Genomic DNA, 281,187 nt, shown 5'->3' with positions numbered 1-281,187 from the left:
ACATCATAAATGTGCAAACTCCCTAATTTTTATAAATTTGTACTTAAGGTGCCATGACACAAAATAGTTGGGGTTTTCCAAACACTTCTGTGAATTTGGGAACTTTTCAAAATTTTAATTTCAGAGCCACAAGGTGGTGGTATAAGCAAATCAACTTCGTCTCCTTGAAAAGCAGTGAATGCAGATGGGCTTCTGAGCTTTTCAGTTTTGAAATGATTCTTTTTCTTTAAGATTTTGGTATGTCTATAGCTAAAAAGGGCTGTGTGTGCGGCAAACTCAGATTCTTAAATAGTACGTGATGGGCTACAATGGCAAATTGTAATCACTTGTGTTGTTGAGAAATGGGCTAACAGAAGCAATAAAAACGATCAGGGGTCTGGAGGCAAAAACCCTGTGATGAAAGGTTAACGGAACTAGGTATGTTTAGCCTAAAGAGAAGGCATGGGGGTGAGATGACAGCTGTCTTTCAGGGTTCAGGGGCTGTCACAAAGAAGGAGTTGTTGACCTATTCTGCAAAACACCCGAGGACAGGTCAAGAAGCAATGGATGGAGGTTCATCAAAGAGAGAAGCCACCTAGAAACTAAGGAGAAACTTCCTGCCAGTGAGAACAAGTAATCAGTGGAACAGCTTGCCACCAGAACTTATGGGTTCTCCATCACTGGAGGTTTTTAAAAAGAGATTGGACAAACATTTGTTCAGGGTAGAAAAAGGACTTCTGCCTTGGGTGTGGGAATGGACTAGAAGACCCCCGAGTTCCTTTCCAGCTTTATGATTCTATGAAGCCCAACCAGAACATGCCAACTCTGCCAGATTGGACCAGCTGGGCATATACTATGGGCTACAGGCAGTTTGTTGCTGCCATACATAGTTGATTTATCAAAGATAAGAGTTCGATGTGGTTAAAACGGGAGGCACCCTGAGAATGTATTTCCTATTTTAATTTTACAGTCTAAAATAAATGCATAATTCTATTGCTCATTTGAAGTAGCTCAACAGCAGCCACACAAATCAGGTATGTCTGTGTTGCGTTGGTTCACTTATCTGACTTAGGGGAGAGCTGAGATAATTATAACAACCTTACCTGAATCCTAAGTGAGGATGATAGGATTGGGCAGATGGTTAGTTTAGCAGCTATTAGTACAGGCTGCTGTGAGACAAGCTCTGAGCTCCACTCTGGTTGACTTTGTCCATGTTGCTTTCTTGGCAGGAGTAGAGAGGTGTTTTTCCATGGCTTTCTTCCTAGATCCTTCCCCCTCCTCCCCAATTTGGCAGTCTAGTCTTCAGCCATAAGATTCCCTGATGTTCTTCAAGCACTACGCAGGTCCAGCCCTGCTTAACTTCTGATCCCACACAATGTGAGCTACTGACACCTGCTGAAAATTAGCCACAACGTCTCATACAGAAGATAGAATAATAGGGTTGGAAGGGATATTGGGGGTCTTCTAGCCCAACCCCCTGACAGGAGATCCAATACCACTCTGGACTTTCTTTGGGCTTGATGGAATGGATACATGTGATCATTGAAAGAATAACAGAATAACATGGTTGGAAGACCCCCCTCCCGAGGTCCCTCAATCCAACCCCTCGCCCAAGCAGGAGACCCTAGATCAGGGGTCCCCAACCTTGGCAACTTTAAGACTTGTGGACTTCAACTCCCATCATTCTGGGAGTTGAAGTCCACAAGTCTTAAAGTTGCCTAGATCATGTCAGATAAATGGCTGTCCAATCTCTTCTTAAAAACCATCCAGTCATGGAGCACCCCCTAATTCTGGAGACAAGCTGTTCCACTGGTTAATTGTTCTCACTGTCAGGAAATTTCTCCTTAGTAAAGGAGAGATGTATGTATATGAATGAAACATATGTGTTTGAATGAAATGAAATTTACCTATGTAAAGTTCTAATTCAGATCACCTTATAGTTGACTGCCATTCCCACCACCTTATCTATTGAAATGTTTTCAGAAAGAAATGCCCTCCTCCAGTATTGATTGACTTCCATAGACCCAACGATTTGCACCTCTGCCCTCTAGCTGGTAGTCTTTCTAAGAATGGGGTCTCTGAAGCACCAGTAGATAGTGGACTATTCCAGGTTGGGAGCCAATTGAAGCCAGGAACAAGCAAAAGCCTTGTTCCTTCTGAGAGAGCTTTGTGTTATGGACATCCAAGAGAAGAGTTTAAGAATGGCGGAAGTCTACCAAAGCATTGTGCCCTAATATCTGATGCAGAATTCTCCTACTTGATGGAAGAGAGAAATAGGAATAGGACTGCGAAATACCCCTCTCCCTTCTCTAACTCACCTTTGGCATTCATCATACCCTCCCATCTTGAGGAAATTGGGGTCCTGACACAGCTCCTAAGTAAAAACAATATATCTTTCTAGAAGTGGTACATCTAAAGAACAGACTTAAGCCCACGGTAAATCTCTACTCCATATCTGGGCCATTGACTGTGATGCTTCAGTGACTCATTATTCACACATATCTCTGGTTTGAGGAGAAGATATGAGCTCCACGTTCAGAATTTTATTTAATGAAGCTTAAAGCGACTCCTTTGTCTTAGCTAAAGAAAATAAAACCCTAATTTAAGGGGAGCATTAGCCACGTGGTAGCTTTACCATCCAAAGTTCAACCTTCTTCTGCTTCTCTGTTCTTTGCTGGCCATGTTGTCCTGCCATTTGTCCCTCTGCTGAGCTGTATCAAGATGATATATCTAGCTTGAGAGAAGAACGTCATTTCTTGGTGCAGCAGGAACTTAGTAGCAAAACAGCATGGGAATTAGATTGGGGAGAAATCTTGAGATCTTCTGTGGAGGTTTAGAATAGAATAACAGAATTGGAAGGGATCTTGGAGGTCCTCTAATCCAACCATACAGTATATAGGTATGTTTTACATGGGTATGTGTGTCTTAAAGGCCATATGTTGAAACAGTGACTTACTGAGCAGGGAAAAATGGGAGGGCGAAGAAAAGATGTTCTCATGAGGTAGGGTGGAAGTAGAAACCCCATCAAAGAAACATATGTGTTTCATTTTTTCAACGCTCTGAAATACGATAGGATGAAAAAAAATGGGCAACTTCTTTACAGATTAATGACAATTGCTCCATGTTTGTGGTCATATTTGATTAGTTTCAGAGCTGCAGTTTGATTAAAGAAAACAAACGACATTTCTTGGATTTATTCTGTGGTTTGGTGAGCGCATCCATTATCTATACTTTGTAGGAGACAGAAACTACATTTGAACAAGTAGAGTTCCTTGGATTTTTTTAAAATTAATATGTTCATGTTGGGTAGGTTTTATCTTACCCATGTCGTATCCTGTGTGATGCAGTTATTTCTGTAAGATGTAGGAGGATATTGTCTTCTAGCTCATATATTCAAACTTGAGTTTAACAGATGTATTTCAAAAAGGGTGTCCTTTATTCACAACTGTCCATTAAATACAAAACTACATCATGTACATCTCTTTACTATTTCCACCATGAGGTAAATTACCTAAACTTGCATCATTTGAAGAGTGAAATTATTTAGAAATGGAGCACAGGTACAATTAAGATAAAATAGCAAGAATTTAACTGCCTCCTCTGTAGTAGTTCCCATGTAACAGATTTGTCTGTTATTCTGGGGCAATGTCTCGATGGTTGTTTTGTCCATTGTATAAGTAGGTGTCAATTACTAAATTGTGTTTTTACTATATTATCTAATTTTGTCTTGGAAATTTCATATTAGACCCTTTCAAGAAAGGTCAAATGTTTAGCCTTTTTTGAAATCCTACTAGATCAGAGGTCCCCAACCTTTTGGGCACCAAGGACCAGTTCCGCGGAGAAAGTTTTTTTCCACAGACCGGAGGATGCGTGGTTTTGTGTGCTGCCTGCATCCCGCGGATGGGGCTTTGCTTCTTTGTGTGGACCGGTTGCTGGCATGCCATGTCCCAATACCGGTCCATGGCCCATGGGTTGGGGACCCCTATATTAGATCATTAACTCATCTAACATCTAAGAGAACTGATTCCATAAGGGGCCTTCTGCAGATCTTCTGGGTAACTAAGCCTGGGTTTATCATGGGAAGAAGTGTGTTCTATTATGCAAACACAGTCCCACAACTCTTTTACCTCATCTGAATGTCCAAGAGTCAAAACAGTCTAGAAAATCCAGAATTAAGTCAACAACTTAACCTCTGATCATAGTGTATCAAAGCATTATCAACATAGCATACAAGCATACAAGGATTTTTATTATTATTATTTGTACCATCTGTTGTAATTTAAAACGATAGTTAAGGCATATACAGTATAGGTAGCTTCATCTATAACTCTTTGGAATTGCCCTTTGTTTTATGGGCTTCTGCCAAGATTCTTACTGTTACTTTAATAGACTCTTTTGTAGTTTAATTTTATCTCTATATGAAGCTAGGCACTCACTCATAGCTATATTTGCTGATGATATTGCTTCCTTGTGAGACATTAGTTGTTTCATATGAGCTGGATATACGATTTACTCATTTTTACTCAACTATAAAAGACTTTGGAAAATCGTCAGCCAGACGGGTTATCAGGGTTCCTGAAGGAATAGCAGCAGGATGTTAGGAAATAAATAAAAAGCATGGATCATACAAATTCTTTGCCCTTCATAGTTTCTAAAGGCTTCATAAACATCGTCTTAAAAAAAGAATGCATTCTTTTTGCATTTGGCTCTTCTATTATACTGGAGTTCTTTTCCTGTTTAGCTCATTTTAGGATGTTTTGATATCAAGTAGAATACTTTGGCCACCTAATGAGAAGGAAGGACTCACTGGAGAAGGGCCTAATGCTGGGAAAGATTGAGGGCAATAGAAGAAGGGGACAACAGAGAAGGAGGTGGCTGGATGGAGTCACTGAAGCAGGAGGCGTGAACTTAAATGGACTCCAGAAGATGGTAGAGGCCAGGAAGACCTGGAGGAACGTTGTCCATGGGGTCGCGATGGGTCGGACAAGACTTCGCAATTAACAACAACAACAAAAGAAAGGAGCTTCTTTTGAATATTAGAGCAGGGGAGAGTTTTGGAGACCATGCAGAAAGTGAAATGGTCAAGTACAGAAGGTTCTAAGATGCCCATCAATTATTGCTTCAAGGTTTGAGCTGTCTTGCTCACAGAAGGAGAATAGCAACCAAGACTATGGGTCAACGCTTAAGAGAATCATTACGAGTATCTTTTATGTCCTTCTATGACTCTCGCCTAACTGTGGAGCCTTGGTGCTTTCTGAGCTTGGTTGCTTGCTTGCAGATATTTCATTACCCAACTAGAAAACATCATCAGGGCTTGCAGTAGCACTGAGCACATCAGGACCAAGGATGATGTTACCTAGTTGGGCAATGAAACATCTGCAGGGCAGACAACCAAGCTCAGAGAGGGCCCCACAGTTCAACCCACAAGCTACATATAGTTTCTTTTCTCATCTAGCTTTCTGCCTGAATTTGGGGAGCTAAAGATAAGCTTAGGGAATCGAACAGGATCATTATGAGTAATTTTCCACAAACAGCCTGCCATCCTTCCCCAGAGGTTGATGTAGAGATGATACCAAAAACTAACCACTACATTTTCCAATGATTTTTGGTTTGTATTGCTGAAGCTTGACAATCCTATGGAATTTGCATCCTATTAGGACAATCCATTAGTCCATCTTTCCCATTGTAATTGACAGCATCTCTGTTCAACTGGAGATGCCAATAATGAGACACAGGATGTCCCTGGGAAGCCAATTCCTTTCTTTGAAGTACGGCCCTCCACCTTGAAGTTACCTGCAGTATTTTCAGGGGCAATATCAAAGATTTATGGGACAATATGAGTGATGGCAATCAAAACATTGTAATCGTTTGGTTCCACGTGCATCTTTGATTGATGTTTATCAAGTCAAAATGGAAAACCTATCAGCCTCCAGGCTACGTTCATAGATCCAGAGGTTGCATGACATAACAAAACAATATTCCCAAAGGTGCATCCTTTTCAGAGTGCCAAGAAATAAAGGCAAACATCTCAAATCTGGATCTTTTGTCTTTCCTGCTAATGGAATAATAGACTCCTCATTTATGCTGAATCCTTTCGGTGACATCTTAAATCCATCTTTATTAGGTTTTGCAGATCCAGCTTTAAAAAGCTATTGTTTATGGATGTATTTAGATGCTTAACAGTTAGCTAAAGACAATGTTAATGTTTCTTTGGTAATTGGTTGATATCCATCTGTTTCAATTTTACTCACAAAGGGATGAGAACCAGACAGTCAACGAGAAGGATTCTTAATGTACTTAGACTGTATTCCATATGATGAAATAGAAGAAAATAACTGTAGCTCAGAGATCAGCTGTGGAGTCTTGTTCCTCTCTTATCTTGGTGGTTTGCTTGCTGACTAGGTATCATCATTAGTGTTAGTAAATGTGTGGTTTGTTCCCTGTTTATATACAGTCGCTTGCCCTCCCAGTATTGGTAGAGGTGTGTTTTTTTCTCCTCAATTAGGATATTTTTTTCTGCTTGATTGTTTGTCTGGTGTTAATTCCTGCTTATCTGGGTGTTGACTGATGGAGAGGATGTCTTCTGGTTTGTTTGTTTTTTCCTCCTGTTTTTTTTGGGGGGGGGGTTAACTTGGTCTAGAATGCTCACAGTTTCCTGGTTGAAACTGTGGTTGACCATGTCCATGTGTTGTGAGGTTCAGGAGTTTTCATCCTGTCGTCTGACTCCTGGTTGGCACTCATGGACATTGGAACACAATGAACATAATGATGTTGCAAATTTGCTGGAGAATGCAAAAACGAGCTAGCCTATTTTTGAAGAGTCATCCTTATAGATACTTGGAATGGTGCAAAAACTACAATATGGCCCCTCAGCCTAGTTGCTCTCAAATGCAGAAGAAGAATTTGTGAAGACCTTATAGGTTTTCAGCCCTTCATGAACAGTTCCATCCATTTCTCCTCTCTCTCCCTCTCTCTTCTTACGTAAGAAATAATTAGGAGGCCAGTCATATATATATATATATATATATATATATATATATATATATATATATATATATATATCCTTACTTACACACACACACACACACACACACACTACATTTGTGATGCACACAATAACCTTAATTTGGAAGGCATCTCATTTTATATTTGGCGGAGAGGCACCACTTGCAAGCCACACCATGAATGACAAAAGATACCATTTAGAGCGCAGATGGTGGTATAAAATAAATTGCCATTTCCTCCACAGAAACACAAGCAATTTGGCTGTGTGAAACTGCATTTCCAGCCGAGATCCTTGAAACAGATGTCGAGATTGCTTGCGCTTGGAAACTTTTTAGGGGAAGGCAAGATGTTCAGGTAAGAAAACTGTATAACTGATTTTAGTATCTAGGCAGGAGATGTGACTATTTACCAGAAGGTGGGGGAGCCTGGCACAGACAAGTGTCTCCTTGGACACTAGAGACAATATCCGAAGCCCTTTTGAAAGGTTCGTGATGTTCCTCCTTTCTTAAATATGTTTTCTGGCTGCAGAGGAAGAACAAATGCAAAGCTATTATTGAGAATACAAAATCTAGCTAATAATTAAATCTGGGGAAATGCCTACATTGTGTTGATTTATAAACAAGTCTTTAACGTTGGGTTTCTCAACCTTGGCACTTTAAGGAGGTGTGGACTTCAATTCCCAGGGGAACTCTGGGAGTTGAAGTCCACACATCTTAAAGTAGTCAAGGCTGAGAAACATTGCTTTAATACTGTGTATGGAAAATATTATGGGGGTATAACGAATTGGGCTGGATGAACCATCTGTCTGTCTATCCATCTATCATCTATAGCTGTCTGTTTGTCCCTATCTCTGTTTGTCTGTCTTTCTATATCTATCTCTAATCCTTTCTTTCTTTCTTTCTTTCTTTTCTTTTCTTTTCTTTCTCTATGTGCTAATATATCCAAACAGCCCCCAAAACAGCATACAGGTATCCATCAGATAGATAGATAGATAGATAGATAGATAGACAGACAGACAGACAGACAGACAGACAGACAGAGGAAGACAAAAGAGGGGTGCGGTTGAATTACTCAACTCTCTCCCTGCATCTCTTTCTTCCTTTTGTTTGTTTTATTTTGAATTCAATGTAGCTAGTGAGATCGCCTGCTTTTGCATTTTTAATGAAACCAAATGTTGCACCTTCATAAAACATGCTGTATTTTGATGATTGTGGAGCGATAGACTGCTTGCTCTGTTTTCAAATCTCAGTGGAAGAGATTTCAGCAACTCATGTAGAATTTTGTGGAATGTTTACTGCTAGGTATGGTAAGAAAGTATCCAAGGCACACAGTTTCTCTCTCTCCCTCTCTCCCTTCTCTCTCTCCCTCCCTCCTCTCACCTCTCTCCTTTCTCTCCCTCTCTCCCTCTCTCCTTCTCTCTCTTTCTCTTCCTCAAGGTAGGTCAAGAAGCAATGGGTGAAAACTAATCAAGGAGAGAAGCAAGCTAGAACTAAGGAGAAATTTCCTAACAGTGAGAACAATTAACCAGTGGAACAGCTTGCCTCCAGAAATTGTGGATGCTCCATCGCTGGATGTTTGCAAGAAGAGACTGGACAGCCATTTGTCTGAAATAGTGTAGGGTCTCCTGCTTGAGCACGGGGTTGGACTAGAAGACCTCCAAGGTCCCTTCCAATTCTGTTATTCTGCCAAGCCATTGCTTTATATAAACCAAAGATTCTACCAAGCCACTGTTTGCATTGAAAACTAGCATGTATAGCTTGGACGTCTTTTAGTATCTTCTGAAGAATGTCCTTTGAGTTACAGTTGGAAAACCTAAAATAACATATCAGATGAGGGAATCGCTGCGACGCTGGAAGACGTGGAGATTTCCATTGTGTAAAGAGAGGAAAACCGGAAGGAGCAGGAGGCAAACATATTCAATAAAGGTAAGCTGATAAAAACTCTACCAAATAAAGCCAAGCAGGCAAGCACAATCTCTATGGTGCTCACAGCTGTTGGTTTAATGAAATTGCCCTCCCAAACAGACGGCAGAAATAGGGGTGCTGTTCCAATTCCTCTAGGCATTAGCTTGCAAATCACACAGAGAGAGGTTGCAGGCATCATCTGCCTCTCCCTGCAAGCAGTTGCAGATGTTGCAACCATGCCTTACATCCTGCCAAAGGTTTGACAGTTTTCTGGCCAAGGTTAGGAAACCAGGAGAACATTAATAAACAGCCTATGGAGACCATTTTGCAAACTAGGCATTGCTGGCTGGCATTAGTCCATATCGCTCAGTGTGCTGTTCCTCATTGCTGACATCCTGCCTTAAGAAGCAGATTCTTCCCAATTTTTCATTAAAAAAGAAGCATAGATGGGCTCCACAATTCCCATAAGTTGTCATTGCTTTGGGGAATCCCCATGTGCCATGGCTGAAGGATCATCCGGAACATTGAGGGCCATACAGGTTACAAAGGAAGAAGGGCTAAGCTCTGAGGTTCAAACGGGGCTAGCCTCTGAGATACAACCACTTTGGTTTCACATCTCTGACAACAGAGTCATCGCACCTTGCAATGAAGCCTACCACAACATTGCTTAGCTCTTTGTTGAGACATGGCTTTATCCTTCCTAGTACGTAGATCTTCCCAATTTGTGAGTGAGAAAGTAAACGAACGGTGATGCTTGAGTCTCAGAGGTGTTAGCCATACCTGGAGCTATGACTCCGTTGTGGACTCCTGTGTTTATTTCCTCCTATACCTCTGTAGGTAACACAAGAGGAGGAGGAGGAGGAGGAGGAGGAGGAGGAGGAGGAGGAGGAGCTGTCTGGTCTTTGGTGCTCTCTGAGCTTGCTTGTTTTCTTGTAGACATTTCATTACCAAACTAGGTATCATCATCACTGCTAGGAGAGAGTAGGGTTGGAGGAGGAGGAGGAGGAGGAGGAGGATGAACAAAATGTTTTTACAGCAATGTCCTGTCATTTTTCCAGAACCTCTGAATTATCAAGAACTCAACTGTCACAGCTGGAGACTATTTTAATGCCAAACATTTGGAACATGAAATCCATCGGTGCCTTCTGCTTGCCCCTCAATTTGGTATGTTGCCTTGTGTAACTACTTTTGTCATGCTGTTGCATATATATTTCAGGGCGAGCGTGTGTGTGTGTGTGTGTGTGTGTGTGTGTGTGTGTGTGATGAACTTTTCTAAATAGCCGTTTGCTGGGTATTTTCTTCTCCTCCTCCCAAAAAGAAATTAAAAGGGAAGAAGGGGGGGGGGAGAAATTCTACTAATTTACAGTTTCCCGATTGTCCAGAACTTGCCAAACTGGCAGGAACTCCGGGTTTTTTTGAAATGCCAACTTTCAAATGAAGGCAAGGGAGAAAATATTGCTGTTTTTTTTTCCCAAGGACTGGCCCAAATAACAACTGAGAAGCAATTTGGCCAGCCGGAGCTACATTTGACTGGTAGCAAAAGAGAGAGCCTGTTATTTTATCAGAAACCCAGTTGGATTTTCCTAATGCAAGCACTGCCAACCCTGGCCTAATTGTAGATAGGCTGAAATCTAGTTCTATAATGCAGGCTTTTGTACGAGTTGCGTTCTTTTCGTTTGCCTTTTGCTCTGTTAAAAACTTCTAAGTCTGGAGGATTGGCTTAGAAAAATAAACTTGGGACATGTGAGTAGGAATTGGGCTATTTCTGCAATGCTCAAAATATTCACTTTTGACTTGAATTCCTACTGGACATATTCAAAAGAAGGACCGATGAGATTTGTGCTCCAGAATCCATTTCACATTTGGATTTCAGAGTGATTGATTTTATGTAACCATGATATGTACTTGTAAAAGAAGATTATTTCTCTCCATCGATCCCACTGGGAGCAAGCATTTAATGTCAACACTATATTTTAGCATACAATTAAAACCCAAACCAAAATCAATATTACTAGGCTTGGGATGGCGCGTGAGATTCCCATTCTGGCTTATGTAATTGCTCCAGAGTAAATGGTTTGTAAACTGCAGCTTGTCATCTCAAAAGGAGGAGTTTGGTTACAGCAATCGTTAATCTATCTCCCCTCCCCTCTCTCAATTTTTAATAGTGTGTTTTAAAGCATTTACGACCAGTAATTCAGAGGAAAGTATTGATTTTTTTTTAAGTGAGAGTATGTTGCTTGCTACTAGGAGGGAAAAAGCTTATGTTAAGCAAGATCTACTGCTTGAGAGCTAGATCTCTTGATCTCGTGTGATCTTTCAAGTCGTCAGAGTCTAAAAATTATATCTCCAAGTCCTGTAAGATGATTGATAGAAACTTCACTTGCATGTTTCTTAGAATACCATGTTAAGTTGCTAGAAGGACTGCAAGGCCCATCTAGACCAACCATCTGTGGAATGTATCTCTAACCATTTATAAAACTAATAAACTATCTACGAGAGATCAGCTAACCCCTCTGTTGCCTATCTTTAATCCCATTTTACCAGCTAGCTGCTCTTGAGGTTGACCAATATTTAGTAGATAAAGGTCAAGCTTTATCTTTTGCTAGTTGAACAGCTTGTGGGGTGTATGATTGCTGTAACTGGGATTGAGCAACTGGCTGAGAGTGTGTTGGGAGCAAACGAAATTGGAAATGACCCACCATGATTCCCCAGCTTTTAGAAGAGGGTATCCTCCAGAAGAGAGGTGACCAATGGGCACCATATTGTTTATTCATGACTTAGGAAGTTATAAGTGGAATACAGTCGTCCCTGTCTGAAGCATCGCACTGTTGGCTCTCATGACTTACTGACCCCAAGGAAGAATGGAGGTAGGGCAATGTTGGCCCCTTGAAGATTGGTGGACTTCAGCTCCCAGAATTCCCAAAATAAAATTGGGTTCACCATGTAAACAACCTGTGTTATGACCATTACAGCTTATAACTATAATGGGCAGGCTTCGGTATGGTCCTAACTCAAGGACTACCTTATATGTCAGGCGTGAGAGACCAAGCCCACATGTGAAGCTCCCATTAAGCTGATTTATTGCTACTCATGCCTGTGCACAAGGGCCATCTCAACTAATGATCAGCTCCTGCTTGGAGTTAGATAAAGGCCAATAGAATTCAAGGGAAGCTGGACTTAGTTCATTTGTGGCTACGTAGGGATTCGAGGCTGATCCCTCTTTAACCCCACCCCCAGTTCTGCCACTCCTTCTCCTACAATATAACACTTGAGGCTCTCAAGTGCTAAACACCTCTCCACTTAAGTGCAGCCAATGAGCAAATTCAGTGTGCAGGAATGTGCAATCCTCCAAGTCAGTTGGACATAGGCTGCTCCAGGTTTTCTAATGTTTGTGCTTTTTTACGTAACAAAATTAGACTCTCCAGTAGGTGTGCATGTTAGCTGGTTAAAATGAGATGAAAACCAGCCTCAGGATGCTAAGCTGACTAAGCTGAGACCTGAAAAAAAAAGCGAAACTGTACACCATGTCAGTTCCTCTCAGCTGATCTGTATTTAAAGCAGAAATCCTACAGAGATCCAATTAGAAGTCTAAGGGGACCGATTTGTAGAGAGATGGAGATCTTTTAAATCCATGCTAAGCTTCCGTGCCCTTTTCCAAGTGGGAAACAAGAGGCCACGTCCACGAGACAAGTAAAAATGGCAGTTTTCTTCTATCACAGGCTTTTTTTCCAGGATTACTATTTTCAGTAAGGGGAAGCATATGTAGAAAATGGCCATTTTGAGTAAGATGCACCTTTCTGGTTTCTGTGACTGTTTCTTTGTGTGCAGCTTTATTCGGTTATCGTTTACATTATACGGCTGTTCACTCAAAGCATGACTCTGGGAAGCGAACAAATAATGGAAAACAAATGTAAAAAGTTGAAACACAACCCAATGCAACTCAACCCACATATAATGAAAATATTCAGATTGGCTCACTCCACAACCTGGCCCGGTGCCCAGGGAGAACAACCAGACTTTCAACATCCTACGGAAAACCAAAAAAAAATCTGATTCTCATCTGAATCTCCAGGAGCGTGGGGTTCCCAGGACAGGTGAGTGCCGTTAAATAGCCTTGTTTACTATAAGGGATCCTGTGCATGCTTGGTCTGTCAGAATTCATAGAATGGGAAGAAGTTCTCTCCTCCTTTAAACTTTGCAATTGTTCTTTTTAAATTCTATTTTAAATAGAATTTTATTTTAATCTGTTGGTTAATTATTCTCACAAATTCCTACTCATTTCCAAGTTGGATGAGCTTCCACCCACTGCTTTTTGTCCTGCCTTCAGGTGCTCTGGAGAATAAATTGAGGCCATCTTCCTTATGAGGGTCCTTCAAGTATTAAAAGATGCTATCACCCTTTGTTAGACTAAACATACGTAGTTTCCTTTTAGTTCCCATCATCTTGTGGAAATGTAAGTAACTAAGAACCACATCAAAATCCACAGCACAAGTGTTCCGAATATGGAACATGAGCAAAATTTAGCCACAATTCTTGCAACCGTTTGAGACATGTCTTATTAATGAAGACTCTAAGTTAGATAGCAGATCTGTTGCCCTGGAGTAGTACTTTTAAAGCTTTCAGGGTAAGTAATCATCCTATGCACATCTTCCAAAATCCATTTTTTAAATCAGCTAATCACCACTTCCCAGAGAAGAAGTGTGTTCATTACATCACCTTCCGAACATTAAAATAAGAATTTCCCTTATACCTTCAATAAAGGTCACTTTTCAGGAATCCTAATGGAGAACAAACCTAACAGTGAAAATTCAACTCGCTGAAGATGGAAAGAAAAATGCACCGCCATTTCAATTTAAGATAGTCCAACTCCTGGATCACATACAGTTTTAAATCCTGTATTTATGGCTAGGAAACCTCTCCGTCCTGACTTTATGTGATCCCTTTCAAACAGTGAAGCTTACAACAATCTACCATTAAGTCAGACTGAAACTTTATTATATTTTACGCTCAAGCTTGCATCTTTTTTTATATATAATAATGGTTGAAATATTCTCCAATTGCTTCAGTTAAAGAAACTGGAAAAGACATAACCTGCTATGAGGCAGTATCTGGTGAAAAGCTATAGGTGTATTCACTGAATTGTCTTTCTGTTTAATAGGAAGAGAGCTTGCCAACAAACATGATCAAATATTATTTTTCTCCTAAAAAAAAATCAAGTATGAATGATAAAAAGATAAATAGCAGAAGAGGGCATAAATGTTAAGAGCCACAATAAAACTTTGAGAGCAGCTATAGAAATAATGGATAATCCATTTCAAAGCACAGTCAGATGAAAAGAATGTTAACTCAGCCCTGAAAGCTTTAGCATAGCCATCATCTGACAAGCATTCCTGGGTGAGAGGTTTTCTAAGGCCCTTGGAAGCTTGCCGAGTAGGAAAATCACATCCAACAGGGTCTCCTACACAATTGGTTTGAACCTCCCATTCATTCAGAGCTTTGGATCCAAATTCTTATCCTCTGAATTCCTGATAAAATTGAGCCTCCTTCTAATATCCTGCTGATTTCTTTCCTTTTCTTTATTTTAAAAAATTAAACTCTTGGCCAACTGCAGATAAGATGGAAATAGTGCCGAGAAGAGCAGCAAAGAGGATAAGGGGTCCGTAGACCAAACCTTATGATGAATGGCTATGGGAAGAGAAGCTCCAAGGATGACATGATAGCACCTTTCAATACTTGAAGGGCTGTCATAGAGAAGAGGGGATCAATTTATTCTCCAAAGCTCCTGAAGGTAGGATAAGAAGCAAAGGGTGAAAGCTTATCAAGGGGAGATCCAGTCTGGAAATAAGAAGGAATTCTGACAGGGATCAGCCAGTGATCATTCTATTGATAACAACCGCTCGGTACATTTATGGATGTACATATGCATGTATGTATATATGCATATACATATGCATGTATGTATATATAAATAAAATACTGGTAGAGGAAAGAGTTGACCTAAGTATTTTAATGAGGACCATACCGTTTCCATGGAGATCAAGAGCCTGAAATCAAATACTACTGTATGATCTAAAAAGCAAAGCATATATATATATATATATATATATATATATATATATATATATATATATATATATATATATATGTAGGTCTTTGGTTGTTCGGGTTTTCTCCCGCGTAAAATTGGAAGTGTCTTGGCGACGTTTCGACGAAGTCCCATTTGTCATCTTCAGGCTGGTGTTTTCAGCTTCGTGCTCCTCGAAGCACAAAGCTGAAAACACCAGCCTGAAGATGACGAATGGGACTTCGTCGAAACGTCGTCAAGACACTTCCAATTTTACGCGGGAGAAAACCCGAACAACCAAAAACCTACATACAAACACCCGCAAAAACCTCAGAAAACATATATATATATATGTATGTATGTATGTATGTATGTATGTATGTATGTATTCTCACTGATCAAAGGAAGGTCTCTTTCTCTCCTTGAAGCAAAGCCTCCTCTCCAAGCCTCCCCTCTTCAATCTAGTTATTCCTCCTTGTTATTAATGGAACACCCTGCCTCCAAAAGTTTTGGGTGCTCCATCACTGGAGGTTTTCAAGAAGAGACTGGATAGCCATTTGGGATGGTATAGGGTCTCCTGCTTGAGCTGGACCCTTCCAACTCTGTTACTCTGTATCATATAGGTTTTTAATTCTAGGTGCCTTCTGTAACTAATTCTGATTAGGCAGAAGGTATAGAAGAAACATTCGGTAAATCCAGGGGTCTTCAAACTTGGCAACTTTAAAACTTGTGGATTTCAACTCCAAGAATTATGGGAGCTGAAATCCACAAGTCTTAAAGTTGCCAAGTTTGAAGACCCCTGGGTAAATCTCTTCACTCTGCAGGGTTGGGTTCACCATGTCCACTTCTGTCTAACCTTGGAGACCTTTGTTGTCCTTTCCTTGACTTAAGGAAGCTTTGCACTCCCAGGTCCGAGGGCTCCTTTCCCTTCCCTTTGCCTCAGATCATCTTCCAGTAGCTGCCAGGTATCACGGAAGACTTTCATTTTTCCACATTACCATATTAGTTTTGATAACCACGCTGAGACAGATGGCTGTGCGTCAGCTTCGCAAAAGGAAGAAATAATTTCCCCAGCACTAGCTGGTGTAATGAGAGAGCCGCATTAAGCCGAAGATGGGGAGAACTTCAAGCATCTGCCAGGCATTGCCTGCCAGTTCTGCCAACAAACTGATATTTCACAAATAAAGCTGAGACTATTATAGATTTCTGACACTAAAAAAAAAAAAAAGGATGGTGTTGGATAACAATGCTGTAGCAGATGTCATGGAGTCCATGCTTGAAGGTTTGGAGATGTATTTTCTCTCTTTCTCTCTATCTTTCCACATTGCTCACTATTTTTTTTAAAAAAAAAAATTAGTGATGCTCTGAGCTTTCCTGGAAGCAATCTGTGCTCTGCAGAGCTTGCATGATGCATTCTCCTTGCACAGCGTTATCTTTTAGGAAACAATGAGATAGGGGAAATGATAGCTAATCCGCTGATTCAATCAGAATAGAACTGGAAGGGACCTTGGAGATCTTCTAGTCCAACCCCCTACCCAAGCAGAAGACCCTATACCATTTCAGATAAGTGGCTGTCCACTCCTTTCTTAAAAACCTCCAGTGACGGAGCATCCACAACTTCTGAATGCAAGTTGTTCCACTGGTTCATTGTTCTCACCTTTAGGAAGTTTCTCCTTAATTCCAGGTTGCTTCTCTCCTTAGTTCGTTTCCATCCATTGTTTCTTGTCTTGCCTTCTGGTCCTTTGGAAAATAAGTTGACCCCCTCCTCTCCATGGCAGCCCCTCAAATACTGGAATACTGCTATCATGTCTCCCCCCCCCCAGTCCTTCTTTTCTCTAGACTGGCCATACCTAATTCCAGCAACAGTTCTTCATATATTTTTGTCTCCAGGCGCCTGAATCATCTCAGTTGCTCTTCTTGGCACTTTTTTCAAAGTCTCAACATCTTTTCTGTAGTGTGGTTACCAAACGTGGATGCAGTATTCCAGGTGTGGTCTTCCTAAGGATTTATAAAGCGGTGTTAATACTTCATGTGATTTTGATTCTGTGCCTCTCTTTATGAAAATGAGGATTGCATTAACTTGATTGTCCTGTTCTGCCTTGTAAATGATAATCAAAAACTCTATGTCATTCTTTTGGTTGGCTGCCATATACCTCCAAACCATTTCCATGTTGGTCTCGGTCCTGCTTGAAGAGGACTTCCTGGGCAGAACCACTACCCTGTTTGTCGGCCTCCTTGATTTTGAAGTAAGCAACAAGAGAAACCTTTTCTATTCTTCTGCCTGCACCACCCATTGACTTCTTCTCTGAAAATGTAGGGGACTCAAGCCTAACATTGAGATCCTCACGATTAACATAGAACCTGAGATAATATAATCCAAAAGACTTTCTCAATCCCATCGGTGCCCCAGTTCAAATGTACCTTGACTGTACAAAGCTTGATGGGGCTTGGAAGCAAAATAATTCACTTGAAGGATCACTTTCTCGCCTGGGGATTTTAATAAATGATTGTTCTACCCATCAGGTATGGTGGCAAAGTCCTACCACATGCCTTGATGTTATTTGTACCTTTCCAATCACTTTGGTTGATTAAATCATTAAATTTAGGCCACTAAAAGTTGCTTACCAACTTTTCTTTAATCGCTGAATTATGTACTTGGAAGAAATAGTGGAACCCAAACTTTGTTCTATCCAGAAATTCAACTTAATGTACCTATACACATTTTTGTGTGGCTGCTTCTTGAATGCATCAAGCTAAAGGAAGTCCACAGTCTCCTTGGGTAGCTGATTCTCCTGCCAGACAGTTCTTCCACATAGATATTTTTTCTTTATGCCTTCTTCATTTTCTTTTTCTTCCCAAAGCTTCTTCTCTCAGAAGCTTCCAGTATTTTTCACTGGGTTTTATTTCTATTCTTCCAAGCACCCTCTTTGCCTTTCTCCAGTAACACAAAATTAAAAAAAAAAAGAATAAAAACTTTGGCAGCCAGGTTCCTCTGCAGGCTCTCCAGTCATTTGGAATCAGCTGTTAATCCAAATTCTTGTTCATAATTATGACTGCCAAACTAGGTATCCACCTGCACACGCTATTCAGCTAGTTGTGGCTTAGTCAACAGAACATGCTCAAATCACTTTTTAGCACAATCTCACTCTTTTGGGCCCCAACTAATGGGTGCTGAAGGAAGTGATCCAAATTCAACTGTAAATCCAGATCTGAGCACAGGACCAAGTGTGTTTTCAATAGGATAGATTTGCAGAATCTATCATGTCAACATTTAAATTGCCTGTTCTCTCCGGTGCCAACGGTAGACAGAAAATAGCTAAATGATCTTTTTTGTTTGTTTTTTTTGTTCAATCTAACCAGCGGCTTCAGCTACAGATAAGTTTTTATGTTCCTGGTGGATGTTCCGGTGAACGTCCATGGTATAAATCCACAGGTGAATGTTAGCTAATACTTTCTGTAGAATTCATCTCTATACTGTACGTCCAAAGTCTTCCTTTCTTTTTGTTTGTTTTATGGATCTGCCTCCCTTTAGAACATGTCTGCCTCGATGCGTTGGTATATCAACTCCAGTGCCATCTGTTAGGGTGGCTGGCTGCCCGCTTCCAAGGTGCCGTGCCAATTTCAGCAGGACATAGGTGCCAATGTAGCATAGATTTAAACAATGCATCACAGGCGGCTCTTCGGATGGAAGACGGCCCCAAATTAGCCCCGCGAGCTTCATTATATGGGATAGCATCTGCTTATCACATCAACAGCCGGCCATGTCTTGCATGCTTTGTCTTGTGGCAGAAACAGTAACTTGGAATCTCAACATAATCTTTCCCAAAGTCGGCGAGCTCCTTTGATGGATGCTTACCCTTAAAATGGAGAATATTGATATTTAATTGCCTTTTTCTCCATGGGCTTTAAGCATCACTATGTCAAGCTCATTTGAGGAACCTCTGATGCCCAATGTAATTTTTGTTCCTCCAACTCAAACTCAGACATTACAGTGAATTCCAATCCCTCCTTCTCCTTCTTCCTCTTCCTTCTTCTTCCTCCTCCTCCTCCTACTTCTCCTCCTCCTCTTCCCCTCCTTATCCTTCTTCCTCTTCCTTCTTCTTCTTCTTCCTCCTCCTCCTCCGTCCTCCTTCCTCCTCCTCATCCTTCTCTTGACTACAAGTCTTTTGAAGCACCCCCATAAAGAATCTTTACAAAAGTTGTTTATTTTATTTTAATAAGTTTGTAAGACTAACCAATAAATAAATTACTACTACTACTACTACTACTACTACTACTACTACTACTACTACTACAAAAGTTGCCAAATCCTGCAGTTAATTATGATTAAATTAACCATGGCTTAACATGATTATCAAGCAGGCAGTTCTCACCTATGCTTGTTTTGGGGGCTTTACTATCAATAGGAGAAGACAGATTGAAATAGGAACAATTGCTTGTTTCCTTTGAATGCATGATTCTTATCTGTTTAAGGACAAATGTATTCAGGGGAAAAGGTGTGAAACAGCCTAATTGACTTCAAACAACTGTTCTCTACCCCCCCCCCTTTTAAACACTTTTTCATTGTTTGTACAAAATTTATTCCACGCCAAAGCTCTTAGGAGAGAGATTGCATTTGTACACTAGCAATAATGAGTGATGATGTCGGAATGAAAGAAGCTTGTCTTTATTAATCAAGAACGAAAGTGAAGGGAAATGAAAATACAGCTTTGTGCTAAAGTATGAGTAGACCCATCAAAGAAATTGGTAGAACCCACACATTGATAATATCACTAGCACATTTAGTTAGAATTGCTCTCTAATCTTTCGATGTTGAATGGATTGTTTAAGAAAAATAAACCCACATGCTTTCAGGCTGGATACAGGAGATGTTCAGCAGGTGGCATTTAAGCTGAGATATGATGATAGGAACAGAGGTTTGGACAACAAAAAAAAGGGACCAAGGTTGGTCTTCATTCTGGAGTTGGGACAGAATATCTTTTTCATGATCATGAATCATGTTCATGACACCGAGAAGTTCCCTGAGGATGGGCTCAAGAAGACAAAAGCTTTGGTTCTGTTGACCTTCATTCATGCCTCCTCCTCCTCCTCCTCCTCCCAGAACAAAATGACTTCAGCTTCTGACCATAAAATATTAAGGACTCTCAATTCCATCATTCTTGGGATACTTTGGAGATTTTTTTTTCAAGCCACGCATGGGGATGGCCTTATGCTAGTGTTGGTTCCCAAATAGAGGGGGCCAAGCAAACTAAACTATGCCATACAGGTAACCCTCATCTTACAAGCATTCATTTAGCGACCATTCAAAAGCTACTCAGTGACTTACTACCAGTGACTGACTTACTACTTACTACCAGTGACTCAGTACCTTACTCTTAATGCTCACACTTATGACGACTGCTGCATCCCCATGGTCTTGGAATCAAAATTCGATGCCGGGCAACAGGCATGCTGTTATGATGGCTGCAGTGTCCCAAGTCATGCGATTGCTGTTGGCAACCTCTCTAGTGAACTTCCGGCAAGCAAAGTCAACGGCGGAAACCCGATTGGCTTAATAACCACTCGAGTCACTTAAGAATTGCAGTGATTTTCTTAACAACCACAGCAAAAAAAAAAAAAAAAAGGTTATAAAATCAGGCATGGCTTCCCTAACAATCCCCTTGCTTAGCAATGGAAACCGTGGTCCTAATGTGATAACAAAGCATGGTCTACTTGTGTTGTTTTTTGCTTGCATTAATGCCTACGTCAAGTCCAATTCCCAGAGCGTCACGTCCAACTACATTATGTTTCCAGACAGCCCTTAAAAGATAAGAGCTTCAACTGAGCTTTCCAAAATTCTTGGGGGGGGGGGAGAAACCCCTCTCCTTTCATCCTAAAGAAGAAAAAATCATTTTTTCCCCTTTCTGTGATGTGCAATAAAAGAAAGACACCATTAAGCAGCCCTTTTATCCCAGTTATTTTTTGCCACAGGTGAGATACGAATGGTGGCTTGTAACAATATGCTCGTTGCCATTAAAATAATGGCTCTCTTCCAGCACCTTGAATTATCACTCCATAATCAGTTTTGAATGCAGTTGGTTGTATTAAAATCAATTTCCATATCTTTACGAGCATGGATTTCTCCTCCATTCTTCCATCTCCTGTTTCTTCAGAGTTCTATAATTAAAGCTGGTAACTTGGTCTCATTATCAAGAGTGGTGATGCTGTGAGAAAGAAGGATAATCACACAAAAAAAGAAGAAGTGTAGCAACACTTATTTTTAGGCAAAAAAAAAAAAAGAATCTCATTAGCCTCACTGAAATTCAAGGAGCTACCAAAAGGAGAGAGAAATTGAAGATATAGAAATACACACACACATGAATTGAGTTTAATGCAATAATTACAGTGGTTAGGCAATTGTGATTAAAATGATTACAGACCCTCCCCTCCCCAAAAAATAATTACAAAATTTGATGAGGTGAGGAGTTCTACCAGCAGCTCATCAGAATGAAGTGGCTGGATTTTTATTTTATTTGGCAAATATTTGCCATTTATGAATGATCGCTGGCACACACATTTACTGCAGCCTTGATATCCTGTCTAGTATTTTTGGGGGGTCAAAACAGAGAAATCTGAGTAGCAAAGACATCAAAAGGTATGACTATCCACTGAGCAACGAAACTCTACTATTTATTCTTCGGTGTCTTTCCCCCAAATCACTACATGCTAGTGATTCAGAAGGACGATTAAACCTATCCTTCAATATCCCATAATAATTTGGCCTAAGATGGATGGATTCAAAGGCAAACGGTTGTTGTTGTTTTTATCATTGTGACTTTGGTTTAACTGAGTGGCGTGTTCAGGAGATGTTTGGGAGATATTTCCATATTGCTGACGGAAAGAGGGGAATATTGTCAAGTCCACACAGGAAAGTTTGATTAAATTGATTTATTGCTAAAAGCCTATGTGCAGGAATCTTCTCAAGTAACGCTCAGCACCTGGGTAGAGTCAAGTAAGAGTGAACGACACTCAAGGGGGTTGGGCTTAGTTCTCTTGTGGCTATGTAGGGATTCTGAGCCCATCCCCCTTTTCACTCCAACTCCAGGTTCTGCCATTTCTTCACCTGCGGTATTGACAAAGGACGGCATCCAGTGCACATTTGCTCACTCGTGGTATTAATACAGCAATCTCAGGATGTTATGTACCAGTAGTATTGAACTCTGAGCAGGGGGTTGAACTAGAAGACCTCCAAGGTCCCTTCCAACTCTTCTACTACCACTACTACTACTACTACTACCATCATCATCATCGTCATCATCATCATCATCATCCAGCTCAAATCCTAAATTCTGAACCAGAATCCCCCAGTCCACAAAGTAAAGAAGATCACCTTGACAAGACAGGCAAGATCAGTTAACACTTCCTGATAGAAGTTTGTTGAAGTTGAGAACTGTACACCAATGAATTCAATTTGTTTTGTATGCTTTTGTGCCATTTTGAGAGCCTGTTAAAGCATCGGGCTAGAAACTGGGAGATTGTTTGTTCTAGTCCCATTTGAGGCACAAAGCCAGCTGGGTGACCTTGGGCCAGTCACTTACTTTCAGCCCTAAGAAGAAGGAAATGGCAAACTACTTCTGGGAAGAAGAAAAAATCTTTGCCAAGAAAACTGCAGACAGTCTCCCAGTATCAAGTATGATTGAACGGAGGAAGATACATATATCTTCCATATATATCCACTAGATAACTACAATATAACATTTAAACTGGGGTCTTCTAGAGATTACTAAGTTCTGTTTCATGCCTTGCTTGTAATTGAGAAAGCAAATATATTTTCATTCAAAGGTGAACTAAACAAATTTCCCCCATTTTCTGGATGTCAGACAATTGTTTTGAAAAAGAAGAGATGGTTGCTGAGAATTCAGGAACAGTTTTGTAATGTTTGTTTCTTCATCAGTTTGAAAGGGGGGGGGAGAAAAAGCAGACTCAGGGATTATAGAGCGTTTTTTAATTTGAGCATGGAAGCTTTTTTTTTTCCTGGCTTCCAAGGAAAGATGATGAATTGCCAAAATTCCCAACTTATTCCCAGCAGACTATCAGTTTGCACTTTTAAAAGCGGAGCTCTGAATGATTTACTGGAGCTGGTAATAGCTCACAGCTGCAACGGAGGAAATCCTGTTTGAGCATTCATTTTGCTTCGTCCACCATTCTTTCCTTGAAATACATAAGTCCCTTATTCAGCCGGATTGCAAACAAAACCCTGTGTGTTCATCAGCCATCCGACATATTTAGCACATCGTATCCTGGGGGGTGATCCATACATTTTCTCCCCTTTCCCATGGGTCTCTTTGTTTTGCTTTGAAAATTAATGTATTTGTAATCGCTTAACCTTTCTCTTCCTCCTTGTATCAAAGGAACCCTGGAAGAAGAGTTGACGACATCGAGGGAACAAGAGCAGAGATGCAAAAGTCATTACTTTTCTCTCTAATGTATAAAGCACATATCCCAACACACAGAGAATCAATACTGGTTGAAGCAAAACAGCCGACGGACAACTGTTATGTTTGCACGGTGACTGAAGTGCTTGGAGATGTATTAACCTTGGAAGGCAATCAAGTGGTATATTCTGCAGTCATGGGCACCGTTCCCCCAACTTCGCCAAGCCAAAGTTTATTTAGCAGCGAGAACAGGAGAGCCACTCAGGCCAACGGGGAGTGCTAGCATGAAATTCTAAAGTTGTCACATCACTTACTGAAAGTGGCAGCAGCCAAAACAGAGAGGGCAAAAAGCCACGATTCTCAAGCCTGGATCCAAAGCCAGTTGCATTTTTTAGCTCGCTGAAACTGGATCCTTCCCACTTTTCCTTGTAGCCGGCTTGTCAAATCAGCAGCGGACTCCACGTCAACCACAAAGTGCGATGAGACGATGAGAGCTTGACCTACGTTTTCTTATCTAAATTTGATTCCCAGGCCATCAAATCCACTTTGGCTGAGTTCACAGATCCGAGTCATCCAACAATTGTCGGTTCTTATTTTGCCTTGCATGTCATGCTAGGTGGTGAATCAAAGCTTACAGTCAACCTAGCCAATGGTTGCTTGTCCACTAAGCTAAGATTAAAAAGAGATGGACTTGGCCACATAAGTATTTGTGTTCAGAGGAAAAGGATCCAGCTCAAAATGAGGCATGACCAGACTTTCCATCCAGGTTGTCATCAAAATGTTCCTTTTTGAATCCAAATCCAGTCCAGCCCATTCTGCCATCACCCTCTGGAGCCACTAAGCATACTCAGTACTCAGTAAGGCTTGGTGGCTGAGTTTATCACCTTTCTAATATTTCCCTTCTAAAGATTTGTTTGCTTTGTCCAACCATTGGGCCGGTTCTATGATTCTGCATACCTAATAAGGTGTCTTCCTTGGGTCAAAATCAACCTCCATGGCAGTAATATGGATTGGGATTGTCTTCTTACAAAACCTTTTTTGACTTCTTTGTCTCAACCACAATTTTACAGAATGCAGAATACAGAAAACAGAGCTGGAAGTAAGCTTGGAGGTCTTCTAGTCCATCCGTCTGCTTGAACAAGAGATCTTATAACATTCCAGACAAATGGCTGTCCAATCTCTTCTGGAAAAGCTCCAGTGATGGAGCATCCACAACTTCTGGAGGTGAGTCATTGCAACTGATTAATTAATTTCTCCTTAGTTCTATGTTGGATCTTTTTCTGAGCTGCTTCCATCCATTGTTTCTTGTCCTGGAGAATAAGTTGACCCTCTCCTCTCTGTGATAGCCCCTCAAATACTAGAAGACTGCTGTCATATCTCCCCCACGTCTTCTCTTCATACCTAGTTCTAACAACTGTTCATCATATGCTTTAGCCTCCAGTCCTTTAATTATCTTTGTTCCTCTTCTCTGAACTCAATTTTGACCAAGTTCAGTCCTGTCAATAAGGATCTACAACTAAGCTGGGCTTTGATTGTAAAGTATTGGCACTGGGAGAACAAACATATCTCCGGGTGATTAAAATAACACTTCATCCCCTGTTATATTTATTTATTTTATTTAATGCAATTTATTTTATGGTAAATGCCAACATGTTTCCCTATCTCTTTTAAAGAGGAGCTCAGGATCTTTGGTGGGTGAATGAAATCCTTTCTGCTGTCTCATTTTAATTTAGAATCACAGATTCTAATGTCTCCATTATTACATTAAGTGGCTGTGAGAAAAAGCAATTTTCCTAATAATAGTGGGACCCACTGTTGCCTACTGGGAATGAAAATTTCTGGAATGTTAAAAAAAAAAATAGTTAGAAATTAGTCTGGTGTGATACCGTGAATGAATATCTGCAAAGTTCTGCTGATTAAAAGAGAGAGAGAAGATTAAGCCAGAGATGTGGGCAATCTCTGGGATTTACATCCTTGCTCCTTAAAAGGACGTTTTCTGCCCGTGTGGTCTGTGGGAGACGTGCTATCAAGTTGTCCAGTTTTGTTTAATTTGGTAGCAATCACGAGTATATTTTTACATGTGATTAATGTTTAGTTAGAAATTACCACTGAGCTTGAAAATTCGCACAGGCTGTGTTTCTTTACAGGAAAAGGGGGAAAGTTTTTTTTATTTATACAGCTGTGTGTCTTTCCCTGTTACGGGGCTCCTGCTTGATTTATTGGCCAGTTTTGCAATCCAGCAACTCACAAGTATACTTAGATATCTGAGTTCCAAAAATGAAGGGGAAGAAAAAGATATTTTCTGGCTCACCTGTGTGTGTCCACCATCCATTTCTTCTTCTGGATGGTGGAACTAAGGCGAGAAGTAGAGAAAGCAAAGGTCAAATTTCTACATGAAGTTTGCTGGTTAAGTGTTACTAACCAGTTCCTAATTCTTAGTCTAAACTACCTCTCAAGGTACTTGGGGGGGGGGGGGAAATAGGTTGGGAGAGCCATAAATGATGCTTCTTCAAGATAAGTTATCACATAGGATGTCTGCCCAGCAATTAATGGAGGAAGGAAATAGGATTGTGAATTTCTCTCTCTTTCCAACCTGCGCACAGTTTGCTACCATGTTTAAACACTCATGTATTGAACCAGAAGTCTTCTATGTATCTTCAGCTCAAAGGCTTCTTAAGAATTCAAGTTCAAAAAGCATTTTTTTTTCACATTTGGACAAGCACCCAGAGATTGTGGAAATTTATAGAGTCAAAGTTTGGGAGATTAGCCAGACGTTGCATTCCATTTTTTTCCGGTTACACAAAGCAAACAAATAAAAATGTTTACTTGTGATTTTTTTAAAAAGTGATTTTGATATCTCCTCCTCCTCCTCCTCCTCCTCCTCCTCCTCCTCCTCCTCCTCCTCCTCCCAATCATTTGGCATTCCACAGCAGAAAAACATTGACCTGAATTGACAGGTTTCTTCCCTATCTCTATCTGCTGGAAGTGCAGCCTTTTGTGAGCAATTTAATTAGTTTGAGGGTGGCAGTTGTAGATGGATGCTGAAAATAAAATACAGCCTCTATACCTGGGCCAGCAACACGGTGGTACGATTCATTATTAAAATGTGCCACGACGGCTGGAGTTAATAGCAAGATCCCCATCATCCGAGCTGCCTGAGAGAGATCAGAATAATTTGTCTGTGTTCTGTCTAGCTCAGTGGAATCATTTTTGTATCTGTAAGCAAGTAAGTCAGGCTCTTGCTATTTTAATGAGAGAGGGAGGAGAAGAAGTAGAAGAAACAGACCCCTATAGTGCAGCATATTAACAAGGCTTGAGTTTTTTTTCTGAGTTTGGTCCAAGTGAACTAGGGAAACAATACTGCAAGGGTGGGTGGTGTGTGTGTGTGTGTGTGTGTAAAACCACAAACTGCTTCAGCACCACATCTTGCAGTCTGTTCTTTGAGGGGTCCTTGGTGCTCTCTGAGCTTGCTTGGAAGTTGAGACTGAAGTCCCACTGAATTGCACTGAACATTTCTTCCAAGCCAGCATTCTTAAGAGCCATTATGGAGAGGGGTTTTAAGATTATGGCTGTCTCTCTTCTGCCTGCTAGGTCACCCCACGGCAGCTGACCCACGAATCTCTTAATCCCTTTCTCTCGTCCCATCCTGAACCCTCAAGTTGGTTGAGTTTATCACCCTTTATGTCTCAACCTTTCTTCTCCATTGGATGGAGGAATGAATTCTTTTTGTTCTTCCCAGGAATGACACTTCTCTGAGTTGCACGGGAGATTGTTGACCAAGGACCACCTGCATTTATTTCTACAGACCACTGTATTGTGGTGTGATGCATGTTCACCTTGGTTCCACCATTTATTCTGCTCCCCACTATGTGTTTGACCATCACTTTTGACACCCTACCCCATGTCTCAAGAACAATTGCCCATCCCAGTCCCAAAAGAGTTGATGTGTTGGACGTTTACAACGCAGGTTGGATTTATATTCAAAGGTAGAATGAATATAATATAGTTGCATGCATTTTAAATGAATGAAGCTTTTTTTAAAAAAAAATACAGAAGTCTTTGAATCTCTAGAGAGGCATCAAATCAGCACCTAGGGAGGCAAGATAATAATACCGTGCATGGATTCCTCCTTTCCTTTAAAGTCTCCCCTTTAGTTTAAGATGCCATTTTCACAGCAAATCATAAAATACGTTTTACAATTCGTGGGCTGGGTAGTTGGAGGTATTACGTCAATCTGTCCTTCTTGTCTTTTTCTTTGAGTACATTTTACATTCCACAGAGCAGTGAGCAAGGAAGCTTGTTCACGGGACAAGATATGGAGGTTGCAGCTGACTTTGCAAGAACAATATAAATGGGGGGGGGGCAGTAGACTAGTATAGAGAGAAAGGGCAGGGATATTTGGATTAGGCTTTAAAGTAACAATCCCATATCAGCAAAAAGGCAAACAAACAAACAATCCCTGCTATGATGCTTTTGTATTTTGGCTAAAAGGGGTGGAATTTCTAACAAACAGGTTGTCCTTGAACATAACTTGGACCTGTTTAGCAATGAAAATAATTCTGTGCCCCCAGTAGAGGGAAGGAGGCTTAGATATTGTCTTCTCTAGTTGATGTCCACATTTTTATGTAGCAGTTGACCTATGGGGGAGAAGGGGAAGGGGAAGAGGAAGAGGAAGAAGGAGAAAAAAGAGAAGCAGAAGCAGAAGCAGAAGCAGAAGAAGCAGAAGCAGAAGAAGCAGAAGAAGCAGAAGAAGCAGAAGAAGAAGAGGAAGAAGAAGAAGAAGAAGAAGAAGAAGAAGAAGAAGAAGAAGAAGAAGAAGAAGAAGAAGAAGAAGAAGAAGAAGAAGAAGAAGAAGAAGAAGAAGAAGAAGAAGACTTGACAACCTTTTCATAAAGAGTAGAGAGTGATGATTCTTGCAGCTCTTCATTGTAGGCTCAGCTTAGGCAATGACCAAATGCTACATAGACTCTAGATATTTCTATGTGCTCTTGGCGACCAATTTCCTTATTCAGCATCTAGCAAGAAGTGGCAGTTAATTAGGCTGCTGATGAATGAGTGTGTGACTTAGCAATGAATTGACACAAACAGCCACCTATGTAGTTGCAATGAATTAAAAGCCAGGCTCCATGAATAAAATTCAATCTGAGGGGGAAATGTAATGTATTAAAATGTCACGATAAGGAGATCTTCAGAATTAGAATTCGATGTATAAGATTAATTAATTGTTTCCATAATTATTTTAAGGCAGACGGGCGAGGCAGAGTTCAACATGGTCAACTGCAAGGCTGCCTAGGTGCTGGCAGATAGCTCAGAGGTCCAAATTAAACATGTGAGTTAATTGTGGCTTGCTTGCATCAAATTGACCATTGGTGAAATGAGTTAATTGGGCAGAAGTGAAATTAAATAAGGCACAACTGCTTTCAAATGATAAGTTACATGGGCCAGCAGAAGACATGACTAGTTTCATCCTATTTGGGACTCATCAGACACAGGTAGACAGATGTTATTCTGTGTGGTTCAAACTCTCTACTAAGAGCTGAGCCCATAGACCTTTGCACTTCAGATATCCATATGCACTTCATTTATTTAGGAGTAGTATCATCCATCTTTCTCTGCTCCAAATGCTTAAGGGAAGGTAGGCTATTGTATATATACCATTCAGATGAACTTAAAATGATAAAAAGATCTCTATTTTTCAACATTTATTTGCTATTCATTTTCCACTGTTAGTATTAAACTTTCAAACCCATGGTAATGTTTTGGATGACCCAAAGAGACAACTAAAAACAGAAGTTGGTTGAACAATAAGGTTGAGTGCAATCCTTCAGATGTTACTGGGTATCGCTTAAGGTTGTCAGTTGCTGATCAATCAGTAAGTCCTAGATTTGAGGGGAAGTAAGGTAAAGCATCTCTCAACTTGAGTTTGACTTCTGTGAACTACATGAAAAACATGTCTATGTTATTTTCTCAACAACCATACAGGAACCATTTCCAGTTGCCTTCATCCAGAATGTTTCGGTTTACCAGTGTGGTCAACATCCTTGGCAATTTCTGGTAGACTTCCATCCAAATATGCTTTAATTTCCTTCCTTCCTTCCTTCCTTCCTTCCTTCCTTCCTTCCTTCCTTCCTTCCTTTCCTCCCTCCCTCCCTCCCTCCCTCCCTCCCTTCAACAGTTGAGTTTTGCTGTATTAAAAGAAATAATTTGGAGAAAACAACTCACAAGTGTAAATCCAGAGCATCATTTCACATGACAATTTTACTGTTGGTTGTACCTAGTGAGTAATGAAGTATCTTAGATTCAGTGCGGGTGATCTTCCTTCTCTTTCATTCCTTGGATCCCATCGTCTAGCAGATGCCTTTTTTTTCTCAATTCTTTTTATTTTTGCTACGAGTCGGATTGCTTTCTGATGCCAAGTTTCATAGCATTATATGACAGCTAAGCAGAGGCTGACCAGGAAAAACTAATTGCTCCCTTAATAGTGTTCTCATTCCATGCCCTTGTGTAATAAATCCAAAATATCACTTCTTAAGATCACCTGAGACCTCTCATGTAATCACGCTGGATTATTTCAGAACATTAAATCAAATTTAATTGCATGGTTCTATTTGCACATAATTCTAAGGATAACTATATACCGCAAACACACGTGCATATATAAAATATAAAATGACAGTTGTTTATAAGGAGAAATTTATGGCGGCTCTCGAAATATCTGCTCTTAAAGTGCAGGAGAATTAATGAGGTCATTTTTAAGAGAGAGAGAGAGAGAGAGACTGAATGTAGATAGCTAACAAGTATATTTAATTTCCACCTTTAATTTTAAAACAAATGTAACCTATGTAGGCTTGGAAATATTGGCTGCACAATTAAAGGGAGATAAAATATCTCCGCTCTACTTCAAATGAACATTAAACATACTTACTAAGTCGGAATAATCCTGTCTATAAAAACCTGATGGAACAGGGCCCAAATCTGAAATTCGGTTGGATACATAGAGCCAGTAATATGGCCCTTTCTCATACTCCCTGCCACAAATGACTCTAGTAAAATTATCAGGCACACTTTCTCTGAGTTTGAACAATTAAGCAAGGTTGCACCTGCTCAGTACTTGGCAGGATACCAGCTTGTTAGCTAGATTCAGAAGTTCCGAAAATATCCTAGAAGACAATGGCAAACTCTTTCCGTATCTGTGGGATGCTTGGTGATTAGTTGTTTTCTTTTGCAGACCCAACTAGGTAACATCATCAGTGCAAGAGTAATGGGGGACGGGGTGTGTGTGTGTGAAGATGAGGAGGAGGAGGAAGAGGAAGAGGAAGAGGAGGCAATTTTGGGGTCCTTGGTGTTCTCTGAGCTTGGTGAGCTGCAGCTTTCTAAAGTTCCTATTATAATTGGGTGCTGGAGCAGACTGCTTTATGAAATCACTAATAGAATTGAAGAAGTTGGGAAAATACTATACTGGCAATCTAAAGCAAGTCTTGACAATTAATAGCTTGGAGCCAGATCTGGAGGTTATGATAAATAAGTGGGAGTTGCTAATTTGCATATTTGTCAATATCTAGTAAGAGAGATAATGGCACGATGACACATCTCGTTTTATTTCCCCCCTCTATATATTAATCTATAGGCTCTTACATTCAGGAGGAAGTGGATGGATGACTTATTGTAGGTTATCTGATGCAGTCACTCAACTGAGTACAAGTAGGTGGAAAGTCCTATGCCAACCATACTAGGAGATGTAGCACCACCATTGACCTTAGAAGGTCTCAGCCACATCTCCATCAGTGATCTAGAAGAAGTCAGTGGATGCAGAATTAGGACAAGACCTTTTAAGATACACAACAATGTTCCTTCAGGAAATTCAAGACAACTACGGAGCAGGCTTTGTCAATCTATAAAAGTCTTTAACTAAACTCAATCAGCTGAAACAACATCTGTCCATAAGTGTAAATAGGAGAAATCCTGGTCCTAATTTCCCCGACCTATGCTTAGGGAAAACCTGACTCTGTTCTCCCCAAAGAGACCATTTCCTCTGAGAACCTCAAGCTTCAGTAAAAAGAGAAAAACACTGGCTTCAGATCACAAGCTCCATGTAGCTTGGCATTGTCAACAGAGGCTGGGAGCAACTCTCCAGGGGTTTAGGCAGATGTTTTTCTCTATCATTTCAATCAGAAATTGACTCTGTGACTGTCTGAATTGATGCTGTGTGCCTTACCATCCAGCTGTGGCCCTCCTCAGAAGAATTCCAGATGAAAGTCTTTTTGTTATTTAGCTGTCAAGAATTGTCTATTAATAAATACTATTTTTTTTCTTACGTGAATGAGAGTGAACTTCTAAAACACAACATCTTCCATGTGGCAATAAGGATTTTTTTTTCCCCTCTGGGAGAATATCTCCAGCTCAATTAATCTGGTTATGATAGGAATCCCACGCATATGTCCACTTGAGAAGATGGAGCATGAAAACACACCAACAAGCCTCCCATTCTATTTATGACCACAGGATATGCTCCACTCCAGCTTTCAATAAAAGCAAAGTCAAGCCTTTGAAAGTTCCAACCCACAAGAGCCCAAGATCCCAAGCATAGCAACAGTGTCCAAGTAGAACGAGCAGTTGTGAAATCACTTAAGGAGCTCTGGAAAAGTTGAGTCAACAATTAGATCCTGTAGGAAAACAAGCCAAAACAGAAGCTGTTTCACCCCCAAGAACAGGATTCATTTGGGGTGATAACTGAGTTTCCAGGAAAGAGTGCTTTTTGAACCATCCTTTTAATATGCTCTGCTATCATAGAATCACAGAACTGGAAAGAATGTTTAAGTACAAAAAACTTGTAGTTGACAAAGAGTCAATTACACCATCTCTAAAATTAACTATCTAGCATTTGTTTCAACTCTCCTTTTCAGGCAGCAGCTTGTTCCAGTGAATTTCTACATTTTTTAGGAAGTTCCTTCTGATTTCATGTTCAACCTTATTTCTTGTAACAAACCACTGGCTCACTCCACCATATGCAAGGCAATCCTTCAAACAGTTGAAGGCGTTATTCTACCTCTCCTCAACCGTCTTTACTTTAGGCTATGTATACTCAGATTCTTTAATTATATTTTTCAGGGCTCACAAAACCATCTCTGGAAGTTTGTCCCCCGAGAAAATAAAGCCAATCTAAGATTTTGGTGACTCTCTCAAGGATATTTCTCATGATACGTTTTTATCAGGGCTTTCAAGTCATCTTAAGAGAGCTTTTCCTCCAGTGAGGTAAGGCAGGTGGTTATATGGAGACACTTCTGACTTTAGTTCAATACAATTTCAGTGCCAGGCTAAAATATTCTTCTCCTTTTCCATCATTGTGAATTCAGTTTGATTTTGTGAAACCTTTCTTTTCCTGGAGTGGCGTATTTTATGCCTTTTATATTTTGTTGTTCTATTTATTGATTGATGTTGCACTCTTCCTTGAAGAGACATAGAGATTGCGGAGTTCATGGGTAGTTTTACATCCAGGCATCAGCCATATGTTTGAAGCAGATGGTCCCCAGCTGGCAGAAGCTTAAAACTTACTGATTTTCAGAAATATCATTCAGACAGCATTCCTGTGGGATCACGCTGACGATGGTGATGGTGGGCTAGAAGCAATTGAGGAAGTGTGGCTCTCTTCTCCAAGCTTGTCATCCAACTTCCTGAATGGATCAATTTAATTGTCATGTAATCCAGAATGCTGGATTAGATAAGCTCCTGGTCTGATCCAACTTCTAGGATCTTCTGTGTTCTTAACTTTGTAATCTCCATCCTTTTAAACATCACAAGGCAACTAAGCTCTCTGTTCAGAGAACTATTAGAGATAAATGTGAAACTCATCTTTCGGTTTCTGAATCAAACTCGTTAAACTAATTTCCACTTTATAAACACTGAATTAATATCCCCTCTCTTTTTTTCCTTTGGGGCTAGAGACAGCTTATGGTGTCATAAATGTAGAACTAAATAGAGATTTTAAAATATACTCCACAATAGCATGAATTAAATCCTAATTACGAGTGCTCAGTCTCATTTGAATTTCATTTCTAACATTCAAATACAGAACAAAAAAAAATGGAAAAAAAGAAGAAAGTCACAAAATCGGCCAGTTTGGGTTCCAGTGATAGCTAGCAAAAAAAGTCTATGTCATTCTATCCATTTCTAGTTTTTTGAGCCTAGTTCAAAAACCTTGTTCAGATCTTTTGATCTTGGTGGCTGGGATATATTGGACAATATTTAATTTTTCCATCACTGATATTGATTGTCCAGAAGATCACTCTTCCCAGGGACACTGGAAGATTCAAAGATTTCCAAATTAGCTTCTGTGCCGTTGATCAGTCCATCCTGCCTTAAGCTCTCAGAGCAAAACCCTCATCTGATTACCTGCATCTAAAGATTCCCAATAAGGATGATATTGACAATGTGATGTTTCCTGGGGATTATATGATATAGGGAATTCCTTATAATTAGGTAGGTGAGATCAATCCTATTACCTTCAGACAGCTGTGGTGAGTGTTGCTGTAACACATGTGCCTCCAACCTTGTAGGAATTGAATATATCTAGTCTAACAAAGAGAAGGACAAGGAGTGACATGGTAGCAGTGGTCCAATATCTCAGGGGCTGCCCCAAAGAAGAGGGAGTCAAGCTATTCTCCAAAGTGCCTGAATGCAGGACAAGAAGCAACGGATGGAAACTAATCAAGGAGAGAAGCAACCTGGAATTAAGGAGAAACTTCCTAACAGTTAGAACAATTAATCAGTGGAACAACTTGCCTCCAGAAGTCATGGGTGCTCCAACACAGGAGGTTTTTAAGAAGAGATTGGAGAACCATTTGTCTTAAATGGTATAGGATCTCCTCCTTGAACAGGGGGTTGGAGTAGAAGATCTATTCTGTTTCTCAGTGTTCAACTCCCAGAATTCCTCAGCAAGCATGACCGGTTGAGGAATTCTGGGAGTTGAAGTCCACAAGATCTTAAAGTTGCCAAGTTTGGAGACCCCTGATCTAATAGTTTGGATCATCTTATGGAGTGCAACACATCCTTCCCAGAGGCCTCCAGTGATTTGATATCAATCAATGAACAAACAGACCCACCACAACCCCCCCCCCAAATTCCCTGGGTGTCAACCCATTGATGATTTCCCCCATTTGGTTGGCCTCATCACTACATCAGAGGGTCCTCTAGTTTGAGCAAATGCACAAATCCCTTAAATAGCTGCCACCCCAATCTCTAAGTTCCAGGGATGAATACAGATGAATGCATTAGGAACTGAAATGGTTGCATTTCCTGACCGCTCGCTCAGTGAATGTGAAATGAAACAAAACTCGAAATGAGAGTCTGCTGTTGCTTGTTCTGGAGACTGATTTAACAGCAAACTAAATGCTGTTTTATGTGGCTCGGTGTGGTACTCTGTTATATTATCCACCATGAAACTATATGACTGTATGTTGGAAGCTGTAGCAAGGCTTATCTTATATTGCTTGAAATAATGTCCTCCGGTAAGGGAAACCAAGTAATATGCAAATGTTTCCACTACTGGGAGTTTGCCCAAGGATATAATAAAAAGAGAAGTCCCCCAACACCACCAACTTAAAAGAAATCCTTGTAAAATTATGTCGCACTAAAGATATGTGATGGCTGCAAGATTGTTTTTTTAAGTTAAAGCCACCGAAAAATATCTATTCTTTCATCGTATTCCACCATGTAATGCTCTTATTCCCATCCAATGTCCTCCAGAGGAGTTGGACTACAAAGTCCATTAATCCAGCATGGACGATTAAGACTTTGTGAGTTGCCACAAAGAAGAGGGAGGTCCACCTCTTCTCCAAAGCCCCTGAAGGCAGGAGAAGAAGCAACGGATGGAAACTAATCAAGAAGAGAACCAGCCTAGAACTAAGGAGAAATTTCCTGACAGTGGGAACAGTTAATCAGTGGAACAACTTGCCTCCAGAAGTTGTGGCTGCTCCATCACTGGAAGGTTTTAAGAAGAGATTTTGCACAGCCATTTGTCTGAAATTGTATAGGATTTCCTGCCTGAGCAGGAGGTTGGACTAGAAGACTCCAAGGTCCCTTCCAACTTTGTTATTCTATTCTACTTTTCATGGAATTGAATGTTGAATTCTAGTACTGATAGTCCTTCAAGACCACTGCTTACCTTGTTCTGAAAATCAACATAGAACAGAAGCTTTGATGATAGCTGTGGTGATAGGAGTCAACGTAGAGCTGAGGATGAGATTGGGGCATTTGAACTGGACCTGAAAAGACTCTAATTCAAGTCGACCTTTACTTATAGAACTTTACTGGGTGACTTTCAACCAGTCAATTTTTCTCTCTTCTCTCTTCTCTATCATTCAGGATTGTTATGGGGAAAATTGGAGGTAATAGTGCTATAATCACTGGTTTAACTTTTTGGATAAAAGTTGAGGTATTAATCTTATAAACTCTTAAGTCTGTTGAGTTCAGATACTTGGTGGAAAGGCTTCCATCTAGGTGATGACTGTAACAATTCAAGGAAGTTCTCCAGATCTTCTTCACTTTATCTTGCTCTTACTCTGCAGCTCGGTGGATGTGACTGTTTAGGCAGGTTAAGACAGATGGGCTAGAAGCTCGGATGCACCTTTTTTCTATGAATAAAACCTTGCAGTAAACCACAGTTTGTGTAGGAGATGACCAGGCTCAGCCTAAGGGAATCATCAGTCTTGAATCCCTTCACATCCATACAAGATCTAAGTCCAGCCCATCTTCAATTCCATCGACTCTTATCTATCATCAATTTGCTTTGACTGTTAGTAGCTCAGATTCTTGTAGAGAGTTTAAGCTTGCAATAAATCTATATATTCATTTGAACTCCTGAATTCCCATGCTTGAAAAACAGTTGAACCACAACTTATGGAGTAAAACACAATTGGCTTACCAACCCGGCTGAACTCAAATTGGGCCTTCCAAATGATTGTTTGGCCCAATGTACAATCAAGTACATCAGTCATCTTATCATCGCTGTGGTTGGCACCAATGCCTACCTCTGTTGAAGCCAAAAAGGTAGCCTGGTTTTGAATGCGCCAGTAGGTTTTCCTGCAAAAACAAACAAACAAACAAACAGAATTGGACTTGATTAACAAAGACAATGGAATTACTAAGGCCAAGAAATTGTCAGTGGGCGCTGTGAACACAGCTTTGTAAGGTAAACAGCTTTTGAGTCTTTCTCCTCCCAGGTGATAAGAAGGCAGAGAATTAAAAGTCAAACAGCTAGATGCTTTGAAAGTCAATCAAAATTAATTAAGAAATTATAATTCGGTCAATAATGCACCAAGAAGTCTTATAATGACCTCGGTTATTCTGTTTAAGTGCAAACAAGATCATCAGTTGTATTTCCCATCCAATGATAAGATCGCTGCCAATTAACGTAAGGCTTAATTAACTCTCTGAGGTGCTGCACTTGAGAGGTTTTTCCTATAGTGTGTTTTAACATTCTAATTCCTTATCACAACGGAGTGTGCAATTTCTTGATTTAGGGTTATTATTTCACTAGAGCTGCGGTTATACGTTCCTTGCCATTTTTCATTTAAAGAAGAGGGGAAAACACAACAATATTAAATTATAGCTAATGCTTTCCGAAGGAGGGAGAAAACCCCTTAATAGACTTAAATCAAGTTGAGTGAAGCAGGAAGGCCTTCCTTAAGCATGCGCTAAATTGGGACCTGGTCTAGTCATAGATAAGCATTTTAAACCCCACTGAACACGTCTAGGGTTCAACTGGATGAGCACCGAACTCTCTTCTCCTCAAAATGAAAGAGAGCGCATCTCTCTGTGTAAAAATCTTCACCAAAGACAATGCAGGTTTCATAACTAAAATCAGTATGACCTCATAATATGGCTGTGCATCAAATTCTCCCTCTTTTAAATTAAAATTATTCTCCCTATTCACCGTGCTTTTTATTTTGGGGCCTTGCCACTGTCCTTTTTAGGTCTACGAGCCAATAACATAGTAACAGAACAACAGAATAACAGAGTTGTAAGGGACCTTGGAGGTCTTCTAGTCCAACCCCCTGCTCAAGCAGGAGAACCTATATCATTTCAGACAAATGGCTGTACAGTATCTTCTTAAAACCTTCCAGTGTTGGAGCATTCACATCTTCTGCAGGCAAGCCGTTCCACTGGTTAATTGTTCTCCGTGTCAGGAAGTTTCTCCTTAGTTCTAGGTTTCTTCTCTCTTTGATTAGTTTCCAACGGTTGCTTCTTGTCCTGCCTTCAGGTGCTTTGGAGAATAGCTTGACTCCCTCTTCTTTGGGGCAACCCCTTAGATATTTTTTTTCTCAGATGCTCCTTTGCTGGTTCTCCATGCTTTCTTCTCCATTTCTCATCTTCTTAACTGTCCCCACATTATTGCTTGCTGAATACAACTCTCTTTCCCTCCAGAACTGACTTGATCAACTGGCCTGGAAAGATGACTTCATAACACCACAAAAGAGTGTCTCTTTGATTTCCAGTCACACCAGCAATTCTCTGCTCACTTGAATACTGGAGCACCACATGACTTTTCTTCTCCACGTTCCTTTCTCCAACCCAGAAGAGGCTTCGGATCTTGTACTGTATCTCATTCCACAAAGCTGGAGAACACCTTTCCAACATTTTTTGCATCGGGTTTCTTTAGGGAAAACATCCACACAACCCATCTTTTCCTCTATCTGAAGTCTCATCGGCTGCCCACACTTCACAAACTCAACAGCCTGAAGAGAACCATTTCCTCCTTTGTGTCTTGGGATTTAACCAACACTGGAGAAGCTTCCAACTGCTGGTGAGAAGACTGATCACGAAAACAGGACACCAGCTAGAGGAGGCACCACTCGCTTCTGCTGCATGGATAGATCAGCCTAAAGACCCCACAGAGAGAAAGTTTTGCCTGTATTTATGTGGACATTGCCGTAGATTTAAGTGCACATAAAACCGAGCTTTGCATCACACATAGAGTAAGATTCCAATCAATCTTGAATTCATCCCCGGAGTGCACTAACATTTTCCTTGCACTTGGGTGCTTTCTTGAAAGCCACTAAATTATCTGTTTAGAGAGATTAAGCAAGGGGGCTGGAGGACACGTGAACAATAACTTAAAGGGGCAAACAACACCTTCCCAGTTTACATTCTTAGCCAAAATTAAAACCTGCAGCTTCCTCATGCTTTTTTAAAAAAAAAACCTAAATAAATAAAAGCACAGCAGTTTCTTCGCTTAACAGCCGCAACAACCACAAAAAATCTTTATTGCTATTTTGAGGCATCGTTTCCTTTATGAAAACCAGTATCAAGAGGAATATTATACCCATAACTCGGGTTTGCTAAGAATTAATGCAAGGGAAAATTATGCTAAGGCAACTGAGTGAGTTTAATTGCAGTTCCACTGTATAATATTTTGATGCCACTATAAAAATGCAGAACGAGGACATAACAGCTCTATTAATTGCTAATAAATTTAGAAGGTAAGCATTTGCAACCGGGGGGAGAAAGCTTCAGCTTTTCTGCCCGGAATTTGTCAAATGTGGGCAACATTTGGTAAATTTCGAGAATGCTACATATTTACATGACTCCAGCAAACCATCCCTAGTTAATACATAGTTAATCCTCGAATTACAAACAGTTCATTTCGTGACTGTTTGAAGTTACAACAACGCTGAAAAAAGCGACCTCGGTCGAGCACATCCCTGTAAGTATCCTAACTCCAAAGGACTCCAATTTCCCCAACAGTCTTGATAACTTTACCTCTTCCACTTAGGCAAGCCAGCCAACAAGCATCCCAGTGGGTTTCTCGTTTCACACCCTTGTGGGGCCAAGGGTCCATGAATGTTGAGATGCGATACTTTCGGTGGATCAACCTTCCGGGGGGGGTCAACCCCTCCTAATTGCTCCACACATTGGGCCTTTGCTATTTCCTCCCCCCCTCTTCATCTCTTCTGCCACTCCACATTGCTCGCTTCGGTGGGGCTGTGTCCTCCCACCTCAGTCTGTCTGATTTTGGCCAGCAGAGAGTCTCCCCCCTCCCCTCCAATGTGCCTTCCTGGTTTGATTCCTTTAACAGGCCTCTGGTTAAATGCATGCAGCAATTTCTCTGGAAACAGCCACCGGCATTTGCAATCCTTTCAAAGGTCTCTGGCAGATTTCCCAGAAAAGCAAGACAGGGGTCATTGAAACCAGTTGCCAGGAAGGATAGATAATGTTCTTTCTGAGTTATTTTTTCTGGATGCTCTCCATCGACGAAATAAAACACACACACACACACACACACACACACACACACAGATGCCACTGCCTCCCCAGTTCCTCTCTATCAAGACGAGGAGCCACCACAAGGACGACGTGTATGTGCTACTTCCCAGCAATGTTTTTCAAGATCTCCCAGATCGTCTAGACCAGGGGTAGTCAACCTTGGCTCTTTTATGACTCGTGGACTTCAATTCCCAGAATTCCTGAGCCAGCTTAGCTGGCTCAGGAATTCTGGGAGTTGAAGTCCACGAGTCATAAAAGAGCCAAGGTTGACTCCCCCTGGTCTAGAAGGCGACTTCAGCATTGAACCAAGTTAAGCATAAGATTTTCTTTGGAGCTGATGCCCTCTTGATGGCTCTTCCACAGATGGCATGGCCTTCTCCACTTGGACGGTATCCGTATCACTGACTGACAAGAGCTACATCTTCAATTCTGAAGGATCAAAAAAAAAAAAAAAACCCAAACAAACACGGTGGAGGCACCAAACAGAATAAGTCCTTGAAAATTGCAAGGTTAGTACTGTGTTTAATGCTAACTAAACATAGCCTCCTCTGTCCTTCACTAATTAAGTGCATTGATTGGATCTAATGCCCAGTTGACTGTCTATCAGATGCCGTAGTCTTGGGTTCTACTCGTGTGCAGGAAATAGGCTTTGAATCACAGACTTAGTGGGACCGGACCTGGAGAACAGCTGGAGTTAACATTCCTCGGTCTGTGGTTTCTGCTGGACAGCTCCTCTGAGCTATCTGTCAAACAAAGGACGATTCTGATTGAGGAGCGTTTTGATTTACATGTCAGGCCTAGTAAAAAGTGGACAGTGGATCAGACTCCTTGTTTCACAATGTGGTCTTGAGAGTGGTGGCTTTGGACCACCCAGAGAATCTCTGAATGGCTTGGAATGGAGAACCCTGGGATCAACCTGGAATTAAGGAGAAACTTCCTAACAATGAGGACAATTAACCAGTGGAACCGGCTTGCCACCAGAAGTTGTGGGTGCTCCATCACTGGAGGTTTTTAAGAAGAGATTGGACAGCCACTTGTCTGAAATAATATAGAGACTCCTGCTTGAGCCGGGGGCTGGACTAGAAGACCTCCAAGGTCCCTTCCAGCTCTATTCTGATTATTATTATTTTAGCATAAAATTTGAAGACCTGAAATGGCAGACTTTCCTTCTCCTCCTCTTCCTCCTTCTCTCCCTCCCACTTCCTCCTTTCCTTTCCCTCCTCCTCTTCCTCCCCTTCTCCTCCTCTCTTTCCCTTCCTCCTCCTCCTTTCTTCCCTCTCCTCCTCCTTCTCCCTCCTTCCCTCCTGCTCCTCCTCCTTCCCTCCTGCTCTTCCATCTCTTCCTCCTTCTCCTCTTCCATGCTAGCTGGGGCATTTGGGGAACTGAAGTCCACAAATCTTTAAAAGTTGCCAAGGTTGGACACCTTTTCTCTAGAGACTGGCCAATCTTCTACAGATGATGGTGGTGATCTTGGCAATGACAGACTCACCATCCTACCTCCTTCCATTTTGAATTCTTTTCTATCTTAGCGCCGCCTTCCTCTCCCTTTCCTTGAACAGCCAAGGGAATAGAGGAGAAGAAAGCCCCGTATCCAAAGTGTGCCACTTGGGGAGGAAATAAAAACTCGGCAAGAGGAAGTGAGAAAGAACTTGGCACGCCGCACCGAGACGGCCATCATCCTCACGGGCGAAAGGTCTTGGCGTGCAAGCAGGAGAGATGGAGACCGCGTGGCACTCACCTGTGCCATCTGCAGCTTCTGATTCTTGCAAGCTTCCTGAGCGAGAATCGCACGCCAGAGCCAACGGTGTCTCACCTTGTACAGCTGAGCGGTCAGCATTTCCCACTCCCACCCCCCAAAAAACCCCACAGGATCATTTGACATCAGCCGTACACTGGTCTCTTTCTCCCGAAGTCACATAGAGTCAACTTGTGTTTAACATCAGGCTTATCTTAACATTTACATTACCGAACCGTGGATTAAATCATGTACTGGGCATTGCATAAGGAGATTTACTTTCTTGCTGGACTCATGTTTACACAGTAGTCAGTGAGAAATAAATACATTAGACATGAAATGGGGGGGAGGATCTGGGCTCCATTGCCTGCAGGAAGAGAAGGATCCTCATCTTAAGAGTATGAAATAATTAGCATCCCTTTTTGTAAGCATGCAAAGTAAGTGTTTACAATGAGGAGCAGGCACCTTTTAAAATTTATTAATTTGATTTAGATCCCTGTCTTTTCTTTTTTCCCCCCAGAAGTTCAAGGAAATGAACATAAACTGCCTCCTCCATAATTTCCCCACAACGATCCTGCTAGGTAGGCTGGGTTTGGACGATAATCAGGCATGCAATGAGCTCTATGCCAAGGATGGAGCTTCTTCTTCTTCTTCTTCTTCTTCTTCTTCTTCTTCTTCTTCTTCTTCTTCTTCTTCTTCTTCTTCTTCTTCTTCTTCTTCTTCTTCTTCTTCTTCTTCTTCTTCTTCTTCTTCTTCTTCTTCTTCTTCTTCTTCTTCTTCTTTTCTTCCCATGGCAGTAAATCTCAAAACTGGCCACATGAGGGCCTCTCCAAATGATCTCTGCATCTTTCCAAAAATGACAACTGAAAGGCATAGCTTGAGAAAATTGTCACTCTTCCCGAAGGAATGTCTGAATCTGAATCCAGGCAAGAAAAGAAAAACAAACAAATAAATAGATAAAGCAGTGGATCAAAGCTTTTTCAACCCCTCCCATAGCTGATAAATAAGCCAGTAAGCAAAGCGTCAGCAATGTTTTGTTGAATTAAATTTCCATCGGAACAAAATGCTGGTTTCTTAAGAGCCTCTGATACCTAACCAGCCAAATCCGTATTTAGCTTTAGCCATTCTCAGTTCTGAACCTGTAACTAACCAGGTGGTTGAGAATTTCTCCGGAGTTTTGGATTCAAATGAGAGCAGGTTTTTTTTTTTTTTTTTTTTTTTTTTTTTTTTTGTAAAATAGAAGAATTGTTCAGTCACTCAGCCTATCTTTTGAGAAAAACTCTGTGTGCTATAACAGACCCTGGTTTCACCTCGGCTTTGGGTAAGCTGTGGATGGAACCAGGACTGAATCTGTACATTAATATTTCATCCCAACTCAGGTAATGATGGTCAATTTGAGACATCTAAGCTGAACGACCCAACGCTGCATTCACACAACCCGTTCCCTGAAAACAAGCACTTGCCCAGGTCTTCGGAATGGGGGCCCAAGGCGACTTTCTCCCCCGGAAGAGCTTTCCTATCTTGCCAACCATCGTCCCCAAACGGGGAGGGGGGACTTCACTTCCCACATTCCCAGACCCCAGGGAGACCACAAACACCCAGACCACCACCCCCCATCTAGCAAAGAGGATAGCTGTGTTTCTGTCCTCTTGGGAAAAAGCCGGCCTTGAGGAAGGGTCAGCTGGCACGGGAAGTGAGTTCCTCCCCTCCTCTGGACTGCTTGAGAAGCAACCCGGTTCACACGACGCGGCTTTGTTTCCTTCGGGCAGAAAGGCGGGGGGGAGGGGGCGGGCAGAAGAACCCTGGAGAGCGACGCTGCTCCCTGGCGCCGCCCCTCGGGCGAGAGTCGGGGCGGAGCCCGACGACCAGGCTGCAGACGCGTGTCTTCTGTACGTGGGAACGCGCCCCGGCCGCTTCTTCTTTTTCCTCCTCCTCCTCTCCTCCTCCTCCTCCAAGCCATGCTCCAGCCGCGGCCGCCTAGTCGCCGCTGCCCCTCGCTCCTCCCCTTGTGCTGAGCTGTGGCTTGAGCTTCCCCAGCCAGCCAGCCAGCCAGCCAGGCGGCAGGAGGCAGCCCCGCTCCCCGAGCAGGCGGCGGCGGCGGCGGCGGCGACCGCCTTCTCGCTCTCCCCTCCCACTGCCGGCCAGTCCTCTCGCGGCGCGGCGCGGCGGCTGGGCGCAGAGGCAGCCCGGCTCGCCTGCCCGCCTGCCCCATGCCTTCCTCGCCCCCCGCCCCTGCCTCCTCCTCCTCGTCCTCCTCCTCCTCCTCCTCCTCGCCGCCGCCGCCGCCGCCGCTGCAGCCCTGCCCCGGAGCCTTCGCCTAGCCCGGTGGAGGAGACGCGGGGGCGGCGCCTGGCTCCGCGGTCGCCCGCGATGGATCTATTCGACTTTTTCAGGGACTGGGATCTGGAACCGCAGTGGTAGGTAGCCACACGCTGGCCGCGAGGGAGGCAGGGGAGGATGGGTTGGGGTGTCAGCGCCGGGAGGATGTGCAGCATGCCGCCTGGGGTCTGCTTTGCAAGAGGGTGGTGGTGGTGGTGGTGTGTGAATTGGAAGGGGAGGGGGATAAAGCCCACCCCCCCCCCGACCAAGCAGCCCACCAGCCCTCCAGGTCTTTCCAAAGCCAGATTTGAGAAGCCTTTGTTGCATCTATCATTCCCCCCCCCTCCCCGCCCCAGCCATCTCCCTCTTTCTTTCTGTCGGGCTCTCTTTGATTTCACGTTGGCTTGGCCGAGAAAGAAAACTCTCCCAGGCAGCGGCGGCGGCGGCGGCAGCAGCAGCAGCAGCAGCAGCCCGGCCCGAGCCGTGCAAAGCCGAGCCGAGCTGCGCGTCCTGGCGCGCGCACGGGGGTCTCCTTTCGCGGGATGTTCCAAGTTGCCAGCGGCCTTCTTGTGAAGCGGACGGCGTTGCCTGGAGAAAGGGGAGGGGGTGTTTAGGGCTTTTCCTACACACACAAACACACACACACACACACACACACACACACACACACACACACACACACACACACACACACACACACACACCCCTCCCTCCCCTCCTCGCCAATCTATGCCCATACCTCGCTGCTGCGCCCTTGAACCCAAGTTGGAACAGGTCGGCGTGCCGCTCCCTTCCCGAAATGAAGAGGAACGGATCCCCGGGAGACACACACACCCCTCCATCCCCCCCCCACCCTTTGCATTTCCCGCAGGTTGCTTTTGCAAAAATGCACCCGCGGTGCAAACAAAAAACAAACAAACAAAAAACGCCTGCCGGATCCCATCTTTCCATCCGGTTCCCCGCTCCAAACGCCCATCTTTTCAACTTAAAAAAAAAAGTCTTGAAAATACAGAGAGTTGAAAAATGTTGTGGGCTTTTGGGGGGGAGGGAGGGGAGAAGAGAAATGTGGTTTTTGCAAAAATGGGGAACTTCTTTTCCTACACCCCGCGCGCCCCACCTCGCAAATAGCTGAGCTTAAGTTATGCCCAGATATTTCAAGATCTTAGGTGGGTCGGATTCCGCACGTGGAGACGCCGATTTTATTTTGTTTTTTAAAATTATTACTATTATTATTATTATTTTGCAAAAACCAGTTTTGAACTCGGAAAAAAAACAGGGATGCTTGGATGCCTCGGAAATAATTTGGAACGATCTTTGCCAGTATTTGGGCTTGCTTGACGTTGGAGTTTGCCAAGCGAACAAGTGTGTCGTAATTTGTGTTTTTCCTGGAGACTGGGGGAAATAATCATGAGACGGATAATAAATAATAATTATAAAATGGGATCCAGACTGTGTCCCTTCCAGTGAGGCTGCAGATTGTTCATAAAGTTAAAAGGAAGAAAGAAGGAAAAAGAGGCGGATATTTTGGCAGGTCCGCTTTGCAAATGCCTGGAAGGTGTTGGCTTAGGTGTTTTGCTGATTTGTGGAGTTGTTATGAATTGTGAGTCACAATAATCACCTTTTAAAAAGAGAGAGAGAGAGAAACACCTTTGCGGTGAAACTGCTCCTGTCATTTCGCCAAACACACTGTAGCTGCCTGGCTGGGAATTCCCTAAAATGTGTCAAGTTGTATTTATTTTATTGTAGTTTATTTTTCACAGCACCTAAAAAAAAAAAAAAAACCAGCCATTTATGGAAACCATAAATTATCCCATATCGGAATCATCTTCCTGCCAACGCAGTGAGTTTGAGGAATAGTTTTTATCAGTTCTGTGTAAACCCATCACATTATGTTGCTTAATAACCACGCTGTTGTTACTTAAAAGTAATAATCACAATAAAATTAGCACTCAATTAAATATGCCGCTCCACAGTATCTTTACCCTGCCAAACTAATTTATTTTCGCAGACAGCTGATAACCGCTGTATTGCTACTCAAACAGTATTTGCATACAATTTGCCTAATTTATGGTGTGGGTAACATCATTAATTTAATAGAAGCTGTTACAACTGAGCATGGAGGTGTCATCTGAAAAGCAAAAGCATGTTCCCTTGTTTATCGAGTCTGACGCGGGTAATTTTTGTAACCGATCAGATGGGGAATGTTCAAAAGATGCTTTGCGTGAGGAAAAAAAAAATGATCTCGCCCAGCCTTTGATTTCAGAGATGCCCGAAGGTGGTTATGAAGCTTCAGTTTATCTGGCCAGATATCGTTTGCTTTCCTCAATGGCATTTAATCTTTGGGAACAAGGGGAGGTGTTGAAGAATTTGTCCTTCTGCTTGGGTCCGTTTCTCAGCAGGGACTAAAGAAATCCTCAATTCTTGGTTTTCTGGGTTGCGGCGAGAGACAAAAGTCCTCTGATTGAATCGGACTGGGTTGGTGGCCTACCCTATCCTAGCCTGGGGGGGTAATCCTTTTGGGAGACTGGACTTTGCAGCCATGTTGTGTGCTGGCTAAGCGACGGCACCTAGATGGCCTTTGTTAATTTAGGGAAAGTTCAGCAGGTACGTCCTTTGGTGGAAAACCATCTGGAAATTATAGTTGGTTAGATTGCCCCATTTTACGATCTTTCTTGCCACAGTCATTAAGAGAATTCCTGCAATTCTGAAGTTAGTAATCCGGTTGTTCAGTGAATCTGGCTCCACCCCCTTGACTTTGCTTGTCAGGGGATCACGTGACCCCGGGACATGTCATAAACACGAGTCCTTTGCCCAGCATCTGAGTGTGAAAAACGGTCCTAAGCAGTGGTGGGATTCAGCCGGTTCAGACCAGTTTGGTAGAACCGTTAGCTAAATTTTGTTGAAGAACCGGCTGAACTCATGCTGCTTCTGGAAGTCCGTTCTAGGCCTCAGAGGCCTGAAGGAGGTCTCCCAGGCCTAAAACAGACCACCGGAAGTGCATTGATGTCACGTCCGGAAGTCCGTTCCAGGCCTTGGAGGCCCAGGCCGGCATCCACGCAGAGATCCGGATTTTTGGGGATTTGAATCCCACCACTGGTCCTAAGTCACCTTTTTTCAGGGCTGTCGTAACTTCGAACGGTCGCTAAATGAACAGTTGTAAGTCAAGGGCTACCTGCCCCAAGACCGTACCTCAAATGACAACATGGGATGATGGGCTGAAAACTCTTGAGGAAGGTTGATGCAATAGCCAGGGCTCAGCATTGGTGGTACATCCAGAGACCTGTGGACTCTGAGAGAGGAAAGAATTGTTTGAGTTTCCAGGAAGGTCTATTTTGGTGAAAGCTGAGATTGTTTGGGGTGGGGAGCTGGGGCTTGGATTTGCTTAGTTGCTGGATACGTAGGAAGTGCCGTGTGTCTTGTGTCATGCTCTGAAAAGCAGAATATGCAGATAGTCCCTTCTAAATATAACCAGCTCCAGAACGGAAAGTCAGCGCTTGCAAGATTGATGGCTCTGTTGTCAGTTGCAGAAGAAACCTCCATTGTTGTCTTGTTCAGGTTTCTGCAAAAGACCACCCTGAATTCATTTGGTGGGAAACAGAGGCTCCTGAACCAGGGTGTGAGGAAAAGTTAACTTTGATGTTCAGATCAATTCATGCAGGGGTGGCACCAATTTCCCCATCTCCAAAGCTCAGTTTCAATACATACAGCCGCCCGTCTTCATCTCAAGTCAGTCTTCTGAGTCAGGACAAGCCTTTAGGGAGCAGGATCTGCAAAAGGTCCCAGGTGGCTTCAGGGGAGCCCAAGATCCTGCATTAATGTGATATCCGTTTTGGCCATTATCACCTCTCGGTTCTACAATGTAGTCTGATGAGATTGACACACAACCGATCTCTGCTCCAAGGTGCTGATGAGATTTTCAGGCTGAGGTTGCAGATTTAAGATTTTTGGGAAGGCCGAGGAAGAGCTGCGTAAATAAGATCAGTTTGGGAAATGGTTTAATCAGGAGAACCAGAAGAAGGTCCAAGGGATCCAGATGTTGCAAGGAGTGTCATTTTAGGGAGCAGTAAAGGTCCTCAGTGCACACAGGTTTTCTCTATAACTTTCAGTTTGTGCTTACAATTCTGTGGGGTAAGCGGGGTTGAGTCGGTTTGACCTGAGGCCTCCTAGAAAGCCTTGGCTAATTTGAACCATGGTCTACTTTATTCTGTGCTTTCGTATGGAAGACTGATGCTTTTCCAAGTAGTCTGTCTGTCTGTCTGTCTGTCTGTCTAGCTAACTAGCTAGCTAGTTATTTCCATTGCTGTAAGTTTTGAAGAAGAGGTTAGACAGTCATTGTCCAGAAGGATAAAGGGTTTCCAGCCTGAGCAGGGGGCTAGACTAGAAGACCTCCAAGGTCTCTTCCAATTCTGTTATTCTGTTATTTGTTTATTTCATTTGTTATGAAATTTATTTGCCACCCATCTCGTATCACAGGACTCTGATTTCCATTCTGCACAACAGCTGCTCAATTTCCTTGGGAGATGCTACCGGTGAAAGCATTCAGTAGAAGCCACAGGATCGCTGGGTGAGTCATGAGACCTTCACCCCAAAGGTGCAAATGACATTGCTAGCATCACTTGGAGGATGGCCTCACCCTTCCCAACAATGTCATTTTCCCTCTTGTCCTCCTGTGACAATGGGGCAGTGCTGTGGTTAAATGGTTCAAGATCCGAGTTCCACGTGATGGGGTGAGCCTCCGTCCTCGCTCCACCTCCTTCCTAGGTAGCAGTTCAAAAGCACGCAAATGCGAGTAGATAAATAGGTACCACTTCGATGGGAAGATAACAGCGCTCTGGGACGTCATGCTGGCCACAGGACTATGGAAGTGTCTTTGGACAGCGCTGGCTCAGTGGCCTTGAAACTGAGATGAGCACAACTCCTATAGTTGGCAACAACTAATGAAGTAAAATCCGCAGGAACTCCTTCACCTTTGCCTCCTGTGACGAGCATGTTAAGAAATCATAGGGTGTAACTTAAGGATGTCCTAAAATCTAAGCATCGATCAAGAGAGAAATCAAATTCTCTATCTTAAACCCCTTCCTTATCGTTGGATGCTCGTCCAACATTTGTAATAAAAATGGTGCTGAAGCATAAAGGAAAAGAAACGCTGGACCATCATATTTGAGCTTAAACAATGGAGCAATGGACCTTGGATAAAGAAATTATCTCCTTTGGAACGCAATTCCTTGTTAGTAGTATATTGTTATTGTGGACTTCTCTTACACGGCTGTGGTATGGAATGCCATCTAGTAGGCTACTGTGCAATCCTGGACAGATTTCCTTGGGAGTAAGACTGATGCAATTTGACAAGCCTTCTGGGAAAAGTGGGTCAGTGCTGGAGAATTTAATGATGCTTTAGGAGACAAGAAAATGAAGCACAGCTGTTGGCGAAAGCCTGAACTTCAACTCCCAGAATTCCCAACTGCTGGCTTTCAATTAAGGAGCAAAAAAAAAAAAAAAAAAAAATAGCAAGCAAGAAATCACTCCCTTCCTAATGTTAAAATGAACCGAGTCCTTCTCTTAAAAGCTAGCCGTTTTTTTTTTTTTTTTTTTTTTTTGGCGGCACGATTTAAAAAGAACTTGATTTACATAAGGCACCAACAGTAGACCAATTACATCAAACTGAGAAAATAAGCATTTATAGAAGGAGCTTAAACTCACCAAATGGGTATGTAAATAAAAAGGACAAGGGGTTGGCTGGGGGGATCTATAGAGTGCAGACCAGATCATTGTCCAAAGTTAGATTCCTTTCTCCACAGGGATTGGGAGCCAAACAGATTTCCTGAACCAGGAGCAGGAAAATCCATCTGTGAACCTCATCTAGTCGTAGCCCATCTGTAGAATATTCCCATTCTCCAATTTTCCTTACTTGCTCCAAAGTCTTGATCAGACTGTGATAATGAACCTACATCTACAAAAGATTGCATTAGGTGCTTTGTTGATAATATGTTTTATTTTGTTTAGTCGTTTTAATAAATTATTTAGCAATAATTAATTGGTACATATGGGGGCATAGCCAAATCTGCCCCTTTGGTTCTGGAGGGAGAAAGCAAAGTGAAGTGTGCAGTTGTCACACAAGGGATGTGGAAGCCACCGAAAGTTTGAGTTTATATTTCAGAGATTCCACTGTAATTTATTAAATTCTTCCTAGGATTGCAAAGAACGTTGGACCAGAATTGGACCTCCGTGTTTTGTAAACAGGAGATCTTGATGCCTCGAAATGGTGAAAGTGGGGGCAGCAACAGCTGAAATGTTTTGCTAATAAGTAATTGGAGGAGGTTGTGATTCTTAAAAATAAAGAAATCCCTGAGGCCTTTTGCAAAAGATTGAACTATTGAGTGGTGTGCCTGCACGTAGGTAGAGAGAATATGCTTTTTGGATGGCTTATTCTGGATGATTTTTTTATAGCTATTGGCTGAATTATGGGCCTGCAATTCCCCACAGAAATTAACAGGGCTATGGAAGCAGAATAAGAAGCGTGCTGTCATGCACCAAGTATTTGCTGCTAGTAGACATTCACATGGTTTGCATCACGGTCTTGGCATGTTGAAACAGAACCAAGGAGAAGACCCAAGGCTAGATTACCGTGGGTAATCTAGCCCTCCAGATGTTGTTGGACTGCAACCCCTAATATTCTGCAGGGTACTTGCTAAGCCTTGTGGGAGCTGAAATCCATTCGCCTGGAAGTTACCCAGATTGGGCAACATTATTCTGGATGACCCATGATTTTGATTCATAATGTGGACAGCCTCAGCCTTAACCCAGAATTATAATTTTCTGCATTCAAGTATATTAGCTTGAGAAAGGCAGTTGCCATATGCCTTGAAAGATATATTCACCAAATTGGGGTATACTGCTATAAGAGAATCTAAGTATCTTCTGCCTCAATTCTCATCTTTCCCCTATCTTTGATAGAAGATGTCATTGTGTTTGTTGGCTGAAGCCTCCTCCCTCCTTTGGGAGTTCTCCCTTTTCTTTTGCTTCTTTAGACCCATAATTCTTGTCTCCTCTCTTATGGGCTTCCTGCTTTGTTCCATCTAACCACTGGGTCTCCACCATAAAGACCTGCTCTTGTGGCACTAGTGGACCTCTCTTTGATGGAGTTGGCAAATTCCTCCTGGGCTCCAGGACTTCACGGTGCGCGTAGTTGTAAAGAGTTAGAACTTCTGTATGTTACAAGCTTTGGTTAGCTTAAGCAAATATTTATTTAAAAATAGCTGCAGTTTCAGTGAGCTACAGGGGCCAGAAGGAAGCCTGGATGAATAAATGAAAACAGAAACACTAAAAAGCTTCTTCTCTTAAAGGACAACTGGTTAATGGTGCTTACTAATCACTTGTTGAAATTGTCCTGGTGTCTCTTGGCTATGAACTGTCTGGCCCTAATTATTTGCAGACTAATAGAGATATCTAGAGATAAAAGGATGACATGAAGAAGGGGGAGAAGGAGAGCAGGGCAAAAGAAGCAAGTGTCTTAGCAGAAAGGATTAGAAGTCTTCTTTGGCCAACTTTTAACAAAGCTGCAAACCCAAACTTGAGATATGTATGGATGTTGGTCAGCTGAGTAACTCACGGTCCAATGAAACTCCAATGAAGCTTATTCCCTAAGACCGAGGAGGGAATCCACCTTTGCTTCCCAGATATTTGGAACTATAATTTCCATAAGCCACAATCAGCATGGTCTGCAGGCAGACTTCAAGGAGAGAAACCCGAGTTATCTGGACTGCACAAAGTGACCTCAGCTTCTTCCCTCCCATGTACGCTTCATAAATGGGAATATCTTGACTAGGAATGATTAGTTTTGGATTCTGGACAGGTTTCAAATCTGAACACCCGCGACTTCTGCACACAGCGTATACACATCCCTCCTGGAGTACTAAAGGAGCAGTGGGCATGGCTGAGAGTTTTCAGTTTTAGGCTGCAGTGATGGGCATCACTTTGGAAGACATTAGGAGAGGCTCTCCCAGATCTGCGAAGAAACGCTGACAGAGTCTGCCAATCCCAATCACTCAACTTTGGCAACTTTACGCCTTGTGGACTTCAATTCCCAGGATTCCTCAGCTGAGAAATTCTGGGAGTTGAGGTCCACAAGTCGTAAAGTTGCCAAGGTTGAAGCTCCCTGTTGTATGCTATCTCCAAAAACAGAAAACGCTGAGCTTCTGCTCTGGACATTTCCTTGGACATTGTGCGATTTGTAATCCACTAGAGAGAAAGCAGAGCTAGCACCAAGTGGGAAAAGCCAGCCATTTTTCTAATTTTACCTGCCAACAGGCCTTTCCCGTTGCAATTAGGAATGAGTTTGGGACTCTCTCTCTGGACAGTTGGGTTGAGTTTCAAGTTATTTCAAGTTATCGCAGAAAGCTCCTGGATGGTCTTCTGAGATATTCGCCTGCCGTGCAGAAAAACCATATATATTTTTTCTTCTTCACCAGTTGTTGCTCCATTTGATAAAAGAATATTTGCTTTTAAGTTTTCATGTCAAGGAAAAAGGAGAAATTCTCCTGGCTTTCTTCTCCCTTTTTATTGTACAGGTAGTCCTCAACGTACGGCCACAACTGAGCCCGACTTTTCTGCGGCTAAGTGAAACATTGCTTAAGTGAGTTTTGCCCCATTTTACGACTTTTCTTGCCACAAGTGTCAAGTTGCTAATATGTAAGAAGCCAAGGAGGGGATAACTCTTGTCTTAATTCGTTTCGCAGGGGCTGCCTTTCACTAATACTTTCATTGCCCTAATTTCACAGGGTTTTTTTTTTCTTCCCCCTAGCATGAAATAAAGGCTCTTCATTGTGAAAACATGGGTAATGCAACCTATTATAGTCTGATGGCTTTAAAAAAAATTCCTGTCAAATCCTGCCTTTTGCTTAACCGTACTAAGTGAGAACAGATGGCATTTGCCAATGGTATAATCCTGTGAATTGTTTCACTGGCCTTGTTGAGCTAAAGGGACACAGAAATCTCCGTTCTTTTTCTAGTCTGATTCTAAGGAGCAAAGGGAACATTAGCAGATTTTTAGAACTTGCCTCGCAGGAGATTCCAGGTTTGTTTTTGTTTTTTTCCTCCTACCTGTTAAAAAAATGTTGGTTTGCAACAAGGAGATCAAGGGTTCACATATGCACGGACGTCTCATTTGCTTCACCATCACTTATTGGATTAAGCCACGGTGCTAAGCCATATGGCTGAAATGGCATAGACACAGAGGTAATTAAAACATTAAAAAAAAAAATAGTTGCAACTCTGTGGCCATAAGAAGATACCATAGGGGACTTTGGTGTCTCCCTCCTTCCCTCTCTCTTTCTCTCATTGGTTGTTATTGCAGAGAAAACAGGACACAGGAACTATTTGATATATTTAAAAAAGGCAGGAAGAAAGGAGGAGGAGGACTTGCAAACCACAGTAGCTGTGTCAATGCATCACAGTAAGCAACAGGAGTTTTTCCCCCAGCCAGCTAGAAGGATGCAGAATATCATCAGATAACATCATGATATTCCCAGAAATTTAGTAGGGCATTTATTCTCCAGCTCATTTTTTAGCACCTTAGTTTGGGTTTAACTTCACAATATCCGGTGGTCCGGTGACTGATGGCTTCCAATAGATCTTACCTGAGTTCCTCCCCCATCTCTTGCTCTTTGATGTAAAGGAAAGGGGGCATGCCCCTTCTGAGGGCTATTTAAAATGGTTTTACCTGAAATGTGGCGATCAGTTAGGTTTGGGAAAGCTATTTTTGCGCACTGATGGAGAGATGAGCTACCAAGATTTTCCATGTGGTTCTGTATTTCTCTTCTGGCTGTTGCAGATCACTTGTGCTTTGTCCTTTGAACTAGGGTGGACAAGGCAACGGATTTCAAAATAAAAATAAATACAACATTCAATGGGGGGGTTGCCCCAAAGGAGATAGGCAAGTGTTTTTGGGAACACAAAGTGGCAAACAATTCTGTCCTTGTCACTTGAGAGAGAATCCTTTCGCTGGGGTTAACAAAGACCTGCAGAGTTGCCGCAGAGAGGTTTAGTGGTGTGTGACCCATAAAATCTTTAAAGTGATCAGCGGACAGATGTGGCACCATAAAATCTGCTGCGTGTCTCCTAGTAAATGGTCTGGCTTAAGTGGCTGCACAACATAAGTGAAGGGTGAGTAGATCAGGTCGAAGTTGCAAGAATTGACAAAGGCCAACTTGTCAAGGAGCCAAGTTCATGGATGATACAGTCCTGACTTTACTCCTAAGAAGAGATAAGGCCAGCAGAATTTGTCAGTTGGCTTTGTGTTGAAACAAGGTGACGATAATGTTATCCGTTCAGTTGTGGCTGACCCTTGGCAATTCTATGGGCCAGGTCTCTCCACGTCTTTCGAGCTTGCACTCCTTGAGTTGTTCTATGCTTTGGCTGCTGTCAACCTGGATGGTGTCCAGCCACCATGTTCTTTGATGGCCTGATTTTCCTTTTACTGCTAACTCTTCCAAACATAATTGTTTTCTCCAGTGAATTCTACTGCATAAGTGAGAAGCAGTTTTGTGGTTTTGCCTTCTGATGACATGTCTGGCGTTATGCGTTCCAGTACTTGTTGGACTTTTTGCTCTCCAGGGACAAAAACAAGGTAGACATCAGTTTTTCATGGTTGTGACAGATATTGGTAGGCCTCCATAGCAGACCCAACCTGGACTGTTAGTAGCCATCTTGGCTGGATCATACATTTGAATTGTTACCCATTTTTGCAGGTTTCAAGATGATCCCATTGCAAATTTCTTCGCATTGTAACTTGTGTGGTGGAACACAGTCTGGATTCCCAGAAGGGAGGGAAAGGCTGCCTTGTTGGGAGAAGAGATTTAAGAAGGCCCCTCCCTAGAATTTCTCAGAATATTAGTTTGGCAAGATTTGTGTCTACAGGGGAGGAACAATAAAGGGTACTACTCAGAAGTAATTCCAGGTGTCTTTCTTGGTTCTTGGGGTCTGACAGATAGCCTGTCACAGTAGGCTAGTATCCCTGGCCCCATGTTGAAGCCTGGAGGAGTGGCTCCCCTTAGGCAGTGGACCAATGGCTTCAAATCTTGATTTAAACTGAGAACTCAACGGCTTCTACACGTCATCCTTCCTGAGAGATTTTTTTTCTCACAGCACCATGAGCACCACCCTTTGCACTCATTTGCAGTTTTAGATACCTAATTGACCTGCAAACGTCAGGGGTTCACCTCCCTGATTGCAGAGCTGCTTGGGGGTTTGATCGACCAGCTTTGATCTTCCAGAAGAAGGCGAGATGATGCGTGCCAATGCTCACTTGAGGCTTTAGGTTAGGAGGGGAAAAAAATGACAAACAAATGAGTACAGCCCCAAAATAGCTTAGCTTTTGGGGGGAGGCTTCGCTTTGACCACCTGTTCCAGAAGAAAGAGGAAGTTGGCCTGTTTTGAACAGATGTGAAACTTTCTGTTGTTCTGTGGTGTGTGCTAACCACAGGGGCGCAGCATGTAGTTGAGAGAGGTTAGGAGGTGAAAATGAGGTTTTATGTCTCTCCACAACGGATGAGTTGAGATGTATATGTATGCATGTATGTATACACCCACACACATATGTGCCGAGTATCCATTTTTATGGTGTACCACATGTCAGTTCCCCCATAAACAGATTTCATGATACAGATTTCATAAAAATGTTCTAACAGGTTCTCATTTTCTTTAAATACTTCCTTACTCTGGGGTCCTTGGCACTTACTGAGCTTGGTGGTTTTTTTGCAGATGTTTCATGACCCAGCTAGGGAACATCATCATTAATGAGACTAAATCCCACTCCCTTCTAGCACTGATGATGTTCCCTAGCTGGGTCATGAAACATCTGCAAAAAAACCACCAAGCTCAGAGAGCACCAAGAATCCCATAGTCGTGGTCCTCCTCCTCCTCCTCCAACTCCTCCTCCTCCTCCTCCTCCTCTTCCCATTCTTTTCCACTCCACAAACTTCCCTCCCTTCTAGCATTGATGAAACCACCAAGTTCAGAGAGCACCAAGGACCCCACCGTTCAACCCCAGAGCTACAAATAGGAAACCAGCTATAAGGTTTTTCCTCTTCCTTCCTCCTCATTCCTGTGTTCACTAATGTACTGTTTGTTCTAACATCTCAGCAAGTGGGAGTTTGAGCTAAGAAACACTCAGCTTTTTCAAAAGGCATTTAGCATACAATTATGGCTGTTTATGTTCTTGTAATTGTGTTTCCAGCCTTCTCAGGCCTTAGAGAGAGAGACCTCGGCAGTCCTGGATAGCCTCTTCCCTTTGAAACCAGCAAACAAACACAACAGCAGAGAGGTGTAATTAGATTTCATTGAGACAATACACAAATGGCCACATTTTGTGTACTTTTCAAATTAGGTGGCAATGCATCATTTGGCAGGAGGTATAACTCTTCAGCAAGCCAAGGAATTGTTCAGAGCAATATTTGTCAACCTTGGCATCTTGAAGATGGGTGGACCAACTCCCAGAATTCCCCAGAGAGCCCTTTAAGGTGTGTGGACTTCAACTCTCAGAATTTCCTAGCCAGCATGGCTGGCTAGGGAATTCTGGGAGCTGAAGTCCATACATCTTAAAAGTTGTCAAGGTTGAGAAATAATGAGTTAACATCACTGTGGCCTCGTGATAGTGTCCTGCGTCAGTCTTGTGACATTGAATTTCTCAGATGTGGCCCATCTAGAAGATCTTGAAGGGAATGTCTAAGGATATTCAGGTACAAGAAGACCATCTATCAATCAAACCATTTGACGAACCTTGAAGAAGAGCTATAGGAAAGAGCCATCCCATGTTGAAGACCAATAATTATTTCAGAGAACATGCATCCAAAGATAAGACATGGAACGATGAAAACATGCAACCGTAGACACCAAATGTCCTTATTTTATGAGCACTGCTTTTCTCATTGCAGAATTACCCAGGAGAATGAAGTATTCTAGTTATATTTTAGCAGTGGAGAACATTGGAAATTTTATCACATTTTGTACATGACTCCTGGATATAAACTGGGATAGCTTTCATTTGCTCAGAACAGATTATGCCAATCTGCAAAGGGAACACACATCTCTCTCTATCCATTTCCACCCAAGAGTGAAGTCTGTACAGCTGACAACCAAAATTCACTTCGCTAAAGCCGCCGAGAGCTCTTTCTCAGTCTAGTGTAAACAATTTATTGTTCCAGTCCTGGAATATTTGCATTTTAATTAAAAACAATTTTAATTAAACAGAAAAGTTTAATAGGAAAAAGTAGAATTTAAGCCTACGGATGGTCTCACATACCAAGGGGGACTACTCTGAAGGGACCCCATATTGTATGTAAATCTAGATGCTAGGTAATTTAAACTGAGAAGAAAATGGTTGCCTGCAATCCCCAAAGAAATAATCTGCTTTATACGGACAGAATGTAACTTGTGAAAACTTACTGGGGCACTTAGTAGCAATGCACATAAGAGCACAGTTTTTCAATTTAATGTGCCAGGAGTTTTTCTCCTAAGGCTTTCAAAGATGCAAAATTGTGCTGCATGCTTACCATTCTCTGTGATGTAGCCATTGAGATGCTCAGCTCAAATCTAGAAGTACCAGGTTCAAAATGTCACACAACTGTAATTTGAGACATAGTCATTCCTTCTCAGGGTTATTATGAAAGCAAGCAAGTGAACTTTGGGCCACTTACATGCCTACTAGGAATGGAAGGGAAGGAAAGAAAGAAAGAAAAAATATTTCTGATGCTCCCTGCCAGCTTCCTACAAAGATACTGGGGAAGCCAGCAGGAAGTCAGAAGTTGGTCCTGCTCTCTCACTGTTTTTTTTCCCCCATCCATGATCATTCCATTTTTTTTGTTTAGATAAGAAAATATCTCTGAAATAATGACCCAACAGGGCATGGTTGTCTTGATTATTCTAAAAACCATTCCTGATGCAGCCACTGAATCACTTATCCAGTTTACCATCCGAATAGTACTTAGGTTTATCCTAGCTTCAAGGCTAGTTCTTGATGCTTACCCAAGCTATTTGGGTAGAACTTCATCTCTCCAACCCTTAAAAGCTCTGGGTAATAGTTCCCTAGAGCCTCTTCAGAAGTTGCAGTGGAAATAAATTTTTAAGGTGAGGGAAAAGGTGAATTATTAAATTCACAGAGAGTAATGTCATTAGCTGCCTTTGATTTAACTCTTTTTAATTAAATTTAAATGCAGCCCCAATGAAATCAAACTCAGTTTTCCTTCAGGGACCATCCTTGCTTTGTCTTGGTCCTACTACTCAGTTGGAGTGGGGCCAAAGTGCTGCCCTTAGCATGCATGGATCACACAAACACACACACACACACACACACACAATGTGTACCCTCTGCTTTCCAACAAAACTGGATCCATTTAACTCAAACTTTGAGCTTCTGAGAATATGTGATACAAAGGGTGTGAATGAACTTATATTTTCCTCCCCCTTCTCCCAAACAGAGCCTTTTTGATAATGGATAATTAATTCAATAATTGATATTTTAATTTGATAATTAAAATACTCATATCGCTATTGTGCTATGCCCTAGTGGAGGGCCATGCAGGGGTCAGGAGGAGAAAAAGATTAGCCATTAAGTACTGTATCTGATATTTTCTAGACTTTGTTTTGTAGGTGAACAATTTAAAGATACCAAAAGGAGTGGGGGGGGGGAAGCTGATATTTTACCCAGATGCTAAAATAATTAGCAGAGCTTATTGTGGAAAGACAAAGGAAAAACAACAACCTTGTGGTATATCTTAATTTCTTTTTCTACTTCTACCAGACAAGCAAGGAGAGACTTGGAAACTCAATGTGAACATCTCACTGAGTTCTTTCTGCTTTGATTTTTCTATCCAGAAATCCAAAAGGCACCATATTCCTGAGCAACATTAAGAAGGAAGGAAGGGAGGGAGGGAGGGAGGGAGGGATGATTAAAGTAGTTGTAGGAAGATGGTGATAATCCTGAAAAATCTACCCAATATATGGGAAAGCTATGCAAGTGAGAATTTTCTTTGTGGCATTGTGCACTAAACTGGAGATTTGAACCATCCACAGTTTTGAATGGGATGGTGGTGGCTAGGGATGGATGGATGGATGATAGATAGATAGATAGATAGATAGATAGATAGATAGATAGATAGATAGATAGATAGATAGATAGATAGTAATGATGGATGGATGGATGGATGGATGGATGGATGGATGGATGGATGGATGGATGGATGGATGGGAGAGAGAGAGAGAGAGAGAGAGAGAGAGAGAGAGAGAGAGAGAGATGGGTGGAAATAGAGATGGAGTATTCTATCTGCGGATGATGTGCTTCCATTACAGACTGGCCATTGTTTCCAGCTAGCATTGACTTTTGAACTCTCCTGCCTTTATCATGTAATCAACCTGGAAACATTGGCAAGGTTGAATTGACTTGACACACAGACTGTTCAAACCATGGTTTACGGTTTTAGTAGGTTGGGTGAATCCAGCAAAGGATGGCGTATATAATAAATCATGGGAAATCCTATCTTTGGTGTCTTTAACTCCCCCCTCCAGACCTTGGTGTTCTTAAGCAACCTTCCTGCATTTCGTAGGCAGGGTAAGGCTAGTGTTGAATTTATATTGATTGCATTGCTAATTCCGCCTTCTAACATCACCAAGCAGGAGGCAGGTAGTTGAATTGTATTTAACTGGTTTTATTGTGATGTGACTAAGATGGATGTGACATGGTCTTCCATTATTCGACAGGGAGTGTGGCTAATGAAGCCATTAGCTGAGCTAAGGCGAGTGGAGAAAAATAGGGAAATTACCATTATTCTGAACCCATTAAGTTGTAATCTGCCACTTTCTCTCCTTACTCAGAAAGGCATCTCCTTTTGAAGGCCTCCCAGACTTGTCCTTTAAAGATTCATTAATTCATTAACTTTCCAAAGGAGATGAGGGGGAAACACAATTGAAATTTTAATCAGCGTGGCATGTTGTATTATTAACATTTGGAACATAGCTGCCTCTGCTGTTGGACGGCGTCAGGTTAAGGTTAAATAAACGACATTACTGCAAATAATATTCTGTTTCATACCATAAAACATAAAGCGCTGAGGACAGAAAATGGTTTTATGGGTAAATTGAATTACGATGCAGGGCTCGTGTCGTTGCAAAGTCTGTTGTTCACATTTACATTCTTCCTGGCAATTGTGAATATCAATGCAGTTGTGATGGTGGAGTTAGTTGGCCCAGTCCTGCATCTGAATGAGGGTAGGGGAAATGTAGATATTGCATGAAGGCTACATTCCCATAAAAGCACTTCATATATGAATGGGCATGTAATATAGCCAAGGAAACTTGATATCTCAGTGAAAACCAGACTATTTCAATGCGTGTTTGCGTGTTGGAAAGAAATTTGAGGGGCTGATACCGAGAAGAGGGGGTCAACCTATTCTCCAAAGCACCTGAAGACAGAACAAGAAACAATGGATGGAAACTAGTCAAAGAGAGAAGCAACCTGGAACTAAGGAGAAATTTCCTGACCGTGCGGACAATTAACCAGTGGAACAACTTGCCTCCAGAAGTTGTGGGTGCTTCATCACTGGAGGCTTTTAAGGAAAGACTGGACCGCCGCTTGCCTGGAATGATATTGGGTGTCCTGCTTGAGCAGGGGATTGGACTAGATGACCTCCAAAGTCCCTTCCAATTCTGTAATTCTGTTAGTAAATAACTCACTTCCTGCTATCCACCAGCTTAAGGCAGGCCTTGTGAATATCAATGTTGTGTTGTGTTTATATTATGTTAAGGAGAAAGGAGAGAAGCTTTCTTGAAGCTACCTGCAAAGGTTGAAGTCATCTGCTCCTCAATAAGGAATATACATCAGTATAACCCCTACAGCAGGGGTGTCAAACTCAATTTCATTGAGGGCCACATCAGAACTGCGGTTGTCCTCTGGGGGGTGGGTAGGTGTGACCAGGATGGGCATGGCCTACTGGGTGGGCATGGCCAGAGTGGGCATGGCCTACTGGGTGAGCATGGCCAGCTGTACATCGTTCATATCAAGGGTGCCTCTGGGGGCCTGGGCAGGAGTGGGACAGATCTCAGGGTCTCTGGCAGAAGGGGGTGGGACCGGGGCAAGCGCCAAGGCATAGTCCATTTCTTCATTCCTCGCAAAGGGTGACACCTCCCCAGCATGCACCCAGGGGGCGGGGCCAACGCGGCAGGGGCTGGTTCCTCGCTGTTTCCAGATGGCCTTGTGGAGCTAAGACTGAATGCGTTTCAGCATAGATGGCCACCACAAAATTGTACATTGGCTCCCAGCAGGCCTGGGCCAGGGCCAAGGCAGTGGGGGCCGTTCCCTCACTGTTTCCAGGATGGCTTCGCGGGCCACATGAAACCACGTTGCGGGTTGCATCTGGCCCCTAGGCCTTGTGTTTGACATGCCTGCCCTACAGGATTGAGGAGCAAGAGATATTTGCTTTCTCTTCCTGCTCAAATGACAACCCAGGCCACCAGCCTCCAAAGAAGATGAATGAGACCATCTTCCACGAGGCATAGTCATAATTAATGATCCAAGGGGTCATTTTGAAGGCCTCCTCTTCTTTGTATCAGTCCCTCACATTTCTTTCCAACACGCAAGCATGAATTGAAATAGTCTGGTTTTCACTGAGATTTCAGTTTCCTTAGCTTTCCTGGAAGACCCTTCGCTTCTCATTCAAGAAACTTCTTTAGTTCTGAAGAACGGAAGACGCTTCTTGGATGAGAAGCGAAGCATCTTCCAGGAAAGACAAAGAAAGTCCAGTTGCCTCTTGAAAAAAACAACTTTGGGACAGCCATGATCTGGAGGACTGAGAATCTCCATAGACATTAAGTCTGAGAGATGTTTATGTGTTGGATTTGCATCTTCTTCTACCTGATGGGAAACCAAATCCTAATTCCAGTCCTGGAATTGAACCTTGTGTATTTCTCTTCTGATTCTGGGTGGGTCATCAATCAAAACTGCCAGACAAACACCGTGGGTGACTGCCGCATTCCCGCTCCCAGCCTTTCCCCCCCCCCCATTCCTCCCTCTCCTTCACTCCTTTCACAGTGATACTGTCAATTTGATGCATTGCCTTCCGTGGTGAGTTTGTTCTGTAGGTCAGGAAACCTCCTGGCTCCTTGTAGCGGCGATGCTGGAAAAGGACAAGTAGCTGTTTGCATCTTGGCTTAATGTCTTGCCGTGGACGTGGTTGGGGGCAGGTAGACAAAGGCAGAATTTAAAAAAATAAATAAAAATAAAAATCAAAGCAGCTCTTTCCTATTTCTCTGGAGAAAAAATTATGTTTATGGCCATGCAATTAGGATTACAAAGAAAGTGTAAGGGTAATAGAATTACTAATTAGATTGCTTTACATAAAGAGTGACATCAATATTATCAAGTACCGTTTGTGGTGCTTAATGGCGGCACGTGGAATAACCTTTGATTTCAAAGGAGGCCTCTAAAGCCTGCAAAGTTGACTCTCCTTTTACGCTCCCATTCTGGAATTTGAACACAAGGTTCCCTTCTCTCCATGTTCAGTGTGCATTGGAACGTTCCACGGAAATGTTAACTGTGGTCATAGTGTTGTGCCTATGATCCTCAAAAACCTTCAGAAACCAGCTGGTCAACTAATACTTTTAACAAGAGAAAAGGGGATTAAATTCTCTTGTCTGGAGAATGACATCAATTGCATTTAATCACATTGCACTTGAATTTTCCAATGAAATTAGGTTGTTTTCTATCCTGGCCCCCTCCAGGAATGGGGCCCCCAGGTGTGATATGATGCAACACAACTAGAAAGAAGTTGGCCATCTTAAGCCAAAGGTTACCTCCCCAAATTTATTGATTGATTGATATTTCATACTTCTTAACCTCCCATTTCCCTCAGAGAAGTTGAAATCAAAATTGAGGCGGAATCTGAGATGAATATTGCCAAGAAAAGCCTCCTTAGATCATGCTAAATGTTTGTCCCAGCATCCTACTTCCTACATAATCTGTTTGTAGCCTCTTTCTTCTTGAATTTGCACCGTCTCTTGGTCAAGCCTTCCAATAATACACTACCTGGGTATCATGAAGCATATATTCAGAATTCTAGGAGGTGAAGTCCACAAGTCTTCAAGTTGGCAATGTTGGACAGCCCTAATTTATCAGATTCAGATTTGTAATTTATGCTAGCGACTTTCTTTTGATTGCAGATGTTTGTTGGCCTGCTGGTTGTTTTCTGATTTTATATATATTGCTGTTGTTTACTGTTCCCCTCTCTGTCCCACCAGAACTCTAGGAAACTCTCCCAGTTGACTCTAAGTGCAGAGATAACTGTCAAGTGTTTACCAACTTTCTTGAGGGAATGGGGTGATGCTGGCATGCCAACAGATTAGCCTTGAAAGAGTTAAACCACTTAAAAATTTGGTGAAGTCAAATGGAAGTAGAGAAACTTCTTTCTTTCTTTCTTTCTCTTCTTTCTTTCCTTCCTCTCGCTCTCTCTTCCTTCCTTCCTTCCTTCCTTTCTCTTTCTTCTTTCCTTCCTTTCTTTCTTTCTTTCTTTCTTTCTTTCTTTCTTTCTCTTCCTTCTTTCTTTCCTTCCTTCCTTCCTTTCTCTTTCTTTTTTCTTTCTTTCTTTCTTTCTTTCTTTGTTTCTTTCTCTTCCTTCTTTCTTTCTCCTATTCGAGAGAATGTAGGAGAAGGAAACGCAGGTCTTAAAAAGGCAAGAAACCCGAATCCTCCTTCAATTATTTAAAAGAACAAGTCCATCAAAATGCAATAGGGACAATCTGCAGTTGTGTTTCAGAGGAGATGGTTGTCATCAGGATTAAAAACTCATCTTTCACAAGGTGGGCGGTTTGGAGAGGGAAAAAGGCTGGGATTCGCAGTCTTTTCCCTGGGTGTGCCATTGTGGCTGCTCCATCGCTGGAGGTTTTCAAGGAGAGACTGGGCAGCCATTGGTCTGAAATGGTATAGGGCTTCCTGTCTGAGCAGGGGGTTGGACTAGAGGACCTCCAAAACCCCTTCCAACTCTGTAACTCTATTAACCTGACTCCCTAATATATAATAAGCATGGAAGCCCTTCTTTTCCTTTTAAGCCCCACCTCTCCCCATTCCATACATCGTGGTAAGCTTTTTTTCCCCCTCTTCTGTTCTCTGTTGCCTTCATCTCTGTAATGCCTTAATTGATACTTGCACACTCGGCAGCATTGTTGGAAGTGAGCAGCATCTGAGAAGGATTTGGAAGTCCCTGTTCTCACCAAAATGAATAAGCACCACGGGGCGAATTCTTTCCCTGCCCTCTTTCCAACCTGGCATTGTTCATAGTATAATTTTGACTTCTCCTTAGCCGTTTACAGCCGTGTAACGTGTGGGCGCAGAGGTAGGAGGGGAGCACAACGCTTTTGCAAATGGCTGTAAGGCGAACGGCGGAGGCTGGTCTCCCACCGTGTGTTATTTTAGCTCCCTGTTCTGAAATTTAGTCCTCAGGCATTCAGACTAATTCTGCCAACCACACACCCGGACATTTCTTTTGTGTGAGAAATTGGGATTTGATTAAGGTACACCGCTTCCCACCAAAGTGCATTGTGGTTTGTATGGCCCGTGCAAATGGGCATTTTTACTGGATTTTTTTTTACCCACAAATAAGGCGTACAGTCTTTGCTTTGTTTGGAAATTACCCTACAAAGCCCACGGTGGGTGTAATGACACTACGCTTAATTTAATTACCATATGGCGACAGGTATTTTACAGTTTGGCAAGGCCCACCTTCGGTTCTATTACAAATATCGCAAGGTGAAAAGTTTATAATTTAGCGATGGTTAGATATTGGGGTGAGCGACGGCCAGCCGTGACCCCAAAAGCAGCATTTGCCCTCTTTCCCCACTCAATAGCCTTATCATATTTTCATCAAGGTTTACTAAAATTGTTTTTCCTGCAGGGATGTTTTATGGCATATATTTTTTTTCAGTCTCAGCCTCCCTCGGAGCATAGCTTTTCCACCTAGCTGTCCATGGGTTCAGGCTTGCCTAGTAGGCAATATTCCTCTTTATTGTATTTGTTAACATTTTCAAAAAAAGAAAAAGCTTTAATCAGTTGGGCATCCACAGACAGAAAGAATGGGGTGACATGATAGCACGGTTCCAATGTTTGAGGAGCTCCTACAAAGACAAGGGGGTCAAACTATTTTCTAAAGCACCAACAGGCAAGACGAGAAACAAGGAGGGAAGCAACCTAGAACTTAGGAGACATTTCCTAATGGTGAGAGCAATCAACCAATGGAATAGCTTGCCTTCAGAAGTTGTGGGTGCTCCATCACTAGAAGCTTTCCAAAAGAGACTGGACAACCATTTGTCTGATTTATTTGCGTTGCTTTTCCTTTACCACATTGTAGAACTTAGAATAATAGAGTTGGAAGGGACCTTGGAGGTCGTCTAGTCCAGCCCCCTGCTTGAGCAGAAGACCCTATACCATTTCAGGCCAAAGGTTGTCCAATCTCTTCTTAAAAGCCTCCAGTGGTGGAGCACCCACAACTTCTGAGTAATTGATCTCACAGTCAGGAAATTTCTCCTTAGTTCCAGGTTGCTTCTCTCCTTAATTAGCTTCCATCTGTTGCTTCTTATCCTGCCTTCAGGTGCTTTGGAGAACAGGTTGACCCCCTCTACTTTGTGGCAGCCCCTCAGATATGGCAACATTGCTACCATATCACGCCCTAGTCCTTCTTTTCATTAAATTAGACATGCCCAATTCCAGCAACCCTTCTTTTATCTGAAGTAGATGTGCTCTTCCTACATCTCTCCTTACAGCTGATCATTTTGGCCCCAACTCATTTGGTTCAGATATAAACTGGTTTTGAATCCTCAGCAATTCCTAATAATCTCCAGGTAAGATATATATAGACCTTTGTCTTTAGTAGGGGCGGTATCGTCAAACACATCCATGTAGGAGGCAAAGTGTTTGTTTGATCCAACTCTCTGAAGGACAAAATCTTTCCCGTCAGTTGTTATACAACCACTTCCCCTTTAGACCGAAGCCAAGAGTCTTCTGTTCTTCTTGTTTCAACATAAATAAATGTGTCAAAATCAACCTTTCTTCGAAAGCACTCGGCTAAGCCGGCAATATGTTTGCCTAGCACTTAGAAGAAAGCAGATACAATATTTACAAACTGTAGTAATTCCTGTGCAAATCTGGCTTCTCGAGCCCCGAATCCCAATAACAAAACAAGGAAGTATAATTGTTAGCTAAAGCCCGAAAAGGCCACCATCTGGGTTGTGAGATTCCTTACCCAATTAAGACCTTTGGCATTTTGAGAATAATTGAAGGTGACATTGATGCGGCTTTTATTTCAATGGCACAACAGCTGCCAACAGCTAACCTTAAAACCTTGCAAAAATTAACCAGTTGTTAAGCAAATGGACCCCCCCTTCTTTTTTTCATTATTGTGAGTTAAGATGTGATGGAGAGTATTTTTCCCCCCTTAGATATTTCAGAGTGGGGGTGGAAATGACCCATTTGTGTGTGTGTGTGTGTGTGTGTGTGTGTGTGTAAATGTCCTGTAGGGATAGACAAGAAGAGGCTATGAAAGATGACGTAACCCACAATTAAATCCCCCTTCCTCTTTTATCTTTAATTCAGTTGGCTAAAGAATGCTAAAGACATTTTTTTTTCCCTGCGTGGTACAATGAAAAACTTCCAATATGTGTTAACTGGAGGGGGGGGGGAGATTAATCAAAGAGCAGAGATTCTTTCTTGTTTCTATAGAAACAAGGTGACGATGAGAAGAGAACAGGGTAGCTTTCCAGCATATAGTTTAAGAAGGAGAGCTCACCATAGGACCGTAAACTAGACGAAATGCCAGGATGCTAGGGAAGCTGCATTCTTCTGTGTTGTGTGGAAGATCTGATGGGAGCAGAATCAGCTGGGAAGCTGAACAAATGAATGCAAGGAAATCTCTTCAGGGTCTTTCCAGGCACCAGATCCAAAAATCCGTGAGCAAAAATCTGTTCAAAGGCACCAGCATTTTTCTCTTTCTCTTTGGTCTTCCAAAGGAAATTTTAATTCTTTAAACATTGCATTTAAAAAGAGAAAAGCAAATACAAAGTCAGAAAAAGACAGGAGTAAAAGGAAAAAAAATAGAAAGGGCAGAATACACACGTGTACACCAACATAAATAGAAAAGAAAGAAAAAAATATGAATATAGTAAAGAAAGATGCATAGGGAAATGACTTTCCCCTTCGTCATAAAAAGGATGAACAATTTTAATAACTTATCTCTTCCTCTTAAAATCAAACAAATGTTCTTTTCTTCTTCCCATATCACACCTTTTATGTGTAAACAAATACCTTAAGCCTCATCAGTTTAGCAAAAGTCCATTAAGAGTTATCAGAGATAACATTTAACCTTGATCAAATGAGCCAGCTTTACGTTGCTTTCTTTCCCTTTTTCCTTTTAACAATCTTGGTCTTTAATCCCTTCAAATCACATCCTAGAACTTCTTCTTTCTTTATTTTTTTCCTTGTCCCTTTTCACAGAATCCTTCAAAAGTTTAACGAGTCTCTTTGGTAAATCCAATTTACCAAATGTCACTTTTTGTTATTTGTATATCTCTTTTAATTATGGTATTAAGACACAAGCCGGTTTCATCTGTATGTCCAGTGTAGCATCTTTTTCCATATCATTCTTATAGCCTGCCATTTTTTAATCCATTTTTAGATCGGTCTCAGGCACATCTGGAGACCGATAAGAGGCTGAAATGTTCTCTAGCACAGCCACACATTTTTAAAGTTGCTTTTCAATGCTGGATGCCTCAATTTAATCTTCTTGGATGTCCCAAAAAAATAACCCCCTGTTAAATGTTTTTGCCTATTTCCATCCACCACTCTTTGAAATCAAGAAGCATGTAATCTTGTTACCTAGAGTCCTGTAGCTTGCAAAGCATTATTGTATTTCTGTAATTCAAGATAATTAGAATCCAGTCTCAGTATACAGTCCAGCTTTATTATTGACTTTTTTTTTCTTTAGCTCAGGAGCCTCAGATATCCTTAAAGCATATCTAGGATGTTGGGGGAAAAAAAAGCTCTTTCAGTTTGATATTTATAAGCAACAAACATCCCCATCTATTAACATCAAAATGGATGAGCTGGGAACCAGCCAATCCATGGCTTTTAATATTAGATACACTCTTGCTCTCTGTTTCTATAAAATACATCCTCTCTGTGGCAAGCAACGTTTGCCACAATCTCACCCCACAGTTGTATGAGCAGAAGGAATCAGTTTGCAAGCCGTGGTACCCTTGTCAGATCTTGGAAACATCAAGCCAAACATAAAAGACCAGGATTTGAAGGATTAGACGCTAGGAGGTTTGAACTATTCCTTAACAGATTTTGTAATCTCTGTGGTTGTAAACACTTCAATTTACAGGGAGCAGGACATGATACCCAATCCCTCATAAACAGCTACCTTGCAGAGTGAATATTTTTGCAAGCAGAATTGTCTTTTGATAATCAATCATCTTTGCTTGTCCCAGTAATGCAACCCTTGTAGCAAATTATGTCAGAAGCCCATAAAAAGAGAACATGGGTGTGTTTGTGCATGGGTCAGAGTGACTTAATGTAGTACATTAAATCATAATGGGTTTGCTTTTGACTTAGCAAGCTATGGAAAGACAACCATGATGGTGATATTCCAGCATTTATGGTTTAATGCAAGGCATGGACTCTGATAATTATGGTCCAGTTATTAAACTGCGATCAATGAATACATAACTCCAGATCGCTGGATGTGTTTGACTGAGTTTCCCTGTAGAAACTCAGGTTTGGTTTAGAGCAGATCCAGTTGGCTAGATCCAAACATTGAACCACTAACCCAGGGTTTGCAACCACAATAGTTGCATTCCAACAAGACATTAGACCGTTATATGCTTGAATTCAGCCTCTGCACAGGAAACCTTTTTATTTTGTAAGAAGATTAATTGTGAACTCATAAGGACTTAAATCCCATCTCCTGGACCCTTTTAACCCCAAATCTAGGTCTCTCTCTCTCTCTCTCTCTCTCTCTCTCTCTCTCTCTCTCTCTCTCTCTCTCCCTCTCTCTTTCTCTCTCCCTCTCTCCCTCTCCCTCTCCCTGTCCCTCTCCCTCCCTCTCTCCCGCTCTCTTCCTTTCTCTCTCTCTCTCTCTCTCTCTCTCTCTCTCTCTCTTCCCATCTCTTCCTTTCTCTCTCCCTCTCCCCCTCTCTCTCCCTCTCGTCTGTTCTTTATGCTTAGATCTGTGCATCAGAGCAGATCGGTCAGTGGGCTACCATCTAATTATGAGAATTAGCAAAGCCCTTTGAAGCCCCCTTCTAACTCTGTCGTTTCATGGTTCAAAGTCTGTAAACATCTGAATCTGGGTTTCTGCTCCTAAGTCAGACTGAGCCCCACAGATGGTGTGCGGCTTTAACAAGGGCTGTCATAGCCCTGCTGACTTCAGGGAGCTACCATAATAAATTGAATTGTTCAGTGATCTGCAAGCCTTTACTTTTTGAATGTCAGGTTGACACCCAGATGTATGGCATTATTAAGCACTATTCTGAACCACAAGCTCCAGAAGGGTGGGTTCACCCATTACATTCAGTTCCAACTGCAACCTTGGTCTAGATATCATGTGCTTGCTTTGCAAGAGGCCTGCTGAATTGCATCCCCAAATTACACTTTGCTGCATTTTAAGGTGGGTATTTCACATCTGTACATTAAGTGTGTATTTTATGCATTGGAAAGATTTGTAGGGCTGCCCATCTTAAAATTCTTTATGGAATAAGAATCTGACCCTGGCAATTTTGCTTGTTCAGAAGTAGCTTCTCCAAAAACCCAGCAATCTTAATCCAATATTTTTTAAAATCTACTCATTCATTTAATTTATATGGCACCCATTTTACTCTGCAAAGCAACTGGGTACTATACCATGCTAAAATGTGGCTTATTTTAATCAAGGTTCATTGATTACATCATAGTGGTTTCGTTCACAGACAGCAATCAACCATTGTTGGTCTAGGTAGACAATCTCCACAGTCAACTTGCTGTGGCCAAGTCCCCATGGCTAACTTGCCATAGGACAAGAGTTACACTAATGTATATAAAAAAGGGTGGAGTAGAATCATTAAAGAAAGAATGCAAAAGGAATGAAATGTGAATGGCAAAAGTTAAAATGATTTTTTTAAATTATTCTAAATAATTCAATAAAACTGTTGAATTGTCTTACGACCAGTGGCAAATTGTCCGTGGCAAATTGTCCCTTGGTGACTTGGCCATGGCGAATTGGCAGCAGTGAATTTGGCCATGGCAAGTGGGCCGTGGCAAAGTTGTCCATTCTGACCCAGGGTCACTGAAAGTGAACGGGCTGCCCTATAAATTCTCTGAATAAATAAATGCAGCAATTCGACCATATATGATGGCTTGGTCGGATGTGTGAATCTGGCTTAGGAGTACAAGTGGGCCACTACATCATATATTATTTATCAATTCCCAGCTGCAAAATATAGGACAGTATTTTATTTTTTCCCTTTCAGCCCTGGTTCATTTGCTTGTTTGACACGAACAAACCAGTAGGTTAAGGACGATCAAGTGCACTTAATCCCAAGAAAGATGTTGCATATCCATGTAAAATTCTGCTGCTTTCTCTCTCTCGCCTTTTACTTGGGGAGGCAGCTCATAAACTGTTGTTAAACAGCCAAAAATTAAATGTTGGTATAATTTATGGCATTTCCCGGGTATGTTAAAGTGCACTTTAATTAGCAAATAGCATGTTTCTTTTATTTCCTTAGTATATAATTGAGAATGGGAATGCTGCTTTTCGAGTTCCTCCATCACCTTAGTCTTCTCACGCTGTACAATCTTTACTTCTTTTTTTTTCTCTTGCAATTTTTATTGTCACATCGTACAGTTTATGATATGGTGCACAGTTAAATATGCTCAACCCATTCTTTGCTGTCAAGAAAATTATGGTTTATCTTGGTCTCGGTCAGAAGTGCACCACGCATGGGTTTGCGAGCTAATCTTTTTTTTTTTTACATCAAGTCATGTGATATGTTAAAAAATAAACAGCCTTTTCCCCCCCTCCTCTTGAGGTAGAGAAAAAAGGAGTGTAAAAATGTAATTTTCCTAGCTTCAGCACATCAGGCTGGGGTTCAAACACCTTAAGGAGATCCAGACGAGGGATACTTCACCTTGAATTACATCATCTTTTGATTTTAGAAAAAGCCACCAATGAGATACCTCTGGAAAGCATGACTGTGGCTTATAGAGTTATTTTGAAGCCAATGCTCCATCCATATCCCCAGGAGGAACTTTTTCATCATAAAATTTAAATCTCTGTTATCTTCCAGGCTCCCGCTTCACCTAATCAGGCTAAGTTGAGACTTCAACCAAGCCATGGTTTAGCATGATGTGTAGTGGTTCACTCCAGAGACTAAGCCATAAACCATCATTTTAAAACAGGAGGAGGTTCATCTATCATGCTTCTTCATAATTTGATTTGTTTGGATTTAGCCTCAAAAGAAACGTACAAATCTGAACAGGGTAACTTGTTTATAATATGGTAATGCCACCCAATTTCTCCTTAATCTCATGATTAAATAAGGCCCAAAGTATGAACCAGTCAATGGATCTAGCAGAGGTGTCCAACGTTGGCAACTTTAAGACTTGTGAACAGCTCTCACAATTCCCCAGCCAGCCGGGGGTGGGGGGGGTGGGGGGTTGAATTCCATAAGTCTAGGTTCAGCAAGCTTAGGACTCTTGTCATGGAGCAGAGTTTGGTAGTTACCCCTGATACAACCGGTTCTGTGAACATCATCCTGCTGAAAATTGACCCACAAATATAGTACTTGGCTGTCAGCTTCTCCAGGCTGGAGAATATCAATACTAGAGTACTGAATGGGTCGTCTACAAATGCTTTGTCCCATGTCCCAGCACTGAACATTGCCTGCAGTGATTGTTGTCTGTATAAAGAGTTGATCTCAGCTTTGTTGATTTGGTGAAAGTTGAAGGTTTCCTGGGTGATGTCAGTTAATGGATTGCTGGGGATGATTTTGACTCTGTTTGGCCTGAGCTGACTTGTCCCGTTGCTGTGTGGGTCCTTGAACCAACTACCTGACTGTGTGATGATCATATCTAGTTCCATCGATCTGTTGACGGCCCCTTTGTCTGAACACTAGGCTACTAAGAATTCTTTGGTGCTTCTCAAATAATACGGTGAGCTTGCACACCAGAAGGCTGGAGACACAGACCGCAAGACGTTGGAAGATCTCAAGGAGATTTACATGTAGGAGAAAAATGACCTTGCTATGCTGCCCTAGGGTGCTTCACATTGACTGTGCATCCTTCCGTTTCTTGCATGTAAGACTGACATATTGTATACATCTTTTGCTTTATGGCATAAATAAAACAGTAGGGGCACAGTCTCGTAAAGAGAAAGGCCAACCGCTCCTCTGTCTGGAAAAAAAATAGCATGTTATTTCTGCAAAAAAAGGCAAAAATTAACTGGAAAATACTGGTTTATACTTGACTCTCCAGTTAGCATTGGACCAGATTTAAGGAAAGTTAGTTGCAACCTTTCATTAAGTGGGGAAATTTGTGAAGCTGGCAGTGATCGAACATCATTAATTTAATTCGGTAGGCAATAAATCAGCTTCCCCCTCCCCTTCCTTTCTGTTTCCTTGCATTGTTTCTTTAGCGCATATTCTGGGTAGTGGAAAGGAAAAGGCACTCTGAACCGCTGAGAAGTGTCATAAAGTGACAAACATTGAGAACATAAAGGTGATATGCTCACAGTTTTAAAGCCCTGCTGACACTTTTCTACCCAGCATATGCTGTTTATCTTAGGTTAGCAAATGCCCATCATTATGATGGATAGAACGCATTGTATGATGCATATATGCAAGGAAGATCTCTGGAACATGTGCTAAATGTTGCCCCCTGCAAAAGAGATGTGCTTTACCTATCGGGTTCAGGGGATTGGGGATTAAAAATTCTGATTTTGCAGAATCTTGGCTGTGATCCGTATATTAAGTTCTTGTCATAGTAAACATTGGCACCACGTAATCCTCCTGATTGTTTTGCACCAGTCAGAGGTGGACTTGGTTAGCACTTGGTAGATAAGGACCAAGTCAAGCCAGAATTGAAAATTAAACTAAGTGGAGGATAGAAGAAACTTTCCAAAAGAAGGAACTGGTGAACACTTCCATATTGTTGATGACGAAACTACATGGACTCGTCAAGAAAGTCCCAGGAGCCAAGCTCAGTTAGATGGAGCTTCCCATTGTTCTTTAAAGAACCCTGACCTTTACCTTCCAAGTGTGGCCAGAAGCATACAGTGTCGTTCAAAAGTCAAGCGTAGTCCTCAACCTGGAACATATTCAGAGGAGGGTAGTCAAAATGATGCATGGACTTGAAGATATACCTTTCAGGACAGACTGAAAGAAGTTGGGGTGTTCATTCTGGAAGAAAGAAGATGGACGGGAGACATTTAGATCTGGGTTCAGCTACATAAAAGGGTACCATGAGTAAGATATTCAGGAATGATTATCCATTGACCAGAAATTAGGACCAGAAATAAGGAATATATGATACAGCTTCATGGATTTCAGCTAGATACGAAGAGTTCCACAATTAGAATTGTACAACAATATAATAGGCTACCTAGGGAGGTATTAACTTCTCCACCCTTTGAGATGTTGAAGAAGAGGGTGGACGACCATATTTCAAGGTTGGTTTAATTGGTTTTTCTCCAGGTTTCAGAGGATTGGATTAGATGTCTCTTGTGATCTCTTCCAACTTTCTTACTCTATAAACAGCACTGAGCTACATGGACTAATGCTATAAAGAAGTTTTCTGTGTCCTTAAAACAGCTCTGTAATCAGAAAAGACCCACTTAGGGCTCTTTTGGAGCTTCAAAGGAGTGTTTTGATTCAGCAGCGATTTGTTCCAAGTGTCTCTTTGAAGAAGTATACCGAATTAAAGCAGTGTGTCTCTTCAAAGCTCCAGATACCCTTTCCTTAAGCTATATATCCTCCCATAATGGATTTAGATTTTGGAATATATCCAAGGTCAGGTTGGTGGCAAAGATGAGCTGAGTCACCTTAGTTGTAAATGCGTAGTTTGGCTTTTGGGCAAAATGACTACGCAGTTTGTAATGAGTATTGTTTGGAAAAACCTAAGAGAGAGAGAGAGAGAGATATGAATGACAGGTACACCTCATCTTGAAGACATGATGCTGTGAAGATATGTCACTGGTACTTAGAAGCTAGTCACTATATTCTTTAAATAACTCTTTCCCCCAACATTATCAACATAATGGAGCTCTTCTAGTTCAGCCCCTTACTCAAGCAGGAGACCCTATACCATTTCAGACAAATGGCTGTCCAATCTTTTCTTAAGCCTCCAGTGATGGAGCACCCACAGCTTCCTGGTTAATTGTTCATACTGTCAGGAAATTTCTCCTTATCCCCTGAAGATATTACATAGCCTGGGAATGAGATGTTTGGAAACCAACCCAGAAGCTCAGAGAACGAACCTTCACCCTCAAATTTCTCTTTAGTTCCAGGTTGCTTCTCTCCTTGGTTAGTTTCCATCCATGGCTTCTTGTCCTGCCTTCGGGTGCTTTGGAAAGTAGATTGACTTCCTCTTCTTTGGGGCAGCCCCTGAAATATTGGAAGACTGCAATCATGTCCCCCCTTCTTTTCTTGGAGACGTTTGCTAGCCATCCATCCAGGGACTCCATAAATTCAAGCCATTCTCAGATCCCTCTCTGTGTGTGCAGCTCCCACCTCTGAAGGCATAAATATATAGATGCAATATCCTAAAGATAGCATTGTCAGACTCCATGGCACAACTCTATGAACAGACTAGCATTCAAGAGAAACATTCTTTGCAGGGGAAAAAAAAATCTTATTAAATTTCTCTTTTGCCAAAACCCTTGTTTTAAGCCTCTTTAAGTGTGTGTGTGTGTGTGTGTATACAGTGTATATGTTTGTGTATGCGTGTGTTTCACCCAATGGTTTCAAAACATGTGGAACCGTAGGAGCTGAGCTAAGGGCCTGTGAAAAGCTATCATCCAGTCTTCTGTAATGCTGTACGTGTAAAGAATAAAAACTATTCGGGAGTTATTTATAGACTGTAAACCCTCTGGTTTCATAAACCATTTTATGCTATTATTTGTCCAAGTCTCTGCAGAGTTCATCAGGTGCTCTAGAAATCTCTTCTTTTGATTTCCTGGCTGTTTGAACAGGGAAATTAATCAGAGAGTAAAGTAGCAATTTATTAACATGAAAAGGGGCACTTGCCTGGCTGAACTTGCTCCTTTCTTTAATTTCTTTAGCTTTCCTCACTTATTCTCATTCTCTTTAGCTGCTCTCTCTCTCTCTCTCCTTCCATCTGGGCTCATTTTAATTTCTTGAAAACCACATTTTTCAAAGCATGCATCACTCAAAGCTTTCTAATATGGTATGTTCTCCAACGATGCCTGTTCTGACCAGAATGCCAGTTGGGTGTTTTAAAGAACAAGCTTTGCATTTCTGGAGGAAAAATATTTGAGGGCTGTGTTGGGGAAGTGCAATCCATCTTCTTTAGGCATCTACAGTCTCACAAGCTAAGCCACTATTTTTTTTTTCCTCTTCAGTCTGACAAAAATTTCTTTTGCTTCCCAGACTGCAAGGAAGTTCATGCAGGCAGCATTAACTTGACCTGAAATTGGACTATATTTCCCATCAATGTCGACATCAGAATGCCAGATTTAATTGGCTAGTCGGTGCAGTGATATCATTGGCACAGTCCAATTGGTTAGGACAGTCTTCTAGAAAGCCAGGAGTCTAGGACCACTGTGGTATCTGAAGACACATTGTGGGGTTTTTATAGAGAGCATCATTCCTGGGAGATGTTTTTTGTACTGAAAATCCCAAAGGTGCTTTTTCAAAAGGCAACTGGACTTTCTTTATTTTTTCTTTGAAGATTTTGCTTCTCAGCCAATTCTTCAGAATTGACGATAGATCTACATGTATAGCTGATCCTATTAGGCATAAGGTGATGGATGGATGGATGGATGGATGGATGGATGGATGGATGGATGGACGGATAGATAGATAGACAGATACAGAGATAGATAAATAGATAGATAGATAGATAGATAGATAGATAGATAGATAGATAGATAGATAGATAGATAGATAGATACACAGACAGACAATTAAAGAAGCTCGTTGAATATATATAAATGCTTTTAGTAAGTGTGTGAGATGATTTGGCAAGGTAGGCCAATCAAGGACAGAGAATGGATGAAAATGAACTGAAAGCATAAGACTGTGGCAGTTTAGAGCAAAAAGTGCCAGACTGTAATAAGTGGCGTTTCGAGTTGAAGCTGTTAAGTGGTTGGAAGAGTCCTCCAGATTGGTGAATCTGAAAGCTTTTAGATCCTAAATCTCCCATCTGAGAATATTTTAGTCACTAGATCAGATGTTTCTTAACCTCAGCAACCTTAAGCAGTGTGGAGTTCAACTCCCAGCATGCTGGCTGGGGAATTCTGGGAGCTGAAGTCCAAGCAGTTTAAAATTGCTGAGGTTGGGAAACACCATGCTAGATTATTGTAGTTGCTTAGTAAGCCTAGCCCATTTTAACTGTGAAATTATGAAAACAGATGGCATTTTGTAAAGGTTTGGCTAGTTGTAATATGCCCTTCATTCAAAAGGTAACTACTGTATTGTTGGATGATTGTTCCTTCGTTGGGTTTTCTAATCTACCCACCTCCCCAATCATTTGATTTCTAAAGTTCATACAAGATTCAAATGCTAGTCTGGACATATTCTCTGTGTGGCATCTGGCCTGTCTTTTGCAATAAGTATTTCTCTGGCCAACCCTGGAAAAGGACTGAGCAAATCCATGATATTCCCAATTTTATGACATCCTGGCCAGTTCAAAGGATCAAATACTGGTGATGGTTTTTTTTTAACTGGACTTTCTGGAGAATGTGATTGGCAGCGGGAGATTGAGATCTTCCTGTGGAAATGAATACAAAAGAAGATTGTTGTGTTATTACAATGCTTGCAGCCGCTGAAGTGTGTGTTTATTTTTAGCCAAGGTCACTTGCTTCTTAATTGCTTCTGTACACCTTTTTCTTCTTGTGATCAGCCAGCTTGAAGATTGAAGCTAATAGAAAGATAGAATCCAAATCCTTAGGATGCAAATAAATTAGTAAAGGCACAGAGCAAGTAAAATGCAGTTATGAGTTTGCAGGCAACTGCACCAGAGCTTAACTGCAGAGACATTTAAGAAAGAAGCTATAGTTTTGCTTTTGACATGAAAGCTGGCTGGGTGACTTTGTACCAATCACCAGAAGACAGTGAATTCTAATCCCATCTTAGGCACAAAAGCCAGCTGGGTGACTTTGGGCCACTCACCAGGAGACGGTGAATGACAAGGCAAACCTGGAGGAGCTCTCCAAGGTCCCGTCCTTCCGTTCTCTCTTTTCTACAAGACTTCGGGGGGGGGGGATGTCCAACCTTGGCCATTTTAAGAACTGTGGACTTCAACTCCCAGACTGCTGGCTGGGGAATTCTGGGAGTTGAAGTCTAATGTCTTAAAGCTGTCAAGGTTGGACACCCCTCCTTTCGCTAATGCTGTCTGATTTCCATAATGGTTTGTGCTGAAGTCCTGCAAAGGGTTTCTCTACTTCACATGTCTGTTCTGAACTAAGTCCCACTGAGCTTCATTAAGCTATCTTCCTGCATGAGGCTGCCCAGAATTGTCAGTATAATATAGCAGCTTCCTTTTGCTCTTTCAAGTGCTAATGTGACATTCTTTCAGAGTTGTTGATAGCAGCGGGGCTTACTCTTCCAAATTAAAAACTGCTACAAAAACTGACAGAACTCTTGTTCCTCTAACTAAACAGGCAGCTTTGACACAGGAACATGTCTCCATTCATATACCTTCCCCTTCTCTCTTCTCCAATCCTAACAAGCTGGAGCTGTAACGGAGACTTTGGAGTAGGAACCCCACGGGAGACTGCTGCAGGTGTGGTCAGGGATGATGTGTGTTGTGTTTGGAAAGGAAGGAGATAAGATAAGATGGACTGTGTAACTTTCCCTGCTTCAGGAAAATGATGCTCCAGGTGGCAGGAAATCGCTTCTCTGTTGACATTTGGAGCCGGAAAATTTAATTTGCATGTTGGCGTGTTGCAAAAGCTTTGAAATTATGGTGCTAAATAACATTCTCATGCAGGTAACACCATGTCGGTGTGAGATGGATAGTCCTGAGATGCAGACAACACATGGCTTAGCGGAAGTGTTGCGAAAGTTTGTCATTTAGCGCTTTGGCAAAATAAGAATAAAATATCCTACAAATAAAGCAAAATAAAGCAAAGCTACAGGGTGCATATTCATGCTTCTAGAAAACTTTCCCCAGATTCTTCTTGCCGATGATAAAAAGTCATGATGTAGACCCAACCAGGTATGTTCTATCTACCAACCTTATTAACACCACACAGAAGACATAAAATAAACTGGGAAAAAAATATATCAACGTAGCACAGCTGCGAGATAACAAATGCATGGAAGGGAAGATACAGCCCAGTTCTACAATCCTTCATTTGTTCTGGTGTACTTTGCCAAAACAAGTCATCAGTATAATAGAGAAAGCATGTCCCAGGTGGTGAGCAAGTTTCCAAATTCATCGGAAATCTTTGTCATCTGTAATATGAGCAAAATCATTTTTGCTTCTTAGTATCTTTTAAAAGAAAGCAAAACAGAAAAAAAAGGAGAAGAAGAAAATTGTATAACAAGATGAAAATGCCCAGGTGTACAGATCTGGTTATTTTATTTCCTTCCTTCCTTCCTTCCTTCCTTCCTTCCTTCCTTCCTTCCTTCCTTCCTTCCTTCCTTCCATTGGTGCCTTTTGAAATTTCTGGATAGAAAAATCCAAGCAGAAATCAGTGAAAAACTCAATAAAATATTCACATTGTATTTCCAAGTCTTTCCCTGATTGTCTGAAATAGTAAAATTTATTTATTTATTTATTTATTTATTTATTTATTTATTTATTTATTTATTTATTTTCCTTCCTTCCTTCCATCAGAAATGCAGCTATTTCCAAACTTCATAATAAGAGAAACCGGGCAGCTTCAGTCTGCTTTTCAGAGTTTGCTGTTTTAATAGTCAGCATGGGACTATTAATTTGCCTCCAAAGTCCTTTCATTCTCATTACCGTCATTATCCCTTAATTGTCTTTCCCAGTTATCTACATTTGGGCCATGTTCTTTTCAGGGACATTTCCTAAACTGGCCTAGATTGGTTTATTTTGAAGTGTCTGGACCCAAGTGACACAAAGGGATCGCCATAGGTCCACCTAGGATCTGAAAGGCAGGATCTGCCTGCTCTTATCCTTCGGCATGAGAGACTCTGCTTGACTGAAGGCCAAACTGTTTCTGCTCTGTCATTAGCAGCTTGACAGCTCAGTGTCTTTTGTTCCTCAAGCAGTGTCAACAAACAGGAAATCGGGAGCCACCAGCTTCTGAAGTAAGCATGCCAGTGGCAGTCTTTTACATGCAGAGCCAACACCTTGCTTCAAGGACCTCTCTGGTGCACCTGATGGGCACCCCATTTTGCTTCTCCTTCCTTTGCCTGTTTTCACCTGGGGTCTCCTTCCAGATACTCTTGATCTTCTCTGTTTCTCCCTGCCTTTCTCTTTCCTTCTCACATATGTCTCACATAGACAGGGTTTTCTTTTGTAAAATATTAACAAACTCACTGTGAGTGTTGTCGGAAGAGAAGCAGAGTCCGCCATCCCGAAGGCCTTTCTTCCTATGGCCACTGATTGGGGGAGTGCCGAGCCAGTTTTTAATCTAGGTTTTGCATGAAAGAAGGAATGGATTTGCCCCCAAGTAAACAAGCACTAATAAAGGACTAGCATTGATGGTGTTACTTAGTTGGGTAATGAAATGTCTGCACGAAAACAAGCAAGCTCAGAGAGCACCAAGGGCCCCTCAGTCAAGGAGGACTTTAGGCAGGATTGCTGTTAGTTGTTCTACTCAATTGTTAGCCCCAGTAGTAGTTCTGTGGCTGAGTAAGTGTCAGGCATGAATAATTAGACCCACATATTGCAAAGTTCAAGCTAACTACTTTATTATGTTTGGCCTATAATACAGGAATCTTCCCATCGGGCAACCTACTCTTGGTAACAATTAGATAAGGCTGCAAGGAACTTACAAAGGGTCAGTCCTATCCCTTTTGTGATTGTGCAATAACTCCAGGTTAACTCTATGTTTGATCCCTTCTCTCTGCCAGACAGGGTACAGCCTAGCAGTAAGCTACATTAGTCTTTCCTTTGGAGCTCCTGGAGGTAATAGTAATAGTAATAGTAGTAAAGTTGGAAGGGACCTTGGAGGTCATCTAGTTCAACCCCCTGCTCAGGCAGGAAACCCTATACCATTTTGGACAAATGGCTGTCCAGTCTCTTCTAAAAACTTCCAGTGTTGGAGCATTTACTGCTTCTGGAGGCAGGCTGTTCCACTGATTAATTGTTCTCACTTTCAGGAAGTTTCTCCTTAGTTCTAGGTTGCTTCTCTCCTTGGTTAGTTTCCACCCGTTGCTTCTTGTCCTGCCTTCAGGTGCTTTGGAAAATAGCTTAATTCCCTCTTCTTTATGGCAGCCCCTGAGATATTGGAAGACTGCTATCCTGTCCCCCCTTGTCCTTCTCTTCGTTAAACTAGACATACCCAATTCTAGCAACCGTTCCTTATATGTTTTAGCCTCCAGTCCTCTAATCATCTTTATTGCTCTTCTCTGTACTCTTTCTAGAGGTGCTTTACTAAAAGTCAACTAGACCTTCTTAGGGTTTTTTTTTTCTTTGAAAACATTTCACTTCTCATCCGGGACGCTTCTTCAGTTCAGGGTTCAGTTAGGAACTGAGGAAGCTTCTTGGATGAGAAGCCAAACATTCTCAAGGGAAAAAACCAAGAGAAGTCCGGTTGCCTTTTGGGAAAACACCTTTGGGACAACCATGACCTGGAGGATTGAGAACCTCCACAGACCTTCAAAAATCAGTCTCATTCCCTGGTGAAAAGAGACTCCAGGACTAGATCAGGTTAAAATCGTTCCTTGCCTCCTTTCTTGCTAACATCTCGGCCTCTTCCGAAGGGGAAGGCGCTCCTTTTCACCTTCCTGCTTGCTCTAATAGCTAGAAATCTTCTGCAAACAATGCTGCTCGGATCTCCAGACTGACCTGCCTTGTCTCCCAATTGATTGGGAGCTTGGGCTCAGCAGGCGGTCCTTTATTCACAACAAACAGGGATGTTTTCTGCCACATTGTCTCAGGAAAGGTTGACGGAACTGTGGGGGGCAAAGGCTTTCTTGTTTAACCCCGGTGGCCAAGTGCTTTCGTTGGTGCCCTGTGTGGGTCAGCATGTTTCCGATAAGCGACATGTGGCACAAAGCAGGAAGTGCTGTCCAAGGAAAAGTAAAGCTCAAGGGCTTCTAATCGTCTTGACTAGCCAACAGTCAAGGGATGATTGTTCCCGTGAGACAGAAAGGAGGGAGGGAGGGAGGGAGGGAAGGAAGGAAGGAAGGAAGGAAGGAAGGAAGGAAGGAAGGAAGGGGAAGGGAGGAGCAAGGAGAGAGGGAGAAGGGAGAGAAGGAGGGAGGGAAGGAAGGAAGGAAGGAAGGAAGGAAGGAAGGAAGGAAGGAAGGAAGGAAGGGGAAGGAAGGAGCAAGGAGAGAGGGAGAAGGGAGGGAAGGAGGGAGGGAAGGAAGGAAGGAAGGAAGGAAGGAAGGAAGGAAGGAAGGAAGGAGGGGGAAGGAAGGAGGGAGAAGGAAGGAGCAAGGAGAGAGGGAGAAGGGAGGGAGGGAGGGAAGGAAGGAAGGAAGGAAGGAAGGAAGGAAGGAAGGAAGGAAGGAAGGAGACAGCCCAGAAAAGAAGGAATGGAATGCTTTCTCTAAGCATTTAAAGTAGCTCAGAGCAATAATTGAACTTTGCAATAAAGCTCTTTTGATAATCATGAAGCCATTAGGTCTGCCAAGTCCCACCCTCGATGGATCATGGCCCATTATGTGTATAATCATCTCCTTATTTTACTGCTGGCCTACAGCAATAAAGAGGATACAAAAGTGATGGACCACAACTGAGAAGCTGCATTAGGCTTGATGTCCCATGGTTAGCTCAGGCCTGGCCAAATGCGATCTCAAGCTAAAACTATTTGCAATCCTGTAAATCACACAGGCTGGTGACATACATACTGCTGAACCCCAATCAGTTTTCTTTTCTTTTTTCTTCTTTTTTTGGTCTGTGCTTCAGCATGAAGTGTGAACCAACCCATCATTCAGGGCTAAGCACTATTTTCAAAGGCTTCTAGGATCCAGCCACCCCGTGTCAATAAACGTAGCCACAGAGTTAAATATTTGTGAACCAAACCTTTATATAAATAGTTAAATCAACAACAGCCCACAGTGCTGTCCTTTTATGTCAGGATTTTCATGGCTTCGGTGCCACTGGACTGCGAACCTGGACTGCTGACTTCAAGCAGGGTAAGCAAGAAAACATGCCTTTTTTCTACCAACCCATGTTCCAGATGAGCTTTACACTGCACAACTTGTAACCCACCCGAGTGTGCCCTGCAGCTCTTATGGCTGCCCTTTGCAGAGATCCAGGGAAGTTTTTGTAGCTGAAGTGAAAACTGCCCTTGAGTCCCAGCCAGGAGACCCAGCCAAGCAACAAGGCTGGGATGGTGAGCCAGCAAATTTGGACGCCTAGAAGTTGCCTTTAAAATCTTTCCAGACGAAAAGAGCCAGTTGTCAACCTGGGTGGGCAAAAATTGTCCAGAAGCTAAGAATCCTCCCCTGCAAAAAAACGACCCTTATGCACCCCAACACAGCAGCTACATCTAACTCTTTTCTGATCAGATGGAACTTGTGCAATCCTGCAAGAATTCGGGGAAGGAAAGGAAGATTTATTTTTCAACTATAGGCCCTGGGAGGTCAGCAGGCTTGTCTGGTAGATGGCCTATGGTTTAGATCATTAACTGGGCAGGCCACCATGTTGAGAATGTGGTTTGACTCCCATGGAGAAAACTGCTGCCATCATGTTCAGTGGGTGGAGTTCCTAGAGTCAGCTGGTGGACCAGTGGGTGAAACAGAATGCTACTTTAGATCACACATTGGCCATAGGGAGAGGAGGAGGAGGAGGAGGAGGAGGAGGACTGTGGAGACCTTGCTGCTCTCTGAGCTTGATTGTCTTCTTGCAGATGTTTCATTACCCAACTAAGTAATATCATCAGTGCTAGAAAGAAGTACGGTTTATGGAGAGGAGGAAAAGAAAGAGAAGGGAAAAGGAAGAGGAGGAAGAGGAGGAGGGAGACCTTTTTTTAAGGAGGAGGAGCAGGAGAATGTGGTTTTTTTTTTTCAAGAAGGAGGAGAAGGAGAAGGAATTATTATTGAGGGAGAAGAAAGGACCAAAGTGACAAGAGAACTATTAAGAAAAGGACTAGACAGTGGGATTTTCCTCCAATGGGATTTTCCCATGTATTTTACCAGGAAACATAGATAGGGCAGGCTAGAAAGGTCAGTGCCCTCCTAACCATACCCAAGCACTCCGAGTTTGTTGGCGATGTCCATTTTGCTCTATGAGTTCATGGTGACCTAACCCTAACCCTAAGTGGAATTTTCCTCCAATGGGATTTTCCCATGTATTTTACCACGAAATATAGATAGCCCTGCCTAGAAAAGTCAGTACCCCCCTAACCATAACCAAGTATGCCGAATTTGTTGGCGATGTCCTTTTTGCTATACGAGTTCATGGTGACCTAACCCTAACCCTAAGTGGAATTTTCCTCCAATGGGATTTTCCCATGTATTTTACCAGGAAACATAGATAGGGCAGGCTAGAAAAGTCAGTGCCCTCCTAACCATACCCAAGCACTCCGAGTTTGTTGGCGATGTCCATTTTGCTCTATGAGTTCATCGTGACCTAACCCTAACCCTAAGTGGAATTTTCCTCCAATGGGATTTTCCCATGTATTTTACCAGGAAATATAGATAGGACAGGCTAGAAAAGTCAGTGCCCTCCTAACCATACCCAAGCACTCCGAGTTTGTTGGCGATGTCCATTTTGCTCTATGAGTTCATGGTGACCTAACCCTAACCCTAAGTGGGTTTTTCCTCCAATGGGATTTTCCCATGTATTTTACCAGGAAACTAGATAGGACAGGCTAGAAAAGTCAGTGCCCTCCTAACCATACCCAAGCACTCCGAGTTTGTTGGCGATGTCCATTTTGCTCTATGAGTTCATGGTGACCTAACCCTAACCCTAAGTGGAATTTTCCTCCAATGGGATTTTCCCATGTATTTTACCAGGAAACATAGATAGGATAGGTTAGAAAAGTCAGTGCCCTCCTAACCATACCCAAGCACTCCGAGTTTGTTGGCGATGTCCATTTTGCTCTATGAGTTCATGGTGACCTAACCCTAACCCTAAGTGGAATTTTCCTCCAATGGGATTTTCCCATGTATTTTACCAGGAAATATAGATAGGGCACGGTAGAAAGGTCAGTGCTCTCCCAACCATACCCAAGCACTCCGAGTTTGTTGGCGATGTCCATTTTGCTCTATGAGTTCATGGTGACCTAACCCTAACCCTAATTGGAATTTTCCTCCAATGGGATTTTCCCATGTATTTTACCAGGAAACATAGATAGGACAGGCTAGAAAAGTCAGTGCCCTCCTAACCATATTCAAGTACTCCGAATTTGATGGTAATGTCCATTTTGCTCTATGAGTTCATGGTGACCTAACCCTAACCCTAAGTGGAATTTTCCTCCAATGGGATTTTCCCATGTATTTTACCAGGAAACATAGATAGGGCAGGCTAGAAAGGTCAGTGCCCTCCCAACCATACCCAAGCCCTCCGAGTTTGTTGGCGACATCCATTTTGCTCTATGAGTTCATGGTGACCTAACCCTAACCCTAAGTGGAATTTTCCTCCAATGGGATTTTCCCATGTATTTTACCTGGAAACATAGATAGGGCAGGCTAGAAAGCTCAGTGCCCTTCCAACCATACCCAAGCCCTCCGAGTTTGTTGGCGATGTCCATTTTGCTCTATGAGTTCATGATGACCTAACCCTAACCCTAAGTGGAATTTTCCTCCAATGGGATTTTCCCATGTATTTTACCAGGAAACATAGATAGGGCAGGCTAGAAAGGTCAGTGCCCTCCCAACCATACCCAAGCAATCTGAGTTTGTTGGCAATGTCCCTTTTGCTCTCCGAGTTCATGATGATGTAACCCTAACCCTAGAAGTTTGGGAACTCTGCAAGACTTTCTTGCTATATTACCATTCCAGACACACATAAAATGCAAGCTCTTACTCAATTGTGTTCACCCTTCTCCCTTAGGGACAGTATGATAGTCCCATGACATTGATAATCACCATTAAATTCTTAGTGTTGCTAATTAGGCACACAATATCAGAAAGCGGTTAACACTTTGCCTCTATCTCCAGCTTGTTCCCAAGAGCTGTTCTTCTCTTCAAAAGCTTTTCTTCTCAAGTGCCAGGAAAAAAACTCGAAAGAGCCAGGTGACAAAATGTTGTTTGCGGTGCTCCTGTTACTTAGTAATAGCAGAACTTGCTTCCTAAAGCAGGGTTTGGCAGATAGCTGGGGAAGAGATGGAATTATTATTATTATTATTATTATTATTATTATTATTATTATTATTATTGATCATCGCACAGTCAGCCAGATGTTCAGACTGGATTTGGCATTTTGTCTACCTATCGAGTCCTTACCCATGACCTGGGATAGGCAGATGTGGATGTTTGATGGTATTACAGATATCGTCGCAGGATGGAAGCAGTTCCTAGTAAGGCCGCCTTTTGCAATTGACTAATAGCGAATTTGTCAATGCCAATGGTGTTCAAGTGGTGCTCCAGTTCTTTTGGGATTGCACCTATTACTATTGGTACTACCCTTGTTTGCTTTTGCCACAGTCTTTCTATTTCTATTTGTAGGTCTTTGCATTTTGTTGTTATTATTATTATTATTATTATTATTATTATTATTATTATTATTATTATTATTATTATTTTAAGTCAATAATAAAATTATAACCCAACTGGACTTCCCCCTCCCCCTCTTAAATCTCCCAATGGAGATTTATTATTTATTAACAAAAAAACCCGGCTAGAATTTATCCAGTGACTGACAAAGAGGGGAGGAAAGCCTGTGGCCTGGTGGTTAATACAACTGCCTAGCATTTAGACTGCCCAGATTCAAATCCCATAAAGTGAATCTACACTGACACTGCCTGCTATTCAGCAGTTTTCACATCGCCCACCTGCCAGGGTAACCAATTAACCATCGTTCTCATTAATTATATTGATCAGGATCATAAAACAATTCTAAAATTGCCAAATATGATCAGTCAGAGGAAAATGATTTCGTTTTAAACATTTAATGACACGGGTTGAGGGTGATTAATCAGATTGTATAGATGGATGTCACTATTACATACCCATCGCTTCTCTTACTAACCCATGTTCCATGTTTCATAGTTTCCTGTGGGGTTTTTTTTTCATATTAAAAAGAAATCTGGGCAATTAAACCAAGATGACAAAGAAGAACTCTGTTTTTCATCCAGGCGCTAATTAAGCAGTTAGACACAACAGAGTTTATGTGGCAGGTGAGGGACGAGATTAAATCACTATCAGGAGGAAATTGCACCCACCAAGGAAATGCCATGAAATCTCCATTTGGGGTCTGCATTTTGTGCTTTTAATGCCTGCATCGCTTCCCCGTGTGAACATCCTTGTACAGTATCAACAACCTTGTGCAGTATCAAAGAGCAGATAGAACAAGATGGTAGCAACATTTTTATGCATATAGCAGTCAAATTCTATCTTTGAAATGATACTTGAGTATCACGTTTCGTAAGGTGGCATTTTGGTTTTTGGTTAAAGAGAGGAATTTTTCAGGAACTGAACAGAACACAGAAGAACAGAGCTGGAAGGGACGTTGGAGGTCATCTAGTCCAACTCTCTGCTCAAGCAGGAAACCCTATACCATTTCAGGCAAAGGGCTATCCAATTTCTTCTTAAAAGCGTGCCACAATTTCTGGAGGCACGCCGTTTCACTGATTAATTTCTCTTTAATTCATAATTGTTAATTTAACAACAACAAAAAGAACTTTTAAATGTATATAGCAGCTCAATTCTATTTTTGAAGTGACACCAAGGAATACCTGTTTTGAAATGTAGCAGCTTGGTTTTGGGTTAAAGAGGAGCTGAAAAGTCGAAACAATGTCCCCAGAATTGGTTTTTCCGGGAAGAAAATTGCACAAAGTCTCCATCCTGACCCATTGTAATGTAGGGAGATCATCCTGGATGTTTTCTACCAATTCTCAGTCCATGTAATGAAGAAGAAATCCCTCAAGATTGTCTGCCCCAAAGAACTGTGTTCAATCTGTCATGTAGATATGGATACCACAAGATTGGGAAGTATCAGTTATTAGCTAAATTACCCTTAAGTAGTGGAGCTGAAAGGGCTTCATAACCAAAAGCAAAGGAGACGTTAAAACCCGATAACTTCTAAAATGCATTTCAGAAGTGCTTAAAAGGATGTGGCATTTATGCTGTCATCCTTCCTTTTTGCATTTAAAGATGAGGCATTAATTAAAATAGCCAGCGTCTTCATTATACTAATCATTTGCTATCGTCTTAATGCACTCGTTGTTTAATATGGTGCCCTTCACTGACTTGGAGGGGGGGAAGCATTTGCAGGCAAACTATCTGAAGAATAAAATGATAACTGAACAACTGAGCTGGTCAGAAGCTGGTCAGTCTGCCCATTGCAGGGGTAGCTGACCAGAGATCTGGCATAATGCAATGATCTTTATTCATAATCTTCTTTCTTGCTTTCTGTTGCAATGGGCTGTGTCCACCAACAGCAGTTATCAAACAAAACCATAATAGGTTTTTGCAAAATATATGTAGGAGATGTGCAGGCTGAGCTGGAAAGTGGGGTTAAATTTGTCATCAGTTTGGAATCTTTGCATTCCACAAAAGACCCAAGTGAAGCTCTCTACATATTCCTTTGACTTACCTGGAGCCAATTTAGCTTTGACTGCTAGTTGACCAGATTCTTGTGTATTACTAGCAATAATAAACTCTTTAGTGCTTTGAACTCAGTAAATGTTCCTCATTCTTGTGTGTGATTTGATCCAAAAGTCCAGGAAGAGATGTTGGCACTGGCATGGTTGAAGATTGAGTTAGTCTTACTGGAAGCAATAGGGAGTGTGTGTGTGTGTGTGTGTGTAATGCTTATCAGGAAATCAACCCTCTGTTCTCAATAAGATTCAATTTTGAATTGCCTTGAATTGCGGGAAAGAGTACTCTTGGCTCTCTAGACTCTGCTGAACTACAGTTCCCAGCATCCCTCACTCCTGGATATATTACCTAGATCTACTGGAAACTGTAGTTCTGTAGCATCCAATGGGTTAGAGATTTCCTATCTCTGTTCAATAGACTTATACTGACACGATACATTAATGGCAAATGGTTTCTTGGCTTTGTGACACGACATATAAGTTTTTCTGTTGGTTGAGGTGGCCTTATAATTTGCAGAATGACGCGGTCAGCTTTCTTCTAGAAAACAAGAATTCTCTCCTCCTCAATTTTTAGAAGCTAACTGGTCAGGCGAAACCTTTCATTGCTGACACAATTGTGCTTTTGTGCTATAGCTGGAGCAGTAGAGTGTTTTACGAGCTCAGGAAAAAATGTGTGGTTCAAATATTCTGTCCTCCACCGAGGAAGCAGCCAAAAATTTCTTGGAACAGCTCAGAAGCTGTGGTTGCATCTGCCAGCGAAGACAATTGCTGACGTTGTGGAGCTAGCTGGACATTGTACCACCCCAGCTCTTAAGCCCTGTTCTACTTTATGCATTGCCATGGCAACTGAAAGATGGGATAATTTTAGAGTGTAAATACATATCAAGATTGACTGTTGAGCAGGCCAGGAGAAGACATGTGACTTTGGGGTAACTTGAAGCAGAGCAAAGATGAGCTATGAAGCCCAAAGCGAGAGATCTGTTGTATCTGGTGGCTCTTCGCTCCAGCATTTGGTTCGCTGTACTGTTGAGTAAATAGGGCTGGGGTGAGTGCAAATTACGCAGTGGCAAAGGAGGTATGGCTTAGAACATGTTTCGGTCAGGATGAAACTTTTGGCTGTATGTGCCAAATTCATTGGGGGATAGGATGAACTTGAACTGAGGATAAAACAATGGTATAAACTGAGTTGCTTACTTTGAGTACCAAAAAAATAAAACATTGGAAAAATGTATTGGTTTACTCCTTCCTCCCTCCCTTTTCCTTCCTTCTTTCCTCCCTCCCTCCCTCCCTCCCTCCCTCCCTCCCTTTTCCTTTCTTCCTTCCTTCCTGCCTGCCTGCCTGCCTGCTGCCTTCCATCCCTCCCTTCCTCTATATTAGATCTCACTAAAACACGCTTTATATTTTTAAATATTTAGGTGCCATTTTAAAATCATTGTATACCAGTGATACTCATATAAAACAATATTTTGGCTATAGAAGCAGCGGAACGAGCCTAAATCATATCAACTTTTAGTACCATCTGCATAGCCGCCTGTTAGAATTTTTTGTTTTACATTTTGGACAGCTATTCTCCTAGATGGATCAATCAGAAGCAATTTGTTCCCATTTTTTGTGAGACTCTGCATCTGTGGTAGAGTTTGGGTGACACTGAATAAATCCCAATTAGCTAGGTGTGTGCAGGACCTTGTTAGATGGAGCAGGAGGGCTCAAATCAAAGCAGTCTTGTTTTGCCTTAGCAACACATGTGAATTCCAGGACATCTGTGATTTGCCTGCCCCATCTACAGGAGTGGCCCGTTTTGCCATCTTCAGGCACTTCTTTTCCATGTGAGGTGTGTGGTTTTGCGAAGCTACTTTAAAGAAATGCTTTATATGACCCATGCAACCTGCTCGTCAGCCTGTTATGCATTATACATTGCATACAGATATTTAAAGCTGGGAAGCTCATGGCAGTCATACATTTTATAAAAGTTTTATCAGGTAGCTGAACTCAAAAAGAATTCTGCCTGAAAACATAGGCAATAATAATTCGACTTAAATTGGTTTGGAAACATAGACCGTTTTTCTTCTATTGGCTTAAGAGTTTGCCCTACCCGTTCAATATTTTCTGCTCTGTCCTAAGCTTTCCAAGATTTGTCTTTTTCTCCTCAGGGCCTGCATTATCCTGCTAAAGAGAGATGCTAAAAACTAAACCCTCCATCTGCAGAGCAAGCAGAAACGGTTTCACTCAATTCCTGTAGTAGATGCTTAATAAGGACAGCTTTTAAAACATGCCATAAAACCTCTGCATGCTGTGCTGAGGTAAAGCTCCAAAATCATTGGGAAGTCGCCTATCGATTTAATACATATTTTAACTCGCCCACTAACCATGAGCAGATGTAAAAACTAAATTATACTGGATGCAATGGACTCTTCAAGGTGCTGTATATCAATATTATTCATCCTATCTGTCTTCCGTTCCTTGGTGTAGAGCAGGGGTAGTCAACCTTGGCTCTTTTATGACTCGTGGACTTCAACTCCCAGAATTCCTGAGCCAGCACAGCTGGCTCTGGAATTCTGGGAGTTGAAGTCCACGAGTCATAAAAGAGCCAAGGTTGACTACCCCTGGTGTAGAGTCTACTGCTTGGGTATGGAGTTAGACTAGATGACCTGCGAAGTCCTTTCCAACTTTCTGATTCTGATTCTGGATGATAGGTCATGGTGAATTTCTTCAGTGCTTGCCACATGGATCAGTAGAGTGCGTAGAAGATCTTTGCTGTTGTTTTTCTTTCACCTCAGGCAATCTGATAGTCCTCTCTGATGCCTCTTGATGCATCTGCAGGGTGCACATTCCAAAATGCAGAAAAAAATGTGACAGTTCCCTAATTTGAGATGTGTTTGAATATTAGTATTAGGTTTAGTAATACTAGGTTCCCTGATCCTCTCCTTTCTCTCAACCTCTTGAAGGGGGCACCTCAATTAGGAACGGATTAGAGCCCTTTTTTTGTTTACGGAGTCAAGGATCAAAAATGCACTCACCGGGAAGTGCCAAGTTGGGTGGGAAACAAGGCCGTTTTTATTATTTTGTTATGCTTGAAAAAAAGGTGGGAGGGATGAACAAACTGCATGGCTTCCTGGTCAAAGGCTACCTGATGGAGCGTAGCTGAATTTTAAATTATAGACACCGGAGGCTCTCTCTCGTGACTCGCCGTGGGCAATGCAAGCCATAACTTTGCACAACGGACTGTCGGTAACAAAAGATTGCTCGGGGAATAGCCCAAACCCAGCTCACTTCACGAAGCTTTGTCTCTCGGTTGTAAACCTCATTTAACAACTGTCTCGCTCGGCAACATCAATTGTAGTTGTAAGCCGAGGACTGCCTGTGTAAGGATTTAGGCTACAGAAAATGTCCTTCTTGATGGTTAGTCAATAAATGTCCCGGCTTTGAGGACAATAACTAATCAATTCCTCATGATTAAGAGGAAATTTGGAGATGTGAAAAACAAACAATATGAAACGTGTTGCTGGGATCCAGATTCCTAGGTTCCACGACTTATGAGACTTTGTCTCATATATATATATATATATGTTTTCTGAGGTTTTCGTGTGTGTTTGTATGTAGGTCTTTGGTTATTCGGGTTTTCTCCCACGTAAAATTGGAAGTGTCTTGGCGACGTTTCGACAAAGTCTCATAAGTCGTGGAACCTAGGAATCTGGATCCCAGCAACACGTTTCATATTGTTTGTTTTTCACATCTCCAAATTTCCTCTTAATCATGAGGAATTGATTAGTTATATATATATATATATATATATATATATATATATATATATATATATATATATATATATATATATATATATATATAATTAAAAGGAAAGCAGAGGTAAAGGGTAGGGAGGAGATGACTTATGTTGAGCAGAAATGAAACATTTAGGTTTTCCCTCTCTTTCTCTCTCCCAAGTTGTGCCTTCAGGGGCTTTAGTAAGAACAGAATATATAATATATTGAAAAGAATATTCCATATATTCCATCCGTGACTCAATCTTTGGCTTCTCAGTTTCTGAATCATTATGCTGGAGAGATAAATATGGCATTCTCTTCAACCTATTTAAGGCCATTATTCCCGGGTACATAAAATGTGCCAATTAAGATAGCCTTCTGTCTATTTGTCTCTTTCACATACAGAGGGAGAGTTAAAAAATATTTGTAGCGGCAAATGCATTGCAGTGTTCTGAGAACATTAAATGCCACCTATTTCGCCTTCCCATTTTCTTACAAGTCCACGGGGCAGTGGGACAAGAGGAGCCATGCTCCAGGTGTTGAACCCAAGCTCTGCCTCTAAAAATCAGCTCCAGCTTGGATTTTTCTACCATATTGTGTAAGACACACCTGCCTGGGATTGTGACTTTTTAGAAGACTAGTACAGTACTTGGTTTTTGTTCATTCCATTGTTTGTCTATAAGGCTCGTGGAGATATATGGAGCAAAACATTGTTTATTTCTTTTTTTTTTCCCAACCCAAAGTTAGAAACTACCTTCTGGTAACATGAGAACAAGAGTTCATGTTTGTCACTTTGGACAGTTGGTCATCTTCTCTAAGAAACCCTTCAAGTCCGTGAATGTCACTTTTTTGTCCACCTTCCTTCCTTCCTTCCTTCCTTCCTTCCTTCCTTCCTTCCTTCCTTTCTTCCTCTTTTTCTCTTCTCTTTCCTTCCTCCCTCCCTCTCTCCCTTCCTCTTTCCTCTTCCCCTTCCTTCCTTCCTTCCTTCCTTCCTTCCTTTTTCTCTCTTCTCCTCCCTCCGTCCCTCCCTCTCCACCTGCATAGTAACTTGATGCTTCAAATGAAAGGCAGAATCTGATCCAAGTTATTGCATGGGATTCTGCACAAAGATTTCTTTATGCTAGTGCAAAAGGTCTGAAGTTTTCTCTCTCTAGCTTGGTATGATAGCCACTACTTATCTAGCCATGTCTAGGGAGATTATTTGGAAAGGATCATGGACAGCTCCTGCAATAACTTGGTTTATTGTATTTATAATATCTGAATTTATTGATGCCCTTGTGCTTTTTCCTAACATGTTCACCCACCCATTCCAAAGCTTAGGCAACAATTAGCATTTGCAAGCCAAACAGTATGAAATTAACCGTGGAAAAAGAAACGAACAAACAAAGAAACAAAAAGAATTCAACAAAGTGAAATGTTACCGCCAAACAAGACCAGCAGTATGCAATTATTTCTCTGTCTCTCACCTTAATATTTATGATTTTAGTGCCACCTTTTTAAAGCAAGCGGGCTCTCCAAGAGGTTTTGAAGCTGAATGTGGTACACAACTAAATAGATAGATGCTATTACATACTAATTAAAAAGCGGGAAGAATAAATGCATAAAGTTAATACAGCAGTATTATTTTAGCACTAAATCTTCATAATCATAATAAAAACTGGGAAACGTGGTGGTGGGGAGAAAAGGGTTTGGAAAATTATAAACTGAATAATTTTAATATTTTGCAAAGGGTTTCTTTGCCCTTTCCATGAGAAAACCCTGCAGTTCCAATTCACATTTGACAGCCAACGTATATCAATGATCCACAGCTGCAAAACAGTCAACATTTCTCCATCTGGAGTGGAAATATCTTTCTGTTAGCCACTCCCTGGTTCATCGCACCTCAGAATAATCCACAGTTGTTAATATCTTGATTGATTTAAAACACTGGGATGTAGTAATTGTGGAGATGACCTTGGGAAACAGGAGGAAAAGCTGCAGCCTAGACAACCATCAGCAAAAGGACAACCATCAGTCCACAAAAGGAAAAGGGGTGTTGGAAGCATCATTCAGGAAAGTAAAAGTAAAGGAAGCGGGAAGTGTTTTCAGATTGGCAAGATTCTGTTATTGTAACCTCACGATAAAGGTAGAGTTAGCACTCATGGTTTGTGCTTCTTGGATGGGCTATCTTGAAAGGTTGACACCACAATAGAGCCAAGAAGAACTAAGGTAGATGTAATGTAGATCCCGAGGGTATACATCTTCCTTATGTCTTGGTGTTTTGCACAATTAAAAGGCTGATTGTAGCTTAGGGTTGAACTGTGGGGGTCTTGCAGATGTTTCATTACTCAACTAGAGAATGTCATCAAGGTTGGAAGGGAACAGAGGCTAGTGGAATGATGGTGGTGGTGTTTTTGGTGGTGGTGGTGGAGGAGGAGGAGGAGGAGGACAAAGAGGAGGAGGAAGATGACTACGGAGTCCTTGGTGCTGTCAGAGCTTGGTTGTTACCCAATTAGGTAATATCATTCATGATGTTACCTAGTTCAGTAATAAAAAGTCTGCAAGAAAAGAGAATAACAGAGTTGGAAGGGACCTTGGAGGTCTTCTAGTCCAACCCCTTATTCAGGCAGGAAACCCTATACCATTTCAGACAAATGGTTCTCTTCTTAAAAACTTCCAGACTTGGAGCATTCACAGCTTCTGGAAACAAGCCGTTCCACTGGTTCATTGTTCTAGCTGTCAGGAAATTTCTCCTTAGTTCTAGGTTGCTCCTCTCCTTGATGAGTTTCCATCCAACAGCCAAGCTCAGAGAGTACCAAGGACCCCACAATTAAGAAGGCTCTTGCTGGTAATGCCAAATATATATCTGGTGGAATTTAAAGGATCTTTGAGACCAATTCCTTTCCTTTCTAAAGCTCAACATTTGAAATACATCCATAAGTGGTCCTTCAAAAATCACAGACTCCAGACACCCAGGCTGTGATAGAACCAGCTTTCAGTGTGTCAGAAGAATAGCATGCAAGACACTGATTTCATTTCCACAGTCTTTGTTCGCGTTCCTTCTGATAGCATTACAAATCTTTGTTTTGACTTGTTTCTTCAATCTTTTTGATAAGCGAAGGCAGATGATTGAAGCCGTCTCATTTGTATTTCTATGTTATTGGGTTGGGTTTTTTTTTGTTATTTATATTTTAAAAGGAAGCCTGCTTGCAGTCGATCTGTGAAAATGGAGCATGGGTGGAAGGGAGAGATGGAATGAAATTCAGATCAGCAATTTCAAGAATATCTCATCCTGATAAGAGCTATTGTTGACTTAAGTGTTCCTCGGAATAAAAATGCCAATTGCCGGGGCCTTGAAGAGGAAATCAGCACGTTCGCGCAAGATGTCAATTCCTAAAGACACAATAACAAGTAGTAGTTGTTACTCAAGATTCGTTATCGAGAGAGATAAAGGGTGTTCCGCTAAATTATGATTTGGGGCTTAAAGTCTTGTTTTGTATTAGACGGTATTAAGCGTCATTCTGAGACGATGAAACCGTGCAGTGCATAATACGCATTTTTAGCAGCAACAAAACAGAGTAAAAGATGTGTTAGGAGGTTGCTGATATTCCCCCTGTGGTACAATTGAGCTAATCTTGGCTCATAACCGTCCTCTGCATTCAATTCAGTTCAATTCCATTCAATTCCGTTTCAACCCTAAGGTCAAATACAAAGAAAATATTGAATAAAATAAGTACTACATCCTCATGTCGGTATGTGTGCATAAGAGAGGAATATGAATAACAGAGCCTAAAAATAATTACAAACATGGTTCCTAAAATAAACCCAAATAAAATATTAGAAGAGGTTCCCATTCTAAGTAAGGGTAGAGCGTATAGTACAAATGATAGCCTAGAACTGGACCACTTGAGTAGTTATTTTTGAGTCCTTGTACCATTAAATAGAAATCGCAGTCCTTACCTGGAAATGGAATTATATTCCAGGATATATAAAGGTCTATCTAGAGTCCTTATATAAGGAACAATAGAATAGCAGATGGCCTAAAGTTTCTGCTGAACCATCACCACATGGACATCACCATTGGTGTCCATTAAAACATCCAAGAAGGCTCACAGAGGGCATAGCATACAACAAAATGAATATCTTCCAAAATTTTAAAATTGGAATGGATGGTAAATATATGGCTGGAACTATCCTTCCTTAATAATAATAATAATAAAGTTGGAAGGAACTAGTCCAAACCCCTGCTCAGGCAGGAAACCCTATACCATTTCAGACAAAAGGCTGTCCAGTCTCTTCTTAAAAACTTCCAGTGTTGTAGCATTTACTGCTTCTGGAGGCAGGTTGTTCCACTGGTTAATTGTTCTAACTGTCAGGAAGTTTCTCCTTAGTTCTAGGTTGCTTCTCTCTTTGGTTAGTTTTCATCCGTTGCTTCTTGTCCTGCCTTCAGGCGCTTTGGAGAATAGCTTGACTCCCTCTTCTTTGTGGCAGCCCCTGAGATATTGGAATACTGCTATCATGTCCCCCCTCATCCTTCTCTTCATTAAACTAAACATACCCAATTCCAGCAGCCTTTTCTTATATGCTTTAGCTCCTTCCTTCCTTCCTTCCTTCCTTCCTTCCTTCCTTCCTTCCTTCCTTCCTTCCTTCCTTCCTTCCTTCCTTCCTTCCTTTATATTCTTGCATTACCCCGTAAGAGCCCCAGCAGACCCATATTTAGCTGTCAGTGAATCAAAAACTGATACAACGTAGTAGTGAGGAACAATTTCCCCATTAGGAATATGTTGAGATGATTGCATGATGTCAATTATCTCATTGATCTTCAAACCCTACATTTAATAACCGGACGTATCCTTAAGAGACAGAGATTCTTCTGTTTTCTGCTTAGGCTTCAAACTTCAAGCATTCTTTGTTAATATGTTTCTGGGAAGAATGAAAAAAGGGTGAAAAAAGGTTCTGTAAAGTCACTTACAGCATCCTTTGGTCTTCCTTCCTTTATAGGTTAATTGAGCAAGTTCCTGTTTCCTTCTTTAGGTTTCATCCTAATGCCTTCTGCATCTGTTTTGCCACTGGAGAGATTTGCTCAGGATTGACCTCCTGACTTGACATGAGCAGAAATCATGAATTAAAACACTGAAATCATTAAAACAGAGAAATGATGGAGGGGAAACGTGACTCTGCAAGGGTGGAAGCTAATGAAATGCAAATTGTTGTAACAGCAGTTGAGTCACTTAGAGCCACTGAATCTACTTGCTTTGAAAAAACAACTGCACTGTATATTAAGTTAAATTCCTGATAGAGAAGTCAAGGAGATTCTTTTTTGTAGACGCAGTGATTCTCTTCCTACCAGCAATGGAAGCCAAAGTGTATCATAGAAACATAGAAACATAAGGGATATAGCAGTGGTGGGATTCAGCCAGTTCACAACATTTCAGCAGAACCAGTAGCTAATTCTGCCCAGGCCCAGAATGGACTTCCAGAAGTGGCATCCACACAGAGAACCAGTTGTTCACATATTTGAATCCCACCACAGGGATATAAGAAGTTGCCTACTCCTGAATCAGCACTGTTAATCACCTAACCCAATATCAGTGTAGGTTCTCAATCATCCAGATAGAGTTGGCTCAAGGTTGTGTGGAGTTTTAAACAACAACAAAAATAGTCCAGTTGCAATGACGCAACTTCAGACAACCTTCAGATACCCAACCCAATATTGTCTGCATTGACTTAACAAAGATCTGCTACTCATTAGACATGATTAGACATGTGAAGATCTACAGCCAAGACCAAAAAAACAAAGTCAATTTTCCCCATAATTGTTAGGAATTGTAATCACCTTCAATTTGCCTAGGTTGAAAAGACCACATTGGAGAAAGGATTTGCATTCACACATCACCAGGATGAAATTTCGTGGTGTATGGAAGGAGAACATGTGGCCCAACCCTTTGTGGTACCCATTTTCCAAATGTTGCATTGTTGTTATGATTATAATTATTTAAATTTGTATACGGCCTGTCTCCCACAAATTCTCTGTGATTTGAAACTGTGTGCTCTGTTTTAATAAGTTTTATGAATCAAGGCATTTGTGGACCCGCAGTTAACTATTATTAACTAAGTCATAATTTAGGAAAATATACAATCTGGGCCTGTATTTGCATCTATAGGACACTGGAATAGAATCATTATTCTGACTTTCTTCTTTGACTGGAGAAAAACATTTGCCTATTTTATTTTATTTCATTATTTCATTTCATTTTTTAACTTGATTTTATTTTTAAATTTACTATTCAATTTACGGTTACATTTTTCTTTGTGAGTTATTTTCATTTGCTTCGCTGCAAAACCACTTGGGGAGCATTTATGACTGAAGGACAGTCTATAAATATAGTTAATAAACAGTCAAGCTGGTGTAGATTTCAACCCAAGTGGGATTTGAATTGTTGAGACTTCTAATAAGTGTCTCTTTGAGACCTCAACGCAAGCAAACCTTGGCAGTGTTTCTGTAGCAAAGGGCATATTTTAACCTGCTTGACAATAGTCCTATTGATGGAGAAGTAAAAGTACACAACAGTGGCCCTAATTATAGAAATTGGCATGCTTACTGTTTCACAGCATATTGTTTCTCAAAATGATTAGTTATTGCTCTGAGTTATCCAGAATTGCTATGAAATAAGATGTTTTATGGGGTTCTGCCCCCTTGATGTCAGACCTGGAAGGCAGAAATTTCTCACAACACAGGTAATTGTGGCATAAATCACAGCCCAATCACTCTGTAATCAGAATAGTCCCATTAAACATATGATAGTTAAACATGAATGCATAAGGTTTTATTTAAGAAAATAAAAACTAATAGCATCATCGTGAACGTTAATGTGCCACGGGAAACAGCCTGCTGATAATCCCAGTTTGATAGCAAAACTCAGCTATCTTCCTTTCAGTTAACTTTACGTTTTCAAAACTGCTCAGGAAAGAACATAGAAACACCAAGAGAGAAATGAACCCTTTGTGATCTAATGTTAGGCACCAGGCTTGCATGGATATTACAACTGCCTCTTTGATTGTCACTTCCCAGCAAACATGCATTTAAATACAATTGCCTAAGATGAAGAAGCTAGCAAGCATCCACTGAGATGACTAACCAGGAATCGCTCAATATTCTGAAAATTTTCTCTCATTCTTTTTTAAAGTCTCTGACATGGTGGCCATCACAACACTCAATCTTAGGTGTAGGAGAAGATCAGGCAGAGCTAGAGGGCAGAGTTAAGAGTGTCATCAGTCTAGAATTATTACGTTGCCACAAATGGTCTAAGCTCAACCCCTCTTGAATTCCATCGATCCTTATCCAGTGCCTATTTAGTGTTGAACTTCAGTTGATTCAATTTTTGGCTTGAGCATTAAAGCTTTGCACTGAAATTTAATGTATGGTCTTGATCTTTTGTAGCTGACATTGCATTCTTAAACAAGGGACACCCAAGCAGGCTATTTGACCTAACTATTCAGATCCCTGGCTTACTGCATGTGTCACATCAATCAAACTGAATAATAATAAAATAATAACACCTGCGATGAATTCAAGAAAGGCAGCTGTTTTGGCCACCACCAATCAACCATGGGTGCGGGCGTTGGGTTTCTCCAAACCCCAACCCCCCCCTACTTTGCATTTTGCTGGATTTGCAGTTTAAACTTTATCCCTTCCTTTCCCCATCTTACTTCCCTCCTTCAGCGGATAGCAAAGCCCCTTTATGTGTCTGTTGGGAGAAAGTTTGAAATTCAGCGCTCTACTTACTGCTTATCATACTCCACTGCTAAGCTGTAACAAATTTAAGTACACATGTGTGAAATTCATTAGGAAGTCTTGGCACCAGATAAATTACATCCAAGATAAAGGGTGAGTATTAAGAGGCTGTGTTAGATAGGCACCCTACTGTGACTCTTAAGGAGAATGTGAAGGCTATGTGGGGGCAGGGGGAGAGATAAAATTTGAGCTGTGGGTCTGAGTTTCTCAGCTTTGAAAAAGATGAATAGATTTTTACTAACAACAGTAGAGTTCTCATCTTTTCTATATAGCCTTCTCAACCCCAGTATTTTCATTATGGAGAACCACAGTCCTATAAATGAAAGTGTTGATTGAGCTCCCCCCCAAAAAAACCACACAAAAGAATCACAACTCAACACTCTTTAAGGGAGAACTGGGGAATCAGCAGCCATAACTAAAAGATGCTGCGGAATGGCTACCCTTGGTCTTCGCCAATAGCTGAGAAGTGATGGATCGGTGGAAGTGGTGGGAACAAGTAGGGAATCTGGCCATCCTACATGGCATTGGGTTTTTTTATTTTATTTTGTGGAGCAGAGGCTTTGGAAAATCTGTTTGAGCATTCCAATCTTTTGTTTCCCCAAAGAACCCTTGAAGTATGGATAATCAGGTTTCATACCCCATGGTACCCGTTCCCTGATAGGTACGTGTGTTCATCTTTGTGCATGCTCAGCTAGCCCTTGACTTACAACAGTTTGTTTAGAGACTGTTTGAAGTTACAATGGCACTGAAAAAACTGACTTACGACCGTTTTTCACATTTATGACCATTGCAGCATCTCTATGGTCACGTGATCAAAACCCAGATGCCTGGCAGCTGGTTCATATTTATGACGGTTGCAGTGTCCTAGGATCATGTGATCCCCTTTTGTCACTTTCTGACAGTTGATGGGGAAGCCAGATTCACTTAACAGCCATGTGACGAACTTAACAACTGCAGTGATTCCCTTAACAACTGTGGCAAGAAAGGACGTTAAGATGGGACAAAATTCACTTAACAAATGTCTCACTTATTATTTTTAAAAGAACTCGCTGGCACCACGAAAGCTAAAAAAAATGCATTGGGGCACAAACTTTATAGACTGAAATCAACTGCTCTGCTTGACTTCATCTTAAGCATTTGACCACACTACCTGACTTCTTCTACCTGGAAGGGTTGAACATTGTGGTTTGATGTATCATGTTAGGTTTACTTCCAAGAAGAGAGATTTGAAATCAATTCTGGAGACCAAAATGTCTTTTGTTTCTCCCTTCCGGAGAATGACATGCTTTAAGCTGGCTCAGATCAGAGACAAATCAACTCTCGGAAAGCCTACAAAATAATAAATCTGTTAGTCTTTGCAAGAGAAGTGAACTTGATGGACCCATTTTAGACTTGAGCAGAAAACCTTAAAGTTTTTAATTGTAGTTTGTTTTCTTTTGAAGCAAATTTCTGGTCTTGTGAAAATAAAGGATGCCCCAGAGCATAATTCCAACCGGTAGTTTTGTGGGACATAAACCACATGTCTTATTCCACTTTTAGCCAGTGAGTATAGTCATTGCTGTGATTGGTATTTAGGAAAGCTGAACAAGGGAAAAAATAAAATAAAATCAGACGTATGGGTGACGTGCCTAGAGAAAAAGCTTTCCGATAACTTCTGAAGCTATTTAATATTTATTTGTGTCTTTGTCTTTCTGGTAGACAAAACGACGGTGGCCCAGAGGAAGCCCCTAAAATCATGCTAAATTATCAGTGTCACTCTGAATGAATGAGTAACAGAATGGACTCTTAAAATAATAACGTGACTGATAAAGACCTACGTGTCCAATGCCTTAGAGTCGGTGGCATAGGAAACTTTGTGAAATCTTTCTCTCTCTTCCTCTGGTTTGCTAGAGGTGGCCCAAGCTTTTGACCTTAAAAAACATCAAGCTGGCTGCAAAGGATTTGGCTTTTTCCATTGAGAAATTTGAAATATTTTTTTTTTCCCCAGCCCTGTGATATCTACTAAATGCAATATAAAAGAGTCATTTCCCGGTTAGGGTTTTTTTTTTGTTTTTGTTTTTGTTTTTTGTTCTGAAGGCTAGCTTTAAAGAGAGAAAATTTGCTTTCAATAGTCATTATGGTGCTTCTACTGTTGGAGCTGAATAAAACATTAGGAAAGAACATGGTATGCTCATTTCACCGGTCTGGGTCTGTTTGAACTATACAAGGGTAAGATTCCTGTTTTGAAAGCAGACACCGTATCAAAATATCTTTTTATAGGATTCTTCTAAGTACATCCTGTACACCCCGTGATGGTCTTTGAAGTTCTACAGATCCACGAGAGGACAATTCTTAAAAGAAACCATAGGAACAAATCAAAGTAGCTGGGAGAGTTTATCTTATAGGGTGCGATGTCTAGAATGTTGGTGTGAGGCTCACAATTACTCTGAGGAGGGTCTCTCCAATAGCACATTCTATTTAAGGCAGCATAACAGGGACGTGCATCTAAGATGTGAACAAGAAATGGGTCAGGAGTTCTCCATTTTTTAAGAGCTGGTTGGTATTCTTTCAATCCTCTTCAGAATGACAGAGTTGGAAAGGACCTTGAGATCTTCTAGTCCAAGCTCCTGCTCAGGCAGGAAATCCTACACCGTTTCAGACAAAGGGTTGTCCAATCTCTTCCTTAAAATCTCCAGTGATGGAGCACCCAAAACTTCTGGAGGCAAGTCGCTCCACCGATTAATTGTTCTAATTGTAGGAAAATTCTCCTTAGTTCTAGATTGCTTCTCTTCTTGATTGGTTTCCATCTGTTGCTTCTTGTCTTGCCTTCAGGTGCTTTAGAGAAGAGGTTGAAACTCTGATTCACCCATGGGAGATGTTCATCTTGTTTTGGAATAACAGTTTGTGCAAATGCTGTAACTAGACTTAAAACTGAACATTCAAACATCCCTAACCAGAGCCATGGACTCTGTACCATTTTGTGCAACAAATTTCTGCCATGCTGAAAAAGTCCCTTCTTTTATATGTTTTGTCAGCCTTCCTTAGCAAAAACACACAGTTATTCTTCATTGAACTTAGATTGCTGTTGGTTGAGGTCCAATCTGATTAACCGTTGCTTTCACAGCTGATATTAGATGATGTTGTCACATCAAACGAAAGATGAACCTGCTGCCTAGTGTGATTGTGTAGGCTCACCCGAGCAACTCATTCAGAAAGAGAAGTCAGTGGTTCCCCCCAAAACAAGCATCAGAACAGCCAGGTTCCCCATGAAAAAATTGTTTAGTTATCAGAATATTTAGTTGAGATTTTGAAACCAGAATCAACTTTGGTCCAGGTTGTTGCCCTTTTGAATTCTAGAAGCTGAAGTCCCCTCAGATCTGGAAGGTGCCCAGTTAGGTGTAGCTGATTTAAATTGAGTGGTCTTTGGCACCACAATCAACCTGAGTAATTCAACACAATCTTCCTCCAACCAATGTTCTTTTGAACCTTCCTAGTGATTTTTCTCTCCTATATTTTGTTCCCCAGTGGAAAGAAAGGCGGGTGTGCCTCCCAGGAACCCTCAAGGACATGACTTTGGGGTGCCCTCTGCTCTTGGGGGCGGGGCTCCCGGGTTGGCATACAAACTTGTCTGCATCCGGCAAAGTTGTGCTGTGCAGATAAAGAGTTCTCTGTAATTAGAAAGCGGCAGGGGGCATAACAAGAGGCTAAATACATAGCTGTGGTTTTAATTAGACAGCACTTCAAATTAGTAATTGCGGCTTCTGTGAGAAAGCGGTGACTTTATACGCTGCAAAAGCCCGATGGCTGCGTGGCTTATTCCTCATTATAGCGCGCTGTGTGAATCCTTCAGTACATTGGCCTGCTGAGCTGAAAAGGCTGGTGTTGAGATATGGTTATTTTCTTTGGCCAGGAAGGGCTGGAATGAAATTAAATTCATCCCCAGCAGAGACGCGGAGATATATTGTTCTTTGCTACCTGCATGTGGCTGTATCTAGAAGGTGAATTAAAGCCAGCCATAAATCAAGGTCTGTCTTTGCTTGGCCTACTTTACAAGGCTGTTGTTGGACCTAGGTCATCCTGAACTCCTGGGTGTATCAAACAATGGCAAAGTAACTAAGGCCCTGGGAATATGAGCTTGTGTGTGTGAGCGTACCGAAAGAAATATATATATATATAAAGGTTTTCCACTTGACATTTGATTGGCCCCCAACTCTGCTGGTCTTCCGGAAAGTGCTTTAAGACCTGGCTGGTTGCCCAGGGCCGGGGATCAGGAAGTCAGTGAAATTTAAGTGCTTTATCATGACTTGGAGGTATTTTATTCTTGGCTGCTATTTTGTTTTCTTTGGCTTAGGCTGTGGTCCATTTCATACAGTTATTTATATTGTTGTTCCAATTCCTAAAATCTTCTCACTGGTGTCAGCCCTTTGGGTAGGCCACATCAGGAACCGTAGCTCTCAGGAAGACGTGAAGAAGTCTACTTTATTAATCTTGCAAGTCAGCACAATTCAAAACAAGATGCTGAGGTCCTAGAAAGAGTGCAGAGAAGAGCAACAAAGATAATCAGGTGTCTGGAGGCTAAATAGTCTGATGAATGATTAAGGGAACTAAGGAAGAAAAAGATTGGGGGGGGGGAACGTACTAACTGGGATGATGGGCTGATTCTCCAAAGCATCAGAAGGCAGGACAAGAAGTAAGAGGTGTGGAGGCTTGCTAAAAAGTGACTCAACCTAGAAATAAGGAGAAATTTTCTGACAGTGAGAATAATTAATTAATGGAATAAGTTGCCTCCTGCCTTGTGGAGTTGTGATGCTCCATCACTGGAGGTTTTCAAATATAGACTGGACAGTCATTTGACAGAGGCAGTACAAGGTCCCCTACCTTGAGAAGAGGGTTGGATTAGGTCCGTTCCAGCCTTCTGATTCTATGTTCTATGTAAATCTGTGTCTCCCTTCTCTCTTATAGCTCGGAGAGCTGGCGGGGGCCATCCTAAATCTCTTCTTAATACCATTTAGCTACTCAGGATGTGAGCAATGCTTCTGTCCTCATTGTCTACATAATGAGCCAATGAATATTGGCTTCGAGGTGATTTCCTTGGCTTCTTACAGCCACCAAGAATCTCTTGGATAAAGGAGTCAACCATGCAAACTTTAAAAAAAAAAAAAATCACCTTGGTCTGGAACTCAGGACTTGAGAAAAGCAAAGACTTGGGCATGTGGTTAGATGCTTCAACTCATTCTGCTGTTTCCTCCTAAACTCGTCCACTGCTTACAAAATGCCCACATGGTGGTAATCCCAGAGGCCAGCTATCTATTTTCTCTCTGCAAGAACGTCTTTGGTCAAGTAGACGAGATTGCAGAAAGCAAGCAGATGGTGAATAATCTTGGAAGTTTCAAAGATAATTCAGCTAAACCCTGACTTGATAGGGAGAAAGGGAAGATAAAGTTTTGAAATCAAGTTACCCGTTTCTTTTCTTTTCCTAGACAAAAATGCTCAGACCCGTGTTGACATAATCATTTTTTTTTTCAAAATACTGATTTACAGCTACAGCCGTTGTATCACATTTAGTATATTTCTACGTTACCTAAAAGGGCGGATTATAATTATCCACATTGATTTGAGCAATTACAGAGCTTCATTTTTATTAATCCTTTTAAAAAACTTACTAGGAAATAGTAAATGCTATATTGCTTGTTTACTATATAATTATGTTTTAGTAATGAGTTATGTCAGGCTGCATTAGGGTGGTGGAATTTAATTAAACATGGAAACAGTAGCAGTAGAAAGGATCTTTTTAATATATATATATATATTATATATATAATAAAAAATACAACCAAACTGTTAAAATATTCTGGATAAATAAATTTCTCTTATTAAAGTGACTCATTTATATACAGCCTCCAGTCCTGCCGTTACAGGTACGTTTAGCTCCAATTCCACTAATATGATGGCTTTAGGAAAGATACCATATTGATTTCATAGACCATCTTCATTGCCTTCTGTTGGTTTAGGGTGCTTGACCATCTAAAGCAGGGGTCTTCAAACTCGGCCCTTTATGACTCATGGACTTCAACTCCCAGAATTCCTCAGCCAGCGTGCCTGGCTGAGGAATTCTGGGAGTTGAAATCCATGAGTCATGAAAGGGCCGAGTTTGAAGACCCCTGATCTAAAGAAGTGACTGGATTCAGACCTCATGCTCAGCCATGTTTTATTGAACCAGACCATGAACCCAACCTTAAACCAACCATATTAATATAATATATGATCCAGGAATCCTAGCATCATAGCGTCACTGGAAGTGACCCTGGAGGTCATCTAGTCCAATCCCTTGGCCATTCTTTATACCATTCCTGGACCAATGGTTGTCCGATCTTCTCTGGATTGATGATGGAGCACCACAACTTCTGGAGGAAAGCTGTTCTATTGATGAATCATTCTCACTGTAAGGAAATTCCTCCTTAGTTCCAGATTGGATGTCCCTCTGAGGATATCCTACCCATTACTTCCTGTTATGCCCTCAAGTGAGAAGAGCCACAATTTAGTCTCCAGTCCTCTGATCATCTTTGTTGCTCTTCTCTGCACTCTTTCTAGGGCCTCAGCATCTGTTTTGTATCGTGGCAACCAGAACTGGACACAGTTTTGCAAACGTGATCTCACCAATGCAATATAGAATGGTACTACCTTGTCTCGTGTCCTTGATGCTATCCCTCTGTCAATGCAACCCAGGACCACGCTATCATTATTTTTGGCAGCTGTAACACACTGCTGGCTCATATTTAAGTGGTTGTCCACCAGGACACCAAGACCCCTCTCACGGGCTCCACTGTTAAGCCAGGGACTGCCTATCCTATATCTGTACGTCTGTTTTTTTCCAGCCTAAGTAGAGAACTTACCTTTTTTTCAACACTGAATTGCATTTTTTTGGATAGGATCGTGGCCAGTATTTCAGAAACAACACAAACTAATCTGCTTTGTTCCCTCCCTTGATCAAATTTTATTAATGGAAAGTTGTAGGGTTTCAGTTTGGAACTTTATAGATGTGTGTTTTGGATGGGGATGTGGCCATTCCTCCCTACCCGATTTTTCAGTGTCTTCCCTTAGAAGGAAAGGAAGGCATAAAAGGTTTGGTAGAGCATTTCAGCCTTGGATAACCTGGGAAATGTTGCCAGCATAAACAGCTCGAGAGTCAGCGAACTTCTAGACCACCATGTTGGATTTGGCTCGGTGTGTTGAGTGACACAAGAAGAGAGTTCAGCTGCAGTGCAGTCTCCAGATCTTCCAAATGGCTTCAATAAATAATTTGGGAATATTCTAATGACACTAGGATGGGCATCTGAGTTGGAAAAATATTGGGTCATTATTTTTGCTTCCTTATTTGGTTTGTCTGTGTGTGTTTGTGTGTGTGTATGTGTGTTAAGGCCTTCTAGAATCAAACTGCTCTTTAAATTTCTCAAATGTTCAAAATCTTTCACGGTCTGTTTTCTTTTTTACAGTTTCCAGTAAGTTTCAAGAGTGGACAGACATTTTCTTATTTTTAAGTAAATGCTTAACCATTTATCTCTCTCTTTTTTTCCCAAAAAATAAAATAAAAATTGCAGTCACTATGAACAAGATCGGAGCGCGCTTAAGAGGAAGGAATGGGAGCGGAGAAATCAAGAAGTCCAGCAGGATGAGGACCTCTTTGCATCTGGCTTTAACCTCTTTGGAGAACCATACAAGGTAAGTCAATGCTGGAAGCAAAGTTTGACATTCATTGAGCAGGAAAAGCAACTTCTTCCTTCTCCTGCTCATTGTATCTCAGCCCCAAGGAGAAGATACCTCTGCAAATAATAGGCAAGAAGCCCACAAGGTGGGATGTTAGCCAATGCTGAGAGATGGTTTTCTCCAACTTGATGTCTTCAGTGATGTTGGGCACCCATTGTGACTATGTGAGTGGAGAAGAACGGGAAGACTTCCAAAGACCGTCTCTGCAGTTTTCTGTATAAGTTCACATATACATCATTAGATAATAATATCCTGCCCTCTGTCTAAATCAATGTTTGTCAACCTCGGCAGCTTTGAGATGTGTGGACTTCAACTCTGGTTAATTTTGAGAACTGAAAGCTTCCAAAGTTGAGAAACACTTCTAAATTACAGGTAGTTCTTGACTTACAAACTGTTTGTATAGCAACCGTTAGATGTTACAACAGCACTGAAAAAAGTAACTTTTGTCTGATCCTCACATGAGTCTCACACCATCCTCACCATTACACAATCAAAATGCAGACGATTGGCAATGTGTTGTATCTGAGCATGTTCCATGACTACAGCTCATTTAGGTACACCTGTATGGATTGGGCAAACCTCAAACAGAACTTTATTAAATAGAGCATAGAATAATAGAGTTGGAAGGGACATTGGAGGTCTTCTAGCCCAACCCTCTTTGAGGGAGATTAAGGCAGTTAAGAAGTGTGAAAAATAAATGGGTGGGTGGGTGGATGGATGGATGGATGGGTAGGTAGGTAGATGATAGATAGATAGATAGATAGATAGATAGATAGATAGATAGATAGATAGATAGACAGATAGACAGACAGACAGACAGACAGACAGACAGATCTATCCCACCCATGGCAGGAGACCATATACCCTTCTGGATAAATGGTTGTCCAATATCTTCTTGAAAGCCTCCAGGTTGAACATGTTGCTTGGCCCCCATCTACTTGGTGGCATTTTGATTGACTTCCATAAGGATCTTGCTTCAGAATGGGTCTCTCTTCCCTGCTGACTAACATGGTCATCTCTTTTTATTTATTTATTTATGAACCAAACTTTCATGTAGTTTGCTCTACATCAGTCAAAGACATGGCCCTGTTTGTCCTTGTGACAGCGATTCTGCCAGGATAAACTGGACGCTTTCCCATTTCTTTCTCTTTTCAGAAATTCCCGTCAACTGAAAACCTGCAAAGGTAATTCTTTGGAGAAGAATAATTCTGAGTCACAGCCATCTGTCCAGCCTCTTTGCACAAGTGCTGCCTCAGCATCTCTGCAAGGCTGGCTAGAGAGGAGAGGAACAAGCGAGCAAGTGTTTGGCCTCCGACTTCTCCCTTCCCTTGACACAATGAGATCTCCTTGTGTTAAGTGAGGAGGGGGAGAGAGTCAAAGCTGGGCTGGGTCATTGTCCATTGTGTGTTGGGTGGGTGAAGGTGGGCCCACGAAAAAGACTTGATTCTTGAGTAAAATGGAATGCACTTTTTGGCCCCCAAAATGTCCTCCTTAAACTGTTCAAGAAAGAAGGAAGGAAGGAAGGAAGGAAGGAAGGAAGGAAGGAAAGAAAGAAAGAAAGAAAGAAAGAAAGAAAGAAAGAAAGAAAGAAAGAAAGAAAGAAAGAAAGAAAGAAAGAAATATAGCCACCCATGTGCACCAAACAAAACACTGTTTTTTCATGCGGTATGATTCTTTGCTTAATTTGATTAAGTTTCTAAACATTTGCTTCAGGGTGTATTTTCTTGATTACAACCTTGTGACGGAAACATTTCTTTTTTTAAAAAAAAGAAAGACATACAGATATCATGTTTCCTTGTCCAATCTGCTCCCATCTTCTCCTTTCCAAAACTTAATATTCCAACAGAAACATAGTGGTGCAAACAATATACAATTCCAAACAAAAGGATCATCCAATCATCCTGACAAACATCAGAGCTGAGACCAAGCAAAGCAACACCTTTTTTTTCATGCAACTCATGAACCGAGTACAGAAACCTCCGTTCCTCTAGTCTACTCACGAGGAGCAGCTATCCAGAGTGCAGATGAGTGATCTCACCATCTCTCCTTTACCTGGAGAGATAGCGCCAGCCAGAGATTACTGTCCAGCTGCTGATCTCCATCACAAAGCTCCTTCAGGGACATCTAGTTCTCCATGAATTCTCACCAGAAGCCCAAAAGTGGTTGAATTAGTCTACAGGATCCACAGCTAGACATTATTCTCCAGCATCTCGAGAGAAGATAGCAATAGTACAGAGGCTTATATACCACCTCACGCTGCTTTACACCCCCCTCTAGGTGGTTTACAGAGTCAGCATCTTGCCCCCAACAATCTGGGTCCTCATTTTACCAACCTTGGAAGGCTGAGTCAACCTTGAGCCGGTCAGGATCGAACTGCTGGCGGTCGGGAGTCAGCAGAATTAGCCTGCAATACTGCATTCTAACCACTGCACCATCATGGCTTTTTGATGCTTGGAAGATGCAGCTGCTACACACATAGCTCTGTCTTTCATCTCTTTCCCACTATGCCCATCATCCTTGACAAATGTCTCCCGAGTCAATTGCCAAATATTAGGAGTTGTTCCTCCATGGTTGTCCTGTAGAAATGGGATGTATTCTAAGGAAGCCAACTTCCCTCTGATGCCCAATAGCCAAAGAATGGCTGGATTAAGGCTTAATTATCTTGTTTCCCTTGTTGACAAAACCCAACAAAGATGCATAAGATATATTTCAATCGCACCTGGAAGAACCTATTCCTTTGAGGAATGATGTATCAAATAGTTTTTGGAAGACTGCTTTCCTTTTTTCCTCCACCATCTCTTAAAAGTGGAGTTTCTTCTGGTAAATTGTCATCTTTTTTTACCGCCACAGTTCCGCCAATTGCTCAGATGTAGTTTTCTTGCTTATCTGAGCAGCAACCATGTGCCACAGGTATTATCTGTAGACAAATGTCCCATCTTTTAAATGGCCTTTCAGAAAAGGAGGGGGGGGAGAGAAGCTGCAGATAAAAACCTAGGAAATTGAGTAAGAAGTACACAGGGGATGAAAACACAATAATGCCAAAAATGAGTCAGAATTTGCCTAATAATTGCTGTGCTTTACAGAAAGTGACTGTGAATCATTGATTTGCAAAAACACATGCTGTGTGGTTCCAGAAAATAAAGGCAACTGAATTTTGCAAATACAGCTGACAACTGTATTTATATCTTTCTTTGATGGTTTTTTTTTTAAGCTCTCCTGAACGCTCATTTTGAAAGAAATTATTAAGTAACCAAGCTGGACTCAGACCCAAAAAGCACCCAGAATCAAATCTTAGTAGTCCAGGGCAACTCAGAACAACAAAAAAAAGGACACTTGAAACTATTATTCATCACAATGCGGAAGAAGAAGTTGGTTGGCAATTACTTTGACCCCCCACTGTTTTCACAGAAAAGAAAGCATGAGCGCTCTGCATCATTTCCCAGCAATTGTCTGTTCCTTCTTAGTTGATAACTCAAAGGTTCTCGGTGAGCTGGTAGGCAGCGCTTCCCCATTGGGGAGTAGATGATCATTTGAACCTGCCAGGATGATTGGCTGGTTGACATTGGGGCCAAAATACTATTTTCAAGGAGTGACATCTCCATTTTTAAACATCAAGTCCATACCCAAACAGTCAAATTGCCGTCTTCCTGGTGACCCACTATCCCCATAGCCATAGTGATAGAGAGGGAAAGAAGCTGTTTGATTTATTACTGCATTTTTATCCCCCCCTTTTTTTTGTATAGAGGCAAAAGAATCAAGGGTGTTTCCCCCATTTTAACCTGGTTATGACTTAAGTGGAAGAAAGTGTCTACCCAAAGTCATCCACCCAGCTTCCATAATCAAACAGAAACTTGAACTCACTTCTCTTCGACCTTGTCAGGTCGATCAGGTCCAAGGATGAAGGTCTAATTAAACTGACTTGTTGCTAAAAGCCTATGCACAGGAATCTTCTCAACGAATGGGTAGCATCTGCTAGGAGTTAGATAAGGGCCCACGGAATTAAAGGAAAATTAGACCTAGTTGTTTGTGACTATGTAGAGATTCTAGGCTATTTCCTATTTTAACTCCACTCCCAGGTTCTGCTACTCCTTCCCTTCAGGCCTTAGTCCAGCTCCTTGGCCACCACCATCATCACCACCACCACCAATGCATACTGTTGCAGTTGCATTGTCACTATTAATGTTACTAGCAGGAGAAAAATGTAAGAGGATTCCTCCCACCCATCTCCATGGCATTAAGACTGAGATCACTGACAGGCATCCTTTTCAAGTAACTTCTGCTTTGAAGGCACTGCCATTGGCTAATAGGCAGGACAAGGACCTCTTTTGAAGTAGACTCAACCCTTTGGACAGGTTTCCTTCTGGAGTCGGTCTATCATCTGTGATGGCAAACATCAGCCATTCCTTGAATAATCTTTAACAAATGGTCATTTCCAGGTTTTAGTTGCAACTCTCTCTCTTTTTGTGACTGGAGCAGGATGTTAATTCATAAAACCAGGGATTCTTGGTTTTATGAATGTTGATTGTTTTGATACGTCATTGATTGTATGTGATTTTATTCTTTTAAGACACCCTGGAGAGATTTTCAGTCCATTACATTGACTTAGAAATATTTCAGATAAATAAAGGCTTAAGAATATGCCAATAATGGCCTGGAGGAATTGGAAGACGTTTCTTAACACCCATCACTGAAGTTAAGGAGAAAGCAAAGATTCCAAGGAACAGAGTCCTTTTTAGAATGCATTTAGGCCAGGGGTCTCCAACCTTGGCAACTTTAAGACTTGTGGACTTCAACTTCCAGTGTGGCTGACTGGGGAATTCTAGGAGTTGAAGTCTTAAAGTTGTCAAGGTTGGAGACCCCTGGCTTATGGGCTGAGAAAAGTCAGATCTTCTCCTTTCTTGCTTTGTCTCATCTCTGTTCATGGGTCACCTTTCTTAACCCTGGTTTCTTTTGATCTTTTAGACCAGCAAAGGCGATGCTCTTGCCAACCGTGTGCAGAACACACTGGGGAACTACGATGAGATGAAGGACCTGCTCACCAACCATTCAAACCAGAGCCACCTTGTCGGCATCCCAAAGAATCCTGTGCCACAAACCCCAGTAGACAAAAATGAGCTGAATTTTTTCCCTGAGCAAAGGAACCGGATGGTCACATCCCACCAGATGGGTGGGAACGCCTCGACGGCTATGCCTCCCCCAGCTTCCCTGTCATCCAATGCAAGTTTGCTGAATGGCCACCAGAGCAGCAGGAAATCCAGGACGGACTGGTCCCGTAGCAACCACAGCTCTGGTGGTGGCCAGTCGAACCAAGCCAGTAGCCAGCCCAATCGGACCAAACATGGCTCTTCTCATGAGCCACCCCAAGGCAGATATGAGGACCTCTACCCCTGCCAGAACGAGCCCCAGAAAACTGGAGGAGGGGAGGAAGTCAACACCCCCCCTTCATCTTCACATTCAAGGAGGCACAATCACTCCAAATCCACAATGGCTGAGCACTCCTACAAAGAGACCACCCACTCAAAGTCTCCGGTGGATCTTGAGTTTCTGAGCCATGGGTCCCCGCTTCCTTCTACATCTTTGCTATCCGCTGCCAACAATCTTTCCAACCAGAACTTTCCTCCTGGGCTCCACTGTAAAAGCAGTATGACCCAGCAGAAGCCCACCGCATACGTTAGACCCATGGATGGCCAGGACCAGGTCCCAAATGATTCCCCAGAACTAAAACCATCCATAGAAACTGAAGGGGTCTATGGAAACCAATCCTTTGGAAGTCTACTGGAAGGGAAAAGCACCGGATCCAGCTCTAAGAATAAACTACCAAAGCTTACCATTCCTCAAATGAGTGAAGTAAGTGTTACCTTTTCTTTCTTTCTTTCTTTCTTTCTTTCTTTCTTTCTTTCTTTCTTTCTTTCTTTCTTTCTTTCTTTCTTTCTTCCTTCCTTCCTTCCTTCCTTCCTTCCTTTCCTTCCTTCCTTCCTTCCTTCCTTCCTTCCTTCCTGCTTTCTTATTTCTTTCTTTCTTTCCTTCCTTCCTTCCTGCTTTCTTCTTTCTTTCCTTCCTTCCTTCCTTCCTTCCTTCCTTCCTTCCTTCCTTCCTTCCTTCCTTCCTTCCTTCTTCCTTCCTTCCTTCCTTCCTTCCTTCGTTTCTCTCTTCTCTCCCCCCCCCTCTTGATCCAGATGGGGTCACTGTGGCCTTTTCATGGAATAAAATTGTGTGCCCTTTTGGCAAAGTGGGATTGGAAGTTGAGTCAACTTGGCAATGACTTAGGTGCACAACAGGACTGTCCGTGGTGATTTTTTGCTCTTGAAACTGACTTTCTTTTCACTAACTCTCATGATTCATAGCTAGTCTGACTGTTAAGAATCTCATTCTGAGTATTTTCAAGAAGGAAAAGTGGGGAAAACAGATGTGGTCCAAAGCGAAAGGATAGAGCGAGCCATTTGTAATATAGGCTGTGGCAAAATCCAAGATGTTGGTTTTGGCTATAGATCCATGAGGAACAAGATGTTCTTGCAGACCCAATGAATGCCCTGTTTACAACCAAAAGGTAAGAATTATGTGTAATAGTGGACAGCTGCAGAATTATGATGAACCAGGGTGTTACAAATGCACATTTCTTTCCATTTGCAAATATTGCGGGTGTTTGACATTAAGTCAATGCGTTTTCTGTCTGAAAAAAATAAATAAAGAGAAGGTATTAGGGATGCTCAAGGATCTTGAGACATTATGTGCAGTTTGGACATGCTTTGAAAAAACTGACCTACGCTAATGTCCAAAACACCTTGCTATCTGCCTTCCATTTGCATAAATCAGCTAAAAGGAAGATTGTGGATTTGGAGCTTGTTGTTTAGTTTTGCCTAGTCTTTTCTCTCTCTCTCTCTCTCTCTCTCTCTCTCTCTCTCTCTCTCTCTCTCTCTCTCTCTCTCTCTCTCTCTCTGTGTGTGTGTGTGTGTGTGTGTGTGTGTGTGTGTGTGTGTGTGTGTGTGTGTTGGATTATATACACTATATCTTATTCTTATTGTGTACTCCTAAGAGGCTGTGTTGGCAATCAATGCATTTGGCTTTCTAATTAAAGATAGCATTTGTTTTGGGGTTTTTTTTCCCTGCTGCGAAGGCAAAAGTAGGATTCATTACAAGAATGAAGCAGAACAAAATAACAGAACCAATCCAGAACTCCTCAAATCTTGATTTCAACTCCAACAATATATATATTATATTAAATATAAGTAATGGTATATTCCAAAAGTGTCTTCTGGGTAACGTCAGCTCTCCTATCACCTCTGGGAATAATTGTTTTGAGTCTGTAATTTGTCTGACCGGTTTCAAGAAAAAGGCGAAGGGGGGAAATCCCTCACCATTATTTATTAACATTCCAAAGAGCAACAAAGACAGATGTGTTTTGCAGGAGAGTTTGGAAAATGTTCTGGGAACAGCATCTGAAAACTTGGGGGGGGGGAGAGGCCTATTTCTATCAATTTGAGGCTGAGGGTTACTTGCAGATGGTGGTTTTATTAGAAAAATGTATTTGGTAATGAATGTAGTTTTGTACATGATTGCTCTACAGATGTTTCTGTTTATTTTTACCTTGGGTTAAAAATCTGCTGGAGGATTCTGTTGCAATTTGTCACTGCTATTGTTTGGCAAGAACATAATTGCATGCAAGGAAAATAATGAAATTGCAAAAGCAGATGAATCTGTTTCCTCTCCATATCTGTTTAAAAAAAATCCCAACCCCATTAAAAAAAATTGAAACATGAAAATTGAAGTCAGAATAGAGCATTGAGGGGTTTTCCTGCAATGTGTATAACCGAGGTTAATGACAGCATCACTTGCTGGATTCAAAACCTCTTGAACGCAGGAAGAAAACAGAGGTATGCAGTAAATAGATTTCAAAAAGGTTACGCATTTGCCAGGAAGTTCAACACAGGAGCCCTGATTCAAATGGAAGCATGCAGTGCTTTTAACCTAGGATCCATGCTGCCTTGTGATGGCAACTTAATTGTCAGTACACATCTTCGAACACACCAGGGTTCTAGTTGCACTGCAGTATGGGCTGCTGTATAAATGTAAACAGACATACAGACATAGATGCACCTCTACATTTTCATCCGCAGAAAGATGATAGATGATGATAGATAGATAGATAGATAGATAGATAGATAGATAGATAGATAGATAGATAGAGAATTGGGTGGGGGGTGGGTGGGTGGGTGGGTGGGTGGGTGAGTGAGTGGATGGATGGATGGATGGATGGATGGACGGAAGGAGAGAGAGAGAGATAGGTGGGTGAGTGAGAGGATGGATGGAAGGAGAGAGAGAGATAGGTGGGTGAGTACCATGGATGGATGGATGGATGGATGGATGGATGGATGGATGGAGAGGGAGAAAGAGGGAGAGATGGGTGGGTGAGTGAGTAGATGGATGGAAGGAGAGAGAGAGATAGGTGTGTGAGTACCATGGATGGATGGATGGATGGAGAGGGAGAGATGGGTGAGTGAGTGAGTGAGTGAGTGGATGGATGGAAGGAGATATATATATATATTTCCCCTCACTTCTGAAGACATCTGGAGTTAAAATTTTCACAGAGGGCTCCTTCAGGGAGCACCTGAATGTCAGACCCACATTTTGGACCTTCAGCATTTTAGAGGAACTTCTACAGCTTCTGCGAGGCTCAGAAGAGACAGTGGAGTGATTCAAAGCGATGAAAGACCTCACCTGGGCCAGTCACATTGCTTCTTCTCTTGAACAAGATACTTCACATTTTCCTTCTTGGGCAGGAAAAGCCCAGCTGGTTTGGGCAGCTGCATGCTTGCCAACATCCATGGAAATGTGCCTTATGGTCTCTTGAACCCAGAGCACCATCTATAAGACACAATCAGCTTTTAAACCAGACATGAGCAATTTAATTTTCCCAGAGAACTACATGAGAAATTGCAACTTTTTGTGGAGGGCCGAACCAATAGGGCTGTGAAAATTCATAGGCACCCATGCACGCACACGTGTGAATTGAAAAAGTAATAGCAGCCACCTTCAGAATTAAAACAATTCAATTGGGTCGCTTGTATAGCGTACAATTACTTACGTTTGATTTCTAATTTATGATTGACTTCACGAGGGTCTGACAGGGACCGTTAAAGGGCCAGATGTAGCCCAGGGCCCCCTAAAATGCCCAGGTCTGTTCTACACAACATTTGCAACTGTGCAACAACAGAAGTTCTACCTCATTTGTCGCCACCCACTTAAAGCATGAAGGATGCAATCTTCTCTCCAGCATTCCTTCTAAGAAAAATATTTTGACAGGCTTCGTATACAGGGAAATGATAAGCTTTGGTTACATGCCTTACAAATCACCCTTTTATCACAGAATGCATTGATTAGCCCTACCTCTGCAAGATATATCTATCCACACACAAGCCCGCAGTCTTTCGGGATTAAAGAGTATAGAAAATTGACAGGTAGATAACCATATTGATCAGTTCAAGCTGAGCAGTAAACGCGAGAGCTTTGTATCAGACGTATAAAATTTTACCAGCATAGCCAGTTTAATAAGGCATTTGGGGGGGGGGGTACTTTATTCTTTTTGTTTCATTTTTAATGGAAGGAAAGGGGAGGAGGAAAAAAAGCAGAGCAAAAACCCAGGTTAATTAATTCCTCATTTTATGTCAGTTTGCCAAAACACAAAGTCCTCTCTTCGTGGGTGGATTTTTCTTTCCCTATTTAAAAAAACGTCTTTTAGTTTTGCTTAAAAAAAAAAAAAAACTTCAGAGGGTGAAAAATAATGGACTGGAACAAGCATTTAGGCTGAAATTCTTTTGCCGGGTTCATATTTCAAATAAAATTAAATAAAATCACTGAAGCCAAAACCCAAGCCGGAGCCTCGACGTTCAGGCTGTATTCTAAGGGTACGGCCATGTGGTTTATATTTGTAAATATTGTGAGAAGTAGTGCTTTTGCCGTTTCTCTTAATGGAGAACATACGATAGCACTACTCAAGAGAAATGCCAAAGGGTTTGGTCTAGAGTCCAGCACATTTCCACATTTTCATTAATGACCTAGCAAAATTCTGGAAGAGAGCTCTTACCAGGATGAAAATAACCTGGGGAAAGTTAGAAATCAAGATGGCCTTGTTCAGACTTGGATATGGCTTGATTTCGGTTTGAACATCGTCTGACATCTGAGACTGGACTCAGTTATCAGGTGGGGAGGAGTTTCTCAACTTCAGCAACTTTAAGAAATGTAGACTTCAATTTCCAGAATTCCCCATCCAAAATTCCAGTTTAGTTGAGCTCATGGATTAGAACAGGTTTCCCATTTCTCTTCCTGCTGGGCCCCAGAAGGATGGGACCCAGCTTCTCCTAAGATGGCCACAGGAGCGCTTTGACAACCTTGAGGCTTTCTTTTCTCCTGAGCGCCATTTCAAAGTCACTTGCCAGGTGAGAACGACTAGTTCCTGTCCACGAAACACGAATGGGGAGCCCCTCAGGCTGCTGAAGCGATTTTTTTTCTCCCCTGAATTTCACTTTGCCTTCTTTGCAGAAGAGACGCCGCGGTTCAGTTAAAAAGCAGCCTTTCAATAACTCACTCCACAACATTTTAAGCGAGAGAAACAACCTTTACAGTCTATTCTTCAAATTAATAGGAATTGTGGAGTAACCACTTAAGGAGAAGGGGAAAAAATGACTCGAATTTAAATTTCTGTGGCTCCCTCTAAATAGGAAACAGAGCTGAATCCAACAGCGCAGGCAGAAAGACTTTATCTCTTACTTTGTTGTATTATTTTTTGGGGGTGGGGGAGGAAACGCAACTGCCCCAAGGGTAGGTTATCCTCTCAACTTGCAGGGTAAAAAAGGGGGAGGAATCCCTGCGGATTTCACTCCATTAGTCATTGCCAACTCTAGAGGGCGCTGTTCATCTCGGTTTCAAGGCCATTGATCCAGAGCTGTGCAGTGGTTAGAATATAGTATTGCAGCTAACTCTGCTGACTGCTGGCAGTTTGATCTTGACAGGTCCAAGGTTGATTCAGCCTTCCATCCTTCTGCGGTCAATAAAATGAAGACCCAGATTGATGGGGGCAAGAGGCTGACTCTGTAAACCGCTTAGAGAGGGCTGTAAAGCACTGTGAAGTGATATATAAGTCTAAGGGCTATTACTATTGCTATTGTTGCAATATATTTGTCAGTGTTCAACCTGGGGGGATAAATATGTATTTTGGTGTTTTTTTGCGCTTTTAATTCACATTTTCTTCTAACGTTCTAGTCTAGCTTTGTTTTGTCTTTATTTATTTATTTTCCTTTTGGATTTTGTATCTTCATCTTTTTGAATAAAATAAAACTTTGAACAAAAAAAGGCAGAAATGGGAAGGGATACAGCCATCCCCCACTCCCACCCCACCCCCAGAAGTTTTCAGAAACAAGGCAGGTGGGAATAAGACGACAAAGCGATGTTCAGAATTAAAGCTCCAGAGATTAAAATGGCATCTATAGTAGATAAAAGCCAGCATTCGTAATGGTTCATTCCAATGATCCTGTCCACGTCCCCCAAAAAAACATCAGCTTTGAGAAGAATGAACGAACAAGGGCTTAGCAAATGCTAGAAACGTTTCCACTTTCATACATAATTAACGGGGTTTCTGTAAATCATTCTTTTTTATCTCTTAAACATTGTAGCACATAACCCACTGTTGATTGTCACGGGAGTCATAAATAAACAATGGACATGTCCACCGATGTTTGGTTTTGAAACATCTATTGCAGTTGGGGGTTAGCAAATCCATTTTAGTCATTTAACGACTTGCCTAACACTCGTCTCTGAAGTGTAGGAATGGACAAATCTCTGCATTTCATGTTCTGATGAGTGAAATAGGAGAGATTAGGGGTTTGTTCCCTCTGCCTTGCGAGTTCTTTTTTTTATTTTTTTCAAAATTCCACATGGAGATTGGCAAAAAAATCTTTTTTTTTTTTTTTGAAGCTACTCGTGTGTTGTAGAGCAGGAACATTGAAAAAAATTTTAAAAAAATCTCTAGGGTTCTTAACCAACAGTGTGGCTTTTCGATAAAGGAGAATAATGTGTAGCTCAGGGTTGAAATGAGGAGTCCTTGGTGGTCTCTGAGGTTGGTTGTTTTCTTGCAGATATTTCATCACCCAAAGTAGGTAACACCATCAATGCTGGGAGAGAGGGAGGAGGAGGAGGAGGAGGAGGAGGAGGAGGAGGAGGAGGAGGAGGAGGAGGAGGAGGAGGAGGAGGAGGAGGAGGAGGTGGTGGTCTTTGGTGCTCTCTGAGAATTGTGGTTTTCTTGCAGACATTTCATGACCCAATTAGGTAACATCATCAGAGTGGGGCTGCACAGCTGAGTCATCTATGTACTACCACCTTTTCCACGGGGAACTGGAGTTATAGTACATAACCATCTGTGGTTAATGACTTGACTAATCAGAGTAAATAACTGCTTGGTGGAACTGCCCTTATTTAATATATATTTGCTCAGGACTGGAGACTGACAAAAATATCTTTCCGGAACTGGTTTTTCCCATGAAATTTACATTGTAGAAATCAGGCGTGTGTCGGGAAACCTTTTCCCTTTGACATTGTCTGATAAATGCCTGATAAATCGGGCATCAGAAATGTCAACGGGAGCTATCAATACTCAGCTGGTTTTAAACAGAGCGACTCAAAACCAGGTTCCAGCACAGATACCTCCCGATAATGACATTTCCATAGGTGCTTAAGTTCAAATTAACGGTTCTAAAAACCCAAATTAGAGCCAGACGTGATGCAACCAATTTACTCAGCACAACAATCACAGGCAATGAAAAGTGCTCTGCTAGATTGCTGCTTAAATCGTATCACCGTGGCTGCCTCGGTGGGGGACCAGGATAGAATAATAATAGCTGCTGGCTAAATGTAATTTAATTATTGGGGAAAGAGGATGGGGGTAGATCTTGCATTGTTTAAAAAGAAACATTTATTTTCCCTTCCTCCACCAGGTGTTATGAAGCTTTTGAGGTAGAAATAATAACTGGCAGACACAGAGAGACATTGGCAAGGATGCCATGGACTGGAATATTTATGCTTGGTGATCTGAGTAGTCAGGAGCTTTAATTCCATTTATTATTTGGTGTCTCTTTTTTCCCTTATAGAGGTCAGAATGATATACTGTATATGCAACTGAAAGACCATCCATTGGGTCTCTGGAGATTCTCAATCATCCAGGTCATAGTTACCCCAAAGTTGTTTTTCCAAAAGGCAACTTGGGTTTTTTTTTCTCTTGAAAAAGTTTTGCTTCTCATCTAAGAAGCTTCTTCAGTTCTTCTTCCATTCTTCATGAGAAGCAAACCCAGTTGCCTTTTGGATCATCCCATTGTAATTCTTTCACTTACTCTGTCCAATTATGGATCATGAGAAGGTGATCAGGATCTCCAATGGGCTTTGGAGAAGATCTCACAGGGAAGAGTCACCCCTGGGTTTTAGTGCTCCATATTTTCTGGGTCTGAATCTCCATAGTTGAATTCTAATTTAGGAATGATGCACTAATGTCTAGCTAACCCACATTAATGTAGCAGAAGAACAGACAGAGCTTGGGAATCCGGAATCATTACGTTCTCACAAGTGGTCTTAAGTCCAACTCCTCTTGAATTCTGTTGACTCTTATCAAGCACCAATTCAGTGCTGACTGTTAGTTGATTAGATTCTTGTGTATAGGCATAAGTAGTAAATCATCTTAACTGGAGCTTAATCTGTGGTTCTGATTCTTCACACCTGACAATTAGTGAAGCATCTTTGAGAATCATGAACCACAAGCCAAAGCCACATTCAACCCTATTTGGCAGGATTGCAAGGAAGGCTTGTCTTATATTCTGTCTTTAGCAACACCAGTAAACTCCAGGTTGATCTGTGTGAATATGTTTGGATGTCTCTCTATCAGTAAACCTTATTTACCAAAGAAATGCATAGGTGAGCTAGAAGAATACGGATGTCAACCTTTGGCATAGAAGCCACATGGAAGGAGAAGAAAAATAGGTCAGCATGACTTGCTTGCTCTTTACACTGCTACGGTTGATTGGGTATTCTCATCACCCTTTGTTTAAAATCATTTTGGAATTAATTGGTGTTCATTAGCATGAGCCTTTGTAGAGAGTTGCAGAAACAGTCATTAATGTAGCTAATAAACATAAAGAAGAACGGGAAAGGGATCCTATTACCGGGTCCCTGCAGGCTGTTAACTAACATTTTGACTAAGAATACATAAACATAAATTAAACATTTTTACCAAGTGCTAAGAGAGTGGAGAGTTAGTTAGTTGTTTCCAAAAAATAATATTTGGAAATATAGGACACGTTATTTTTTTTATCCAGATAAGTTTTGTCTGCAAAGACCACATATCTCTTAATCAGGAATAAAATCCTTGGTAAACTGATGCTTCAACTTACTTATGAAATGCTACATGATACTTTAGCTTCAGGACAGATTGGAGTTGATAAGGGCTGGTTCAAGAGAGATGTTGATGGAGGTAGAGAACAAGGAAACCCCATTCTCCCAGTTTCATGTAGAGAAACCAGTTCAACTTGGAGTCAAATTGGATCTCAAAGCTAGGGGAGGAATGGAATTCTCCACCCCATTGTAGGGAGAGGATTGAATTAGGAATTGGGAATATAGGAAATGTTGTGTAGAAGACATCAGTCTATCCCTCAAAGTGGAACTGAAGGAAATTTTTCCAAACTTTGTCTCCCACTATTTGTAACCTGAGCTCATCATCTTTGCCTAGCCCTAATTGTATGGTTCAGCTTCCAGGAAAAGTCTCTATTGAGGAATAGAATAGACTTGGGACTAGATTAGACTAGACTAGACTAGACTAGACTAGACTAGACTAGAATAGAATAGAATAGAATAGAACAGAACAACAGGAAAGACTAGACTAGACTAGACTAGACTAGACTAGACTAGAATAGAATAGAATAGAATAGAATAGAATAGAATAGAATAGAATAGAATAGAATAGAATAGAATAGAATAGAATTCTTTATTGGCCAAATGTGATTGGACACACAAGGAATTTATCTCCCGTGCATAAGCTCTCAATGTACATACAAGCAACAAGTGATAAATCATGATCACAATCATCATAAGATACATTCATCAGAAATCATAAGATACAACACTTAGTGATAGTCATAGGATACTAAATAAGCAATTAACCTAAATCATACTAGGATACTAATAAAACAGTTAATATAAATCGTAAGATACGAGCAACAAAGTTATAGTCATAAGAGGATAGGGAAATAGGTAATAGGAAAGATGAGAAAAATAATAGTAATATAGCTCCACTAGGTAGTTTGACGGTGTTGTAGGAATTAGTTGGTTAGCAGAGTGACGGCATGGGTGAAAAAACTGTCCTTGTGTCTAGTTGTTTTGGCACGCAATGCTCTATCGTCTTGAGGGAAGAGGTTGAAACATTACTATTACATTACTATTACTGCTGTTAGTCATGATTAACATTAACACCGATGATGTTGCCTAGTTGGTAGATAAGAAAACCACCAATCTCAGGGAGGGTCAAAGACCTTGAGCTACAAATATTCCCTTCTGTCAGAACCATAGACGAATCCTTCATGTAACCTTCTGTGAAGTGACTTCATATATTCCTTACCCTCCTTGGCAACGTGTTTGGTTGACTGTTGTTAAAACAGTTGTAAAATCTAGTCAGGTCCCATGATGACCTGCTTAATGACCCCAACGACTAATGACCAGAATTCCAGGCTTAGTGGTGATCGTAAATCGAAGATTTCCTGCATCTCCTGCAATGCATAGATGCTATCCTTATCCTTTACGCTGCATTTGTAGCAGAAATTCAGAACGTAAATCTCAGCCGGCTGTAAGACATTTACAGACTGAACAGTTGCAGAGATGGCTGTCAAAAATAAAACCCAAAATATGGTATGACCCAAGTGATCATAATTTTTTGGTTTAATTTGTACCCTCAACAGTTGTGGACCTTTCGATTTACTGAGGCGACTGTCAAAAAGCTTGCATTCCCATTAGCATATTTTAAAGGGTCAGGGACCCCAAAGAACTCCATATTTATTTTATGTTCTCCAGCTGCATAATCCGTAACCCCTTCTAGTCATTTTTGTGTCGAAGCTAAAACTGCAGGAAGGTTCTTAATCAACCTAAATGGACAAATTATTCTGCGGGTGAGCTTGAATTTCCCTTGTCATCATTTGTCATGGATGCCTGTCACAGATCATCTGCAAATAAGGTCAGGCTGATCAAAATGCATTATGCAGATGAACGTGGATGCACACCAGCCTCGCAACTCATTGGAGAACAATCACTCCTGGTACAGCTCCTGGCACTAAGCTCCAATCTCACAATCCTCCAGATCTATTAGGCTTGTAGAGATTCCAGAGAACTGGTGCACACAGGAGGTTGACAGTCACCAAAAGTGATAAGCTCATACAATGGGCCTCCAGCGATAGACTTCACCGTCCCAATAAAAGAGAATATTTGTAGCTCAGAGTTGAAATGAGAGTCTCCTTGGTGCTCTCTGAGCTTGCAGACGTTTCATTAACCAAACTAGATAACATTATCAGTGCTAGAAGGAAGTGGGGTCTCCAGAGAGGAGGAGGAGAAGGAGAGGAGAAGATGGAGGTCTAGGGGGGGTACTTTGTGCTCTCTGAGTTTCATTGTTTTCTTGCAGATGTTTCATTACCCAAACTAGGTAACATCATCAGTGCTAGAAGGAAGTGGGGAGGAGGAGGAGGAGGAGGAAGAGGAGGAGAACTATGGGGTCCTTGGTGCTCTGAGCTTGCTTGTTTTCTTGCAGATGTGTCATTATCCAAACTACGTAACATCATCAGTCCTAGTCATTGTTAGTCAGCAAACATTCTTGAGGGTGCACAAGAACAAAATTGAATTAAAAGATAGAGGAAGAACACCATCGAGCAAGGAATTTTCCTAGGAGAATTCCAACAAGCGAAGTAATGGATTTCCTTAATGACCACCTGATTTGCTTAACAACGGTGGCAAAAAAGATTGGAAAATCAATCGCATTGCTTAGCAAAGGAAGTTCTGGCCTCAACTGTGTTTGTAAGTCGAGGAGTATCTGTATTATCCTAACATGCTCCAGTCTTAACTCTTTATTTATGGACAGGCACAAATAAACTCTTTTCGACACTCCTGAAGAATGGGAAGTGACCCACCGTTGGGTACTTTATCCCTTTAATTTATTTTTGATGCCGCGTGTGCAGTTCCCGAATATCTTTTGTGAGCCGTAATAAAATAGCTGCACTGCAATTTTGAATGTATGTCAAGCGGAGCATGACCTGATATGCAAATTTAATACCAAGGTGCCAAAATGGAATTCATAATGTTTCGCCTCGACTGAGCTGTTTTAAAGCAGTTTAGAAATCAATGAATATGTAATACGAAGGTGATAAGGCCTAAATAAAACCCTATTTATCTACTATGAAGAAGTATTTATACACAGAATATTTAGCCCAAGCAGAAAAAGGGACAGAGTTTCCAATTATACGCTTTGCATAAACAAATGCTAAATTGGCTGTCCCGAATAAATCGCGGCTAAACGAGAGTTTGTGCATTATGTGCTCTCTGTTGCTGGAAATACGTATTTGTGTTTTGCCTTGTTTATATGTCTACAAGCCATAGGATGAAACTGAAGATGCCTGGAAAGACAAACCAGAAAGGTCCCAAACTGAGCCTGTCACACAAATTTTGAGCCCCAAAATTTTCTGTTGTTAAGTGAGACCTTCGTTAAGTGAGTTTTGCTCCATTTTATGACCTTTCTTGCCACAGTTGTCAAAGGGATCACTGCGGTTGATAAGCTAGTCACCCGGTCATTAAGCGAATCAGGCTTCCCCACTGACTTTGCTTGTCAAAAGGCTGAAAAAGGGGATCACGTGATCTTGGGACCCAGCGACGGTCATAAAGATGAATTCGCTGCTAAGTATCTGAATTTTGATCACACGACCACAGGGATGTTCCAGAGGTCGTACGTTTGAAAAAATGGTCACAAGTCACATTTTTCAGCACTGTTGTAACTTTGGATGGTCCCTAAATGAACTGTGGTAAGTTGAGAACAACCTATACTGTATATGGGCTAAAAGATTCATGGAGCAACCCACCAAAGATAAGGTCTCTTCACCAAATGTGGAACTGCCTTCAGATGTGTGGACTTCCCTCTCCATGAGCATGAGAAGTCCTAGTGGTACTTTAATTTAATTTCCCATAAGGAAACTTTTTCCTTTGAGATAGCAATATAAACGAGGCATTTCTACAACAAGGAATCTATCTCATCAGTAAAACCCAAAATTAAAGCTTCATTTCTTTCCAGCACAAAGTCCAGAAGTAGTTTCTAACTGTAGTTGTGTGTTTAGCCATCTCTGCTAACTCCGTCAACTTTTGCAGCCATTTGTCCATTGTGAGAATCAAAGTGTCCTTCCATTTTTCTGCATAAAGTAATTTCGTTGCCTTCAACATACATACACAACGTCAAAGTCCCCCTCCAAATTTTTTCCCCAAGTCTTTTTCCATTAAACCCAAAAGAAATGTTCCTGTTTTAATCTTCATATTCATTTTGAGAATCTTCTGTTCTAAGATGCGAATCCTGCTCCAATAGGCGTCCTCCTTTGATTGAAGCAGGTAATGAGATGGGCTGAAAAAAAGCCACTCATTAAGCCCACATGAAAAAGATGGAGCTGTGGAATTTGAGCAGCTACCTCTTGAAGGCCTGGCCTTCCAAGCTAGAGCCATCATGATAGATGCCTGATCTCTGGGCTGCCCGATGAAATAATTACTTCCCCCCTGGCCTTTGCCCTTGCTACAAAAGTTAAGACAGCGGGTTTTGTTTCTCAACCATCACAGGCAATTGCAGACAAATTCCAGCTGAGCCAAAGGGCACCTCGGAGTCAATTCTTGAGCATTGTGAACAATGGCTGTTGGACAACCAGTTGTTGACCCCATGCTCTTAAACCCAGTGGAGGTTTCAAAGGTTGAGCGAAATGGGGTCGCAGCAGTGCCTTCCTTAAAGGCAGAGCATCCCTGTATCTGTGAGGGTGAGGCTGCTGACAGTGCTCTTCATTTACTTCTTCGCTCTGATGCTCCGGCATCTATAAAAGCTGTAGATGCCTTACAGTTAAAAAGTCTGTGATAGTGGGATTTAAAGATGGAAGGAATGTAGGAAGCTTGTTGAAAGCCAATGTGGTTTTCTTAAGGATCCAACTCCATTCTTCACCATGAAAATTCTGTGGACATTTTGATCAATCACAGAGAATACACAATAATAGAGCTGGAAGGAATTTTAGGGGTCTTCTAATCCAATCCCCTGCTCAAGCAGGAGACCCTGTAGAATTTCAGACAACTGACTGTCCACTCCCTTCTTCAAAGCATCCAGTGATGGAGCACCCATAATTTCGGAAAGCAAGCTGTGGTTAATTCTTCTCATTGTCAGGAAATTTCTCCTTAGTTCTAGGCTGGTTCTCTCTTTGATTAGTTTCCATCCATTGCTACCTGTCCTGCCTTCAGGTGCTTTGGAGAACAGGTTGACCCCCTCTTCTTTGTGACAGCCCTTCCAATATTGGAACACCGCCACTATGTCACCCCTACTCCTTCTTTTCACTAGACTAGGCATACCCAATTCTTGCAACCATTCTTCATATGTTTTAGTCTCCAGGCCCCTAATTATCTTGGTTATATTGTCTCAGTCCACCCTACCTCTTAGGTTTGCAACGATGAGCTGAAATGAAGAGAGATTGTCATTGAAGCATTTGAGCCTTGCATGATAGGCAGGATGTGAATTTAAGAAATGTGTATTTTGTTAATGGTTTAGAAGGTTCTGTTTCCTTTTTAGTTGACCTTGGTGGTCTTGCAAAGCTGAACAGAATCAGATATGGTTATTACCTAGATGGAATACTACCAGAAAGCCCCATTGCTGTAGGCTAGACTGGGAAGCCAAAAACAACATACTAGAACAGAAGGAACTTCAAGTCACTTCTGTGTTGTTCCAGCCAAGTTCAGATGGTTGAATTTGATTTGAGTATCGCTCTAGTCTACTTTAATCCTTATGTAAAGTAACTTAAGCTACTAACCACTCAGCTCTATTAACAATGATTTTTAAAAAATAAATTATGAGCTGGTTAAGAAAGAATTTCCTTTCTTTCTCAATTTATTGCCAGTCTAGACTTCAGCCAGAACACATTCTGAGAAAGGAAGGTTGGTATAGTATGCAGATTAATTCTGTTTTGGGCAGTCACAAGTAATCCTTTCCTTGCTTACTTGTTTGCTAAAGAGACTAGCAAATCCAGAGAATAAGATGCCAGATAGAATGAAATTACATAGGGAACATACAACATATTTTCTATGTTTTGCATTTAGAAATTGCAAACTTATACTGTATGGCAAATAAGTTAATAAACTTGAAGAACTGTTCCTAAAAAGAAACCATCCCAAGAACAGATACTGGGTTGACGTTGTTTGCAGTCTAATAACATTTGCTAAATGCCAAGTTGCCTGAGAGATTATGAAGAGAGATTGGATTTTGTTGCTTAAAGAGCTCTGTTGAACATCCCATCCTAGGAGTAGTTCTTTTCAAGAAGTGGGCTCCACCTCCATCAGGAAGAGCTATAACGAATGTTCAGATGTTCATCATTTGGGCTTCTCCAGAAGTGGAAACATTGAATTACAAAGCAAATAGAACACTGATGATGTTACCTAGTTGGGTAATGGAATGCCTACACAAAGATCACCAAGTTCAGAGAACACCAAGGACCCCTCATTTCAAACCCAGGCAGCATAAAATATAAAGAAAATTTAGCAACACCCATATACTGTAAACTTCAACTGGGGCAAAAGCAGGGATTTTGTATTCCAGCTTTGCCACTGGGCTTAGTCCTTTATTGGAGATGTTTCACCTTGGTTACTTCCAAGATGAAGCTGACAAACATATTTTTACTGCCAATTATCTGCAGTGGGAGCTGTTTGGTGGGTACGTGGGAGAAAATGAGTTTGGGGTTGTTGTTTTTTTAAACCAGCAAATGACTTGAACGGCAGGTTGACCTTTCCAAAATGCAAAACGGCCTGTCATTTTTGAATGCAATCGGTCTGGATGTTTGAAAGCCACTGAGATTTTGCATCAAAACGGAATTGCCGCCTTAAACTCTCAACTTGGTTAGATGCTGACATGCCTTCTGTACGTTTTTATGGACTTAACTTTGGATATTCTAGCTGTCAGGAATAGATTGGAGTTTAAGCTCCTGCACGAGTCCTCCGAGGGGTTTGCATGCTGTGCTGTCCTCAACTTATGAGTACAATTGAGTGCCAAATTTCTGTCGCTAAACGAGGCAGCTCTTAAGAGAGCTTTGTCCCGTTTTACGACTTTTCTTGCCACAACTATTAAGTGAATTACTGCAGTTTTTAAATTAGTCACATGCTTGTTAAGTGAATCTGGTGTTACCTCTTAGCAACCACTTTAGATAGATTTTCTCCCTGTTAGTTTGCCCCAGCCTGCCCTTCAGGTCTTCCAACAGCACAGAAAATGTGCATCCATGCGCCCCCAAATACAGGCACATTTTAAACGCAAATGTCTCATAAATCCCCTTCTTCCCCCCAACTGAAGGGAGCACATTTACAAATGGGAGAAACGAAGAGAATCTGAAATGGGCAGGTTTGCCTATCCCTATCTCTTCCACATCATGTTTAGCTGCTGGTCTTCCCTCTCCATAAGCTCCCGGCAGGTGTGTTAGGATTACAACAGGGCATTGTTACCTTCTACCTCTGGAAGCCTGGAGAGGAATCCCAGTGAGACACGACCAGACGCCGTGATTTATAGTCAGGTTGAAGGTGTCAGATTTTATGGAGGATTAAGAGGGAGCTGGCTGCTTATTTCTCCTCACCTTCGCAATGTGTTCTCTAATTGGCCTGCTCATGGTGGAGGTTGACTTCCACAGGATGCTCTCATTTTGATGAACGAGGAATGAGAGTGTGCTTAATAATGGTTAACCCCAAATGGCTTTCTTCATCATCTTTTTTTTTCTTTTCGGGAAACAGGGAAGAGAAAAGAAAGAGTCCAGAAATGTTTCAAAGGGAAGATGGGCAAATAAGTTACTGTCAATAATCTTGGTGGTGGTGGTGTTCCCCCCCCCCCCCGGGCCCATTTCGGCTCCCTTCCCAACCCATGCTTTGAGCCATTAGACTAATGTCGTTTTCATGCCTTTCCCCCTCCCCTTACACACGGAAGCCGTAATGTCTCATTACTGGGAAAAGGCAGCCAATGACACGTGGAGAAAATGAAACTAATATTGCACTGTTCGGGATTGCGTTGTGGGTTTTTTGGGGGGGGAGGGAGGGGGTTATTTTTAAGAGATGATGTGAAGAAAATAATAGATAAGGGTCACAGAACAGGTTGAACATGAGAACAGTTGCCAAATAGGGGAGAAAATATGTTTCTCTCCCATTTTTTTCCCTCCCCTTCTTCACCTCTCGATCTGTTGTTGTTTAAATATGGTCTGAAGGGTGAAGTGACTCTTTAACAGGTCCCTGTTTGCGTGCCTTCAGACGTTGTGGGTGTTCCATCACTGGAGGTTTTTAAGCAGGGATTGGACAACCATTTGTCTGAAATGATTATAGGGTCTCCTGCTTGAGCGGGGGGTTGGACTAGAAGACCTCCAAGATCCCTCCCAATTCTGTTATCCTGTTATTTATGATTGTCTTTCCAGTTCTGTATTATATCTTCTTCCTTTTTTTTTAGAACACATGCAAATGCATTCATTTAAGTCCACAAGTCTTAAAGTTGCCAAGCTTGGACACTCCTGGTTTAAGGAGAAAAGGAGACAGAAGAGCATTTCAGATTACAAAAATATTGATTGGCAATCCTGGTCTCTAATTCTGTATTGTTCAGCCACTTATCTGTGAGTTTCCTCCCTGATCTCAGTTACATCTGAGTAGATAACGTCTTGCATCAGGTTGCAAGAAGCTTTGCCGTGGTGCTAGCCCACCATAAAATGAGATGCAAATTATTCTTTCAACAGCTTTACAAAAGGCTGGTGAATGAGAGCATCCTTGTAGTAACAAAAAAACTCAGCAACTTTCACACTCAAAAGGAGTGTGTGATGGCTTAATTAATATATGATCTAACCAATCCAGTCCAGCTTCAATTAAAAAAAAAAACAACACTAGCAAGATCTTTAGTCTTTGCAACATAAACAAGCTCAGTTTCACACTTTTAATTCCCTTAGGAGGCCTGGCCTTAGCACAATCACCAAGACATTAGCACAACCCAGAAAGTGTTCTTGTGCACTAGCACTTTCTCCAACCCATCCTGGAGTCCATTAAGGCTGTAAAATCAGCAAAATACTTTCACACGTCCATTACGAGCGCAGACCGAGAATGCATTGCGTGTTTTCTCTTTACCATCAGCCATCGCAAATATAACCATCCAGATATTTATCTGTTTGCTTCTTAATACATTATATATCCTGCCACAATCGTAAATAAACTCTCAGCTCACAACCTGGAGGAAAAAAAAACCCTACAATACATGGTAATAATTTTTTTAAAAAAGACAAAAATGTATAGCCCTAAATGAACACCTGTTCTTGGTTCACATTGCACCGAAATACCCAGACATTTTGCATTGTGTGCAAAGCAAAAAGATCTTTTTTTCCTTTTTAATACCATAAAGATTTCTAAATATTTACCCTACTTAATGATTAACTACCATAAGCCCAAAGGATATCCATATTTCTCTAAGATTCCTAATTGCCCATTACGCAAATTACTGTGTTTCTGTATGGTGTGCACAACCCCGAGTAAATTTGCTCTGAAATTGCCCTTCTACATTTGCACCCACCATTTTCCTGTGTTGTTTGTAGCTGTGGAGTGCAAAATGTTGGTTTTTCCTGTGGATTCTTCAACTTCCAACTGTACACGGCCTCACCCCCCTCCTTTTCTTTTTCATATTTTCTTTCCCGGAGGTGCTTTTCCTACTTGACATTCCCAGGGAATGCTCCTGTCAATTTCCACCATGCTCAGTTTGCCTTTTGTGAGAATGAGGGAGTAAAATCAAGAGGAGACTTTTAGTTGGCTGGCAGAAGGTGGCAGAAATATTGGCCTGGAGGGAAATTAAAGCCCCAGTGCGAGCAGAGGTGGTATAAATACGGGAACGTTCCAGGCATGAAAGGGAGAATGTGAAGGATGACTTCAGAATTATCTACAACTCTCCCGAGATGGAGACATGTGGTAGTACTCGAAGCTCTCTCTGTGCAAGTCTCTACCTTGCATCGTAATTCAAATTTGTAACCTTTTGCAGCCTCTTTTACATTCAAGAAGCCTTATTTGTTGAGTTCAGCCTTTTTCCCCTGGAACACGGTTCTTGCCATTCTGAATGTGCCTTTATCCTAAAGAGAACTAAGAATGGAATGGAGTGGAGTGGAGTGGAATGAATGGAGTGAAGTAGAGTGTGAAATGTAGGATAGGATAGGATAGGAGAGGAGAGGAGAGAAGAGAAGAGAAGAGAAGAGAAGAGAAGAGAAGAGAAGAGAAGAGAAGAGAAGAGAAAGTAGAGGAATGGAATGGAATGGAATGGAATGGAATAGAATAGAATAGAATAGAATAGAATAGAATAGAACAGAACAGAACAGAACAGAACAGAATAGAATAGAATAGAATAGAATATAGAGCAGAGTAGAGTAGAGTAGAATAGAATAGAATAGAATAGAATAGAATAGAATAGAATAGAATAGAATAGAATAGAATATAGAGTAGAGTAGAGTAGAATAGAATGAAATAGAATAGAATAGAATAGAAAAGAATTGGGAATAGAATTAGAATAGAATGAAATAGAATGCAGAATAGAATAGAATGGAATAGAATAGAATAGAATTCTTTATTGGCCAAGTGTGATTAACCACACAAGGAATTTGTCTCCGGTGCAGAAGCTCTCAGTGTACATGCAAAACAATAAAGTAATAATAATCATATATCAAAGTAACAATAATCATAATAATGATGCCAATAAGAGAAGGCAAGAGAACAGATGAGAAGGATAAAAGTATTACAGCCATACTATATGGGTAAATACACTAAGATGCTTGAACAGTAGAGTTTGCACTAGTCGATTTCCTGAATTATTTATTCTCATACCTGCAGTAAAATCCGAGCTGCGTCCTTCAAATCTTTCTTTGTGATATTTCTGGTTTGTGTACCGTTCTGGGTATAGCCTGACACTGTAGGAATAGGTCCATGGTTGATTTTTTAAAAAGGGTTTTTAGAGACTATTCTGGACTAAAGTGAATCCTATTTCACATTACTATTTTTTACATTATTTTACCCGTGAAAATCCTTGCAACTCTAAGAAGAAGAAAATGAGAAGTTTTATTGCACTCACTCTCTTGCAGAACCTCTAATTTATTCATAATGGGATAAATGTTTCATATAATGAATTTTCGAGTAGCTGCATCGTAAAACCCGCACGGGAGAAGAGGGAGCCCTGCAAAAACCACAGGCAGTTTTGCTTAAATGAGATCGCTTCCTTTCCTCCCTGTTGGATGTTCTTCTTTGCTTGCTGTAGGGCAGATGCAAGTTGCAAACAGTTGCATAGAGGTTGCAGCTGAGTTGCTAAAGGTGCAAGATTTGAACTTTTTTGAAAAGAGCTTTTGAAACGGCTTGTTCTTGGGCCCTTGGGCTTCCAAATAGGTAACATTCGTGTAAAACAAGAACAAAAAAATAACCATTAAAAAAAGTAGAGATTGTTTTGAGTATTGGTTTATTGTGCCTTGGTTTATTTTCGACGTCCTTTGTTTTGAAATGCTTTGTTGAAAGGCGTTCTGCGTTTTGCAATTGTTTAGACAGGACTTATTGAATTACTTCGTTTTCGTGGGTTTGCAGGGATATTCTTCCTCTTTTTAAATTCTGTGGCTTTGTGTTCCCAAATCACCATCCAGGATGCAGTTTCTGCAGGTGGCCATCTTAACTAGAGAGCCGGTTTGGTTTGGGGGGCGAAGGCACCTGGCTAGAAGGCAAGACTCCACGAGTTCAAATCTTGCCTTAGCTATGAAAGCAGCTGTGGGTCTTTGAGCCAATAACCAGGAGACTGGGAGTCCTAGTTCTCGGTCTCTTTCTTTTGCAGCCCAATTCATCTCACAGGTTGTTGTTGTTGTTGTGGGGAAAATGGGGAGGAGGAAAATTGGATGTGTTCACCACCTGGAGTTATTTTGGGAAATCACCAAGAAGGAGATTGCAGCCCCATATCCCTCTTGCTAGATGAGGCATTCGTTAAGTGAATTTTGGCCCACTTAGTACGACCTTTGTTAAGTGAACCGCTGCAGTTGTTAAATTGGTTACACGGTTGTTAAGTGAACCTGGCTTCCCCCATGGACTTTGCTGGTCAGAAGGTCGCAAAAGGGGATCACGTGACCCCAGGGACACTGCGACCGTCGTAAATATGAGTCAGTTGCCAAGCATCCGAATTTTGAGCACGTGACCCTGGGGATGCCGCAAAGATAGTAAGGGTGAAAATCGGTCATAAGTCACTTTTTGCAGTGCGGTTGTAAACTTTGGATGGTCACTAAATGGACTGTTGTAAGGGGCAGACTCACCTGTGCATCTCTCCAAGTTGCACCGCCCATCCCAATCCTGGCCATCTCTGAACAGCATCCTAAGAGACAGAAGTTTGAAAGCTGCCATCGATTTTATCCTTCTATTTTAAAATCCCTTTCCTGGATTAGGATAATAGAGAGAGAAAGAGAGGGAGGGAGGGAGGGAGGGAGGGAGGGAGGGAGGGAGGGAGGGAGGGAGGGAGAGCAAAAGAGAGAGAGAGGGAGGGAGGGAGAGAGAGCAAAAGAGAGAGGGAGGGAGGGACGGGGAGAGAGAGGGAGGGAAGGAAGGAAGGTGAGAGAGAGAGGGAGAGAAAGAGAGAGGGAGAGGGAGGGAGGGAGAGAGGGAGGGAGGGGAAAAAGGGAGAGAAAGAGAGGGAGGAGGGAGAATGGGAGGGGGAGAGAGAGAGAGAGAGAGAGAGAGAGAAGGGGAGAGAGAGGGAGGGGGAGAGAGGAAGGGAGGGAGGGACAGAGACAGAGAAACAGAGGGAAAAAAAAGACCCTCAATAGATCTTTAGCATGTGAGTATTGAAGTGTCCAGAAGCCCTTTTTTAAAAAATTGCTCCAATCTAATTGATATACGTTGCCATCCGCTTTGACCCTGGTAATAGCATAGCTAGAACAATTCCAAGTGGGTCAAAATATCCCCGGAGTACTTACTGCAGTGATAGGAAAATCTGGAAGCCGTGTCTCTCGTCTCCTGTAAATCACGTTAGGCTTAATGAAACCTCCGGCAAGACCATTCAAGATAGATGGGATGCATTTAACCGCACTCTGCAGATGACGTCCATCAACTTCTTGAAGAAAGATGTAAGTCCAACGGCCGAAGGGGAAGGGAGGAGGAGATTGAAGCCGCCAAATGCAGGCAGTCTTCATCTTACGACCACGATGGAGCCCCAGATTTCTGTTCCTAAGTGAGACATTTGCGAAGTGAGTCTTTGCCGCCTTTTTTACGGCCTTTCTGATCCCAGTTGTTGACTGACTTACAAAGATTGAAGCGCCGAATTCCTATTGCTAAATGACACGTTTGTTAAGTGAATTTTGCCCCCACTTTGCGACCTTTCTTGCAGCACTTATTAAGTGAATCATTGCAGTCATTAAGTCAGCAAGGAGGTTATTAAGCAAATCTGGATTTCCACGCACACACACCCCTTGACTTTGCGTGTCAGAAGGTCGCAAAAGGTGATCACACAGTCTCAGGACCATCACAAATACGAGTCAGTTGCCGACCGTCCAAATTTTGATCCCGTGACCATGAGGATGCTGCCACGCTCGTAAGTGTGAAAAACAGCCCTAAGTCCCCCTTTTCAGTGCGGTTGCAACTCCCAATGGTCACTAAACGAACAATTGCCAATTACGGACCACCCGGGACTGTGTGCTCCCCTTTGGCGAATGTTCGGACCAGCCAAATCAACGAGGGAAGCAGGTTCGTTACGGCCTTTCTTGCAGTTGTTAAATGAATTGCTGCAGTTTGTTAAAGAAGTCAAACTGTTGCTAAACGAATCTGACTTCCCTCATTGAATTGGCTGGTCCGAAAGTTCGGAAAAGGGGATCACGTGATACACAAACACTCCCCAAGACGCTGCAACCGTCATAAATATGAGTCAATCATCGAGGGTCTGAATTTTTATCCCGTGACCACTGAGATGCTACAATGGTCGTTAAGTGTGAAAACTGATCCTAACTCCCTTTTTTCATTGCCGTTGCCACTTTGAACGGTCACTAAATGAACTGTTGTAAGTTGAGGACTTCCTGTTTCATTTTAAGAGAGTTTACATTTTAACCTGCGCATTTTGGAAGGATGCTGACTGTGAAGAATAAAGACAAATTGACAAGGATATTTTAAATGGATTTAAAAACAACAACAACTATACAGCAGAATGCAGCATGATTAACACCGGGACTAAACAAAAAGCTCTACTTTCAGAAATTAAATTCTCTCTCTCTCTCTCTCTCTCTCTCTCTCTCTCTCTCTCTCTTCTTGAATCTATATATTGCTTGAATGGCTTTTCTGTCTACCGATTTCATTTTGACAGAAATAAATCCTTTGAGCTGAGTATATTGACAGATGCCATTGAAGCAAAATGGGTGCCTTGCGATTTGTGACAATAACTCAAAGGTGCTGCATTTCACTTTTCAAAGATTTAGCTCTGATCTCTCTCCATTTTCCAGTTATAAAGTTCAGGTGGCTGCTGAGTGAAGAGAATCGCCACTCGACACCCTTAACAGACACTTTCGAGGTCAATGGAGAAACAGTCATTGTGTCAAGCCACTTCCTATTGACGTGGGTTCATTGTGATGGTTCTTCTCCACATGCTAAGAACCTCTTGGTGGTGTCCTTTGACACCAATGCGGGAAACGCCATCTAGTCTTGAAAAAAAAGTCTACCCTTCACAGATTTAACAGAATAATAAGTTGGAAGGGACCTTGGAGGTCTTCCAATCCAATCCCTACACAAGCAGCAGACCATATACCATCCTGGATAAATGGCTGTCCAGTCTTTTCTTAAAAACCTCCAGTGATGGAAGCACCCACAACTTCTGAAGGCAAACGATTCCATTGATTAATTGTTCTCACTGTCAGGAAATTTCTCATTAGTTCCAGGTTGCTTCTCTCCTTGATTAGTTTCCATCTGTTGCTTCTTGTCCTGCCTTCAGGGGTTTTGGAGAATAGCTTGACTCCCTCTTCTTTGGGGCAGCCCCTGAGATATTGGAAGACTGCTATCATGTCACCCCTGGTCCTTCTCTTCATTAAACTAGACATACCCAATTCCTGCAACTGTCCTTCATATGTTTTAGCCTCCAGCCCCCTAATCATCTTTGTTGCTCTTCTCTGCACTGTTTGCCAGAGTCTCAACATCTTATTTATATCGTGGCGACCAAAACCGGATGCCATATTGCACATATGTTCTTACCAAGGCCTTATAAAGTGGTACTAACGCTTCATGTGCTCTTGATTCTGTCCCTGTGTTAGAATGTCTGCTACCCTTAGAGACAGACCTGGCATGAGGTGTCAAATAGCTCTAAGAGGGTGAGCTTCAATCTCCACTTGCCCTCTTCCTCCTCTTTCACTCTGGTTTCAAAATTGATCCGCTGGCACCTTCTCCTGGTACTCTTTTGTGTCTTCTCCTCTCCACTCTGTCATCTTTGCTCTCCTCTCCTTCTGCCGAGTGGTGCTTTGATCACTCTTCCATTTCTTTCTTTTTTTTTCTTTCCTGGGGAGAGAAAAAAAACCCTCTCTCTTCTAAATCATAATCCTTAGGAAGGAAGATGCAGAAGTGCAGCGGTCACGTGAAAGGAACTAAGACAGACAATTGCTTGGTAAACATCTGGGATGTGGAAGGGGGTGGTGGTGGAGGATGGCTATTAACAGGAATGTGCTGTACCAACTGAGGCGCGCACCCAGGCGAGTTTATCCAAGCAAATCAATTCAAGTTAATCTTTCAGTGTCAGCTGGCTGGGTTTTTGGTCTGGTGATGAATGCTTGGGCTGGAAGATGAAATGCTGGAATGCCAAGCAGCAACAGATGGTACCAATTACTGCCAGTGGAGACTCTCCCGCTGTGGCGTCTGATTTGTGGCCACCGAGAACAGGAATGGGAGCTCTCCAGCTGGGCTTGTCACCTGCCCGACTAGGGCTACGTGGCAAGAGAGGAGAGAGGGCAGGGGGGAGCCAGGAGGGACAGTCAAAAGTTACCATCCCATTTGGGGGGGGGGAATAATGTTCCTTTCCCAATGAAGTTTGTCACTACATGTCCACAGTGAGTAGATGGACATGTAACAGAAGAACAGAGTTGAAAGGGACCTTGAAGGTCTTCTAGTCCAACCCCCTGCTCAAGCAGGGAACCCTATACTATTTCAAACAGAATTGTTGTCCGATCTCTTCTAAAAAAAAACCTCCAGTGTTGGAGCACCCACAGTCACTCCACTGGTTAATTATTCTGCCAGGACATTTCTTCTTAGTTCTGCAGAGAGGCAGGAACAACTGTGTGGGTTGTGTCTTTGTGGGTTTGTTTTTACTGGTTGGCACTTTGCTTTTGCCATTCCTAAATGAGTGGGAGGTGAGAATCACAGAAGGCAAAAACCAAAAAGTGATAAGAAGGCCACCAAGAGTGGGACCTTGGTTGGGTTCACAAAGCCTGTCCAGCTTGTAACCTTGATTAACCAAACACAATTGTTGCTACATTATGGGCCAAATAAGGGCACTCTTGGGGATGGGTGGATCCACATAACATGTGTGCAGCTGCTGTGGGCTTGCGGGCTTCACTTGCCCTTATGGCATTCCAGAGGTGTGGTGGGGCCAAAGGCCATCTTGCAAGAGAGAGATTTAGGAGTTCAGACAGGTACATTAAGATAAACTATATCGCCTGTGTTAAGATGTATTGCTGGGAGAGGAGGGGCAGGGGAAATATTATTTGACCTCAACCATACTTGGAAAGGTTACAGAAGAAATGGTGAAGGACTGTCTTGTTTTCAATCCCTGAGCTAAGTCAGTGGTTAAGGAGCATAGGTCAGGACACTGGATCCGAGATTAGCAAGCCTGCATTCGAGATCCAGGTGTTGCCATGGGGTAGGGGAGCTCCCATCCTCCCCTTCTGGCTCCTGCTGGGGACATGCAAGAAGCCCCAAAAACGGGGGTCTCTCAGGCAATGGTGATATCACTAGCTAATCCTTTCAACCTGGAAATGCTTCAGTGCTTCCCACATGAATGCAGTGTGAGTCGGCGGTTGGATTCCTCCAGCGCATGGTGGATCCAAAACTACCTAACCACATTTTAATCTGGTCTGGCATGCTGTGGAATCCCGTCATTCTGAGATGATTCGGCATTATCTAAGAGTTCTCTTTCAAATAGCTGTGTCATCTCTCTGTGACTCTTCTTTCAGCCTCCTTGTCCTCGGAATCTGCTTGTTCTGTGAAAAGCTTTAATCCCTAGAGTTTGCTCAGACAAAATGAAGCTTCGCTCTGTTTTTTTCTCACTTTTGAAAATGTATTTTTTTTTCAGCATCCACAATTCCCTTAACCTTCTGCTTCTTCTCCTTTGCTGACCCTCCAACTTACAAACCAAGAGAGAATAAGGGAGAAGTCATCTTTACGGCCTTAGGTTCCTCTAGAAATCCACCCAGGGTGGGATTCATCTGATCCTCTGGGCAGTTTGGAAATGATCTACCATCTAAATGGGAGGATCCCAGCTGGTATAGGATCTACCTCCAAGACAGTCTTCAGATTTATCACTTTCTCCACCTCCTTGTGCCATCTCATGTCCTCTTCTTCATTTCTGGGTCCAAACTTCACATTCCAAGATACATGAGACTTCCTCTTGAGATGGGACTCTGGAATGGAAATGTCTTCTAGGTTATTTATGTATTTCCCACCTGTCTTATTTGTTTTACAAATAACTCAAGGTGGTGAACATATCCAACACACCTTATGTGGGTAGCTCTAACCCTGTTTCCTTGAGTGCCAAGGGTCTCTACATGTTCTGGGGTGAAGGCAAAGGGTCCCCTGGTATATGTAACCTTAAACTTGTCCATTGACTTAATCACTTTGCCACAGTACAGCTTGATGTGTCTTTCACAGTAACCAAAAGATTTGTGTTTCATTTACCTGGGCCTGGTGCCAGGCCAAAAGACTGTTTTCTTTCCTTTTTTCTTTCTTTTCATAATTTCGCTTGCAGAGCCTCATATGTCACTAGAGAACCTTGCCCGAAAATAGTCATGGAAAGAAATCAAGTTTTATGGAAAATTAAAGCTTTTTCAGTATCACATGTCAACCACTGAGAAAAGGTTGCACTGGTGTTGGTGTGCATTGTAATGACACCAATCTAGGGGTGGGGGGAAATGCCAAGTCACTTCAATTTCAAATATACTTGAAGATTGAGAAGAATGTATTTGAAACTCTGCAAGGGAGCGAGAGAGAGAGGGAGAGAAGAGAGGGAGAGAGAAACAGAAGGAGAGAGAGAAAGAGAGACAAAGAAGAAAGGGAGAGAGGGAGGGAGAAAGAAAGAGGAGGAGATAGTCAAAGAGAAGGAGAGGGAGGTAGAAACAGAGAGGGGGAGGAGAGGAAAGGGGGAGAAAGGAGAAGGAGAGGGGGAGAAGGGGAGGGAGGGAAAGAGGGAGAGAGATAAAGAGAAGGAATAGGCTTGAGCTGCCAGGGTTTCTGACCATGTCTGGGAACCAAAATAAATAACCAAGGAAACACAAGGAATGAGGAAAGCTGAAGCCTCTGCAGTACCACTGTTCTTTCTGGTAGTCAGTCAAGTTTCCTTGTGTTCTTCACCTCTTCCCAGGAGTGTTTTTCACACTGCCGAGATCATCCTTCTCGTTCCCAAGGGCTGTGAGAAATAGTAAGTCTCCCAGGGGATGCTTCAAAAGGAAACGACAGTTCTGAGCAACTTGTATTCGTAAAATAGATTCCCCCCCCTCCCACACACATATATACACCCCTCAGTCATATCCAATCCAATTCAGGGCAGTGTCCTATGTAACAAACCATCGTGGCATAAAAGTGATGACACCTGTGTGATGATGGGAATTACATGGGAATTACCTTGGAAGATGATGGCGGGAGCAATGATGGTACCTAAGGGATGGCCAGATAAGAGATGGCATGGCCCACAGGTGCAAAGTGAGTGGAGAAAGAGGCTTAGGAGAGATCCCTTAAGTTTTCTGTCTGTCTGTCTGTCTGTCTGTCTGTCTGTCTGTCTATCTATCTATCTATCTATCTATCTATCTATCTATCTATCTATCTATCTCTATATCTTCTAAAAAAACCTCCAGTGTTATATCTATATCTCTCTATATCATCTATCATCTATCTATCCATCTATCTATCTATCTGTCTGTCTGTCTGTCTGTCTGTCTGACTATCTAACATATCTTTCTATTTATCTATATCTATCTCTATATCATCTATCTATCATCTATCTATCTATCTATCTATCTATCTATCTATCTATCTATCTATCTATCTATCTATCTATCTTGTACATTTCTCCCTCTGTCTCCATACAGCTCTCTAGAGAAAATGCATTGTTCAGTTCTCACCTTCTTCCTTCAAGCAGATACCAATTATCCAGTTTCTTAAAGATTCCTGTTCTATAGATACAAGCCTTCTCCGTGCAAGATAAATCAGGGAGAAAGCAGGGCAGACGCTTGTGGAGGGCATGAAAGGGAGGGAGGGAACTGTAAAGGTTATTTATATTGTCTGACAAGAAAATGTGACATTTTCTCCCTGGAAAAAACGAAAATAGCCAGGAAGCAGATGAGCCTGGTTTGAGGTGAAAAAGAAAAAAAAAATGAACAAAAAGCACATTTTAATGAGACATTTACAAATTGTTCTGCACACAGCAATCCACATTATAGCCGTATTTTTATCAGGGAACACAATGCAGACTTATTATATCATTGCATGTATCTTCTTTCTGGGAACATTCCATGCCTTTCATCTGAGGTTGAGCTTCTCTATCTGGGTTGCAAAAATCCAGAGGAACACTAGATGGCAGTGAAGAGATACATAGCATTTTAGTTCTTTGCTGCCCAGATGCGTTAATTCTCTTTTATGCCCATTTGTTTCCTTTTATATTCCCGCTATATTTAATCTTTCTTCTTCAGAGCAGAGACAAGGCTATTTCTTAAGCTACCCTATCAGGAATTCTAGTTGTTATTTCATCTCCTCTCTTGCTTCTTTTCTTAAATTGATGGCCTCCATCATAACTTTTCTATGAACCTCTTGGATGCCTTTTAGGAGAAAAAAAAAACAGATGGGTTGATTTATAACTTTATGAAAACTTTCTGTTTTGAATAATGAAAGCCATTTGTGAAGGCTTCAGAATCTCCATGGGCCTAGTAGATAGAGAATGAACACATGTACTTATACAACACACACAGACGTGATCCAGTAAGGGTGGAACAGCAGCCGCATACTTACTTTCCTGAGCAACATAAAGACTAAATGTTAGTAGTGAAGAAGTGCAGATGTTTTTTGCCCAGGTGTGCTTCAGAAAAAAAAAATGCAACGCAATTTTTGTCAGGCTCTTGAGTCATTACTCTGCTGAGACTTTCCACCCAAAAGTCATGAAGTTGTTAAAAGGAAGGGCCCGTAGGAAAGGGCCTCGGCATCAAGAGAAGCACCTCCAGGGTTCAGTTACCAGGTAGCCATTTTTACATTTCATGCTCAAATGATTCGTTAATCCATTTCAACTAAGGTTATATACATCCATGCCCTTCTTTGTCGAAATACATGGTTATTTCTTGCCTAGGATCACAGTAATGTTTTTTTCCCCCTGTGTAATAGAAGATAAGTTGAGAGAACCAATTAATGTTTCATAAAGTTTATTTAATAACAAAAATGTAAAATTCGGGAGTCTGATTTCTGGCCAATGGTTTCATAGTTGATTTAGTAGCAAATTAGGTCCGTGGTGGAGTTGCTAGTTCAGATTTTATCCAAAGGAAGAATTCAGAAGAATACACTTAGAAAGACAATTTTCTCAGAAACTAGGGCAGCACTACAGAGATTCCAGGGCAGGGGTCTTCAAACTCGGCCCTTTTATGACTCATGGACTTCAACTCCCAGAATTCTTCAGTCAGGCACACTGGTTGAGGAATTCTGGGAGTTGAAGTCCATGAGTCATAAAAGGGTCGAGTTTGAAGACCCCTGTTCCAGGGGATAGAGCTTCTCATTGTATGGGAGAAGGACCTAACCCAAGGGTCTGCAACCTTGACAACTTTAAGACTTGTGGAGCTGTAGTCCACAAGTCTTAAAGTTGTCAAGGTTGCAGACCCCTGACCTAGCCTAGAAAACCCCTCCTGGGAGAACTACTAAATACTGGATTTTCTTAACCAGATGTTCCCAAACTGGATGCCCTTCACAACTGTAGAATAGTTCCCAGAACTGCCCAACCAGCATAACCCCCGTGCTGAGAAGGGTGGGACTTCAAGTTTGCACCTGGAAGTCCGTGCAGATCCTTTCTTACCAGCTGGCCACTCCCCCATAAATCTATAGGTCAGCTGACCCTCCAACCGGATCACACGACTTACTAAGAGATCAGCTGACCCAATTGGTTTCTTTTTATGGTTCCATCACTGAAGGACACTTCCAGTCAATCCCCCCCCCCGACACACACACACACACACACACACACACACTTTACTCAATATAACACCCAGTTCTAGTCCTAAACACACATACACACACACCCAAAAAATAAATGTTGCAATCACCCTATGGCTTTTTCCGAAGGCACAATGGCTAAATCTAAAGTCTTAAGGATGATTACTTGGTTTTGTGCTTTGCTTATCCCCGCTCAAGGGAAATTCCGCTAATCATTCTGACAAAAGCTTGCTGCTTTTTTTTTATAATGCTTTGCTGTCATTTTCATTAAAGGCAAATTGTTCGATACAACGGTAAACTGAACTATATTAGATCAGCTAGAAATCTTTGCTGCCGCTCAAAGGCTGCCCATTATATATTCAAAACAGGGACCTAATGTTTCACAGTTTCATATTCGCCTATAATTATACGGTTCAACGCAGGTGATTATATCTCTTCTCCATATCAGGCTGAAAAGTTTTGGTTTGCTGGCTGCCTCATAATTTACTGCCGAGGCATAATAGGCCAGCCTTGTGGGGAGGGAAAAAAAAAGATGATAAATGACACTGGTGAGGATTCATAGATTTATTAAATTTCTATCAAACTGTGCAACAACAAAAAAAATATATCTGCTTAAGTTCGAAACAGGCTCCAATTTTTTTAATCAAAATTCATGAGGACCGGTATTTGGTTCACTAGGTCTGAGGAAGGCTTGAATTGAAGACTGATTAAAGAAAATAAAAGGTTTATTTGAAGTAATTTTTCAATGACGGCTTTTAATTGGATGTTAAATCAAATTCTTATCTGCCTTTCTGCAGATAGCACATTATATAAAATGCAGTTAGGGGCTTTACCAGTGTAACTGATATAGGGAATAACAATTGACTTCTCACTTTCTACCCCTAGGGAGAGAAAGCCAGCAATTGTCAACCTCTCAGAAATCAAGTAGGTAAATGAATGTCAAATACAAGGGCTAGGAAGAGAGTGCAGAAGGCAGTTCCACGTTCTTGGTGGCCAACACACATATAAGTTTGGTTTCCCCCTGACAATACCTAGCTCATCTGTTTTATTCTTCTTTATTCTGTTTTACTCTTTGATATAGTCGTTTGAGCTGTTCAAACGGGACGTGGTTTGACTTGATTCTTTTTTCTTCTAAAAGGTTTTATTGAAAAGGGATGGAAGACGAAGTGCAGTTGCCTGCTTTCTTGGCAACGTCTCCTGTTAGACAAAGGTGGATTTAAAGAAAGTCTTTAAGCATAGTTATCGACAAGAGAACCATCTGGACCATTTAGAACAGGGGTGTCCAACCTTGGCAATTTTAGGACTTGTGGACTTCAACTCCCAGAATTCTCCAGCCAGCCATGCTGCTCACAAATATTATGATCATCCTGAATAGAGAAGAACAATGTTTTTTCAATCACAGCAATTTCAAGCTGGGTGGACTTCAACTCCCGGAATTCCCCAGCCATCATTCTGGGACTTGAAGGCCACATTGACCTTCTGGGAGTTGAAGTCCACCTATTATAAAGTTGCTGAGGTTGAGAAACACTGGGATAGACTGCTACAGTCATCTAGCCTTAGGGCCTATTCAAAGCTCAAACCTGTCATGATAAGCTAAGGATTATCTGCCATCTTCTATTCATTATTACTTTATATTCCATTTTTTTAAGGTTGAGGACATGTTCTAAGCCAAGTGATGTCTTAACTGTAGATTCATTGGGGTGTCCTGGGGTCATGTGATCCTTGTTTACAACTTTCAAAGTCAATGGGGAAGCTTAACAACCATGTTACATCGCAGTGATTCACTTTAACAACTGTGCAAGAAAGGCCATAAAATGGGGCCAGACTCAAATTTCTCACTTAGCAACATAAATTCTGGACTCAATTGTCGCCGTCATTCAAGAAATATCAGTATCAGGTCCTTGTCATATTAACCGTATTGTTCGTGATGGTATACTATATAAATAAATAAAATTCCAGAGTCCCTAAATTCTGCAACAGCTGCAACTGATTTCAAAACTCTATCGAAAAAAAAAGAGGCAATATTATGTCCCCAATCTCTTTAGGAGCAAAATTCACAGAGGGACGTCCCCTTTAACAGCAATGGAATCCTGCATCCTTTAATCCTTGAGCAGATATGGTCCTAATTATAGCGCTTGCATTTTGCTGTTTTAATTGCCTTTGTAAATGCACTCTTGATAGCCCGCCAGGAATGTGTCAGCAATTTAATTGAATAAAAGACTTTGAGTCATATCCACTGTCTTGGACAAGACTATAATTTCCAGCAAAGTTTCAAGATGTCCTTCTTGAAGACTTGTGGCCTTCCAGAAGATCATCAGCTGACTAGACCAAAGACAGAAGAGTTGGAAGACTAGTCTTCCTAAAGTCTCCCTTTAATTTGAAGCTACCTTAAAACCCAAAACTGACTTCCTTTTCCTGGGGGAATACCACCAACTTTTTTTTTTAATCTAGCTTCGGATTGGTAACTGACCACTGTTGGAAAGATATCTGGATTATAGGGAAATCCTTGTCTAGTCCAATGCCTGGTAGACCACATGACTAACAGAATAACAGAGTGGGAAGGGACCTTGGAGGTCCTCTAGTCCAACCCCCGGCTCAGGCAGGAAGCCCTATACCATGTCAGACAAAGGGCTGTCCAGTCTCTTCTTAAAAGGCTCCAGTGTTGGAACATTCACCATTTCTGGAGGCAGCTTCCATTCTACCGGTTGATTGTTCTCACTGTCTGGGAAGTTTCTCCTTAGTTGTAGGTTGCTTTTCTCCTTGATTAGTTTCCATCCTTTGGTTCTTGTCCTGCCTTCAGATGTTGGAGAATAGCTAGACCCCCTCTTCTTTGTGGCAGCCCCTCAAATATTGGAAGAACTGCTATCATGTCACCCCTGGTTCTTCTTTCCATTAAACTAGATATACCCAATTCCAGCAACTGTTCTTTATACGTTTTTAGCCTCCAGTATAATGGCCCCTCATGTTTGAACACATATCCTTGGTTACTGGTGAGCACAGCACGCTGCTTATTGTTACAGAGATACAGATTAATGGAAAAGATCACTTCCCAGATTGACCGGTTAATCTGATCATGATGATGACTAAAGTTTATTAATTGCTATCTAATTTGCTGTTGTCAAAAGAACATTGCCATATCTCTCTCTCTCTCTCTCCCTCCCTCTCTCTCTCTCTCTCTCTCTTTCTCTCTCTCCCTCTTTCTCTCCCTCTCCCTCCTTCCCTCTCCCCCTCTCTCTCTCCCTCCCTCCCTCTCTTTTTCTCCCTCCCTCCCTCTCTCCCCCTCCCTCCTTCCCCCCCTCTCTCTTCGCATTAGTTGGGGGTTTCCGTTAATTCCAACACACTCAACCAATTATCCCCAGTCATTACAAGTGTGTAATTTTTCCGCCTCCTCTCTCTCTCTTTTTTTTTTTTCCCCTTTGTGTGCCTTTTGCCTAAGGTTAATGATGACTTTAAACTTCATGGAAACGTTTCCGGTGGCTCCAAGCCCTCCAATCACAGTCTTTTTAGACTGACAAAGAGGATTAGGCGAGATTTAAAACAGCGACCTGCAAGCTGTGGTGATGGTGACCTTCCTGCTTTTGGAAAAACAACAGACCCGCTTCTGTCTAGGTTATTCTAAATCGCAGCCTGATGAGGAGTGACAGATTCCACTGGAGATCTCGGTTCCTTTTCTCTCTTGGGGTGAAAATTCCTCCAAAGAAAGGTGACCCAAGGTCAAGTTCTGGGTCCAACCACCTCAGCGCTGAGATGGATTGTGCAGAGATTGTCTACAAGAAAGAGAAGGGGAGGGGAGAATAGAATAGAATAGAATAAAATAGAATAGAATAGAATAGAATAGGAGAAAGAATAGAATAGAATAGAATAGAATAGAATAGAATAGAATAGAATAGTTGGAAGGGACCTTGCAGGTCATCTAGTCCAACCCCCTGCCCAAGCAGAAAACCCTGCACCATTTCTGACAGATGGTCAAAAGTAGTGATGGGAATTTTGTACCTTTATACTCGCAAGATAGAGGTCAGCCCAGGGAAACCATAGAACATGGAATAACAGAGTTGGAAGGGGCCTAAGAGGTCATCTAGTCCAACCCCCTGCTTGAGCAAGAGAGTCCATATCATTTCAGACAAATGGTTGTCCAGTTTCTTCTTGAAAGCTTCCGGTGATGAAGCTCCCACAACTTCAGAAGGCTACTTCTGTTCCATTGGTTGATTTGTTCTCGCTGTCGGGAAATTCCTCCTTATTGAATCTCTCCTCGATCAGTTTCCATCCGTTATTCCTTGTCTGTCCTTTGGATGCTTTGAAAAATAGGTTGACCCCCTCCTCTCTGTGAGACCCCCTCAGATATTGGAATACTGCTATCCTGTCTCCCCTGGTCCTTCTCTTCACTAGACTAGCCATGCCCAGTTCCTGCCACCTTTCCTCATACGTTTTAGCCTCCAGTTCTCTGATCATTTTCGTTGTTTTTTTTCTCTCTCTTTTTTTTCCTCTTTATTTAAAGCAGCTAGTTTTGGTGGACTCTGGGCAGCATACCATACTTAAAAACAGATAAAATATTAAACTACGCAGATAGCTGAGGCTGAAATGGTCTAAACGCCAACAAAACAAGGAAGGTTCGCCCAAATGCACAGACCCTAAGCTTAAGTTTGAAGCTACGTTTTAAGAGCTTTCTGCAACCCTCAGAGAAAAAGTGCTGTCCTTATCTCTGGGCAGATGCTTCTCCCGAGGGTGGAGGCCATGACCGAGAAGGCAGGATCCCCCAGTTCTGCAAAGGGACAATATTTAATAAAGGGGGGACCTGGAGTGCCCCCACTCTGCCGGAACGCATTAGAGGGGCAGAAACAATTACAGATAAGTGATCTTTGAGATACAGTATCCAGGCCCTGTGCCCTACTTGGCTTTGTAGGTAATAACCAGCTCCGTGGATTGAATTCGGAAGTAGATTGGCAGGCAGTGACGTTTGTGTAGCCATGGTGGGGCATGACAATGCTGAGAGGCACCTGTAACTGCTCGTGTTGTTGCATTTTGAGCCATGTGTAGCTTCTGGGTGGTCTTCAACGGCAGTGTGATGTATAGCACATTGCAAGATATGGTACTAGGGCATGAATAAGTGGTTGAAGGGCCTTTCCTTCCTTCCTTCTTCCCTCCCTCCCTCTCTTCCTTCTTCCCTTTCTCCCTCATTTCTTCCTTCTTTCATTCTTTCCTATCTCCTTGTCTCCCTTCTTTCTTTTTCTTTTCCTTCCTTCCTTCCTTCCTTCCTTCCTTCCTTCCTTCCTTCCTGATAAAGCAAGCAGAAACTCTTTAAAGGTTACCCCTTCTTCCTCCCAGAGCTGCAAAATTTTTGTCATTATTATGGCAAAATACAGGTGTGATTTAAAACAAAACTTGCCTGGGCAGCAGAAATGAAATACATCATTAGAACAAAGAGGATGCAAATCGAATTAATCTTGATTTGACACGAGCATTAACATTTACATCAGTAACTGCAAAAGCAAAGCCAAAACTGGAAAGAAAAGCAGATCGCGATAAGAGAAGAAGACACGGGTGCCGTTGTCTCCTGCATGTAAATTAGAAAGAACAGAGACATGCATATTGTCCCTTGGTGGCTGAATTAGCCTGACGACACCCAAATGTTGACGGATTTCTACTCTGGCATAGGGGATCGTGGAAATTAATTTATTTCCTCACACTGCTTGCACAATTAGTGTTCAAGCCATGTAAAGTAGCATACAAAAGCAGGGATAAGCCATCAAAGACTATATTAAACCTGAGAAAACATGACAGGAAGTATCTCTCCTTCTCAAGGTCTGTGGAAATTCTCAGCCATCCAGGATGTGGTTGTTCCCAAAGGTGGTTTTTCAAAAGGCAACTAGACTTTGTTTTTCCTTGAAGATGTTTCACCTCTCATCCAAGAAGCTTCTTCAGTTCTGACTGAATGGCGGAGGATGGAAAGATTTACATTCCTTACAGTCATCTGGTTAGGCTTCTTGGAGCTTTATCTGTGCCCTCAGGGTCACCTGACTCCTACAGTCTGCAATTTTGTTCTCAAAATCTTTTCATACTCCTACACCATTTGAAGTGGCCTCCACAACTCTCAGAGAGAGCGCGAACGACCAGATGACTGCCAGGAATAGAAATCCTTCCATTCTCCACCATTCAGTCAGAACTGGAGAAGCTTCTGGGAAGCGAAGCAAAAGTCTTCTAGCGAAACAAGAAAGTCCAGTTGCCTTTTGGAAAAAGGACCTTTGCGATAACCGTGACCTGGATGATGAAGAATCTCCCTAGACATTTATAGGGTGTCTTGGGAATGCATCAATAGCCTAGCAAGAGATCAAAAGAGAGGTTCTCAGCTGACGTGATCATACGGGTGTGTGATTTTTCCTCTCAGGTATAATTATGGAAATGATTCACACATTGTACCCTGCTTAAAAAGGAAGATAATTTGAGATAGCAGAGAGGATTTTCACTAGCCCAAACCATAATGGTAATTCATCCGGCAGTAAGGAATTGTTATGACACATTTTCTATTACTAATCTGTTTACAGAGTCTGGGTTAAATGATTACGTTCTATTAAAATATATACAGATGGAAGGGAACACTGTTCCGTATTTATTACCTGCTTAAAGCAAAGTAAATTTAGCCAAGACCAGGCCTTTCATGGAAGGCCCTGTAAAGTGTGATTTAAAGAGCATCCATTCAAATAAGGAGGCAAAAGCCATTTTCTTTAGGAAGGCACCCGTGTGAATCCAAGTAAAACAATAAAGGTGTTAAACAGGATTTGCAGCCAGGTTTGAGCTGAAATACCTGGAGTGCCTGAACTTGTAGATGCGGCATCTATATCAGATTACCAGTTAAATTTTATTGGAAAAAATGTTTATTATATGTTTAATTAGCATTGGTAAATCTCGTTGGGACAGCAATAGCCTTTAAAAATGGTACAGACCTTTTAAAGAAACAGCCAATTATTTCCCTGGAGATAGAAAACCATCCATTCAAGTTTTTTTCTCTCTCTCTCCTACTGTGCTGCCACAGATAAGCTGGGATGACAAATTCCAGAATTCCCAGACAAAACAGATGGGGATATTCAATTATTCCTTCTTCTATCTCTCTTTCGAGCTGAGCTGACTCAAGAATGGAGAGCTGCTTCTTGCATTTGAGTTCTGAACCTTTTAAAATTTCATTTCTAACGAAAGATCAACACTCAGAATCACAGAGTTGGAAGGGACCTTGGAGGTCTTCTAGTCCAACCCCCTGCTCAAGCAGGAAACCCTGTAGCATTTCAGACAAATGGCTGTCCAGACTCTTCTTAAAAACCTCCAGTGTTGGAGCACCCACAACTTCTGGAGGCAAGCCGTTCCACTGGTTAATTTTTCTAACTGTTGTAACTTGGTAGACTTCACTTTGCTAACGAACAATGCCAACCGAGTATCAGTTGTTTATGCAACCAAGTATTAGGCTATATATTTTTATTTATTTATTTTTTAAAATCCTTCCTTCTGTGGAGGGCAGGTCAAGTTAAGCATTTTCCATTTTGCTCCGCAGAGCCGTGCTCCAGTCCATAGGGAAGCTGACTCTGAGCAAAAGATGTGTCAGCTCATTCTAAAATCTATTAACATAAGAGTCTTTAATTTGATTTGCAAAATACTGTAACAAACTCCCATCTAAATGTTGCCTTAAGGGATACAATCAGGATTGCTGGAGATTAAATTAACCTAACTGATATTTGTCCTGTACTGCAGGTTGCCCAAGGGGGGAAATCCTGCTATATTAAGTTCAGTGTCCATTCCGGGGCAACAATACACCTTGGATCTAAACAACCGAAATGTTAGCTGTATGTTCCATAATTGTGTGTGTGTGTTTGTGTGTGTGTGTGTGTGTGTGTGTACACATACACAGAGAGAAAGAATTATTTTGCTTTCTGCTTTTGAACTGTACCATTGATACGTTGGCTTACTAGAAAAATCCTTATAAGGCTTATTGGTATATATATATATTTAAAAACTTTTGTTTTATGCATAAAATGGTAACCAAGAGGCTATTCATCCACCCTGACAGTGCTTGTTTGTTTGTTCAATGCAATTAATTGGGAGTTTGTATGTAGCAAGATATTATGGAGATTCTAAAAGTTGAGGGGTGAAGAAGGGAGGGAGGGAAGAAAGGAAGGAGGGAAGGAAGGAAGGAAATATATTTGATCAATATTGCAGAATATCTACAATTAACCACAAATATTACCCTGAAAATTATCCATCTTAATAAGAGTAGGATCAATTAACCAGCCTCTATACCACCTTCTAGTCAAATAAAGAATCTTTAAGGGTTGGTTTATTTTTTGGAAGCCTTCAAACCTGGACAGTGCTAAAGACTTGATTCCAGACTTATGGTTCAGAACCAGTAGACCACAAACCTCCACAATCTCAGAAGATTGCTACAAATTTTCAGCAGCACCCTTGTGCAACATCCTGAAGTCTGGCACAAGACCATTGAAACCTCCATGAGATTTCAATCTATTTTTAAATGGTGTCGCTTTCCTTTAATTTTTAGGATTGGGGGGTTCAGGGTGTCCACCCTCACCACAACCATAGCTAACCTGCTCTTGAGGGCAATTGAGTCACTCCTGAACAATGTTGTAGAAGACCACAAGAAAAGAACAGGTTGAAATGTGTATCTTCAGTTGGTAATCCGAGCCATGACAGGAAGGAAAAGAGAGATTTTAAGTTTATTGTGGAGGACAAAAAAAAAAATGCCGCAGGAATTCAGGGTAGATTGCTCAGAGCCATGAGGTTCTTGGCCCCACAAATGAGTTTTTTGACCCATAATAGGCTCAAGCTTGATTTAATAGGTCGCGTTTCACTGCCTTTATGGACATCCTTACATCTTCTTTGCAGAGTAATTATCTTTACACACATCGGATGTGCCAACATAATTGACTCTTTCTTTTGCACAGTTATAGGTTAATGAGCCAAACTGATGGAGAAGTATTTTGGGGATGGGGGGGGGTTATTGTTTGTTTGTTTGTTTTTTTGCTTTCTTTTTCTTCTTCTTTTCTTCTTCCAGAAAACTAAAATAAAATAGTTATCACTTGTAGCTTTAGGTTTTTTCAGACAGAAGCTTGGAGGGGTAGGATCCTGGTCTTCTGTAAATGCAGGCGACTAATTAGTAACTTGCCCGTTTTGCAGCACTGGTTACTTCAGGGATCTGCAATAAACCACACTGCTGTGAACTCTCAAAGCACCTGAGTTTGGAAGATGGAACTCCATCTGTCCATGGATGGATGCCAGCACACCATAATTTTTCTGATCTCAGACCAAGTAGCTGAGCACACAGGACACACAGCACTGGTCAAAACTAGGTTGATGGTACAAAATTAGAGTGTTAAATTGTAAAATCCGAACATACTGAAAAGGTTTCAGCTGGAAAACAAACAGAGAATCTATCTGGCCCTGTCTACAGAATGCCTGCCCTGCTTTCTCAGCTGAGAGACTGTCAATCTGCGAAAAGATGTTGAGGCTTAGGAAGAGTGCAGAGAAGAGCAACAGAGATGATTAGGGGGCTGGAGGCTAAAACATGAAGAACGGTTGCAAGAATTGGGTATGTCTAGTCTAATGAAAAGAAGGACTAAGGGCTGCCACAAAGAAGATGGGGTCCACTTATTGTCCAAAGCACCTGAAGGCAGAACAAAAAGCAATTGATAGAAACTAATCAAGGAGAGAAGCAACCTAGAACTAAGGAGAAACTTCCTGACAGTGAGAACAATTAACCAGTGGAACTTCTTGCCTCCAGAAGTTGCGGGCGCTCCATCACTGGAGGTTTTTAAGAGTCTGCACAGTCACTTGTCTGGAATGATCTAGGGGTCTCCTGCTTAATCAGGGAGTTGGACTAGAAGACCTCCAAGGTCCCTTCCAACTCTGTTATTCTGTTATTATTATTCGGTTATTCTTCTACCTATTGCTCATGCTCAGGACTGTTATTTATTTTTGCATTGATGTTGTAACATTTCTAACGGCTTTTACTGGTATATTATAATTTTAAGAAATCTCGGTGTTCTCTTAATGTCCCTACTTTGTTTAGGATCAAAGACCAGAAAAGTAATAAGTGTGCTTTGGACAGCTCCAGGATCCAGGAAAAAAAAATGCAGTGACTTTAAGGAGTTGTGCGCTAGTGTTTAAGCTCTTTTTGGGAGATTTGCAGAGATCTATGATTTCTAATTGGAGAATCCACTGAGATATTAGTTTAAGAACCAAATATGGATTGCTATTTTAATCCGTTTGGACCAGGATTTTAATATTACCATGATACAAAGGACTACTTTTGCAATTAAGTTTCAGGATTTTTCTACATTCTGATGTAGAAATCCCGCACTGTTTTGAAGAGCCATTTCTATTAAACATTTTTTTAAGCTGACTTATTATAAGGAATATGCTTAGCATAAAATTTATTAGTGACATGCCCTTTAATCTAGCCTGTCTAATTGATGCTAATTTGGTTAGATTGCATTAAATTATACCCTTTAATATAGCTACGCATGGGTCAAGAAATCCATTCCAACTGCTTAGATAATTTTTTCATGTAGCATATATATATACACACACACACACACACACACACACACACACACACAGAGTCCCCCCCCCTGCCCCAGTCCAAGTACTCTCATTTCCAAGACATTCTTCTTTCATCTTACCTATCTTTGAAACAAAGACAAAGGTTAGGGAATTAATGTTTTCAGTCTTAAATAAAGTGGAATCATTAAGAGTGACCCTAACTGCAGGGTCTACATTTATCATATTGGAAGATGTGATGAAAGGGAAAAATTACGCCTCATCTCATTCTCTCTCAACTTTATCTTAACTTCTGGCCCCTTAGAATTAGTTTGGTTCAAATGATTAGCCTGGAAAATAATTGATTTGGTTGCAATGGGGTGTAAAAAAAACATTTCAGTACAGGCAACAATTTAAAAGTCACCTTTAATGACCATCATTTTGCAAGAGATGATTTAAGATGAAGTTGGTTGGTTGGTTGGATTTTACTATCTGGCCTGGGTCCTGTTTTAATTTTTAGATTGAAAATAACACAGTGTTGGTATTAAACTAGTTCCTAAAACATTTTTACTATACTCTTTTTTTCTAAATATGTTTGTGACTTAGAGTGATGTTAACTTCTGGTCATTCTTGGATTCTGTTTCATGACCATCTACCCCATAACTGCATCTTTATTGATCATGTGGGGTCTGCCAACTCAACCAGTCAAAGATCATGCCATCCTGTGTCTCTAATCACAGATCATATAAAATCCTCAGTTGACATGATTAAGGTAAACCTGAGAATGAAACATCCCTAGCTTTGTGAAAACAGGGCAAATCAAATAAACTCTAAGAGAATAGAGTTGGAAGGGACCTTGGAGGTCTTCTAGTCCAACCCCCTGCTCAACAGGAGACCCTATACCATTTCAGACAGAGGGCTATCCAGTCTCTTTTTAAAAGGCCTCCAGTGATGGAGCACCCACAACTTCTGGAGGCAGGTAGTTCCACTGATGGATCATTCTACCTGCCAGGAAGTTTCTCCTTAGTTCTAGGTTGCTTCTCTCCTTGATTAGTTTCCATCCGTTGCTTCTTGTCCTACCCTCTGGTGCTTTGGAAAATTAGTTTGACCCCCCCCCTCTTCTTTGTGACAGCCCCTCGAAAAACTCTATCATGTAGCAACCTGGAATCAGAACGAAAAGAAGCTTTCCTTACATTTTATAAAAGGAAAAGGGGTAAAATAGATGTCGCAAGGAAAGTACTTCAATATTGTGGCAATTAAGAACGACAGTGTTTGGCAATGATAACTAGTCCTTTTGACTATGCTGATAACGTGTGTTTGCTCAGGAAGTGTTTGGCCTCTCCACTTGGAGAAGGGGATAGAGCCCCACATGGCAGATTTTCTAAATCTTCACCCAGAGGAATGTTTGCCTCTTGACAATAGAGAAGGCAGCTGAGAGGGAGGGAGGGAGGGACTCAGAATCTGCCAACAGTGAGTATCTATTCCAACCCAGGCATACTTGGAATAAAATAAATGCAAAATGGTGTGGAAATGAGAGGCAATTGAAAAGCATTCCAGGAATACCTTGACACACCAGGAGAGAGAGAGAGAGAGAGAGAGAGAAAGAGAGAAGCAAAGAGAGAAAAAGAGTGAGAAAGAAAGAGGAGAGAGAAGGAGAGATAGACAGAAAGAAGTGAGGGAGAAACAGAAAGAATGAGAGTGAGAAAGAGTGAGAGAAGGAAAGAGAGAGAAAAGAGTGAGGGAGAAATAGAGAGAAGGAATGAGAGTGAGAAAGCGAAAGGGAAAGAGAGGGAAGCAAAGAGAACAAGAGTGAGAGAGAAACAAAGAAAGAGAAGGAGAGACAGAAAGAAAGAAAAAATGAGGGAGAAATAAGAAAGAATGAGAGTGAGAAAAAGTGAGAGAAGTATTGAGAGTGAGAAAGAGCAAGGGAGAAAGAGAGAAGGAAAGAGAAAAAAGTGAGCATGAGGGAGAAATAGTGAGAGAAGAAAGAAAGAAAAAGAAAGAAGAAAGAAAGAAAGAAAGAAAGAAAGACTAGTAGACTAGTCACATTATCCAAAACCAACTTTGCTGAGCAACCTTCATCCATCAGACAAAAATATCTAAGCTCTTGTAAGTGCTGTAAGTAGGATCAAGAAGTTCATTATTGATTTTGGTTTGTTTCTCTTTTCAAGTTCACAGTGCTAAAGTCTATTCAGGGCACTTTCTTTTTTATTACTGCACATCACACAAACCATTCAAGATGGGCTTACTCTCTGCCACCCACTCAAGCTGTGCTTGACAAAGAGCTCTCCCAAGACTCCAATTGGGTGTCCCCCCTCCCGGTCTCAACAGTCCTGATTCCTCCCAGACATGAAACGGTGATTTATAAATGTTGGATAAAAAAGGAAGGAAGGAAGGAAGGAAGGAAGGAAGGAAGGAAGGAAGGAAGGAAGGAAGGAAGGAAGAATCCGGTTGTGATGTAAACCTGGACTGTACCTTGCAGGAAAAACCGCATCAAATCAAACTACATAAAATCAACATGGATTTTAAAAAAAAAAAAATCAGTAGCATGGATGTTAATTCAAGAAGATAACCCAGAGTTTAGCATTTGATTCCATCGCTCTGAGAATCCTAAATGGAAGCTGTTGGGTTGCAGTACATAATAGGGCTCGACATTCTAGAATGATAACGCTGTAGGAGGCCTCTTGCACAACCTGTTCTCAAGGACGGTTCATCGGAAGCTAACCATGATGCAAAGGGAATCCAGCTTGTACCTATGTCACAAAGGCAAGAAGAAATCCCATCTCTGGATTGAGGGCACAGGTGGACTTCAATGACATCCCTACACACAATTCCTCAGGAGTGCCACCTTCTCCAGCTGGATGGAAGCCAAATATCTTCGGCTCACCAAGTGCATATGGCCTCCAGTCTTCTTTACTCCACAGCCCTGTGCACCCTTTCCAGGAAATAAATCATCATCATTATTATTTTTTTTTTTTTTTTGCAACCTGGTGGAGTTAACTAATAAGCAAAAACAGGTAGTGGGTTTGTAGAACAGAGACACAGAGCCAACGTCCCCTTTATACTTCATGACACAGAAGTACCAGCATAAAAATAATAGTGAATGATTGTGTCTAATTAGCAGCTGTTTCTCCAAACCCTGCTATCTTTCTTTTCTTTTCAGCACCCCCTCCTCTCCCCCCCCAAGCCTTTGGTGAATTAACCCACGCATGCGAGCACACAGGCACACATAGAGAGGAATCTATTTGTAATTTTCAGGAGGCTCCAAAATGAAAATCGCTCGGTGGAGCTATCGGAAGGGCAGTAAGAGAGAGCAATTGCCCCCTTTCCTTTCTGGATGCCATTGGCTTCGATGAGGACCCTCTTTCTCTGTAATGCTTGGCTGGTGATATTTGGGAAACTCATCCAGACCGGTCACGTTTCTCATCACATCTGAGAGTTGCTGTGCTTTGCATAGCAATTAGGCGTTTCTTTGTTTCATCTCCCAGCTGTTTGCCGAAGCTTCCTGCAGCAGATTCAAAGACTACAGGGCCGATTGCTGCAGTGTCCGTCGGCAAAAGGGGGCAGGTGGGGGGGTCCCTCTTCCAGGCCGAGACAATTCGGTGATTACCTAGGAAAATAGAGCAGGGAAGAATGCTTGTTTTCAGCTACAGCTGAAATGGGGACTTCAGATACACCCTTTTCGTCATCGTTGGGAAAGACTGGGAATGCCGCCCTCCTTAAGCAAAATAAACGGGTTGGTTCCTATCATCCAAGGTCCATGAGGTGGATTAGAGTCAATGTTTGGGGAGATGTCTTGTTTCTTGTTCTTATTTTACAAAGGCAGCAAACATAGTCAACATATCTCTCTCCTTCAACAGCAAGAACCCTCTGGGGTGGGGTGGGCTGAGAGGGCTGGCACCCAGCTGGCTTTTGTGTCTAAGGCGGGACCAGAACTCACCGTCCCCTGGTGATTGGCCTAAAATAACCTGGCAGCTTTCGTGTCTAAGGTGGGACTAGAACTCCCAGTCTCCTGGTGATGGGCCCAAAGTCGCCCCATCATCTTTCATGCCTGAGGCAGGGCTAGAACTTACTATCTCCTGGTGATTGGCCCAAAGTCATTCAGCTGACTTTTGTGCCTAAGATGGCACTAGAATTCACAATCTCCCATTTTCTAGCCTGGTGATTTAACCACTAGACCAAACTGGCTTTTTCACATGTTGGATAGATCTCCATAGAGACATATAAATGCTGAAAGAAACAAATCCATGGCAAACAGGATGCATCAAAGAAAGCAATTCTCTTTCTTTTTTATTGACCTCCTCTGTACATGCAGAAAATGGAAGAGAAGTGTTTAACTCTTTAAATATGTGGGAGTTGAGATACATCTCACTTTAAATTAACATTAAAGCATCAGTGTATAATAGATTGTCCATCATTGCCAATTTTTGAGGAGCAGAGTTCAGGGCTCCAGAGGAAGATAAATCTAATAAGATTCAAAAGGCATACTAAAGGATACTTAATTCATTTCCTTCTTCCATCTTCTGAAAAAGCACTGGCTCCGTGAGCAGGTTTGAGTCAGTACAGATATCCACATGTGAATGAGGGCGTGTTCACCTTCCATCAAAAGTGTCTGCATAAAAATTGACAGGATCTAAGATCTAAGAAAAATGTCCAGCAAACCAGGGTTTAGACCTAAGAATGAGGAAATGAAGCATCAAACATGGCTTTTCCCTTAACCTTTATCACAAAAATATCATCCCTTTTGCCTCTTGGTTGACCTTCAATTCAACGGTTGGGTGAACCCAACTTTTGAAATGATGGGACTTAGTGCTTTGCTGGAATTGCTTGCTGTTACAAGGTTTGTACATGCTAAGTTCATCTACTGGTGGTCTCTCATGACAGACAATCAAGAATCTGACCCCTTCTTGTAGCTCAGATGATGGTTTAGCTTCTGCCGAGAGACCTCACCTCTTTTCCTCACTAATTACATTCCATTTTTCCTAGTAACCATCTCCTAGCACCTGTTGCTAGTGTTTCTTCTTTCCAGCATTCCATACCTGTGGATCACTCCTGACCCCCTCCTCCATCACTCTGTATCTTGCCATTCACCATCTAACAAATCTCAGATTAGCAGAGGAACTGATTACGAACAGCAATATGGAAGTTACCTTGAAACAGTTATGGTGTCCTGAAGGCATATGCCTTTTATATATGTATATGGAGATACTGCAAAATGGCTCCTTGCTGATCGGCCAAGTGCATCTTCTAAGAACCATGTCTGAGACTGAAGGTACTTGGGACATCTTCATGTGTGCAGATACAGCTTCTTGCTAGTAACATTTTCAGTAATGGTTGCTTTGATCTTGTGGATAGCTAAAGAAAGGATCTTGCTTAAATTGACAGTAATGAAATGTAAGAGGTTCTCTAGAGTAACAAATGTGCTTCTCCATTTCTTTATAAAATAGATAGATATTAGTCAATGATCTTATGAGAAATAGGTCTTTCCTGGTTATTCCATGAACTACCTGAGAGAGGAAGTGACTGGCCCAAAGTCATCCAATCATCTTTCCTGCCTAAGGTGGGACTAGAATACACAGACTCCTGGTGATTGGCCCAAAATCACCCAGCCAGATTTTATGCTTAAAACTGAACTAGAACTCACTGTCTCCTAGTGATTGGTTCAACTCCTAGTGATTGGCCGAAACTCACCCAATTGGCTAGGTGGGCCTAGAACTCACTATCTCCCACTTTCTAGCCTGGTGCCTTAACTGCTGGACCAAACTGGCTCTTTTGTGACCCTATCTGCACGGTCCATTGACAGCTGGAGTTGAAACAGGTTCCCATGCTATGGCTGTCCTAAGAAATCATGCTTGGTTCATATCAGCCAGCAAAGACACCTATCTATTCACAATTTCCCTCCAGGATTTTTTGCCTCCTTATATAACCATGCTTCTTGTTGATTCTTGATAGGGTCCAATGGCAAGCCAACTTCCAGAAAAGGATGAGTCGTAAGGGAAAGAAAATTAATGGGAATCATCTTCTACTGATCTCCCTGACAACAACGGATGTTTATGGTCAGCATTTAGAGGAAGTGTTAGTTGGTTTGTTCAAAGAAATTCAGTCTTCAACTTTCTGCCTTGGGAAGCCAAAAATACCTAAGCAGGAAATAAGAAAGGAAGTTAAACTATGAATGATAATTTTAGTGACTGTCTCGTAGAATGGATTAGTGTGCGGTGAAACACCTCTGGGGGCACCAGGCAGTCTCTTGTAGGATAAAAAGCTGGCAGTGTTGACAAATGAGAAAGGTCATTAGTGAAGCAGTGTCAGGTGTTAGCCCTGTTTTAAAAAAAAAAATAAATCTGAATTAATTGGGGCAAAAGAAGAAAGGAGAAAATGTTTCCTCCATGGTTCAGAGGTAAGCAGACTTAAATGCCTTTTTCAAAAGCTAAGATGATCGTATTCTATATTCTGGACAACCCAACAACTGGAAAGGTTTCTAATAAGCTTTTCCAAGCTTAGATTTGTCACAGGAGGAGGAGGAGGAGGAGGAGGAGGAGGAAAAAGAAGAAGAAGAAGAAGAAGAAGGAGGAGGAGGAGGAGAAGGAGAAGGAGAAGAAGAAGAAGAAGAAGAAGAAGAAGAAGAAGAAGAAGAAGAAGAAGAAGAAGAAGAAGAACCTATTTGTTAAAGAATGTAGTGATCACCCAAAAAAAATTCATCCTAGAAACTAATATGATTTTCTCCATTTCTTCCATGTCCACCTCTGCTCCAGAATGGATGTTCACATGTCTCAGAAAAATGGTTAACAGAGCAATAAAATATTGCCTCCTCTATAAGATGTCACAAGAGGAGATAATCTCTCTTGACTTAGATGTAAGGCTTTGCATGAATCAACTATGCATATCTTTCTTTCTTTGGGGAATGCCAGGGGGTTGTTTTTTTTTTTTTTTTTTTTTTTTTTTTTTTTTTTTTTTGGTGCTCTTTGGGAATATCAGAAGCATGTGAAGCTATGGAAAAAGGAGTCAGCCACACATTCTTCCTGCATTCCCTTCTTCCTCCTTCTTTATGTCCAAGAAAACAAGCCCACCTTGTTGTAAACAATGAAGAGGTGAGGATGTGGAAATTAAATACAATTAAGTTATAGTCTACATTTCTCTCCAACCAGGCCAACTTTCCATTTGTTGGCCGTTGTTTTAAGAAAGAACCAAGTAGTCATTTTGGAAGGATCCTGAATATTTAGTGTCAATAATACTATTATATTGGATTTTTAACCTATCAGATTGATATTACGTGATGGACAACTCAAAAAAAGGAAGGATATTTTATCTGTCTTTATAAATCCAAGCTGAATAAACGGCTATCAATTTTTAATAGTCAAATAATAGTCTTTCTAATGTGGGTGGGGTATATATTTTAATAACAAATTACTAAAAGACCTAGATTTTATTGCCATGAATTTTAAAGTAAAACTAGATTCCCTCCATTGACCTGCTATATACATTTCTGCAAGAGGCAAAGGAATCCCCCTGTAAAAGCTATCAAGAAACATTTCACAACAGGCAAATTAATTGTTTTTTTACTGTATTTGAATGAAGTGATTGTCAAATAAAGCATACCATGACAGTTAATAGTGTCATTTAGAGGCACAGAATTATTGGCTTGTTATTGGATGAAAACAAAAGCAAACACTTTGCATTAAGAAGTTTTAATGTGTTTAAAATCCTCATTAGGGATTTATGAACGCACTTGCTCAGCAGAGTGTCTCATTAATAAGAAACTGAACAGTTTGCTGCTTCTGTGGTGCAATTTCAGAGGATGGGTGTTTTTGTTTCATTTTGCTTAATTTTTTTGTCCGTGCCTGCATGCTTATGAGGCTGTCTGTCTGTCTGTCTGGGTCTGGGCGTACACCTGGTTTAATTTTCCATTTCACTGTCATTAAACCCTTCATTTGAACTTGGACTGCATGCTGTCAGAGTAGCCTTTCATTGATGTGATTTAAAAATCAGCTGGGGAGACAGTTATGTTAGAATCAGTGTTCATTCTCTTTGCTTTTTGGAGAGCAATTAAGAAGTCTGGCTGAACACAACATGAATCTAAGGGGTTTCAAATCTTGGAAGGTCAGAAACTCCACCAGTTAATAGATCTACCAGCATCTTTTGACAATCAAAGTTATAGTGGATTAAGGGGACACAGTAAAATTCAGGATTTGCATTTTAGGTTACAGATTATAGCGTAAAGGACTTCATCGTATAGTTTTATCCCCAGGGCAATTAATCCACCCTATCACTATCAGTAGCAAGGGGCATTGTTGTAAACTGATTTTTCCCAGGCAGATGGCTTCCATTGATAAAAGTCTGATTTGAAATGTTGGAAATTACATTTCTCCTTTCATGAAGATTCCATCAATTACCCTTTCTCCCCCAGAATCTTTTACCTAAATTTCTTTGAAATATCAAAAAAGATCTACCAATCTTGGAAAACGTTTTATGAAAAGCAGATGAACAAAATTCCCATCTGCCAAAATTGGACAAATTTAGTAGATACACCTAGTCTGAGTCTAAACAAGAGTTTATCAGTGAAAAAGAAGAAGTAGGATTCTTAATGCCCCACCATAACTCTGGCTCAGAATCCATGTTTCAGAAACACATTTTTTAAAAGCAAATTGTCCAAAGCCACCAACTTCTATGGATGCTTGTGTTGGATTTATTCTCGCCCACAGTTTCACAAACCCTGAAGTACTTTGCAAACTGTGCTAAATTCTGCCCCAGTTTTTCCCAATTGTAGTAAATCCTTGGCAAAAAGAGATCCGAAGAAGATTCTTCACCCAATTTATTTATTTTTAATAAATCTTTAAAGCTCCCACAGGTATGTCTTTAGCTGTATTTGGCACACAGTTCAAATGTGGACGGATTTCAGACTTATGTTCCAGAGACAGTTTTTTTCTTTCTTAAATAGAGCTCCGAGTAAGTTTTCTGGGTCATGTAAAGTACTTTGGGGTTCCTAGAAGGTTGAGCTATATGCTATTAGTGGCCCATCAACTGGAGCAAGTTAAAAGTTATTCAAGAGCCTGTTAATTCCTCTGTCCCTTCTCTGTAGCTTAAATTCTTCTGTATTACTCTTAAAAATGGTTTGTATGTTATATTGGCCAACTGTCAGGCCCCAAGAACAACCTGTGGAGTTACTTATGAGTAGTCTCTTTTATTGTTCTTCTCCTACAGACAGAAACTTGCCAGTCTAAAGCAACTATTTGCATAACTACATATATACTCTGGGATAAACTGGGAAGGAACCATTTTAATCCTCTTTCTGCTGGCCAAATTTTCCAAGCTCTGCTGCCTCTTTTACCCTCGGGGTGCAGCCCCTCCCTCCTGGGAATCCAGACCACATTCCACCACACAAACAGAAGTATTATTCAGACTGCAACTAACTGAACAATTCCATCAGCTCATCAATGCCATTTTCTCCCCATGAATTAACAGCAGTATGGATTCTTTAGGCATGGATATTTTCATTTGGGATTTGTTTGTTGATGTATACCTGAGCAAACATATAGATTGAGCTCATTAATTAATAACTAAGGAAGGCTGACCTTCCCTGGGAATACCGTGGAAAGTAGTGCTTTGTTGTTTTACCATTTTAAAAGGTAACGTGTAACCTGTTGATATTACCTGTCTTTTACTGGTACCATGACCCCCCCAAAAAATTTTTAGACTGACTACGTATATCCTTCTCTCTCTTAGGTTAGCCTTCCCAATGATTCCAGCTGTGTGGAGGAGATATTACGGGTAAGTTGAATTCTTTTTTGTCAATTACATAACAGAATCTCCATAGAATGTTAAACAGCAGAACTGTAATGATACAATCAAACCTCTGTTTATCTAGAAGACATATAGGTGATTTCAAACCGAGTATCCTATTTTAGCTGGAATAAGAGTATGTACTGAACTCTGTGGAAGCATAGAAAAATAGAATCAATTCCATCCATTAGTAAAACAAACTCATGCTTTAAGAGGTGAACTTTCAACAGCCAATATAGTAACATCCATAACAGAGAAATATCAAGAAGTTGGGTGAAACCAGGCATTTGCAGCACTGCAACACAAAAATGTTAACAGTTACAACTCTTATGTTCCTCATTCAAAAGCCACTTCAAAAGCCAAATGAAGGCCCAGGAATTAAATTGAGTGTTCTGAAGGAGGTCCTTGTTGGTGGATCAGAAGTATATCATATTTGAAGTAGCTTTCCATCCTAGAATGTATCCATTCTATTATAATGAAATTGTATCAGTCAGGTTAATCGTATCCATAGGTTCTTACATATTCCTTCCTCAAGGCCATACAGTGTTTTCATATGGAAATTTCTGCCAAGGACAAATCTCTTTGGGTTACTAACTTGATGAATGTTCAGTGTTGCAAGTCTCTGTGGTTCCTTCAGACTATCATCTGTTGGAGTTCACCATGTGCTGTTTGAGTTCACCATGTGTGGAACAGCAAGCAAACCTTCTCCTTTAGAGGTTGCCATGATGTCTTCACTGAAGACCCAACTAGGACCCAACACTTGTTTGAAGCAGACTAATCTGGTTAATGATTGTCTGTTCACTTCTTCTTCATGTTAGTTGGGAAATTGGAGAGTTTCATGTTGAAACAGATCCACAGGAAGTCAGACTGGGGAAGGCTCTTTCCCCAATGGGAAGAAAACTCCAAATTTAGGATGGAGTGTGACAGCTTTAACATGTAAGACCTTACTAGATGCCAATTCCAAGAACAATGTTCTTCTAGTTAGGAATATCCATTCCATCCTTCAAGACAAATAGTTGGACAGATGCAGTATTAATTAAAAGTTCCATACTCCCAAGCAAAACAGAGGCTGCTTATAATTAGAATAAAATGATGAGAATTAAATGAACAAAACTTTGTAATTTATTCTCTCTTCACCCCTCCTGGTGACTAGCTTCAATCTAACGACCTTGGAGAATATGTAAATTGATCAGCAGGTGAAAATGCCCTTGACTGAGAAAATGATATGCAATATTACCTTTCCCGTACAATTTGAAAGGCGCTAATCGACTTAATATGTACTAGCCCTGGTTGAGATGCCTTGTTCACAAAGCAAAATTAGCCTGCTAATAGACTTGTCTCTGTGTCCCTCACCCTCCCAGAAAGCCCCTTAATTGTTTCTTTTCATCTGGGTGCAGATGCATCCCGTGTCCACAAAAAGTTTCAAAATACGCACGTGCCACTTTTGCTGGGAAGAGTTTAGGGAGGGGGAGAGAAAGGACACAATCTGAATTTCAAATGGTTTTTCAGACGTCATTGCACAAATAGCAAGCTGGCCGGCATAGTCAATCATAAAGAGTCTGTCAAATATGGGAACACCTTGGGAAGGATATGATGTCAAATACCAGTAACTTAGCAACCTAGCCCTTTTGCTGTCTGAAGAATGAGGCACAATGAGCTTTTCAACAAGGAGTACATCAATCGACTGTGATCTTAGCAGTGGGCAGAGTAGAACTGGAGATCTTTGCAATGCTGGTTTGTGTTGCGTATACCCAACAGCCTCTGGATGGTCCATGTGGCTGATCCCACTTCAGTTAGAAGAACTGTAGAGACTCAAGGTCAGAAGGAGATTTGGGTTCATATTTTCTTCTTCCATGGCTTGTAAAAGCTCCACGTTGCCTAAAAAAGAAGATCTGTGGGATAGGTGTGATAATTAGCCCTAGCTAACTAGAGCAGGATGCGAAAGAAGCCAAATCTCCAGGCTGGGAAAGCGAGTTCATGCAAGGCCTTAAGCAAACAGTTGGGTCATCCTTTTGCCAATTCAGAACTTCTCTGTTGGTTACTCTGGCTGTTTATGGTACATGCAATAGTTTACGTCAACATCACAGTTCAAAGGTGTCAATTCTTTCTACCTGAGCAGAGGGTTGGACTAGAAGACCTTCAAAGCCCCTTCCAACTCGGTTATTCTGTAAGTCATAGGTACAGTTTCCAGGATTGGCCCAACGTCCCTGCTAGCTTTCGTTCTATTGTTTTATTTTGCTGGATATCTTCCTCGGTTAATGTATCCAGAAGCAGGAAATCAAATGTGCCGAGTTCCTTACTTAGTTGTCAAACTCATAGAGACCTAATTCCTTTTCATCCAGACACTTTGCCAAGGGAATTCATTTGTGGTCAGAGAGTCTCTGATTAAACCTAGACTGTCTGCTTTCTCCTCCCACTGACGATGGGTTTGTTCTATTTTTTTTTTAACTGAAGGTCTATATCCTTCGTATTATAGTTTTCCAAGCTAAACCACAAAAGAGGGCGGCAACTCACATTTCTAGTCATTTGAACTCATTGATAGTTGGTTGACAATACGTTGGCAATGGAAGTAGAAATTAACTGCTCTTTGTAGCTGTTCTGCCAAAATCAACTTTGGGGTAATACTTACTCCAAGAAGTCTAGACCAAAGCGCACAGGACATTTTCAAGGAATGAAATCTGGAAAGATAGAGGCTAGGTGGAGAAAACTTGTACAGCCACTCCAGGACACAGAACAGATGTCTAAAGTAGAAAAGGGGGTCAATCCATTCTCCAAAGCACCTAAAGGCAGGATGAGAAGCAACGGATGGAAAATAATCAAGGAGAGAAGCAACCTAGAACTAAGGAGAAATTTCCTGACAGTGAGAACAATCAACCAATGGACTGGCTTGTCTCCAGAAGTTGTAGGTGCTCCAACACTGGATATTTTTAAGAAGAGACTGGATTGAAATGGTATAGGGTCTCCTGGTTGAGCAGAGGGTTGGACTAGAAGACCTCCAAGGTCCCTTCCAACTCTGTTATTCTTTTAAAGTTCAGTGAATTAATGACATCAGCAGTCCATATTCAGGAATGTTCACAACAGGATTTGCAACCTCACCCCCCCCCCCCAAATTAGGGATCAGTCAAGTCTTTATTTTTTTAATGGAATGTTTTAGGATTATTATTGTTTTAGTTCTTTGCCACTGTTAGTTTTAAGAACAACTCTACTTTTTTCCCACTGCTTCAAATTCTTGCACTGCACTCCCTCGAAAATCTGTTGGCAAACCTCAGAGTCAAAACAATCATTCATTTGAATAGTGTAAGGCTAGACTTAGTGTAAATAATATTTATGACAATTAAGCTGAACTAGCAGGTGTATGTAGAAGAAACAGATTATAGGGAGAAACAGTTTCATTTTTTAAAAAAAATGTTTTTGTTTTAAAGTGAACTTGGAAAAGATGGATAAATTTTATTCATGCAACACTGCTTTTCGGGCTGCCTATTTCCAAGAACAACAAATAGGGACATAGCAAACCACAGGAAAACATAAGGAAAGAGGTTTCAACCAAAAATAATATTTCACTTTTTGAGAAGAGAAATCCAAGAGGAAACAGTTTTCACCTCTGATTAGAAAGCAGTTCCAAACCTTTAGACCAGATTTCTACGATTCCCTACCCGACACTGTTACTATCAATGTTACTGTTTTTATTTTCTTTTTTTATTACAAATCAAATGATAAAATAAATCATCGCATGAAATCAGGACACTTGCCCATTTTCAATCAGCCTTTCCCTCCCTCCCCCCCCCCGCAAAAAATCCCCCATAATTCCAAACTCATGTCAGAATGAACTGGAGACCCAGAACTGAAATTGAACAAATGCATCCATTCCAGGATCCCAGTTATTCCAAAAAGTTGGTGCCAGTCGTGAACATAGATGCCCCACATTTTAAGTGTGTGTGCTTGAAGGATTCGCGATGTGTCCCTCCAGAATAAAAGGTGTCCCAACAAGTGAGAAATACAGTATACCCTCCAAAGAAGCCCTGAGAGCAGATTAGAAGTCAACTTTTGAACCTCAGGTGTGTTCTTCACATGTCACCGTGGACCTGCTATTCTTCTCATCTCTTTGACTTGGACTGATCAAGAGCTGCCTTCCCACTTGAAGTCTCTTTCTTACCTCCCTGCCAGAGCGACTCTGATTCTTCTGAGTCTCGGGAAGAAAACCTTATCACAATCCGTTTTCATTACCGTTTTTTTTAATGGGGAAAGACCTACCAGAAAGACCATCACATTTGAAGAGCCAGCAGCCCCACCGTTCTTCCTCTGAAAAGACCTGGCTGGGAAGAGTTCACAAAATTTCATCCGTCTCTCTCTTTCCTTTTGTGAGTAGAGTCGTCATCCGGGATGCATCTCTGTCAAAATACGAGTTCCCTCATAAAGGCAGCAAATGGGAAAGTGCATGTGCCACATAGCTGTTGTATTTCTGCAGCAACATTGCAATCAAAAGCTCCCATTGGTCACGGCTGGAACGTGATAATATATAGCCTGCCAAGCGGGGGGGGGGGGAGAGAAAGTGGGGAGGCAGAAGAGTGTTGTTTGACAGGTTTAACTCCAGTTCTGTTTTGTATGATTGTCATCACTTGATGTTTTCTGGAGTTAGGAATGACACTCCCTACACAGGACTAGCTAGCACAAGTGTTGCTCTCTTGGGTGGTCCTCCCAAGTGTGCCTTTCTCACTTTTGCATGGGAATCCCCCGATAAATTGCTGCTAATGAAAAGTGCCCACTTAAAGACTTAAAGACAGCCAGGACCCATATATATATATACTTTCGGAAAACAAGGTGTGTCACTTAAGCTGACTGGTGTGAAAGATTTCTAGCAAGTGGTATCAATTTTTGAGAATTTACACCAATACCCTTGATAATTGTGTTTTCCCACCTCCTTGGCACTGAAGGTATTCCCCTGCACTCATCATCGAAAAGTAGAGAGATGATTTTTGAAGCCCCAGCACAGTCTTCGGTCTGTCTATATTGTGTAAACACACAATCTCTTTTCCTACAATGTACTGCATTTCCAATTCCCACGTGATACATGAGGGACATAATTTGGTTCAATGGTTTTCTAACGTTCTACTTTTAGAAAAGAAGAAAATGTTGAGAAGGAATCAAAGCTCTAAATTCCATCTAGAGTTCGGTCCACTGGTTGTATCCCAGTAGAAAGGTGACAAGGTAGCAGTATTCTAGTATTTGAGGTGCTGCCACAAAGAAGAGGGGGTCAAGCTATTCTCCAAAGCACCAGAAGGCAGGACAAGAAGCAACGGGTAGAATCTAATCAAGCAGAGAAGCAACCTGGAACTAACCATGAGGACAATTAACCAGTGGAACAACTTGCCTCCAGAAGTTGTGGGTGCTCCAACACTGGAGGTTTTTAAGAAGAGACTGGATTGAAATGGTATAGGGTCTCCTGCTTGAGCAGGGGATTGGACTACAAGACCTCCAAGGTCCCTTCCAGCTCTATTCTGGTTAAAATAAGTCCATCCATACAACAAATAAAGGGTGTTTTTGTATTTTTGTAGATTAGGATGGGGAATTCTGGGAGTTGAAGTCCACGTGTCTTAAAATTGCTGTAGTGTATGTATATTAACCCATAGAGGGTGGCTGTAGTGTTATTTATCCTTTTACTACTTTTTATTTCCCCCTTCTGCTGGTTGCACATTTTAGTGTTACTATTTTCTCTGTTGTTTTGCAAGTATACTGAGCTCTTTTGTACCAGAGACAAATTCCTTGTGCGTCTAAACACCACATTGGCCAAATAAAGTATTCTATTCTATTCTATTCTATTTCACCATAGGGTGAGATATGGAACTAAATCAATCATCCTTGAATGATTGATTTTGAAAAATCAGTTTTTCAAAAATCTGCTTCCACATTCTTGCATTTCACCATAGAAGCTTGCAAACCTAAAGCCATTTTTTAATCAAGATGATTCTCTACCATTCATTTAAGACTTTAAGACCCATTTAAGACTTTAAGACCCTTTTAAAAGATTACCTCTTTGGAAGATCAAGATGCTGCTGCCCTTTTTGCAGAACACATGATGATTTATCAATTCATTTATTAGGAGATTCATCTCTTATCTTTCTGCTTATTGTGGATACACACCAAAAGCAAATTATAAAAATAGTTCCATTTCACGGAGAAGGTGGAGGTAGAATTGATAAGGCAACTGCCTCTCATGGAATGGAGAATAAGCTTTGTGGCAAGCAATTTGGGGAAATTTAGCCTGATCTAATGGTTTCCTCGACCATAACACAGTCCAGTGCATCCATTTAATGATCTTGTTATAATTTATAGTGTCCCATTTTAATGAAAAGGAGTCACGGATTAGGTGAAATCAGTTAGAATGCAACGAGAAAATGGAGACTTCGGTTTTGAATCCTCCCGTATGGTAAATTGCCTGCTAATCTGAGGGGGACTGAGTTTATTTTTATTTTATTTTATTTTTAGGACTTTGGCTGAATTTTTGGAAAGAGGCAGTTTGTAGGTTTGGAGGCTTAGTGCATAAAGTAGAACTAAATGGTTTCCGGAATAATTCCAAAAACAGGCAGTTTCAGGCAGTTTTCATTCTCTCCTTTAGTGAAGCCAAAGCCATTTTTTTTTCAGAGCTTAAGAGGTAAACAGTAAACTCTTCTGGAATAAAATATACTCTGGGTAACTTTACCCCAGTGCTTCTTTTAGTTGAGAGTTTCTGGGCATGGACAATCCATTTTGATATCCTGACATAACAGATCTTGCCGGATTGATCCTTGTAATCTGTTTTAAGGCAACAAGGGCATCTATCCATCAGTACTAAAGGTCTTAGAATGGACCTCTTTGTTTCAAGTGAGCCACTGGATAACGTTGGATCACTTTCTATCTCTCATCCAGTCTACCTCCCCAAGTTGCTCTGATCATGGAAAAGAGACTCTTCTTGCAGAGACTCAAAATGTTTGAGACAAACATTTTTTTATCTGCTTTATTTCTGGGATGAAGTTCATCCCGCCTCTACACTCCTTGAAGAGTATCGTAGAATTAATTGTTCTGCCTGCTCATTCTCTCCAATTCTTTTGAGAGCCATTAATTCTTCTGCCTTTGAGACAAATTGTACCACAGCTTCTTCTTTTTCTGGCTACTCATTAACATCTTCTGCATGTAATGTTTCTCCGTTCTTTACCTGAGGGCATCTACAGCTACTTTTTAAATGACAACAGCATCCTTAAAGAAAAGAAAAAAACAAAGAGTTCGGAATTGGTTTAATGTCTACTCATTAATACAATTAAAAAAAAAACATGGAGCCAGTTACAACAATGCTTCCATCTTTAGTTTTATTTTATTTTACTTTTTTAGCAATGAGAATACTTGAGCCAAATCAACTTCCGAGTCAGCAATTCTCAGTCATCATTTCTGAAAGCTCCATCTTTCTCTTCTGCACAACTTAGTACAAGAAATCTGATTTTTTTTCCCCCAGTAGTTAACACAGTTTGGGAAACACTGGGCTGCATTCTGCCTGGCTGAGGAATTCTGGGAGTTGAAGTCCACAAGTCATAAAAGGGCCAAGTTCAAAGACCCCTGGTCTAAATCAAGGATCTCCAAACTTGGCAATTTTAAGACTTGTAGACTTCAACTCCCAGAATTCCATGGCTGGCTGATAAATTCTGGGAGTTGAAGTCCACAAATCTTAAAGTTGCCAAGTCTGGAGAGTCCCTCTAGATTCATTTTACCTGCATTTGGCTTGAAATAATGATGTCCCAGAAAATATGTCCATCTGAGATTCTGGTCAGCCTTCAAAACCTTTAAGAAATAGTGAATATGGCACAGTGGCTAAGGTGTTTGATTCAAACAGATCCAAGTTCAGGTCATGGAAATGAGTGACTTTCTCTCAGTCCAATATTTGTCAACCCTTCTAGATGAATCAGACCATAGATCAACTCCACAGAAAAATTAAAACTACATTCCTTGAGATTGGCTGTAATCACAGTCTTGCTAGTCTGACTGGGTTGGACCTTCTCCCCTTTTTTTATACTTAAGTGAATTAGGGAGGTGTCTGTCTGATCCAGCATTATCTGCCTATTTTGGTCTTAAGATACATTTTTCCTCTTAATGCTTTGGTAACAGCCCTTGTCTGTCTTTATCAAGGACATTCCCCCCCCCTTCTGTAGACTACCACACAGAGTTGCTGTTGTGGGGATAAATTTAGACACCTATTAGGTGGTCTTGGAGAAAGGGAAAAATATATTCCCCATCATCCAGGCATGCAGCATCCATAGGTTTTGTAACGATCGGGTCAAAAGTCATTCTGTCCGAATGATCACTGAAAGACAGGACCGACGCAATCTATACTCATGATCCATGCTGGTGTGAGAAGGTATTGGATAGGCACTTTCTTCCCTTTCCAGATATGTGCTTTAAAAAAAATAGTTACTTTACTTTGACTGAGTTATTGACATAACTGTTGTAACCTTCTTAAAAATTGATTGCATTGGTTTACTCCCAATTACATCTTGGAGAGTTACATGTCACTCAGAGTTGGTGGATTGGAGCAGCCTGCAAGCCCTGCAAATAATAATAATAAAAAAAAATACAGCAAGAAACTAAAATCAAATGTCCCTGTCTTTTGTTAAATATTGAAGTTTAAAAAAAAATACACAAAAGCAGGCAAGCTGAAAAATACAATCCATTTCTGGAGAGATGGATTTCACACTCCACAGTCTGTTTTTAACTCCATTCTGTTGAATAAGCCACCACTGGTTGGGTACGCTTTTCACTTTCATACCTGAAGCATAATTTACAAGTCACAGTGACTATGTTCACACAAGATATGGCACCAAACAATCGTATGACTAAGCCCGGCATGTGAGTCCTACCAGTGTGGCTTTGGGGATGCTTAAAAGGAAAGGCAAAGAGAAAGAACATGGATTGGTCTTGACTTAAAAATATACTCCTATGTTTCATTTGCTTCATTGCTAGGAGATGACCCATTCGTGGCCTCCACCTCTCACTGCTATCCACACTCCTGGGAAAGCTGAACAGAACAAATTTACTATCCCAAGCAAAGCCCAGGTAGGTTTAAGAACATATTTGCAAATATGTATTTATTCAGAGATATGAAATCACAATGTAGTACATCAAATCTCCTTTGCTTATTGGGATAAAGCTCCCAGAAGTCTCTAGGAGCAAGCAAGGCCATTGGTGCTATTTTGCATTCCAAACCTATCTAATGTTACCTGATTGGATAATGCTTAAACAGGCTCCAAGTGGAGTGCCTCTGAAGACTATTACAAGTGGTCCAGAGTAAAGCAGGTGTGCAGTTTTGGATGGCCCTTTATTACACCATTTATCTGGGTTACCCCATTGCTGTACAAGCTGCCCTGGTTTCCAGATTCCTTCCAAGTGCAGTTAAAGTTCTCACCTTGGAAGCCCTGCATGACATGGGACCAGATTATTTGTGGGACAGTCTTTCCTGGAGGATATCTGCCTATTCCACCAGATTATTCTATCTGTTAATTCCACTGAATTCCTTCCTTTCTTCCCTCTTTTCCTTTCTTTTGTCCTTCCTTCTTACCTCCCTTCCCCCTTCCCCTCTCTCCCTCCCTCCCTCCCTCCCTCCCTCTCTCCCTTCCTTCCTTCCTTCCTTCCTTCCTTCCTTCCTTCCTTCCTTCCTTCCTTCCTTCCTCTCTCCCTCCTCCCCTTCCCCTTTTTCTCTCATCCTGCCCTCCTGCCCTCAGAAGCATAGATTCCATTCAGGTCCATCAGTGGTTTAAGCACCAGACTGATTAGCAGTCATGAATACGTGTCCACCTTATGACAAATATGGGACAAAACCTTTTAGAAGCCATTGCAGACATGAACCCCGATATCTTGGTATCTTTGATGGATTTCTTTATTTGAATGCTGGCGCTTTCAGGGTTGATCCTTGATGTCTGCAGAGAGAGCTGGGGACATCCTAAAGAGCAGATGCCTCTTAGTGAACACATTTGGCAAATTTTCTCACTTAATATCAGGGACACGGGTCTTGGGAATTCGGGCATATAGCAAGTGATTGAATATTCATGGGTGGCTGAGATTGTATTAGATTGTACATTTTAGTAGACTTAACTTCTTTGCTAATCTATCCGTTCTGCAGTTACTCTGACGTGTTCTGTGGATAACTTCCTCCTTCCTAACCTGAACAATGTTGACGTGTCTTTGTTTCCCTTTGTAGGATTGCCAGCATCTGACCTCAGGATACCCTGCGCAAAGTAAGTCTTCTGTTCTGAAGGTAAACTAACCTACTGCCACTTGATGCCCTCTAAGGATGCTTGGACCTCCAGCCTCCACCACCATCCCCAGTTAGGAGATGGACAACTTCTGTAAACCATCAATTCTTCTCTTGATCTGTTATCCTATAAAGACAACGGATGGAAGGTTCAACTCCATCCGACAGAAAAAGCTAGCTTTTCTATGTTCTTCAATACAGGTAATCCTCAGCTTACAACAATTCACTTAGTGACTGTTGGGAGTTACAACAGCACTGAAAAAAAAGCAACTTATGGTTGTTTTTCAGACATATGACTGTTGCAGCATCCTCATGATCACATGATCAGAATTGAGACGTGTGGCAACTGGCTTGTACTTATGACAGTTGCAGTGTCCTCCTGAGATCCCCTTTTGTGACCTTCCAACAAGCAAAGTCAGTGGGGCCACCTGCAGTGATTCACTTAATAACTGTTGCAAGAAAGATTGTAAAATGGGGCAAAACTCAATAACTGTCTCATGTAGCAACATAAATTTTGAGCTCAATTGGGGCTGTAGTTGAGGACTACCTGTAATGCTTTGTCATATTAGGGTTTGTGACATCACTTGTTTTGAGAGTGATTGTGGTGTGATGTGCAGTTGCTGCAAAACTTAAGGCAATGAATGTGACTTTGTTTCCTTTATTTTCAGAGTGGAATGAGCCCACCAATAAAGTTGCAACCAAATCTGTGCCACAGAAATCGTAAGTACTTTCTCTTTAGTTACAGCTTGTTACATTTTAAGTGTGAGATCTGTTTGAATATTAGTAGCTCAGGTTAGTAGTTGGGCTGTTGGTTTGACCTCTGAGCTTGGCAGTTTGGCTGCAAACATTTTGTCTCCATTGGGGGGGGAACATATAAAGTATATGTACATTGACACCTCTGAAAAGATGCTTGTTGTGTTTTGCCTCTTGCACAAACAACATTGTTAAGAAAGTACCAGTGTTTTTAAAATCCATTTAGGCATCATATAGACCGTATTGACTGATATTATTAGTTGAGCAGTACAAATTTAAATGTTTAATTAAAAAATATGGAATTAAGTGGGGAAATTGTAAGTTATATTAGGGATGACTTGGGCCTTCAGTGCACTTTGAATTGTGATCATCTGTCAGAGCATTGGCCTTTAAATACCTTTTTGTACAGATGTGAATTGAAGTGGGTGTTATTTGTCCTGATGTTGCTGAGTCATGGTCTGGTTTCTGGTTATTTGATTGGCTGTTTCTTGTTGCTGGGCTATAGTCCTTGATGTTTAAATATCATCTGTGTGATGCAAATGGTGTTTGTTTGGTTGGTTGCCTCCGAGTCACAGTCTGGTTTCGGGTCTGGTTTTGGCTTGTTTGGATGAATGGATGTTGTTGAGATGTGGCCTGGTTTCTTTTGTGGGGGGTTGTGATTTTTGCTGTGGGGTGGGGTCCCTGTTTGTTCATTTTAAATGCTGCCTTCAGGATTGAAGTAGTTCTCAGTGGTTGGTAGATTGGGTCGGTGTCAATGTGTCTGTTTATTGACTTATTGGTGGAGAACCAGGCTTCGAGGAATTTAAACAGTGTTTAAGGATGAAATTGATGCATGTCTACCATGTTTGATCTGGGTTAAGACCGGGGAAATCTGGATTCAGATCCGCATTAAGCTACATAAGTTACCGTTTGACTTTGTTTCACATGCACTGATATACAGTATTTATTTCTGGTAAAAGACTTTTACAATCACGTTTAAAGCGGTTGGTTTGATAAGTTAGACTCAACCTTGCTGGGACAAAAAGGAGCAGTTTATGGCTTGGAGACTGACCTGTTGGGCGGTCACTGGATAGTTGATATGAGCTGCAGCACAAAAATCCTCGTAGATAGCACCAATGGGTGGCAGGACCATCCTGGACCAAAAGATGCAGGTATTTGGCAAAAGAAAGACAGAATCTTGCTACAACTTAAGAATCCTTTGACAGGACTGTGTTTCTACCTCTTCACAATTTCTGTAGCTACCAGACCTTATTATTATTATTTTTCTCTCCTTTTGGCCTACTGGGTCTGCCTGAGGGCAGAAGTCTGATTCCTTCCTTCTTGTTGTTACCTGTCTTAAACTACCTTGTACTGGAGAATTCCCCAGCATGTCAAGGGAACCCAAAACATAGACTTAGAATGCCAATCATCTCTCGCTTCTAGCGATGGGATGTTCTGGGATTGTGGGCTTGAGCAGACAGACTCCATCCATTTGTGTTAATATTTTTTGATAGGCAGACTAGCAGTCAACATGAGGGAAATAAAGCACTCCCTGTCATTTCTATTTTGCCGTGTTTTACAAAAAGAATACTGATTTGCAGGGGGGGGGGGAAAGATACAGACTTGAAGGAGAGGATGGCTGGGGATTCAAGGTGTCTTTCTGATTTTCACTGTTGAGCCATGATGCTGTGTCGCAAAGAAACGCACTGTCTTGCCTTGCAGAGAGTTATGGATAGTTATTTTATTTAATGGGCTTGGCGCCTTCATGCCTCCGGGTAGTAAATTTCACAGCAGTTGGCGTCTATTGAAAACCCCTGCCCACCCACCAATTTTAATAAGAATATTGCAATAAACATGTAGCAGAGGATTTAGGTAGCCAAAGCCAAAATATAGGCTTGTTCTTATTTTCAGCATCCAAGAAAGGTGATTTCTTGACTTCTTTTTGTTCTGGTGATGAATTGTTCAGGCAGTTTCAGAGAATTTCTGCAGAGGACTGGATGCATTGAGTTTGGAAACCTTGTCTTGTTCAATTCAGTTTTCCAGCTCTGCTTATTGGGAGCTGGTGCCATATTGGTGTGACTTTGATGGATGTGACTGGCCAACATACCCGCTTAACGTCTGGATCATATGATGGAAAGTTACTGTTAAATGCTATACTTATAAAATCCCATTTATTTGCTAGTTACCCTTCATTCTTCCTTAGTTTAGAAAATTCAGGGGAGAGGATATGATTTTAAGCCTTTATAGATAGTGGGTGGCATAGCTGGGCTTGATACAAGATTTGTTCAGATAACTAGAGTTCTGATCTTTATATTTCTATGATCACCACCCTTTATTTACTGTTTATGGGTTTACTGCAGACTTATTTACCACCCTAGGCAGTTTACAACAATGAAATACCTGACAGCCTAAAAATAAAATCTCCCTCTGATCCCCCAATAAAAACAAATGGATCTACACTAACACAACACTTCTCTTGGATGAGAAGCGAAGTATCTTCAAGGAAAAACAAAGCGAGTCCGTTGCCTCTTGAAAAAACACCTTTGGGATTGTAGACTTACCAATCCAATGTCTTCCAGGTGTGTTCAGATTTCATTTCTCATGATTCACCCCGTCCCTTTATATATTGCACCTGACTACTCCATCAGATCCATTTCAACCACCTTGATCAGGATTATCCATTATCAACACTACAAGAAACCCTTATTAAGATGGTGTTTTCATCAATCTTTCAAACATTCAAAGAATATCGAACAGCTGGCCATTATCAGCTTTCAGCAATAATTGCCACTAGATTCTCAACTCTGAAGAGTGAGTATACTTGTGGGAAGCCCGTTTGAAAATGGAAACAGACTTCAAGATCTCCACCGCTCTTGAGAGAAGTGTCATTTCTTTGTGGTGTTCCTTCATCATGTCACTACAGAGCATTTGAGAGCCCAGAAAGTAAAACAAAGCCACCAAAACAACAGCAACAACAATAAAAATTGGCAACGTCTTTATGAGTCAAATTATGGGTAATTCATTCTTTGAAATGCTTTGACAAGATCTCCTACTGAAAAGCTATCAAGAGGATTTTCACTCTGCGCTTTTCATATCGGATAATGTGACAACAATCAATAAATGCCATTCAGAACATTCAAAGCAAAATGTAGTCATGATCTCTGAAAGTTAACAGGGAATATTAAACGTGGCAATTTAGCCAGGAGAGGCATTTGAATTCCCTTTTAAGCCTCTGAACTTCAAACTTTTTCTTCTTCCTGGCCTCCATGCTGTTTGTCACCAGAAATAACCAAAGGAATACAAAATTTCCCTTTTTTTATTAGAGATGTATTATCGTTATTAAAGTGGTTTTATGAGAGACTTGTCACATCTCCTGATGTTAGGATCTGTATGATGCCTTTGGAAGCTGTTCATAGGCTACTTCTCGTCTTCAAAGCTAACAAGAGAATTTGCCAATATGCAAAGAGGGTTATCTTCAAAAGCTCCAACAGCTGTAAAAACCTGCTTTTCATTTGCTGATTTATTTGATTGGTTTTTAGGTGAAAAAATGTGGAAATATGAAACCATGCCTGAAGAAGAATCCGTTGGCTGAAGCCACCTGCGCAACTGTTCTCATGTACTTCCGTTTTCTTGAAATTTATTCTCAAGGCAGCCTCTCTGATCAGATATTTTACAGTGAATGAAATCGCCACATATTTGTAATCTGATCCTAGATTTGTTGGGTTCTTATGAGAAAAGAGGATGCCCTCACAAAGGGATGGTGAGGAAAATCAAGGAGCGAAGCAACCTAGAATTAAGGATAAATTTCCTGACAGTTAGACCAATTAATCAGTGGAACAACTTGCCTTCAGAAGTTGTGGGTGGTCCATCACTGGAGATTTTAAGATTGGACAACCATTTGTCTGAAATGGTGTAAGGTCTCCTGCTTAAGTAGGAGGTTGGACTAGGAGACCTCCAGGGTCCTTTCCAACTGTTACATCTGTTAAAATGGCTGCTGAGAACAGTAGCTATGTATCTCAAGAGGATGTCTCTTCAGCGATGGAGAGATTCAGAAAGATATATTTCCACTTCATAAATATACACCCATTGCCCAGAATAGGTTCACCAGTAAGCTTTCAATGCAAATATAATATTAATAAGCAGCTTAGGCAATATTTATTGAAGACAAATAATTAAGATCAGTGTGCCTCGGCAGATGAAGCCATTCCTCAAACTAATTTCCAAACAAGTCTCTTAATTTGTTTTCATTATTTAGTGGCTCACTTGCTTTTAAACTTTCCCATCAAAATAAAATATTTGCTAGCCTCACCTAATAAATGGCCTGCTCTCAGGATGTTTATAAATTACTTTAAAAGATTCTGTGACAAGGGGAGATTTAATTCGGTTATACGTTAACAACCAAGTCCTGAATAATTTATATCTCTGGCCTAAGTAATGTGTTAAATGGGGCAAGAAAAAGAGGCCCAGTTGAGAGAACACATACAGAGACCATGCTTATGATATATCACCCCAAAACAATTCATACTGTTAGCAGATCAAGTGGCTCCCATTTTGAAGATATATTTGTATGTGGGAATCCCCTTGAAGGATGAGGGGAAGAGGTACTGCCCAGGGAATAATCAGATAAAGTTAGAAGCTCACAAATACTTAGCAAGCAAAGAAAAAAAATGTAAGAAGGATCTGCCCTAACGTATCAGGCGTTAAAAGTAACAGTAGGAGATTTGTATTTTTAGGCCTACAAAATTCTGTTTACAGAATTAGCTCATCTGGTCATGTTTCCTGTCTGGTTTACCTGGAAGGGCTGACAGAATTTTCCACCTGACCCCGTGGCCAAATACTAATAGGAATTGAGGTGTCTGGCTGGAGAATTAGCTAAGATGGTCAACTGGAAAATTATGGATGTTCTGCACTTCGATCTGTATGGATTCCCGGGGAACTATGCTACGGAATGTTAAGTGTTAAGTGATCTTTTTCCAAGGTTAAGTACCTGCTTTTCATAGCTGTGTCACAATTCAAGTAAAACATATATTTGATTTAAGAAGTTGCTTCGTATATGATCCAAGCCTTTTAGCCTTTAGAATCTGAAGCATTGCACAATCATAGCTGACATAAACTTTGATCAAGTCCTTCCCATTAATCTGATTTCAAATTTACTTCCTGGACAGGGTGTGGAAGTGAAAAAGAAGTTAAAGGAGGAGGAGAAATAATTCATGGTCCCACTTTCTTTCATGTCTCACCACACTTTGCATGATTAAATCACACATTAACCTAGGGCCTTTTTTTCCAATGGAAATGTATACCCATCCTTGGTCTACCAAATCAAATATTGGAGAATCTTCTGGATTTTTTTTTATCAATTCTTTTAATGTTCAGAATATCTTAATTGTGTCTAGCGGTGTCTTTGTTCTAATATTAAAGAGGAACGGATGCTCCTTATTGCCCTGGTTTTTAATACCAGCTGAAAATGCTAAAAAGCTACCTCGGCAATAATGCCTTGAAAATTAAATTCTGACACTGTGCCGAAAAGAAATGTAAAACTGCAATTACAGCTCCAAACTCTGAAGAAACATTGCTTACAATTGTCACAGACAGACTCTTAATTGAAATAATCTGCTTTCCTCCATTACTTTAAAAAAAGAGGGGAAAGGGAAAAAGAAGATGAAGAAGAAAGGAAGAAAGGAAAGAACAAAAGAAGATTATATCTTGGTTAGGTTAGTGTTTAAGTGAAAACGGCTGTGGTTCAAAACAGAAAGAGTTCTGTAGCATGAAATTCAAATCAGCCCCAGCCCAATTTAAGCGATTCAAAGAAGACTCAGTGAGGTAAAAGCAACAAAGCTTAACCACGAAACCTGGATTGAGAGTTAACGTTTATTGAAAGTGGGGCGGCATTACGTCATTCAGGTTGAGGACCTTTGAAGGACCATTCTTGGTCTTTGAAGTGTGCACAGGGGGTTGCCTTCCAAATCTAAACAGGATGAAGGCAGGACCTAAATGTGATCCGATTTCATGTGCAGCAAATGTGATTTAATGGATCTTTAGTTGTTCAGTTCTGACGTATGATATTAGATCTCTGTACTAGGACCTAATTGGATCGAATCAAGTCTTCTCATGATCAGACCAGTCTTCAGTAGTGCAAAGGTTTGAGAAAACCAGGATAGAGACCATTAGAGAGTATAATTAAGGAAGACCCAAACATATATTAAGGAAGTCCCATAACATATATTTGCCTTGCAAGTTTCATGATCCAATATTAAATTGCAAGATCAGTGAAAGGTTTGGTATGGGGTCCCACTCTAGGAAATTGCATTAGCAGAGACCCCAGTCTCAGTGGGATCTCAAGTGAGCTTCCACAGGTAGGTTATTGAATAACCAGGATACCACAACTAGGAGGACACAACCATGGGATCTAGCTGAGAAATGGAGACTCTGCCCACAGAAACGTTGTTAATGGCTCATGGCAGATGAATGAAACAACACTTGTTGGGGTGTAGGAAAGTTTCCATTTGGTTAATTTTGGGAACAAATTTATTTTAGATGTTTCTTTCAACATAGAAGATTTCAGTGAAATTCAGAGGTTTTGGTACTGCTTGAGCTCTCTTCAAAAGGAAATGTTTTTGCATTATTTTTTAAATCAACTTTTAATGGCCAACCATTAACATCCCTATAGACTTCATCTGGATAGTGTGATACTTATTGTTTGATCCCCATGTTTTGGGAAGTGGAATGGCCATGTTACAGGAAGACAGGCCATAACTACTTGGAAAGAGATAGTTTTCTGTAGTTTGCCAACTGTTGACATTATTATGATGTCATCAGCTGGAGGAAAAGTTATCTGGGTGATTTAAAGAGACAGAGGGAACCTGGGAGATGCCCAGGAATGACACTACCCTAAAAGTAAGTAATTCTCAAAGGGGGCAGATTTTAAGTTGACAGCTAAGGTTGTCTTTGCAGATAGCCCAATAGGTTAATCTTTATGGGACTCAGATGTTAAGAAGGGCCAGAAGATCAAAGTAAATTACTTCCATACTGGCAGTAAAACTGTGTGGATGGAGCTATGAAATCATCCAGAGTTGAACTGAGTTCAACCTGTTGGTGATATCTTTATTAGATGTGTAAAGAGTCCTTCTAGATAATAGACTCAGCCAATTCTCTTTATAAGCATTCATCTAGGCAGTTCAAGGCATCAAATGAGGCATTTGAAGCTTTAGAAAGAAACAGAAATACACTTTGAATGTCACCATTCTAGCCTCTCATCTCATAATTGCGGCCTTCAGATAGGAAAAGCAAATGCAGATGAGAGGATTCTAGGCCAAGAACTAAGCTAAATCATCCTTCAATTGGTCTTTAAGAGAAACAAAAATAAAAAGGAATAAATTGTCCCCAAAGGCGCACTCCTCTGACATACGCTGTTCATCTGTCTATATAAGCACAGAGCTTATATAGACCATGACTTTATAAACACATCCTAGAGCACGCATGAAATGCACATATGAAAGGGAAACCACTAAGGTGCAATTCCTAAAACTCTGTAAGGGCTCGAGTTAACAGACTAGCATCATAAAGGAGATCTGTTGTTGTCAAATCTGTTTGCTTTTGTGAGAATGCCCATCTATGGTGGCATGTCATGAAGAAATTCACCACCCAAGTTCTGGCTAATTCTAGCAGGCCATAAAAGATTCTGAGTTATGTCTGCTTTTTGGATTGTAACTTCTCTAGAAAATCTGCGTTGTCTCAATGCATAAAGATTGGTTCTGGGTCTCAGCTAATTAATAAAGGAAGTCACATTCATAGGGCAGTTAATGTTACCCAATGGTTGCAACAGTTGGACAACTGAATCATCCAGGGAGCTGAAGAAGAACATCTTCCAAGAAAAAACAGAAAGTCCAGTTGCCTTGTGAAAAAAAGCATCTTTGGGGCAACTGAATCCAGCTGCTGTTTTAATTCCTGCAGTGTCATAGTCTACATTGTGAGCTGTGTGGATAAATAGAAATGGTATTGCTTGGCTCTGATGAGTGCAAGGTCAGAAATGACACAGAAAACGTTCAGAGATTGTTGGGTATCGCACTCCTAATTGTTTGCCTGAAATGCTAAGTTGTAGTACATGATTTCACCGACCTAGTTGTTGAAGATCATGGTTGACAACCATTGCTAAGTGTTTTATGAACTAAGCAATCTCTTTCGATGGCAAATTGTTTGCCCAACAGAGAGAAACTCTAATACAGCATCTTTGCTTTCACTGTGAAAGCTGAACCATCAGAAAGCCTGAAGAAAAATCAATGCCTCTGAACAGTGGTACTTGAAAAAACGTTTGTAAATATTTTGGTCTGCAAGAAAAAAAAGAGAAAGCATTCATACTAAGGAAAATAAAACTGGACAGACAGTGATAATAATAATAATAATAAAGCTCAAGCTAAATATTTTGGATCCATAATGCAAGGATGAGAAGATTCTGATGCTTGGAAAAAAAAATAAAGATAAAGAGGCTGCAAGAAGATGGAAAAAATGCTTTTATTGATAAATATGAGCTAACTGCACTTAGCACTTACTTATATACCGCTTCAGAGTGCTTTACAGCCCTAGCTAAGCAGTTTACAGAATCAGCCTATTGCCCCCCACAATCTGGGTCCTCATTTTACCGACCTCAGAAGGACGGAAGGCTGAGTCAACCTTGAGCTGGTCAGAATTGAAGGAATTGAACTCCTGGTGATATGAGCAAAGTTACCCTGCATACTGCATTCTGACGACTGCACCATCACAGCTCTTTAGACTAGACTAGACTAGACTAGACTAGACTAGACTAGACTAGACTAGACTAGACTAGAATAGAATAGAATAGAATAGAATAGAATAGAATAGAATAGAATAGAATAGAATAGAATAGAATAGAATAGAATAGAATAGAATAGAATATGGAAGGGATTTTGTAGGTCTTCTAGTCCAGCCCCCTGCTCAAGCAGGAGAACCTATACCATCTCAGACAAATGACTGTTCAGCCTATTCTTAAAAACCTCCAGTGATAGAGGGCCCCCAATTTTGGAGAGCAAGCTGTCCCTCCAGTTAATTGTCCTCACTTTTAGGAAGTTTCTCCTTAATTCCAGGTTGTTTCTCTCTTTGGTCAGTTTCCAACCATTGTTTCTAAGTAAGTATATAAAGAAGGAATTAGACCAGGAATGTCCAACTCCCAGAATTCCTCAACCAGCCATGCTGGCTGGGGAATTCTAGGAATTGAAGTCCACAAGTCTTAAAGTTGCCAAAGTTGCCAAAGTTAGACACTACTGAATTAGTGCAGGCCAAATGATGTTCATCAGATCATAAAGTGTTGGAAACCATTGTAGAACTTAAGAAGATCCATCTTCAAGAAACATTGGGAGCGGTCCTCATCTGAAATGCTAGGGACACTGCCAGCCAATATGGCCAAGATGACAGTCAACACTAGATCTCTTATGTCTGTCAGTCTGTCTATCCAGCTGTTTTCTCAGCTCAACCTCCCTAGGAGCTTTATTGGTTGACTGGATATCCAGCACTAGAAGTATCCTTTGAGGCTGACCAGTGTCAGCAAAGTGATGACTTCAAGAGATTTTCTAAACATCTGAGCTGGTGAAATTGATGTCTTCTTCTCTCTCCCTCTCTCCCTCTCTCCCTCCAATTCAGATGCACAATAATCCCCATGTCAGCCTAACACTCTTGAAATGTCATAAATGCTTTGTTTGCGTCTGAATCCAGGACTGAACATATGTTCTGTCTACATTTAAGCCAGTACATATACATTAGATCCAATCCCTGTCCAAATGTTGCAATTATTTATATAGCTGTTGCCTCTCTTTAGAATGCTTGTTTGAAAAGTAACAATGGGGACCCCACCAGAGACCACCTTGTTTGCATACTAGCAGTAATGTTGCCTTATGCTCCAATTTAAGCCTCCATTCAAATGACTGAATATGCAGCAAGCAAGGCAGAGTCTATGCATCATATTTAAAAAACCACTAAACAAACACAATAAATCCATTAAAGCATAATGGCTTCCAAATGTGACAAATTTGCCGATTAAAGCTCATTGAATATGCATTCAAATGATGGATGGGAGCAGCTTGAAGAGCTATTAGAATCTACTGGATCAATAGTTCTGTCCCCCTCCTCTCTCCCCTGACTCTCTGGATTTGTGCAAAGGAGAGATCTGCAGTTGAAACTTTATGCTTTGTTTTGGGGGGGTTTCTCCCCCCCCATGAAAGAATAAAAACATCACCCATTTTTAAAAAAAAGACAGTTACCAAAGAGCAGTTGACTGCTTAGCCTGCTTATACAATGGCATTGTCCCTCTTTCTGGACTGCCCCCAGCAATTAATGGTCCTAACTAATTCCCCAAATTCTTTGGATCAGAAGTAGATTGAAGACACACCTGGGTATAGAAACATCCTGGATTTTATTATGAACTTCTCCAGCCTAAGTGGCAAACTCAGTGCATTGTTGAAATGGAGTTGCTTTTCAGCCTCCAGATAGTCCTCACTTAATGGCAGGCCATTTTATAACCATTTGAAGTTATGATGGCCACAGAACAGGTTCTTTACAGCCCATCAAGCATCCTTGGCCATCATGAACAGTTGCATCACCACCACCACCACCCCATGGTCCTCTGTCTGCAGGTCAGGTGGATCAGCTTTATGACCTGTTGTGGTGTTCATGACTTGTTCATGATTCGTGACCATGATTTCTGATGGGTTTTCTGCCCACTTGAGGCAAAACAACCCCTGTTCAAATGAATGGATTCACCCAGCAAGCAGAGTGTTACATTTAACCAACTTGTTTGCTTAACCAACATGGCATCCCCTTAACAGATATCACCAAAAAGGCTGGAAATGTACTTCTGGTCACGTGGGTGCCTCAGTTTAGAACCTTTAGGGCCATAATTTTAGACTCATTACAGTCATAAGTCAAGGATTACCTCTGTGACCATAGGTTGAAGGTTAGATGTCTTCTCTGAAGTCCATCAATTAACTTTTTAAGGCTGGTGGAAGGAAGGAAGGAAGGAAGGAAGGAAGGAAGGAAGGAAGGAAGGAAGGAAGGAAGGAAGGAAGGAAGAAAAGAAGGAATATCACCATTTCTCCCACTCCTAGAAACATTACAGTCCAGTTACAGACTCCAAATGAAGTTTCTGGCACCAATTTCCTTATAGCTTGGGAGGAAAAAAAAAAGAAATTTATGTTAAAAAGAGTATTTCAGAATTGATAGTGAGTCTCCTTCAGCTTCTTAAAGAGAAATTAAATTTCCATATTACTGTTGTTGGGTTGTTGTTTCAAGGGACTTCTACATTTGCCAGGGAACCGGTCCTCAGCTGTACACTCTGTGCCAAATGAATTCCCCTTTCCAATTCTCCAACTTGAAATCAATCATACGGAGGAAATACTCGGCGTAAGATGCAATTTCTCGTCCTGAAATTGAAAACATAAAACCATGTTAATGATGATGCAGTTAATTTAAACATAACATTTTTTTAAGCTGAGAACATTTGTATGCCTGCCAGGGACTCAGGAGGGGAAAAGTGACTTTCCTAGAAACCTTATAAGCAGAACTACTCTAATCTCTCCATCTCTCTCTTTCTGGGCTGCACCGTTAACCCAAAACAGCCTCCAAGCAGGTTTGATTTATGCAGATTAATGTGGTATGCTGATATGATGTATATTTTAGCATTACTTCCTCACAGAGGTTAATGGCTGGAATCAAATAAAACATAAAAGCAGATTTAGAAAGATTGCTGAATAAATCAAATAAAGCTTTGTATTAGCTGCCGCGAGATTAGACGCTCGCCTCCTCTTCCCCAAACAATACCTAAGCTTTTCATGAAATACCATAATTTCTATAAAAAAAAACCAAAGAATGGTTAAGGAAAAGATGACATTTGGGAAAGTCCAAGGAAGGGAGAAATCTATGGGCTTCAACCATCATTGTCGACACAGGTGAACTTACGTTCACAGTTGAGCCCCAAATGTATGTTGCTAAACGAGACATTTGTTCAACGGGTTTGGCCCCACGTTACAACCTTTCTTGCCAAGCTGATCACTGCAGTTGTTAACTGAGCAACAACACATTAAGTGAAGCCGGCTTCCCACTTGACTTTGCTTGTCAGAAGGTCACAAAAGGGAATCGCGTGACCCTGGGACATCTGCTACCATCATAAATCCGAGACAGTTGCCAAGCATCTGAAGTTTGATCATGTGACCATGGGGTGTGGAGGGGGGAGAATGCTGCAATAGTTGTGTGAAAAACGGTCTGTTGTAACTTTGAACAGTCATTAAATGATCTGTTGTAAGTCTAGGAATACTCTACAACTCAACTTACTCAACCTACAGCCATTTGTTTAGTTGGCAGTTACAACAGCCCTAAAAAAAAAGGGACTTACAACCCGTTCTTACACATACGACCATCACAACGTCCCCATAGTCATACTTAGTTGTATTCCCATTTTTTAAAAATTTTGTTTTAAATCAATCAATGTACTTTCTTTCTGGGGCAACATTTACTCACGAGGAAATATGACTGTTCTTCATCCCACCTTTGAGCTCTGTTTTCCTCTTCTGAGTAATGGCTCTACTTCTTGTAGCGTAGGAGGCCACGTAATCGGTGGATCAAGGAGGTTTGGGTTGACTTCTGGGGTATCTGTTAATGCTCCGATTCTCTACGTTCATCTCTCACTTCATCTTCAGCGCTTTGTGGAGGAACTTCCCGCCGAGAGAACTTACGGGAAGCTGAGTGACAGGTCAGGCGATTCTATTACGTTCCCATCACTACTAACTCACCATTTTTCTATGGATTGAAAATGACTATTGTGGAGCTGTCAAGTTAAATAGCTTGAAAGGAACACTTGTAGTCTCAATAGTAGCTATCTCTGTCAAGTGATTGGCTCAAGTGACAGATCCAAGGCAATCCATTCCTGATAGAGGATCGATTAAAAAAGAAAGAAAAAAAAGAAAATTATCTCCTGAGGGCAAAGGGCAATCTTTTATTTTGTTTGAAAAAACCACGAGCAGACAGAAGAGACTCAATTTTTTCTATGGAACTAGGGCGGTTCCAAATCCTTGTAGGAAGAACAATGAATCTAGCTGGAAAGGACTTACTTGATTGGAAAGATGCTGCATTTGTTTTTGTTTCCCCCCCCCCTCCTCGGGATGGATTGAAGTGTCTGCAATATTTGAAAATATTCCCAAAGTGATCTCCCTGGCTTAATGATAAGAAAGAGTTCAGATGTGGGATCTGCACATCTGATTAGCTAGGAGAATCTTCTTTTTTAGAAAGTCCGTTACAAGTCTGTGGAAAGACCATGAGTTCCTCAAAGAGAATAACCAAAACCCTTGCCTCCAACTTGCAACAACTTGCCTTTCCTATCTATGCTTCACCAAATGTTAGGGTGCTGTCTAATAAGCATCCACCCACCATCTTACCTGTGCTTCTAGAGAAGATACTGTTCTCAGTATTGGCCACCTTCCTTTATTTGGAAGATCTTCATCCCCAATCTGTTCCAGGGATGACTTATTTTGCATTTCCAGAACAGGTCTTCAAAATGCTTAATTGAGCTATTTTAAAAAAAGGGAAGGAAAGAGCTTTAGAAGAGGCCACCTGAGTTTAGCCTTCTTTTCCCAGAGCAGGTGAAGCAGATTATCAGTGGAAAATCCACACGTCAGAGATGAGTGCGGTGTTGTCCTCTGTTGTGATTCCCAGAATACTGCAAGATGTGTCACAACCCCCCCTCCCCCATTTTAAAGGCAGTATACAGCCATCGTCACTAATTGCCATCAGTAGCTTTATCCTCCCTGAGTCACTTCAGTGGCCCAATTAAGAATGATAGGCTAGGAAAGAAAGCATTCTATGGAACAGCTGTTTTCTGAATGGCAATTGTCTCTCAGCAATCATCATTGTCTGTAGCGCCTACGTTTCATTGCTAATACCTCTTTTGGCTGTCCTCCAGGGATGGGGAGGAGAAGCTTCCTCAGAATTCCTCAGAGAAAAGACAGCATTTTTTACTGGCTTATTAAATTTCTATGCCACCCGTCTCACCATAAGGTATGCCTTCCTAAAATCATTCCTAAAGGCTGATCTGTTCACCAATCGATGACTCTAGTACCATTTATAAAGCCTTAGGAAGACCCCACTTGGAATAATACTGCTTCCAGTTCTGGTCACCACAATATAAAAAAAGATGTTGAGACTCTGGAAAGAGTGCAGAGAAGAACAACGGGAATGATTAGGGGGCTGGAGGCTAAAACACAAGAGGAATGATTGCAGGAATTGGGTATGTCTAGTCTAGTGAAAAAGAAAGAGACATGATAGCAATGGTCCAATATTTGAGGGGCTCCTATAAAGACGAGGGGAGGTGTCAAATGATTTTCCAAAGCACCAAAAGGCAAGAGGAGAAACAACGGATAGAAACTAACCAAGGGAAGAAGGAAACCTAGAATTAAGGAGAAATTTCTTGACAATTAGAACAATCAATCAGTGGAACAGCTTGCCTTCAGAAGTTGTGGGTGCTCCAACACTGGAGGTTTTTAAAAAGAGATTGGACAACCTTTTGTCTGAAATGATATAGGATCTCCTACCTGAGCAGGGGGTTGGACTAGAAGACCTCCAAGGTCCCTTCCAGATCTATTCTTCTATGTTATATGTCATGTTCTTTAAAGAGTCACATAAACTGTATTTTATTTTATTTTATTGTTTTTATTTATTTTTTATTTGTAAGTGCTAGGAAAGAAGGCCAAAGCGGATCACACAGCTTCATCTTTGATTTAGATGCCCATTGATTTTGAGCTCTAGTTAGGGATCATTTTGTCCCCATCGTTACTATTCTCCAGGTGTCAAAATATTTCATTAGATAACCAAACAGACCCCAGAATTCAGTGGAAACAGCTCTTGAGAAGATGTAGGGAATGACATGCCATTTTGTACTTCAGTCCAAATGGGGTTGGTGGAAGTCGATTTTTAAAATCTTAATTTTGCAGAATATATCGAAAGAGCTAAAGACTGTATACATCCTGAGAAATGTTTAAAAGAGGGCTGTTTTGTTTTTTTCTTCAGACCCATAATTCAAAACAGTGAAGAGAATTCTGGATTGCAAGTAGAACAAACTTGAGGCTTTAGCCAAGTATATTTTCTTAAAAAAATAATAAAAAAATTGTTTGAATCGCCCAGGGAAATCCAAGCCTTGCTTGGCTTCTTAGGAATAAAAATTTACTCAGACAGCCTGGAACCCCTTATAAAACAATAGGATCTAATTTTTCAATCAGGTTATCAGTCTGTATTATATTGATGGAGTCTGCCAAAGAAAGCAAGTCTCCAAATAAAAAACATGTCCTAAAAAGCCGAAGAAATATGTTTTCATTTATCTTTTTGAATGTTTATTTTATTTTCACATTACATAGGATTGTATTCCCTGTGCAATTAGTTCTTATTCTCTGGCAAACCTTGCAATGAACGGCAAGTCAACTTTATCTTAGAAAGATTGACGGGAGAGAATAAATTCGTTGCTCCAAGCTATGGGTTGGTTAAACCATATTTGTTGATTAAACCACAATGTTTGACTTCAGTCATCTAGCCAAGCCAAAATTAAACCAATGCAGCATGCAGCATGTAGTTTAATGTCTTAGAATCATAGAAAAGACAGTGGACATCGAATCAAATTGCCCTTGTGACTGGGATCGTGGTTTGACCACTTCTTGTTGATCATTGTTTACCACAGATGGGTCCAGACTTGCCTCCTGTTCAAAGTAGCCCAGTACTCGTGTTTTTTGTTTTTTTGTTTTTAATCCGGGCATCTGCTCAACTGAATTCGTACGCCGTTCCTAAATAATGCATGAAAGAGCTTACAAAATCGGTGAAAAAAGTCATCGATCTGCAAATGATTTGGTGCTTCCAATGAATTGCTAATTTTATAGGAAGATTTATTTTATAGTCTGTAAAGTATTAACGGTGTGCTGAATTTCAATGTTGTGCTTTGGTCTTGGGCCATAAATAAACAAACAAACCAGATATTTATATTGTACAGGTAGTCCTGGACAAGTTTCTGTTCCTAAGTGAGATATTTGCTAAGTGAGCTTTGCCCCGCTTTACGACCTTTCTCACCACAGTTGTGAAGTGAATCGCAGCAGTTGTTAAATTAATAACACAGTTCTTAAGTGAATTGGCCTTCCCCCATTGACTTTGCTTGTCAGAAGGTCACCAAAGGGAATCAGGTGACGTCCAGGATGCTGCAACCATCCTAAATGTGAGTCAGTTGTCAAGCATCTGAATGTAAATCTTATTTACATTGCGGGGATGCTGTGTGAAAAATGTTCATAAGTCACTTTTCTCAGTTGTAACTTAGAAGGGTCAATAAATGAATCGCTGTAAGCCGAGGGCTACCGTATTTGGATTGGATCTGGCATTTTTATCCACCTGTCGAGCCCTTCCCAAGGACCTGGGATGGGTAGATGTCACTTCTCCTTAAGCTGACGGTCTTTGGCATTTCTCATGCTCTAAGGCAGGGGTCCTCAACCTTGGCAACTTTAAGACTTGTGGACTTCAACTCCCAGAATTTCAGTGTTATGGTTTGGCCTTGGGCCATAAACAAACAAACAAACCAGATATTTATGATTTAGAATTCTGGGAATTGAAGTCCACAAGTCTTAAAGTTGGCAAGGTTGAGGACTTCTGCTCTAAGGGGGGGGGGGGTGAAGGCTGTTGATAAGTTATGAATCAGAAAATCTAGACAATTCACAATCCTTACGGGCATAACATTGGTCAGTTTGGGGCTGGAGGTCCTGCACTTCTGCAGATTCAGTGTCTCGGTCCAATGTCTCCCTAGTTCCATTCTATAGGTCTTGCTTGCGGCACTGTAATTTCTCAAGGCTTAGCAAGGTTTACTAGAAGTAAAAGCGAAATAAAGCTGGCCTTCTGGCACTATTTTAATATGCAGGGTCCATGTTCACTTATTATGAACCCAATTTTATCCAGATTCCACTTCCTGGGAGAAAAAGTATTGGTATATACTTTTATTCACTCGTTTGCATCAATCCAATGTCTTAAGGTGAGGCCGAGAATTAAGAAAATGCCATTAATCTCACATGGCCATTTCCCTTCACAATGCTCCCTTTTAAAAAACAAACAAACAAACAACTTTTTTGACATTACCTGGAGAGGGTTGCTATGTTTCACTAGTCTAGTAAAGCAATTACCGTGCATGAAAATAAAATTGGGTTTTCTCCAAAGGAAAATGAGATGACTTCCAGGTTGGCATTCTGGTTCTGCTTCCACACATAGAAGTTGTGTTGATCCGAAACAGCCCGTCGTGTACCATGAAACCGTGGGTTTGTGTGCAAGTTGGGAAGCTTGGCCGAGTAGCTCAGCCTTTGTTTTTGGGGGGGGGGGGAGAAAAAAGAAATGCAAATTTACAGCAGTTTCTTTGGAGTGTCAGGCGTGAAAAATCAGGATCACAGGTTAAGCTCCAGTTAAAGTAACTAATTAGTTACATTAATTTATTGCTCTTTCATAAGAACAAGGATCCGGTCAACTAATAGCATTAAATTGGCTCTAGATAGGAATCAATGGAATTCAAGAGGGGTTGGACTTTGATTACGTGTGGGAACATAATGATTCTAGGCTGATTCCTCTCTTGACCTCAGCCTGTATTTCTTCAACAGGAGCTTTGAGACAAGAAATTTCTCACTGGAGAGTTCTCCTAGTTTTGGGATTACTTTTTTTGTCTTTTGCAGACAAGGTATCATGAAGCCTTGTCACCATTCCCTTTTCTTCACTGATCCAAAGGACAATTTGGCCAGTGTTTTAGCACAAGAACCTTCTCTCTGGGTGTGTCTTTCTCTCTCTCTCCTCTCTCTCTCCCCCTCTCTTTATCTATCTCTCTCACACATACGCTCACAAACGTAAGAAAAAAAATATAAGGAGGAAGAAAGTGAATAAGAAAGAGGTCTGTTTCCTAGCTGATTTTTTTAAAATGTCCTTTTAGCCAGCTGGAAAGACCGCTGGCTGGCAATATAAGAGGGCAGAACCCAAAGGTGAACATAGTTGTATAATAATGTGAAACTACTGAGGCCCATAACTGGGCAGCAGTACTCAAAATTAGTCTCCCTGTCATTAGTAACATGAACGTTGGGATGAGTTGAGAACTTTGGAGCTATCCAAGGTCCTGCCAGACTTAACTCAAGAACTGCTTCTGATTCAACAAGGTTTCAGTTGTTTGGGTGGGTGGGTTGAAGAAATACGTGAAATGCAAAATAGCAGAGAGAGAAAGGAAAATCTCACTTTCATATGGACGCATTTGTGTGGCATTAAACCTCACATCGTGCAAAATCAATTAAATCATCCCAACGTAATTCTGAAGTCGTCAGAAATGAGAAGCCTGTGTGAAAATTCACAAGCATTTCTGCACCTAATTTAATTTTCATTCATTCATTCTGCAACTTATGTCCCCAACATATACTTTTGAACTCTACTTTTAATTGGGTCTATGACAGAAGAACCAATTGTCTTCCGTATTCAACTGTATGTGTGCATTCATTGGGGATTGGAGCGAGAGATTAAAGATCAAATTGTTATTTTAAAAAACTGGGAATTATTGGGCATCTAGAGTAAAATTGTTTATTTTTTTGGAGAATTCATTTTGCTTAATCCTTTTGGAACTGGGGGATAATATGGAGAAATGAACAATGAAGTGTACTCTGATTGTGAGGTATCTAATAGATAACCACAGGGGTTACATTCCTTGCACCCGCTGTAATTACACTAATTATTGATATGGTGCTAAGGCAGATTGAGTGTGACAACACAGAATGGAATGTTTCTTAGCAACATAAGATCTACCACCAATCAATTTGCCAAGGAGAGCATCGTCTTCTGAAGCTGGGTGGGAATTAGAGAATGTTCTTTGCTATTCTTGAAAGTTCATTGGCTTGGCATGGCTAGACCCAGTCTTTCAAGTGGGTCCACTCAAATGTGAATCAAAGAAACACCATTTTGCTAGAAGTATCCATGCCAAAGATAGAAAAGGGTTTCAGGAGACTGGTCTTGAAAAAGAGGCTGAGAAATAGAATTCTTCACAAATAAATAGGTAAATGGAATTGCATTGGCAGTCTTTCGTATCAAATTTTCTGAGATGGATTTCACGTGCAGGTTGCTTTTCCATGCAAAAAGAGCCAGGGCTACACATCATTTGTGGGGGTTTTTTTCTCTTATATATCAAATTCATTCCTCCCACAATAAGATAATTAATATAAAAGAGAATGAATGATAATAAAAACAGAAGGGTGGAAAGAGAAAATGACTTTTAAAACAGGTTTAATCAAACACATAAGTATATAATCTCTCAACAATGATCCTGACAATCAATTTATGCTTCTAACTTTCATTTTCCTCACAAGAGTTTCTTTTTTCTTTCTTTCTTTCTTTTTCTCTTTCTTTCTTACTTTCAGGCTGATATTCTCACATGTCAGTATTTTTCTTTTTTCTTCCCAGAATTCTTCTGCATTTCTTCTGAGACCCCCAAGGCTATGATCTCCCCTCTGTCCTTAGTTTTGTGCAATTCTTGAAGGAAATAGTTGTTGGAAACACTAAGCATATATAAATACGGCATCTGAACATTATTTTTAATAGCAGCCATATTCATCAAAAACATTTTCCATTTTCACAATAACTATAATTGCTGTTGATTGTTTTGTGTAATACAAAATCCAGTCTTACCATTCAACTAATTACATTTCAATCGATTAGCATGATTAATTCACATCAATTCTGCACATGTTCAGGCATTAATGACTAGACAATCCTTGTGGTAGCTTTCAACTGCTGGGTTCTATAATTCTGTGATGCCGCCTACATCATCACAACCATTTGCAATAACCTTTAGATTGATTTTAATATATTTCCCCACACATTAGGCACAGTTATAGGGATTTTTCTTTGAGAAGAGGCATTTTCTTAACAACTTGGGCGGGTCAGTTCCTTCAAATGAGCAAAATCCATTCTTTCTTTCTTTCTTTCTTTCTTTTGAAATTTTGGAAAGGAATGAAAGCTGAAGTGTCAATTTTCCACACAGAATATCAGTTGGTATGCACCTGTGCTAAGATGATGAACGGCCTTTGCGCCCAAAGATGGGAGGGTGCAAATTGAGGATGTGCAAACAATCAGGGGTAAACGGCATTGCCCTAATAATGAGAGCAAAATGTCCTTCCTAAGCTAGACTTTGGAGAGGGGGAGTTACCCCCTTCAAGGGATCTGATGCATTTGTTAGGGATGACAAGACAAACAACTACATGCATTTTTCTATAATTATGTCAGCCGGGTTAGAGAGGAATAGAAAATGAAGTGAATTCTTAATATCCTCAGAGATCACTTTAGGAAGCAGGTTGTTTTCGTTTCTTGTGTAGCCTTGCTGTCTGCCTTCGCTCTTCCTCTAATGTATCTAGCAAATGCTTTAAACTCTGGGGTGATGCCATGGTGAACACATGGATTGTATCCTCGTTTGAATTGGGTAGTGGGATGGGGTGGGCAGTTGTGCTAGCGTGCAGCTAAATTTCAAAAAACCCTCTGAAAGTCTTTGTTTCTATTTATTCTTTCTATCTTAACAGAATAATAAATTTGGAAGGGACCTTGGATATCTTCTAGTCCAACCCCCTGCTCAAGCAGGAGACCCTATACCAGCGGTTCTCAACCTATGGGTCGCGACCCCATTTGGGGTCGAACGACCATTTTATGGGGGTCGCCAAACAACACGATCCACCATTTTTCCCCCTCAGGGGGCGGCGCCGCGCATGCGCGCCGCGTCCGTGTGACAGGGGTCGCCGTCACACAAAGGTTGAGAACCGCTGCCCTATACCATTCTAGACAAAGGGTTTTCCAATCTCTTCTTAAAAACCTCCAGTGATGGAGCACCACAGGTTAACTGCTCTCACTTTCAGTATAGTTCCCCTTAGTTCTAGAGTAGACTGAACCTCTCCTTGATTAGTTTCCATCCATTGTTTCTCACCCTGCTTTCGGGTGCTTTGGAAAATAGGTTGAGTCCCCTCTTCTCAACCCCTCAACTCAGTGTCTCATCTGAATGCCAAACCTCCTTAGTTCAAGGTCTCCTTCCCCAAATCTTGTGATATTATCATACTTAATGGCGCCCACTTAATAATACCCATAATAGTACCCATTTCCCCTCTGTCAAACTAATTCCGGTTAGCATCTCAACCCCTCCAGCCCCACACAGGAGCGGGTCCAACAGTAAAGCGGATCCCATCAATATCTTATTCCGTTCCCTTTTAATTATTCCAAATGCTACCAAACTCTGCCACCTCCTTCTGGCTGAGTTCTGGATTAGTTAAATTAATGAGCCAGGAGAGAGAGAGAGAGAGAGAGAGAGAGAGAGAGAGAGAGAGAGAGAGAGAGAGAGAGAGAGAGAGAGAGAGAGAGAGAGAGAGAGAGAGAGAGGAAGAAGCTGCATTCTTGATTAAGAAGTGCTGGCTCAGGAAAGACGAAAAGGACAGGCAAGGAAAACTCAAGTTAATTTTATTATTTCAACAGCCCACCCTGTTCTCCCACCCCCAGCATAGTAAATGTCCTGGAAAAATTCCTTGGGCCAGTTCTGTTTGACAAGCCTTTAGCAAACTTAAGAAGAGTTCTCCACTAGCTCTTTTTCCGACTGTGCTTAATTAATCATCATGTATTCTTTTTTCCTGCTCTTTCCACTTGCCATGTTTTCCTTCTCAGGAAAGGATGTTTAGTGTGCTAAATGAATAAAAATGGGCATGGAATGAAGAAATAAAACCCTTCAGGCCTTTTTTTTTTTAAATCATTCCCTTTTCTTAGATCTCTATATTTTTAGCAACCCAAATAGATTCATTAAAGGTTTCCTTTGAAAAGCCAGAGGTTTTGCATAATGGGAGAAGGGGAAAGAGAGAAGGGGAGGACAGGGGAGGGGATGGGATGGGGTAATGATTAAAAGGGGAAGGAAGGAAGGAAGGAAGGGAGGGAGGGAGGGAGGGAGGGAGGGAAGGGAGGTGGGAGGGAGGGAGGGAAGGAAGGAAAGAAGGAAGGAAGGAGAGAAAGAAAGGAAGGAGGGAGAGAGGAAGGAAGGAAGGAAGGAAGGGGAGGAGGGAGGGAGGAAGGGAAGGAAGGAGGAAGGAAGGAAGGGTTTTGAATGGCAGCATTGTTTATTTTCATTTCCATGTAGCCTGCAAATTACATGTTGTTTTTGTAAGCGAATCTTGAAGGCATCTTGGCCTTTGAGAAGAGTGTAATCTACCACCTGATAACAATCAGGGGTCAATCCTGGTTCTGTGAACTTCACAGGCGACCATTCCCACTGAAGCAACAAAGATGGCAATTAAATAAATAGGTTTCGGGCACCTGATTTTTTTCCAGGCCCAACATCCGAATGGTGAACAATTAATAAGAGGAGGAAAAAGAGATTTCCCATCTCAGCCCCTGTTTACAGGCTCATTCTTGACACAAGCATCCCGTTGATTTGGAGGTTAATGCTCGGCTGTTTCAGGTCTTGATCTTCTGTAGCAGCTGAGCCTCCTCACAATGTTCTGTCTTGCACACTTCACAAGTCAACAGAGAGTTTTAACACTGAGGCATTGGAGAGCTGTTGTTGTGACCCAAATGAATACCACCATCTAATTGATTGGACGTTGATGTCAGTGAGTCAATACATAGCCAAAGATCTTATTTCACGGCGGCGTCTCCACAAAATACATACTGATACAAAGAGGGCAGTCTTTAGCCAATTTAGTCTTGTCCAGTCTAGTAAATTTACAATTTCTAAATATTTGATGAATATTTGCACCAAGAGCTCCCATTACAATTGGATTATTGTCTCCCTAATTTGTAATTCTTGATATTTAAATATTTTCTTCCGTTGGTTGAGGTCAGTTTGATGTCTCGAGTTATTTATTAGAATTAGAATTCTTTATGGGCCAAGTGTGGTTGGATCCACAAGGAATTTGTCTCCGGTGCATAAGCTCTCAGTGCACATACAAGTAATAGTGATAAATCGTGATCATAAACAACATAAAAATACGTTCATCATAAACGATAAAATACAATACTTCATAATGAATCATAATGATTTATGATTTATGACTTAGTGATATTGCCACATCAATGAGGGGTGTAGATGTTAGAGACCCCATACTCCCACTTCACAGTCCGTTTCTCTTACTCCCCTCTGGGAGGAGATACAGAAGTATTTCTAACAGGACTATTAGATTCTGTAACAGTTTTGTTCCCTATGCGATTAGGTCTGGTCAATTCGCAAGATTTGTTTTTCTCGCCATGTGTATGTATACATCTGAACCAGACTGTGTTGTTTCTCTGGGCCACATATGTGTGTGCATGTGGGTATATACATAATTGCATTTATTTATTTGTCACGTTTATGCGGTGTATATTGGAGGTGGTTATCCTTTGAGAACTGTATGCAACAAAATCTTATTTTAATGTATGCCGATTAGTGTACATTTAAAGTGACAATAAAGTTATTATTCCAGTCTAGTCTATAGTCTCTGTTCTAATGCCTACTTTGCATTTCTCTTTCCCCTGAAAAGAATGCTTGAAGATGACCTGAAACTTAGCAGTGATGAAGACGATAATGATCAGGTAAGCTTTTTAAGAAATCCCAGATTTCCAAGCTTTGCTTTTTAGTGCTCCAAATGTAGCTTTCCTGACATCAGCATCTACTACAATAATCCCGTATTAAGATTGTCATTTCTGCCAAAATAAATACACTTAATTTTGCATTTTCCTTCATGGTAGGTCTTCTGGACTCTTCGTTATCCAAGAGTCCCTTGGTTGTCCTTGACCTTCTAGGTGACAAACTTCTCCCACTGATTAATGCTCTGTTCCTCTTACAACTCATCAAAAGGAGCTATTCTGAAATCAGTTCTGGATTTTGGATGGGCCCTTATGTGCAAAATGTGATCTCAGAGCCAGAGATAGCCAGCCAGACTATTTTTGTACGGCTCCAGGAGCTCCTTGCAACATAACTGTCAAAAATAATGGCACCCTTCCATTTTGCATAGGAAAACCCAGAATATCATGCTAAATAGAGGGCATAACCAGAAATGCCCCCACACACACACATCGCAAATCCAGAAAAAGGTGGAAAAATAGTAGACAATCCTGTTAGCATTACCAGTTTGCTCTTTTTAATCCTGACTCACCTTCTCAAATTTCCAGCGTGTGTTCTCCCGTTCTGTGAAAAGACTTTTTACACTTCGGGAGGTGTCAAAACAGACAAGATGGCAGATCAAGGGAGCTTGTAACATGAGCATCTCCACTCCTTTGCCAATTTCAATCTCGCCTCTGTGGGTACTACCATCCCTCCTACATTGCAGCCACCCCCTCCATAAGTTTGCAAAGCTGATTTATGGAAAATTAAATACTTGGAAAGTGAAGAAGACTTCAGCAGCAATCGGATGGATACTTTCACGTGTGTTAAGTTCACGATGTGTCCCTTCTATTCAACTTGGGGACTTTAGCACATCTGGTGGATGCTGCGTTGATGTTGTATCAATGCAGCCAGTACCTTTCTGAGGTCCATCCTCCCATGGGGAAAAAATACTGCCTTGCAACATTCTTTGCAGAAATAACTCAACCGTTTCTTGCACATTTTATTGGCTGGGTTAAGAAGTTGTTGTTTTTTCCCCCAGTTAAGTGTAGCAAAATCTAGTGTTTTAAGCAATAAAGGCTTCCCATATTTTCCCTCCTTCTCCCCACTTCTTTGTTCTGCTTTCTGCTTAAGAAACGGCCCTCTTAACCTTTGAAATATGTCTGTGCTTAATTTAAAGCACATTGCTGGATGGTGATGTCTCTTGGACCACAGAAACTTTGATACCCCTCACTTGGTTCGCTTCATTGTTTTCTGCATATTTGGCAGAATGGAGGGTGGGAGTGAATATTTTTTTTAAATAAAAAAAGTCACTGCTCCTCTTCTCTCTCCCTCCTCCATTTTGCTTACATGATCGTCTTTTACACATGTGGCTATCAGATCATATTACATTAAACCTGAATGTTACCATCTACTTGGGATGGTTATTTATCGTTCCTCTGTTTGTTTTGGACAATTGCAAACAAACAAACAAACAAAACAAAAATTATTTAAAACACCGGGAGGCTTTGAAAATGGGAGGTTAAGTGCTGCTTCTCTTTAAATTCTTAGAGGAGGGAATCTCTGCAGCCAACAATGTGTGTGTGTGTGTGTGTGTGTGTGTGTTTAATCCTGCTTAAAAGTTAGCTCTTTGGCAATTAAGACTATCCTTCTTTGAAAAACAAAACCGTCTAAATTTCTCCTTTCAATAACATCCTTTCCTGTTTAACTGCCTCTTCACTCCTATTTAGTTCCTCTCTCTCTCTCTCTCTCTCTCTCTCTCTCTCTCTCTCTCTCTCTCTCAAAAAAAAAGCTGTTTACCTTCCAGACAACACAGGCGTGCGCGCACACACACACACAGGACCCATTCATTGTGTTATCAGTAGAAGCGCTAAGAAGCCATTTCTCAGTTGTGACATCAATAGTGAACACACAAGGAGAACAAGGTCAGCTCCTTAAGGCAATAGCCGGGGCAAATCAGATGGATGAGGGTGAAACCAACTATCAATAACTTTGATAGAGGATTTGAATGCAGAGCTGTTTACTTGCAATTGAGCTTCATTGAAGTCTTAAGGATAATGAGGTCGTTGCTGTAAATAGGATAAATTCCTTTTAAAAGGGGAAGACCTTTTTTCCTTCCGTAATGAGGCTTTGCTAGCAAGGGGCTGAATCGTCTGAAAAAATGTGTTGATTGGATCTCAGAAATTCTTTCTGAGCATGGCAAAGTTCAGCCTGGAAATTTGGGGGAGAGGCAAAAGGTCCCAAATCTTGTGGTTTTCCTAAAAACCCGAATTAGCTGAATTTAAGACCCAGAGGTTTAGATTCCCCACGTAAACCACAGCTATAGATAATAATAATAATAATAATAATAATAATAATAATAATAATAATAATAATAATAATAATAATAATAATAATAATAATAATAATAATAATACCAAGCCTTAAGGACAAATGCAAATAAAGTCAAAATTGAGAAGACAGCAACAGACAGTAAGTGCCGCCTATGCAAAGAAGCTGAAGAAACAGTGGACCACTTGGTAAGCTGTTGCAAGAAGATTGCACAGACTGACTACAAGCAGCAGCATGACAAAGTAGCAACAATGGTGCATTGGAAGATCTGCAAAAAAATATCATTTGCCTGTAAGCAAAAACTGGTGGGATCATAAAATAGAGAAAGTCATAGAAAATGATAAAATTAAACTGCTCTGGGACTTCAGAATTCAAACAGACAAGCACCTGCAACATAACACCCCAGACTTAACAATTGTCGATAAGAAAGACAAAAAAGTCTGGATAGTGGACACGGCAGTGCCTGGAGACAGCAGAACAGACGAGAAAGAACTGGAGAAGATAACAAAATACAAAGACCTACAAATAGAAATAGAAAGACTGTGGCAAAAGCAAGCAAGGGTAGTACCAATAGTAATAGGCTCCTTGGGTGCAATCCCAAAACAACTGGAGCACCACTTGAACACCATTGGCATTGACAAATTCGCTATTAGTCAATTGCAAAAGGCGGCCTTACTAGGAACTGCTTCCATCCTGCAACGATACCTGTAATACCATCAAACATCCACATCTGCCTATCGCAGGTCCTGGGTAAGGACTCGATAGGTAGAAAAAATGCCAAATCCAGTCTGAACATCTGGCTGACTGTGCGATGATCCATAATAAAGTTGGAAGGGACCTTGAAGGTCATCGAGTCCAACCCCCTGCTCAGGCAGGAACCCTTAAAGACTTAAAAGACTTAAAAACACGTCCTAAATAAGCCATGGAGATCTTCATAATTAAAATGGCCCTCTTTAAATAAATGGTTTGATCAGATTCAAACTGGAAGCTAGCAGCAAGCTCGTCAAGATGGATTCTTTCGTTACACTATATCAGAAAAGGATTTATTAAGTTTTACCCTGAGAAGTTGTATGAATTTTTACCTTGGCGGTATATAAGCCATGGTTTTGGAATGTAGGGCATTTGAATGCAATCCATTAAGCAAATCAGGGATCACCATGATAGAACATAGAATAATAGAGTTGGAAAGGACCTGAGAGATCTTCTAGTCCAACCCCCTGCTCGAGCTGGAGACCCTACACCATTTCAAGTTGTTGTCTAGTCTCTTCTTGAAAGCCTCCAGTGAGGAAGCACCCACAACTTCTGAAGGGAAGCTGTTCCATTGGTTAGTTGTCCTCACTCTTAGGAATTTTCTCCTTAGTTCTAGATTGCTTCTCTCCTTGGTTAGTTTCCAACCGTTATTTCTCATCTTGCTTTTTGGTGCTTTGGAAAATAGTTTGACCCCCTCATCTTTGTAGTTTGAATCCAGCCAGTGAATTAGACGGCAACCTTTGCTGTAAAATGTGCTCTGGAGGAAGATACCTGGAGTTGCTTACAAGGAAGAAAGTAAAGATACGAAGCAAAATGTTCTCTGTGGTTTGATACTGAGATGATAGAGACAAGGAATTGACTTTATCAGAGGAAGAAGAATGCTCAGGGCCATTTGCATGTCATTTCCCAGTGATTTCTTACAGCCTAGCAGAACAGAAATAGAATAGAACAGAACAGAACAGAACAGAGTAGAATAGAATAGAATAGAATAGAATAGAATAGAATAGAATAGAATAGAATAGAATAGAATAGAATAGAATAGAATAGAATAGAATAGAGTTGGAAGGGACCTTGGAGGTCTTCTAGTCCAGCCCCTTGTTCAGGCAGGAAACCCTATACCATTTTAGACAAATGGTTGTCCAATCTCTTCTTAAAAGCCTGCAGTGTTGGAACACCCAACACAAGGTCTCTCCTTAATTAGTTTCCACCGTTGCTTCTTGTCCTGCCCTCAGGTGCTTTGGAGAATAGCTTGACTCCCTCTTCTTTGGGGCAGCCCCTGAGATAAACATGCAGTTGCCTTTAAAGAAAATAAAAAAATAAAACCAGAAACAAAACAAAAAGTCCCTATCCCTTCATATGAATGTTATAACCAAAGCTTTTTATGTCAATAACACCCAGCAAAGCTCTCTCTCTCTCTCTCTCTCTCTCTCTCTCTCTCTCTCTCTCTCTCTCGCTCTCTCTCTTCATTTCTCACTCAGCAATGTCACTTTTTCTCCCCTTTACTCACTGGAGAATTCTCTATTGATTGAAAGAAAGAGAGGCAGGACTGCTCTGAATTCCCCAGAGAAGTTCAATAAAGTAGACCTTGATCATAAAGGAGAATCTAAGGGCAACTAGTGAGAGTCAACTCTAGAGCGCCAGAGTTTGCTGATAACAGAAGATTATTTTAACTGGTGGCTCTTTTTTCTGGCCAGCAGTATAACGGACGCACAAACACAGCTGCCAAATGCCAGGGTCTTCAGAAATACATTCCCACTTGGGTTGTTCCCTTGTCCTCTTCAGATGAGCTTATCTACTCCTTCTCTGAAAAGGTTTCACATTAGAACCAGGAGTCGGGATAAGCTATGCGTCACCTTGAGAAGCCGACAGAAATGGCACAAAATATCAGCCAAAGAAAGAATCCGCAGAGGTCAGGCTTAGAAGCTGAGAGTGGAGGACCAGAAGAAGACTTGGGATGGGTGAAGCAGTTAATCATCATCCAGGCTTCGAGAGCTTTGATGGGAAAGGGGTCAACCAGGATTGGAACCAAGAGCTCATTCATTGAAGCAATATTGCCTCTATATCTGAACATTAGTGACAATGACAAAGATGTATGATTTGGGGGTTATGGGTGACCATAAGCAGGGATTTTAGTTACTCTGGAACAAGGAGAGTGGCTAGTGGTCCTAAATATCTCCAACTTGAAAAGTCTGTAAATAAGATCATCCTTTGCTAAAATTTGTTGTTGTTAATTGCGAAGTCGTGTCCGACCCATCACGACCCATGGACAATGTTCATGCTAAAATTAGACATTGTAAAAATCAGTAGATTATCCCCATATAGAATTGTTTGTTCCTATTCAGCAAGCGGAGCTGTGGAACATAAAGGTTTCAGTTTAGGATATTTGGAAGATGCCAAGTTCAGTAAGGGACACAGATTAACCAAAAGAAGGCTGAAATAGAGGCACTAAGGCAGTCCCTACATTCCAATGACTAGCTACAATATCTATCTGTCTGTCTGTCCGTCTGTCTAGCTATCTAGCTATCTATCTTTCTATCTACAGTGTCGATAGATAGATAGATAGATAGATAGATAGATAGATAGATAGATAGATAAGTTAGATAGATCTTCTGTCTGTCTAGCTATCTAACTAACTATCTAGCTAGCTATCAGTCATCTAGCTGTCTCTATCTCTTTATCTCTATGAAAGAAGCTTCAAATGAGATCCTTTGGGGACGCAAGGCTAAGGGCCTCCATCTGGTGGCACAGTGTTAGCAGTGCTAAGGAAGGTCTGCCTTTCCCTCCCCCCCTTCCCTCTCCCCCCCCCCTCCCTAGTTTTCTGCAGAGGCAGACTCTTGTTTCCCTCTCAGCCCTTCCTGCAATCTTTGTGGACAGCCTGGGTGCTCTCTGTTAACAAAGCCAGAGACGAATAGAAAACACTCAGAAACACTGATGAGAAGCACGTCGCCCAGGTGGAAAATTTGGATTCCGAACGTTTTGCAGAAGATGCCATTAACGAGCTCCCCCCCCTCTCTCTCTGTATATATATATATATATATATGCATGAAAGGCATCAACATGGAAATCTCCAACCGCTTAAACAGTTTGATAGAGTCTCGCCTTTGCGCCATCCATGCCCCCAGCGGTGTTGCTTAGCAACATTTTAATTCAAGAAGAATGGAAGGAGATGAAAATCCCTGTACAGAGAAACAGAAATAAGAAGGCCGTTGATAGATGATCTGAGTTGTTTCTTCTAATATACTGTGAAGATCACCAAGTCTTTTCATGAATGATAAATGGACTGTATACAGATCAATGGATCCCAGCAATAATAATGATGATGATGATGATGATGATGATGATGATGATGTTTTAGTTTAAATAAATTAAAAAAAATAAACTTGAAATCAGGTTCAATAACTAAAGCAGCGGGGAAAGCCCTGGATTGTTCGTCATTTAGAAAATTCGGAGTGTGTTTTTCTCAGAAGGGCTTAACAGGAAGAAACTGATCTGAATATTTGACCATCCTGTGCCCTTTTTTTAATCTGCCGGCTAATAAAAACAGCCTGGGGGGGGGGGTTGGGGAAAGCTGGCCTGCTCTGCTGATATTTATAGTTTTCCTGATCTTGTTTAAGGCCAACAAGAGTGAAGTTAATATTAATTTCATTGCTGTGGAAATTGCAAACCAAGTGAATTGGTTTGGATCAGCATGTTGCCCTTTGTGGAGCTAACAGAACAATCAAAGAAATGCTTTTGCATCCAATTCTCCTTGGATTCAGATTTATTCATATAAATCATTTATATATATACACATATATACACACACAATCATATCTCTATCTATACACACACACAAACATACATAAATATATACACATTCCTTCCTTTCTTTCTTCCTACCTACGTACTTACCTATCTATCTACATACATACATATATATACTATATACTATATACACATATATCGTATAGGCATATATATACGAAATGTATATACATGTATATGTATCTGTATGTATGTGTGTGTATGGATAAATAGAGAGATGAGAGAGAGAAGGAAGGAAGATTAACTAAAGCAGTGATGACAAACCTTTTAGAGACCGAGTGCCCAAACTGCAACCCAAAAACCACTTATGCATCGTTGAGTGCCGGGTGGGCATGGCCCATTGGGTGGGCGTGGCTGCGGTGGTAACGGCAGACTAGGTGGGACTAAAAAGTTCAATCAATCAATTCCAACTTTGCAAGATCTTTTTTTTCCCCGCGAGAAGTTGAAATTAACTGATTGATTGAACCTTTTCTTTTTTACACGGTGGCGGAGGCCTAAAGCGAAAAGATTTTATAAAACGCAGCTGAAGGCCTAGGACTGGGGCAATGGCGCGCGCACCCACAGAGATGGCTCTGAGACAGACAGACAGATAGACAGACAGACAGACAGACAGACAGATACAGCTTAATGAAATAGATAAACTGTGTCTTCTATTAAGGCTTGAATTCAGCTTAATTTATGGCTGCTAGATCCATCACCAGGATGATTTCCTGTTCTCTGAAATAGATGGTCTTCTTTACCACCCACCACTTTCCAAAAGGTTACTCTTGCTAAGGTTTGCTAACTGTTCTCTCACTTTTCCTTCTTTCTTCTCCTTCTTCTCCTTCTTCTTCTTCTTTTTAATTCATAGACCGCAGAGAAGACAAAGCCTCGAAACATTCCTGCAAAGTAAGTGATTTTTTTAAAACTTATTGAAAAAGGAGAAGCAGGGTGGAAATCAAGTTTATCAAATTTCAGGAAAAGGGAGCCAATCAAAATCCCACAGCCAGGCACTTGATGGGCATCTTAGGCTATTCTGTGGTTGTTGCAATAAAAAGAGTGGCGATGGCTGGTAAAAACACTTGTCAACAAGAATAACCCTAGTTTATGACTCTCTCATGGATGGCATGCCCCAATCTTGCCTGGTTTGCATAAATTAATATGTGGCACCCACCAATGTCAATGATATTAGATGGGATACCTGTGATCAGCTGCTGAATAATAGTAATAAACATGCACATCTGCCTATCCCAGGCCCTTGGAAAGGACTCGATAAGTAGACAGAAGTGCCAAATCCAGTTTAAACATCTGGTTGATTGTGCAACTGAACCAGGAATAATTAGGCTGTAGGGAGTCCTAGAAGAAGAGCTAGGAAACTGCTATGCACAAGTTTAAAGGCATTCCTTGCTGTGCTCTATTTCTAAAATTTGGAGCGGTGATTGATTGATTGATTACATGCCATCAAATTGGTGTTGGCTCTTAGTGGTTGCACAAGTAGATTTTCTCCAGGACAATTTGTCCCCAATGAGTTCTTCCTATCGCTACTGTAATTGAGTCAATCCATTTTGATGTTGGTCATCCTCTTCTCTTCTGTTTTCCCAACATTATAAACTTCTCCAGAGAGTTTGGTGTGACAATTTGACCCTTGTCATTTGTGTCTCAAACGATATTCTTGGAAGTAAGGCCCAGACTTCCATGGAGATTGTCCTACCTTCAGTATAGAGTAGAGTAGGAATAGAATAGAATAGAATAGAATAGAATAGAATAGAATAGAATAGAATAGAATAGAATAGAATAGAATAGAATAGAATAGAATAGAATAGAATATGGAATGGAATAAGAATAGAATGGAATGGAATGGAATAAGAATAGAATAGAATAGAATAGAATAGAATAGAATAGAATAGAATAGAATAGAATAGAATAGAATAGAATAGAATACTTTATTGGCCAACTGTGTTTGGACATACAAGGAATTTGTCTCTACTACATAAGCTCTCATTGTACATACAAACAACAAAGTAATATAATCATAAGATACCAATAAGTGAAGGTAGTAGAAAAGATGACAAGGATAATAGTAATTTAAGTTGGAAAAGCTCCATCTGAAATCTTGACTTCCTGATTCCCCCCCCCCCCCCGGTGCATTCTGTGAATTGAATCTTAGCAACTCAAAGATTTCTCTATTCCTACCTGAAACTGTTGTGCTTTTCCCAAAACTTTTTTTTTATGAGCAACAACCAGCAGAAGGAAGCTTTGCTGGGCTGGGTTTGGTGATAGTTTTTTTGTTTGTTTGTTTTTCCCTTTGTTTTTGAAAAGACTGACATTTCTATTATTCCCCAACACGATCAGAGATTCCCCTTGAATATTAATGTGCCTGAGCTTCCACTTGGCAGCATTTAGTCACTTCCAGTGTCACTGCGAGTGACGGATGTTCATATTCCTCTTAACATATGTGACTGATCACATACATTTTAAAAACGGAGCTCTCTTATGAAGACATATGGGCTGCGATGCTTCTTGCCATTGCGAATGGCTGTTGGCTAAAAGCCGCACAGTCACAACTGGAGCTGAACTTAACTGCGGTTGACATCTGCTACAAGATGGGGATGGGGAGGAGAGATGAAAGAAAGGTTCTCTGTTGTTAATACTAAAAAGGGGAGGACAACAATTCCTTGCTCTTACGCATTTGCTGACTCGGTGGCTTTCTGCTGACGTTACGTTTTGCACGTTGTTTGTCACCAGAAGCTTGTGGTTTTTCAACATGGAAGAGGCTCTTCAGCGAAGACATGAAGGAAGCTGTTGCGAATTGAATTTATGTCAAAACATGAGGTGGTTAACTTTCCAACCCATCTGCACACCTCCATCTGAAATTGGGATGCTGCTGGTGTTTTGCATCCCATTCAGCGTTTTTCGGGGAAGTAGAGAATACCTTTCTCCCCCACACACAGTCTTGCAAACCTTGCTTTTGAATGCGTTTAGCAAGAGTAGATTAAAAAGCACTGATGATGTTGCCTAGTTTGGGTCATGAAACGTCTGCAAGAAAAAAAAACCAAGCTCAGAGAACATTCAGGGCCTTTTATGTCTAACGTCTCAGTTGCTTTGGCGATTGGCTGGCTGGTCACTGTGTTTGTTTTCTGAATTACAGTTCAGTTGGAGACATTTCCTAACTCTTAAGGGCAGTTCAGCAAAAGAATTAGAGGCCTAGGAAAGAGGTGGGATTCTCAACCCTGAATGAGTTCACACAGAAGCTAGACCACCATCTGTCAAGGATGCTTTAATTGGCGTGCCTGTGTTGAACAGAAGGTTGGCCTCAGTTGCTTGAATTGCTCCTCCCCAACACTAGGAGTTAATGTTTTCAGGATTTTACTGTGTATTTCAGTGATTGTTGGCAGAACATTGTCATACCATAAGCTTCCCAGCAGCATGCTAGAAGTGGAAGACTATTTTCTGATAGCTGGCGTTTCGTACCTTGTGATGAGACAATCCTCAGTGTGAGGAAATATTTATGCAAACTTTTAGATGACTTCCTCCTCCTCCTCTTCCTCCTCCTCCTCCTCCTCTTCCTCCTCCTCCTCCTCCTTCTCCTCCTCCTCCTCCTCCTCCTCTTCTTCTTCTTCTTCTTCTTCTCTTTCCTTTCCTCCTCCTCCTCCTCCTTCTTCTCCTTCTCCTTCTCCTTCTTTTTCTCCTCCTTCTCCTCCTTCTCCTTTCTCCTTTAAATATCTCAGTATTAGGTCCATAAACCAACTACTATGATTCTTCTCATCTCTGATTGTACTAGATATAGATAAATGATAGATTAGATAGATAGATAGATAGATAGATAGATAGATAGATAGATAGATAGATAGATAGATAGATAGATAGATAGATAGATAGATAGATAGATGGTTGGATGGATGGATGGATGGATGGATAGATAGATAGATAGATAGATAGATAGATAGATAGATAGATAGATAGATAGATAGATAGATAGATAGATAGATAGATAGATAGATAGATAGAGATAGCTATCTAGCTAGCTAGAGAGAGAGATGAGATGTAATACATATACATGCACGTGGCATTTATGTAAATGTTCTATCATTTGCCTCCTCTTTCGTTGCTTCCTTCCACTCCTGGGGTCAATTAATGTGAAAGAAAGAGAAGAAGTCGCTAAATGTTTCAGCAGATAATAGCACTGCAAGGTTAATTTTCCTTCATGCAGCATTTCCAGCGGCTGAATTGCCTCTTATCCTCCCGCCAGGATTGCTCCTATTCTAGCAATAATTGAGGCTGATTTTATTGGAAAATCACCTCTGGATGAGAATATACTCTGGAGGAAACCCTGTATGGGTACAGATAGGCTGATTGGTGCCAGAGCCACATTAGGCTGGCCAGCCCGTCTTCAGTTCCCAATCTGTCTGTGCATTCATGCAACAAATTCATTAGCTACCATTCTGGCTGGGTAGAAGAGCATATTTGGAATATTTGCTTTCAAATTGTTTTTATAGCCTCCCCCCAATTTGTCAGATGGGAAAAAAATTAAAAAGTGCAATTGCCTTTAGTAACCTGACAATAGAGGTATACGTCTCTGTGTGTACACAGTCTGGTGAGTGAGGATATGATAGGTAAGGAGAAGAGAGGGAAGGGAAGGGAAGAGAAGGGAAGGGAAGGGAAGGAGGTAGCTAGTGATCTTTGCAACACTAATTCTTCTTCCTAGGGAAATTCTCAGCTGCAGGTCTAACTCTCCTGTTGAGGCAGGTGCTTCAGGTAACAGAGAGATAGCCATTATAGCATTCCTGTAAATTATGCAACCATCACTCTTCAAGTACAATAGAAGAGAATCAGAGTTTGATTCACATAGAACAGCTGGGTATGGCATTGAAAGAGCACTCAGGGACCTTACATTAATAAAAGTATTGGCCGGTCAAAGTAGTGGCAGTAAAATCCAGGAAAACATCTCTAGCAACTTGGAATCTCATGTGAGAGAAGAACAAGCTGAGCTGGAAGGCAGGGTTAAATGTGTCATCAGTCTAGAATCCTTGTGTTGCCACAAGAGACCCCATCCAGCTTGCCTTGAATTCCGTTGAGCCTTTTCTAGCTCTAATTTAGCATGGACCTTTAGAAGACTAGATTCTGGTATCTAGGTAACAAAAATAAACTCTTCTGTGCTTTGAGCTCAATGAATGCTATTGGACGCTTGTGCCTGACATCTCAGCAACTTCCCACAAATTCTCCAATTTTATCCTGGAGGAAATCTCACCGGGCGATAAGTGGCCGGATTGCATGAGCCCCATCTGAAACAATAGCAATAAAAGCAGGGGTGACTTCATAACGTGTTCCTGGCTAAGAACCAAGATCAGGGGAATCCTGCAGGTGACCCACTCACGTCCTCAAGAACAGGACATTTTCTTCCTTTGAATTTTGCAAGAGGAACCCATTCTTCTGCTAATTGGATTAATCTCCCAGTGAAAGAATAAGGAGGTGAATATTTTTCTTCCTTGGCAGATTGAACCAGCCTCAATAATATTCCGCTTTCTTTTTAACAAGGAAAATATAAAGTCCTTCTCAGGTCGTAGCAATCCACGTAATTCTCCCCAGCTCGGAAAAGAGTGTTAGCAAGCTTGTTCTTAGGGGCTTCCAAAGGCTGCTCTTTAGCAACTGTGGCAGGTGGTGCCATTTTCCTGTTGGCCTCCCCTCTTACATTTAATGTCTTGGCACTTGGCTACAATTTTGTGATTTTTTTTTTCTTTTTTATGCGGCTCTCTCAATTATACAGCCACCATAAGTTTTGCCAACACAGAGCACAGATCGATTTGTGTTCATTAGAGCACAAAATTAAAATTTCATTGCAGGAACTATAAACAAGTTGGCTGAAGGAAGTCAAAATACTTTTTCAAAATAAAAATCTTGGATTAGCTGTCACTTGCAAGTTTTCACTTTGCTCTCTGCCACTGCTTTTTTTTTTTAAACTATCCCAGTGAGCTTGCTTGCTTTTTTAAAAAAAATTCCTTAATACTTGGGTGGGTTGTTGGCCTAGGGGCAGAAGGCTCCATCTTAATCCCATGAACGTTCTTTCAACCAGGGACATAAGTAAAGTGACTTACCTCCCAAACAGCTTCTCAGATTGGGGGGAGGGGGCAGTAATAAGGAACTGAGATGCCACCCAACGTTCCAAGCATTGAGGATGGGTGGGAGATAAAGAGAAGGAGTCATATGGCCTTCAACCTCCTAAAGATCTCAGAAATGGCACAGGATTTCCTGCTTGAGCAGGAGGTGGGACTAGAACAGAAGCCCCCAACCCCCAGGCCATGGACCGGCACCAGTACACAGCCTGCCACAAACTGGTCCGCACAAATAAGTGAAGCCCCATCCATGGGATCCAGGCCACGCCCCCTCCGGTCTACGGAAAAAACCTCTGTCCACGGAACTGTTCCCTGGTGCCCCAAAGGTTGGGGGCCACTGGACTAGAAGACCTCCAAGGTCCCTTCCAACTATGTTATTCTGTTAAGAAGAAAGTAGCGAGCTATTGGGGACTTGTGTTGAAGAAATAGGGCAAGAAATTAGATAGGGGAGAGCTTCTGTGGGACCCGTGGTCCCTCCCTTGCCTTTATATGTGTGCTCAGTAAGTGTCATTGGATTGGGGCTCATCAAGAGCTGCTGGACTTTATTGACCAGGAGAATCAGTACCATCCATCATAAGAAACCCTAAAATGTGTAATTCAATAGATTATTAAGGACTGTTCGTTCCCCATTTTCGCTGTAAGTCAACCCAGCCTGATCATGTCTCTTTCTGTCTCTCATCCAGTTAGATGTTTTACCAACCAAGTCCAATCATAAATGATTGGGTAGCTGAGAAAGATTGTCCCAACAGGATACCATCACAGGCCATCTTCCAAATATATATACTGTATATCATAAGCAGGATTTGGATCTTATAAGTTGGCAGTATGTTTTTCTCTTCCTAAATGTGAAGGTTGTTGTTTTTTTTAAAAAAAAAAAATCTTCCATCGCATCTTAGCTATGGTATTCTGAAGGGCTGAGAAGGAAGCAAAATCTGACTGCTTATGTTCAAGATTTGTGCTGTGAGCACTTTTGTAAACATTTGCTACTTCAGCTCTCTTCCAAGCCTGTAATTTAAACATCAGCTGGCATAAATTAACAAGATGAAAAATTTAAATATGCACCTAAAAGTGACTCTCAAAGGAAAATAAGCAGATGAATACACGCTGTGATAAATGAGCAGAATGGATAAAATATCAACATGCGTGTCTCCACACTGGTTAGGTATAGAGCAAGGAAGGGGCAACAGATGCCCTGTAAAGCTGCACTTCAGAAAACACCGTTATTTGGGGAGGTGGTGGTGGTGGGGGATAATTTGGAAGGCTTTTACCTGGGCAGAGAAAATTGGTATATCCAAGCACAGTTCCACCAACAAATGAGAAAGCTGCTCAAGTCAGAATAACGGAATAATAGAGTTGGAATAACATGGCAAAGAGAGTCTGAACGAAAAAGAATTAGGTCTCTATGAGTTTGACAACTAAGTAAGGAACTCGGCACATTTGATTTCCTGCTTCTGGATACATTAACTGAGGAAGGTATCCAGCAAAATAAAACAATAGAACGAAAGCTAGCAGGGACATTGGGCCAATCCTGGAAACTGTACCTATGACTAACAGAATAACCGAGTTGGAAGGGGCTTTGAAGGTCTTCTAGTCCAACCCCCTGCTCAAGTAGGAATCCCTATACCATTTCAGGTAAATGGTTGTCCAATCTCGTCTTGAAAACCTCCAGTGATGGAGCACCTACAACTTCCTGAGGCAAGAAGTTCCACTGGTTAATTGTTCTCCCTGTTGGGAAGTTCCTCCTTCGTTCCAGGTTGCTTCTCACCGTGGTTAGTTTCCATCCATTGTTTCTTGTCTTGCCTTCTGGGGCTTTGCAGAATAGATTGTCCCCTTCCTCTTCTTTGTGGCAATTCCTTGGATATCGGAACAGTGCTATCACGTCACCTCTAGTCCTTCTTTTCATTAAATTAGACATCCAGTCCATCCAGAGTTAATGTCCTCCTTTCTAAGGTGGAAATCTTAACAAATGCCAACTGAAGGAAAAGAGGCATTTATTTATTCTGAAGGAGGATGTCCATTAATCTCTTGCAAAAAAAGAGAGAGAGAGTAAAATATGCAATTAGAAGCAAGCGAGCTGTGGTTTTCAGATTTGGCAGGGAATTACAGTCACAGATGGCCTGACAGTTTCTAAAGATTTTTCCAGGCTTTTGATATTGATACCATTTTTTTTAAAATGCGGCTTTATTGTGTGTCTTAGGTTTAACCAGAATAGCCACAGGCGGAGAAGCAAAGTTTTATATGGTTTGAGTGGCCCTATTTCCAAATATTACATTCATCTAAACCAAGCATTAAGCATTAATTTTCTTGAACAAGAAAACATTGGTTGTGTTAACCTAGACAACTAATCTAGGTCAGGTAGATTTTTTTTTTAAAAAAATATCTTTATTAGGGTCTTTATTACTGTCTTTAATATTTATATTTTTTGCAGAGAATATCCTGAAAAAACATACGGGGTTCTGTATTCTAAACTGCATATGCCATGAAAGAATGAGGCAAGTAAACTAGAAAGTTTGAAATAACAAAAATAACAGTTATTGAGTTGGAAGGGACCTTGGAGGTCTTCTAGTCCAACCTGCTCCTTCAGCAGGACACCTTATACTATTTCACACAAATGGTTGTCCATTCTCTTCTTAAAAGCCTCCAGTGATGGAGCACCCACAACTTCTGAAGGCCAGCAGTTCCATTGATTAATTATTCTCACTGTCAGGAAATTTCTCCTCAATTCCAGGTTGCTTCTCTCCCTGATTCATTTCCATCCGTTGCTTCTGTCCTGCCTTCAGGTGCTTTGGAGAATAGGTTGACCCCCTATTCTTTGGGGCAGCCCCTCAAATATTGGATAACAATATCCAATGTGTTTATAAATTTAGATATATTTATTTATAAATATATTTATACATTTAGATATAAATGGAGGGGGCTAAGTCTGAGCAGCATTTGGGGGAAAAATAGGTTTCAGATTATAGCTTTCTTCAGTTTGTTGCCAATGAGATATACTGTAACTGCAGTTCTCAAGGGCAAAAATCAGAAGTTCTCAGGGTCAAAAATGCAGGCATCATCAAGAGGCTAAGTATGAAAGGTATTATATTTGCCTTTCTTTACAATTAAGTGGATATAAATATAAAGAGCCAGTTTGGTCCACTGATTAAGGCACCAGGCTAGCAACCAGAAAATCATGAGTTCTAGTTCTGCCTTAGGCACAAAAGCCAGCTGGGTGACTTTAGACCAATCACCAGGAGATGGTGAGTTCTAGTCCCTCCTTAGGCTTGAAAACTTTGGGTCAATCACCAGGAGACAATAAGTTCTAGTCCTGCCTTGGCTAGAAAGTTGGCTGGGTGACTTTGGGCCAGTCCCTTTCTCTCAGTCCAACCCACCTCACAGGGTTATTGTGTAAAAAATAGGAGGAAGAAAGGATGTTGTATACGTTTGCCTCTTTGAGTTACTTGTAAAAAAAAAAGCAATAAAGGCAGGATATAAATAAATACATATAAGTTTCTGCCTACAAGGTTTGACAATACAGAGAACCTAATTTGTCCTCCTAAATTATTCTTAGGGGTTTGTGCATTAATTTATTCTCAAAATACATATGCTTCCCTTCCTACGTTTATGTATTATTCTGGTTAGTTCATATCAATTAAAAACCAGTGAAATGTAATCACATTCCAGAAGGGAAAAATGAAACAAAGAGAGGAACAAATAGTGAAGGAAGAGACAGAAACACCAGTGAAAACAGATCATTAAATAAAATGCACATTTCAGGGAAAAAAATGGATGTCTTTTAAACATAAACATCTTTAGAAAAGAAGGGGAAATTATTATTGAGGTTGCTGACCTAGTCTCGTGGGAGAGAAAACATTCCAGCATTGGTTCTAATTTTCATAGTTTTAAAAGTAGTTTATTGTCATTTTGTGGGTTTTTTTTAATTATTTCATGGTTCATTTTATCGTTTGCCATCTACTGATGACTTTTTTTTTCCAGGAGAAATGGTGCAGATATATAAACAAGTATATATGCAGCTATTTTTCCAACTGTTTATCCTAATGGGAAATCTTTTCTATAAGCAGAGAGATAATATAGAAGTAAAAATAAATGTGTGTGGAGTTTTATTGTCCCATCTGCTTATCAATCATAGAATAGGCTCATCAGAAAATGGCTAAGCTCTCAAGTTCCTTGTATATTTTATTTTGCAAACACTAATGTTTGCAAATAGTTATGACGGGGGAAACACAGCCTGAGAGATAGTTGCCTACACGTGGCACAGGTTAACAAGATGCTGGCTGAGCTATTGATAATTAACCGTTGCTGTGAATGGAGGCTTGGATGCTTTTGTGCATTCAAGAGTTCAAGGCTGAGACATGATGCTAGAAGCTGAGCTTGATTATGTTTTTCTGCAAGGAAAAAGATCTCTACCAAGCCTCGTGCATAAATATTCCAGCTTAAGAGAGACTTTCTTCAAAGACCTGGCCTGTTGGAGCCCCAGGCCAAAGTCTTCTATGATGAAGAGAAAGGGCCTTCAAGGCCAGCAGGAGCCTCAAACTCTTGAGTTGCTGCAATGGCAACATCTGGAGATGAAGTAAAGTTAGCAGATCAGTGGCTGAAAGAGATGGGGGAAGGGGGGAAGGAAGCATAAGGAGGGGGAGAGAGGGGGAAGGAGAGGGATGGATGGATAGGAAAGAAGGAAGGAAGGAAGGAAGGAAGGAAGGAAGGAAGGAAGGAAGGAAGGAAGGAAGGAAGGAAGGAAGAGGTCCAGCCTCTATTCCAACAGCTAGCTCTATATTAAGTGGAAAACTGTTGTCGGGATTAGCAAATCAATACAATAAGTGTGTGAAACGGCTCCAGAAATCTTCAGAACTCTATTTCACAGCAAGAGCAATTGGGGGACTAGCTGGGGGAGAAATTCCAATAGAATAACTGATGAAATTGCCATTTAGATCACAAAAGGATCGTAAAAGTCAGAAGTGGTTTGCTTGAAGCACGGGTCGTTGTGTAACCATCGAGGATTTGCTACAAAACAGCGTGAGGAGGAATTGCACCACACCAATCTGTGGCTCTGGTCGTTGCTGTTGCTGAGATTTAAACCTTGTTAAAGATTGGCACCTCGGCCATTTCACATCCCTCAACCAGCAAGTGGTAACTCCTGTCACAGCAGCAGAAGAAACCGTGGTTATTAGAAGTCCATAAAAAAAACCCACAAATATCCCTCCCGCACGATTAGTAGAGCAGAAGGTCATTGGTTTCCAAACCGCAATAGGTGTTGCGCAAGCAGAATTAGTTAGCAGTAATTAGAAAGCCATTTAAGGACTATTTACCAAGCAGTTTATAAGAAGGAAGACTCATGCTCCATTTCTTCACAAAAGCTCTCAAAACCGGTGCCGCTCTTTTCTCTACGAGAAAACCCTTTGTTAACCTTGGGTGATCTCAAAAGATCTAACAGGGTAGAGACCTGGTTAATCCTTGAAAGTGACCCCATAGGAAACATCCCAAGGTTACAGTGTGTAGAGCACTGTTCCTTAACCTTGACAATTCGAAGATGTGTGAACCATTTTGGAGCCAGGAACTGGACGTGAGTCTCAGAGTAGGATCTGACTGGTGCAGAAGATCTTGAAAGGATTATTTCCCATTTTAAATCTGAACAGAACAGAATAGAATAACAGAATTGGAAGGGACCTTGGGGGTCTTCTAGTCCAATCCCCTGTTCAGGGAGGAAACCCTATATCATTTCAGACAAAAGATTGTCCAATCCCTTCTTAAAAACCTCCAGTGTTGGAGCACCCACAACTTCTGGAGGCAGGTTGTTCCACTGGTTAATTGTTCTAACTGTCAGGAAATTTCTCCTTAGTTCTAGGTTGCTTCTCTCCTGGATTAGTTCCCATCCACTGCTTTCTAGTACTTTGGAAAATAGATTGACCCCCCCCCTTCTTTGTGGCAGCCCCTTAGATACTGGAACACTGCTATCATGTCAACCCAGTCTGGAGAATTGGGTTTCCTCATTCAAAATAGAGCTGGAAGGGACCTTGGAGGTCTTCTAGTCCAACCTCCTGCTCAAGCAGGAGACCCTATGCCATTTCTGACAAATGGCTTACTTTCAGAAGAGGATGATCCTTCTAGAGGAAAAAAAATATCACTCAGAGAAGACTAGCATACTTTACTTTTTCTTCAGATCATATAATTCTTTCGCTTCTTATAGAGAATTGCCAAATATGACATCAGCCGCTCACTTCAGAGTTTCGTTGGCCACATTACATACTGCCAAATGTGTAGTAGGGTTTTTTTTTATTTTCAGGGGTTTTTTTTGTTTCATTAAATCATGACTTTCTAAGAAGTGACATCCCACAAGATATTTATCAAAGCAAGAAAGCAGTAGAAAGGTGTGCCTTGCCTTGCCTTTAATATTTCTCCTTTTCTTCTGACATTTTTCTAGCCTAGAGATCTAATTCCATTAAATATGTACATTTTTGACTGGAAGACTTTTTCATGTCTCTTTCAGAGGCATCTTAAAAGTACATAAGGTCTGTGGGGCATCTGTTTTAAAGTGCAAATGAGGCCCACAGTAGAATATTGTCTATGAATCTTTTCAATTTATTTATATTCTGGCGGTGTTTTACCTTTCTCTGATTGTAAAATGATGTGAGGGAAGGAAAAGTCTATCATATCTTCCTCCAAGTCCCATCGAACCATGTTATTCTGATTTAGCAGATAGCAAAGTGGAGTTTAACTTTGGTCAATTCCCTTTCTCTTGGTATTAGTAGATGTCATGTCGGGCAACTTTGAAGCTTCTCCATGACATGGAAATGCTGTGAATAATTAAGTCTTCTATTGTTCAGTAGATGTCTCCATTACAATCTTTCCACTTAAATGAGGAGGCTCTGAAACTACAGTCATGAAAAGCTGTTTAGACTTCCAAAGCCTCAGAAATGGGCTAGCACAGACTTCACTGATGCTTACTCCTGAATGCTTCCTTTGTGTGCCTCTGCCCAACATTAATGGATCTCTTTACCAACAACCAAGACCCAGATAAGCAGGGATGAACATCGGGTTTAATACCAGACCAACAATCAAGCAGCAAACATTTCTCCAATTAAGGAACTACCAACTCAGACAAATAATGAAACAGTAGACAACAGTCTAATCAAGGAGGTATCAAGAAGAAAACAGCACTCCCACCAACATTGAAAGGGCAAGCTATTGGTATCTGAACAAGATCATTCACTTCCAGCACTGATGATGTTACCTTGTTGGATAATGGAAGGTCTACAGAAAAGCTGCCAAGTGAGCACCAAGGACCTCACAGTTCTCCTCCTCCTCCTCCTCCCCACAAACTCCACTCATTTCTAGTCCTGATGGTGTTACCTAATTATGTCATGAAATGTCTGCAAGAGAACCACCAAGCTCCGAGAGCACCAAGGACTTCACAGTTCAACCCGGAGCCACAAATATAAACATATAAAGAATGGTTGCTGGAATTGGGTAGCAGTCTTCCAATATCTCAGGAGTTGCCACAGAGAAGAGGGGGTCAACCTGTTTTCCAAAGCACCAGAAGGCAGGACAGGAAACAACAAATGGAAACTAATCAAGGAGAGAAGCAACCTAAAACTAAGGAGAAATTTACTGACAGTGAGAACAATTAACCAGTGGAATGGCTTGCCTCCAGAATTTGTGAATGCTCTAACACTGGAAGTTTTTAAGAAGACACTGCATAACCATTTGTCTGAAATGGTATAGGTTTTCCTGCTTGAGCAGGGGGCTGGACTAGAAGACCTCCAAGTTCCCTTCCAGTTCTATTCTATTCTATTCTATTCTATTCGATCCACTCATCGTTATTTCACACGGAGCAAATAAATGTAAAGCAGCATGAAAAGAGGACTGGTTCAGAGAGGAAGGATGTCTTCTTTACTAGCAAGTGAACAATCATTAAATTATGTCTCTTTGGGTTGAAAGTCAGGATGACCTGGAATGTGCACAATTGGAGACAGGGCACAATGTCGCCTTCCACTTTACTTAAAAGGTGATCAGGGAATTAGAAGTTCAGCCCTACACCAACATGGTGAAAGTGACTTTCAGAAAAGAGAAAGACTGCAAGAAGACCTTGAAGTGCTGTTCAGATAGTCAAAAGGGCCTCATAGAAAAGAAGGCTGAGATCAGTTCTGTCTGGCAGACTATCAAACAATGGATCTGAGATACTGGAAAGCAAATTCTGATTACTTTCTTCTTTCAAAATAACCTTTCTAAAGAGGAGGTGCATTTGGGTTTATCAGCCCTCAGTCAGGATGCTTTAATTTGGATCCTTGCACTGAGCAGGAGATCGAACTTGATAGCACAACAGTCCTTCCCAACTCTCTGTTTCTATTTCTGGGCTTCCCAGAGGTGTCTGAATGGAAACCAAGGGGAAAATCTAGAGTTAAATTAAAGTTGTTCATTTAGACGCCCCTTATATACCACTGCAATCGCTGCTGGCTCTGAGCATCTAGCTTTTTACAATCGGTAGTTATGTTAAACCATATCATGTCCTCTCCTCTGGAATGGTCCCATTATAATAATATCTATTATAGCAATAACCATACAATTTCCCACCCCTGAGGAATAATAGTCACACATAAAGGTTCACCCATCACAAGGCCAATTCTATGCCTGTCTCCTCCCAAAAGCCAGGTCTTAATCATTTTGCAGAAATGTGGAGACTGTCCAGTGTCATGGAGAATGTTATTTTCAGCCCAAGAGAAACAACAACAGAAAAGAGCTAACTCTGCGGTCTCTGAAGATGACATTCCTGTGAGTTTGGATGCATAATGTTCCATCTGACCATAGGTGCAATCCCCAAACAACTGGAGGGCCACTTGAAGACCATCAGCATTGACGTCACCATTGGTCAATTGCAAAAGGCAGCTTTGCTCAGAACAGCTTACATCCTGTGACAATACTTTCAGGACCATCAAACATGGGACATCTGCCTCTCACAGGTCTTGGGAAGGACTTGATAGGTGGCCTAAAAAGCCAAATCCTGGCTGACTGGCTGACAAACCATAATAAAAGCTTTCATGCTTTTTAATCCATGTGTTCCATGAAATAACTGAGGTGTCCCGTGTTTCTCTTTTGGTGAGTGGTTCTGTCATCTGTAGCATCTTGCAAAATTGTGAAGGGGGGGGGAGAGCAGGGATAGTCAGTCACAAGATCAACAAGTGTGTTTTGCTTCCACAGGGGTAAGCAGGTGTTTTAGGGCACCAGATGAGATACCTCCATCCAGGCTTGTGCAAACAATCTCCAAATCACGCTTGTTATTCATCAGGAGCTTGAAACCATCTGAATTCTGGCACTCCCAGACTTCAGATGGCACACAATGGCTGGTAATGAACAACACCTGTGCTTACCTCAATTAACTACTCCGATATGAACAGGTTGGCAGAACATTGGAGGAAGGATAAAGAGGATGGAAAAAAAAGGAGCCAGAGAGAAAAAGATTTTTCCACCGCGTCGTGCAATTCCGCTGCAGTTCCAAGGATTCCAGAGCTTCGGATTTTGTTTATAAAATCGGGCATCAAAGGAGGAAGGCAAGGAGGGGCAGGTTTGGCCTGGAGCCAAAAAGCAAGACGTTGCACCAAGAGTCAACTGCTGAGATCGGAGCAACCACATTTTAAACGGGAAGATTTTGAGCAGGGCCAGTTCCCTTTCCCTCCCACCCCAACCTCTCCCCAGCCAGGGCTTCAATGCCTTTACTTCACTAATTGAATTTCTGTTAAAGCAGGGACTGTAATTGAAGACCCCAAATTTATGATATTGGGGAGGAAGGTGTGCCTGGTAATAAATGCAATATTACTGTCACTTTTAATGGAGTCTTCTGTGTTCCCTCTGCTGTTGTCTCTGATATAGCTACCGCATCAATGTTGTGTGTAGACAATTGAATTAATTGGAGATAGGGCCATTAACTCAACCTGAATACCTCTGATTGCTTCTGTAAATAAGGTTAGAGAGCAAATGGCTAATCTTTGTTGTCATTAGAGATTCTTTATCTTTTTTTTTCCCCCACATTTTCACACTGCTTGAAGCACTGGAATTGTTGGGCTGAGCCATTTCATGCCTTTGCCATTCTTCTTTGCATATCACAAAACCATAAGTGTATCATCCTTCCATTCCATTTCGCATATCAGTGTGTAAAATACCAGGCTGGAGGGAGCCCTGTGCTGAATTAGAGCTTATAAAAATCACTGGACCAACAAATTAATAAGACACAATGAATATACTGGAATGTGGGATGGAGGTCATTGTCAATAAATAATTAAAAAAATGTTGTAAACAAATGAATCGGCGAAAGTTTGCCATTCAAGGGCTGCCAATGCAACCATCGCAGCCTCGTTAGAGAAGGCAAGATCGATTTTTTAAGAAAGTTGGCCAAATGTTTGCAAAGAATTTAGGCCATGGATTTGCTGTCTGTTGAGGCAGCAGCTTCAGCCTAACATTTGCTCATCTTATATTGAGATATTTATTTTTAAGGTGTCGTGTTCTTGAATTTTGATTTTCCTTCAGTGCTAGATGGGAGTTTGGGGGGGGAGGAGGAGGAGGAGGAGGAGGAGGAGGAGGAGGAGGAGGAGGAGGAGGAGAACGACTGTGGAGTCTAGGTGCTCTTTGAGCTTGGTGGTTTTCTTGCAGACCTTTCATTATCCAACTAGGGAATGTCATCAGCACCGGGACTGTCTTTGTAATTTCTGCTATTAAATCCTCTTTCAGTTAGGCTCACTCCAAAAAAATGCACACAGGAGAAAAACTCTGCCATCCAATCCTTAACCCCATTTTCCGCAAATTTCAGTAAGATTTATTTCTAAATAAATCAGGAGCATCAAGTTGCTTAGGAGAAAGTCTTAACTGAACTGCATGTGGCTTCCATTGGAACAAAGATGTGTTATAGCGAGGTAGACAAAGACAAATTGTGGTGTTTTCTTGAAGGGTCTTCTTGCAAGTGTCACAATTTGTCTTTCATTGTGTGGCTTGCACTCATGGAAAGCTGTTAAAATCTGAACCAGAGAAGAAGACCACACTTTGGTGAAGGATATTGCCTGGAGATTGTTTGTCATTTGTGAACCTAACTATAATGTGGCAATTTACTGAACATTTCTGCTTTAATCTTCTACAGCCTGGATAATTATTCAAGCTGTTGGAACAAGTGATTATCCTTGAGAGCAAGTCTTCCATTTTTTCCTCCTTCCTTCTATATATTTCTCACATATATATATATATATATATATATATATATATATATAATCAACATCAAAGCAGGCACTTTGCCTCAATGTAAATGAGTTAAAGAGAGGGTTCAGATGAGCCCACATGCTCTGTGCTTTTTTCCAAAGAGTTTTGGACAGCGGGTTACACCATTATGCAAAAATGACTATAAAAATGGAAATAAAAAATACCCAGGAACTAACGAAGTAGAGGAAAGAGAAAATATCAGTTCTCATTTGGCTGCTTGTTTTTGTCTTTGAAGAGGTAGCCAGGAAGTCGGGGGGAATAACTATTTTTAACCATTCTGTATTTCCATTCTAATTAGATTGTCTACAGATACTCGGCTCCACTCACCCAATCTATCCAAATGGTTTTTGATTTTATATTTGCAAAAAGAAAAAAAAAGTGAGTTAGGTCTTCTTCCAGAATTTGAGATTTCAGAAGATTATCCCTAAGATGGAAGAGGTGGGACATGACTGTTTAAGGGCTCCAGTTGAGGTGGTAGAGATGTTCAATGTCTCCATACTAACCACTTAATCATGATGGAAATCAACTATAACCTTTGTGGGGTCCTTAGTGCTCTCTGAGCTTGGTGGTTTTCTTGCAGATGTTTCATCACCAAACTAGGTAACATCACCACTAGTGCTGATGATGTTACCTAGTTGGGTAATGAAATGTCTGAAAGAAAACCACCAATCCTAGAGAGCGCCAGGATCCCACAGTTCAAAAGATGTTCCTTTTAATTTTAGTTTTGGTTATTCCTTTGTAAATTAGGTTGATCGTGCAGCATCTCAAAAACGAGATTCATATCTAGGCTTTGCTGATACGCACATAATTTTTCATCCAATACTTGTATAATCTGATTAATTATCTGCTTTTTACTCAATAAAGCTATGAAATGCCCTTTCTCAGGTGGATAGTGCCAGTGACATTTTGATTACTGAACGTATTTACAGTTCAAGGAGAGGAATCCGCTCGTTCTGGAGATTAATAATTGTCAGTCCTGCACATGATATCTGTAACAACTCCATTTCATCTTTAAAGCAGTTTATTAAAATATTAAGAGTAAATGATGTGATGAAAATAATGCAATAACCATCTCAGCAGTGAACTGGGAGAAAGAAGAAATGCGTAAATTATCCATTTGTTGGTCATTTATGGTGCAGAAAAAATAAGCTATGGCTCCGGTAATCATTTAAGATGATCTTGGAAAATGAATCTCTAACTTAAGGAAGTCCACAGAGACAACATAAAAGCTAGACACATCAGAAGATCACTTATTTCCTCAAATTTATTTCCTTTTAAAAAAAAAGTTCTTTGTGCAGTATTTGTGAAATGTTGACTACAGTCAGCTACAAGACACAGTTCGTATCAAAGAGGCTGGATAATTCAGTGCAGACCCTAAATTCAGACGCCAAAAGCCCACATGATGTTTTCTGCTTCGTGGTACAATTGACATGAATTATATAATCTACATCACGGGTGTGAAACTCGCCACGTCACATGATGTATCACAACTTTTTTTGCATTGCTGGAGCTGGGATTAGTGCAGCCTCTGCACAATCCAACCAGCCCGCGGGCCGGCAGTTTGACACCCATGATCTCCATGATTAATGTCTTATGTACCATGGTATCATCATACCTGTGACATCATGTGCCCTTCATTTTGCATAAAAGACCTAAACCCAGGGCCAACAATGAGTAATGGTGTAAAATTGCAAGATTTGGCTTCTTGGAGGCCACACCTTGGTCATCTGATGTATAAGTAGATATGCAATTTGGTTATCTGATGTATAAGTAGATATGCAATTTGCTGCGCAAAGAGTTGAAATTTCCTGTCTTGCCACTTTGTGACTCTGATCCAGAAATTAAGTCAATCCCTCAACTCTTGACTTACTGGAGTTCCACAATGATATCTCCTGTCAAATTCTGTTCAGTTAGGTAACCATGACCACCAGCAACAACTACTTCAATCAGAATAGAGCTGGAAGGGATCTGGGAGGTCTTCTAGTCCAACCTCCTGCTCAAGCACGAGACTCTATACCATCTCAGACAAGTGGCCGTCCAGTTTCTTCTTAAAAACTTACAATGATGAAGCACCCACAACTTCTGAAGGCAACTTCTGTTCCACTGGTTAATTGTCCTCACTGTTAGGAAGTTTCTTCTTAATTCTAGGTTACTTCTCTCCTTGATTAGTTTCCATCTGTTGCCCTCTGATGCTTTGAAAATCAGTTGACCCCCACCATCCAGTCAGAGCTGAAGAAGCCTCTTGGATGAGAAGCGAAACATCTTCAAAGAAAAACAAGAAAGTCCAGTTTGGGTCAACCAAAATCTGGATGACTGAGAATCCCAATAGACATTTATGGACTAATATACAAGCCGTATGCCTTCCCATCTCATATGTTCAGTGAAATTGGAAAGATAACATTCATGGTTGTAAAAGGCCAAGACGAATTGGGAAATATGTTTTACGGTTCCTTTCTGTCTCTCAGGCTGATACTATCTCAGAAAGATGGCTAAATTAGCAAGAATGCCTCTTGCTATCTACATTTACTTCTAGAGTTTAGTGCTATCATTAGATCTTAAAAGCACCAAATAATAAACCTTTCAGTGTTTGGAAATTGAGTTTTATCTCTTCCTTACAAGCTTTTTTCTTTCTCTTTTTCTTGACTGGTGTTACAATTGGCCGTGTCACTTTGCATTACATGTTTTGCTGTTACGAATTAAATTGACTTCTTATTGGAATGTCATGTTTTTGCTGCTAGAGATAGCCTGCGCGGTGTCTCTCTTCTTCTTTTTTCTGTAGGAAAATCAAATAGATTTTTTTTTAAGCATTTGTTGCCCTCTAAATGTTCTGGATTGCATGTCCCATCAGCATACCCAGTGATAAGGAACAGTTAGCAGTATAAATCTCTGAAGGAAACCACATTGGTAAAAGCTGATCTAGAAGGAGATATGGAGGACACCAAATCTTTCTAGAATTCCTCAAATCCTCCTTGAAAAGTAGCTATATTATTACAAGTTGCTTCCTTGACTGATCTCAACCCCTTTCTTCTCAAAGTTGCAGCAGCAGAAAAAGAGTTGACCTTTTTTTTTTTTTTTTGTAATACACAGACACTCTTTAGAGCACACAACACAGTTAGGTGACCCTTAAACATGTATTTGATCAGTGGTCATGCAAGCTGTCAGAGTCTCCTAATAAAAATCCATGCATCTAGTGGGCCATCTGCTTGGTTTGTGGGTTTGATCAAATGGTGTTGGTTTTTTTTCCCCCTCCTTCTGATCTTCAAGGGCATTTCATCACTCAACATCTTGGAAAACCAGCCCTTCCATTTTCAGTCTGTGTGTTCAGAAGGAGCTTTGGGAGCTGCAGAAAATAGTGTTTGTGTTCTGAAGTTGTCTCCGGAGCTTCGGATTACCCAGCCTAGCCATAAAAGATCAAGTAAAGCTGCTTTACACTGCTAGATAATGGAAACATCTAATCCTGCATCAATATTATCCAGTCTAAGTATAGTCATTCCCAAAGGCCTTGAGGAAGTTCCTTCCAGGTTTCCTTCGCTTAGATCCAATAAATGAAGACATTAGGGGTTGAATCTTGGTTTTTCTAACTTAGCCTCTGCTTCTTTGTTAAAATCCCCCACCTGGGTCCCATACATGTGAAAAACAGCAAGTTTTCTATCAGCCAACGTCCTTGACCTTTGTGGAAAATTTTCATAGATGTGGCTAAAATAGCCTAAAGAAAAGTTTTGGATTAACTTTGCTTCTTTTTTTCCTGAGTCAATTTTCCCCTTATGTATCCGTGCATGCTGAAAAGGACAGCATATCTCATTTGCAAGTGATTATATACCAGGGCCAATGCATTGAGGCCAAATGATTAAAGGCAATATTTCTGTTGCAAATGTTCCAATTTGGTAGCAATGGCTGGGGGGGGGGTGGGATTGGAAATTGTGGCAAAAGTCACAGTTTTGCAATCCAAGATGAAAATCAGATCTAAACCTCTTCATATTTTGTACAGGAAAAAAAAAAAAACATGCATTCCTCTGAGCCAAGCCAGAAGCAAATGGTTCAATGTTGTTTGAATTATATATTTAAAAAAAAAAAAGTCCTTGCAGTTAAAGTGAATAGAGCCTGTATTGGGTTCTGCCAGGAATGACATTCAAGCATACTGGTTCTAATTCAGTTCTTTTGGTCTCGCATTTTTCTTTGCTGTCTTTTTTTCCAGTAAATCTTGTGGCAGTTGTGCCTGCCTTTGTCCAGTATTGTCTCACTAGAGCCTTGTAAAAATATAAATATTTTATTTTGAAAATGCTGGTCTCTGATCTGAACGAGCAAGGATGGGACGTACAAGTAGATGGGACCTCTTAGTTATCCTGAGTCTAAACTTTTATTTATCTGGTTGATTGGTGTCGCAGAATTCTGCCCAGAAATCAGATGAGACCAGCACGAGAAGCTCTGTTTATTGCTAAATAAATCCAAATATTAAGTATTTTCCTTTAAGCAATAGCTTACAGTGGGGTGAAGAATGGATAAACAAGGGGGATTTCAGACCAGCGATATAGTTTGTTTGTTTTTTCTTGTGTGAATTTTATTTTTGTTGGCAAAAGCATGAGTGAAAAACTAGCTTCAGATAAAGGATCCCTAGGGCATCTCTGGAGAATCGTAATATGCCTATATCTCTGCACTTATGGTATATCTTAGGGAAAAGGCTGGGAAGAGAATAACCCATAGCATTCATTAAAATTAATTTTTAAAATGTTTACATCCAAATATTAGAGCTGCCTAATGACCTTCGTTTGGGCATAAATTAGAAATGTGTTAACAAAAAAAACCCCCTCAATGAAATAAAAGTAGGGGGGGGAGGATAGGCACATCGCTGGTGGTAAATTATTTAAAGAATGCTTATTTGTTTTAGCAAGCTATACCCCAGCACAGTTTGACTCATGATAATAAATTTACAACTGACTATAAATTTGTCTTTATGTCCTGCTTAGTTCAAAAAACTACAAAACCACTTCAGAAATTGAAGGGAAGAACCAAGTCCGAATTAAGGGGGGAGACACATGCCCCCTTTTGATTTTCTCGATAGAACTTTTTAAGTCGTGGTGAAATGCCAAAATTATAGAACAAATCAAGTGAGGGTTTAGTTCCTATGGTTTTCCCGTGGCTCTTTCATTGGAGAAGAAGATCCCATGGGGAGGGATAGAAGATATTTTATGAAGTAGGACCCCATTAATCTTTGGGTATTGCCCACTCCCAAAGCTGTCTCTTTGAATTTGACAGTTTGAGAGTTATGATGATGTCCTATAGGCATGAACATCGTAACTTAAGTAAGTCTGAAGTTATACATCTTGGACTAGAAGACCTCTTCCAACTCTGTTATTCTGTCTCAGCTGCAACAGATAAATCAATAATTAAGGCTTCTGAACTGTGATTTGTTATATGGGGCAAGTTCAGAAAGGGCTACCAATCTACCATGGGAATGATACAGTGACCTAGATATGTTTAGCTTGCAGAAGAGTGTTGAGAGGGGACATAATAATCATCTTGAAAGATCTGAAGGATAGTCATCTCCTACAGAACTTGCTCTCACCTCTCTTCCAGATGAGAAGACTAGAACTAGTGGAATAAAATCTCAAGGATGTAGGTACAGATTAAACATTAAGGAAGAGCTGCTTAATAGAAAGAGTTGATTATCATGGAGTAGCTTACAGCATGGAGATGTTGAAATGTAAACCAGAGAATCATCTATTAGGATGTTATAGTGAATCCTACACTGGACGGGGAGTTGAACTGGCAGAATCTATAATTCTATATCATATGAGAAGGGGAGATGAGTCCCCGAATAATCTTTATAAATGCTTAAATACGTTCCCCCCCCCTTTCTTTGTAGTGGCCTTCCACTGCCAACAGCACACAACACTGTCCTCATACATTCCAGTGGAGGGTCCGGAAGCTCCAGTGAATCTGAAAGTAGTTCTGAATCTGATTCAGACAGTGAAACCAGCTCCAGCGACAGCGAATGCAATGAAGAATCACGCAGCGGCACTCCGGAGGTAAAATACCACAATGTCCATCTCCAGAATTCATCTGTTTGTGTAACAATTGGGTTTGCAAGGGGAAATTCCAGCTCTTCTTAAATGAAAAATGTCCAAGCTTTTCGAGCAAAAGTGGAATCTGTTTAAAGTCGCTTGCCAAATCCGTTTCCTGAATAGCTTGGGGTGGTTCTACACACACACACACACACACACACGCACACACACACACACACACACACACACTTTTTTGTTTAACTACACATATGTAGATTTGGGGCGAAGCTGAGATATCCATCCAGCTTTTTGACAGGTTGCCCTCCAACATGTGTATGAACTGAGCCTAACTTTAAGTGTAGCAAAATGAAGCCAACCTAATCATAAAAATAAATACGGCTACTCATGTATTAAATAATTTTCCTCTTTTTTCCACATGAAACATTCCAGTTTTGTAGTAGCATTTGCAGGATTCCTGTGGCCACATTCACATGATCTACACCCTTCTCCTTGGAAAATAAAGAATGCCCAAATATTTTAATTTAAAAGATGGCGTCCTAATTTTTAAGAAGAGAGGTTTTAAGAAGGGGGGGGGGGTTAAGGAGAGATTGTGCAACCATTTGTCTGAAATGGCATAGGGCTTCCTGCCTGAGCAGGGGGTTGGACTAGAAGATCTCCAAGGTCCCATCCAACTCTGTTATTCTGTTAATTGGCCTTACACCTTAAATGAGATGCGCAGTTCCTCACTTAGGAAAGGTTGAGATACTATTGCTTGGAAATATTCTGAAATTGTAATTGATTGTATGCTGAAAATAAAGGGGTCATTACTACAAAAATACAGATACATATTTAGCAAATGCATATTTAGCCTACTTTAAAAGAAGAATGATTTCCAATGCTCTCCCAGGAAATAATTGTTAAATTGCTTTAGTTTTTAGTTTTTTCTATACGCCGTCTTTCCCAGTCTTGGCAACTGGCATGTGGACTTCAAATCCCAGGATTCCACAGCCAACATGATGAGAATTCTGGGAGTTGAAGTCCACATATCTGTAAGCCTGTGTGTCGTGGCTGCTTTGGAAAAGAAGGCTGGGCTACAAATGATGATCAAGTTTGTTGTCACTATTTGCAATGTGTCCTCCTCAGCCTGAACCCCCCTCAGCTAACAAATGGCAGCTGGACAAGTGGTTAAACAAAGTCAACCCTCACAACAAGACGATCATCAACAACCAACAGGACAGTCAGGGGGAGAACAGCGCTGCATCCCAGAGCAGTGCCCAGGTGGAAGGACAAAACAAAGGGAAGGTGAACAACAGCTTGTCCCTGACCGATTCCAAAGACAGGACCCTGCGCAGCCCCGCCCGAGAGAAAGCCAAACCCCGGGTGGCCCAGAAAACCCCAGCCGATGTGAAAAATTCCAAGCAGAAATCCCCCGTTCACAACGAGCCGGTCCCCCAAAGGACGACTGGGAAGAAGCAACCCAAAAAAGTCGAAAGAACTTCCAGTGCAGAAGATTACAACTGGCCCAAACCAAATATGACCAGCAGCACCCCCAAAGAAAAGGAGGTGCAAGAGAGCCCAGAGCAGGCCAAACTGAGGGCAAAGATGGCTGCTGGGAAGACCGCTCCGAGGAAGGAGCCCAGGGCCACCGCAGGCCTGCCTTTGGAGAAGAAAAAGTACCGAGGCCCTAGCAAAATCTTTCCCAAGTCGCGGGAGTTTGTGGAAACGGATTCATCCACCTCGGATTCGAACACCGACCACGAGGAGAGCCTGCAAGCCAAGAGCTTGCAGGGAGGGAGCGGCTCGGACAGCGGGATCAAAGCCAAGGACTCCAGCAGCAATATCCTGAGTGTCAGCAGCTTGATGAGCAACAACAGCAACACTTCGGTGGACCAGAATGGGGCGGACTTGGAGGAACAGCTTTTTTCACCTCTTCCCATGGTTCAGAATGAACCCTTGTCGCCCTTGAAGGAATTCGAAGAGCTCAAGTACCTTTGGGTGAAAATAGATCTGAGTTTCCTCTCTCGGGTCCCTGGGCAAGAGCTGGACTTTGAGAACATCTCTGGGAAGGTGGAAGCTCGAGAGGTCAACCTCAAGCATCGGCGACAGGCGCCCGACTCTCCTTTGCCCCCGGCTGAAAAACCGTCCGCTAAAACCAAAAGGAAGCACAAAGTAAGTTCCTTATGCTCAGCATTCCTTTATTCACTTTCATGAAGATAGGGGCCACTCAAAATAAGAATAAAACATCAAGCTTTCTGAGACTGTCTACCTTTTGCCTCCAGAAATTATTGGCACTCCAACACTGGAGATTTTAAGAAGAGATTAGGCAACCATCTGTCTAAAATGGTGTAGGGTTTCCTGCTTGAAGGTTGGACTAGAAGACCTCTAAGGTCTTTTCCAACTCTATACTGATTGATTGATTGATATATTGATTTTGATTGATTGATTGAAACGGTGTAAGGTCTTCTGTTTGAGCATGGGATTGGGCTAGAAGACCTCCAAAGTCCCTTCCAACTCTGTTATTCTTTGGTCAAAAATCCTGGGTGGGAACTTGATGGTGCCCCAAATTGGTGGATTTATCCACAGATATCAACAGCATAGTTGGGTGTTCTTTGAAATGCCTTCTTCTGCTCTAAAGCCGACATGTGAAATGAGTCAAGAAGGATCATCCACAGAGGTTGTCCACCATGTCAAAATGGCAGATGCAACCAATAATCAAAGCTCCACCCCTTCTTAATGTACATTATACATGCATTAAAACGAGAGTAGCTTTGATCACACAGTCACACTTACTATGTTAATGTCCTTAAACCCCCCCCCCCATGAACTCCTTTAGCCATGATTGTGGATTAATGGGGGTTTAGAAAGCCAGATCAGGCAATAAACGGAGTAAGGATAACATAAAGAAACTTGGGTTATTTATTTGCATCCTTTCAACCAGAATTGCTTTCAAATGTTGGGGGAAGAAACAGCTAAAGCTACTTTTTTCCCATCACCTGGAATAAGCATAATTTTTTAAAAGCAGAATACACTTTTGGCACAGCCCTTATTAGAATAGAATTTGGGATATTGCACAAGAGAGAAAAAAGACTTGAGTAATCAAACGCTTCTCCTGAGTTTAATCTAATGCTACATCTTTGTCAGTTTTGTTTTGTTTTCTTTGGTTTTTACTGTTTAGAGCATTAGGACAAATTCCTCTCCATTTTAAAAAGGCATCCATCCATCAAAGTCAAAAGCAGGCAAGCTTTCTGTAACATTTGCTGAGTGTTGTCTTTATTGCACATTGAAAAAAAAAAATTGGGGGGATTTTGTTACATAAACACCTGTGATTTATCAAAACGCCATTCACTTAAATAAGCATCTTTTTTTTTATTTTTCTTCTTTGCTGCATTTTTTCCTTCCCCAACCCCTACTTGTAAAGCAAAGTCTTTTGTGAGTCAAGAGGCAAAGCTTTATCGTGTGTTTTATATTATTTACATCCAGGGATGTATTGTTCAGGGTGGGATATGACTTCAAACTGAAATGTGCTTTTGGGACAGAGGAGGAAAGGGGGGGGGAGAGATCTGCAGACCGAATATTTGTAGCCAAGATTTTTGTATTTACTTTTTTAACCTACCTGCAATTGTCATTGCTGACCCCCCCCCCCACACACACACACAAAAAGGCCTGTTTTTAGCATTTCCTGGAAGGAAAAGAGAGTAAATTGGGACAAAAGACTGTCCTTCATCTCCTTGCTAAAGATGAAATAGGACATTTCACAAGCAATCATCCCTGACAGGTTTTACAGAATTAAACTGGGGTGCTAAAAATATTAGCTGAATCAATCTGGACAGTTGACAGTGCCAAGTGGCACTCATTCTAATTTCATGCATATTTGGGCAATCCAGAGATGGAAGGGCCTGTCTAGGCAAGAAAAATCTGGAGCAGAGAGAGTGAGAGAGAGAGAGAGAGAGAGAGAGAGAGAGAGAGAGAGAGAGAGAGAGAGAGAGAGAGAGAGAGAGAGAGAGAGAATGAAAGGATGGTGGGGGAGAGAAAGTGAGATAAAATACTGTCAAAAAAAACAGAGGAAAGGGAAAAAGAATGACACAAAGAGTGAAGTGGTGATTGAAAGCAAGCGAAGAGAAAAAAATCAGGGAAAGAGGAGATTGACTGATTGATTGATTGGGTGCTGTCAAGTCAATGTTGACTTCTACAACCATGTAGACAGATGTTCTCTATGTTGATCTATCCTAACCTGGTCTTTTAGGTCTTCTAATGGTGAAAGAGAGAGAGGGAGGGAGAGAGAGAAAGAGAAAAAATTAGAGGCCAGTAGCAGCAGAGAGAAAGGGGACAACTCCACAGTTGATTCTAGTCCTGCTGCCCCCCAACAAAAGGATGGTTTTTGACCCCACTCCTAGAGTGAACAGCTATACTATAGTCCACTTATTCCAGTGGGGCTGGATTTAGTCCCAGATAGTTCCAAACTTGCCTAGGGTTCACCAAGTTCCACCCAACCAGCCTAGTCATGGAACTCCAAAACCTTCTCAACTCTCCCATTTTATCTATCTAGTACCCCATGAAAAAGATCTAGAGAGAAACCCAGCTAGATGACCAATCCTCTCCATTAGAGGAATCACGGCCCATGCTTTTGTCACAGGACAGAGCTCAAACACAGATTGCAATGGCCAAACCATGGCCATTTTTCTCTCTGCTCAGCCAGTGGAGCAGAAGTGAGGATATCATGAAGCCTTGTCAATATTCGCCTCTTGCAAGGTCTCATGGACACCACTTGAAGAAAGGGGGAGCGTGCGTTCCACAAGGGATTCTTCTCCCGGTTGGTGAGAAATTTAGGGAGCTAGACCCACCAGTAAAGGTGATTTCGCTGGGATACGACCGTTTTGGGTTGCAAGAACAGTTTGATTTCATCCGTTGTTGAAAAGGTGATGAGAAAAAAAGCATAACATTTCTGGTTTCTCTTGTTTTGATCGAAGCAGTCCGAAAATGTGGAGATATTTGGCGACAACAAGAAACAACGCTTAGAAGAATCTTCGGCTTCTTGCTTGCTTCCACCCTGCATTTCTCCGATACCCAACCATAGGATAACCAGCACAAAAGAGTATGTTTTTTTCCCCCTACTTTTTAACAATGGATCTAACAGAATTAGTCCAGGGTTTTTAGCTTCCAGAAATTCCATGCAGTTGACAGACCTCACTCCTAGTTTTATTTTATCCCTTTATTTCCCATATTTTGTTCAACAAAGAAATAGTTATGACTCCTGGTTACTATAGTCAACCTACAGGAGCTACTAGCTTAACCCTCCTTCCCCGGTTTTCTCTCTGTCAGGTCTTTAAACTTTAATTTGAATGATTTATCTTTGACTGATATTTTTTCAACAAAATGAAACCTCCGTCATATTGTTGCACAGTAGTGAAATTTATATTGAGTAAGTAATCCCGCAATTAACTTAAAACTCATGGCTTTTAAAGCATTGTGAAATAAAACCAGCCCATTCCTAATCTCTCTTCTACCTGTCTAATTACTAACTCCACTTAATGCAAATGAATTTATCTTAATTTGCATTCTTGAGCACCTTCCCACCATCTTTCAAGTCTGAAAATGGCACCAATAACTTAAGAGTGGGATCCATTTAAGGATGATGCGAATGTAATCTTTCAGCGACCTGTGTTTATCTTTCTCCAACTGCTTGCATCATCTTTTTAAAAATCTTATAGTTCCTGCTTTTACTAAACCCTACAGAATTAGCCCCCAACCTGATGTTTTCTTAATTTCAGCTTGTTTTCTAGGTCATTAATTTGATTCCTTTGAGCCCTGCAAATATCGGTATCCTGTGTTATAATATAATTGTGTTCATCAATAGTTATTTCCCCAATGCTAGGTCTACATTTCCCCTGGTCCCAGATGTTTCCAGTTGCCAAGCAATTTTTCTCCCTGATTTTCTTATTAGTTATGTTTAACTGAGACTAGGATGGTGATGCGATTTGCTCTGATTATCCTCCAAGTTCGTATTTAACCCAATCATTTGCTACCTTTTGAGTATCATCAGCTTTACTCATGTTATAAGGGTCTCAACACTTACAGAAGGATCAATCGGAAGTCTTCTCAATGACTTAGCACTCATGGTCATGGGTTCCTCATGAAGACCATGGCTTGTTTGGCCATGGTGGCCTAGAACCCAATCTCAGGACTCCGACCTGCTTTTGATCCAAGTTTTGCATGTCTGTGGCCAATTGTGCTTATACCACCATTCATACGACCTTCTCTTTGCTGGCTTGTTTATCTTGTGGTCTTGAGTGCATATTCTAAGGCAGGGTTCCTCAGCCCCAGCAACTTTCATTGGTGGACTTTCACTCCCAGAATCCATGCTAGCTGGGGAATTCTGGGAGTCGAAGTCCACACATATGGAAGTTAGTAAGGTTGGGGAATCTCGTCCATTTTTATGGACTTCAACTCCCAGAATTCATGCTGGCTGAAAACTCTGGGACTTGAAGTCCATACGTCTGAAAGCTGCTGAGGTTGAGGAACTTCAGTAGTCCATTTTTATGGACTTCAACTCCCAGAATCCATGCTGGCTGGGGAATTCTGGGAGTTGAAGTCCATAAAAATTGCTGAGGTTGAGGAGCTTTGTTCTAAGGACTGAATTAACCGGAATGGATAAGAACATTCCAGTAATGACTCCAATTAAATAATAACTGAAATAGATGCTGTTTTCATTAGAAATGGACGAGGGTTGTTGAATACAGCCAGCTGAGGTGATTGAATTTTCCCCCAGTCAAGGAGCCAAGTTGCTTTCCTTTGCTTGTTTGTCTCTGATTTGTTCCTTTGAGGTATTGTAAATCTATAAAAGCCTGACACTGACTTAAATTGACTAAGAGGGAGACATCCATTCTTGTTGACTTAATTTGCTATTGAAAATTTGAGTCGATGATCCTGAAAAGTAAATGGCAAGGAATGCAATATGAGTTGTCTGCGTAAGGATTAAAATCCAAGTAATCCTCATTGACTGGACTAGGACAGTAACAACAACAACAATAATAAAAATAATAATGATAATAAAAAATAATAATAAAAATAATCCACGGTCGGATTAACATGTTTAAGAGTCAGCTGGATCTATCCAACTTGACTTTTATTTCCTTTTTTTTTCTTTATTTCTTTTTCTTCACAGCCAAGGTTTAAATGTAGGGTTGTTGTTTTTTTGTCCTGGGGAAGGAGTTGTTATTGGTAACGTGGTTGTTAAGTGAATCTGGCTTTCCCATTGGCTAGTCAGAAGGCCACAAAAGGGGATCACGCGACTGCAGGACGCTGCAGCCGTCATAAATACAAGTTAGGTGCCCAGCGTCGAATTTTGATCACGTGACCACCCTAGGGACGCTGCTGTGTTCCTAAGTGTGAAAAACAGTCAGGAATCGCTTTTTTCAATGCCGTTGTCACTTCAGATGGCCACTAAATGAATGGCTGTAAATTGAAGACGGCCCGTCTAAGTTTGCTAAAACAGGGTTGGCTTTGTTCCTTGACAGAAGCAACTCCATGAAAAGAATGACCAAAAAGAGGGAAGAAAAGCTCTTCCCACCTCCACTGTCTCCTCTGCTTGACGAGACAGCCCCGCGGCACAACATCATGGACAGCGGCTCCTTCGGGCAAGAGAACTCCCTACCAAGCTCCTTGCAGGCCAACATCTGCTCCAAACACAGGAAGAATGAGAACAAGTCTTTGGTCAACTCCAAGGGAATCAGTGTAAGTTTCAGGTTGGAAAGACCAGATCCGATTCAACTGACTTGTCAATAAAGGGGAATCTTTGTAGCTCAGGATTGAAGTGAGGGGTCCTTGGTGCTCTCTGAGCTTGGTGGTTCTCTTGCAGATGTTTCATGACCCAACTAGGGAACATCATCAGTGCTAGAAGGGAATGGGGTGGGAGGAGGAGGAGGAGGAGGAGGAGGAGGAGGAGGAAGACTGGGGGGTCCTTGGTGCTCTCTGAGCTTGGTGGTTCTCTTGCAGATGTTTCATGACCCAACTAGTTAACATCATCAGTGCTAGAAGAGAGTCGGGTGGGAGGAGGAGGAGGAGGAGGAAGAACACTGTGGGGTCCTTGGTGCTGTCTGAGCTTGGTGGTTTTCTTGCAGACGTTTCATGACCCACCTAGGGAACATCATCAGTGCTAGAAGGGAGTGGGATTTGTGGAGAGGAGGAGGAAGACTGTGGGGTCCTTGGTGCTCTCTGAACCTGCTGCCCCTCAACCTTCTTTCCTGCCCCTGGAATTGGGGGCTTCAGTTCAGTTCCATCCATGATTTTCCCCAGGGCAGTCCCCATGGTTGGGGATGAGCAACAACTAGGATCCTTACTCCTTAGCCACCCATCGTCCTTCTGTCAATGCTGCAAATATTGTATATTCTTGCTTTGACCATATGCAGAACTGTCTGGTATTTTGGGGGTTAATACAAAGCAGAAGTGGGTGGGGGTAAAGCCAGAGAAAGAAAGAGGAAGGAAACTTTTGACCTTCACACTAATTGGATAATGTGATATATGACAGCTAATTTAGGGAGGGAACTTGCTGATAATTTAACTACTCAGAGGAAGAGAACTTAGATCTTAGCATAAACTCCGTTTTGCCTGTGCCGACATTTTGTAACAATAAATGACTTTTAGGAAAATCAATGCCTGGAAGTTCTTTGAAGTGTTTCATTAGCCGGAACCATAACAACATGCTAAAATCTCAATCCTTTTCAAACGACCTGGGGTCCCGAACCCCATCCGCTGCCTCTAGGCTTGAGAGGAGCTGGTAGAGATCTCATTATGGAGAAAGAAAGATTGCCTGAGACCAGCCCCCTGACTGCAACAGTTTCCCCAGGGGGGAAAGCAACAGCCAGCAAGCCGGGGGAGAGAGGATTCTGGCAGAGTTCCCAGCTGAGAGCAAAGACTTCAGAAGCAGAACGAAGAGATACCAAAGTTGTGGGTGAGTCATTGGAAAGATTTCAAGACTCAGAGATGAAACCCAGAAATCAATTCCTACAGAGAGAAGCCTACAGTCCTTCCATTGCAGATGTCCCTACCAGGGACTCCAGCCCTGAAGAGAGTGGGAATCCCAGTCTGAATCCTCTGCAGCAATGGGGAGATTGGGTTTCCCAGCAGGTGGCTGATTCGTGTCCTCTGAACTTGCCACAGCTAATAGAGGCCTTGCGATGCCTTGGGGTGGTACAGAAGCCAGGAGATCAGCAGCTCGTGGGAGAACAGCCACAGCAAGGAGATTGGCCACAGCCCCCAAACGTGCAACCCCTGGGCATAAATCTGCAGCCAGGATGGGGTCAACAGCAACTGGGAGAGCCACAAGAGCAGTGGGGAGCCCAGCAACCATTGCACCAGCGGCCACAGTGGGGCCAGCAGCAACAGCCTGTAATTGCACCACCTTTCAGATCAACCTTTGATGGGGATCCAGAGAAGCTGTTTTTTTTCCTCAACCAAGTGCATTCTCACTTGAATTGCTGGGCCTATCTCTACCCAGAACCAGGGGCCATGGTCGATGTCATTGCGTCCAACCTAGAGGGAGAAGCATCTGAATGGCTTAACAATCTATATAGCGAGCAAGCCCCCGAATTGGAAGATCCCCACCTCTTTCTCTTAAGTTTGAGAGAACGATTTGAGGACCCATCCATTGGCCTCAAAGCAGCAGGACAAATTCACAAAATAAAACAAGCCGGGAGGCCTGCCCTGGAATACGTGCGACAGTTCCACAAGATAGCAGGCCGAACAGAGGGGTGGTCCGAACAATCCCTGATTCAATACTTTGTCAAGGGATTAGACGATCACCTCTCTCAGGCCTGCATCTATCGAGAAGTACCTGATCGGCTACAGGAGTGGTACCAGACAGCCGTGAAGCTAGATGTTAAGCTCTCTCGCTATAAGAAGCCTCCCCCATGTGAACCCGAGCAGCAACCAGAGCTACCCGGACAGCAATCACCCCCACGAAAGCCTTTAACTACTGCAGTGGCTGAGAGACCCGGGCCACCAACACGCCCTTCCTTCAAGTGTTTCCTGTGTGGACAAGGAGGACATCGAGTGGCCACCTGTCCAGTCCCCTACCCCCGACTGCAGAGCAGACCAGAACCAGCAATGCGAAAGAAACCTGCTCAGCAGCTAATGAGAGAAAAATCCAACCGACTCATGCAGGAACCTGTCACCCAGATTACACCACCCACACAGGAGGACATCGGGACTCCGGGTGGACCCGCCCCTGCTCTACCCTTCTTTGACAGCGACGATGAAGAAGAGAATGACCCGATGGTGAGTCGACAAATCCGGCCTTTTTCACTGGCCGCCAAACTTATAATCCCTAAGTCTGGGGCACAAATGGACTTGAACGTAGTAATTGATTCAAGATGCACCCGCTGCATTATTAGTCTGGCGTTTGCCATGAAAATGGGCATACGGGCAAAACAGCTTGCCAAACCGGTGAGGTTTGAGCAAGCCGATGGCTCCCTGATGGGAGGGACTCTTGTCACACAATTAACCAAGCCCTTATGCCTAGAAATAGGTGCACACTGGGAGTTTATTCTCTTCCTGGTGACTCCAAAAATGACTGAGGCGGTGATCCTAGGGCTAGCCTGGTTAGACAAATGGAAGCCATTTATCTGGTGGGAGAAAGGAATGAGAACTGTGAGACTACCTATAGGGCCTGATCCCCCCATTGATTCAACAGATGTTGCTGGGCATCTTAGGCCACCCAATGAACGAGCGCACATGGCTGCCTCACTGCCTCCAGGCGAACCAATCATCCCCAATGAATACTGGGACCTGGCAGAGGCATTTAGTGAAAAAGAATGTGATGCCCTACCCCCTCACAGACCCAATGACTGCTCCATCAAACTGGTGCCCTGAGCCAAACTCACATGACCGAGAATGTATGCCATGTCCCCCCTCAAAATGGAGGAGATGCAGCGATACGTGAACAAAAACCTAGCGAGGAAATTTATCGAAAGGGCCAAATCTACCGTGGGAGCCCCTGTGTTGTTCAAAGAGAAAAAAGATGGGTCTCTTCATCTCTGCATAGATTATAAGGGTCTCAACACGGTGAGTGTGGAAAATAAATACCCTCTCCCCCTCCTTGCGGAGATGGGCATACAATAATTCTGTGCACAGCAGCACCGGATACACACCTTTTAGAGTGGCCACAGGAAAAGAGTTCAGCCCAATACCTGAATATCCTCAGTTGCCCTCCGCTTCCCAGACACTTGATCAGTGGGTGAGGGGGTGGGAAGAAGTTTGGAGAAACACAAAAACTGCTTTAAAAAAGACTTTTGAAACCTATAAAAAGCAGGCTGATAAAAAGAGGGCTCCCCAAAGAACATTCCAAGTTGGGGAAAAAGTCTATCTGTCAACTAAATATCTACGCCTCAAACTGCCCAGCAAGAAATTGGGACCAAAATTCTTGGGGCCTTTCCCCATAGTAAAGATCATCAACCCGGTCACAGTAAAACTAAAACTCCCTAGACTTTTAGGGAAAATTCACTCAGTTTTCCATTGTAGCTTGCTGAAGCCTTATCGGGGCTCCACTTTAAGACCTCCGAAGAAGAAGGCGCCTGGGCCCTTCGTAGTCGCAGGACAGACCCACTATGAAGTAAAACGTATTCTAGAATTTTTAAAGGGAAATTGCAGTACCTAATACAATGGAAGGGATACCCGTTGTCTGAAGCCACCTGGGTGAAATCGAGTGAAGTGAAAGCTGACAGATTGGTCAAAAGGTTTCATGTGAAACACCCCAACAAACCAAAAGATAACCCTTAATGTATGCTTTTGTTTACTTTACAGGATCTGTCCTTCTTGTAAGGGGGGCCGGATGTCAACACTGCAAATATTGTATATTCTTGCTTTGACCATATGCAGAACTGTCTGGTATTTTGGGGGTTAATACAGAGCAGAAGGGGGTAGGGGTAAAGCCCGGGAAAGAAAGAGGAAGGAAACCTTTGACCTTCACACTAATTGGATAATGTGATATATGACAGCTAATTTAGGGAGGGAACACGCTGATAATTTAACTGCTCAGAGGAAGAGAACTTAGATCTTAGCATAAAGACTCCATTATGCCTGTGCCGACATTTTGTAACAATAAATGACGTTTAGGAAAATCAATGCCTGGAATTTCTTTGAAGTGTTTCATTAGCCGGAACCATAACACCTTCTTGAAATTGTTTTTTCTACACCAACTACTCTTGACCGTGCTCACTTTGGTCATGCAAAATTCAAGAGACACTGCACAGCACTGATCTTTAATCTGTGATTTAGCTTCTATGATTTTAAAAGGGCAGAAAATTCAAGAATTATCTTTTTCCAGGGGCAGACCTTTCTGCTCTCGTCTGGCGCCGGGCTTAATCAGTGGATACTGTGAATTTTTGCTTGCTGTTTGGCTTCTAACATTTTAATTTTAATAAGCCAGCGATGCTACCAGGCACCCATGCTGACATTACACCTTGGAAGAAGTGGGTGTTAATGATGCTGGGCATGTGAGTGGTATGGAGCCTATTGCACTTAATTAATTTGCTGAGCTTGACTTAGCAACATGCAGCCCAAGCAATGCAAAACAAAGAGCTGGATTTTAATTTCAAGGCACGCACACTTGCATGACGGGACATGTAAAGGTATTCTTAGCGTAAAGGCTGAGGCTGCTAATTAAAATTGTTTTCTGCAGGAGGAAGAAGCTCACAGCAGGCCTTCCAATCCTTTGCTGGAATCCAGCCACCTAGACACCGATCTTTGGTTGACAAGTCCCACCTTCAACAACGGGAATCCTGAATTGAGAAGACCCAAGATAACATTTGATGATATGTTAGTTACTTATTAGTAGGATCATATTAGTATTTTTGTGGATTTGCATTGCTTTGAAGCACTTTAGCCTTGGAATCTTCTTTTTGTACACTGCCTAAGCAACTTTGATTGGGTTGAGTTTCATTGGATTGGGGAGCCTTGAATAAGTTGTGACTCCTACAACCACATGCAGTTCTCTGGGCAACATTGTCAGAAATTGTTTGCCCTTATCTTTGTCCTAGAATCAGTGGTGGGATTCAGCCAGTTCGCACCACTTTGGCAGAACCAGTAGCTAATTTTTTGTTGCCCAGGCCCAGAATGGACTTCCGGAAGCGGCATCAACACAGAGAACTGGTTGTTCACATATTTGAATCCCACCGCTGCCTAGAATTAAGACTGACCAACCCAGTCAGTCCCTAAGACAAGAGTTGGTTCTTCTCAATCCTGGCCCACTTTTGAATGAAATCCAGACCAGGCCAAAATCCACATGGTCATTTTAGTCTTCTAAATAAAGCACGCCCTATAATTGTCCAATCTGATATTGCCAAGAGATAAGCTGGAGGAACTCTGTGCAATGGCTAGAGATTGTACAAATGAAGAAATATCTTTTGTAGGGGAAGAAAATTTACTGTGCACGTATTAGACGTTTGAAATCTTCATACAGTTAGCAGAAGTCTTTTGCAGTCAGCTTCTTCCAAGATGTTCTCTTGACTTCCCAATCTGGTCGAGGGCTCTCAGATTCCCAAGTGGTCTCCTTCCCAAATATTTTCCAGAGCCTATCCTTCTTAACTTCTGGGATGAGTCACAAGAGTGAAGAAAACAGAGTACCATGTATATATATATATTTTTAGAAGATGGACAGGATTAAAGCAAGCCCTGTAAGAATTAAGTCTAGATTAGGCCAATGCAAGAGCTGAAATCCCATCAGCTGCTTCTTCTGACATTGTTGTTATGTCTTCCTAGGCTCCACAATGCTGATTATTACATGCAAGAAGCCAAAAAGCTCAAGCATAAAGCAGATGCCCTGGTAAGTCTCTAAGTATCCCTTTCACTCTACCTGATTGCGTTGCTGATTCAGCAGAGAGATGGTATACCAGACAGGATTGCAACACACTTGTGAGCCTTATTAATAGTGTATTAAACGATGCTAATTATTAGTATGCCATGCAGCACCGTTCATTAACAGGTATGCCCATCGTGGGGGCAGTAATGGAGAGGTCCGCAAAACAAGCAAAGCCCCATCCTTGGGATGCAGGCAGCACACAAAACCACACACCCTCCAGTCCGCAGGAAAATCTTTCTCCACTGGTGCCCCAAAGGTTTGGGGACCTCTGCTGTAGACCAGCCGAAGCCTCGTCTCAATTGTACGTCCACCTTCCTTTATTTTTCAGCTGGAAAAATTTGGCAAAGCGGTGAATTATGCTGACGCCGCTATCTCTTTCATCGAATGCGGGAATGCCATGGAGCGTGATCCATTAGAGGCGAAATCTCCATATACCATGTACTCCGAGACAGTGGAACTGATCAGGTTAATGCCTTTTCTGTGATCCTTTTCCTCCTCTCCTTCAACGCATAATTATAACTTGCTTCATGTTTTTTCTTTAAGGATCATTGTGACCTTGTTAATGATTAGACCAAGGCAACTCTATCTCAGAAGCCATCATAATTAGTTCTTTTCGCCATTTTATTAACGCCATGGAAAATTCATAATTGATGGATGCTGTTCTTATAAATTAGCCCTGTTAGAGGATAATAAGGGTGTTGTATAATTTGCAATATTCGTATAATTAAAATTGAAATGCAGTGGATGGAAGCATCATAATTTCATCATTGGGCTGTGACATTTATATTGGAAAGGGTTAGTTTTATCGTTCCAAATATTTTAAAGGGAGACTGTTGGGGTCTCTGTTATAAAGCCTGCCTTTTTAGACTTTATCAATTAGCCATAAAATAATTGTTCCAAAATGAATTTTGGCAGATAAGGGCTTCATTTGTTTAGATATACCCAGAAAGGAAGAGGGGAGAGCAGAAATGCATCCAGTTTATAGTCAACACGAGTGTTCATATATTTATTTACTTAAAATATCTATATACTGTCACCTAGCAGAAAGTTCTTTAGTTCAGGAGTTTCCAAACTTGGCAAGTTTAAGATTTGTGGATTTCAACTCCCAGAATTCCCCAGCCAGCATAGATCAAAAGGAGCTTCCATAATCAGCATATCAGAGCAGTGATGGGTGTGACAGCACACTAGTGTGATCAACACACTGCCATTTCACCTGTTCCATTACTTCCTGGTAAATGAAGCTGCCGGAATACCTTAAAACTTTCTTACGCAAGAGTGAACTCTTTTCCTTATCCTTAACATAAGTGCTGGGAAATTGTATTAAGGTTCAGAACAATGATTTTTATAGGATGATCTGATTTTTCAAAAAGCCGAGTGCAGGGAATATGAGAGTGGGAAGGTCCAGAGAAGTGAAAATGAAGATTGCAGAGAAGAGCAGTGAAGATAATTAGGGGACCGGAGGCTAAAACGTATGAAGGAGGATTGCAGGAATTGGGCATGGCTAGTCTACTGAAGAGAAGGACCAGGGGAGACAAGATAGCAATCTTCCAATATTTGAGGGGCTGTCACCAAGAGGAGGGATCAACCTATTTTCCAAAGCACCAGAAGGCCAGACAAGGAATAACAGATGGAAACTGATCAAGGAGAGATTCAACCTAGAAATAAGGAGAAATTTCCTGACAGTGGGAACAATCAACCAATGAAACAGAAGTTGCCTTCAGAAGTTGTGGGAGCTTCATCACTGGAAGATTTCCAGAGGAGACTGGACTGACATGTGTCAGAAATGGTGTAGGGTCTCCTGCTTGGGTGGGGGGGGTTGGACTAGATGACCTACAAGGTCCTTTCCAACTCTGTTATTCTACGAAAAGAAAGATATTTCTCCTACTGTTTTCATTGAGGGTAGCAGCTGCTCTGTTGAAGGACGATGGAGGCCCTGATACCTGTTTACAACTCCGAGATCATTAAGTTGTGTCTGTGGCCACCACTGTTATTCCTTGATGCCACCCATGCCACCTCTTCTCTTCCTTCTCTCTCTGAAGGTACGCCATGAGACTTAAGAACTTCACCGGGTCTTCTGCTACAGAAGGAGACAAGAAACTTGCAGTCCTTTGGTAAGACATCTTTCTCCATTGCCTTAGTTATTAAATCTGATTAAAGCTTTTGTTGAAAACCAGAATTTAGACTGTTCTGACTTCTCTCTCTTCCCTCAATATTCCTTGCCATTTCTTCCTCCTCTATCCTTCTCCCCTGTGGCTCCATTCATCTTCATCTTCCTTGTTCTGTTTCTTACAAGTAGTCCTTGATTTACACCCAGATTTAGAATTTCCATTGCTAAGCAGGGCAATCATTAAGGGAGCCTTTTGCAACCTTTTCTCTCTCTCTCTTCCTTCCTCTTTCTTTCTTTCTTTCTTTCTTTCTTTCTTTCTTTCTTTCTTTCTTTCTTTCTTTCTTTCTTCCTTTCTTTCTTTCTCTTCCTTTCTTTCTTCCTTCCTTCCTTCCTCTCCTCTATACTTTCATATTTGTCTTGTCTCTTTGTAAAAAAACGCTTAATAAAAATCATTTTAAAAATAGCTCTAGGTCAGTGCTAACCCAGCGTGGTTCTCCACTGTGGCTGGTGCCCAGAGATCACATCTTTTGGAAATAACGTCAACTTTGTGTTTGTGTGTGTTTCCGAATTACTATAGCTACCGTTGCTTATCCCTTCTTTATCTGAGAATGTTTAAACTAAAGAAGGATCACGCCATGAAGTACTCCAGATCCTTGATGGAATATTTTAAGGTAAATGGCATTTAATTGCTTTTTATGCAGAAAGGGCAAAACCCTCGTCATTAAGGGTTTGGGAGGAAAGAGTGGGGTGGATTCTCCTCCAAAGATCCCTTCAAAGAAACCCTTCCCCAAAGAAAAATAAAGGGTGACTTTGGATATAAGTTCTGGGGATTTTTTTTTTGCAAAACTGCTTTTTTTCCCCAAAACTTACTTTAAGGTCTCTGCCACAAGGCTTGGCTCCAGAATTTTTATAAAGCGAACGTAAGATATATTCAGAAAATGCTACCCTGTCAGTGATTTTCCACATCGCCACTTTTGCAAAAAAAAAAAAAAGCGCCATTTCTTTGTGTGTGTCTCTGTGTTTTGTGTGTGTGAATATATTGCAACAGATGAGCTACTATTGTGAAACATTGATAGTCATGCTGAAAGGTTTTCAAAGGTAACGTATTGTATTTATGGGCTCATGTAACACCGCCCATTGGATTTAAAAAATGCAAGTGGTTATTTGATTTGCTAAGGCCATTTTGTGCTTTCTTCCACTTAATTGACTCTCTCTCTCTCTTTCTCCCTCCCTCCCTCCCTCCCTCTCTCTCTCTCTCTCTCTCTCTCTCTCTCTCTCTCTCTTTCTCTCTTTAACAGAATTCATCCAAAGTTTCACAGGCCCCTTCTCCTTGGGGTGGCAAGTAAGTATCCCTCGTTCTTGGAGGGGAATTGTAAAATAGGATATTGGGAAGAGGGAACACTCCTTGGTTGATGAAGATCTATTGTTAGATTAGGTTTAATGTTCGGGGGAAGGGGTGTCAAAGTTTGACAAACAGAATGATAAATTTATATGGATTGATAGATCCCGTATTCTCCTCAAACCCAATTGAGGACCGTAAAGGAGTTGGTTAGGAAGGACCACACCTCTCCAGAAGAGTAAAGAAAAGTTTAGGATCAAAGTTAATGTCTCAAATCACCAACAGTGATTTGTTCAGTAACAAAAGCCAACAATTATTCAATTGATATATGGTAACTGCTGTTGATAAACTTGAAGCATTATGGAACTCAAATGAAGAATCTCTTCACCCTGTGTTCTGCTCTGATTCAGTGCAAAAGTAGCTGGTTTCAACCCTAAAGCTCAATTTTGTTAACCACATACATATTTGAGTCCGGTACACCCGTGTTGTGCCACCTGTGCTCATAATCAAGCAGGCTGCACACTTTGTGATCACCCAAGCTGAACGCACCCTGTCTACCATGAATAACGTGCCACCATGAGCATCTGAGACCATAAAGAACAGGAGGGCTTGTCACAACAGAATCATCCATCATGCAGGACAGGTGCTGAGGTAGACAGAGAGGGGAGCAAAGGTAGGCTATGAAGGACAATTTATTTTCCATCCTTGAACTCTGGGCAAAGGATGCCTCTTGGGGAGCAGGAGAGGAGGAAGAAGCTGCTCCATCAGAACTCTTGAGATAACATGGATCTGGTGCAACGCAATGTTGTGTGTTCCCCAAGATGTTTCATCTCCTGAAGTGGAACTCAACACATCTTCAGACTAGGACTGACATGTTCAAACATTGGGTTTCATTATTGGGGTGGTCAACATTATTCTTTTTCCATATTTTTCATCGTCCAGGATAAGCCGTTGGAAGGCCACCAAGTACTATAGATCACGCGGGAAATAAGCGGTGCGTGTCACCAGCTTCAAATATACAGTTGTAGTCCTCATCTCAATTAAGCCCAACATTCTGTTGATATCTATTAAGTGAATTTTGCCCCATCTTAATGTCCTTTCTTGCCACAGTTGTTAAGTGAATCACTGCAGTTGGCAAGTTAGTCACACCACTATTAAGTGACTCTGGTTTCCCCATTGACTTTGCTTTTCAAAAAGTCGCAAAAGGGGAACACGTGACCCCGGGACACTGCGACCGTCATAAATATGAACCACTCGTCAACCCCCTGCTCAGGCAGGAGAACCTATACCATTTCAGACAAATGGTTGTCCAACCTCTTCTTAAAAACCTCCAGTGTTGGAGCACCCATAACTTCTGGAGACAAGTTGTTCCACTGGTTAATTGTTCTTACTGTCAGGAAGTTTCTCTTTAGTTCCAGGTTGGTTCTCTCCTTGATTAGTTTCCATCCACTGTTTCTTGTCCGGCCTTCTGGGGCTTTGGAGAATAGGTTGACTCCACTCTTTGACTCCCTCTTTCTTGTGGTAGCCCTTCAAATATTGGAACATTGCTATCAGGTCATCCCTGTCTTTCTTTTCACTAGACTAGACATACCCACTTCCAGCAACCGTTCCTTGTAAGTTTTAGCCTCCAGTCCTCTAATCATCTTTGTTGCTCTTCTATGCACTCTTTCTAGAGTATCAATATCTTTTTTACAACGTGGTGACTAAAACTGGCTGCAGTATTCCAAGTGTGGCCTTACCAAGGCCTTATAAAGTGGTATTAACACTTCATGTGATCTTGATTCTATCCCTCTATCTAGTGGGAAAATCTATAGATAAGTCTGAGGTCACATCCACATTATATGGATTTCTGGGATTTTGATCAGCTTCCAATGTGTATTAAAAAAAATAATTCAGTTTCTGAACTCTTGCTTGAATGTAAAATTCTACTAGGGGCAGCTGTCTCATAGTACTCTAAGCTGGCAGATGTTTTCATAATTGTGGTGTTAAAAGAAAATTCACGTGGGAGGGTTAGTGAGCGCCAAGTAAATAACTTAAAAGACAACTTCATAGAAAACACAACCCAGGTGATTTGATGCCGAAGAATGTTAAAGCCCTAAGAATTCCTGCAGAAATATAGGATTAATGTTCTATGTGATTCCTTCTACCACCCAGGAAGGGGGTTTAAGAACAGATTATGGGGAAATAGGCCAAGCTATTGTAGCAAATTGAATTTTTCTCCCCATCAGTTATTAGCCAATAATTCAGACTGTTTCCTAAGTGGGGTGGGAAGATCACAACATTTTGAAGATCCTTTGTTCTATTATTATTCTCTTATTTTCCTGTTCCTCCCCAGAACAGATGTAATTCCAGTTGTTCATCTAGCAAAATCATTTAAAATTCTACCTGTCATATCAAACCTTTCTCATAGAAAATAATGTAGCTTTTCCCTTCAATGCTGTCATAGAATCATAGGCCTGGAAGGGACCATGGAGGTCTTCTAGTCCAACCCTCTCTCCAAGGCCCCACAACAGTTCAGGGTTGAAAAGAAGAGAAGGAGCAAAGGTCACTTTGTTTCCCAGCTAAAGGTAGCCTTGGACCATGATCTCCCCAGTCTTTGACCAACATCCTATTAATTACACCATATTGCTTCTCTTGTGACTTGTGAGAAGGCGCCTTAGTCTTCATCCCATCCTTACCTCAGTTGGTGGAAATCACATCAAGTTTTGGTAGGAGCTCCAATGGTGATGATATCCACAAAAGCAGTAGATGGAATACCATCCCACCAATAATCAATAGTCAATGGAAGTAAAAGAGATTTATTAACAGGATCCCAAAATAGGACCATTTTAACTCTTTGTTGAATAGGTGAATTCTTGAAGGACAATTTCAAACTGAGATGGGACAGATTAAACTCCATCTCCGTCTACGTTATGATACTAAGCTAGATTGAAAAAAATGAAGACTACAGGCTACATGCTTACCGCGAATATTTTGACCCTCAGTAGCCTGCTGTTATTCTTCGTCATCCATCATCATCATCATCACTGTTTGGCATTAATCCTATCAAATTTCACATTGGCTTTCCAAAGTAGGCTATTGCATTCCTTTTCTTTTCTTTTCTTTTTTGTAATATTAGCAGGAGCCAGATGCTAACTATTCAATCTGAAAAAATAAAATGAAATGAAATGGCTGACAGAAAACGCACTTGTCACAATATCCAGCAGATTAATTGTCAAGCACAATGGAATAATGTTAATAAAATATGCAAATTAGATACAGCCTTTGGGCTCATGATTGGCTTCCATAGGGAATCTTGGGATCTGAGAACATATTGCATAGCTGGATTCTTTTTTAATTTAGCAGCCTGAAAATAATCTTCGCAGCAGGAAGGGAAATTTGAAAGACTTTTAAGGGGGGAAAAAACCCCGAAATTGTTTTTGTTTGCCCTACTTCACTTAGGTGTTTATTAATCAACCAACCATACAGAGTAAACAAATTCTACTGAGGACAGCAGTTAATCAAAGATTTCTCTTTGGAACATTGCCCCTAAATCCCTTTGGGATGCCACTATAAGATTTGGGGCTAAAAGATAGGAATTTATAGCAATTGTATATTTATTTGTTTAAAAGGTGCTCTTGAAAGTACGCTGAATAAGAAGAATGCATCTCCACAAGTATATTGAAAGAGACCTACTGAAACAAGATGGCTGACCAGGATTTTATTAGTTAATAGTTTGAAATTCCTCCTGGTGCATCCGGGTTAAGAATGCCCATGGAATTCTGGGAAATATGCTTTCAACTATCTCTTGGAGATCCCTCCTCTCTTCCCCTCCAAAGAGGGAAACAGTGAACAAACAGGGTTGAAGCTAGACAGTGGTTGATCATCCCTGTCTGGAGATGGGGAGAATCAGATTAAATGTGTGTTAAGGTGTAGTTGCATTTTCTTTCTTTGACTTTTAGTTTCATGCTGTAGTGCTAACACAGAAGTAGGGAAATCCATCCAACGTTGGTTAGGCTGTGGTTCCAAGGAACCACCAAGTGGTCTTCTCCACCAAGACCGCTTCCACCAACACTGATAGAGTAAGCCACTTGTATAGAAGCAGAGAGTAAACCTCACTCCCTTCTAGCACTGATGAAGCTACCTAGTTCTGAAGAAGAACAGAAGAAGCTTCTTGAGTGAGAAGCAAAATGTTTTCAAAGAAAAAAACCCAAGAAAGACCAGTTGCCTTTTGGAAAAAGCAGCATTGGGACAACCATGAGTTGGATGATTGAGAGTCTCCCTAGACCAGACATGTCAAACACAAGGCCCGGGTGCCGGATGTGGCCCGCGAAGTGGTTTCATGTGGCCCGCGAAGCCATCCTGGAAACAGTGAGGGAACAGCCCCTACTGCCTTGGCCCTGGCCCAGGTCAGCTGGGAGCCAATGTACAATTTTGTGGTGGCCATCTATGCTGAAACGCATTCAGTCTTAGCTCCACAAGGCTGTCTGGAAACAGCAACCTTGAGCAGCAGCCTTGAGGAAGTGGGGCTGGGCTTGGTGTCGCGGGTGCTCAAGGGCCAGGCTGGGCATTTGACCTCTGCTGCTCATGGATCCAGGTAGCCCGCACCATCATCCAGCCCCCCCCCCACATTGCCTGAGAGGAACAGTGAGGCTCCTCCAGTGGACCATGCCTTGGCACTTGCCCTGGTCCCACCCCCTTCTGCCTGAGACCCTCAGATTTGTCTCACTCCTGCCCAGGCCCCCACAGGCACCCTTGACGCGAACAATGTAGAACTGGCCACACCCACTCCATCCACACCCACCCAGTAGGCCACACCCACCCTGGCCACACCCACCCGGCCCCCTGAGGGCAACCGCAATGCAGCTCTCAATGAAATTGAGTTTGACACCCCTGCCCTAGACGTTTATCCAAGCTCAGAGAGCACCAAGGATTCTACACTTAGACTTGTTTGATCAAGTTGCCTAGATTAGGTCTGCTTCACAACCAAAGGTGTGATAGAAATCAAATCCACTGGCTCTTTATCATGTTCCCAGAAGCACAGAAACACCATCCCCCATGTCTCTGAGCCCCTCGCCCATCAGCAACCTTGGAAGTACCACAAGCACGGCAGGCTCCTCCTCTTCGGTGGGGACCATCAGCATCCCACAACGGATCCACCACATGGCTGCCAGCCACGTCAACATCACCAACAACGTCTTGCGGAGCTACGAACATTGGGACATGGCTGACAAACTGACAAAAGAAAACAAAGGTATCTTCCCCTTGTTCTTTCTCTTCCCCCCCTCCCCAGTTTGAGATCTGTTAAGGCTACATTGGTAACGATTAGACCCAGCAGCTCTTATCTTGCAGGTTAGCAGAACACGCTGGCTCACTGACTGGCTTTGTTACTGTTTGTGATGAGGATTACTCTTCACCAAAGGGGGAGTCAATGGACAGGGAGACTGTTTCTGTATTTTTCCTTCTCACAGACTAATCCTCTGAAGCATATCAGCCAGGGCTCCGAGTGTGAAGAGGAGTTGAGAAAAGGAAGTGTGAGAGGACAGGATGGTGCCCTGTCCTTTTAAGACCTCTCTTAAAAGGACCCAGTAAAAGACCAAACTACACCCGCCCTTATAAAATATAAAGGCTCACTAGAGTGTCAATACTTGCCCTTATATATGGTCCCATGTCTGAACTCAGACAAGAACATGGGAATTTAGCACCCTTGCTAAGGTTTCATCCATTATTGCTAATCCCTGCCTTATTCTCTTCAAAACTAGAGGTTCTGAAGTCCTACAGGCCCATTAGATATAAGTTCTAAGATGATAGATAGATAGATAGATAGATAGATAGATAGATAGATAGATAGATAGATAGATAGATAGATAGATAGATGGGGGGGCAGGCAGGCAGGCAGGCAGACAGACAGACAGATATGATAGATATGATGGATGGAGAGAGAGAGAGAGAGAGATGACAAATGGAAGACACATAGATATGGATGTATAGATAGACATGGAGAGATAGACATCAGGGGCAGGAGAAAATTGGGAGCATAGAAAACTAACCAATAAATTCCATGCCAGTTACTTTGGAGATATACTGCCCCCCGCCCCAGTAGACAAGCAGAAAATAACATTTCTCTCTGTTTTTCAGAGTTCTTCATAGACTTGGACTTGGTCATGGGTCCATTGACACAACACAGCAGTATGACCAACCTGGTCCGTTACATTCGTCAAGGACTCCATTGGCTTCGTACTGAAGCCCACTTGTTGTAGTGATGGCCATGCCACCTGTCACAACTCCATCCCGTTTCCTTCATCGGCGCACAGGTGATCACCGATGGACAGCCACACTTCCTCCCGTAATTGTATTCATAGAGTTTAATTTTGTTGCTGTCTCTCTTTCTGTCTTATACAAAACACAAACTATTCTATCCATCCGGAGTGGAATTGCCATAAATGGAAAATGTAGCTTCCAAGCAGGGTACGTGTTCCTCCTGTTGAACCAGCGTTGTTTATTTCCTTGGCCTACGAATGGATTCTAGATCCTGCCAATATTGCCATCTGTAACATACAGAACGGTCAATCCCTGCAGTATTGCACTTTGTTCGAGAAATATATTTGGGAGGAAAGGGTTAATAATATTTTGAGGGCCCCTTTCTGAAAGTTCTCATGCCTGCCAATTAATGCAGAGAAACTCCTTCTTCCCAACACAGTGTTGTCCTTCTGATACAAACCATCCTTTTTCTTAGCTTAATCCTGACTTGTTACTAGACAAGAGGTCATTGTTACAATTGTGTGGTCCTTAAACAACTGTAACTTCAAGCATTTCCACGCTGCCTTAAACACCGGCACATAAATACACATGTATCACAAAAGACTTTGGGAGATCTCTATAGAGAGGCCAGTGAACTATCATGTTTTGTAATTCTGCTTTGTGGATCTCCATTTTTGATGGGACAGCACCCTGCCCTTTTTAAATCTATTTCACCACCATGGGACTCTTTTAAATGAAAATGATACCCAGTAGTCCATCCAGATCTCTCTCTAATCTAAAAAAAAAATAAGTGAGAGATGTTTTTTGTTATTCTAAATGTGTGGGGCATCTCCACAAATTACCATAGATTCATCCGATGGTACAAGGTAATCTCATTTAATCTCATTTAATTGAACCATTTGTGGGTGGGGGATGTCCATTACTCTTGAATGTCCATTAAATGCAGCCGTTAATTACCATGGCAAGGGATGTCATGATGGAAATGAAGCCAATTGTCTGAAAATGTGAATGAAACTGTAATGTTACGCAAATGACATAGATTGACCCTCATTGCCTCATTTGCATAAGGATATCGTCATTGCTCAAAGATGCATTGAAATTGTCTCCTCTAGACTTCTTGGGAAGGGATAGACTTGTGAGCTGTTTTAGAAGGATGTCTAAATGGCAACTGGATCATTGGCATCCAGAGTCTGCTAAACAGAAGTTTTGTTAAAGCGAGGTTTCACTATATCCCAACATGTGTTGGCTGGGGAATTCTGGGAATTGAAGTCCAGAGGTCTTAAAGTTGCCACGGCTGAGAAACAAAGCTGGACCCGGTTGGTTCTCATCTATGATGGCCCAATGTCCAAGCCTACTGAGAAGGCTCAGTATAATCACTGTAATGACTCCATTTCTAGGATAGCCTAGAGAGGTGTTGGGCTGTTGTTGTTTTTTCATTCCTTACTACAAAGCTTCTGAGATGTGCTTTCAAACCTGTCCTTCTTTGTGGGTTGCAGCACACACCATGCTCCACTCAGAATGGTTTTAATGAAGCCCTTTAGGCATTAAGAGTCCTCTTCTATCTGCAGGAGGGCAATCCTTTTAATAGGCCCCCCAACCTGTCACCGAGCAGGTATGGGAGCTTTCAAATCCTTCAGAATCTTTCATCAGGCAAGACATTCACAAAGACACAAGGGTTGGAAAAGACGCCAACAAATTCAAGAATTAGGTTTCTTGTCCTCCTTCTGTTCACTTTCGGCAGGAAGAGATCCTTTGGCTGACAGCAACAGACGGGAGGGCTGTGAGATGAAGGGTTTTCCCATAGAGTTGTGTACTGAAGAAATTGAAAATTATCATCATATTTTCCCCACTCATCCAGTGGAGGCCACACATCCATTGATATCCCTACCAGGAGCTTTTAAGCAGGATGTGCCCATTGTTCTGCCTCTACCTACGTTTCCAACACTAGGACTAAAACTCAAGATATAAGAAGGAAGGCAAGATTGAAAACCCCTTAACAGCTGCAGGGCATATTTCTTTTATCACACAAACAAAAAAAGGGAAGTAAAGAAACCAAAACACAAGGGATAAGGGAGAGAAAGCCTTTGAGATCAGAGTCCGTTTCCATTACACACTACCTTGAACTTCAAAATATATTTCTTTTCCTAAAAACAATAAGTAAGCCTTGGTAAGCCTTACAGAGTTGTCTTATCATTTAATGTATAAGCTTTATCTATTTGGACCAATGCCAGTGCAGTTTAGAACTGCGGCACTCCTTACCTGTGAGCTAAGCTTTCTTGAATTCAGTCAACAGCTTGATTTTAACTAGACTATATTCCATTAATTGCTTTGTTAAAATTTGGTTTTAAACTGGATATTGGCTAATACCATTTTCATTTTGATTTCTCTCTCTCTTTTTTTGGAAAAAGCACAGGTCCTCCACAACAGACTTTGTATGAAGGAATAAACTTAACAGACAAATTTAAGGAAGGTCCTACTAATGTCAACAGTTTAATTGTAAATGTCATGGGGGGAGGGGTTTGGGGAAATTAATCCACGAAAAACATCAGTCACCTAACAATGTAAATACCATTTTATGTCCTTATCTCTCCAGAATAATATTCCATTCTTATTAGATAATTGAGAGGAGAATCACTTGTAGCTATATTCCCTTGTATAATCCTATAATTTCAGAAAGTGATATATCAGTGCTTCAAACTGCTGGGGCATCTGGGGGGGGGGGTTGCATCCACGTGCCAAGATTTTTAACAACTTGAGTCCAAATCTAGTTTTAAAGGTTAACTTGATGGCAGTCAATAATTCACATTTTTTTAGAAAAATAAATACATCTAAGTCTTAAAAGTATTTTATTCCACATTATACTACTATAGTTCAAAATTAGAAAGCACTCTTGGCAACATTTGGCTGGTCTACAAAGACTTTTGCCAGAATTTGATTATTTCAACCAGGTTAGAGATTTTGCATAGAAGAATAGATTCCCACAGAGACCCAAAGGTGCTTTTTCAAGAGGCAACTGGACTTTCTTTATTTTTACTTGAAGACATTTTGCTTCTCATTTCCTTGAAGACGTTTTGCTTCTCATCCAAGAAGCTTCTTCGGAACTTCTTCATCCATGACTGGATGACTGAGAATCTCCATAGATATTCCCACAGAGAGTTTGTCTAAAACTTGTGACTTGAGTTATGATGAGAAGGACTGAGAATCCAGCATCTGCTGGTGATTCCTTTACTAGCTTCATCTGAAGATCTTCTTTGCTTGCGTCTCCTTAAGCTTCCATATTGGAAACTGAACATAGACTTCATTTCCCATCTGATTCCAAAAATTGCTCCATATCTCTGAGTAGGTCTCTCAAATTTCTTACGTTTCTGTCTCCTTATCCTTCCCCAGTTCCATATTAGATTCATGAGAGCTTTCTTCTGCATCCATATAATGCATTTCAACAACACGCAATAAGGCAACCGCCTTCCTGTCCAGATGTCTGAAGGGGTGTCATGAGTTATGAGACTCTATACCAGTGGTTCTCAACCTTTCTAATGCCGCGACCCCATAATACAGTTCCCCATATTGTGGTGACCCCCAACCACTTATACATCACCGGGTGCCAGGGGCGTGGCCAAAGAAAAGGGGAAAAAATGGCGGACAGCCTTGTTTGGCGACCCCCGTGAAATGGTCGTTCGACCCCAAATGGGGTCCCGACCCACAGGTTGAGAACCACTGCTCTATACAATCCATTTGTTTTGCTAAACCTCGGTTTAGAGGGCAAGGAAATGATCTGGGATTAATTGGAAAAGAGTAGAAAAGGATCGCATCTCTTCTTCAAATCTCCTAAAGAGGAAGAAAAGGGAAGGGGGGAATCCATCAAAATTAGATTGTCCTTTCCATGCCAGAAATGGAAAGCTTTTAAAAGCCCAAGAACCAGGCTCTATTACAAAGGGGGGAAAGTTGCCCACCTTGAAATTTACTCCAACTTCTGTTGAAAGTTCCTGTTCATCTTCTTGAAAGCCTCATTGGGAAGACTGACCAAGGTTACAGGTTTGAATTATTGCCCCATTAAAACAAGCGGATTTCAAACACCCCCACATTCCCCCCCTCCCCGTTGAGTGAATGGCATTTTCCCTCAATGGTGGGAGTGTAAATCAGTCACGGTAATATAGCGCCAGCTCTGAACGTCTGCCAATAAAAAAAAATCTCTAGGGGAAGAAGAAGAAGAAGAAAAAAAATCAACGATGGAAGTTCCCCTTCCTTGCTAGCTGTATCTCAGTGAAGGTGAATGCCTCAGGCTCTGTTGGGGTGTAAAATATTTTATCTGTAGGCCGTGTCAATTAAATGGGGAGTTCTTTGTGAAAGAAAGAATTGGGGGCTGAAGGAATGACATCAAAGTGCTTGGCCAATGTAGTCAACTGCCAGAGCTTCCAAAAAGGCAGGCTAAGAATTGAGAAAAATATGGCAGTTTCCAACATCTGAGCGAATGCCGGATGGTTTTAAACACTGGCTTAAACACACGGTCATGTAAGACTTGACATTTATCCAGACTAAACTAGAGGGAGTTTTTATTATTATCATTTGCTTTGTTTCATTAAGAGATCTTGCAATTTGAAAGCGGCTTTGGGTGCCCTGTAAGTTTAAAAAAGAAAAAGGCAGGAAATTAATTGGAGTCCTTAAGAAAGAAAGAAAAAATCGTGGGCTGTCTTGTAGAAATAGAAGTTACTCTGATCAAAGGAGCTGACTTGACCAACAGAGATTGTGGCTCCTTAAAGACTAAAACGTTCATCCTTGCAAATATTTTTGAGGATCTCAATGAATCTCCTTATCATAGCATATTTGACTTCGGAATCTGTGGTCAGAGCCCAGGGGTGGCCAGCTTGAAAATAATCCTGGGCAGAATCGCATCTTTCCAACAAAATAAAAAAAGCAAAGTCATGTCCAACAAGCAAGCAATGGGACGTTTCATGAGAAGTTGTAATCGGCTAAGATGGTTCTCCTCCACACTTTTGACTCAGCCAAATCCTGACATCAACCAAACACCACTTAAATCAATTCTTGGAAAATTCTGTTCTCTTTGGAATGACAGCTTATTCAGTTAGAACAGGGTTCTTCAACCTTGGCAACCTTAACATGTGTGAAGTCCACCCATCTTAATGCTGTCAAAGTTGGAAAAACCCTGAGTTAGACCCTATGGGAATACCCTCGCCCGTTTTTAAGTCTCAAGATGTAGGAAAGTAAACTGAGACCAATGAAAGGGAATTTTTTTTAAAGAAAAACTGTTCTGTTTCTCCTCCGGAGACTTAGGGATTTGTCTGGCTCAATGTAAGACTTGTGCAGCTGTTTTCCATAACTGCCCCTAAACAAACCACAACATCATCTCAGGCTCAATTTGCATCCTGCCTTTACCTGTTTAGAGATGTTAGTTAAACAATTTCAAACATGTGTATCCGCCATAGAAGTCAGCTCTCCTGATCCAGAGTCCTCCAGATGTACTGGACTGCAACTCTTCCAATTTTCAAATCAGTTGGATAGTCATGATTGGGTTCCTGGGAAGGTCTTGCACTCTTGCAAAAGGATTTCAACCAAAGTTAGATCTTTATTATCCTACTGCTAGACGTGAAGCATCAGGACCACATATTAAATTCCAGTTCAGATTTATTGCTCATGCCTATAGACAAGAATCTAGTCAACTAACAGTCAACACTAAATTGGTGCTAGATAAGAGTCAACAGCATTCATCAGGGTTGGCCTTAGACCACTTGAGGAAACGTAACGACTCCAGGCTGATTCCTCTCTTGACTCCACTTCCAGGCTCTGCCTGCTCTTCTTCAACATCTACCACTTAAAATTAAATTATACTTGACTATTGGGAGACCTATATACACAGATTCCCACACCCACCTGGTGATTTAGCTTGCATTCATTCAAAATAGCCGCTTTTGTGGGCAGGGACCATTCATTGCATAATCTCTGAAAATCCACAATGTGTCTTTGGACCAAGCATGTTATTCCTTGTACAGTTTTAAGCATAAGTTAAGATGTTTTTGTACAGATTAAGATGCAGTTACTGTTAACCTGTCCAGCAATTACTGAAATGTTGTATAGTTCTGAAATCTTCAGTTCCTCTTCATTTTTTTTTAAAATGATTGTTTTATTTCTATGTAAAGGGGAAAAATGTACCCTGCTTGTTTACTTTGTACTTCCAATGTGTTGCACAATTACGCATTTCTGTTTACATTTTCTTTTCTATTTTTTTAAAAAATAATACTTTCTGTACAAACATTTTCAATGTTGTTTGTTGTTTTCAAAAACAATTGTCTCTGTATAAAATAATATTGGTTGAACTGGTACATTTGTGTCTCTCATAGAGGGATTAATTATACTGCCGGTGCATTGAATTATTTAAAAAAAAAAGGAAAATAAAATTTTTATGAAATGTTGAACTGTGCTCTCTTTTATGATCTCGTGTTTGTCCTAGACTTAAAACAACCCCAGGTTTTCTGGTGTTCATTCTACAAATAGTCCTTTTAGCAACTGCCTCCATTTAGTAACCGTGCATAGTTGTGACTTGGAGGAAAAAGGAACTTTATGAGCACTTTTTGCATTTACAGCTTTCACAGATCTGGAAAGTGAAGAAAAGTGAAGCTAGGTCATAAGCACAATCACAGTTCCACTTTAGCACTGATGAAGTTACCAAACAAGGTAACTTCATCAAGAAAACAACCAAGCAGCAAGGACTCATCATTTCAGCCCTGAGCTATAAATATTCTACTTTATTGCTACAGTTTCGCTTAATAGAATAGAATAGAATAGAATAGAATAGGAGTAAGGCCTCCCAGGCCTAGAACAGCCCACAGGAAGTGCATGGATGTCACTTCCGGAAGTCCAGTCTAGGCTTCAGAGGCCCAAGTCTGCATCTACCCAAGTCTGCATCCACGCAGAGAACTGGTTGTTCAGGTATTTGAATCTCACCACTGAATAGAACAGAATAGAATAGAATAGAATAGAATAGAATAGAATAGAATAGAATAGAATAGAATAGAATAGAATTGGAAGGGACCTTGGAGGTCTTCTAGTCCAACCCCCTGCTTCTAGTCACCAATCCCAATTGTAGTTGCTAAATGAGGACTGCCTCTGTTTGTACCACAATTTCTATCTTCTCCACCTTGGAAAGGGGGAGAAAGATTCAAATTCTTTGCCCAAATTAATCCTTAGTTGCAACTAAGAATGTAGACTTTCCAGAGCCTTTAACGTAGGAGCTCTGTCTTTCCCACCGACTCAAATGCTGCAGCCTGTTAAAACCCAGCTAGCTTTTTTTTTTAAAGCAAATCTCTCTGCATTAAGGGGCCTCCAAACTTCTCTGCCCATGGTGCACACCTTAGAATAGGGGTCTTCAAACTTGGCCCTTTTATGACTTGTGGACTTCAACTCCCAGAATTCCTCAGGCCAGCCTGCCTGGCTGAGGAATTCTGGGAGGGGTCTCAAACCCGGCCCTTTTATGACGTGGACTTCGACTCCCAGACTCCTCGCTGGCTGAGGAATTCTGGGAGTCGAAGTCCACAAGTCATAAAAGGGCCAAGTTTGAAGACCCCTGCCTTAGAACCCACCCCTCTTCCCCTGCCCATTGGCTCTCCCTGGCCTTTACAATGGAGACGAGCTTTTCCACCCTGGTGCTGGGATGTTGCACCGTCTGCCTGTCAAGGCAGAACTCAATAAAATGGCTCTTACTGAGTTTCAACCCATTAATTTTACAGTAATCGCCCCGTGTGTGCTTGATGGTCTGACAGAGAATTATCTGTAATGGGAAGTTGCTTGCCAACAAACACTGTAAAGCAACGGATGCAAATCGACGGGAGGAGAGCTCTTGCAATACCCGGGGATAGACCAACTTACTGTTGCTAAGGGGACTGCAGATCTGTCCTTGCCAATTGTAACCTGTTATTCTTAATCTGCAGCAAAGTGGGGCAATAGACCTCTTCTTCCTGGTCCAGAAGATTTTGTTGGGGGGGCTGTTTTTTTTTTTGTTAAGCCCCAACACTTGCTTAGTTCTGGACTTCCACTGCAGTGATTGGCTGGTGTTGAAGCAATCTTGAAATCAATCAATCAGATGGATCGACATAACCCGAACTAGACTGTTGTTTCTCTGTGTCATATAATATAGGTAGATATATGCATAATTCTGTATTTATTTATTTTTGTCATACTTATGTAGTGTGTATCAGAAGTGGTCACCCTTTTGAGGGCTGTAGGGAATGACATTTCTTTTTAATGTATGCCGATTAGCGTACATTCAAAGTGACAATAAAGTTATTATTCTATTCTATTATTCTAATAGAGCTGGAAGGGACCTTGGAGGTCTTCTAGTCCAGCCTCCTACTCAAGCAGGAGAACCTACCATTTCAGACAAGTGGCTGCCCAGTCTCTTCTTAAAAACCTCCAGGGATGAAGCACCCACAACTTCTGGTGGCAAGCTGTTGCACTGGTCAATTGTCCTCCCTGTTTGGAAGTTTCTCCTTAATTCCAGGTTGCTTCTCTCCTTGGGTTAGTTTCCACCCATTGTTTCTTGTCCTGCCTTCAGGTGCTTTGGAAAATAAGTTGACCCCCCACCTCTTCTTTTTGGCAGCCCCTCAAATATTGGAACACAGCTATCATGTCACTCCTAGTCCTTCTTTTCTCTAGACAAGCCAAACCCAAATCCTGCAACTCTTCTTCATATGTTTTTGTCCCCGGGCCTTTGATCATCTTAGTTGCTCTTCTCTGAACTTTTTCCAATGTCTCAACATCTTTTTTGTAATGTGGTGACATGTATACTTGCCTTCATTTGTGTAAAATACAAAGCACATAAAAACACAATGAATTCAATGCTAGAGTAGAAGGGGCTTTGCTTTGACCCAGACAAGCTCTCCTCACTTTATAAGGTACTCCTCGATTTACAATCATTTGTCTGAGGGGGTCTTTGGTGCTTTCTGAACTCGGTTGCCTGAGGGCTTCTTATGGAGGCTTTCTTAGTCTTCTTTCGAACCCGCTGAGTCAAGAATGGGCACCTCAAAACCCCATGTTCCACCTGAAAAACTGACATATGGGGTCCTTACAGGACTGTCTCCTCACAGTGGTGTCTACCTACCTTGCTAGATCCAGCAGGAGAAGCCTGCTCCAGATCCCTTCTGTGAGAGAATGTCACCTGTTGGGATCTCGTAGGAGAGACTTTTCTGCTGTGGTTTCCACCCTGTGGAACATCACACACACACACACACACACACACCAAACTTTCACAAAACACTGAAAATCTGGCTTTGCCATCAAACTTGAGATAGGCTTGACTGGATGGATGAGCCTGTATTATAGCTTGTTAGAGGAGCTGAAAGTCTCCTTAGCTGCCCCAGGGTTTGAAAGACAGCCAAGCACCCGGCATTAAGATTGAAATTAGACGGAAGTGTGAATATTCCCTACTGGCCAAGTCTGATGTAAATACTCCACACTCAGCTTTGGGGTCTGACGTCCAGTTTTTTGTCTCGGAAGAGTCTTCCAATATCTCAGGGGCTGCCACAAAGAAGAGGAGGTCAAAACTGGCTCTCCAAAGCACCTGAAGGCAGGACAAGAAGCTATGGATGGTAACTAATCAAGGAGATAACCTACGAGAAATTTCCTGACAGAACAATCTATCAGTGGAACGGCTTTCCTCCAGAAATTGTGGCTGCTCCCTCACTGGAAGTTTTCAAGAAGCCGTTTGTCTGACAGGGTCTGCTGCTTGGGCAGGGGGTTGGACTAGAAGACCTCCAGGGTCCCTTCCAACTCTCATTTTGTTATTCCTTTACCAGCTTACATCAAAAGCTACCTTAATCTAGAATCTTCTCATTCTGGGAAGTTGGCTGCAATCATTTTTGCCACTTTCTGCATTTCTCCGAACAAAACAAAACAACAGCAACAAAAAGTAGCAGAAAAACAGTTCATCCGAGGTGCCATTAGCCTGTAATCTTTGGTGAGTAATATCAGCTGGAATAATTTCTTCCTCCCCTTATCCTTCCTTTTCTTTTAATGGATGCCTCTGTGTTGGTTAACCTAATCGCTCCTCTGAAGGCATGTTGATAAAAGCTGGAGACAGCAGGAACTCTTTCTGATTTTTAATTTTTAATTCTGTGTTTTCGGGAGGGGGAAGCACATAAATGAAGGAGATGAAGAGGAGGCTTAACAAAGCCCAACTTAAGAACTCGACTGCTAAATAATTCCTGGAATGAGTTGTCAGAAAGCTTTTATTTACCGATCCTGCGCATTTCATTTCTTCCTGGCATGAGGCCAAGCTCCCTGACAGTCAAGATTTATTGATTTAATTGGCTGGTGTAACCATGCAATAAAATCATCTCCAAGATAAATTTTCATGGCACTCTGTAGCATCTGAGTAATTTTTCAAGTGCTATGGCTATATTTCTCCAAGTTACAGGTGCAAAAATTTGCTTAAAGCTGAAATACCCCATTACTGGCCATGCCACCCATCTCTTTTGGTCTCCATTGTGGCATTGCATTGTTATTATTATTATTACCTTCCTCATTTTATTTACTTTACATTAAGGAGACTCGGCATAGGTCTTTCGAAGAAAATGTATGTATTTTTTTTTTAATTGGTTCATATATTTGGTGCCCAAGAGAAAAGGAGGCATTCGTTTAATTTAAAATTTAATTTAATTTAAAAGGAAACATTCGTTTAATTCAGAGGTGGCTTAGAGGTTATTTACAATGTTCCCCAGAACTGTTTCTCTCCAGCTGTGAGATGCTTTCAAATCCAAAGTCTCTCTTGCCCAAGATGATTGTCACGTTGTAGTGTGATGGATGATGGAATCTTTAGATCTTTTTTATGTACCCTGTTGAGGAGCTCATTACAGCTTACAACAACCACTACATGAAAAAGGGAATCTTCGGATAAACTCCCAAATTAATGTTAATGCTTTCTTTAGAGATCAGCGATAACACCCGAGTTTTTAACAACGGGCAATCTTCCTTCATGGCAGATTATTTACACAGTAGGATTCCTCCATTGTTTTTCTTTTCCCGACACAAATTCCCCCGCAGCAGCTTTGATCCTTGCTGGTGCGCTTCTTACGATCTAATCCAGTGCCACCCTTTTGTGTTATCGTCTGAAACACACATTCACCGTAGAGTAACTTGCTGGAGAAGACTCCTGCGAGTCCCTTGGACTGCAAGGCATTCAAACCGGTCAGTCCTAGAAGAGATCAACCCCGACTGCTCTTTAGAAGGCCAGATCCTGAAGTTGAAACTCAAATACTTTGGCCACCTAATGAGAAGGAAGGACTCACTGGAGAAGGGCCTAATGCTGGGAAAGATTGAGGGCAATAGAAGAAGGGGACGACAGAGAATGAGATGGCTGGATGGAGTCACTGAAGCAGTAGGTGTGAACTTAAATGGACTCCAGAAGATGGTAGAGGACAGGAAGACCTGGAGGAACATTGTCCATGGGGTCGCGATGGGTCGGACACAACTTCGCAATTAACAACAACAACAAACTTGTATTCAATTAGCTAATGGAACGGCTTGCCTCCAGAAGTTGTGGGTGCTCCATCACTGGAGGTTTTTGAGAAGAGATTGGACAACCAATCATTTGTCAAATGGTTATAGAGCAGTAGTTCTCAACCTGTGATCTGTGGACCTCTGGGAGGAGGGTGCCATGTCGTCACGGGAGGGGTCACAATAGCTTGAAGAAATGTTATGATTTAAATTTTCACTCTTGGGTTCCGTGGCCATGGTCCATGGCCACAAATGATATTTAAAGGGGGTCCGTGGTGAAGGAAAGGTTGAGAACCACTGGTATAGAGTCTCCTGCTTGAACCAGAGGTTTGACTAGAAGACCTCCAAGGTCCCTTCCAACTTGTTTTGTTATTGCTCAAGAAAGCCCATCTATTTGATCACCAAAAGTCAACCCAAATCTGAGGGCACTTAATGTACAAAAATCCTTCGACTCCTGTGTATTGTTCCGTACAAATGAATAGAATAGAGCTGGAAGGGACCTTGGAGGTCTTCTAGTCCAGTCCCCTGCTCAAGCAGGAGAGCCTATACTATTTCAGACAAGTGGCTGTGTAGTCTCTTCTTAAAAACCTCCAATGTTGGAGCACCCACAACATCTGGAGGCAGGCTGTTCCAGTGGTTGATTGTACCCACTGACAGTAACTTTCTCCTTAATTCCAGGTTGCTTCTCTCCTTGAGTTTCCATCCATTGGTTCTTGTCTGGCCTTCTGGTGCCTTGGAAAATAAGTTGACCTCTTCCTCTTCTTTGTGGCAGCTCCTTCAAATGGAGGGAGGCTCCTGAGTTGGCAGATGCCAGCTTTATCTTGTTTTATTGGACCTTATCTTGAGCTTAGGTTAAACAGCTGATCTCTTTATCTCTGGATCAATTGGAAGAGGTTATCTAAGGTTTTACAGAGATGTTTTCCCTCTCTTTCCCGTGATCTCCTATCTTAGGATGGAGAAAGAGCTTCATTCTTCTCCCAAGAATGAATCCTGCATAAAATGAATGCCAAACAGCAGAAACCAGCTTTAAGACTCGCCGTCAATTAAACAAATTAAAATGTCCACCGTGTTCCAAATCAGTTTGTGAAGAAGTGGAGGAGATGGAAATAGCCTTTCATTTACAGCCGTGCTGTTAAGTCTGGTAAGGAAGGAAAAATTAGGCTGAAGTGTAACTAAGCCTCATTAAGGAATCTCACTGCTAAGCAGAGATAAAGTAAAGTATTTGACTTATCTTCTAAAGAGATACTTCATTGAAAGAATTATCTTACAGTTTTTTGTTTTTTGTTTTGCAATGTCTGCCGTTGGCCTCTTCTTTCTTTTGCCCGGTCTGTATATTATACCATATTTGCAGCCATCATTTGAGTAATATAAACTAGCAAAATTGGTCATATTTTAATTAAAGCGAATTTAAACTTATTTATACTCTCATGTTTAGGTCTGTGATATTGTGCTCGATGAAGCAAAACTTGAAGTCTTTTGGGAAACGGATTTAACACCTGATATTTTGTTGTTGTTTTTTTTGGGGGGGGGACATGGGTCTAATGCCATTATGGGGTCCTCTAATGTGGTGAAGGCATCAACAAAACTATTCCAAGGATTCCTACCAAAAGAAAGCAGCAGCATCAGAACTGGTTAGTATTTGGACAGAAAACATCAGGAAACCCTAGGAATGTAGGGTAGTGTAATGGAACATGTGAATGAACCTTGAGGGATGAGAGGAAAAGATGGTACCTAGGAAACAATCAGAGAGGAGAGGCAGGACTTCTCAGTGACTTAATGGTCAGGAGCAGAAATTTAGGGAGGACTCACCCTAATCGATCAGATGCTCAGAAGTAGTGCTGGGAATTTTGTACCTTTACACTTGCAAGTTTGAGGTTAGCCCAGAAAAACCATAGAACATGGAATAACAGAGTTGGAAGGGACCTTGGAGGTCATCTAGTCCAACCCCCTGCTTGAGCAGGAGAATCCATACCATTTCAGACAAATGGTTGTCCAATCTCTTCTTCATCAACGCCTCCAGTGATGGGGCACCCACAGTTTCTGAAGGCAAGCTGTTCCATTGGTTAATTGTTCTCACTGTCAGGAAGTGTCTCCTTAGTTCTAGGTTGCTTCTCTCCTTGATTCGTTTCCATCCTTTGCTTCTTGTTCTGCCTTCGGGAGAATAGCTTGGCTCTTCTTTGTGGCATCCCCTTATACTTACTTCTCATAAACCTGCAAGAATTTCATATGAAGAAAGATTGGCTTTAGCTCGGGAGTGACTATTAAAGCAGGCCATTGGCCTCTTGCATTCTCTCGAAAGGAGCTAGATGTCACCTTCTCGTTTCACAGCAAGCCAGAATTCTAAAAATGGTCTTTCCCTGCCCAAAACATCAAAACAATCTCGGAACACCATCTGTGGTTTGTTTATCTTGCTGCATAAACCAGGACACTTGGCTTCTCTGTCCTCTGCAAACGAGAAATGGGAAGCTAAGAACCAACAAGAGCTGCTGATTTCAGTTTTTTAAGAAGGAGACAAGATAGAATTCCCAGTGGAGATGTATCACAGCAAACAAAAGCTGCCCAACCTGGGTGGTGGGGAACTATGCTTCTGTTACAGTTGCTTATTGCAATCCCCAACCTCTTGTTCAATAACACAAATCAAGGGAAGGATGACTTCCCCCCCCCAATTTTATCTGCCCCTGAGATAAATTGGGCTGAGAGTAATTGATCCAAAGTCATCTCGTGGTTGAGTAGAGAAATCCAGAAGACAGTAGGATGATGCAAAGCAGCTGAAGCTGCAACATAACCCATGTTCATATTGTAGAGAGCAGAGAGCAGGTGAGGGAGAGAAGCTCTTAACGTGCTGAAGATATCCTGAGCCTATGTAAGCAGACTTCTTAAAATAGTTTGATACTAATTTGACACTCCAATCACTGGGAGGTTTGTTTTACATGACGCTCTTTAAACCCAGGTTGGGCGCTCCTTCAAATCACCTTGCTTTATGGCTCTCTGGCTTATAGTTTCAGAGAAAACAAGCCAAGAATCAGTGCCCATTGCTAGTTTCTCTTGCTACCCTATATGAACCCCTGTTGTAGCCCTCACCAGAGGATTATTGACATGTGATTTCCATTTGGACATTAGTTTTGCTATTCAGTTTGAATCTGTCTTTCTGAAACCATTACTCCAGGGTTTATCCTCTAGCATAGTGGTTCTCAATCTTGACACCTTGAAGACACGTGAACTTCACCTCCCAGAATTCCCCAGCCAATATGGGGTTTTGGGGGAGTTGAAGTCCACGCATCTTCAAGTTGCCAAGGTTGAGAACATTGATCTAGGAGAACTGCTGAAGCGGTTCAAATGGCTGTCCAGTCTCTTCTTAAAAATCTCCAGTGATGGAGCACCCACAACCTCTGAGGGCAAACCATTCCACTGGTTAATTATTCTATCAGGAAATTTCTCCTTAGTTCTAGGTTGCTTCTCTCCTTGATTAGTTTCCATCCGTTGCTTCTTGTCCTGCCTTCAGATGCTTTGGAGAATAGGTTGACCCCCCTCTTCTTTGTAGTAGACCCTCAAATATTGGAACACTGCTAGCATGTCACCTCTCGTCCTTTTTTTCACTAGATTAGATATATCCATTCTTCGTATGTTTTAGCCTCCGGCCCCCTATTCATTTTTTTGCTCTTCTCTGCACTCTTTCCAGAATCTCAGCATCTTTTTTATATCGTGGTGACCAAAACTTTTGCTTCTCTTCTAGATATGCCTTCAGTTACCATAAAAGTCCAATCATACCCCTGATCAGTCTCCTTTTATCAAAATGATTGTCTCCAATTCTCTCAGGCCCCCCTTCCAGTTTTCTTCTCAGTCTTGCTACCCCTTGCTTAAACCACCTCTGGTGGTTCTTCGAGTAGACAGCATTGAACCAAAAGCCCACCCGCTTAAGCTAGTATTCTCTAAGGCTACTCAATGCCCTGCCAGCTCTTGTAGCTTGTAATGAAATATGAATAGGTTTTCCAGACCAGACTTCCACTCCTTTCTCTCCCCAACTGCTGGCCTGAGTTGTTATTTTTATCCCAAAACCATTGATAGTGACAATACAGCCACAGATAATGTTTCAGCCATGCTTTAAAATAAATATAAGGCTGTCATCAGAGATGAACCACTTACATTTTTTTTTCCAGTGAAGCCAAACAGTATCTCAGCTGATTGAGAGCTCTGTTGCATTATTGATTAGTTTTTAAGTTCCTGTTACATATTAAATTAGTATCACTGAAGGCATGGGAAACCGCCAGCCCAATTACCTCTAAAATTGCTTTTCTCTCCGGAAAGCATTCTCGGTTGTGTTGTTATGCAGGGAATATGCAGCAGCCATTAAGAAAAATGTAGACGTGATTTTTTTTTTTTTTTTTTGTGGGTACAGCTCCTTCAACTAGGGCTATTGGCTCAGCCTGGAAAAAAATCCAGATCATGCCCAGAGAGGAAGCAAAGAAAGACAGAATAATGCATCTGCATCCAGTTTGGGCCACCATATTGTAAAAAAGATGTTGAGATTCTGGAAAGAGTGCAGAAAAGAGCAACAAAGACGATGAGGGGCCTGGGAGCTAAAACATACAAGGAACGGTTGCAGGAATTGGGTAAATCCATTTGAGTGAAAAGAAAGACGAGGAGTGACATGGTCGCAGTGTTCAAAGATTTGAGGGGCTGCCACAAAGAAGAGGGGGTTCAACCTATTCTCCAAAGCACCCAAAGGCAGGACAAGAAGCAACGGATGGAAACTAATCAAGGAGAGAAGCAACCTAGAACTAAGGAGAAATTTCCTGAAGTGAGAACAATTAACCAGTGGAAGGGCTTGCCTCCAGAAGTTGGTGGGTGTTCCAACACTGGAAGTTTTTTAAAGAAGAATCTGGACAGTCACTTGTTTGGAACAGTATAGGGTCTCCTGCTTGATGAAGGGGCTGGACTAGAAGACTTCCAATGTGGTCCTACCTTCACTCATTTTGTTGTTGCGCCAATGCTTGGCATTCCTGCTGAAATGAGAAAAGTTAAGTTAGCACGCTCCTTAGGTTGCTATGGCAAAGCGCGTTTTCTTTACAACTGGTTATGAATGTATGAGTCACTGGTGATTAATATTAATGGCAAATCCCACGAGATGCCTTCCTTCTGAAAGAAATCAGCCATCATCGGAATTCATGGGAATTCGAGTTTCTTGAGAGGTGAAGAGACCTTTAATTAATTAATATCCAGCACTGAGCGAGGCAGAGAGCAGGCCTGGTAATAATCACAGTACGAGACAGAACATTCTTTCTATAGAGCATCAAAGAATTAAGCATGGCAAGTCTTATCATAAAGCAGCAATTAGGAGCTCTTTTTCCCCATACACCTGCACTGTTCAAAATAATAAGCCTCTTTTGAAAATGCCTGAATGTGCAGCTCAGTGATGTGTGGTGATCTAATGTTGGAAGTAAAAAAAATGAAGCAAGATGAAGCTAGAATGCTTACTCTTTCTTTTGTGTACAGGACAGCTGTTCTAGGGCTGATCTTCTGAAGCCAGAATGAGGAACGAGCTGAACATCTGAGCGAATGCATCTCAGCCCAGAAGCAACCCTGTAGAAGACTTTGTTCTTCCATTATGGATACTGAAGGAAAGATAATCCAGAAAAGGCAAGATACACAGCTTGATTACCTCTTCCCTGAAGCATGTACAGGAATTACCAACCTGATCCCTATGAATTCCCTAAGAATTCCGTAAGGATCCCTAAGAATCAAGGAGAGAAGCAACTTAGAACTAAAGACGAATTGTTCAGAAACCCAAGACTGAAGTCCACTATAGGTTCATAGGGGTTATACGTGGACAGAATTGTGTGTCCAGAAGACATGTCCTGTGATTTTTGAGTTAATTACTACTCCCTTTGCTGAGTTGCAACCTTAATGGTGTAGAATCAGGTTATCAGGTTCAAAGCAACTCCTCTGAATGTTCAGATGGAAAGTCCACAATATATCAAATCTATCTCTCCTCCCATCCACCCATCTATCCTTCTACCCATCTATCCAGCTTGATGCAGGGATGGTGGTTGTGATGTTTTTCAGGCTTTTAGGCGACTCCATTTGCCTCAAGGCCACAATTAGCTGAGTTCAGCAGTCTTTCGTTTAAAAAAGGGCAATATTCAGCATTTCCCGAAGAGCGACCTAGATTATTCATATACCTCTCTTTACAATAAGTGGAGGTAATTGCAATATAATTAAATTGGAATTATTGTGTGATTTCCAAATGAACCTTGCTAGCATTTTCATTAATTTTCAATGTAGCCCTTTTTTTTTTGCCCCACTTAGGATTACTAGTAATGAATGAGTGTAATTGAATTGTAATTAAACAGGAATTAAAATATGATTTCCTAATGGACTACAGCTGAAGAGGTACCACCGTAGCTGCCCTATGCACGGATTTTTACATATTTGGTGACAATAATTGAGATGTTGGATGCTAGAAGATGTATGTTCACAGGTCAGTTAGGCCCAGAAAAATCTACTTCCCATAACTACCTTTCTTAGTCAAGGCGTTCCTTTCCACGCTGCAGAATTCTGCAGTTTTAAGAGAAAGAGCTCAGCCAGTAGAACTAAAAAGGCTACACATTTTAGCCCAGGATATCTAAGGATGATTAGACATGGTGTGTCCACTGGACCATCTGTCTTGCAAAAGAGAGAAGACTGTCCATCCTTCTTGAAACAAAGTCCAGTTGCCCTTTGAAAAAGCACCTCTGGCTCAATCATCACCTGGATGACTGAGAATCTCCATAAACATGTCCATCTTTCTCTTCTCCTGCCCATGTCTCAGAGAAGCAAAGTCTGACATCCAGTCCCTCAAAGCCCTCCAACCATCAGAAGGCAGGAGAAGAAGCAACGGATGGAAACTGATCAAGGAGAGAAGCAGCCTAGAACTAAGGAGAAATTTCCTGACAGTAAGAACAATCAACCAGTGGAACGGCTTGCCTCCAGAAGCTGTGGGTGCTCCAACACTGGAAGTTTTTAAGAAGAGACTGGACAGCCACTTGTCTCAAATTGCATAGGGTCTCCTGCTTGAGCAAGGGGTTTGACTAGGAGACCTCCAAGGTCCCTTCCAACTCTTGTTATTCTGTTATCCAAAATAACTTCAAAAGCCAGATCTGTTTTGAGAGCTGCCATTGACCTCTTTCAGGTAATTGCTCTGTGTATAGGTCAACGTTCTTTCTAATTCCAACAGAAGAAATTATTTAACTCTATGCCCATGAAGGCCAGCTTCTGGTCCTCCCTTGACCTTCAAGGGTTAAGCCACACCAGACAGAAGGAGACTTAATATGAGGCAAAGAGAAAAAAACAAATTAGAAAAAGAGAGAAGGGGGGGGGAGGAAATCAACAGGCAGCTAAGGAACAAACTAAATTACATTTCAACCAGGCTCTCACATTCATTTGGCTGGAAGGAGCCAGGATTTAGGATGTTTTTATTCTAAACAGTATATCAATCCATTGATTAATTTTACACTTTGTTCCTCACGAGGCCTGATCTGGAACCCTGGCTGCTGCTAGGAAAGGGGGGGGGAAGCCAAAAAAAGAACTCTTAAAAAGTTGGCAGACTGTTTAAGGTGCTGTGTCTAGCCAGCAAGAAATTTTCCCCTAGGGAAATCCAGAGAGCTATAAACCCATTTGGTGAAGCGAGCTCTGCTCTTTTTTAAAAAAAAAATAAAAATAAAATAAGACATAAGACTTTGTTAAAGCATTTTTTTATGATACTAAGCCCTGGATTGTAAATGGAATGATAAAAGTAGATGGAAATATTTTTTTTTTCCCAGATAGGGCATTATAAGGTTGATTAGCAGCAGCTGAATTTTTCTCCTAATATAATATAATTAACTCTGGCAATGGTTTCCATTTATTCACCAAATGGAGTTTGCCGGCCACTTTGACTTTTGTCAGAGCATCCATAATAATCAAGAAGTATTTAAGGGCCCAGCCCATCACTGGGCTGGGCCCTGGGGAACATATCCAAAGGATCTGTGGAGGGAGAGAGGGAGGGAGGGAGGGAGGGAGGGAGGGAAGGAAGGAAGGAAGGAAGGAAGGAAGGAAGGAAGGAAGGAAGGAAGGAGAGGGAGGGAAGAGGAAGGAAGGAAGGAAGGAAGGAAGGAAGGAAGGAAGGAAGGAAGGAAGGAAGGAAGGGTTAAACTGTCAGTCCTCCATTGCTTGAAACATCTGTAGAAAAGAAGCTGTTATTTTCTCCTTGAAAGAGATAAGGACATGGGCAGAATCTTGCTGGACGGCACCAGAGGTCCAGCAGTGGCCTCTCTCACCTCCATAGAAGCTTTGGAGGATTTTTACTTGAGTTTTTCGACCTGAAACCATCCTTGTAAGAAAACCCAAGTCAGCGAAGCATTGCTTTATGACCCGACTTCCACTTGATATACACTCATTGCTCTTTATAATTCTCTCCTTCAACAAAACTGCCTGGAAAAGCACAGCTGGCTAATTTGCAGGTGCTCCCACTGCTGTGTGTTTGTGCTTCACAGCTCTCAAAGAGGCTTCCTTTCTCCTAGGATTTATGAGTCTAATGAACCACTCTTGTTCTCTGAAAGAGAGACAGAAAGAGAAAGGACACAGCACCACTAGGACATGAAGGCTTGAGAACATATGGAGGAAGACTTGAAATTAAAATAACAGAATAACAGAGTTAGATCTTGGAGGTCGTCTAGTCCAACCCCTTGGTCAAACAGGAGACCCTATATCATTCCAGACAGATTGGTTGTCCAATCTCTTCTTAAAAGCCACCAGTGATGGAGCAGCCACAACTTCTGGAGGCAAGTCATTCCACTGGATAATTGTTCTCACGGTCAGGAAATTTCTCCTTAGTTCTAGGTTGGTTCTCTCCTTGATTAGTTTCCAACTGTTGCTTCTTGCCTGACCTTCAGGAGCCCACGAATTGATGAAGGATCCTGATCTGCAAGATAAGATCTCCAAGGTTCTTTAACCACTTCAGACAACCTTCCCATCCTCTCAAGAGAGTAATACTTATTAGCATACACTTCTAAAACCCATTATTTTATACACTTGTGCTAACCCCCACTGCTCTTTACAGCTGGCCTTAGAGCACCTTCTGAGAACTTCTTGCCTATGACTCAACTGCTCGCCCTCTTGACCGTAACTTGTCTGGTGACCTGGAGAAGTCAGTGTGAATTGGATCTCATGGAGCACTCAGACAGCAATGCTCTCACCAAGAGGACTTCATAAGAAATATTTGCAACATTAGTTAACCTTTCTGAGTTCTGGTGTCACCCAAGGCCAAACTTTCAATAGTAGGACCAGAAGGACAGCCAAAGAATGTTAATTTAGGTAGCCCTGCAGAAGAGAGAGGGGGAAAATGAATGGGTGGAAACATAATTAAAAGAGGAAGCTGATCATATAAGGAAGACCTACTCAAGATTGGTCTTCAAGAAGAGGCAAAAGCTTTAAATGAAAGTTGGTGGAGCACATGAGATTTTCCTAGCTGTCTTTCTTATTTAAGAAGAGACAGAGCATAAGCATTGTGGATAACAATTATTGGAACTAAGGTTGATTTACATTTGGTTTATCTTACTACATTTCCAACCTGCTGCGTTTGGCATTATATAATATAAAGCAAGCCTACCACCAGGTTTTATCATAGAACATAGAATAACAGAGTTGGAAGGGAATGTGGAGGTCTTCTAATCCAACCATCTGCTCAAACAGGAGACCCTGTACCATCCCAAGCAAGTGGCTGTCCAGTCTCTTCTTAAAAGCCACCAGTGATGGAGAACCCACAAATTCTGAAGGCAAGTCGTTCCACTGATCAATTGTTTTCACAGTTAGGAAGTTTCTCCTTAATTCCAGGTTGCTTCTCTCCTTGATTAGTTTCCACCCAAAGGCAGGACAAGTTGCTTCTTGTCCTGCCTTTGGGTGCTTTGGAGAATAGGTTGACCTCCTCTTCTTTGTGGTAGCCCCTCAAATGTTGGAACACTGCTATCATGTCACCCCAATCCTTCTTTTCACTAGACTAGACATACCCAATTCCTAAAACTGTTCTTCGTCAGTTTTAGCCTCCAACCCCTTAATAATCTTTGTTGCTCTTCTCTGCACTCTTTCCAGGGTCTCAACATCTTTTTTATATTGTTTTGGTAACCCAAACGTGGATGCAGAATTCCAAATGTGTTTCTACCAAGGCTTTGTCTTTGTGAGCACGGCTTTCTCTTTGTCTGTAAAGGGTCAAGCAACTCTTTCTCAATGCCATTTTTCTTACTCTGTCTCATTGAAATGATTTCTGAATTATATGCTGGCCTGATTAAAGCAGGTTCACTTATACTCCATCAAATGGCTTCCTTTAATCCATTAATCTACACCTTGTTCACTTTGGTCTACAGCCTGAAACAGTCTAATTTTTCGCAGCTACAGAGCACCAGCATAGGGCTGGCCTTCCTCCAGAAAAGCCGTGTCAACACTATTTTATATGCTACGGTGTTTATCATGAGTTATTTCCTTTCACAGGTATACATTTGTTTCTTCCTTCTTTTCCATTCTCCCTCACCCTCCTTGGCCGGGTTTGGCCTCACCTATCAATCTTTTCATTCCTGCAAGGGCAGCGGCTGAACTGAATTTCAAAATATTGTCAGACCTAGCAGCGTGTGCTAGGAAAAGAGCAAAATGAACGCTGCTTTCTTAAATAAGAATTCGGGAGCAGGAGAAAGGAGAGATCTCGGTCAGCCTAGAAGTCCTACTTAGCTTTGGGTTAGTTTCAGGTTTCTCAGTCTAAATGATCATGGCTACTTGGAGCCTCTGAAGACACTCGTGGAAGGTTTCCCCATGGGTGAAAATCCATTTTTAAAAAATGATGTTTCAAAGCAAATAATCCACAGCTGGATTGATTGATTGACTGATTGATTATGGACCATCAGGTCAACATAACTAGAAGACAATATGTGTATCTCACTAATGATGTAATCTAGTTGGATAATGAAACATCTGCAGGAAAACCACCAAGTTCAGAGAACACCGAGGATCCTATAGATAGCTAGATTTCCTCCACAACCATCTTCCCCAAAACCTGGACCTTCAAGTCTTCCAATGGCACACCAATTGCTGCTGTAGCTGAATCTACCCACCTTCCCTACTGGTTGTCCTTTTCACATAGTGTCAAAATCACTGGACGTAGTAGTACCATTCTATGTTGCACTGGTTAAACCACACCTGAAATGCTGTATTCAGTTCTGCTCACCATAACACAACTAGGACAGGGGTCTTCAAACTTGGCCCTTTTATGACTTGTGGACATGCTGACAAATCATAAGAGGGCCAAGTCTGAAGACCCCTGAACTAGGATGTTCAGAAGCAGGAAAGAGTGCAGAGAAGAGCAAGAAAAATGGCATGGGTCTTGGAGTCCTACAAAGACCAGTTAAAGGAATTTAAAATTTAGACGGAAAGGTGGGAATGGATGTTCACGCAATGCTTAGTTTAGATGAGGAATGGACAGGCATGAGAATAAACCTTGCAGCAGCTGACGAATTCCCGCTTGCTTTGATGATTATGGTTTATCACACAGTCAGCCAGATGTTCAGACTGGGATTTGGCATTTTTATCCACCTATCGAGTCCTTCCCAAGGACCTGGGATAGGCAGATGTTGATGTTTGATAGTGTTACAGATATCGTTGCAGGATATCAGCTGCTCCAAGTAAAGCTGCCTCCTGCAATTGACTGATGGTGATGTTGTCAGTGCCCATGGTGTTCAAGTGATGCTCCAGCTGTTTCAGGATTGCACCCAAGACACCTATCACTATTGGTGCTATCTTTGCTTTCTTTTGCCACGGTCATTCTATTTCTATTTGCAGGTCTTGGTATGTTATTGCCTTCTCCAGTTCTTTCCCTTCTCTTCTGCTTGTCTCCAGTTACCGCCACGTTGTTGTTGTTGTTGTTGCCTTTCCAGCAATGCAAGCGATGCAAATAATCCATTGCATTGTTCCCCAGCAAATTCCAGTCTTTCCCAAGCCGTTAGAACGGAAGACCAGCAACGTAAAAATCTTGCCAGGAGGTGACTGCAAAGGTCTAACAGCAGGTTTAGAGTGTCATTAGGTGAGTGATGAAATCACATCTGGAACTGTTTGTTGAATAAATAAAATGGGCACGCTCATCTATCACTGCCCAGCTTCCCCATCTGTAAAGGAAAGAGAAAACAAATTCTCTAATAACCTTGTAAAGCCCATCGTAGATATTGAAAACTCGGGTGACGCGCTGCAGTTTGAAGGGACCGTGCTAAATCGTGATTCTTATACGTGGCAATGGTCTAATGATAAAGGAAGAAGATGCCGTTGATCAGGATGAATCAGGCATTTGTTTGTTTGTTTATTTATTTTTAATATTTGCTATTTCTAAACCGCCCATCTTGCTCAAAGAAAGGCTCAGGGTGGTATATAACACAATATAATCGATAAGTATAAGACAACATAGAAAAATGAACATTACAATTAAAAATTAAATTAGGGTTGAACATTTTAAACTTACAGTACAAGGACAAGCATCAAAAGGAGGGGAAATATTATTTAAAAAGTTATGTATTAAAAAAAATATAAAGTCTGGTTTGTTTGCACCTGGTCAGACGAGAGCTTTGTATAATACAGTTTGGACTTCCAGCCCAGAACTGGACTTTTGACCGTGTCTTGTATGCTTTATTTATTATTAATATTTCATATTTTTAAACTGCCCAACTCTCTCAAAGAGAGGGTAGGGGGATAATATAATATAATATAACCAATAAGTAAAACAATGTAAAAAAAAATATAACCTTAAAATTAAATTAGGGTTTAAAATAATGAAACAATAGAGGAAAGACAAACATCAACAGAGAAAAATTATTACTACAAATTATTTATGAATTAGTTATTTATAAAAAAAAAGTCTGGTTTGTTTGGGCTTTGGATAATATGATTTGAAGTTCAACCCCAGAACTGGACTTTCATCTGTGCCCTTTGTTCTTTAGTCTGCTTTAGAATTATTTTCACATGTCCACTAGAAAGACAGTAAGATCCCCCGTTGCCTCATATAATACCTTCCCCCAACAATCCTTAATATTTAATTTTTCTTGCCTTTCGTTTTTATTTATTTTTTTTAAGGCTGTACATTCCAAAGGACTTAAGAAAACCTTGGCTCCAAACCTGTTTTCTCTTTCGCCCATGTCTTACTGGCCTCTGAGTTAAGATAACTACAGATTGAGTATTATTTTACTAGGCTATTAATAATGGCCCCCTGTGTATTGTAAAACATCAATGGGGAGGATTGAGTGTCTTCAGTCACCCATGAAATGTGTAATGTTAATAACAGCCTTGTAAAAAGGCATTTGGCAACACAAGAGGGCTAACCATCTAGAGGGATATGGTGCCACAAGGGAGTTGTTGGTAACTTCATATCCAAAACTAGATATTTTATGGCACCAGAGGCAGACATTTGAAAAGTGAAGGGTTAAATTAAGAAGGGAAAGCGGTCTCATGCTGGTTTCCCCTTCCTTTTAAAGTAATTGTGGTGGGTGGGCTTTCGGTGTGCATGCACCCACACCAACATACTTATGGACAAAGATGTTCTCCATTATGCATTCCAATTGACATACATCACTACTTCCAAGGGACTCCTTAAAATGAAAATAAAAACCTGCACAAACAGACTTATTTGAGTTGGGTCGTGGTACCAAGAATAGGGTGGGTGGGATACTCTTCCCAGAGCAAGTGGAGAATGGTCATGCAATATCATGGGTGGGAAGGTTGCAATGGTCATTATGGGTTCCACAGAAGATTGCAATGGTCATTGTGAGGTCAACAGAAGATTGCAATGATCATTGTGAGGTCAACAGAAGATTGCAATGGTCATTGTGAGGTCAACAAAAGATTGCAATGGTCATTGTGAGGTCAACAGAAGATAGCAATGGTCATTGTGGGGTCAACAAGATTGTATTGGTTTGCAGTAGTGGCAAATATCTGTAGCTTGGGTGTAGGGTGAGGATGGAGATTCATTCTCTGAGTTTGTGAATTGGTTTCTGAACATTTCGTTACCAGGCTAGGTAACATCTTTAGCAGAGTTTAGGCGGTCCTGAACCCCTAAATTCCACTGAAGATGTTACCTAACCTTGTAATGAAACATTGGAAACCAACCCACAAGCTCAGAGCACGAACCTTCACCATCATTGTAATAGTTATTGTGGAGTCAACAGAAGATTGCAATGGTCACTGTGGGGTCAAGAGAAGATTGCAATGGTCATTGTGGAGTCAACAGATAATTATAATGGTCATTGTGGGGTCACCACTAGAAGAAAAAATATTGAGTAGTTTTAAACAGGCTAGCAAACTTGAATAAAAGTTCTTGCTTTAAAAAAAATGTCTACATCAAAGAAATGTGTGCCAGGAAGAATGTCACTCAGAAAATTTACATGAAAAGACAATTTTGTTTCAGAAATTGTGGGTTTTGTACACAGTTGAGATGAAACCTATCTAGGACCGAGAAGGCTGCGAATGAAAATCCGCCACGCATTTTTTTAACGTATATTTTTTTCCTTTTGCATTCAAGCCAACCAACCAGAATCCTGCTGGGCTAATCCAGACAGCCATCCAGATTGTATTTGCAATGATACACCTCCAGATATCTGAAACAGATTAACTGAAGTGGAAGTATAAACACCTGAACATTGGGGAACACGGGCTAATCCAACGAGGCCATCAAATCTCTGTAGATGATTTCCTCTCTCCGAGATTGTGCTGGAGGTCAGCCAGGGTGTGGCACTTGGGGGGCACACACATATATCTATTGTATATCTACAAAATCTAAGCCAAGACCTTACATCTTGGAAATACAGATCTGGCGTCATTCCTGAACAAATGGGTCAAAAGCCAAGCTATTCAATAATTTTTTTACCAATACATTTATCCTCTCCATTACAAGTTTTTTTTCCCTTTTGCAGGAAAGGATGGTTGGGGGGGGGAGAGAAAGAATGCAAGATTTGGAGGGTTTTTCGGAGAGTTTTAAAAGAAATCTGTTTGTGGAAGGGCGGGGGGGGGGGAATTTGCTGGCAGAAGAAATGGGTGTCAAGATGTCGGTAATTGATAGAGACACGATAAAATGAAGTAATTTCCCTACCTCTGCTCCATGTTTATCAGAGGCCGGTGTCCTGGGGGGAGGGGGAGGTGGAGAGGGGGAAGGAAAGCGAACTGGGTAACTTGACACTGCTATGAAAAAAAAACTGTTCTTTCTCCAAAGTTATTGAGATTTTTCCAAAAGTGCTGGCAGAATTTTGGAAACCTTCCATGTGAAATGAGCAAAGGCAACCCATTTGGGATGGGGAGGAGGGAGGGGGGCCTTTAAAAATTGAACTGATTTATGCTCGCTAATGTTTTCAAGACTGTGTAAATTCAATTTCAAGTTCCTGGGCAGACTGCTTTGAGAAGTAATTTTAAACGTTCTCCTAGCCAGGAAGAATCCCCTTCTTGAAATTCTAAGGGCTGGGTGCCTGCACTGAAACGAGGCTTGGATTTTGCATCCAAATTATCTGTGGGGGGGGGGAGAAATACAAGGACAGGCCTGCATCAAAACCTGTTTGATAATAATACCTTGAGGTTTGTTTTTTGTTTTGTTTTTAAGCTCTTCATGACCCCATGGCTCTCATCTTGCCTTGTAAAATTTATTAACGGAATTTCTGCTATATTTTCTCCAGAGCTGAATTCTCAGTGGAAGTTCTCTTAGGAATGTGGAAAAAAAATAAGACTCAATGCAACGGGAACAAGATCTGGTCTTCCTGTCTACTTTTGCAAGATGTTTTCACCTGAATGAATATTTTAAAAGCTTCCGTTCGTTGTTTATTTAATTCACCGCTTGAAACACACACCAGGGGTTTCCAGAGAGGCTGAATCTGGGAGCAGAGCACCTCATAACCCGAATGGAGATCCTGAATGACCATCCAGGACGTATCTGCTGATACATATAGTAGCAACTCTTGGGTGCAACCGCACCTGTCTTAGATGCCACCACAGACTATTCTTGCCACAGTTCTTAAGCGAATCACTGCACTTGTTGAGTTAGTAACACGGTTGTGAAGTGAATCTGGTTTTTGCCGTTGACTTTACTTATCGGAAGGTTGCAAAAGTGGATCCCATGATCCCGAGACACTGCGACCGTCATAAATATAAGTCGGTTGCCAAACGTCTAAATTTTTGATGCTACAACGGTCGTAACTGTGAAAAACAACATCATAAGTCACTTTTTTCAGTGCCGCTGCAGCTTTGAATGGTCACTAAATGAACTGCTGTAACTTGAGGACTGCACGTCTGGTGAAGGACTCAGGCTAAGCCAACAGATTTCCAACTAGCTGCCTTGATTAATTTACTCCCTGCCCCATCGGGTGGGATGGGGGTCTGTGAACCATCCATCTCGGCCCTGCTCAGCCTCGCAGGAGTACATGTTCTGGCATGCTGTCATCCAATGCTCCGTCACAATCAATTATTGTCGGTCAAACGCAGAGCTACACAGCAGCAACACGAGCACAATTATCTTCTCCGTTTCAACAAGTGTCCTGACTTGGGGCCACTTGACGCTGAAGAGCAGGGCAAAGAGCTGGGGAGAGCCATAATTACAGCTGGGGAGGAAAAAAGGATGAAAAATGCCAGAGCTTCCTCGTTTTTTCCAAGCCAGGGAAGAGTGATCACAAAATCAGAAAGAAAGGATGGAGGTGGTTTAAAAAAAAGACATCAGGGGAAAGCGAGGTGTGAAAATGAAAGATGAACTAACGGTTGCACTTCCTTTTAGATTTTTTTTTTTTTTTAAGGAATCGTGTGCCGGGGTGGGGGGAGAGAAAATTCATCAATAGCCTTCTGGCATAAAGGATCTTTTGTGTAAAAGAAATGGCAGAAGTCAGGTATGTTTTGCATTTGGGGCACCTGACATGACATCGAAAACTCAACTTTATTACAGAACCATCGGGGGCTTGAGGAATTTACATTTCATGGAAAGTCTGCCTTGGCTGGATTTTTATCTTCGCAGTTAACCAAATCAGGATTTATCGGCACCCCCTCTGCAGGTCAAACACACACATCGGCTGGCAGACAAAGAGAAGATTTTATATCTTCAGTGGCGCAGTTCAATCATCTTAGCCTCTGGATTTATCATCTTTAGAATCATTGGGTTGTCGAATTGAAAAGGATTGTCAAAGTCGGGAAATCCAGCACTTTGCTCTGGGGCAGGAATCCAGGTTAAAGCATCTGTGATGGATGGCTATCCGGTCTTGGCTGGAACACAGCTAGTGAAAGTAAAACACGCTCTCCGCCTTATCCCTTATTTCACTTTTGAGCTGGTCTTACTTTCACAAGGTTGGGAGAGTAACTGGAATTACCTTGTATTATTGGGGGAGAACTAGAATGTTCTTGTTTGTGAGTTGGACCATCAACATTCCATGAAGACTTATCCTAACCTTCTTCGACCACCCACTTTGATTTTGATTACGATAAAATGGGACAAAGAGAAACCTGGACAGGTGTTCAAGATTCCGTAATTCTACCTTACTACAATAAAGAGTATTCCTAAGATGTCTACAGTGTCTCTATATAGACCAGGCCTACCTCAAAGGATTAACATCGGGTTCTCAAATGCAAACAACCAGGTGTCTTTCCAGAAAACCACAGGTAGGACATGAACAGGCATGGACTATTCACTGATGTTCTCCAGCAACTAGAATGGAAGTTAAGATGAAGTTCCTACATAACTAACCTTTCCATACAAAACCTAAACTTCTCCAGAAGGATCAGAGGGGATCAGAGGTTTCCCCTGTTTCATTCACATGTCTTCCTTGGAAAGATTAGCCACCATGGTCTTTAAGTACCAACTGTCTGAAAATTAAATACCACAACAAGAACATTATATTTTTCGCAAGATGGATGAGATAGGTGCAATTTCAGGAAGGCGGAAAGGAACCTCAAGAGAAACAGCCATGAAGATGATGGATTTCTCTTTGCGCAGGGCAAGATAAGGGACATTTGGCAACCTCTTTTAAAAATTACATTTTGCGGAGATTAAAGCCAAAGGAAGGAGGAAAAGAGATTTCAACAGGAGGTGCTGAAGAAAAGAAAGCTGCATTATGGGTAGGCTTCAAGAGAATATGTGGAAATTGATATTTCAGAACCAGACTTAAAGGTTCCCATGACCTCAAATCCTTAAAACTTTGGGCTAAGAGCCAAGGAAGCTATTACATCAACCTTCCCCAAC

At 41.4% G+C, this 281,187-nt stretch overlaps 1 protein-coding gene and 1 long non-coding RNA gene across 5 annotated transcripts; both read left to right on the top strand.

Moving 5' to 3' along the window:
• Positions 1-41,519: 41,519 nt before the first annotated feature.
• On the top strand, positions 41,520-257,875 carry AFF2 (AF4/FMR2 family member 2). Of its 4 annotated transcripts, none has more exons than XM_039354705.1 (21): positions 41,523-43,778; positions 106,886-107,006; positions 112,014-112,898; positions 163,014-163,058; positions 172,053-172,145; positions 173,287-173,323; positions 174,009-174,060; positions 197,637-197,688; positions 205,434-205,471; positions 227,771-227,933; positions 229,053-230,078; positions 232,880-233,001; positions 235,424-235,640; positions 240,583-240,719; positions 241,662-241,725; positions 242,090-242,226; positions 243,801-243,872; positions 244,446-244,539; positions 245,167-245,210; positions 250,223-250,440; positions 251,325-257,875. In XM_039354705.1, exons 1-21 carry the CDS (start codon positions 42,838-42,840, stop codon positions 251,444-251,446), a joined length of 4,680 nt encoding a protein of 1,559 aa, XP_039210639.1. In that variant the 5' UTR covers positions 41,523-42,837; the 3' UTR covers positions 251,447-257,875. The 4 variants fall into 4 exon arrangements, with proteins under 4 accessions (XP_039210641.1, XP_039210639.1, XP_039210640.1 ...); XM_039354706.1 differs by having other exon boundaries at positions 232,877-233,001; positions 250,226-250,440; XM_039354703.1 differs by having other exon boundaries at positions 41,524-43,778; positions 232,877-233,001.
• Positions 257,876-261,309: 3,434 nt separating this feature from the next.
• On the top strand, positions 261,310-268,557 carry LOC120313123. The gene is made up of 3 exons (XR_005558063.1): positions 261,310-261,411; positions 263,901-264,090; positions 268,443-268,557. It is a non-coding gene; the product is annotated as an uncharacterized LOC120313123 (long non-coding RNA).
• Positions 268,558-281,187: the final 12,630 nt, after the last annotated feature.

This window comes from Crotalus tigris, unplaced genomic scaffold (assembly GCF_016545835.1).
Source record: "Crotalus tigris isolate CLP2741 ecotype Arizona unplaced genomic scaffold, ASM1654583v1 scf7180000018585.330925593:3314079, whole genome shotgun sequence".
Taxonomy (NCBI): domain Eukaryota; kingdom Metazoa; phylum Chordata; class Lepidosauria; order Squamata; family Viperidae; genus Crotalus; species Crotalus tigris.
The sequence above is the reverse complement of the archived record's forward strand: the minus strand, read 5'-3'. Positions and strand labels throughout refer to the sequence as shown.

Coding starts and splice junctions, on each gene's coding strand:
- AFF2 (XM_039354703.1), top strand. CDS start 42,838: ATGGGGGCCCAAGGCGACTTTCTCCCCCGGAAGAGCTTTCCTATCTTG. Junction 107,007..112,013: donor TCTTTGGAGAACCATACAAG/GTAAGTCAATGC, acceptor TTGATCTTTTAG/ACCAGCAAAGGCGATGCTCT. Junction 174,061..197,636: donor AAATCTGTGCCACAGAAATC/GTAAGTACTTTC, acceptor TCCCCTGAAAAG/AATGCTTGAAGATGACCTGA.